Source organism: Pan paniscus, chromosome 8 (assembly GCF_029289425.2).
Source record: "Pan paniscus chromosome 8, NHGRI_mPanPan1-v2.0_pri, whole genome shotgun sequence".
Taxonomy (NCBI): Eukaryota; Metazoa; Chordata; class Mammalia; order Primates; family Hominidae; genus Pan; species Pan paniscus.
This window is the reverse complement of record NC_073257.2, coordinates 20064935-20353292: the sequence shown is the minus strand read 5'-3', so window position 1 is coordinate 20353292 and position 288358 is coordinate 20064935. Positions and strand designations below refer to the sequence as shown.

At 43.0% G+C, this 288358-nt stretch overlaps 4 protein-coding genes and 1 long non-coding RNA gene across 11 annotated transcripts in view; 2 read left to right on the top strand and 3 right to left on the bottom strand.

Moving 5' to 3' along the window:
- Positions 1-13784, bottom strand: part of ATP5F1C (ATP synthase F1 subunit gamma) — a 19653-nt gene extending 5869 nt beyond the window's left edge. For both annotated transcript variants that reach the window (XM_003827803.4, XM_063607249.1), the window contains exons 1-6: positions 13680-13784; positions 5777-5811; positions 4741-4872; positions 2726-2930; positions 2005-2148; positions 1829-1893 (exon numbers count right to left, since the gene is read on the bottom strand). In XM_003827803.4, the coding sequence (XP_003827851.1) occupies positions 1829-1893; positions 2005-2148; positions 2726-2930; positions 4741-4872; positions 5777-5811; positions 13680-13735 (637 nt within the window). In that variant the 5' untranslated portion in view covers positions 13736-13784. The remainder of the gene's footprint in view (positions 1-1828; positions 1894-2004; positions 2149-2725; positions 2931-4740; positions 4873-5776; positions 5812-13679) is intronic.
- KIN (Kin17 DNA and RNA binding protein) lies at positions 13734-53388 on the top strand. 5 transcript variants are annotated; one of them, XR_001338519.4, is made up of 14 exons: positions 13734-14123; positions 18772-18866; positions 21651-21694; positions 21780-21902; positions 22922-23103; positions 26288-26336; positions 27182-27242; positions 32726-32855; positions 35970-36020; positions 38283-38351; positions 39519-39618; positions 42086-42186; positions 48020-48137; positions 48490-53388. XR_001338519.4 is itself a non-coding variant. In XM_014346361.4 (13 exons), exons 1-13 carry the CDS (start codon positions 13734-13736, stop codon positions 48023-48025), a joined length of 1401 nt encoding a protein of 466 aa, XP_014201847.2. In that variant the 3' UTR covers positions 48026-53388. The 5 variants fall into 5 exon arrangements, 3 of the variants coding, with proteins under 3 accessions (XP_014201847.2, XP_003827850.2, XP_054948367.1); XR_608743.6 differs by having other exon boundaries at positions 48487-53388; XM_014346361.4 differs by having other exon boundaries at positions 48020-53388.
- ITIH2 (inter-alpha-trypsin inhibitor heavy chain 2) lies at positions 52555-102077 on the bottom strand. Its single transcript, XM_003827801.5, has 21 exons — positions 101396-102077; positions 99732-99806; positions 97679-97711; positions 95734-95903; positions 91637-91741; positions 87102-87264; positions 84086-84193; positions 83273-83401; positions 81402-81518; positions 77842-78010; positions 77132-77257; positions 74831-75012; positions 72967-73152; positions 72486-72625; positions 69869-70038; positions 63147-63284; positions 58639-58752; positions 57618-57816; positions 56936-57108; positions 55201-55312; positions 52555-52702 (listed from the first exon to the last, which is right to left on the bottom strand). Exons 1-21 carry the CDS (start codon positions 101477-101479, stop codon positions 52555-52557), a joined length of 2841 nt encoding a protein of 946 aa, XP_003827849.3. The 5' UTR covers positions 101480-102077.
- Positions 102078-137624: 35547 nt separating this feature from the next.
- ITIH5 (inter-alpha-trypsin inhibitor heavy chain 5) lies at positions 137625-244821 on the top strand. 2 transcript variants are annotated; one of them, XM_008953128.4, is made up of 14 exons: positions 137625-137845; positions 148982-149026; positions 162468-162631; positions 163692-163793; positions 167075-167325; positions 186930-187099; positions 188116-188232; positions 218646-218814; positions 224641-224950; positions 227694-228253; positions 231515-231568; positions 234907-235023; positions 238140-238517; positions 241120-244821. In XM_008953128.4, exons 1-14 carry the CDS (start codon positions 137756-137758, stop codon positions 241419-241421), a joined length of 2829 nt encoding a protein of 942 aa, XP_008951376.3. In that variant the 5' UTR covers positions 137625-137755; the 3' UTR covers positions 241422-244821. The 2 variants fall into 2 exon arrangements, with proteins under 2 accessions (XP_008951376.3, XP_063463313.1); XM_063607243.1 differs by lacking the exons at positions 234907-235023; positions 238140-238517; positions 241120-244821 and adding an exon at positions 232300-232463.
- Positions 244822-266794: 21973 nt separating this feature from the next.
- LOC134731060 (uncharacterized) lies at positions 266795-272077 on the bottom strand. Its single transcript, XR_010113131.1, has 3 exons — positions 270895-272077; positions 270111-270309; positions 266795-268068 (listed from the first exon to the last, which is right to left on the bottom strand). It is a non-coding gene; the product is annotated as an uncharacterized LOC134731060 (long non-coding RNA).
- Between the last annotated feature and the right edge of the window lie 16281 nt (positions 272078-288358).

Genomic DNA, 288358 nt, shown 5'->3' with positions numbered 1-288358 from the left:
CTTTTTCCAGTAAAAAAGAATAATAATGAATTGAAACGAATATAGTGTAATACAGGTTGAGCATCCCTAATCCCAAAGTCCAAAATCTGAAGTGCTCCAAAATCTGAAACATTTTGAGCACTGACGTGATGCCACAAGTGGAAAATTCCACACCTGACCTTGTGTGATGGGGTGCATTTGAAACTTTGTTTCATGCAGAAAATTCTTTAAAATATTGCATAAAATTGCCTTCAGGCTATGTGTATAGGGTGTACAGACTCACGTCCTGTCCCCAAGATACTGCATTATAAATATGAAAATATTCTGAAATCCCAAACATTTCTGGTCCTAAGCATTCACACAAGGGATACTCAACCTGTGCAGTAATTCCAACTTAGTCATTTGATTACTGAAGAAATCTGAATGTATCAATCTGGAAAATGAGAGAGGGAAAACCTTTCAAAGCACATGAAAGAGTGGGAGAACTAGAAATTGGTATGAATCGTAGTTTTAATGTAGAAATTTAGAAGTACATTTCAAAATTCATTCATTGGGGTCAAGTGGTGACACAGTACTATATATTATCAAAATACTATATTTCATTAAATGGTACTGGTTGTAACACCTAGTTTATTTCTCATTAAGAGAGAAAAAAATGTACTCAATTATAAATGATGTTCCATTGGCTGGTAGAGCCATCTCAATTTCAGAAACATTAACGTGTAAAGTACATACTTGAAAATAAATGAAGTATTAGAAAATAGATGGTATATACAAGGGAAAAAAGCCTTAGAAAACTAAAATCAGTTCCAGAATATTATTCCAGGATGCTTCAATGATCAATGATGACTTTATTCCAACAATAAAACAAGAGAATTGAGTCGGTCAATGTAAATTAGCTGTGAACACTGTTCAACTCTCTATTCTAGAGCTTCTGTTTTATTGTAGTTAGAGGTCCCAAACATAAATTGCAAAGCCAGTTTCTAGCTACGCTCTTCAATCCTTGAGGACAAAAAAATCTAATGATGAACCTCAATAGATACTGACTTTTCAATTAATGACAGAATAGAGCAAGAGTTATCAAACAATGACTGAATTAAGTATCATGGAAGTCAAGAGATGGCACTTCTCAGAAACAGCCCCAGATCGGCCGGGTGCAGTGGCTCATGCCTGTAATCCCAGCACTTTGGAAGGCCAAGGCAGGTGGATCACTTGAGGGCAGGAGTTCAAGACCAGCCTGGCGAACATGGTGAAACCCTGTCTCTACTAAAAATACAAAAATTAGCCAGGCGTGGTGGCGTGCACCTGTAATCCCAGCTACTTGGGAGGCTGAGGCAGGAGAACGGCGTGAACCCGGGAGGCGAAGGTTGCAGTGAGCCGAGATCATGCCATTGCACTTCAGCCTGGGTGACACAGTGAGACTCCGTCTCAAAAAAAAAAATAAAAAAATAAAAGGCTGGGCTCATGCCTGTAATCCCAGCACTTTGGGAAGCCGAGGCGGGTGGATCACGAGGTCAGGAGATTGAGACCATCCTGGCTAACATGGTGAAACCCCGTCTCTACTAAAAATACAAAAAATTAGCCGGGCTTGGTGGCGGGTGCCTGTAGTCCCAGGTACTAGGGAGGCTGTGGCAGGAGAATGGCGTGAACCCAGGAGGCGGAACTTGCAGTGAGCCGAGATGGTGCCACTGCACTCCAGCCTGGGAGGCAGCAAGATTCCATCTAAAAAAGAAACAGCCCCAAATCATTTGCTATAGCTACCACCAGATATCTTGACACTGTCTGCCTTAGTGTACAAATCTCTCCATTCTATATGCCAAAAAATATGTATCATAGAAAAACTACTTACCAGCACTTGCAACGGTATTAAGGGAAAAGATGGGCTTTTCTTCTGTCTTATAGGAGATGACAGACCTAGAATTGACAAAAACAAATGTAAATCTCAAAATAATTTTTAAACTGTTATTTCAAAATATGAACAAAAGCATGAACATAAAAAAGCTTTGATTTCTAAATCTGTCTTGCCTGAATTTATTAAAGATGATGGAGCCTTCATCAAATTCATATCCAGAATTTAGTAATTCAAGGGCAATGACTGACGCATCTCCAAAAGTGGGGGGCTTTCTTCCCACTTCTTTGAATGCCACCAGAAACTGGTCAGAATGAGTCCTATAAGAAAAGCAAGAGCTCACATAGCTAGTTTAACAAGATTTCTGCTGAAAGAGCACAGGGGACAGGGAGGAGAAAACATTGTCACCACGGATCAGGTCTTTTGGGGTATGGGTGGTGGTGATTTCCTGAGTTGTTCCACACACTATCATAATTCCTTTCCTTCAGCACCTGCAAAGAACTAAGAACTAAAAATGAGGTCTGTTTTATATTCTTTTCCCCTTTATTCCTCTCCTTCTAATCCTAATGAACTATTGCTAACATTTCCAGGCTGTAACAGATCCTCAGATGCCTCATTTGGCTTAATGCCGCTAGCTTTTGATATTCACATGGCATTCAACTTATGATCCGGATGAAGAAGCAAAGGTAGAAAACAGGGGAAGGAAAACAGAAATGTTCCAATATATCCTGGAAAAAAGAAAAAGGAAACAAACACCCCCTTGTGAATATACCAAAAAAGGCCCCGAAGAATATACCTTGTTATTGATGAAGGTTTTGAGAGTCTGTCAAAACTTTTGAGAGAAGATTTATTCGTGCTTACATCTTTATGAAAATAAACAATATATATTTAAATTACCTATAAAGTATGCCTCTGATTTTGTCACCAATTCCAACAAGCATAACTTCTTTCCCAGCTGCTGTTAGTGTAGCAACCTCGCTTTTCATCTGTTTAGCAATGGAGGAATGAATAGCACCACACAGTCCTCGATCTGAGGACACACCAATAAGGAGGTGTTTCTTCTTGTCTTCAGGCCCCTTGATATCAGCTTTTTCATACAGAGCTTAAAAACAAACAAAAGCAGTAATTTTTTTATATGCAATACACTAAATACAATAAATCTCTAATTTACAAAGCAGTTGGTTATTTCCAAAATATGCATTTAAATTTAGCTGGCAACTGCCTAGTGTAAGCAAGTGTTCTTAGGACAGCTGTAAGCTGAGGCCGGGCACAGTGGCTCACGCCTATAATCCCAGCACTTTGGGAGGCCGAGGTGGGCAGATCACCTGAGGTCAGGAGTTTGAGACCGGCCTGGCCAATGTAGTGAAATCCCGTCTCTATTAAAAATATAAAAATTGGCTGGGCACGGTGGCTCACGTCTGTAATCCCAGCACTTTGGGAGGACAAGGCAGGTGGATCACGAGGTCAGGATATCAAGACCACGGTGAAACCCCGTCTCTACTAAAAAATACAAAAAAATTAGCCAGGCGTGGTGGCGGGCACCTGTAGTCCCAGCTACTTGGGAGGCTGAGGCAGGAGAATGGCGTGAACCCGGGAGGCAGAGCTTGCAGCGAGCCGAGATTATGCCACTGCACTCCATCCCGGGAGACAGAGCTAGACTCCAACTCAAAAAAAAAAAAATACAAAGATTTGCCAGGTGTGATGGTGGAGGCCTGTTAATCCCAGCTACTGCGGAGGCTGAGGCAGGAGAATCGCTTGAGCCTGGGAGGGGGAGGTTGTAGTGAGCTGAGATTGCACCATTGCACTCTAGCCTGGGCAACAGAATGAGACTCCATCTCAAAAAAAAAAACACAAAAAGAAAACAAACAAAAAACAACAACAAAACACACACACATACATAGAAAAAGGACAGCTGCCAGTTGAGATATTGAGGATTTGGTAGATAAATAGGGGGTTCACTGCATGATCTTCTTTACTATCAAATATGCATAAATCTTCCTTAAGTTAAAAATTCTTTTAGATAGCCTCAACTCAGGATAAGACAGCATGATCATAAAAAAGTTAAGAGAAAGAATGTAATTACAAGTTAAAATATAAACTTCTTTCCCATTTCCAGCTCTTTACAACTTTATTTCCAAGATAAATTCATAATCAAACAAGTATAAAAGCATCTAAAAACACAATATAAATTCTTTTTAAACTGTCATATCTCATCTCTTTTCCATTAAGAAGACTAATTAAGGATGGATTACATAAATTTCTGAAGGAAAAATGTCTTCATGCTTTTGAAAAGATAAGAATGGTGATTAAGTATCTTGAAAATGGAGGTTCTCAGCTGCTTTTCCTGCTTCAACATCATTCGGATTCTCAAAACACCATCATGAGTCATATCGATGACCACAAGGTCAGCTCTCCACTGCAATGCCCCCCACCCGCCCCCGCTGCAGTCCTAAAATGCCACACTACAAGGTCATAGGATGAAATTAAGCCCTTGCATCTAACACACGGTTTCCAAGTTCTTCTGATGGTATACTTAATAACTGGGAAAATTTCAGAATATTTTAAAAGTTAACATGGTCACGTATAATGGTTAACAAACACACAGACTCGACACCAAACCACATAGGTCCAAACAGAGGCTCTTCATCCTTTTATATGTGATCTTAGGCAAGTTACTTAACTTCTGTGTGCTTCAGTTTTTCTCACTGGAAAGCAGGGATTCTAACAGTCCCTACCTGTACTACCTACATGGGTTGTTATCATTACGTGTCAAGTGGATGTAGATGAAAAATAAGTACATGTCAAGTGCTCAAATAGGCTTGACATCACTGTAAGCTCTAAATGTAAGTCATCAGTAGTCTTCCTTGTGTGAAACAATTCTTCGTAATTTGTGAATTACACTCTTCCCTTACCTAAAGATCCCAATCCATATATTCGAGCTGGTTTCAGCTCTCTCTCAGCTCGGGCATATTTTGCTGCTGCTACCATTTTCATAGACTTGGTAATTTTCTGGATGTTTTTGATGGACTTTAGTCTCCTGGTAACTGAAAAATAGAAGTACTGTGTTAAGACAAAGGAATTACAGTATAACTTCCTTGTGAATTTATTGAAATATTTTTCTAAAGTGCAAGGCAGAATAATGAGCGCTTAGATAAACAATAAACAGCATGATGCTAAACCAGTCTTAATATTAGAACTAGTACTAATAGCCAGGCGGCAGTGGCTCACGCCTGTAATCCCAACACTTTGGGAGGCCGAGGTGGGCGGATCACGAGGTCAGGAGATCAAGACCATCTTGGCTAACATGGTGAAACCCCGTCTCTACTAAAAATACAAAAAATTAGCCTAGCGTGGTGGCGGGCACCTGTAGTCCCAGCTACTCAGGAGGCTGAGGCAGGAGAATGGCGTGAACCCAGGAGGCAGAGCTTGCAGTGAGCCGAGATGGCGCCACTGCACTCCAGCCTGGGTGACAGAATGAGGCTCCGTCTCAAAAAAAAAAAAAAAAAAAAAAAAAAAGAAATAGTACTAATAAAAGGAAGGCAAAACTAGCTACTACTTAGGACAAGCAAATGGCAACATAAGACAATAATATACATTTAAAACATTAAATGGTATTGAAAGTTGCCTTAACCACATATTCCATAACATTATTTATATATAACATGATTTACCCCTTCCCACACATACACCCACCTACACCAACACTGGTATAATTTTTTCTAGTTATATCATGATCATTCTACAAACAACAGAACGCAGCTTTCTCAGGTGTCCTTTCTTACTGGTCTTTTCAGAACAAGTCCAATGTCCCAAACATACAATGGAAATCCATTTGGTCAGTTTTGATCAAATACACAATGGGCTAAAGCAGTATATTTTTGAAAGTATTTGTATTTGTCAAAATTTAGTTTTTCTCAATTCACATATTGAGACAAACAACATACTTACTATCTTTCAAAGTTGCCATATTTCGAACTTGAATCCTGAGGATAAAAGTTTTAAAAATGTTTCAGTTTTTTGAAAAATAGTTCCATTATACAAGAAAAACTTTCAGAGTTAATATATTTATTTAAAGAATATCCCACAAAGAAACAATCTATCAAATACAGGACTCAGAATGTATATGAATAGACATATATTTAAATCTCTTAGTAGTGGCACGAATCCCTGTACTGAAGGCCTCCTTTTATTTGGCCTGTCTGTACCACCACCTTCCCAGAAGTCAACATGCTCTATTGACTCACACATGCTCTATTCCCACCTCCATATCTTTGCTTATGTTGTTTCCATGACAGAAAAGCCCCTCCCCTTTTTAAGCTGCCCAACTATACTTCGAATCAAGGCCAGCCACTCTAAAAACTTCCTTAGTTCACAGCAACCTCTTCCAGTAACAGAGTCAACGATATAGTCGAACATGACTACACGTGTAAAAGTAGTTTATATAAACTGATTCTTAACTTTTTCAATTTAGCTCAATAAACATTTACCAAGATGCTCTAAATTCCAGGCACTGGTAAACACGACATGGTCTCTGACATATTCTTACCTTATAAACAAGGTTCATAAAAAATTACATTTACATAAAATTTAGTATTTTTTTCAAGTCTTTAAAATTGAAATGCTAATGTGCAGAAGTCAAAATGATTAGACTTAAATGAAATGTTGGTGAAAGATGAATATGAGAGAATTCCTGCCCTAATGGGGGAAGACATGCTAAAAAATATTAGATGATCTTTCTGCCTTCAAATCCATACAAAGTGCCTGTGTTTGCAGGCAAAGCTACACAGGAGAACTGAGCATGATGAAATGTGTGCACAAAGTAGAGACGTGAGGAGGGGATTCTCGGGAACAGAATGTCATTTTAAGAGGATTCATGTTCAGGAAAGAGTGAGAAATGGAGAAGGGGAAACTGGACACATGAGTTGGGTTTGTTACTTTAAATAATTAATATTTTTAAATATCAAAAAAAGCAAATCGGTTTAAATCTTATTTGTAGGTTAGTAGGGAAATGAATGTTTATAAGCCCAAAAATCAGTTTAGTATTTCAGCAAAGTATCTCACATGGCAGTGACAAGTGTAAAATGAGGTTGGAGTTTTGATGAACACGGAAGACATGGGGATGTAGGCTGCCACAGCCTCAGAAGAGACCTCAAGAACCTGGATGAAGATGCTGGCAAAGCAATAGGAGACTAGATTTGCAAGCATTTAACTTCTTCACATGTACATTCGTAGTAGAAAGGAAAGCAGTAAGAATGATCTAAGGTTTCTCTAATTGAATGACCTTGGTGGACAGTGACTAATATCTCTCATGAGCATAGGTTAGAGGCAAAAATCCTCAACAGTGTATTAGCAAATCAAATCCAACAATGTATTAAAAATAATTATACACCATCACTACGTGGGATTTACTGCAGGTATGCAAAGCTGGTTCAATATTAAAAAATCAAATAATATAATCTATTACGTCAACAGGTTAAAGAAAAAATCATACAATCAATAGGTGCAGAAAAAGCATCCAACAAAATCTAACACCCAGTCATGATAAAGTCTCTCAGCAAACTAGGAATAGAGAACTTCCTCAACCTGCTAAAAAAAAAAAACAACACACAAAATCTCTGATTTAATGGGAGAGGCTAGGAGCTTTCCCCATAAGATTGGGAACAAGACAAGGAAATCCCCACTCATCACTCTTCTTCAGTATCATACTGGAAGTCTTAGCTAATGCAGTAAGACAAGAAAATAAGAGGCACAGAAATTTGAAGGGAAGGAATAAAACTGTTTTTGTTCATAGATGACATGATTATCCATGTAGAAAATCCCAAAGAATAAAAATAGCCCCTCCTAGAACCAATAAGCATTTATGACAAGGTTGCAGGATATAAGGTTAGTGTATATAAAAAGCTAGTTGCATTCCTCTACAGCAGCCCTGAACTACTGGAGTATGAAGTTAAAAATGCCCGCACACAATTGTATGGTTAAAATGATAAACTTCATGTTCCATGTGTTTTACAATTTTAAAAATCCATTAAAATCTCAGCAAGTTTGATTTTAGTTGATATCTATTTTGTGGATATCAATAAACTGATTTTCAAGGTTATATAGGAAGGCCAAAGACCTAGAAAAGTCAAACAATATTGTCAGGACTGACACTACCTGACTTTAAGAACTCCTCTAAAGTTACAGTAATAAAAAAGCAAAAGCAAGTCAGGGAAAAAAGGATATTCTTTTCAACAAACAAATGGCACTGGAACAACTGGACACTAATATGCAAAAATATTAATCTGTACAATGACTTTACAAATTTAATAAAAATTAACCTAAAATGAATCACAGGCCTAAATATAAAATGCCAAACCGTAAAACTTCTACAAGATACCACAGGAGACAATCCAGGTGCCTTGGGTTTGGCAATGAGTTTTTAAACACAACACCAAAAGCATGATCCATGACAGAAAAAAATGAGTTGGGCTTTACTGAAATTTAAAACTTCTGTCCTGTGAAAAATACTGTGAAGAGAACGAAAAGTCAATCCACAGGCTGGGAGAAAATATTTCTAAAACTCATCTCTGATAAAGGACTTGTATCCAAAACAAACAACTCTTAAAATGCAATAAGAGAACAAACAACCCAAATAAAAAAAATGGGCAAAAGATCTGGAAACTTCACCAAAGAAGATCAACAGATGGCAGGGCCAGGTGCAGTGGCTCACGCCTATAATCCCAGCACTTTGGGAGGCCGCGGCAGGCGGATCACGAGGTCAGGAGTTCCGAGACCAGCCTGACCAACATGGTGAAACCCCGTCTCTACTAAAAATACAAAAAATTAGCCAGGCGTGGTGGTGGGCGCCTGTAATCCCAGCTACTCAGGAGGCTGAGGCAGAAGAATCGCTTGAACCCAGGAGGTGGAGGTTGTGGTAAGCAGAGATCGTGCCATTGCATTCCACCTGGGTGACAGAGCAAGACTCTGTCTCAAAAAACAAAAACAAAAACAAAAACCAACCAGATGGCAAAAAGCACTTAAGATGATGCTCAGTATCATGTCATTAGAGAACTGCAAGTTAAAACAGTAAGATATCACTACACACCTGCAAGAATGGATAAAACCCAAGAAACTGACCAGCAAACGATGATGAGGATGTGGAGCAAAAGGAACTCTCATTGATGGCTGGCAGGAATGTAAAATAGTACACAGCCACTTGGGAAGATGTTCTGGTAGCTTTTTACAAACCTAAACCTAGTCTTAACTTACCCAACTGAGATGAAATGTTATGTCCACATAAAACCTACACAAGAGCATGTAAAGCAGCTTCATTCATGATGCCAAAAGTTGGAAGCAACCCAGATGTCCTTCAATACATGAATGGATAATCTAACTGTGATACATCCATACAATGGACTATTATTCACCAAAACCACAAAGGAGCTATTAAGTTATAAAAAGGCATGGAGAAACCTTAAGTGCATACTGCTAAGGGAGAGAAGGCCATCTGAAAAAAACCAAATACTGTATGGTTCTGGCTATATGACATGCCAGAAAAGCCGAGGATCTAGCAATAGTTGAGAGAAGTGGTTGTCAAGGTTTTGAGGAGAGTAGAGGAGGGATTTTTAGGGCAGTGAAGCTCTTTGGCATGATATTGTAATGGTGGATACATGTCATTATGCATTTGTCCAAATCCGTAGAACTGTATAACAAAAAGAGTGGATCTTTGTTTTTTGCGGTTTGAAGACAGGGTCTCACTCCCCTCACCCAGGCTATAGTGCAGTGGTGTGATCATGGCTTCCTGCAGTCTCAACTTCCTGGGCTCAGGTGATTCTCCCACTACAGCACGAAAAATAATAGGTTTGGTTTTAAGAATGAATCTACTAAAGGAAAAGATAAAAGCTGGCAAATCCTGACAAGCTCTGTTATTTCAGAGCACAAACTACCTGCCATGACTGTTCTACTACAACAGCTTTTCATAATCACACTTGAAAAGTAATACCAGTTTTTGGCCAACCTTCCTTTTTTGGTGTAGTAATGACTTTTCTCCCTGAACACAAAATTTATTGGTTATAACAAGTCACTCTTGGATATTATTGTTTTAGGCAGACACTTCAACTGACACAAGTTTCTAGTCAGAGAATACCATATGGTATAAATTTGAATTGCGTACCATATTTGGACAAACACAGAATGTTTTGGTTTCCTTAAGTACTCCAAGTCAGAGGTATGAAGAGGTAGCATCTTTTGTGATAATGCTACGCATTTGCCCTAATTTCATGTGTTTTAAAGCACTCTCATGTTTAGCTTTCATTTAATTCTGAAGATGTCTATGTTACTACTTTAATTGTTAGGTACAATTTGAGTAAGAACAGTGATGAGCTAATTGAACTCTCTTTAGGGATAGCTTCCTTTATTAAATATAAAAGTTTTGCAAATGAGGAGATAAAGCTCTGAATCATTGCACGTCCTGAGATTCTCGGGAGACTTAGAAACACAGTGGACGGAGAATCAAATGGACCGTGGATTACCACTATCTACCATGATTCCACAGCGCTGTTATAACAGCTGACGAAGGCAGTGGAGGAGGGAGTCAGGAATGACACCCTTCCAAGAAACTATAGTTTGAGAGATTTTTAAGGAGTATATTAAGATACATAGAAACTTAAAAAGCAAGCAATATTGGCTAATTCTCAATGAAAAGAAAATTATGAAGTGACTCTAATTCTGATATTAAGCGTGTAAAAGTCCATTACCTGCCACCAGCAAAAACTGACTCCTTCACACTTACCTAACCCACACCCATGACTGCATCATCTTTTTTTTTTTTCTTTTTTGAGATGGAGTCTCACTGTGTCGCCAGGCTGAAATGCAGTGCCATGATCTCAGCTCACTGCAACCTCCGCCTCCCGGGTTCAAGCAATTCTCCTGCCTCAGCCTCCCGAGTAGCTGGGACTACAGGTGCGTACCACCACGTCTGGCTAATTTTTGTATTTTTAGTACAGACAGGGTTTCACAATGTTGGCCAGTATGGTCTTGATCTCCTGACCTTGTGATCCGCCCGCCTCGGCCTCTCAAAATGCTGGGATTACAGACGTGAGCCACTGCGCCTAGCCCGACTGCATCTTCTTTTCCTCTTTTCGCAAGTCCAAGCAATCTTCTTACATTACATTTGATGTAGAAACTGTACTCAAAAACTCTTCATTTCTCTACTGATATACAGCATTTGGATCCCTATCAGCATTTCTCCCATTGTCCTACATGCTTTGCAAATACTCTAATCCTCACACTAACCCACTGAATTGTGCACTTTTATTGCATATATTTGACAGATGAGGAACTGGTGGGACAGACACTAAGTAACCTGCCCAAGGTCACAGAGCTGCTAAGTGGCAATCAGAATTCAATCCCTGCCGTCTGAATGCAGCCCTTCAGGGCTGGCTACAGAGTCTCTCTCTTCATACAGTACTACACTCTGCTGCCTCACATTTTTTACATTTATTAGTAAATATCTGCCCTCATGGTCTCAGATGACAATTTGTCTTTTCTCTCCTGAAATGCCATCTCCTTATCGGTATCTGTAGTTTACGACTACTGACACGTTATTAAAAAACAGTTCCATTTTAGAGACTACTGAACTCTAAGAAATAGAAATGTTTTTCCCAAATTTGAAGACAGTAAAATCCGGGACTCTTTCTCTCAAATTTTTAATTTCCATTTTCTTATATGCTGCTTTAAAAAAAAGGTTTAATTTTCAAAACGTTAGAGTATTTTGCCGATACCCTAACAACTATTAAAATAACCACTGTGAATTTAAGTAAGCCTAATGTTTTTATGTTAGTATGGTAGCCTCTCTGAAAACAAAAACTAAAATAACAAATTGTACTTTAAAAAACTTCCAGTAATCAAGACAGAAGCATGGAAATATGCCTCTTCATGGTTCGTTAAGACAAAGGTCTTTTCTTCCCCTTCCAAATTAATTCTGTGGAGTGGTTTTAATTTCTGAATTCAAAAGGCAATTATAATTCATGGAAAGAGAAATGGCAGAAGAGGAAGGAAAGACATTAAGCACCAGGAGTGAAGGAATACATGAAAAGAAGAAGACAGAATATGCTTTCATAGTGGAACACTGTTGATTGATGATTTATAAAACCAATATTCCAAAGGGATTAAGGTCAGGATTAGGACCTTTATATGCTGATTGTGGTTCCGATTTAAGCTCCTAACAGTAGTTGTCTTGAACTGAGAGCTCTTATTTAAAACAATCCTTCACTAAAAGAGCTTCAAATTATCTTACAGGTGCTTTAAAAAAAGATATTTCTAAAATTTTTTGTAAAATATTGTCTTTGTTTCAGAAACTCTTTCCACTTTTTTAAAGATCCACTTAGAAACTAAGGTTGTAAAAATACTGACAGATAACATTAATGCGTGGCAAGAAGGTAAGGCCAGGAGAGCTGATGTTCGCAGAGCACCACTGCATACCAGGCACTGTCCCAGGAAACTGACTGAGACTTTATCTATTTGCTCACCATCACATTTGGGCACTTTCCAAGTACCACCGGGTGCAATGGAAGCACTCAGCTAATGTCTGCTGAGTGGTTAACAAGTGGGACAATCTATACAACTGAGAATTCAACTACAGTGACCTTTTAATTCCCATGAATGTTCTTTTTCCATATTAGAGAAAAAAAAATCTGACTTCCAAGGCCAAGCCACCAAAAATTTTATGTGGCTAATTCACATCAGATATCATTCTGAAAATCTCGTATATTACTATCAGTTATTTGCTTAATGAAAAACCTATTTATTTCAACTAATGCTTTATGGTCCCTTCATATAAATTAGGATACGAAAATCTAGTTTAGCACTGTAGCGCCTTAGAAATCCTCCACACTGTTAAGAGCAGGGAATTGCTACGACACAGCCTAGAATCCCCTTAGCAGCGTGTCTGAAATTCTTCCAGATTCCGTCAAGCTTCAAAACTGAACAGCACCACCCACAAACCAACTTTTACCTGCCCATTCCCGGGCCTTCTAATATGCACTTCCCCCAGCCCAGGTCCCCCTACCCGGAACTAATGTTTAAAATTCTCGAGGCTCGTGGCACCCTTTAGCTGCATGTCAGTTAACAAATGCCACTTAAAAGCCCACCGAACTCCTCCCCCAGGACCTGGGGGCAATTTCATGACCTTGCAGGGTTACGGTTTCAGCAAGTGGTTTCAAGGTAGTGCTAGGTGTCCTTCCCTTCCCCGCCCTCAGACAGATCTGTACGGTCCCTTCTGCACCAAAACCACCCTCAGAGGCATCTAGGATGTTCGCCTTTGCTGTTGCAGCACCCAGCAAAGCGTCTGCAACACGGGAGGTGCTCGACGGCCGCGCTCTCTGACTCGATCGAATCTTAAAGGGTCACTCTGTCCAGCACTGGAGGGTTTCAAAGGGCGTCAAGGACAAAAAGCACGACTTAACCTTCCCCTGGGCTATTGCTCAGGCTCCCATCACCTCGCAGGCCCTGAGACTGGGGGCCTGGCTTGCAGTGGAAGTGGAAGCTCAGGAAGTGCTGATTAGCTGAGGGAACTCAAGACCGCCCAGACGTCAATTTGGACTCAGGCCGCAGTCCCGAGGTCCCAGGTGGCCCTCCGACCTCAGGGAACCGGGCGGGACCTTGCTCCGCCGGAGCCCGGCCCTGCGCACACCTTGCCCGACCTCAGAGCCGCTTCCTGCAGCCCCCGCTACCCGGCGCCTCCGAGGGGCCAGGGGCCCAGCTAGGCCCTGCGACCCCAGATCTGCCCCCGCGCCCATCTCCTCCTCCCTGCCCCGTGCCCAAGCTCTTCCATCCCTTGCGGTCCTGCCGATCTTCCCGCAAGCTGCCATACCATTGCGGCTGCAAGGTCCAGGCCGACAGCCCAGCGACACCCGCGCGAGAGAACATGGTAGCCACAGCCCTGCTGAAGGTCGGTCAGGCAGGCCTCAGCGCGCATGCGCCGAAGCTCCCCAGCGCGCCCCTCCCACCTTGCTCTCTTCTTCAGTCTCGTTTCTTCGCGCTACGGCGAGGGGAGTCTCGCGACCGTTGCAACCCAGTCTTCCCAGGCCCCACCTCCTTCCGCCTCTCAGCTGGGATTTGTCCCGCCCACCGCCGCCGGCCCGGTTCCGTTTCCGGCTGGCTGAGTACTGGGGTCCAGAAAGTGATCGCTGCCGTGGTCGCCATGGGGAAGTCGGATTTTCTTACTCCCAAGGCTATCGCCAACAGGATCAAGTCCAAGGGGCTGCAGAAGCTACGCTGGTATTGCCAGATGTGCCAGAAGCAGTGCCGGGACGAGGTGAGTGGGCCCGGAGTGGCCCCGTCTTCCCAGGAGGGCCCCTGGCAATCCAGGATCAGGTCCTGGACGCGGGGCTGAGGGCGCGGGGCTGGGGCTCCCGGGGTCCGGGTCGTGAGGCTTCTGAGGTCTGCAGTGGGCGAGTCAACTACTCAGCGCACGAGAGCCGTCCCTCCCCGCAGCCCCCGGGCCCAGCGGGCAGCCTGTGTTCTGCGACCCCTCATTCCTCCCCAGTCCGATCCCCACCACCAAAGAAATGAAATCAGAAAAGGTTTTGCACCCCTCACAGGGGCGGGGATACTGCAATACTAGACGCCCGGGCAATGCCAGTAACAGTCATCAGCTCTGACTTGACTTGACTCTTAAGAGAAACAGGGTGGTTAGGATTCACTCCTCTTTTGGGATCAGGTGAAAAAGGAGAGCTAAGCTCTTCCACACTACTCATCTAGCAAGCATTTATTGAGCACCTACACTGTACCGGGCACAGAATAATATTGTGGTTAAAATTATGGATTTATCTGGTTTATGGATATATCAGACTGTCAAAATTTAAAGTCAAGCTGGGCCACTTACCAACCGTGTGGTCTTGGGCAAGTTATTTACTTATATTCCCCTTTACTTATCTGTAAAGAGGGAATAATAATTTCACCTACTTGTAGGATTGTCGCTGAGTTTTAAATGAGTGAGGTATATATAGAGTGGCTCAGGGAGTCTGAGCAGATCTCGAAAAGCCTTATATGCTACACTATGGAATTTACACTTTTCCCCATTAAAGAGGTGGTTGATTGAATGCTGTGCAGGCTAGTGATGTGATCATATTTTTCTCCGGAGATTGGACTGGATTGGGTAAGGGTGGAAGAACACTGAGGCAATTGGAATAATCTAATCCAGTGTTTCTGCAAGTGAAGGAAGAGGTATTTTAGGTAGGACTCATACTAATATTGATACAGTTACTCTCTTTAGTTCTATTAAGGAATACCTGTATATCCATTATCTAATGTCTTAGTCTGCTTGGACTGCCATATAAAGTGCAGTAGACTGGGTGGTTTAAATGACAGAAATTTATTTCTCACAGTTCTGGAGGCTGGGAAGTTCAAGATCAAGGTGCTGGCATGGTCAGATTCTAGTGAGGGTCCTCTTCTTGGTTTGCGAAACTGCCTCTATCCTCACAAAGCAGATAGAGCAAGCTCGAGTAGAAACTTCTCTTCCTCTTTTTTTTTTTTGAGATACTGTCCCACCCTGTTCATCATGCAGGCTCTACCCTTGTGACCTCATCTAAATCCAGTCATCTCCAAAGGCCCACCTTTTAATTCCATTCCCTTGGGGGTTAGGGTTCAATATATGAACTTTGAGGGGACGCAGACATGCAGTCTGTAACACCCAGAGTTAACACTTTAAGTAATTTTGCCGTATTTACTTTTTAAAAAATATTTTAAGGTAAATACCAATATCAGGATATTTCACCTTTAAATACTTAAATAGGCATCTCTAAAGTTTCAAGATACTTTTCTATATAACCATAGTATATGTCATCAACATAACAAAATTATTAGAAGTTCCTCTTTATCATCTAATACACATTCACACTTCCTCAGTTGTCCTCCAACTGCTCCTTGAAATCAAGATTCTATCAAAAGCAATAGACTGTTATAGGTTTGGTTATTAGGACCCCCGCTCCCCTCTCCAGTCTCCCTCATCATCAACATCCTGCAACGAGGTGTTATATTTGTTACCATAGATCAAACTACATTGACACATCAGTATCATCCAGAATCCATAGTTTACATTAGGGTTCACTCTTGGTGCTGTACATCCTATGGGTTTTGACAAATGCATAATGATATGTACTCACCATTATAAAATCTCACAAAATAGTTTAACTGCCCAAAAAGTCCTCTGTGCTCTGAGTTATTAGGACTTTTAGTTTTCTCTAAATTTAATTTTCTCTATATTCTGAATTTAGAATATAACCCGTTTTCCCTCCACCCCTTTTTCTTTTTTTTTTTTCCAGACAGAGTCTCACCTATCTCACAGGCTGGAGTGCAGTGATGCGATCTCAGCTCACTGCAACCTTTGCCTCCTGGGTTCAAGTGATTCTCATGCCTCAGCCTCCCAAGTAGCTGTCCCAGCTACTTTACAGGCTGGGATTACAGGTGCCTGGCACCACACCCGGCTAATGTTTGTATTTTTGGTAGAGGCGAAGTTTTGCCACGTTGGCCAGGCTGGTCTCAAACTCCCGACCTCAGGTAATTCACTTGCCTCGGCCTCCCAAGGTGCTGGGATTACAGGTGTGAACCACCGCGCCCAGCCTTCTTTTTCTTGACATTGACTTGTTGAAGAGAGGAGGCCAGGCTGTTGTCCTGTAGCATCCCATATATGTTGACTTGTTTCCTCTGGTTGTCTTTTGCCTTCTAACTTGTAGTTTCTGTCAACTGGAAATTATATCTAAAAGCTTTGATTGGGTTAGATTAAACATTTTGGGGAGAAAGAATACTTTGTAGGTGATCTTGATAGATTAATTTCAGGTTAAACATTTGCAGGGAGGAATATGATTTTTTTTTTTTTTTTTTTTTGAGACAAGGTCTCAATTGGTAGCCCAGGCTCGTGTACAGTGGCACGATCATGGCTCACTGCAACCTTGACCTTCCCAGCTCAAGCAATCCTCCTCCTGCCTCAGCCTCCCAAGTAGCTGGGACCACAGGTGATTGCCACCATGCCTAATTAACTTTTTTATTTGTATAGAGATAGGGTCTCACCATGTTGCCCAGGCTGGTCTCAAACTCCTGAACTCAAGCACTCCTCCTGCCTCGGCCTCCCAAAGTGCTAGGATTACAGGCTCAAGCCACCATGCCCAGCCTATAGTATTCTTTATAGGTGATCTTGTATATCTCATATAGCATCATATAAGGAAGCCAATGATGTTTGGTAGTACTTAAATTGAGTAAAGGTGACAGCTTGTAAATAATATTAGAAAGTATTATTTTCCCCCTTGTAAGAGCAAGGGAGTATTGGGGTAATACTTAGAAATCATACCTATATATCTAGTTTCCCTTTAACCTTTTACCTGTGTGTTTTAGCATCCTTGCCTGAGTCAGTTATTTTATTAGGAGTTGCAAAGAGGTTATTTTTCTAATTTTTTTTTTAACATTTATGATTGGCTGCCATGCTTTTGTACAAATGAGCTTTTGCTCATCAACTAAGGCTATTTGGTTATCCTTAAACTTATTTTTTTTTGTTTTTGAGACAGGGTCTTACTCTTGCCCAGACTGGAGTACAGTGGCTCGATCATAGCTCACAGCATCCTCCAACTCCTGGGCTTAAGCAATCCTCCCGCATCAGCCTCTCAAGTAGCTGGGACTATAGGCACATACCACCCATGCCTGGCTAATTTTCAAAAAATATTTTGTGGAGATGGAGGTCTCATTGTGTTGCTCAGGTTGGTCTTGAACTCGGAGGCTCACACAATCCTCCTGCCTTGGCCTCCCAAAGTGCTGGGTTCACAGGCATGAGCCACTGTGTCTGGCCATCCTTAAATGTTATACTGAGATGCAATTTTTTTGGGAAAGGAGTAAAGGATTAATTCTTTTCTGTAATCTCCTGATACTGGAAGGCTGAAGAGAATGAAGGTCAGAGCCAGGGTATCCCCCCAATCTACTCCTGGGTTTCTAGGATTTAGTAACTTTATTGTTTGTTCATTTTATTTTATTTTTTAATATATGGAAAGCGATACTGTTTATTTATGAGGCTGATACCAAGTTTCTTTTAAAAATAAATTTAAATAATAACTATGATTCTTATAGGGCACAGATGAGGCAAAAATTGTGTAAGAGGTCCATGATCTAAAGATTAGGAAACTATTTGAAGCAAAATCGAGTGTGGAAATCTGGACGGTGTCAGTGAGATTGATCAGAGGGACTGGATATGGGTTATTAAGAAGCTGAATAGACTTCCTATTAAATTGGAGGTAGAAAGAGAAGAAGGAATCTAGGATGTTGTCTGGTTTCATGGCTTGGGTGCTTGTGCTTCAGATAGAGATAGGGAATACAAGAAAGGCACATTTTTCGTTTCTATTACTAGTGAAGAATGAGGTTCAAATATTAAGGAGAGGTATACTAAGTCAAAACTTGTATGTTTTTTTTCCTGTCATTTTAAGAAGGTACAGATTTAATATGTTTAACAAGGTTAATATAATATGCAGCAATGTATTTTGGATAATGAGCTGAAGTAGAGGAAAGTGAGCGAAAGTAGTTTCTGTGGTGGAAATTCACTAATGACCCATTTTACTCCTTTGAGCACTTGTCTGACACTTTGTATAAAGTGTGTGCTCAATGAGAATTGATTAACTTAAGTCTAAAAAATGGAATCTCTCTTCTGTTTCTGTGCCTGGTATGCTTCTTATTAGTGTCTGTTTTCTACAACACTCTTTTGCTGTCTCTTTGATCTCAAGGATTATTCTTTGATTAGCAGAGTTGAAAGCTCAACTCTATAAAAAATTTTTTTGAAAACCTGATAGAGTAGTTACAGCTAATGATTTGATTATATTTTAATTTATCATCAAAGAGCAGATTTTTTGGGTTTTAACTAAATACTTCTATTTAGAGCCCATTTTGATGACCTAACTCAGAATTTATTGCTTTTACATTTTTTGTAGAATGGCTTTAAGTGTCATTGTATGTCCGAATCTCATCAGAGACAACTATTGCTGGCTTCAGAAAATCCTCAGCAGTTTATGGATTATTTTTCAGAGTAAGTAACTCAAAGAACTCTTTATCTTATAGGCTTTATTCAGTTGAACATTTAATAGATGGTTAATATTTTAAATATTGGAAGTTCTATTATTTCTTATATGTTAACTGTATTCTCTCTATGCTCAGTTTTTATCTTCTTTTGAAAATTAATCATAGTATAAAACTGTTACAAAATTATTTCTCACAACTTAGTTTTTCCTTTCTTCCACTTCAAATATACAAAACTGTCTTTCATTCTAACACAATTGTGACAAAGAACATAGGTTCTGCATTCAGACTTCCCAAATTCAAATCCTTCTCCATTTAAAAACTGTACGCCTTTGGATGACCTATTTAAGTTTTTCTGTGGTTTATTCTCCTCATCTCTAAAATGGCACTAAGAAGCCAGGCAAGGTGGCTCACACCTGTAATCCCAGCACTTTGGGAGGCTGAGGCGGGTGGATCACAAGGTCAGGAGTTCAAGACCAGCGTGGCCAAGATGACAAAACCCCGTCTCTACTAAAAATACAAAAATTAGCTGGACATGGTGGTGGGCACCTGTAATCCCAGCTACTCAGGAGGCTGAGGCAGGAGAATTGCTTGAACCGGGGAGGCAGAGGTTGCAGTGAGCCGAGATTGCACCATTGCACTCTAGCCTGGGCGACAGAGCAAGACTCTGTCTAAAAAAAAAAAAAAATTGGCACTAAAAATAGCAACCTCTTCTAAGTGTTGCTGATCCTTCATAGAGTTTATATGAAGGTCAATGAATTAACACTTTATGAGTGCTTAGAAGAGTGCCTATATTCAATTCAGATTAGCTGTTCTTATCATTACCATTAATAAACATCTCTTTGCTTCTTACCATCTCTTTCTTTCCAAACTTCTAGACATTTTGGTCCTAGGACCCCTTTATACTTTTAAAAAATATTGAAGACCCCAAGAACTTCTGTTTATGTGGGTTAGATGTATCAACACATGGAAATAAAAACAAGTTTTTTTTAAAAATTGGTTTATAAATTATTATTATTGTTATTATTATTATTGAGATGGAGTTTCACTCTTGTTGCCCAGGCTGGAGTGCAGTGGCACGATCTTGGCTCGCTGCAACCTCTGCCTCCTGGGTTCAAGCAATTCTCCTGCCTCGGCCTCCCAAGTAGCTGGGATTACAGGCATGCGCCACCACGCTCTGCTAATTTTTTATATTTTTAATAGAGAAAGGGTTTAGGCATGTTGGCCATGCTGGTGTTGAACTCCTGACCTCAGGTGATCCACCCACCTCAGCCTCCCAAAGTGCTGGGATTACAGGCGTGAGCCAACACACCTGGACTTTTTTTTTTTTTTTTTTTTTAAGACAGGGTCTTGTTTTTTGGCATAGTCATGGCTTACTACAGCCTTGACCTCCTGGGCTCAGGCGATCCTCCTGCTTCAGCTTCCCATGTAGCTGGGAACATAGATGCACACCACCACACCTGGCTAATTTTTTGAGTGTGTGTGTGTGTGTGTGTGTGTGTGTGTGTGTGTGTAGAGACAGGGTCTCACTTTGTTGCCCAGGCTGGTCTTGAACTCCTGGGCTCAAGTGATCCTCCTGTCTCGATCTCCCAAAGTCCTGGGATTACAGGTATGAGCCATCATACCCAGGCCAAACAAAATTATTTAATGCTTTTCTATTGACGGCACAAAACTCAGCCTCTTTCGCATGACATTCGGGGTACTTCAAAAATTAGCCAAACCTTATTTTGGTTTCCCAGCCACCTCATCTCCCTTATTCTACTCTACCCTCACTCTCACTCTCATTTTTATCAGCCATAAATTTTAGTCAAATTAGGCCATTTCTCAGATATGTGAGGCTTTCATGTTTCTGTGCCAGCTGGAAATAGCTTTCTCTTGCAGTTCACCTCTAGGGTTCTACTTATCCTTCACCGACCACAATGAAATCACCTCTGGGCATCTCCTGTGACTCCTTCAATGGTATTTTGTTACATTTCTTTTTCAGTTTAATTTTTGTTATGATTGTTTATGCTAGATTGTAACCTCCTTGAAGGTTAAGATTTATGTCTTATTCACCTACGTTTATCTAGCACTTAATACGGTGTACCCAGCTCAGAGGGACATATTAAGTGCCAATTTCATGTGGAATCAGGGCAGTTTTGTTGTCATAGATAGACTGGGGTCATTATGCCACCATCAGTGGCACTAACAGACTTCATGAAGGACCCATTCCAAAGGTATGTGGTAACTGTTTCTATGACTGCTTTACCAAGACAAAAAATTTCAACTCCCAGCTGACTTTTAACTTAATCCTTAAAAGCTATAATCTTTTGGAGTTCTTCCCTTGATCAGTTTTTAAAGGTTCATAGCCATATTCATGTAGATGTTTCATATATCATTTGGACATTAAAACTGTACTACTGGCTAGATGCAGTGGCTCACGCCTATAGTCCCAGCACCTTGGGAGGCTGAGGCAGGTGGAGATCACCTGAGGTCACGAGTTTGAGACCAGCCTGCCCAACATGGTGAAACCCCATCCCTACGAAAAATACGAAACAAAATTAGCCAGGCGTGGTGGTGGACCCCTGTAATCCCGGCTACTTGGGAGGCTGAGGCAAGACAATCACTTGAACCTGGGAAGTGGAGGTTGCAATGAGCTGAGATCACGCTATTGCACTCCAGCTTGGGTGACGAGAACGAGACTCTGTCTTAAAAAAAACAAAAACAAAAAACTGTACTACTGCTTAAATTTCAGAAAGATGATGCTATATGTTTGTAGAAATTACCTTAATGCTTTCCTTTCTTTCTTTCTTAGGGAATTCCGAAATGACTTTCTAGAACTTCTCAGGAGACGCTTTGGTAAACATTTTAAATATTGTGCAAATAACAGCTTTATAAATGGCATAATCTTCTGAGGATCATCAGTGTCATATTTTGTTCTCAGGCACTAAAAGGGTCCACAACAACATTGTCTACAACGAATACATCAGCCACCGAGAGCACATCCACATGAATGCGACTCAGTGGGAAACTCTGACTGATTTTACTAAGTGGCTGGGCAGAGAAGGTAAGAATGAGATTTTAAAGTTGCTTTTTCTTTCCCACTTCTAATCTTCATAGTCATCCTATGAGATGTTTGGGATAAGAAAAGAGAAAAAAAATTGGGTCAGTGTTCTGCTTTTTCATCGTGTTAGTTGATTCCATTTTGGGAGCATAATTTCTGCCTTAAGTTAATAGAACATCATATAACCGTTGGATATTGAATTGAATAAATACTATGCAAGATAATAAAGTTGTCTCTCAGTATCCATGGGGGATTGGGTCCAGGAGCCCTTGCTGATAACCAAAATTCACAGATACTCAAGTCCCTTATATAAAGTAAAATGATGTAGCACTTGCATATAACCTATATACATCCTCCCACATACTTTAAATCATCTCGAGATTTCTTATAATATTTAATACAATGTAAATAGTTTTTATACTCTATTGTTAGGGAAAAATGGGAAGGAAAAAATGTCTGTGCATGTTCAGTACAGATGCAACCATCCGTTTTTCTTTTTTTTGAGTATTTCTCACCCACGGTTGGTTGAATCCACATACAGTATCTAAATTTCATTAAATATAAATATGGAAAATCCCATTTGCTGCATGAATTTGTATATTTGAATATATTTTAGTGTATTTGGTGTTTTATTTTTGAGACTGAGTCTCGCTCTGTTGCCAGGCTGAAGTGCAGTGGTAGGATCTGGGCTCACTGCAACCTCTGCCTCCCGAGTTCAAGTGATTCTCCTGCCTCAGCCTCCTGAGTACCTGGGATTACAGGTGTGCACCACCACGCCCAGCTAATTTTTGTATTTTTAGTAGAGATGGGATTCACCATGTTGGCCAGGCTGGTCTTGAGCTCCTGATCTCAAGTGATCCACCTGTGTCGGCCTCCTAAAGTGCTGAGATTACAGGTGTAAGCCACTGCGCTCGGCCTGATTTGAGTGTGTTTGAATGAATAAATATGCAGAGATGAAACACATTCATATTTATGTTTTGCTTTGTTGTATGCTAATTTATGGCGGTGGCTGTTTCTTTAAGGCTTGTGCAAAGTGGACGAGACACCAAAAGGCTGGTATATTCAGTACATAGACAGGGACCCAGAAACTATCCGCCGGCAACTGGAACTGGAGAAAAAGAAAAAGCAGGACCTTGATGATGAAGAAAAAACTGCCAAATTTATTGAAGAACAAGTGAGAAGAGGCCTGGAAGGGAAGGAACAGGTGGGTAAGCAACATCATCCTGAGAAGCAATGTCCAGAGGTCTAAAGAAGCACAATGGCTTGGTTTTTTTGTTTGTTTTTTGTTGTTGTTGTTGTTGTTGTTTTGGAGACGGAGTCTCACTCTGTCGCCCAGGCTGGAGTGCAGTAGTGCAGTCTCAGCTCACTGCAACCTCCGCCACCCAGGTTCAAGCAGTTCTTCTGCCTCAGCCTCCTGAGTAGCTGGAACTACAGGCTCCCGCCACCACGCCCAGCTAATTTTTGTATTGTTAGTAGAGACAGGGTTTCACCATGTTGGTCAGGCTGGTCTCCAACTCCTGACCTCGTGATCCGGCCGCCTCGGCCTCCCAAAGTTACAGGATTACAGGCGTGAGCCACCGCGCCCAGCCAGCTTGTGTTTTTTCAGCATTGAATCAAGTTCTGTGGTCACTGTTCCTGAACTAAGAGGAAAACCAGCCTGGTGTCAAAAGCACATTTTTGGCATTGACAAACCTTGGTTTAATTCCTGACGTACTAACTTCATAATCTTGTATAATTACATAATATTTCCAAACCTCAATTTCCTTATATCTAAATAGAGATGCTACCTAATGGGAAGACATATACACAGATAATTTCAACTGATTATAATTAATTCAGTACTGGAGGTAAACGCAGCATGTGGAAACATAGAGAAGCAATGTTTACTCTGGCCTGGGGAGGACAGAGTATTTGAGGGTGGATACAACCCCAGTGCCCAGGAGTCTTGAAGAATCAGTGGGTGCAAGCCAGATGAATGGGGAGGGAAGGAGCTGAGGTGTTAGAATAACTAGGTTGGGGCATTTATTTCAACATATATTTATAAGCGCCTCCACTGTGCCAGGATTCTTTTAGGCACAGGGAATACTCTGAACAAAAGATACAAAAAACTGTCTCCTGTGGCTTACATTTTTCTTTTCTTTGGGACGGAGTCTCACTCTGTCGCCCAGGCTGGAGTGCAGTGGCGCGATTTCAGCTCACTGCAACCCCCGCCTCCTGGGTTCAAGCGATTCTCGTGTCTCAGCCTCCCAAGTAGCTGGGACTACAGGCACAAGCCACCATGCCCAGCTAATTTTTTGCATTTTTAGTAGAGACGGGGTTTCGCCATGTTGGCCAGGTTGATCTCAAACTCCTGACCTCAGGTGATCCGCCCTTCTGGGCCTCCCAAAATGCTGAGATTACAGGCGTGAGCCACCACGCCCAGCCTCCTGTGGCTTACATTCTAACACTTGTGTGTGAGCGGGCAAATATAGCCTGGTGTGTATGTGAAACTGAGTGTTTTTTGAACTGTTTATTGAGCTCTAACATACATTGATTAAAGTATGAGGTGCATTAATCTTATGTGTACAGTTCACTGAACTTTTACAAATATACGTGTGTAGAAAGAGTGACAGATAACCTGTGGAACCACCACCCAGATAAAGATATAGAACTTTTCTAGTATCCCAGAGGGTTTTCTCATGCTCGTTGCCAATTAATACCCCATCTCCCAGACGTAACCATTGTTCCAGTATACCACTATTGATTATTCATTAGTTTAGTCTGTTCTTGAACAGACTTAAAAAAAAAAGCTTTTGCTTTTCCTAAAGTTTATTGCCTTATATTTTTGTTACTTCCTGTTTAAGTTGTAATAGAAATAAAAATATAGGTAAACTTCTGCAGTTTGGCATAGAAAAGCTGCTTTTTGGCATTTAGAATAATTCTCAATTGGATAATATTTGCAAAGCATGTAAGTTCTATTTTTTTTTTTTTTTTGAGAGACTGTCTCTCTCTGTCATCAGGCTGGAATGCAGTGGCATGATTACAGCTCACTGCACCCTTGACCTCTGGTGCTCAAGTGAACCTCTTGCCTCATATGAGTAGCTGGGACTATAGGCGTGCACCACAATGCCTGGCTAATTTTTTTTTTTTTAATAGAGATGGGGGGTCTTGCAATGTTGTCCAGGCTGGTCTCGAACTCCTGGCCTCAAGCATTCCTCCTGCCTGAGCTCGACCTCCCAAAGTGCTGGGATTATAGGCATGAGCCACCATGCCCAGCCAAAGCATGTAATTTCTTTTTTCTTTTTTCTTTTTTTTGAGACAGAGTCTTGCTCTGTCACCCAGGCTGGGGAGGGCAGTGGCATGATCTCGGCTCACTGCAACCTCCGCCTCCCAGGTTCAAGCAATTCTCCTGTCTCAGCCTCCCGAGTAGCTGGGATTACAGGCGCCCGCCACCATGCCCGGCTAATTTTTGTATTTTTAGTAGAGACGGGGTTTCACCAAGTTGGCCAGGCTCGTCTCGCTCTTTCACCCAGCCTGGAGTGAAGCGGCACGATCTCGGCTCACTGCAACACTCACCCCCTGGGTTCAGGCAATTCTCCTGGCTCAGCCTCCTGAGTAGCTGGCATTACAGGTGCCCACCGTCACACCCAGCTAAATTTTTGTATTTTTAGTAGAGACAGGGTTTCACCATGTTGGCCAGGCTCGTCTCGAATGCCTGACCTCAGGTGATCCACCTGCCTTGGCCTCGCAAAGTGCTAGGATTACAGGCATGAGCCACCATACTGGGCCAAAAGATGTAATTTCTTTTTTTTTTTTTTTTGAGACGGAGTCTCGTTCTGTCACCCAGGCTGGAGTGCAGTGGCACGATCTTGGCTCACTACAACCTCTGCCTCCCGGGTTCACGTGATTCTCCTGCCTCAGCCTCCTGAGTAGCTGGGATTACAGGTGCATACCACCATGCTCAGCTAATTTTTTGTGTATTTTTAGTAGAGACAGGGTTTCACTGTGTTGGCCAGACTGGTCTCGAACTACTGACCTCATGATCCGCCCACCTCGGCCTCCCAAAGTGCTGGGATTATAGGTGTGAGCCACCGCGCCTGGCCAAAAGCATGTAATTTCTTAATTAGGATCTTAATCACTTGCGTATTAGGCACAGTAGTGCCTAATAGTAGTGCCATGGTGACATGGTGTGCAAGTTCCTCCTGTTCTATGGCTTTCAGTCTGGGACGTTTCACAGGAATGTGTGGTCTCCGCATAGGAACATTTTAGCTCTCATTTATTGAAAATGTCCTGGAGTTCCTCTGTGAACACTTTGTAGCCTGGGAACACAGGTAGCAAGTCATAATTTAGGTCTATTGAATGGTGATAGTGCACTGTACACCAAAACCTTAAAACTTTCTTTTTTTTAGGAGGTCCCTACTTTTACGGAATTAAGCAGAGAAAATGATGAAGAGAAAGGTAGTTTTCTTTTTTTAAACATAGATGCTTTTATATTGGCTTTGTTAAAAATGCAACTTGTCAACATATCTGAGAGTAAGACATCTAATGTGTCTGAGTTACATTGTTCTTATTAGTTTAATGAAAAGGTAATACTAATAAATTGATTGGATAGGATAGCTGAAGCTACAAGTAACAAAACTGACTACAATTAACTTAAACAATAAGGAAATATCTTGCCATAATAAGAATCCCAGAGGTAAGGTGGTTCTGCATGCCATATGGACACAGGGTAGCTGCCAACACTCCAGCCATCACATGCAGATTCTTCATTGTTGTGAGGATGGCAGAGAGCATCTCTGGATGCTCTTCTAGAATCTTGTTAGGAGCAAGGATACTTTTCCAAGAAGACACTCCTCCCTTCAATAGATTTCCTTTCAAATGTCATTGGCCAGAACTGTGTCACATGTCCACTCAAAAAGCAGTCACTGGGATTATGCTGATTGGATTAGACAATCAGAATTCACCCCAGAGATGAAAATGGTGTTATGTCCCCTGAGCCGCAGGCAAGAGGCGTGGAGACCTAAACAGAATTGGAGTACTGTTCCTCAGGGGAAATGGGGATAGAGCGGGGAAGCGCCCGTGTGGTCTGCCACGGTGACATGGTGTGCAAGTTCCTCCTGTTCTATGGCTTTCAGTCTGGGACGTTTTACAGGAATGTGTGGTCTCCGCATAGGAACATTTTAGCTCTCATTTATTGAAAATGTCCTGGAGTTCCTCTGTGAACACTTTGTAGTATCTTATCTGAGAAGTTTTATTATGATTTTCTTGAAATGTATGTATGGAATAACATTTTTTTCTTCTAGTCACGTTTAATTTGAGTAAAGGAGCATGTAGCTCATCCGGAGCAACATCTTCCAAGTCAAGGTGAGCTGCATCATTCACGGATATCTTAAAACATTAGGATTTTTGTGAAATGTTGGTTACTGCATTTTAAAGTATTGTGAATCATTTTTTTCTAGTTGTAGTTTTCACCTGTTTTTGGTTTTTATTGGTTGTGTTGTTTTTTTAGCAATTGTTCTTTTTTTTTTTTTAAGAGATGGGGTCTTGCTATGTTGCCCAGGCTGGCCTTGAACTCCTGGGCTCAAGGTGATCTTCCTGCCTCAGCCTCCCAGGTATCAATAGCTGGGATTACAGGCACGCCCTACTGTGCCCAGCTAGCAACTGTTCTTTTCCTATTTGCCTGTTATGAGATGATTGTGTTTTTTGAGGAAAGCCTCATTTTGATTATATGTTTCACATGAATAAACTTTTGCTTCTCCATGAATCCTTCTCCATTTAACGGTTCCTTATTCGCTATATAAAACTGTTTCTTTTCCTGTCTTAGCCCACTTGTCACAGTTTAAATGTTAGCTGGATATGCATTTTTCTTTTACTTGCTGCATTGTGAGTTTTCTGAGAATAGAGATTGTCAGCCTCTCTTCTTAGCCCCCAGTACAGTGTAAATACACCAGGAAACACTCAGTAATCATTGCCCGCCCTTCTAGGTGGTCTAGCACAGGGCAGGGGTCAGCAAACTTTTTCTATAAGAGCCACATAGTAAATATTTTAGGCTTTTTGGCCAGATGTCTTTGTCACAATAACTGAACTCTGCTGTTGTAGTGAGAAGGCAGCCATGGACAGTGCAGGAAGGAACTGAGCATGGCTGGGTTCCAGTACATTTATTTACAAAAGCCGGTGGCAGCTGGCATTTGGCCCTTAGGCTGTCGTTTGTCAAAACCTGGCATAGCATGTGGTCAGGTAGTTCTACCTACTTTCTACATTATCTTCTCTTGCAATTTTTATGTATTCTTTCACCAAATCTTTATTCACTATTTCTGACATGCAGTACATTCAGTTTTGTTACGGAGGTTAAAAAAGATGAGTAAGACAAGAGAGTCAAGTACCAGTATCTACTGGAATTTGCTTTTAAGCCGGATGATATTTTCTATTTTACTTAGTACTTTACATGTTGTTTTTTTAAGATCTAAGTTTTTCGGGTTTGTTTGTAGGTCATTGTTTATTTACACTATTGAATAAGTGGCTAGGAGTATGGAAGGAGATAGGTAGGCTGAATCAGCAATATAGATCAACTTTAAAATGATTTGCCAGATGTCTTAACTTTGATCAAAATAATATTTGAAAATTAATACCTACATTAGATATCATCAAGAAGTTGGTTATTTGGGTTCTACATCTGGGTACATTCCAGAAGAATTGTCTAACATTGGCATGATATGACCTGGAAGATCGGCTCAAATATAACACACATGCCTTATACTTTTAGAACTTTATGCATTTCTGTCTGTTCTTTTGAAGTATGTGTTATTCCTAGATGTAGATGAATGTTAAGATTGGTTCGTGTTCCCCAAATTGACCTCCCTTGTATTAGTTTTCTATGGTCGCTGTAACAGATGACCACAAACTGGGTGGCTTAAAACAACAGAAATATGTTGAGGTCATATTCTGGAGGTCAGATTCTGAATCAGTATCACTGGATTGAAATCAAGGAGCCTGCTGGCTGTGCTCTGGGGAAGAATCTGAGCTCTGGGGAAGAATCTGTCCCTTGCCTTTTCCAGCTCTGTTGGCCGCAGGCGTTACTTGGCTCATGGTTGCATGTCTCCAGTATTTAACACGAGCATCTTCAAATGTCTCTTTGCCCCATCCTCACATCACCTTTTCCTCCAGGTGTCAAATCTCCCTCCACCTTGCTCTTACAAGAAAAGGGATGATTGTAGTTAGGGTCCATCTTGATAATCCAGGCCAAGCTCCTCCTCTCAAGATCTTTAACTTAATCTCATCTGCAAAGACTCTTTTCTTAGATAATGTAACATTGATAGGTTTCAGGGATAAGGACCTGATATTTTTGGGGGTCTATACAGCCTGCTGTACCCCTATGCCAAACCTTGATATTAGCAAAAATATTAGTTTTATTTGACCAATTTTGATAATTTATTTGATAAGTTATCTATGTTAATATGTTGTGACCTGAGTCCATGAATAAGGAACAATATTTGTATAAGAATGTAGTGTCATAGATAATACAATTGAAAGACATCTAAAATTTTTTTTCTCTGAAATTATGGTACATAATATAGTTTGGGATTCATTCTCCTGTGGATTTATATCTCTTATATATCTAAAACCTAGAAAAACTAAATGATGTAGATATCAAAGTGGACATTTTAGGCTATGTTGAGGCACAAAAATGAGTCCCCTTATTGCCTGAAACAGTTTACTTGATTTTCATCTCCGTTTCTCCTTTGGGCTTCTTTATCTCCTTTAAGAAGGGCTAGAATTCACTCTAGTTACTGAAAGCAAAAATGAGGGCTGTTCAAGGAACCTTACTTTCCATTTTCATTCTACTCATATTCATATCTTGCCTTGATTTTATTTTAACTCTGCCTTACCCCTGTCTCAGTCTCTCACCCTTCTAATGGATCTTGATATTGCCAGCAAAAGGACCTTTCTAAACTTCAGCTCTTACCATGTCACTCATTTATTAACATCTCTTGGTTTCAGCATCTCTAAGATGACCTCGAATTTTTTTACATACTATTAAGTGACTTTTGTGATCCTGTATGTCTCCTGCCGTTTGCTCTCAGCTGTGCTCATTGATTTGTGCTTTCCTAAATGAGCCTGGGGTCTCGCCCTTTCTTGCCTTTACATCTGCTGCTCCCCTTCCTGGAATGCCCTTTACATCACCCTGAGATCTTGCTGGGCTCTTCTGGTCATCTTTTTCCCCATTATTGTCACATTCTAAGCATTTAATGATGCTGAGTAATTTTCTTTTTCTTTCTTTCTTTTTTTTTTTTTTGAGACGGAATTTCGCTCTTGTTGCCCAGGCTGGAGCGCTGTGGCATGACCTCGGCTCACCACAACCTCTGCCTTCCAAGTTCAAGCGATTCTCCTGCCTCGGCCTCCCAAGTAGCTGGGAGTACAGGCATGCACCACCATGCTCGGCTAATTTTTTTGTATTTTTAGGAGAAACTGGATTTCACCATGTTGGTCAGGCTGGTCTCAAACTCCTGACCTCAAATGATCCACCTGTCTCAGCCTCCCAAAGTGCTGGGATTTCAGGCATGAGCCACCACGCCCGGCCCAGTTGAGTTTTAAGAAGAGTAAATAATAGCCTTAAATAAACTCAAGTGTCTAAGCTGAGATTAATACCAAAATACTGAAATAATTTATAGATGTATTAATATTTGGGGACTCACTGTTGAGAACCTCTGAGGTATCATGGAGATTGGTAGAGGAGTCAGAAGGCAGAAAAATAAGCAAATATATTTTTTTTAAGTGGAGAAAAGTCTTTAGAAAACAATAGATTAATAAGCATTTCCAACAGATTATGACAGGAAGTAGGTGGTTTGTGAACATGAGACGAGGAAGTGGTGATCACTCAAGCCAAAAATAACCGCTTAATCCTAACTCCTCTTTTGCTAGGGTTATTAGTGCCTATTTTGTAGACATATTGTAGTTGACTATGATCTGAATTATCCCTGGATCCCTAGTTCAAAGTACACTTAAATCTAAAGGACATTTAAGTAGCAAGTTGAGGAACTTATCTTTACATGGATTTGGCCTGTTCAAAACCCATGTCCATTATTTATAGCTGTCACACCCTGGGTAATGCATTCAGTAATAGAATCAGAGTTTAAATATATGTTCAGTGGGTTGAATTACAGGTCAAAACCCAGTGGGTAAAATTTTACAAAGGTAAATGGAAAGCCTGACAGTTAGGTAAAGAAAAACAACCCCCATAAAAACAGAGTGACAGAGTCCTTACCTACAATTCTCCATAGAGAAAAGAAGTAGGGGTTTTAGTTGACTTCAAGCTTAAAGTAACCCAGCAGTTCATCAATCTAATGCTACCTTTAAATGCATTTTTTAAAGTCCAAATAAAGGAAAATAATAAATCTGTTGTATTCTCTACTAATCATGTATTTTTTTCTTGGTTAGCTCCATGGTAGCTCTGTGTAAATATTTATCCTTTGCTTCATCTTTTGTAAATATGACACATTAAATGATTAGATGAGTAAAAGTCATTTGATCAGCCAGTATTAATGGAGCATCTATTTAATGTGAGTTACAAGATAGTTACTGCCACTTTGCAGGAAAAAATAGATGCTTCCTCCCTACTACAAGAGAGGAGTCGTACATACAAATGATTATCATGCAAGGTGCAGTGTGATGCATGCCACAAGGTACTGTGGCAGTTCAAAACACTGCAAGATCCAAGAACCCTCATGAAGAATGGACCTTAAAGAATTTTAACAAACGGAGATAAAAGGAGAGATTATTTTAGGTATAAAACAAGGCATGTGCAAATTTTCAGAGGCTGAAAGCATAGGGCATGGCTCAGTCAATAGCAAATTGTTCTTAGTGACTGGTGTACATAGTAAGTCAGGGATGGTGACTAGAATGGTATTCTGGGGCCAATGGTGACAGTTGTATATTGGCAGTAAAGAATTTAGAATTTACACTGTCAGCCGGGCACAGTGGCTCACGCCTGTAATCCCAGCACTTTGGGAGGCCAAGGCAGGTGGATCACCTGAGGTCAAGAGTTCAAGACCAGCCTGGCCAACATTGCGAAACCCCATCTCTACTAAAAATACAAAAATTAGCCCAGCGTGGTGGCGGGTGCCTGTAATCCCAGCTACTTGGGAGGCTGAGGCACGAGAATCGCTTGAACCTGGGAGGCAGAGGTTGCAGTGAGCCAAGATCGCGCCACTGCACTCCAGCCTGGGCGACAGAGTGAGACTCCATCTCAAAAAAAAGGATTTACACTGTTAACTCTGGGCAGTTGGGAGCAGTTAAAAACTTTTAAGTAACACGTTGAGGACTTTGCTTTACAAAACCAGAACTGAGAGTAATGTGCTAGACTTAAACCGGTCATTTGAAAACGTGTCATTTAATTCTTGCATTTGGGTAAGAGTTGGGTCATGTTATTATCTTCATTTATAGATGAAGATTTGAGGCTTAGGTAAGTGAACTACTCCAGGTCCTAATAGAAGTAGCCTCAAACCCTGATCTGCTCAACACCAAAACCTAAGCTGCCTACCATCATTCTACTATACAAAGTATAGTAGCACTGACCGAAGGAGTGAGGAGAAGGTACAGAGAGTTAAAGACAGCACGGGTTAAATGCTCACACAGTGCTGATAGGTACAGAGAGTTAAAGATAGCACGGGTTAAATGCTCACACAGTGCTGATGGTTCTGTAAGAGATGTGGACAGGGACTCCATGGTTTTCACTAATCTCCTGTAAATTACTATGTCACACATTTATTCTATATTGTGAATTTTGCACATCGTAAAGCATTCGTCTGTGTATGGTTCTTGGTAACAAGCATGGTTCTCCTGTTCATCAGTACTCTGGGACCGAGTGCACTGAAGACGATAGGAAGTTCAGCATCAGTGAAACGAAAAGAATCTTCCCAGAGCTCAACTCAGTCTAAAGAAAAGAAGAAAAAGAAATCTGCACTGGATGAAATCATGGAGGTACAGTTTATGGACTGCGTGTGGACACCTTAGAACCCAAGGAAAATTAAATCATTTCACCATTTATTAGATTAATAGAAAATTAGGAAAATTATCATGTACGGACTAGGGAATAGTGACCTAGCTACATACAGTTCCCCGAACTGGAGTTGGAGCCCCCCTAAATAGGTTTATTTATTTATTTGTTTTTTATTTTTTTGAGATGGAGTCTCACTCTGTTGCCCAGGCTGGAGTGCAGTGGCACAATCTCAGCTCACTGCAACCTCCGCTTCCCAGGTTCAAATGATTCTCCTGGCTCAGCCTCCCAAGTAGCTGGGATTGCAGGCGCTTGCCACCATACCTGGCTAATTTTTGTATTTTTAGTAGAGATGGGGTTTCACCATGTTTGCCAGGCTGATCTCAAACTCCTGACCTCAAGTCATCCACCCACCTTGGATTCCCAAATGCTGGGATTACAGGCATGAGCCACCATGCCCCACCTAAATAGGTTTCTTTTAATGCCTCAGGTGCTGTCTTTGAAACTCCCTGCGCTTGTTACGGTCAGTAGAATTCAGTTAGAAATTGGAGTCCTTCATGGTTGGCCTCCCTCCTTCAACTGCTACTCTCCTGTTGACTTTGACTTCCACTTAGCACCTCCTAGCGAGCACGAGAAACCTGTGACATGTTTTTTTTTTTTGGTTGCTGTTTTTGTTGTTGAGACAGTCTCTCTCTGTTGCCCAGGCCAGAGTGCAGTGGCACAATCTCGGCTCACTGCAGTCTCCGCTCCCCAGGTTCAAGAGATTCTCCTGCCTCTGCCTCCCCGAGTAGCTGGGATTGCAAATGTGTGCCACCATACCCAGCTAGTTTTTGTATTTTTAGTAGAGACAGGGTTTCACCATGTTGGCTAGGCTGGTCTCAAACTCCTGATCTCAAATGATCTGCCTACCTTGACCTCCCAAATTGCTGGAATTACAGGTGTGAGCCACTGCACCTGGCCCAGTGTGACATGGTTTTAATTTGATTTAGCCTGATGGCTAAGTCTATGTGAAAAATCATTGGAAGTACATGATTATCCATATTTAGGGCCATACTTGGGCTCTAAATCTACCCAAGACTCTAGAGTAATACTGCAGGAGGTTCTTAATTTACTCCTAAATATCCCCTTCTCCATTCTAACACATAGCCTGCCTTATCAATGAATTAAGAAAATAGGTGGGAGAGAAGAGGCAGGATAGAAGAGAAAGAGTAAATGAATACAAGAAGCTAACTTTTTTTTCTTTAATATTATTTCCTCTGTCTCCTCATTTATTTTCGTCTTCATTGTGAAGGGATAGAAAATGCCGTCCAGTCTTTTTTTTTTTTTTTTTTTTTTTTTTTTGAGACGGAGTCCTGCTCTGTGTTCTGTCGCTCAGGCTGGAGTGCAGTGGTGCAATCCCAGCTCACTGCACCATCTACCTCCCAGGTTCAAGTGATTCTCCTGCCTCAGCCTCCTGAGTAGCTGGGATTACAGGCACCCGCCACCATGCCTGGCTAATTTTTTATATTTTTAGTAGAGGCAGGATTTCACTATGCTGGCCAGGCTGATCTTGAACTCCTGGCCTCAGGTGATCCACCCGCCTCGGCCTCCCAAAGTCCTGGGATTACAAGGTGTGAGCCACCGCACCCGGCTGGCTGTTAGTCTTCTCTGTTCCTAGTCCTCACACCATGCAGGATGATCTAAAAAGCTTCAAGTATAATGTTTAGATGAAACTTAGTATGAAACTGAGTCACTGTTACATGCTGCACATTGTGCAAGCCCCCGGGTCTGTATAGTAGAAAGAAAAACAGTCCTTGTTAGTCACGGAGCTTTCATTCTAACGTCAGAGCTGTTCAGCAGTGAATCAGTGAATGATCACAAAATGCTGAGTGCCAAGGAGGTATGAGGGTAGCGCCTGGGGAGAGAGTGAACGGTACCTAGACAGGAACGATCAAGCATCTGAAGGAAAGGCCCACGGGACTGGAGTGCAGCAAGCACCTGGTGGCGTTTGAGGTCAGAGAGCCAGGAGGGCCAACACCATAGAGGTCTTACATGCTGTGACAGGGATTTTTAAAATTTAATTTTATTCAAAGAAAAATGGAAAGCCAAATCGACCTTCTTTGAATATAATGCATACTAATTTTAGAACACTGTTTGTTGAAAAGGTGAAGGATTTAAAATGAGGTTTTGTTTTTTTTTTTGAGATGGAGTGTCACTCTGTGGCCCCGGCTGGAGTGCAGCAATGTGACCTCGGCTCACTGCAACCTCCGCCTCACAGGGTTCAAGCAATTCTCACGTCTCGGCCTCCCAAGTAGCTGGGACTACAGGCATGCACCACCACGCATGGCTAATTTTTGTACTTTTAGTAGAGACACCGTTTCACTGTGTTGGCCAGGCTAGTCTCAAACTCCTGACCTCGTGATCCGCCCACCTCAGCCTCCCAAAGTGCTGGGATTACAGGCATAAGCCACCACGCCCAGCCTAAAATTAGGTTTCGAATCAACCAAGGGATTATTACATTGTTTGATCCCATTGAAAATTGGTACTTAGGGTTAACTGTAAGCAGTTGAGAAGAAAAAGATTCGATATTTTCGCCATACAGCCCGACAGCTCTCTTTTCTTTGGTCACTCTCATTTATCTCTTGGTGGTATTTTTCTTCCCTTTCATTCATGAGCTTTACTGTCATTTTCAAACAGGGAGCCCCCTGTTTGCTACCAGGCTGTATACTTAACCACACTGTGCTACATTGATCCATGTGTTACGATTTTACTGCATGAAAACGTGGCCTCTTTTCCAGCTCCTGACAGTCACATGGGAGAAAGTGGGTGAGGGCAGGTAGTGGCTGGTCTTGCAGCTGAATAGGAGTTGTGTCTGTTTGCTTCCTAGGTCAGTTGACTTGCTTTATTATATACTTTTAAAAACTGAAGTTTTTTTTAAATCAAAAACTAATGACAAGTAATGTTTATTTGTATTTATCAGAGCTCGCAAATTATGTCATTGGTCTTCTGTGAAGTAGAGGGCTTCACAGTTCTATGGTGTTATTTTGCTAAATAGAATGGTATTTTGAAATCCAATGAGGATTTTAGGGAGATAATTTAAGACATTATGTGTTCTACAGATTGAAGAGGAAAAGAAAAGAACTGCCCGAACAGACTACTGGCTACAGCCTGTAAGTATTCAGTTGGAGTTTCTTGAGTTCTAAATGTATGTTTAAGTGAATGATTTAACTAGCATTTGGTATAAGTAACTAAACTTTTCAAACACGTATAATATATATAGATAGAGTTAGTTATAACTTATAATGACTTTTCTTCCTATTAGATCATTAATTATTGGTTGCACCTCTATTGGAGAGTTACTTCATGCTTATAGACTAATAATGTTCTTTAAGTTTAGTGCTAAACTTGTTTATGGGCATCTTAAATTTGAGCCAGGAATTTTCAATTTTTGCTATAAGACAAGAGGTTATGTTTTCAGAAATGAGTTCAAAAAGTAGAACTGTAAATGCCCAAGTGTTGGTTTTCAATTTACAACTTATTGGAACTAGAATGTCCATTTATTAATAGGTACATTGTGGAGAAAAGCAGGCTTTAATTTCACAAACTCAAGGGAGTTTTATATTTTATTGCTTATTTATTATTGCTTATTGTTTTAAAATAATTTAAAAATAGTTTTTAAACATTTAACAATATTTTAAAATGATTATTTATTGATGCTCTATTTTAGACTTACTGAGACATGACATTTTCATAAAACTTTCAGAGTGTCTTATTCTTTTTTTTATTTTTAAATAGAGACAGGGTCTTGCTCTATTGACCAGGCTGGTCTGAAACTCCTGGCCTCAAGCGATCCTCCCACCTCAGCTTCCAGAGTAGCTAGGACTACAAGCATGCACCACTAATGCCCTGCCAATTTTTGTATTTTTTGTAGAGACAAGGTTTTACTCTTTTGCCCAGGCTGGTCAACATAGTAGCCTCAAGTGATCCTCCTGCCTCGACTTCCCAGGGTGTTAGGATTACTGGCCCGAGCCACTGTGCCGATTTTTTTTTTTTTTTTTTTTTTTGAGATGGAGTTTTGCTCTCATTGCCCAGGCTGGAGTGCAATGGCACGATCTCAGCTCACCGTAATCTCTGCCTCCTGAGTTCAAGCGATTTTCCTGCCTCAGCCTCCCTAGTAGCTGAGATTACAGGCATGGGCCACCACATCCGGTTAATTTTGTATTTTTAGTAGAGACGGGGTTTCTCCATGTTGGTCAGGCTGGTCTCGAACTCCAGACCTCACGTGATCCACCTGCCTCAGCCTCCCAAAGTGCTGGGATTACAGGCGTGAGCCACCGCGCCAGGCCCACTGTGCCTAGTTTTTAAACTCAGAAAGGAAATATTTTTAACAGATCTACTGTGGATAAGGGCCAATAAGTACAGTGATGTAATGAATTATCTTCCAATTACTAGAGTGTGAACACATGAGAGCGTTTGAGAAATTAGCCCAGAAAATAGTATGACTAAATTGGAGAAGTTGTTTTGGCATTAATTGGGTTCATTTAGAAAGTCTTAAAAGAGAGACTTCAGAATAAGACTGTTCACATTTTTCCGTAAACCTATCTTTCTACTATTAAATACCCTCTCCCCAAAGTCCTTCCTAAAGTTTTGTTAGTACGATTTTAAGCATGGCTTTATGAAATACTTGACCATCTCTTTGATATATTCACTTGAAGTAGCAAATATAGAATCACTGCAGTAATATTGCATTGTTAGGCAATTTAATTTTCATTATTAGCTTTTAGACAACTAATCCAAATCAGGAAAAAATGGTAAAGAAGCAAACTCGGAATTCATTCATAAGAAGTAAGCCCAGATTTCCCTCCCATTTGAGAATTAGATGGTCAGAAGAACAATACCTTTAGCTATAACTAATCTGGAGGAATCCCAACTGTATGAAAATTCAAAGCAACTTAATGAGAAAGGGGCATAGTGAGAACTGTCCTGCATAAGCTTGCAGGCTCAGTGCCTTGCAATTTCCAGTGAGTCTCTTGCAATCTGAGTTTTTATCAGCAGTGAACAACTCAGCACTTTTCACTTCCTGCAATGGAAAGAAACCATCTGCGAAAGACGTGAAGTACTAGAGTTGAATTTTACCGATAACAGTCCTAGATTTCCAGAAATCTGCAATGTAGAAATCAGACATTTTTTATATATATGTATATATTTTTTTCCTCTTGCTAACCACGTTGAACAGAAAGGGGAAGAAGGAATAAAAGATTGCTAAGGAAATGTTTGTCATTGTTGGGAAGGCAGAGAACCCCAGCATTTCTTATTTGGCAGGGCAGTTACATTTTCCTGTGGTTTTGGGTGAACATAGTTTAAAAGGAAGAAGTAAATGACAAACGATAACTTCTGTCTTTCCTTTCATTTTTTTTGTTATTATTTTCTAGGAAATTATTGTGAAAATTATAACCAAGAAACTGGGAGAGAAATATCATAAGAAAAAGGCTATTGTTAAGGTAAGGACGTGCAATTATGAATGGAATTTGTGAAAAAAGCTTGGGTCACAGAGTGAAGCTATTTTGGTATTTCTTGAAAATCAAGTCCTAGTAGCAGAAGTACTATGTTTAAAATTCTTGATTATTCCATGAAATGGAAGCTGAATTCATGATTGTTGGAGAAATATTTCTTTTTCATCCATAGTTTCTACTCAGCGTTGATCTGTTTTCTTACTAGGACAGATAGTATGTATGAAGGCCCATCAGCACCTCTTCAAAACCTCAGCATGCATGCCTTGCTTGTCAGTAAAATGTACTTTATTTTTTAATGATAGGCCATATATTAAAAGTAGTGGCAAAAACTGCAATTACTTTTATGCCAGCCTAACAATTATACTGTCAGAGGTCTCATGAGGACTTCTTGTGTTTTGCTTGAGAAACTGTCTTTTGGCTACTCTGGGATTTTATTTATTTTTATTTTTATTTTTATTTCTGAGACAGAATCTGGCTCTGTTGCCCAGGCTAGAGTGCAGTGGTGCGATCTCAGCTCATTGCAACCATCGCCTCCCAGGTTCAAGTGATTCTCCTGCCTCAGCCTCCCGAGTAGCTGGGATTACAGGTGGCCACCACCGCACCTGGCTAACTTTTATATTTTTAGTAGAAACGGGGTTTCACCAAGTTGGCTGGGCTGGTCTCAAACTCCTGACCTCAGGTGATCTACCTGCCTCAGCCTCCCAAAGTACTGGGATTACAGATGTGAGCCACTGCACCCGGCCTACTCTGAGATTTTAAAGTTTGTATCAATATTCTAGGCCTTTTCTCCCTTTTTGCCTTTCCTAAATTTAGTTTTATTCTAGCACCCAGCCTTGTGCATGCCTATTGCCCTTCTTCCACTGTACATTAAGCTAGGCAAAACTACCCCTCTTGTTAGATTTCTTAAAGTCTTATTCCAGGACCACCAATCTGTTATTGTTTCCAGATGAAAACCTTTACTAAGCTTTGAATTGAGTTCTTTATTGAGAACCATAGACTGGGAAATCATGTATGGAATCTAGAAAATAGTGTCATTTATAGAAGGAGTTACTCTTTCTTTTGATTGATATTTTATTTGTCTTCATTTGCTTTTGATCTTTTAAATGAGTGTGCACATATTTCTTCTATTATAAAAGTGTTCATTTTACATGACAGGAAGTAATTGACAAATATACAGCTGTTGTGAAGATGATTGATTCTGGAGACAAGCTGAAACTTGACCAGACTCATTTAGAGACAGTAATTCCAGCACCAGGTAAATCTGTTTGCAGACCATTTAATACATATGCCATCAAAATGAGCGGTTCCATTTTCAAACCACTGTATTTTGACAGTACTTGTTGGTTGTTATTTTTCTGTCTTGGCTACATTAACTGCCAGCGTAACTCATCTCTGTTTGGATTCAAGGGCATCGTAGTTTACTGGCTCTCTGATGAAGCTGTTTTGTGGCATCAGTGGATTTTCCTTTCCTGGAATACTTTTTTTTTTTTTTTTCCTGAAGCAAAACGTAGACATATATGGATAGCATTTGTTATATTAGGCTTATGGTTATAGGTTGAGAATCTCTCATCTGAAATGCCTGGACCAGAAGAGTTTCCAATTTTGGATTTTGGAATTTGCATATACATAATTGGATATCTTAGGGTTGGAACCCATGTCTTAACACAAAATTGATTTATGTTTTATTTTATTTTTATTTATTTATTTATTTTTGAGACACAGTTTCACTCTGTCACCCAGGCTGGAGTGTAGCGGCACGATCTTGACTTACTGCAACCTCCATCTCCCAGGTCAAGCAATTCTCCTGCCTTAGCCTCCCAAGTAGCTGGGATTACAGGCATGCATCACCACATCTGGCTGATTTTTGTATTTTTAGTAAAGACGGGGCTTCACCGTGTTGGCCAGGCTGGTCTCAGACTCCTGACCTCAAGTGATCCACCCACTTCAGCCTCCCAAAGGGCTGGAATTACAGGCGTGAGCCACTATACTCATCCTCATTTATGTTTTATATACACCTTACACACATAGCCTGAAGGTAATTTTATACAATATTTTAAATAATTTTGATTGCATCTTGACAGTGGCCTGTCACAGGAGGTCAGGTGTGGAATTTCCCACTTGTGGCATGATGTCAGCACTCAAAAGATTTTACATTTTGGAGCTTTTCAAATTTTCAGATTAGGAATGTTCAATCTGTAATGTATTTGTTTAGCTCTCTGCGATAGTCAAGTGAAAGTCTGTGTTATTTTGCTTTTTTTCCCCTTAGGTGTCTTTGCCTTTTGGACACTTACCCGTATCTGAGTACAAACACTGCTTTGACCAGGTTGTTTACCTCTGACTCAAAATCTTCCTGGGGGTGTCATTGCCAATGTAGTGATAACATCAGTCTCTGGAACTTCTAATTATCATATTCTTTATTCTTTTTCCCCCTAAAGTAAAAATTCTTTTTACAGATTAGAAAAATTTGTGTTAGTTTTATTGTGGTAAAATTGATGTACAATAAATCACACATATGTAAAGTATACAATTTGGTAAGTTTGAACATGTGCCTACTTCCATAAAACCATCACTACAATCAAGCTGATGAATAGATCCTCTCATTTCCCTCTCTAATCCCTCCCTCCTACCTTCTGCTCCTGCATCCTCTGTCTTCCTCGGCATCTGCTGACATGCTTTCTGTCATTATAGTTCAGTTCGTATTTTTCTAGAATTTTATATAAATTAAGTTTCTATAAATATAAATGTGTCCTGTTTTCTGGTCTGGCTACTTTCACTCAGTGTAATTATTTTGGATTCACCTATGTGGTGGAACGTATCTGTAGTTCATTCTTTTTTCTTGCTGTATGTCATTGTATGGATATGCAGTATTCCCCCTTACCCTATACCTTCCAAGACCACCAGTGAATGCCTGAAACCATGGATAGTACCAAACACTATATATACTATGTTTTTTTCCTACATACATACCTATAATAAAGTTTAACTTATGAATTAGGCACAGTAAAAGATTGAGAATAATAACTAATAATAAAATAGAGCAATTATAATAATATAGTATGATAAAAGTTATGTGAATGTGGTCTCTTTCTCTCAAAATATTTTATTGTACTTTACACACCTATTTTTGGACCACGCTGACTGAGAGTAACCAAAACCTGGGATAAGAGGGGACTACTGTACCAGTTTGTTTATCCAGTTATCTGTTGATAGACATTTGGCTTATTTACAGCTTTTGGCTGTTAAAAATAAAACTGCTGTGAACATATACGTACAAAGCTTTGTGTGGATATCTGGTTTCTTTTTTCTTGGGTAAATACATAGAATGGCTCAGTCACATGTTAGGTATAAGTTTAAATTTTTGTAAAACTGCCAAACCATCTTATGAATTTTGCAAAGAGACAAAGTAAGCTAAATTGTCTCTGATTACTTCTGGACTCTGAACATTTTCTCCAAGTACCTTATATTCTTTGCAGTCTAAAGGTAAAACATACATATTCCTTTAACAAATAATTGGGGGAAAAATGAGAAGTCTTATAATGTTCGAGTAGTGAAAGTATCCATACACCGCACTAAAATACTACACACTTCTTAAATGATTGAGAACTTCTAAGAAAAAGGGTTTTGTTTTTTATTATGTTTATTCAGTGTAGTACATTTTGCTGTAACAAGTTAGAAGAAAAGTGGAGATATTTCTTCACATTAATTTTTATATTCCATCATAGGAAAAAGAATTCTAGTTTTAAATGGAGGCTACAGAGGAAATGAAGGTACCCTAGAATCCATCAATGAGAAGACTTTTTCAGCTACTATCGTCATTGAAACTGTAAGTTTGTTTACACAAAGACAGAAATTTCAAAATGCTTTAAAAATGTGCCATAGTTTTTTTTTAATTGGATTGTTCTTTATTTTAGAATTTGAGTTTTTTGTTAGCCTTCTATCCTATTTGGAAATCTGTAAGCTTATTTTCTCCAGTGACTCTGCCATTGCTAAAGTATTTTATTTTCTGATTACAAAAGAAATGTGTACTCATGCATAAAACCCCAAAAAACATAATTTAATATAAATAATTATAAAAATTAATCATAGTCCCCCAGCCCAACAATAAACCCCATTAATATTTTGGTCTGTTCCTTTCCAATCTTGGTGTTTTATGAAAGTGTGTGTAATAGGTACAGTTTTATATCCTTTTTCCCCCTCATATCGAATATAAAACTCAATTTGGCATAGTAAAGTTAGTGGGGGAAGTAAAGTCATTGTCAAGAGGGAGGGAACCACAGAGGTCAACCACTTTTTAAAATGTCTTCCCTTTTTTCATAAAGGATTTAAGGTAGCAGAGATCAATACAGTAATTTAAAGAACTCTGACTTATAAATAAAGTTGGTTATTGACTTAGAACTGATATTTCACTCACAGGTCTGTGAGTGAGGTCTGAGATATCTTCAGAAAGAAAGTTTCCTTTTAGAACTCTGAACTACTGCACTGCGTATCTTTGATGCTAAACAAAAGAATTTTTTATCTTCAGTACAGTCAGTTTTAGTATTTCTGGGGGAGCTTGGGAGTAATAGATCACTTAGAGAGTTTAATGAAAGTTTAGACTCTTCAAAACATTGCACATAATTGCCAAATTTTATTTGTTCTCTTGGGGAGTTTATAGGCCCCCTAAGCCCATGGACCTGTTAGAGAATATGTGTCTAGGAAGGTTTTCTGGAAAAACCATTTAGGTCCTTATTTGAGAGAATTCTCATTTCAGTAAATCAAGCTTTTCTCCTTTTTTTTTTTCTTTCTGATCCTGACAGTGCTAACCTAGAAGCTGTTGTTACTTGCTAACTGTTACTAACGTAAACTAAGGGGAAAAAAGGGAAAAAGGACTCTTACTTGGCATTGAGGAACATGTCAGTCTGACTAAATTAGCAGATTGAGTTTTAACAAAAAACTCTATAAGATTTTCTCTGACTCTATCAGCATAAGGCAGTAGAAAATCCAGTATTTCCTTGACAACTTGCTTATCCTTCCCTTATTAATTTCTTTTTTTTTTTTTTTTGCATGGACCATGCATGAAACTTACCTTATTAATTTCTTAGTGCTATCAAATGCAGATCCTGTTTCATGTTTTCATCTCAGGGAAACACAAAACAACTGATTACTGTTGAGGCTGTGTTGAGTTCCATCTCGATACCTTTGGTTCGCAGGTTGTGTCCATTCATCAAAAACTAATTTCTCACCTTCTGCACTGTAGACCCAGTTTCATCTTCTGTACTGAGGTAGAACTTAGCAGCAAATCCACATGAAAAGCCTCTTTCTGTTTGATTGCAAAGCAACATGTACTTCTTTTAGAAGAGGGAATCTACCAGCTTGGCATGGTGGCTCATGCCTGTAATTCCAGCACTTTGGGAGGCTGAGGCGGACGAATCACCTGAGGTCAGGAGTTCGAGACCAGCCCGGCCAACATGGAGAAACCCCATCTCCACTAAAAATACAAAAATTAGCTGGGCGCGGTGGCAAATGCCTGAAGTCCCAGCTCGGGAGACTGAGGCAGGAGAATCGCTTGAACCTGGGAGGCAGAGGTTGCAGTGAGCCAAGATTGCGCCACTTACTCTGGCCTGGGTGACAGCGAGACTCCGTCTCAAAAAAAAAAAAAAAGGGAATCTGTCTCCTAATTTTTTTTTCTTCCTTTCTTCAGCCTGTCCTCATTAAAAAAAAAAAAAAAATCTCTGTATATGCTTGTGTCATCACTTGAGCTTTGCAAGTGGTTATTTTTATCATTTCTGGCACCTTAAGTTTTCATGTTGTTGATAATATTTGAAATTTATGCATATATCAAGCAGATTTTTAACATCCAATAAATTGTTCCTAAATAGCTTCAGCTTTTTAGCTATTTGCCCTATAAGCCCAAATGTCTGGCTCCCTTCTTATTCTCCAGATTTATGGTACTTATCAGAAAAATGTAATTGACCATAGACCATTAAACATGATAATGAAAAATCTAACCTAGGTTATACTTTATCTGGGAACTTAATTCCTTTAAATATGATAATTATTTGTTGTGAAGGGAAGCAGTAAAAAAAATGTTAAAATCTCAGTTCTAGGGTTAAAGTCATCATCATTGTCATCATCATTATTGTCATCATCATCATGTTATATTTTGCAAGGGAGAGGATTAACTGTCAAATTTAATTTTAATTTAATTTAATTTAATTTTATTTTATTTTATTTTATTATTTATTTTCAAGACAGAGTCTCACTCTGTCTCCCAGGCTGGAGTGCAATGGCGCGATCTCAACTCACTGCAACCTCTGCCTCCGGGTTCAAGAAATTCTTCTGCTCCAGCCTCCCAAGTAGCTGGGATTACAGGTGTGTGCCACCATGCCCAGCTAATTTTTATATTTTTAGTAGAGATAGGGTTTCACTATGTTGGTCAGGCTGGTCTCAAACTCCTGACCTCAGGTGATCCACCTGCCTCGGCCTCCCAAAGTGCTGGGATTACAGATGTGAGCACTGCGCCCAACCCAACTCTCAAATTTTAAACAAAAGATTAAATAATAATTAGAGTTGAAAATTATTGAGCTCTCACTCATATTAAATTCCAGGTCTAGTCACTTTATATGAAATAACTCATTTATATTTCCCAACAACCCAGTCATACAGACATTACTATTATTTCCACTGGGAGATAATAAGGCACAGAGAGGAAACTGAAGGACAGAGAGGTTAAATCAATTGTTGAAAGTGAGATTTGAACTTGGGGAGTGTAGGTTCACAGCCCATATTCTTAGCCTCTGTGTTCCCAGGTTATATCCGCTTTTGTGATAGAAAATATCTTTCATTAATTAAGTTTTCCTCTTTCCCTTTTTGTTCCATATGAAATAAGAAAATAAATTTAAAGTTGGACTCTTTTTATAATCTGGACCAGTGTAACTATCACAGCCAACCTAGACAAACATGTTTGAGTATCTGTAATGCTTACAAAATGATATTTCCTATAAAAAAAAAGAAAACCCCAAATGGACAATGGCACAAACATGGTAGAAGTTAACGTTTCACTCTAAAAACCCCAAATGGGTATTTTTGATCAGGGAACTCTTTCTAAGTGGCGATTTGTGAACCCAGGGTCCTTCCAGCTAGTGCCTCTACTGCCCTCAAGTGGCATCTCCAGTTGCCATGTCTGTGGGCACTGGGCAGGCAAAAGGAGCTTGGCAGATTGTGTGTCAGGGATAGCACGTCTGGACCGTCACTTCTGTTTGCTTTCATGGGCTGGAGCTCCATGCATGGCCACAGCTAACCACAAGGGAGCCAGGAAACTGGCTATCCAGGAAGCAGAGGAGATACTGAACAGCTAGCAGGTCTCTGCCACAATATCTATTGATAACGTATGTCAGATGTCACCGAAGAAAATATGGTAGTTCTTAATGAGAATGCCATAGATTTTTCTTAAAATTCATAGATGTATACAAATGTTAACAATCTTAATGGTATTTTAGGGATGCGGAAAAGGCAAATTTGTATCCATAAGTATGGTGTCATTTTTTTGTCTTTTAGGAATATGTGTTTTTAACCTTATTTTAAATTATTTCAATTTGTAGGGCCCTTTAAAAGGACGCAGAGTTGAAGGAATTCAATATGAAGACATTTCTAAACTTGCCTGAGTTTGAAAATTTGTTAACAATACATTAAAATCTTAAAGCATCAAATTGGTGTTCGCCAAGGCATTATGAGACTCTACTGTGTTAGGGTATATTCTTTTGTATAAAACAAACAGGTTTTTGAAAATATTACTGTATAGTTGTTCAGCTAAGCTTTGAGAAGAATTTAATTATGTCTCATGAGGTATCAAAACTATGTAATTTTGTCCTTGTTATTTTTGTTTCCTTTGTAATTTACTTGATGAGTTTATATCTTCATTAAAGAATGTTATTATAAAGTGTTTTATATATGACAATTTAGAATCATGTAATTGGAGAAAATCCTTCATACACTCTATATTTTCAGTAGTAGAGTAGTCAAGTTGAACTCTAAGTGTGACTAAATTTTAAATGTCAAACCATAAATATAGAAGCAGCTTTATTGTGGTAATAATTCATATACCATACAGATCACTCATTTAAAATATACATACAATTCAGTGGTTTTTAGTATTTTTGCAGAATTGTGCAGCCATCACCACTGTCTGATTTTAAACACTTTCATACCCCAAAATGAAACCCTGTAATAGTCAATCGCTATTTTTCCTCTCTGCCCTAGCCCTAGACAGCCACTAATGTACTTTCCGTCTCTATGGATTTGCCCTTTCTGGACATTTCTTATAAATGGAATCATATAATATGTGATCTTTTATGACTGGCTTCTTACACTTAGCATCATGTTTTCAAGGTTTATCCATGCGGTAGCATGTAGGCGTGCTTCATTTGTTTTTATGGCTGCTTAATATTCCACTGTATGGATGTACCGTATTTTGTTTGTCCATTCATCAGCTGATAAACATTTAGATTGTTTCTACTTTTTGGCTATTGTGAATAATGCTGCCATGATCACCCATTTACAGGATTTTATGTGAACAGAAGCTTTTGCTTCTGCCAAACTCTTCCAGAGCAGCTATACCATTTTACAGTCCTACCAGCAATGTTGAACTATACTTTTATTTGTTTTTAATTTTTTTACTTTTAGAGACATGGGCTCACTGTGTTGCCCAGGCTGCTGTCAAACTCCTGGGCTCAAGTGATCCTCCTGCCTCAGCCTCCCAAAGTGCTAGGATTGCAGGTGTGAGCCACGGCACCCTGCCTAACTATACAGTTTGAAATAAGTAGGGCAGTGTATTATTAGGGAATGCAAAAGACAGGAAACCCACATTTGCCTGTGCCAAAGGAAAAACGAAGGGATATTTGTAGTGCACATGACTGAAAGGAGCAGACGCTAGCTTCCAGGGCAGCGGGACCGGGTGTGAACAGCCTTCCCTGGGCTTTTGCTCTGTCTCTGGCTCCTGTGCTGGCTCTCTATGTTTACATTCTTGGGCACTCTAGGTTTACATCTTACCCTTCAGCAGCACCAGGAAGAGAGAGATGATCTATCTTTTCTTTTTCTTTTTTTTTTTTTTTTCTGAGACAGAGTCTCACTCTGTCACCCAAGCTGGAGTGCAGTAGTGCAATCTCGGCTCACTGCAACCTCCACCTCCCGAGTTCAAGCCATTCTCCTGCCTCAGCCTCCTGAGTAGCTGGGACTACAGGCATGCGCCACCACGCCCAGCTAATTTTTGTAATTTTAGTAGAGATGAGGTTTCACCATGTTGGCCAGGATGGTCTCGATCTCTTGACCTTGTGATCTGCCCACCTCAGCCTCCCAAAGTGCTGGGATTACAGGCATGAGCCACTACGCCTCTTTTTGTTTTGTTTTGTTTTTTGAGATAGGGTCTTGCTATGTCATCCAGCCTGGAGTGCAGTGGCACAATCATGGCTCACTGCAGCCTCGTCCTCCTGGGCTTAGGTCATTGATTCTCCCACCTCAGCCTCCCGAGTAGCTGGGACTACAGGCATGCACTACCATGCCTCACTAATTTTTTTGATTTTTAGTAGAGATGAGGTCTTGCTATGTTGCCCAGGCTGATCTCAAACTCTTGAGCTCAAGCAGTCCTCCTGCCTCGGCCTCCTAAAATGTTGTGATTACAGGTGTGAGCTACCACGCCTTGCCTGAGTTGATCTTCTACAAGAGTTCAAACAAAAAACAGACCATACCAGGATGATCACTTCAAACATGAGGATGGGTATAAGCTGACGTCAGACACAGGTACAGTGCCAACCCCTGGGATCTCTCTCTTTAACTGAGAGTCAGGGAGGGCTGATTGCTTCTATTCTCAGAAGGTGGGAAAACATATGCTGTTAGCAGAAATGTAAGAGGCAGTAAAGAAATACTAATAGGATGATGGCAGAAGCTTTACAGAAAATGTTCTTCAGGGATGAATTAAGGTTTTTCCAAAGTAACCTGACAGCACATTATGGAAAGCAACTGGGTTTTGGGTGTGGGCAGTCTTTAGATCAAATTCTGGCAGTTCTGTTCATTGGCTTTGTAATATTAGAATGTTAATGTTCTTGAATTGCAATGTTTTTAATGTATAAATTGTCAAAATGTTTTTCAGCAGGGTTGATGGGAGACCTACAGAAAATACATATAAAGCATCAGACATGAAGTCCAGCACATAGTAGGTATTGAATAAATGGCAGTGAGTGGTCATGTCCAGAAATGAAGCCAAGAAGTTGAGCCTGGACTACTAAGAATCTGGTCTGAAGAATTTCAAAAAGGAGAATGGTTCTCCCTGATAACAAATAGTGATGAGTAAAACCAGACAAATTACATATGCCTCCCCCAAGTATGTAAGTTTGGAATCAACTTGGTGGTTTTCTTCAGAGAAAAAATGTTTCATGTCTGCCTCCCACATTTAATTCTCCAGCGTCTTTCTGAAATTATTTCAGAATGAAATGAGGTAGCATACTTGAGGTTAAATTCAATAAAAAATATCTGAAGCATAAAAATACGATTATAGACTTCACAGTAGTTTTTTCCCTCTGAGTTTGTAGAACGTGATAGAGTTTATGCTAAGCAAAATCACTGCAGATAACTAACAACAGGTCTCATATTAGACTTTGATTTTTGAAGTATCATAAGCTATTTTTCTTTATTTCAAACATAGACTTTACTTTTTAGAGCAGTCTCTGTGGGTTTTGACAAATGTATAATGACATGCATCTGCCACTGTAGTATCACACAGAACAGTTTCACTGCCCTAGAAGTTTCCTGTGTTCTGTCTGTTCCCTGTCTCCCCCAAATCCCTGCTGACCGCTGATCTTTTTACTGTCTCCCTAGTTTTGTCTCCATCGAAGGTCATATAGTTGGAGTCACACAGGGTGTAGCTTTTTCAGATTGGCTTCTTTCACCTGGTAGAACATATGCATGTAAGGTTCCTCCATGTTGTTTTGGTTAGGTTTTTGTGGCTCGATAGCGCACTTCATTTTAGCACTGCATATTCTATTGTCTGAATGCACCAGTTTATGCACTCACCTACTGAAGGATATCTTGGTTGCTTACAAGGTTTGGAAATTATGAGTAAAGCTGCTACAAACATCTGTGCACAGGTTTTTTGTGGATAGACGTTTTCAACTTATTTATGTAACGACCAAAGAGCACAATTGCTGGATCATATGCCAGGAGTCCTCTGAGAAACTACCAACCTGTCTTCCAGAGTGACTGTACCATTTTGTATTCAAACGAGCAGTGAATGAGAGTTCCTGCTGCTCTGCATCTCCGTCAGCATTTGATGTTGTCAGTGTTCTGGATTTTGGCCATCTTAATAGCTGTACAATGGGATCTTGTCATTGCTTTAATTTGCATTTCTTTGATGAAGTATGATGTGGAGCATCTTTTCATGGGCTTATTTGCCACCTGTATATCTTCTCTGGTGAGATGTCTTTCAGGTTTTTTGCCCATTATTTAATTGGGTTACTCATTTTCTTATTGTTGAATTTTAAGAGTTGTTTGTATATTTCAGTTGTGTTCTTTATCAAATGTGTCTTTTGCAAGTATTTTCTCTCAGTCAGTGGCCTGTCTTCTCATTTTGTTTTAAGCTATTCTTTTTTAACACCCCAAGATTTTCATCGTTACTTTTAAGACCACTGTGCACACATAAAATACTAAGAAGCTAAACTTAATATCTACAGGTAGAAGTTTTAAATTCAAGATTTTAACCAAATAACAGAGTTAATGCTAAAATCTCACTTTTGAAGTTTATGTTGAATATTAGCATTCTAATATTTAATATTTTTCTATTTTTGAAATAGGAAATGGAAAAGATGCAGTAGGTTTTTCAAAAGGGTATCATAGGTGAGCACTTCTTATAGAAGAAGAAAACTAAGAGGTAGTGCTATTTACCTCTTCAGCACTAAGGTTATCTTTATTTTTATTTATTTCTATAAAGAGATGGGTTGCTTAGGCTGGTCTTGAACTCCTGGCCTCCAGTGATGCTCCTGCCTTGGCCTCCGAAAGTGCTGGGATTATAGGCATGAGGCACCACACCCAGCCAGTAATCTTTAGCTTCTAGAAACAATCAGATTTCCTCAAGATTTTGCAATTAGGTTTAGAGGTGCTCACTTGCTTTTTCAAATATGGGTTGGATATGTCCAAAAAAAGAGTTTTGCCTCTACAATGAAAAATGATTTTTACCACATTATGGAAAGGAAGATTCATAAAAATGTGCCTTTAAAAAGCTTTTTTAAAGTGCAAGTTCACCAATTTGACTTTTGAAAATACGTTCATTTTAGGAATTGATTTTTTAAGGAAAGTTGTAAACACAGCAAAGCACAGAATTACAGTGGTTCAGACTTGCATCTTAGCACCAAAATCCACTATACGAATGCAGACAGCATAAAGTAACGTAGTTTCACTTTAAATTTGTTGCTTATTTTATTCTCCCTTATAAATGTCATTGGTCTTTTGTTAGAACATAATTTACTACTTTATTTTGAAACAAAGTCTAAGATTTAGCATGTAAGTGGTATTACTCAGAAATGGTTTAAATGCAAATGAAATAACAGTTCTACCAGGAGTACTAAAAAAGATGCTGCGTTCAAGGTATATTAAATTTGTGTGAAACTTGATTCACAGACACAGAGGGCTTCCAGAGAATTTGGAACTATGATTCAGAATTCATTTAGCAACATTAAGAGTGTGTATAATTAGCCATCTGAGGTAACATCCTGAGCGATTTTAAATATGTGCAGAATTTGGGAGCAACAAAAACTCCAAGTGGGGCTGGGCATGGTGGCTCACGCCTGTAATCCCAGCTACTTGGGAGGCTGAGGCAGGAGGATCGCTTGAACCCGGGAGGTGGAGGTTGCAGTGAGCCGAGATTGTGCCACTGTGCTCCAGCCTGGGCAACAAAGGGAGACCCCATCTCAAGAAAAAAAAAAAAAAGTAAAGCAAATCACCCTCCCTTGTGTGGGTGGGCCTCGTCTAATAGTCAAAGGCCTGAATAGAACAAAAATGCTGACTTCCCAAAGTCGGGGGATTCTCTAGTGTACGGCCTTCGAACTTCATCTGCAGCATCAGCTCTTCCTGCCTGATGGCTTTTGAGCTGGAACACTGGCTCCTCCCAAGTTCTCCTGTACCATCAGCCTACTCTGCAGATTTTGGATTTACAAGCCTCCATAATCACATGAGCCAATCCTTATCGTAAATCTCCTATGGGTTCTGTTTTCCTGGAGAACTATGGCTAATCCAGGCCTCATAAACTCAAAAGGGACCCAGGGACCAACACTATGAAGAGAAACTTGGCTAAAAATACTGGGCTGTCACAGGCACCATAGCAAGGCTATCCTTGCTTTAGTATAAATCTCTACAGAAGGTAACAGGGCTTTAGTATAAATCTCTACAGAGGGTAACAGGGCTTTAGTATAAATCTCTACGAAGCACCTAAGATCAAGTAACCCCCATTCTTGTTCTATGCTCACCATATAACCCTCTCATAATCGTACTTCCCATGTAACTAGCAGTGTAAAAATGGACGCGATCTGCAAGGTTGAGGACCTGAGACTCAACAGCAGTGAAATGATCAGCTGGGCATGGTGGCTCACACCTGTAATCCCAGCACTTTGGATGGCTGAGGCGGGAGAATCACTTGAGCCCAGGAGTTTGAGACCAGCCTGGGCACCATAGTGAGACCTCATCTCTGCAAAAAACAAAAATTAGCCAGGCATAGTGACATGTGACTGTAGTCCCAGCTGCTAGGGAGGTTGAAGTGGGTGGATTGCTTGTGCCCAGCTTGAGGCTGCAGTGAGCCATGATCACGCCACTGCACTCCAACCTGGGCAACAGAGCGAGACCCTGTCTCAAAAAAAAGAAAGAAAAGATATTAATAAATGATCACAGTAAACACCAAATTTAAGGCTCTGTCCAGACGCTGGCTTGTCTCGGCAACACCTTGATCCACACACTTCGGCATCTAAAAATGCAACAAAATCCTAAAAGCTCATTTGTAAAATGTTTATTTTCTTAGGTGTGTTTACAGGCTTTATAAACCACCCTGATATCTGGTTCATTTTAATTAACCACCCTGATATCTGGTTCATTTTAATTATTCAAACCGAAGAATATCTGCAAAAGTGACAGGGGAAAGATGTATATTAATATATATAATTTCCCAAACTATAAACCTTTAAGGCCGTTTGAGAAAGCTGTAGAGCTGAGGCACGAAGTAATCCTTGTAATGCCCATCGATGAATCCTTTTCCACTGTTGTGCACAAACCAGCAGGTAACGTCCGTTCCAAACACTAGATCCGTTCTGTAGTCTTTCTGTAAGCCCCTGCAAGGAAGCAAGGCATGTGGTTAGGGGGAGACTGAGGGACGGGTGGCCGGGCACCTCTAGACACAAGACCCCCTCTTTTCCTTGCTGTTCTTCGTGTTCCTTCTGTCACCACATCTGCCGCCCCCCACCTATCGCTGCTCCTCAAGTCATGTGAAAAAGAAACACCAAGTCTGGGGCTTGGTGTTGGAAGCACAGAGAATCAGCGAAGCGTCCTTGGAGAACTCAAAGAACCCTTAGAGTTGACCTATATGGGCTTTTCCAGCAAGGGAAACAGTAGCCAATGGAAAGAAGGCAGGAACAAGACTCCACAGTGTTGAGGCTGACCTCACAGGTCACTTAAAGAATGAGTCAGCAGCCAGGCATGGTGGCTCACGCCTGTAATCTCAGCGCTTTGGGAGGCTGAGGTGGGCGGACCACTTGAGGCCAGGAGTTCAAGACCAGCCTGGCCAACATGGTGAAACCCTGTCTCTACTAAAAATTAAAAGAAAAATTACCTGGGCATGGTGGTGTACGCCTGTAGTCCCAGCTACTTGGGAGGCTGAGGCAAGAGAATTGCTTGAACCCAGGAGGTGGAGGTTGCAGTGAGCCCAAGATACGTCACTGCACTCCAGCCTGGGCGACAGAGCAAGACTCTGTCACTGAAAAAAAAAAAAAAAAAAAAAAAAAAAAAAAAAAAAAAAGAATGCATTGGCGGCACCTCTTAACTGCACTTTCTCTGTGTTTAAGAGTGATACCTGCTGTTTCTGAGCAGATTTATGTCCTCCACTTGAAGGGCAAAGTAGCCAACAATTTGTTAAGGATCTGGCACACTGCGTGAATGAGCCTTAAAAGTATCACTGTGCCCAGCCCATGGGACAGCTCAGTTTCAGTTATGAACCATGAGGTGCTTGCAGTGGACCAAATCGAGGCCCAGCATTTACTTTTTGTCATTATAGTAAATAAATATATATATGTATACATATATTTATTTATATATGTATATATAAATATATATACATATTTTATGAGATGGAGTCAGGCTGGAGTGCAGTGGTGCTATCTCTGCTCACTGCAACCTCTCCCTCCCGGGTTCAAGTGATTCTCCTACCTCAGCCTCCCGAGTAGCTGGGAGTACAGGTGCCCGCCACCACACCCGGCTAATTTTTGTATTTTTAGTAGAGATGGGGGGGGTTTCAACATGTTGGCAAGTTGGTCTTGAACTCCTGACCTCAGGTTATTCACCCACCCAGGCCTTGCAAAGTGCTGGGATTACAGGCGTGAGCCACTGCGCCTGGCCTATTTATATATTATGTATTTATTTATGAGACAGGTCTCACTCTGTTACCCAGGCTGGAGTGCAGAGGCACAATCATAAGTCACTTCAGCCTCGAACTCCTGGGTTCAACGGATCCTCCCACCTCAGCCTCCTGAGTAGCTGGGGCTATAGGCAGAATCTACTACACCTGGCTAATTATTTTTATATTTATTTTTATTTTTGTAGAGATGGAGTCTTACTATGTTGCCCAGGCTGGTCTTGAACTCCTGGTCTCAGGTGATCCTCCCACATTGGCCTCTCAAAGCATTGGGATTACAGGCATGAGCCACCATGCCTGGCAGTAAATGCCCTTCTACCAACTTCAGATAACTTACTATTAACATTAATAATTTGTGCTCACCATTGCTTCTGTGACACATGCTCACTGATTCCCATCGGTACCTCGTTCCTCCCATAAACTGATACTAATTGAATGGTATATCCACTAAGAATCCATTGTTTCAGTTCACAAATCTACTTTCGTGGCAATACTTTCGACTACAATTTTATGTTACAATGTTATGGTTTAATTAAGTATGTCAAAGCCAATGACATTTGTGGGCGTGAAGAATCCTTTCTAATAAAGCAAAGTTGGCTGCTTTGTAAAAACTCTAAAAAGGGGTAAGCTGCTTTAAAACGGTACCAAATTTGGCATGGGTGAGACAACTGTAAAGGACTGGGAAAAAATATCAAGATTTGTAAGACTTTTACACTCAGAATGCGTTATGATCGTCTAAGTTCTCACTTCAGATGAAGCATATGGGGGTGGTTTGTGTAAGAAAAGCTACAAAAAAAGCAGTCAGAGATCCATGTGCAAAAGGAAAACTCTAGCCTGATGTAAAAGTCTACATTCATTCTGCAGCACTATGGTAATAGGGGTTTTATGATTCTCTCCTTTGATCAATGTGTCCGGTTATCCAACTTGTGAAGCTCTTGTGAGGGCTTCTAAAGTATGAAGATGAGAACAACAGGTTAGTTAATCTTGGCATTGCACGACCCTAGATACCCAGTCATTATTTGCATTTAACGTGGGATATCAGAAGTGTCCTTGTGTGAATGCTGTGTGCGTCTATTCCTAATGAACTGCTTAGTGTGATGTAGGTAGTGCCTACGACACTTCTTCTTTGCTCCTCTATTTTGCTGTGTGGGTCTAATTCTAACACAAGGCCTTTTCGTCACTGTCCTTACGCCCGAGGCCTACCTGGTGATGATCAGCTTCTGCCCCTTCACTTCCATGCTGGCCTCTGGCTTCTCAGGGTCCTTTCCTGGTCTCTCATTGAAGATGTGTATCTTTGGCTCCTGCATGAACTGGCCTAGCAAAACAGAATCAGACATTGATTGACATGTAATCATAGTTAAATAAAAAGACAGGCTCGTTATTGACTCCATGCTACCTTTCGGTCCTCCCTCCAGGATTTCTAGGGTGGAAAGACAAGCTGAGAGGAAAAAGGAGTGGTGATGGGAGGGAGGGTCCTTCCTGGGAGCACATTTGTGCTGCTCACCATCTTTTTTTTATTTTTATTTTTTTAATTTGAGGCAGGATCTCCCTCTGTTGCCCAGGCTGGAGTGCAGTGGTGCTATCTCGGCTCACTGCAACCTCCACCTCCTGGGCTCAAGTGTTCTTCCCACCTCAGCCTCCCAAGTAGCTGGGACCACAGGCGCGAGCCACTACGCCTGGCTAATTTTTTGTAGAGACAGGGTTTCACCGTGTTGCACAGGTTGATCTTGAACTCCTGGACTCAAGCAATCCACCCACCTCAGCCTCCCAAAGTGCTGGGATTACAGGTATGAGCCACTACTCACAGCCTTTTTTTTTTTTTTTTTTTTTTTTTAATTTAAGAGATGGGGCCGGGTGTGGTGGCTCACACCTGTAATCCCAGCACTTTGGGAGGCCGAGGTGGGCAGATCACCTGAGGTTGGGAGTTTGAGACCAGCCTGACCAACATGGAGAAACCCGATCTCTACTAAAAATACAAAATTAGCTGGGCGTGGTGGTGCATGCCTGTAATCCCAGCTACTCGGGAGGCTGAGGGAAGAGAATCGCATGAACCGGGGAGGCAGTGGTTGCGGTGAGCTGAGATTGCGCCACTGCGCTCCAGCCTGGGCAACAAGAGAGAAACTCCATCTCATAAATTAATGAATTAATTAATTTAAGAGATGGAGTCTCCCTCTGTCACCCAGGCTGGAGCACAGTGGCACAGTCACAGCTCACTGCAGCCTCCAATTCCTGGGCTCAAGAGATCCCACCTCAGCTTCCTGAGTAGCTGGGACTCCAGGCAGGCTCCACCATACCCTGCTAATTATTTTTATTTTCTAATTTTTTGGTAGAGATGGGGTGCCCAGGCTGCTCTTGAACTCCACAAGCAAATCCACCTGCCCAGGCCTCCTAAAGTGCTGGGATTACAGGCACGAGCCACCATGCCTGGAGCTCATGGTCATTTTATACATGAGGTTGGTCTAGTGGATTGTAAGTAAATCGAGCACGCTGATGGCAGGAGAATGAGGTGAGCACCTGAGAGTATAGCTCAGATCACAGGAAGAAGGTTTGTTTGTGATGTCACAGGCTTTATATTTGAGCCCTTCTTAAAATACTAGGGACATTTGTCCAGAGTGTTCTGCTTGTTATCACAGACCTCCTAAATGGGTTCATCTTGCTTCAGTTAGAAAAAAATCTTTAACATAAAACTTAAAATGTATCTGTCCCTTCTCTTAACTTGCCCAGTTTGTGATGCTGAAATCCTGGCCCTGGACAACCTTGTCTGGAATGGCAAAAGGTCCTGGCTGTCACATTCCCGAGTGACCCCACGCTGCTATGTTAGTCTTCTGTGCTCATGAGTCCACACCTGCCATGTCCTCAACTTGTAACCACTGTCAACCAAAGCTGCTAAAGAATTAGAGTGGCCCCACCCTTGTCAGATGGTCAATAGACACTTTACCTATTAGTCCGTGGGCTTTAGGTGAGAACCTGTTTGTAGGGGGTATGTAGATTCCCAGAAAGTCAACATTGACGGGATGCTTCTTCCAAACACGATGAAGTAAAACAGAAAAGGACATCTCTTTATCCAGGGTGATAGTTACCACTTTTTCTTTCTTCACTGAGATCTGCACCCTGGTGTGAAAGTCCAAGAGGAATTAAACCATTCCAGAAGAGACCTTTTGAGAAAGTCATTCTTCTCACCCCTAATATGAACTCTTCACTCCTCCCAGACAATTCCGCTAGTTATCTAAGCGCTTGCAACAGTTTATAGATAAATGATGGATTAACAGATACTCATTGGGAAGCTTCTACGCAGAGGACACAATCATGGCGTTTGGAGCTCACTCTGCGATAGAGTCGGTATGGATTTCAGCTGGTGGATTTGTTCACTGATTAGCACATACACAGTGAGTGTTTACTGATGCCAGGCACTAGACTAGGTCCTGGGACCCAACGGTGACCAAAAACACACAGTGCCCACTGCCAGGAACAGAGTAGGGAGTGAGAACAATTTTTCTGAACCTCAACTTCCTTATATTTAAAATGATGATTTTTTTAAATGTTGATGTCACTGATGCCTGGATTTATTTATGCAGTCGTGTGTCACGGACAGGCCCAAGTTCAGATGGAATCATACTTGCCTCTGATTCGTGACTTGAGCCGTGTCGGACCAGGACAAGGCGAATGTGCTAGAACCATGGCTCAGGGTGATGGTCTCAGTGCTGATTTCTATTTTTATGTCTTCACTTTGGAAATAAAATCCCAGTTTTCCAAAATAGGTGCTTAGTTTTCCATTGTTGGGCTTCTTGGCACCAACAAGCTGACCGTTGACTACAATTCCTACAGGAAAGAAAAAAATGATGTTTTCTCTTCTGTGCCATTTATTTTGCATGTGTGGGTACTATAATTCAAATTTATAAAAACTTGGCAATATTGGAAAATTATTATAATTTTGCTTCAAGATTTACATTAACATTTTCTTTGTGATTCTCATTTTATAACATGTTAATATAACAGTTATAAATTTTAATAAAATTTAATAATTTTATATCAGTTATAAAATTTGTCAGTTTATAAAATTTAATAATTGACTATCATATAGTATTTAAATTTTTTGTTGTTGTTGTTTTTGAGACGGAGTCTTACTCTGTCACTCAGGCTGGAGTGCAATGGTGTGATCTTGGCTCACTGCAACCTCCACCTCCCGGGTTCAAGCAATTCTCCTGCCTCAGCCTCCTGAGTAGCTGGGATTACAGGTGTGCACCACCACGCCTGGCTAATTGTTTTTGTATTTTTAGTAGTGGGGGGTGGGGTTTCGTCATTTTGACCAGGCTGGTCTCAAACTCTTGACCTCAGATGATCCGCCCACCTTGTCCTCCCAAAGTGCTGGGATTGCAGGTGTAAGCCACCGTTCCTGGCTCATATTTAAATTAATTATATCACACCAAGATCTGCTAGTTCATACTCAGAGACAGAGTATATATTTTGAACTATAATGGTTCAAAATAGTTAAGAATATATTTATAATTTAATTTCTCACTAATATCACTGAAATATATAGAACTTCTATTAAGCTGAGAAAGAAAGAAATCCCAGGCAGTGACAGGAAAGCATGACAATGACCTAATTGTCTAGTGCAAATATAATTTATTTTTATTTTACCTGATTCTGGGTCAGAAACCAGGTTGAGGATTTTTCCAGGTTCTGAGTCAATATTGAAACAAATGTTCTTTTGGCTTTTTGGTAGATAAATGATGAAATGTGGGTCATTTTCAACTGGAAAATATACAAAGAAAACGTAAACAAAATCATTAAAAGGAAGATGATTTTGAGCACTATGTCATTCCTGAACATCTTTAATTTAATCAGAACAAATATTTATTGTGCTTCTCCTACATGCTTGGTACTCCTCCAGGTCTTGGGGACCCAGTGGTTCATACTCCATTGTCCCTTTGTCACGGAGCCTTCTTCAGAACCCTACGTTATTTTACAAATATAGTGGATATTTATTTTGTAGCTAAAAATGTATGCACTAGACTAGATGCTAGAGATAAAAAATGAATAAGAGAGACTTAAGGAATAAGAAATACACACAAATATGCACCCACAAATATAAGAAACATACATACACGTGTGTGTGTGAATATGTGTGTAGACAGAAAAATAGAGTTGGGTGTTTTTTGAGACAGGATCTCCCTCTGTCACCCAGGCTGGAGTGCAATGTTGCAATCATGGCTCACTGCAGCCTTGACCTCCAAGGCTCAAATCATCCTCCCAGCTCAGCCTCCTGAGTAGCTGGGGCAACATCCATGTGCCACCATGTCTAGCTAATGTTTTGTATTTTTTGTAGAGATGGGGGGTCTCACTTTGTTTCCCAGGCTAGTGTCAAACTCCTGAACTCAAGTGATCCACCCATCTCAGCCTCTCAAAGTCCTGGGATTAAAGGTGTGAGCCGCCTCACCCAGCCTGGAGATATATTTTTTAAGGAGCCATATACAATGCAGGAAAACAAAGGAGACACACTATTATTGTTGACATACAGATTAATATGATTCAATTCCAAAAGCAATGAAGAATCAAGCTACTCCCAAGAAAGTACTCCTTTGTTATTGAACCTAATTATTTTAGCTAATCCTTCCTTGCTTCCCCTCCCCTCCCGCTCCCCCATCCCCACTCTCCCTCTCCCGCTCTTTCCCATTTAACCATTCAACAAATACTTGGTGAAGGAAAAAAAAATCTATGTGCAATCACTAAATTTGGCAATGTTTGGTGTTAACTATAAACATAAGTCATGGTCAGTAACTTCAAGAAAGTAATACTTTAGTGCAAGGGGCAGACATAATCACGAATGTAAGATAGAATGAAGTACATGGTGCAATAATGGCTCAAGTAAAATGCTGTGAGAATGAAGATGAAAATGATTAGTGCCCCCCAGGCAAACAGCAAGGCTGAATGGAGGAGGTGGCTTCTGAACTGTCTTTAAGGTCAGAGGACAGCGGGGAAAGACAAAAGGCTAAGGAGGAAGAGATTTTATTCTGAGTGTACAGAATGAGGAAGGAGTGGAGGTAGAAGAGTTTATGATTTCTTTAGAAAATAAATGCGACCAGAGGACAGGTTCTCGAAGAATGCAGAGAAAAAGAGCTAAAAGTAGAGATCACAGAGACCCTGAAACACTCAAGAATGGGCCTTTATTCTGTTGAGCAGCTATTAAAGGTTTCTGAGAATAAATGTGACTTGACCCTCATTTTAGGAAAGTTGTTGGTGGCAGTGTTACTAAAAGTTTGCAGAGGAGTTACAGGAAGCTTGTGCAGTGGCTAAAGCAGTCACTCCGGCCAGAAATGTTCAGTTCACACCTCCAGGTTCATGCTCTGCAGTCCACAAACACATGGTTTGTTGATTGTTCTTGGAGCCAGACACTACAGGACATTGTAAAAACACAGAACAGGCCAGGTGCGGTGGCTCACGCCTGTAATCCCAGCACTTTGGGAGGCTGAGGTGGGTGGATCACGAGGTCAGGCATTTGAGACCAGCCTGGCCAGCATAGTGAAACCCCGCCTCTACTAAAAATACAAAAAATTAGCTGGGTATGGTGGCGGGCACCAGTAATCCCAGCTACTCCGGAGGGTGAGGCAGGAGAATTGCTTGAACCCCGGGAGGCAGAGTTTGCAGTGAGCCGAGATCGAGCCATTGCACTCCAGCCTAGGCAAAAAGAGTGAAACTCTGTCTCAAAACAAAACAAAACAAAAAAAAAACCTTAAACAATCATTATGATATCCTCTTTCTTCCTCTACACAAATATGGTAGTTTGAAATATTCTGTTCGAAGAAAATTGCTTTTATTAAAGACGATTGGTTTTGCCATTTAATTAGCTCAAATCCCGCCAATCAGACCTTCTGATAGGCCACAGTGAATCTGTGCTGCCATATTGAGTTGACATAATTCAAGACAACAGAAACGAAGCATCATGTTTAAATGAGTCAGCACAGCTTGACATTTTGATCAGGCGGAAGGTAGTTCAAGGACCTCCGTGACTAATGTTATAGATTCCTAGCACCTGAGGTTCATGGGCAGAACACTGGTCAGTGATAACAGCTTCTACTAGGAAGGAGAAACTTGTATCCACCCTGCAGGGAGGGTATTATCATCCCCGCTTTAGAGGTGGGCTGCTTGAGCCCTAGGGAGATTTCAGTGTATGGACAAGGTCATGGGGCAGATGTGTCTCCAGGACTGTCTAACTTTGAAGTCCTCATCCTTTTCACTGCATCATACAACAGAGATGAGAAACTTGGAAGAAGCACTACAGTCTTAACTGGGAAGAATATTTAAAAGTAAATTAACTTGATCTCAACAATTTTCTCCAAAAGCTTTATTTTGCAAAGCCACAGTTTAAGCAGCTCACTCCCTGGGCGTCATGGTAGTGTCTGGCTCTCAGAAACTGCTGGTCAGAAAGGCACAGTAAAAGCAACTGCTCCTCCAGCACAATCAACTTCCACACGGATTCCCCGCTCGTGCATGGCTGCAGACGTTTGCCGCTGTTAACTGAGACTTCTGCATGGTTCGTGGGACTCCCTATGGAGCTGGGGTAGGAGACGGGAGTGTTGTACAAAGCGCTACCAGCAGTGGAGGTGAAGGAGCAAGTTACTTGTGGCCCAAAAATAATAATTTTAGAGATAAGCCCTAAGGGTGAGATGAAGTTACTATTTTATCACCCTGTTTTATCTTATCCTATTTTATTTTGAGACAGTCTTGCTCTGTCGCCCAGGCTGGAGTGCAGTGGCATGATCTCAGCTCACTACAACCTCCGCCTCCCAGGTGCAAGCAATTCTCCTGCCTAAGCCTCCCGAGTAGCTGGGATTACAGGCACCTGCCACCACGCCCGGCTAATTTTTGTATTTTCAGTACAGACAGGGTTTCCCCATGTTGGCCAGGCTGGATTCGAACTCCTGACCTCAAGTGATCTGCCCTCCTCGGCCTCCTAAAGTGCTGGGATTACAGGCGTGAGCCACCGTGCCCGGTCTCTACTTTATTTTTTGAAACAGGGTCTCCCTCTGTCACCCAGGCTGGAATGTAGTGGCGCAATGATAGCGCACTGCAACGTCGAACTTCTGGGCTCAGGCAAACCTCCCACCTCAACCTGTTGAGTAGCTGGGACTACAGGTGCACCACTATGCCTGGCTAATTTTTTGAAAAGGGTTTTTTTGTTTTTGTTTTTGTTTTTGTTTTTTTTTTTGCTGGTCTCAAACTCCTGGCCTCAAGCAATCCTCTCCCACCTGAGCCTCCAAAAGTGCTGGGATTACAAGTGTGAGCCATGGGCCTTGCCTGAAATAACATTAAATGTCCATTCAAAGTACTTGCTAAGTTTTCTCTGCTACAACATGGTATTTGGTATGTGCTAGGCATACAACCTGGAGAACCAGCTTTGAGGCTTTCCTGATGGAAGGTCTGTATTCCAGGCAGTCAAGAAAGCCGCACAATTCTAGGACCAACAGGAGCCACCCTTCTAAATTTCAAACACTCAAGTCAGGCTGGGACTTTGCACCTTCCTTCAGGGAGAGGGATGTGCTCTGTCTTTGAATGTTGAAATTTACTTTTTTCTAATCAAAAGGAAAGTAAGGAAAGAAAAGCTGCACACAGGTTTTCTAGATGAACTAGCTAACTGCCAGCAGCTGTGATCTCTGTGGGTGAAGGCTGCAACGCAAGGAGCTGGGAACAGGAGAGGAGACGCTCTCCCTCCCATTTCCCCGGGGCAGCTCCCCGTCTCACATGCTGTGGGAGAAGATGCCAGAGAGGTTGTCAATGGAAAGGCAAAGAAATTGACAACGGAGGGCAAAGAAGTCTGCGACTACACAAGGAAGCCACAGCCACCAAAACTCTCACAAAGAAATACATTTTCCTGGCATGACCACAGCTACTACCCAAACCTCCCACTGAAACTGTTTGCAGAAAGGTTTTTTTAAAGACTGAACAAAACTAGAATTCTGTAAATACATGATTAAAAACAAACAAAATAAGCTGTATTTCTATAGAAAAACAGGTGATCTGCCTGCCTTGGCCTCCCAAAGTGCTGGGATTACAGGCGTGAGCCGCTGCACCCGGCCTCATGCACACAATGCTTCCCAGGATTATGGTCGGCTGAGTTCTGGGACGTGCAAGCAGTGTAGAAGCTTTACCTCTCATCACATGTGGGGGTGGCGTGGACTCTAGCACCTGAGATCCTTGTGCCAGCATGGAGATCACGGGCGTTGGTGAAGGATTGGCCCAAGACGGGGTGGAATCTGGAACCACTTTGCTGCCGTAATACAGGGCCCCTGCGTAGACAAACCTGCATCTGTTAGTTTCTAGATTTACGTTTCCACGGAAATTGCTCACCATGTCAAGAATCTGTTTTATGCACCCCCAGGTATTGTCAGCTTAGGTTTTTCTCCTCTGTTTTTATTCCAGAGTTCTCTCGGGCTCCCTCTGGCATGTTGCTGAGGGAGGAGGCCTGTGATACAGTTCTCTCTGGAGTCTGGAACCTGAGCAAGGGTGGCAGTGGGAGGAACCGCTTTATAGGGCCGGGGAAGGGCCCCGTGACTCCAGTGCAGGCCGGGGAGCGAAGTCTGGGAGAAGGCCCAGGTTACCGTGGCATCTTCCTGGCTCCATCCCTATTCACTCACAAACAAGCTGAGCAGTTGAGTTTCCCAGAGGTTTCCTTATTGGTGAGAGAGATTTCACATGACAACAAAAGGCGCTTTTTGCTTTCTGATAGCCAGGCTACCTCGCTGTGAGAAAGCCATGCCTAGAAACTAATCTAGGGTGTGTTTCTCCCTAGATCTATTTAGCTGTGAGGCTCCAGGCTGTTGTCACGGGGACATTACAAGTCAGAGTTCCTTGAACCCTGACCAGTGCAGTAAACTTGGTGTCACGCTTGAATGAAATTAAAAATGCAGACAATCCTTCCATTGTGTACAAAGCGTTCTTAAGAATATATTTCACAGAAATCCAAATACCACATGTTCTCACTTACCTTGGGTACTACATTGAGAAGTCAATACTGGGTACTACATGGACGTAAAGATGGAAACAATAGACACTGGGGGCTTCTAGAGGGGAGAGGGAGGGAAAGGGGGAGTGTGGGGGAGGGTTGAAAAACTGCTGAGTGCCATGGTTACTACCTGGGTGACGGGATCATTTGTACCCCAAGCCTCAGTAACACGCAATATATCCATGTGACTTGCACATTTAGCCCCTGAAGCTAATGTATATATAAAATAGATATATATTATTCATATATGATATAACATATATTTATATAATATAATATATATTATACTATATATTAGTCATATATAATATTATGTATTACACAATATATATTATTCATACATATATGTATATAATATATATCATACAATATACAATATATGCAATATATAATATATCATATTATAATACATATAATATAAATATATAATATATAAGATATAATATATATTATATCACATATAAAACATATAGCTATATAATATATAACTATACTATATAATATATAACTATGTAATATATAACTATATAATCTATATATAATATATAACTATAGAATTATAAGTATAATATATAAGACATATATAATATATAAATACATAATGTATAATATATAATATATAGTTATATATTACATATTATATATAACTATAATATATATTATATATTATATATTATATATAACTATAATATATATTATATATTATATATAACTATAATATATATTATATATTATATATTATATATAACTATAATATATATTATATATTATATATTAGATGTAACTATAATATATATTATATATTATATATTAGATGTAACTATAATATATATATTTATTATATATAGTTATATCTAATATATAATATATAATTAATAGTATATTAGGATATTAGTATATTAATATAATATATAATATATAGTTATATACAATATATAATATATCATATATTATATATAACATATTATATATTATATATTATAGTTATATATTATATATTATATATTATATAACTATAATAGATATTATATAGTATAGTTATATAAAATATATTATAAATTATAATATATTTTATAGTCATATATATTTGTGAATATATAAAATAATATAAACAAATATATATAATATATAGAATATAATATATAATATATAGAATATAATATATATTATATATTCTATATATATTATAGAATATAATATATATAGAATATAATATATATAGAATATAATATATATTATATAGAATATAATATATATTATATGGAATATAATATATATTATATAGAATATAATATATATTATGTAGAATATAATATATATTATGTAGAATATAATATATATTATGTAGAATATAATATATATTATGTAGAATATAATATATATTATAGAATATAAAATATATATTATAGAATATAAAATATATTATATGTAATATAACATATATTATATGGAATATAACATATATTATATGGAATATAACATATTATATGGAATATAACATATATGGAATATAACATATATTATATGGAATATAACATAATATGGAATATAACATATATTATATGGAATATAACATATATTATATGGAATATAATATATTATATAGAATATAATATATATTATATAGAATATAATATATATTATATAATATATATTCTATGGAATTTAATATATATTATATAATATACATTCTATGGAATATAATATATATTATATAATATACATTCTATGGAATATAATATATATTATATAATATACATTCTATGGAATATAATATATATTATATAATATACATTCTATGGAATATAATATATATTATATAATATACATTCTATGGAATATAATATATATTATATAATATACATTCTATGGAATATAATATATATTATATAATATATATTATATGGAATATAATATATATTATATAGAATATAATATATATTATATGGAATATAATATATATTATATAATATATATTATATGGAATATAATATATATTATATAATATATATTATATGGAATATAATATATATTATATAATATATATTATATAGAATATAATATATTATATAATATATTATATAGAATATAATATATATTATATAATATATTATATTCTATATAATATATATTATATAATATATAGAATATAATATATTATATAATATATTATATAGAATATAATATATAATATATAGAATATAACATATATTCTATATAATATATTATATAATATATTATATAGAATATAACATATATTATATAATATATTATATAGAATGTAATATATTATATAATATATATTATATAGAATAGAATATATATTATATAATATATTATATAGAATAGAATATATATTATATAATATATTATATAGAATAGAATATATATTATATAATATATTATATAGAATAGAATATATATTATAGAATATATTATATAGAATAGAATATATATTATAGAATATATTATATAGAATAGAATATATATTATAGAATATATTATATAGAATAGAATATATATTATAGAATATAATATATATTATATAATTTATATAATATATATTATAGAATATAATATATATTATATAATTTATATAATATATATTATAGAATATAATATATATTATATAATTTATATAATATATATTATAGAATATAATATATATTATATAATATATATTATAGAATATAATATATATTATATAATATATATTATAGAATATAATATATATTATATAATATATATTATAGAATATAATATATAGTATATAATATATTATATAGAATATAATATATTAGATAATATATTATATAGAATATAATATATTAGATAATATATTATATAGAATATAATATATTAGATAATATATTATATAGAATATAATATATTAGATAATATATTATATAGAATATAATATATATTAGATAATATATTATATAGAATATAATATATATTAGATAATATATGGAATATAATATATATTAGATAATATATTATATAGAATATAATATATATTATAATATATATTATATAGAATATAATATATATTATAATATATATTATATTCTATATAATATATATTATATAATATATATTATATAGAATATAATATATATTATATAATATATATTATATAGAATATAATATATATTATATAATATATATTATATAGAATATAATATAGAATATATAGAATATAGTATAGAATATATAGAATATAATATAGAATATATAGAATATAACATATTATATAGAATATAATATAGAATATAATATATTGTATAGAATATAATATAGAATATGGAATATAATATAGAATATAATATATTGTATAGAATATAATATAGAATATGGAATATAATATAGAATATAGAATATAATATATAATATTATATAGAATACATAATATATATTATATAGAATACATAATATATAACATATAGAATACATAGTATATAATATGTAGAATACATAATATATAATTATATATTACAGATAACATAATTATACGTTATCTGTTATATATATATACACGTGTCTATATATATATATGATATATACACGTGTGTGTATATATCATATATGTATATATGTTTCGGCAGGACCAGTCCCCAAGAAAGAGAAAAGAAAGAGACGTATAAACCTGAGGTCTCCTAGCCCTGGGTGTGTGCACCCTCGGGGGTGCCTGGATACTTTCTGCAGGACTCAGAGAGCATGGACTGTTTGACAGGCAATTTCTAGAGTCTCAGTTTAGACACAGACTCGTTCCTAAAGAAAGCCTTTTCTCCTAGTTTACAAGCAGAAGGCCAGTTCTTGTCTACTCCCCTCCCCCAGAGTCCTCCAGGAAGCAAAACATCCATTGGAATACTGGTGTAGGGCAAGAAACCTGATTCCAATGATTGGGAGCAAGTGCTTGTACAAACCACAGGGCTTCCAATTCTTTGCTTTCAACAAAATTGAAGAAGGGCTCACATTGTCAGCTGATAAATTATACAAAATTTTTTGGACGCTAGGTCTGTATGCATGTTTTGGCATATAATATGAAAGAGTTCAGATAAGCGAGTAACTGAATATAACCAGACACTTGCCATTTCTATCCACTTGTGTATACCAACCAATATTTATCAGGACTTCTGCCCGTACAAGTTCTCTTAAAAGTAGAATTGATGCCGAATCCTGTCTCTTTCAATCCATTCGTAAATAATACTTACCCATGAATACATGAAAAACAGTCACATTTTTCCCAGTAAGAGATTATGGATTATTTCCACTCCAGTTTTACTTCTTATTTGTAAACAAATTTATAATCTATTTATATTATTTTGCTCACTTGGCTACTAGTAGTAATATTAATCAGACCAGGTTCAGAAGAGAATTTTGAATACTCAGAATCTTATGGTTATGATTTTTAAATTAAATTCTTAATTAAAATTAAAATGTATAAACTTTTTTTCTTATAGATAAGTGAGGTGATTACTAAAATAAGCATAAAAATATATTACAATAGGATATAGTTCTGCTGGGCAAGTGGAGTGGAAATACAAGTTCAACTAGAAAAAAGAATAATATAAAACTTCCAATAATTTTTTTCGAGACAAGGTCTTATTCTGTCACTCAGGCTGGAGTGCAGTGGTGTGATTGGCTCACTGCAACCTTCGCCTTTCAGGCTCAAGCAATCCTCCCACCTCAGCCTCCTGAGTATTTGGGACTATGGGCATGTGCCACCATGGCTGGCTAATTGTAGTATTTTTTTCTAAAGATGGGGTTTTGCTATGTTGACCAGGCTGGTCTCATATTCATAGGCTCAAGCAATTAACCCACTCCAGCCTCCCAAAGTGCTGGGATTATAGGCATGAGCCACCATGACTGGCCAGGTTCTAGTAATTGTAATATAGGATTTGCTTATGTATTTTTTAAAAATGAATGATAGTGAGTAACCAATTAAGTATTCTGTTTTATTAGATGTATTGAAAACAGTGATATAGTCACGCACGGTGGTTCACGCCTGTAACCCCAGCACTTTGGGAGGCCAAGGCAGGTGGATCGCCTGAGGTCAGGAGTTCGAGACCAGCCTGGCCAACATGGTGAAACCCCGTCTCTACTAAAATACAAAAAATTAGCCGGGCGTGGTGGCACATGCCTGTAATCCCAGCTACTTGGGAGGCTGAAGCAGGAGAATTGCTTGAACCTGGGAGGCTGAGGTTGCAGGGAGCTGAGATTGTGCCATTGTGCTCCAGCCTGGGCAACAGAGCAAGACTCTGTCTCAAAAAAAAAAAAAAAAAAAAAAGAAAAGAAAAGAAAAGAAAAGAAAAAGAAAACAGTGATGTGACAGTTTTATTTTAAAAGGTCAATATTTATAAAATACTATGATTATGTTAGTTGCATATAGAAATTGTATTTGTTGTCCAGGAATTGGAGGTTGCAGTGAGATGTGATGGCACCCAGGCGGGAGTGCAGTGGTCCTCCTGGGCTTGAGAGATCCTCCTGCCTCAGCTTTCCAAACAGGTGAGATTACAGGTACCCACCATCACACCCAGCTAATGAAAAAAATTTTTTCTTTAGAGATGGGGTCTCGCTATGTTGCCCAGGCTAAGATAAAAAATTTCAAATATTGATGTCAAAAATGTTGGAAGGGGTACGCAGGTTTTCAAAAGTTCCTTTGGGAAACTTGTGAGCAAAATGGTCAACGACCACAGCAATAATCCATCCTCCTCCCAGCTGGCAGGAAGAGCTTGGGCACAGGAGGGCCCAGGGCTGGGAGCAAGAGGTGGGCTGGGGTGGGAGAGAGCGGAGGCACTAGGACTTCGCCCACCCCCGGGGCAAGAGAGCTGCCTGGCCACTTGTCCCCACAGGTGCAGCCCTGACCTGAGCAGCAGGAGGGATCCTGCGGTGGGGCATCCGCCAGCATGCGCTCATCCCCAGCCTCGTTCTCGATCACCAGCGAGGTCAGCGGAGTCACAATGTGGTGGTCTAGAGACATCTGCAGGATCGATCTTGTAATTCTTCTCTTGGCGGCAGCTGTAGGAGCCAGGCTTCTGTATTCAAGAAGTAGAGGTGTTATGGAGCATGGCTGCATTGGAGGGGGAGCGCAAGTCAGCTCCCTGACCCTGCACCCCACCACTGCTGGGGTCCAACCTGGGGGTGGGGCGGAGCCGCAAAGTAACCGGGAAACAGAACTCACTGGCTTCGAGAAGCTGAGTATTTTATCTGGCTAAGTCCCAAGGCATTATTTATTTATTTACTTATTTATTATCATTATTATTTTTGAGACAAGGTCTCGCCCTATTGCCCAGGCTGGAGTGCAGTGGCACAATCACGGTTCTCTGCAGCCTCAACCTCCTGGGCTCAAGAGATCCTCCTCCCTCAGCCTCCTGAGTAGCTGAGACTACAGGCACATGCCACCACACCCTACTAATTCTCGTATTTTTTGTAGAGATGGGCTTTTGCCATGTTGCCCAGGCTGGTCTCAAACTTTGGACTCAAGCGATCCACACGCCTTGGCCTCCCAAAGTGCTGGGATTACAGGCATGAGCCATGCATCTGACTCCCAAGGCATTTTTTTAAAACTTTATATTTTAGAGCAGTTTTAGGTTCACAGTAAAATTATGCAGAAGGTATCAAGATTTTCTATGTCTCCACTGCATACACACGGTCCCCCATATACACGGCCTTCCCCACTATCAACATCCATCCCACATCAGAGTGGTGCATTTGTTACAATGGAAGAAGTTGACACATCATTATCACGCAGAGTCCACAGTTAACGTGGCTGACCCTTGGTGTTGTACATTCTATGGGTTTGGTTAAATGCATAATGACAGGTGTCCACCATTGGAGTATCATATAGGGTATTTTCACTGCCATAAAAATGTTCTGTGCTCCACCTACTCACGTATCTCCCACTCCCCAACCTTTAGCAACTGCTGATCTTTTTATAGGAATTGTTTTAAAATCAATATTTAACTTCTGCAACAGTTTGCTACATACCTGTAAATACATCTAGTGTGCTTCTGTCAGAGAGGGAGCTATTTCTCGTTTACTTCACAGTCATAGTTTACAGCCTTGCGTATTTCTTCTAACCTTATTGACATCAGGGATTTTCTCTACGAGTTCAGTCATACAACTGCATTTCATTTTCCCAGCCTCATTTAGACCCTGTTCCACATTCCTGAGAATCCTGTCTTATAGACGGAATGAGGCTTGGGAATGGGAACTTTTATCAAACACCTCTGTGTAATTTTGATGCAGGTGGTCAACCATCCATTGCTCTGAGGATATAGTTTTCATGTTGGAGAGTTGAGATGCAGCTCAGCTGAGAAGTCAGAGGGGCCATGGATGAGCATGGGGGAGCCCTTCCTTAGGGAACATCATAATCACATAATCATTAAATTCTCTTTGGACAAGAAGCCGTTTTCAAGAGTAAATGCAAATAAATGACTGATACATGAAGCAACCAGAGGGGACATAGATGAGCATAGGGGAGCCCTTCCTTAGGGAACACCATAATCGTTAATAATCATCAATTTCTCTTTGGACAAGAAGCCATTTTCAAGAGTAAATGCAGGGCTGGGTGCAGTGGCTCATGCCTGTAATCCCAGCACATTAGGAAGCCGAGGCGGGCGGGTCATGAGGTCAGGAGATCGAGACAGTAAATGCAAATACATGCCTGATACATGAAGCAACATGGATGAATCTCACCAACATCATATTGAGTGAAAGAAGCCAGGAACAGAGGAATACAGATTGCATGATTATGCGAAATTTAGGATCAGGCAAAACTGATGATCACAGACATTGAAAGAGTGGTTCCAATGGAGGAGGGGGGTGGGTGTTGAGGGAGAACAAGGGAACCTACATCTGGATCTGGGTGGTGATTACACGGATGATAGATATAAAAATCCATTGAATGGTGCACTTAAAATTAATGCATTTTGGCTGGGTGCGGTGGCTCACGCCTGTAATCCCAGCACTTTGGGAGGCCCACTCGGGTGGATCACGAGGTCAGGAGACCGAGACCATCCTGGCTAACATGGTGAAACCCCGTCTCTACTAAAATACAAAAAAATTAGCTGGGCGTGGTGGCGGGCACCAGTAATCCCAGCTACTCAGGAGGCTGAGGCAGGAGAATGGTGTGAACCCGGGAGGCGGAGCTTGCAGTGAGCTGAGATGGCGTCACTGCACTCCAGCCTGGGAGACAGAGCGAGACTCTGCCTCAAAAAAAATAAAAATAAATAAATAAAATAAAAATTAAAAAATTAATGCATTTTGCATACTTTACTGTATGTTATACCTCAATAAAGAAGAAAAAGAGTGAACCCAGCTTTCTCTAAAGTGTTCAGAACTAGTGGAAGGTAATAATCCAAGCCTGTGCTAATGTGCTGTCTTTCTGGCTTCCAAACTCTTTTTGTGTATGACTTCATATATTCGTGATGGACATTTCAGTTTTGCAGATCTCGTGGTGTGGGTACTCTTCTCTTCTTACCGTTCAGCTAGCAGTTGGTTGATGGTTAGATAGGCCCACAGTTTCCTGGTGAAATCGGGATCTGCATGCTTGTCTTTCGATAGAAAATCCTGCAAGTCGTCCATCTGGGCCAGGGTCTCCAAGACTAACTGCGTGTTAGCCTAGATGATGGAAGGTTCAGTTGAGAGACACTGGGTAACAGAATTATAGTTCATTGATTCACATTTTTAGTACCTGCTGCGAATGAATGGGAATAAAAAAGAAATGGAAGGCAAAGCCTACGGAGGAAGGAAATGCATTCCTGTGCTTGGGATTGGGCTTGGGTGAAAAGGTCAGGATTTATGGAATAGCTGGGAAGATGGCAGAGATATTCTCATGCCTTCTCCATCACTGATTGCTTCTGTTCTACACCCATGATTCCAGGCAGGCAGAGCTGACATTCAAGATGGACTGTATCTAGGGGGTCAGTTAGTAGATAGAATAAGCAGATAAGTGGAAGTACCGAAGTCGCCGTGATAACGCTCTCTATTTGATCCAATTTAGCAGGGTCAAATTTTCCTGCCACCACAATCTCTGAGCCTCCAAAGTAGTTATGGAAATTGTTTTGAGTGACGTCCGTGACTGATGTATGGGGATAGTTGAACTGAACATTCCGGAGCAATGGAGTGGAGACCTGGTTGTAGAATTTCTACAATTCACAGAGAGAGAGAGAGAGAAATTATGTTCCTACTGCTTTGTAGATCTAAAGCATTTTATTTTATTTATTTATTTATTTTGAGACGATGTCTCACTCTGTTGCCCAGGCTGGAGTGCAGTGGTGGGATCTCGTCTCACTGCAATCTGCGGCTCCTGAGTTCAAGCAATTATCCCACCTCAGCCCCCCAAGTAGCTGGGATTACGGGCACCCGCCACCAAGCCCGGCTAATTTTTGTATTTTTAGTAGAGACGGGTTTTCACCATCTTGGCCAGGCTAGTCTTGAACTTCTGTCTTGTGATCTGCCTGCCTGGGCCTCCCAAAGTGCTGGGATTACAGGGATTAAGCCCAGCTGATCTAAAACATTTTACTCTGAGATTCTTCAAAGGATCAGCAGATACCTCTTAATTTATTCACACAGGACGTTTGGGACAAGGGAAAATGCTCGTAATTATCAGATTAAAAACAGAGAGAAGACAAAGACTTGTTGAGAACATTACCTTTGGTTTAAGAGCCTGGCATTTTTTTCCCTTTCTGTTACGGTCAGCGTGAAAAACTCTTGGACAAACTTATGCTAAAAGTCAGCAGGAGGTCGGGCATGGTGGCTTGACCTGTAATCCCAGCACTTTGGGAGGCCAAGGCAGGCGGATCACCTGAGTTCAGGAGTTTGAGACCAGCCTCGCCAACATGGTAAACCCTGTCTCTTCTAAAAATACAAAAATTAGCCAGGCATGGTGGCACATGCCTGTAATCCTGGCTACTCAGGAGACTGAGGTGCGAGAATCGCCTGAACCCAGGAGGCGGAGGTTGCAGTGAGCCGAGATCGCAGCACTGCACTCCTGAACCACTGCACGACACCATTGCACTGCCATTGAACGTACTTGTCACCCAGCCTGGGTGACAAAGCAAGACTCTGTCTCAAAAAATAATAGTAATAATTAAATTTTTACAAAAGTCAGCTGGGTTAATAGTCCCCAAATCAGAATCTTATCTCTTACTTGTTCCCAAATTTAAATACGATGCCTGGTACTGACAAAGAGCAGGGAAAAACATGTTCTTTCCCTACATCATTTTCTCATCTATTTAATCAAAACAAACAAGTAGTTTGTATCTTTTCAATATATGTATTTTAATTAAAAAAACTATCTGTTGAACAGATGGATCTCACTATGTTGCCCAAGCTGGCCTTAAACCTCTGGGCTCAAGTGATCCTCCCACCTTGGCCTCCAAAGAGCTGGGATTACAGGCATGAGCCACCACACTCAGCCTGTATCTTAATACTTAAGAAAATTTACATTGTGAAAAATTGATACCAAGATGCCAATGCACGTTAAAGAGAAAACAGTTGGCCATGATGATAAGAAGACCAATTGCTGGTGGGGCAGGAGAGCTACAAGGAGCTTTGATGACGCTCAGAAGACCTTTTTGTTCAGGGGGTAGGAAAGCTGTTCCCAACACCCATCTGCTTCATACCTCACTGTTACTGCAGAAATATGAGGGTGGGGGGAAACATGTGAGAAAGGAACTGGGCACTTCCCTGATCCTTGCAACCAAATATGGCTGAGATCATGACCATTTTGAGTTAAGTTCAGTTATGCATCATACCTGCATCAGATATGGGTAGTTAAATGATTTCCAGTGAAGAATAAAAAAGAACAGAAGAAAATGTTACCTTAAGCTGGGAAGACGTGTCCTGGTTTCCATAAATCCTTTGTGCAATTCCATGGTTTTCATTGGACAGTCTCTTCAAAAAATCAAAGTCCACATCAAATCCCATGCCCAAACTGAACAAGGAGATATTGTCTTGGATGTTCTCCTTAACGTTTTTCTGAATTTTTGACAGTTTTAGTTCACCTAAAGTTGGTGATGTCCGAAAGGAAAGGAATGAAGAAGCAATATCATAAATTTTCTGGAAAATCCAGGGAGGGCAGTTTAGTAAAGTGTGTCCAGATTAAAACTGCATTTCCCTTTTGACCCAGTAACTCAATTTCTAGTTTTTCTTAGAGATGCACTCATACATGTTGAAATGAAGTGTGGGTTGTGTTGCATAGCAACATTATTTGGGAATTAGCAACATATTGGAAACAACATAAATATGCACCAATGAGGGCGCTTGGTTAGATGATGATACATTCAAACCGTGAGATACTATGCAGTTATTAAAAAGGACATGGAAACTCCTTATGTATGTATACCAGACAATCTCAAGGGCATGTTTAGAGGAGAAAAAAAAAAAACAAGGTAAATATCAGGGTACATAGGATGCATTTGCATGCATGCATGTATAAATGTATGTATGTGTATGTATGCATATACACATACATGTGTGCAAACATGTATATATAGTATACAGGCATGCATAAACTATTTGTGGAAAGATACACAAGAAACTGGTAACCAGTGACTGATTCCAGGGACAGGAACTGAATGGTTGAGAAACAGGAGTGAGAAACCACAATTAAACCAAATTATGGTTTAATTTTTTTTTTTTTTTTGAGACAGAGTCTCACTTTGTTGCCCAGGCTGGAGTGCAGTGGCACGATCTCAGCTCACTGCAACCTCTGCCTCCTGGGTTCAAGTGATTCTCCTGTCTCAGCCTCCCGAATAGCTGGGATTACAGGCACACGCCGCCCTGTCAGGCTAATTTTGTATTTTTAGTAGAGATGGGGTTTCGCCATGTTGGCCACGCTGGTCTTGAATTCCTGACCTCAGGTGGTCCACCCACCTCAGCCTCCCAAAGTGCTGGGATTACAGGTGTGAGCCACCATGCCTGGCAAGTTTAATATTTTAAACTGTATTTCCTTTTCCACCTTATGATTTCATTCAAAACTTGAATTTTGAAAATAATCTGATCTGAGGGAGAAAACATTGGTTCTACAACAAATACATAACACTGGCTCATTCTAGTCTCGATATTAATAAGATGGTTGCTCTCTGGCTTTCTAAAGCTCTGACTGCCATTGTTTTTGCCTCATGCATTTTCATTCTGCTTGGCTGTGTCAGGACGTGTTAGACTCAGTCCTAGTCTGTACGACAGCACACTCAGGCAACACAATCTGGCATTTGCTATTACTTACAGTGGCCAGAATAAAGGCACAAGTAAAACAAAGATAGCTTGGCACAGTGGCTCACACCTGTAATCTCAACATTTTGGGAGTCCAAGGTGGGAGGACTGCTTGAGCCCAGGATTTTGAGATCAGCCTGAGCAACATAGTGAGACTTCGTCTCTCCAAAAAAAAAAGAAAGAAAAAAAAGAAATTAGCTGAGTGTGGTGGTGCACACCTGTAGTCCCAGCTACTCAGGAGGCTGAGGTAGGAGGATCACTTGAGCATGGGAGGTTGAGGCTGCAGTGAGCTGTGTGTGCTCCACTGCACTCCCTCCTGGGTGACAGAGCAAGACCCTGTCTTCAAAAATAAATAAAATAATGTAACAAAAATAAAAATAAATAATGGAAGTAGGGAGATGTTGCTGCCCATTTTGTAGAAAGAAAAATGTTTAACTTCAAGGTTGTGTCAGAGAGCAGTCATTTCTCCAGGTGCAACTGGGAGAAGTGTGGAGAATAATAGGGAATATGCTACTGTGGCCTCCAAAGGTACTGCTGGGAGATCTGGGATCAATACTCATCATTCACCACCCCCATACACCATCTTCACATACCTCAAGTTGAGGAAATAGATGCATTTCCCTAGAATGCATCAGCAATCCTCACAACATACTATTAAAATTCAGACTCAGATTTCTGCATATTGTGGAGGTGGAACTGAGGCATTCAAGAGCGCCCTTGCTGAAAGTGTCTGAGCAGTAGCTTAAGGGGTGAGGGCTGCAGGATCAGAAGACCTCCTTTAGGAAGCATGGGTTTAAAATGTTCTAGAAACTCAGGCAAATGCCATTAGAGTTCCCCTTTTAGGCAAACCACCATTCCAAGAAACAACAGTGAAAGTGTTTGTCGTGAGAAGGTTGAAGTGACACTTGCCCACTGTTGGATCTCCATCAGAAACCAAAATGATCAGCGAGACGGAGTTGGGGTCTAACAGTCCCAAGTTATTGGCTTCATTCAAAATGAAGATTGCCCGTAGGAGTGCTTCGTTGATGTTTGTGCCTGTTGAAGTAGCATAATGAAACATTGGGTATGCGTTCTCGCCACACGCAGAAAATCCCATCCTGGATTCAGACTCGTATGTCGGCTGATCACTTATCCATCACTTATTCCATGCCAAAATCATTTCATTGCTTTCTGAGTGACACAAACTGTGCTCAAGCTGGTGGTCCCCCAGTGCAGTGAAATATTCACTTTGAAATAAACTATCCCCTTAGAGATGAACTAGCCCTTTCAAAGCACAGACTGTTAGCTTGTTAAACACCAGATTAAAGTATCCAAATCAGCCTTGCCAAGATACTCTGAAGATAGTAACATTTCATGCTTTATGCAGGCAATAAAGAAGGCCAGTGTCACTGAACCTTTTTCTGAGAGACATTAAAACGGTTCAAAGCTTATGTGGGCTGTATCACAAATTCTACTTTCACTACAAACTTAGCATTCATCCATTACCAATAAATGTATTATTTAAGATAGGCCCTCGAATGCTGGGGAAAGACCACTGTGATGGGAATAATGCTTCTTAAGTGAATCATGATTTGAACCCAGAGGAAGTGTCTCCTTGGGCTTTAGCCCAACACACTCACCTCCACTGGGCTGGATTTTCTCAATATACCTCTTGGCATCTGCAACCTGTGTTTTTGTAGCTGAAATTAAATCATTTCTCCAAGTTCGAATGTTCTGGTTGAAATCAATCACAGAGAAATGGTCTTCTGCTCTGAGGTCATCCAATATGGTCTTCATTGCTTCCACAGTCTATTTCAATAGAGAATAAAGACAGGTCCCATTACAGAAAATCTGAGCCTCAGAGGAACTAGGAAGACCAATCATTGATCCTGGTCATCTTTCAAGTTCTTCTCAAGCTAAACTTCTTCCAGAAAACCTCTCGAGCCCACCTCAGTCAATGCAGACCTGCCCCTTATTTATTCTGGGCATGTACTGTTGGCTTTTTGATAATTTTACTATCTATTTTGCTATGCACAACCAGTTTGACTAGTCTTTATGTTAAGGATCACAAACTTCGAGTGCCACCTTTATGATACCTGGAAATAAAATACATTTCTCAAGTCCATCTACTCACCCAGTCTCTTAAACTATTTCCTCATCTTTCTCTTTAAACCACCACCATCACCCTCTTTCTCTAGCTTACGTGTGATGATTTTGATTCCAACTCCACTGAGAAACTGCAGCAGACAGAAGAACATCCCCACAGACTCCCACTACCATAAAATCCCAACCAGCAATATTTGTACCCATACATTTTTCTTTCCTACCTGATAATAAAGAACAACTAGCAGTATTTCTATCTAATGCAAACCCATCTATTCATGAACTATTTCATTCCCTCTCTTTGACTAAAGATCATGGCTCCAGCAATTGTCCTTTGCCTCTTCAATTTCCCTATTCTATTGGTACATTTCCATCAACAAAAACATGTTATTTCTCACCCTTCTACAAACCTCATGTGCATCCACTTTCTTCATTTCTCAGCTTTCTTCTGCAATAAGATTCCTTGAGGAATTGTCTAAACACACTGTCTCCAAATCTTCTCTTCCTATTCTCTCATAAGCCCAATCCTTTTGGGTTTTCATCCCTGTCACTCTACTGAAACTGCCCTTGTCAAGGTCACCAATGATGCTAATGTCACTAAATCCAAAGGTCCATCTTCATTTCTCATGCACCGGCAAGTGCTCGCATCTCCCTCCTGAACACAAATTCCTCAATTGTCTTCCAGGGCCTCATTCTCTCTTGATTTTTCTCCCCCACTTACTAATTGTTTTCATTAGTCTCTATCACCAATTATCCTCTTCTTCCCAAATTCCCAATATTGGAATGCTCTGTTGTCTGATCTTGGCTCCCTTGTCCATCTACTCCTTGGCATTCTCACCTAGTCCCAATGCTGCCAGTACCTTCTATATGCTGGGGAGTCCTAACTGTGTGTCTCCACATCTCACTTTTGAACACCACGCTTCCATGGCCAACGTGGGTACTTAATAGACATCTCAGACTTTGCATCCAAAACCAAACTGGGACATTCCCTGCAATGTCTGATTACATCTCTGTCTTTGTCAACTCATGGATGGCCACTTCATCCTTCTAGTCACTCAGGCTAAGAACTGGGGCATCTTTCACTTCTCTTTTCTTCCCTTGCCTCACAGCTAGCCCTTCAGGATATACTGTTTACTCTACCTTGAAAACAGATTCCAGAATCCAGCTCTGATCATGACTGCACAGGCGTTCCATGAGCCACCTTGCCTCTCACTTCTCAGATCTCATCTCCCACTGCCCCTCTCTACTGGCATCTCTCTCTGTTCTTTGCACACTTTCGACTTAGAACTGTTGCATGAGCTGTTCATTGCATTTAATTCCCTTAGATATCTGCACAACTCTCCCTTCACCTTCTCAGGGTCTCCTCAGAGGTCTTCTCCAGGAAACCACCTATTTAGATGACAAGCCTATTTAAAATTGCATCCCCCTGCAATTGCCATTCTTGGTTTTTAACATATGCTTCTTTTATTTTTTAAAAAAACTTTTATCAAAATGCTGCCATTGAACGTACTTGTACATTTGTACTTGCATGTGTATTGTTTATTCTCTGTCCCCTATCCCTCAGATGTAAGTTTCATAAGCACCCAGAGGGTAGGCATCCGTTTTTTTTCTGTTTTTTGTTTGGTTTCTGTTTTTAAGCTTTGGGTCTGTTTTGCTCATAGATGAACTAAGTGTATGACACATAGTAGGTGCTTCGTAAATATTTGTTAAATGAATGAGTGATGGAAGGAAGGAAGCAGTGAATAAACTGTTGTATTAGAGCAATGTTTCTCAACCAGAGGCAATTATACCCCTCAGCGGACATTTGGCAATGTCTGACATTATATTTGATTGTTATGATGCAGGGGAGGTTGTGCTACCAAAATTTAGCAAATAGACCATAGACCATGCTGCTAAGTATCCTGCAATGCACCAGACAGCCCTCCTACAACAAGGAATGACCCCATCCAAAATATCAATAGTCCCACTGCTGAGAAACCCTGCCTGGGAGTACAGACCCAGGCAGGCAGGGTCTGTGAAAGGCAGGGTCTTCTTTTTCCTCTTCTTCGTCTTCGTCTTCTTCCTCTTCTTTTTTTTTTTTTTTTTTCTTTTTTTGAGATGGAGTTTCACTCTTGTTGCCCAGGCTGGAGTGCTATGGCGCGATCTCTGCTCGCTGCAACCCCCGCTTCCTGGGTTCAAGCAATTCTCCTGCCTCAGCCTCCCGAGTAGCTGGGATTACAGGCATGCACCACCACACCTGGCTAATTTTGTATTTTTAGTAGAGACAGGGTTTCTCCATGTTGGTCAGGCTGGTCTCAAACTCCCAACCTCAGGTGATCCACCTGCCTCGGCCTCCCAAAGTACTGGGATTACAGGCATGAGCCACTGTGCCTGGCCGACAGGGACTTCTTTTAGGTTCCTTACAGATCTTAGGGTAGTAGTGAACTCTTGGGTGGTCAAAAATAGTTGCCCTATGAATGGTTAGTTGGTTGTTCAACTTGGTTGAATGGATGGATGGATTGATGGGTAAGTTAAATCATTTCCTTGTTTGGTCTTTAGTATTGCATCTGTACATCTCACTTATCACTAAGTAAGCCTATATTGAGCTCTGAGCTGGAAAACATAAGATGGATAGCTGCTGTCAAGCAATTACCATATAATTAGAAATAATATGTATATATTGAATCAATAGTCATATGTGGACAATGACAAGATATTATAATAAAACATGTAGAAGAGCAAAAAGAATGTGACTGATCCTTGAAAGAAGAGGTTATATAGAGATTCTGTTTTTCAAAGAGGTGAGTTTTGAGACAGTTTTTCAAGGAAATATTGGATAGAGAGTGGAAAAGAGGAAGAGAAGGAAGAGGAAACAGGAAAGAGGAAGAAGAGAAGGAAGGGAATTTTACACTAGAGGAATGATTAGAAGGCGGAGGTGTATGTCCTGTGAAATGCAATAATCGCAAAATTTTAGGAAGAGTTGACACCGGCAGTCTGTAACCACAGTCCCTGAGCTTCAGCCCTAAGCAGGGAGGAGGGATAGAATGATTGCATTTTTAGGAGGGGATCAAAGAAGATAGGGAATCCCCCCAACCACTGCAAACAAGGGGGTACTTACTTGTTTCATTTTAACTCCCCACATGGAGCCACTCACATCGATGACAAAGAGGATGTTTTTGGGAATTGGGTCCAGGTTGTCAGGAGCAAAGAAGTGGACAAAATATCCATTAAACGCCTGAAAAATAGAACGTATTTGTGAGTCAAATCATGATTCGTGTTTAGAAGGCAGGAAGATGGGGACCTGGGGACTCAGAGAAGAGAGGGGTCTACAGGGAGGAGGAGGCGGAGCTTGATGTGCATTTGCCTCCACATTTTCCTGCCTGCTCCCCCACCTCCTCTCCTGTGAGGGTCAAGACCTTCCTAGCAGAACATTCCGCTCCACTCCACTCCACGCTGCTTCACTCCACACCGCTCCACTCCACTTGACTCCTCTCCACACCATGCCACTCCACTCCACGTCACACCACTCCATGCCACTTCACTCCACTCCACGCCACGCCACTCCACGCCATGCCAGGGCACTCCGCTCCACACCACACCACGCCACTCCACTCTACTCCACTCCACGCCACGCTGCTCCACTCCACTCCATACCACTTCACTTCACCCCACTCCACTGCACGCCACTCCACTCCACCCCACTTCACGCCACTCCACTCCACGCCACTTCACTCCACACCACTCCATGCCACTCCGCTCCACTCCATGCCACTCCACTCCACGCCACTTCACTCCACTCCACTCCACTCCACATCACTCAGTCTTTACAGAGAGCCCCTGTTCCAGGCGCCCTGCTAACCAGCGGTGAATCAGGCAGAGCACCCCCTGTCAGGAGGCTCCCAGCCAGCAGAGGATAAGGGTAAGTGGAGGCAATGTGCAGCGCGGTGTGTTCAACACCATGATTAGGAAGTAAAGGGCTCGGCAAGAGCCCCGTGTGCATCTAATGCGCACGCAGGGGACAGTTCTCTAGGAAGCAGCATCTCCACTGGGACCTAAGGATGAGCTCAGACTCAGAAGCTCTCTTGAGAGCTGGGCCAGGTTGAGATAGTGGGGAATGGGGAAGAGAGTTCCAGACAGCGCAGCCCCAAAGATGAGAAAACATGGCATATTTGGGGCTCCATATGTGGTTCAGCAAGATGGGGCCGTAGAATCCAAGAATTCAGGGAACTAGTTGGAGAATCAGCAAGACAGATCACGAAGGACGTGCATGGGCCACTTTAGAAAATTTGGATTTTTCTTGAAGTTAATGAGAGGCTGCCCCAGCTGGACTCCTGACCATCCTCTTTGTCTTCTGCTGCAGGCTTGATGACTGGCTCACCTAATTCTCTTTCCTCTGCCCTTTGGCTGCCTCTTTCCAGGAAACTACAGCATCCAGGTACAGGGTGTGTGCTCCGCTTGCTGTCCCTAGAGAGACTCTTGGAGTTTTGCGTACGTTCTAAGAGTCCTCACCTTAGTACAAAGAAAGGAAGACACACGTCTGGGACATGACTGAAGGGGAAAGGAAACTTTTCAAGAAACTTCATGATAAACCTTGGCCTTGAAATTCACCGCTGGCTCTTGATCTTTCTAGGCTGTGGATGCGCCTTCCTCCTCACCCCGTAATCTCTGTGCTTTCTTTGATTGTCTAATTGCAAAGGGCCTTGGGAGCCTATTTAAAATTCCTGTTCTGTAATTATTCCATTGTTCTTCACATGAGGCCCAGGAATGCCCTCCTGGGACAAGAGCATGAGACCCTATTCATTTAGTTTTTAATACATAAAAGATAATGCTTAGCGGTATATTCAAAGAATATGATTTTAGTCCCTTCTCTGCAGCTAGAAACACTTGCCCTGGCAGCTAGAAACCACCCATAGGCCTGGGAGTTTGTTCAAAAAGGAGCAGCTCTTTGGCAAGAGCTTGGCAGTAGAACCAGAGCTGGTGTGCACTCACCTCCAGTTCACCAGCCTTCTCTTCTCTTTTCACGTCATACAGCACCACCAGTTCCCCATCTACCGCAGTCTCCCGGCAGCTAGGGCATATTCTCTGCTGTGCTACTGTGGGCTTGAAGGAGACGTGCGCCTAGAAAGAACGGTGACATCAGAGCCTCTGCCTCTACCCCCTTCCCAGTGCTTGGCGCTGCCCCTTCTCCAGCACACAGGGAAGAGGAGCTGCCCAATGGACGTTCTGAATCCCCGCGATATCGGTGGACCCACCCTAATGGGAAGGACATGCCAGGGCTTTTGCAGGGAGCATCTCTAGGCTGCCATGCTGTTTGCAAGGTTTCAGACCTTTTTAGAAGAAAGCCGAAGAATTTCCTTCATCCCCTGTAGAAGGGCTGACTATGTGCTTTGGAAAGAGTTTGTGAAACGTTTTAATGCTCTTAGAGGAGTTTCCCCTTACAGGAGTCATAGTTGGTTATCGCTGGTCATTGAGGCAGAGAGCTGAACATGTCTTGCTATGGTTAGTGAATGAAAATCTGCCATATAGGATGTGAAAGCTGTCCTTTAGCTACTGGTTAAGCAGGTGACTGAGGGGGAAATGAGACTCAAAAAGGGACAATCTCTGGTCAAAATGGAAGGAAAGCACTGGGAGTGTTGTTCTGTGTATCCTGGGGAGGCCCTAGGCTCTACTTGGGGAACCCCATTTCTTCAACAGTGTCCTCAACACCAGCCTGCTTTTCTCTTCTCCAGAGCACAGAAGGAGAACAGAACCCACAATCCAGAGGCCCTGTGAATGCCTGGCAACACGCAGGGCTCAGGGTACCTTCTGTTGTCCTTTAGAAATGACCGGAACACCATCGAAATGGCCTTCAAATGTGTTGGGAACATGAAGAAATCTCAGTCCCTGTGGTTCGATAACCCGCACATCTACCTAGAGATGCAAGAGAAAATTACCCAAAGCATTAAAAGTCTTTAAAGTCTTTTTAAGCAAGAAGTAAAATTACAACTAAGTCCTCTGATGCTTTTCTCCTCTGCAGGTTTCCCGGGCACGACTCCACGATCTCTCCTGCAGGATCTGCAAGTTCCTGCGATGGGATTCATCTCACCACGGAGGCTTAACCCCCTTCTGTCGACTCAGAGCTCTCCTTCTGCTGCCTCACTCCCCCAGGAGTCGACTCCCTTCCTCATTCTATTCGAGTCTTTTTATTTATAAGAGCATTTGCATTGTTAGGGAAAAAAAGAATTCCTTCTTTTTTTTCCCTCATTGTTAAATAGCACTGCATCTACTCTGTAGACCTGTCACAAGTAGACCATTTTCCCCAAATCTTGGGTTGTTTTATTTCTTCTCTGTCTTCTTGCTTTGAACAGACCTCATCTAGGGAAATCCCCTTTGGTGATTCTTGACCAAACCACAGTCATAGCTGCCATTTTTTTCTTTTTTTAATTTAATTCTATGATTTGTTTGTTTATATTTTTGTGTATTTATTTTGAAAAATTTGTATAAATTTAAGGAGTACAAATGCAGTTTGGTTACATGAATATATTGCACAGGGATGAAGCCCAGGCTTTTAGTGCAACTACCACCCAAGTAATGTACCTTGTACCCGTTGAGTAATTTCTCATCCCTCACCCCACTCCCACCCTCCCACACTTCTCCCAAGTCTCCCCACTCCCACCCTCCCACACTTCTCCCAAGTCTCCCCACTCCCACCCTCCCACACTTTCGAGCCTCCAATGTCTATCATTCCACACCCTATGTCCCCATGTACACATTATTCAGCTCTCTCTTATAAGTGAGAACCTGTGGTATTTGATTTTCTGTTTCTGAGTTACTTAGCTGCTATTTTTTCTTTTCTTTTTTTTTTTTGAGACAGGGTCTCATTTTGCCATCCAGCCTGGAGTGCAGTGGCATGATCATAGCTAACTGCAGCCTCGATTTTTTAGGCTCAAATTATCCTCCTGCCTCAGCCTCCCAAGTGGGTGGGACTACAGGGGAGCACCACCATGCCTGGCTAATTTATTTATTTATTTTCAGTAGAGGTGAGGTATCACTGTGCTGCCCAGGCTGTCACTCAGTTTTTATTAATATTGTTATTATCAACAGTCTCAGTGATTGTCTCCTCCTAGGCTTAGATGCTAATCACATCTAACCATTGCTTCAAATTATTTACCACGGGATTCATGGCATTGAGGAAGAGAATGTGGGTTACTGACACTCATCCATCATCAGTACTGGAAAAATGTCCAACAACACACTTAATTGTACAGAGCATCTTGGCCAAGTCACGTGCCCTGGATGGCGCTGCATTTGCCTGAAGGACGGGCATCTTTTTTCAATTCACGCAAAAGCACGGTATGTGCTAGGAGTGGCCCAGAAAAGAACTCAACAGCATAGACTCTGATAGTGAACTGATGCCAAACAGTGGGCATTATTGATCCCACGAGCAGCTTTTCAAATGGGAATTAAAGTTTCATCGTGATTAATTCATTCCCTTTCATCTCCCGTGTCTCCGGGCAATTCACAACCTGTCTGCTTCACTCTCCCATCTGCCGGGGGAGGGGCATGTTGGCCTCTGTACTCTCTTAGGTTTCCTCTTGCCTAGCTCTGCCTCTTACACTAAACAGTCATAGGATGTCACAAAGATTTGAGCAAAGAAAAGAGCAGTTTAGTCTTTATAGCAAGAGATGAAGATGACAGCAGAGGTGAGTTCAGATGGATAGTAATGCAGTGGATGACCGAGGCACTGCTCCCCTGCGGTGATGATGGCTGGGGTGGCAGGGAAGACAATTCACTTAACCTTCATCAAGCTCCTGTCATTGGCCACATATTACAGGAACAGGAAACCAAGTACTGCACATTCTTACTTCTAAGCAGGAGCTAAACATTGAGTACACATGGACACAAAGAAAGGAACAGTTGACACCAGGGCCTACTCAAGGGTGAGGGAGGGAGGAGAGAAAGGATCAGAAAACTACCTATCAGGTACTATGCTCATTACCTGGGTGGTGAAATCATCTGTACACCCAACCCCTGTGACATGGAATTTACCTGTGTAACAAACCTGCACATATGCCCCTGAACTTAAAAGTTAAAAAAAAAATAACTGAGAAACAAAAGTCTGTTACAGTACTCTTTTCATAGATGAGACAGCGAAGACTCAGGATAGCTGGTCCTTGAAGATTAGTGTCTTGGGTTGAATGGTGGCCTCCCCCCCTAAAGATGCGCCCAACCTCTGGAACCTGTGAATGTAGATTTATCTGGAAAAAGAGTCCTTGCAGATGCAATTAAGGATCTTGAGTTGAGATCATCCTGTACTACCTGGTGGACACCAAATCTAATAGGTGTTCTTGTGAGAGAAAGGCAGAGGGGCATTTAAGATGCTTGGAGGAGGAGAGGATGCGACCGTGGAAGAAGAGATTGGAGTGATCTGACTACAAGGCCACAAGTCAAGGAAGGCTGGCAGCTGCCAGACAGCAGGAGAAGCAAGGAACGGGCTCTCCCCTGGAGCCTCCAGAGAGAGAGGGTGCAGCTCTGCAGACACCTTGACTTCAGACTTCCATGAGAGAATCAATTTCTGTTGTGTTAAGCTGTGGCGTTTGCTGTAACTTGTTATAGCAGACCTCAGAAACCACCATAATACGGCTGCTAAGGAGACCGCGAGCCGTAAGGAAGTGGTGTGGCTGACTCCAAACCCACCATCTTTTCAATACATCCCACTGTCTTGCAGAGTTGAGTGGCATCCAACACCACAAGTGCTAGTGACAAGCAGAAAGTATAAATCAGGGTCAGAGACTATAAAAGGACAGTGTCACTGCCCACCCTACAGATCCAGGCTTACCTCTAAGTGTTTGGCCAGCCGTCCAGGTTGCAGATAGATCCTGTGCTCATAGGAGCCCAGCTTCCTCCACTTCACCTCCTGGTAGTGAAGTTCAAACTGCACCTTTGCTCCTGGGAGGACATTTACTTCCGTTCTGAAGTTTTCCATATCAAGAGCGCTGCTCCTAAAGGTGAAAGCCCCCAACAAAAGTCAACAGATACATGATTGAGCAGCAAGACCCAGAATCTAGGCAGAGGGCATGTAGAATTTCCTGGACCGTCCGTTCTGCTCAGTAGTTCATGAAAGTGAACAGTAGGTACACTAGAGATAAGTGCAGCTTCTAGATCAGTTGAATCCCAACAAGAGCTTCAGTCTCCTCTCCTACCTGATCTCCAGCAACCAGAGCTTCTTACTGACTTGAGTGTTGTCTGCAAAAAACTACCAGGGATTGGCCCCTATCCTGGGCCAGGAATTTGACATCTATCATTGCTGATATAGCAGCTCTGCAATATGGAGATCATTACCCTGACTTTTCAGATGATAAAAAAATTAGACTTGGGCTGGGTGTGGTGGTTCATGCCTGTAATCCCAGCACTTTGGGAGGCCGAGGCAGGCGGATCACGAGGTCAGGAGTTCGAGACCAGCCTGGCCAACATGGTGAAACCCCGTCTCTACTAAAAATACAAAAATTAGCTGGGCATGGTGGTGTGTTCCTGTAATCCCAGCTACTCAGGAGGCTGAGGCAGGAGAACTGCTTGAACCAGGACCCAGGAGGCGGAGGTTGCGTTGAGCCGAGATCACGCCATTGCACTCCAGTCTGGGTAACGAGAATGAAACTCTGTCTCAAAAAAAAAAAAAAAAATAGGCTTGTAGAGGACCTGCTCAAGACCCCATGGCCAGTCCACTGTGGGACCAGGACTCACACCCAAGGTTGGGTGGTTCAAAGATAACACTCTTCCCATACTGCATTTGAGGCTCACTATAGGTGTTCTTGATATTTCTGAAGGTCTTCAGAAAGAAAAACTTTATTATTGCTCAAATTGAGTATGTTTCTCTTTTTTTTTTTTTTGAGCTGGGGTCTCGCTCTGCTGCCCAGGCTGTAGTGCAGTGGTGTGATCTCAGCTCACTGCAACCTCCGCCTCCAGGGCTCAAGCTATTCTCCTACCTCAGCATCCCGAGTAGCTGGGACTACAGGCATGCGCCACCATGCCCAGCTAATTTTTGTATTTTTAGTAGAGTCAGGGTTTCGCCATGTTGACCAGGCTCATCTCAAACTCCTGACCTCAGATGATCCACCTGCCTCCACTTCTGAAAGTGCTGGGATTATAGTCTGAGCCACTGCACCTGGCCTGAGTATGTTTTTCTATCATAAGGCCTTATTTTAGTCACATACATACTGAGTTCAATGTGATCATTGATCTTGAGGTGTTTATGGTTTAAAGAGAAAACAGCAGAATTATCAGTGCTGGTGATTCCAGCGTTAGGATAAACAGGGAATGATTTTTTAAATGAAATAAGTAAATACACTGGGCACAGAGGCTCATGCCTGTAATCCTAGCACTTTGGGAGGCTGAGGTGGGTGGGTCACTTGAGGTCAGGAGTTAACAGCCTGGCCAACACGGTGAAATCCTGTCTCTACTAAAAACGCAAAAATTAGCTGGGTGTGGTGGTGAGTGCCTGTAATCCTAGCTACTCAGGAGGCTGAGGGGGGAGAATTGCTTAGACCTGGGAGGTGGAGGTTGCAGTGAGCCCTGTCTCTCCTAAAAATACAAAAATTAGCCGGGCGTGGTGGTGGGTGCCTATAATCCCAGCTGCTCGGGAGGCTGAGGCAGGAAAATTGCTTAGACCTGGGAGGTGGAGGTTGTAGTGAGCCCTGTCTCTCCTAAAAATACAAAAATTAGCCAGGTGTGGTGGTGGGTGCCTATAATCCCAGCTGCTTGGGAGGCTGAGGCAGGAAAATTGCTTAGACCTGGGAGGTGGAGGTTGCAGTGAGCGAGATCACGCCACTGCACTTCACTCTATCCAGGGTGATAGAGTGAAATTTCATTTCAAAAAAAAAGAGGAAAAAAAGAAAAGAAATAAATAAGTAAGCAAGGTGAGATGTTGCACAATCAGCCTAAGGGATTGGGGAGTTGTTGTGGACAGTCAGCTTGCGATATCAAATAATTGAAGAAAAAGATGAGCATGGCCTCGTGCAAAGCTTTGAGACAGAGCCTGCAGTGAGACACCGTGTTTACCTGAGGGTGCACTAGGATGGGAGCTCTGCGTTCCCTGCCGTATCTCCAGTGCCTAGAAGAGTTTCTGGTAGAAGTAAGTATTTGTGTGATGGATAAACAAATAAATGAATGGGTGATGTGGTCAAAATGATGGACAAAGATGGCAAAATGATTCTTTTTTTTTTTTTTTTGAGAAGGAATCTTGCTCTGTCACCAGGCTGGAATGCAGTGGCACAATGTCGACTCACTGCAACCTCCAACTCCCTGGTTCAAGCAATTCCCCTGCCTCAGCCTCCTGAGTAGCTGGGATTACAGGCACACGCCACTACGCCCAGCTAATTTAGGTAATTTTAGTAGAGGCGGGGTTTCACCATGTTGGCCAGGATGGTCTCGGTCTCCTGACCTCATGATCTGCCTGCCTCGACCTCCTAAAGTGCTGGGATTACAGGCGTGAGCCACCGCGCCTGGCTGGCAAAATGATTCTTAAAGATAAAAGGACTGATTCACCTGCAGCAAGGCTAGAGGCATTTCCTCTGCTTGGAGCTTCTTCTCTCCATTCTCTACCTGGCTGAATTTTACTACAGTTGGTGCTCTGTATCCTCTGGGGTCTGGTTCCAGGATTCCCCAAGTATACCAAAATCCGGCGATGCCCAAGTCACTGTTATAAAACAGTATGGTGCAGTGGACCCTCCGTATCCACAGGTCTCATCCACAGTTGGTTGAATCTGAGAATGTGAAACCCATGAATACGAAGGCCAGCTGTAATCTACTTGGGCTCAGCTGACACATCAGTCCTCTGTGGGGATTTCCTGGACCCCCAGACAGGATGACACACTCGGCACTTGGAACTCCCATAGTGTTTTTTGTGTACCCTCTCTTCCGTATTAGCCCTTGCCCACTGCAGATATTGTTGTCACAGGTTCCTTGTCTGTCTCCTGCATGAGGCTGACGGTGTCCGCTTTTGTGTTGCTGCTGCCTCTGACAGAACTGGTACAGAGCTTGCATTTGATGCATTTTTGTTGAATGAACAAATGCATGAATGAAAGGAAAAGAACTTCAACTACAGGTGAGTTTGGGGATGTAAGAGAAGAGGAGAGGAGGAAAGAACCACGGCAGCATTTGGCCTAATAGTGAGCGTGGGCCAGGCACAGTGGCTCACGCCTGTAATCCCAGCAGTTTGGGAGGCCGAGGCGGGCGGATCACGAGGTCAGGAGATCGAGACCATCCTGGCCAACACGGTGAAACCCCGTCTCTACTAAAAAATACAAAAAATTAGCCCAGCATGGTGATGGGCGGCTGTACTCCCAGCTACTTGGGAGGCTGAGGCAGGAGAATGGCATGAACCCGGGGGGCGGAGCTTGCAGTGAGCTGAGATCGCACCACTGCACTCCAGCCTGGGCGACAGAGCGAGATTCCGTCTCAAAAAAAAAAAAAAAAAAAAAAAAAAATAGTGAGTGTGCAGTGCAAGGAGTGAGAAGGTGAAAATCCCTTTGAAGATTTTTTCCCTTTGAAGAGAAGCTACTTTTTGAGGGTGGCTTGGCATTCCCAGGTCTTACTTAGATTATAAGGGGAAAAAATAAACAAAGCCTAAGTGAAGTAACTGATGCTTAAAAAGACCCTATCACAGCCCAGCATGGTGGTTTCAGCCCGTAATCCCAGTACTTTGGGAGGCCGACATGGGAGGATTGCTTGAGGCCAGCCTAGACAACAAAGCAAGGCCTTATCTCTACAAAAACTAAAAAAATTCGTCAGGCATGGCGGTGCACCCCAAGTCCCAGCTACTTGGGAGGCTGAGGCATTCCCCCTTGGGGCCAGGAGTTCGAGGTTGTAGTGAGCCGTGATCACACCACTGCATTCCAGCCTGGGCAAAAAATTAAGACCACATCTCAAACAACAACAACAACAACAACAACAACAACAACAACAACAACAAAACCCTTATCCCTACAAGTAGTCAGAATAAATCATTAAGGCAAATTTCAAACTTTTCCTTCTGCATATATGTTAAGTTTCGTAACAAGATCACAAGATCACCAATATTTCTGTAGTTTCTCTCTTCACTCTTTAGAAAAAGCAGTGTTTATTTACAGAACATCCATCTACCTGCAAGACAGTGATGTAAGCACAACCAGCGTGGGATCACCCAAAACCCATTGGTTGAAGAGGGACCTTTAGGCGAATAGAAACTGCAGTGCCTAATTCTAACATCTGGCTCCGAGGAGGTTGCCATTGGCTCAGGTGCTGTGCCTTTCCAGAGGCTGCTTTGCTGCTATGGGAAGGAAGTAGGAGAGGAAACCGCCATTGAGAGGCAAGGGCAAGCCTTGCTCACTCAGGCCTTACCTCACCATGCCAGCCGTCTTGCCTTTTGCTCTGGCCTGTGTGTAAAGAGCTCGGCCCACAGTTTTCTCCTTAATAGAGCTCCTAAATGTCTTGCCGTCCACAGTCCTAGAAAATGACAGAAGGTAACCAGTTGGTCAGAATAGTAATCTTTTTTTTTTTTTTTTTTCCTCGAGATGGAGTCTTGCTCTGTCACCCAGGCTGGAGTGCAATGGTGCGATCTCAGTTCAGTGCAACCTCCACCTCCTGGGTTCAAGCAATTCTCCTGCTTCAGCCCCCTGAGTAGCTGGGATTATAGGCATCCACCACCAGGCCAGGCTAATTTTTTGTATTTTTAGTAGAGATTGGGTTTCGCCATGTTGGCCAGGATGGTCTCGATCTCCTGACCTCATGATCCACCTGGCTCGGCCTCCCAAAGTGCTGGGATTACAGGTGTGAGCCACTGCGCCTGGCCCAGAATAGTAATCTTAGCAAAACAAACAAGAGCAAGCAAACAACCCAACAAGGCTAATTTAATGAATGAGGGCAATGATCATTTTGTGTCTATAAGAAATAAGAAGGGAGGCATTCAAATAGTTTATGGACAGGACTTCCTTTATTGATTGGATAGTGTGGCTTGAGAGGGGTTTGGTAGGCTCCCATCCTAAAACCTTTCCCTCATGTACTGTTGTTTGTTTATAGATTTTTCCTCATCTTTGAATTTCATCCTTTAGATTAAGGATGGTTCTCTTTGGGTATCCCCTTTGAATGAAAAATGTGATTAGGGGAGGTGACTGATAAATTCCGAATTATCTCATTACTGGTTCATCAGGTCATTCTGTGAGCTAAGAATTTGGCATCGCTGTGGGGTATGCAATGGACCGAATGTTTATGTTCCCCGCAAATATGCACGTTGAACCTTACTTCCTAGGACGATGACATTACGAGGTGGGGCCTTGGAGAGGGCTCTCTCCTCATGAATAGCATTTAGTGCTGTCATAAAAAACAGACTTCGAAGAGCTCTCTCATCTCTTTCCATCTTGACTGAACCAGGAAATGGGCCCTCACCAGACACGAAATCCTTGGGCATCTTGATCTCAGACTTCCCAGCCTTCAGAACTATGAATTTTAAATTTCTGTTGTTTATAATCTACCCATTTTATGGTACTTAGTCATAGCAGCCGGAGCTGATGAAGACAGAATATTATGCTCCTCTGCAAGGGTGGAAAAGAATAAAGAAAAAGGGGGAAGGTGCTGGTGGTTCCCCTGCCAAGGTGGTGTTTATCTGGAAACCATCTCCCTTGGGGACCTCTGTCTTCTATTTGCATCTCATCTCTATCCACCTTACCTTTAGCTGGCTAGCACCTAATCCTTACCAAGTAATGGTTGGTCAGAGTGGTAGAATCCAGAATTTTGGAAGTACATGGGAACTTCCAGTACTCAAATGGGCAGTGTCTTTCCCAAGGAGCAATTTGGAAATGTGTGAAGTTTGGGTTGTTGAGATGACTTGGAAGTGCTGCTGGCATTTGTGGGAGGACACCACGAATGTTAGTCATCCTGCAATATGAGGGACAGCTCCACTGAAGAATTTTCCTGCCCCAAATGCCAACAGCACGTGTGTTGAGGCACACTTCGGGGTTTGCCCCTTTAGATGAGAGACATCAGACCCCAGGAGACAGGTGACTCTTGCCAAGGTCACACCGCTGGTCAAGGCCATCATGCTTCTATCGAATCAGAACTAAGTCTCAAAGGCCAAGGAGTCTTTAGGACAAAGGAAATCATCTCCCATAGAATATTCAGGATCTTGATAAAAAGGTAAAAGGGATATTTTGGCTAGTACATAGGTCTACACAGCTCATTTTAAGTTGTGATAATTAAGCAGGTATCTTCTCTGGTGTTATAGATTCAGCCCAGAGCAGAGGGAGATAAAAGTAAATGCATGTTTCACGATTCTGTCCTTTGTACTTCAAATCTTCTATGTAATGAGATAGTAAAGAAAGAACAGAATGAAGGACGGAATAGTATGCAGCCATAAAAAGGAATAAGATCATGTCCTTTGCAGGGACATGGTTGAAGCTGGAAGCCATCTTCCTCAGCAAACTAACAAAGGAACAGAAAATCAAACACTGTATGTTCTCACTCATAAGTGGGAGTTGAACAATGAGAACACATGGACACAGAGAGGGGAATATTACACACCGTGGCCTGTCGGGTGGTAGGGGGCAAGGGGAGGGAGAGCATTAGGACAAACAGCTAACACATGTGGGGCTTAAAACCTAGATGATGGGATGATAGGTGCAGCAAACCACCATGGCACATGTGTACCTATGTAACAAACCTATACATTCCGCACACGTATCCCAGAACTTAAAGTAAAAAAGAAAAAAAAAAAGAAGGAAAACAGAAATAAGAGATCTTTAGAGTACATTCTGATTGTGTGGTTTAAAAATAGGAATTTATTAAAATAGTTTTCAATGTCATTTCTAGACATGGGGTCATATAATACCACTACAGAAAAGCCTTTCCTTCTCCCTTTGCTTTTTAGAAAAGGCAGACAAAAAAAGTGATACATTTTAAAGCCAATTCAAAGGATACCAATTAAAGTGACACAATGCCTTTTTCTGCCTATTTGGTTAGAGTTCACATGACTGCCACTTTCGGCAGCCAAAGTACATGGTGGTTGAACCCTTTACTATTTATCCACAATGATCACTGATTACCTTGGTGTATGAAAGACAAAAGTGGATGAGAAGTAATTCAACCTAATGTCTTCATTAAAAAAAAATAGCCAGACTTTATGCACAGTACTTTGCTGTGTTCTTGGCAACTTAAGAGGGACATTGACCACCTGGAACATACTCTGAGTTGGCCACCTTGATATTTGGACATAGAAATCACTCCAATCACTTAGAGGAACAGAGAATATTTAACTTTGATACACGAAGGCTCCAAGTGGATAACTGGTATTAACTGTTTGGAAAGTATTGGAGTAGTTTAACCTTCTTTTATTATGAAAAATTTCAAACACACAGAAAATAGAGGGAATAATATGAGATGTCCATGAAACCATCACTGAGCTACACCATTATGAATACTCAGCCAATCTTAATTTGTCTGTACTCTCATGCTTTCCACCTTAGTTGTTAAGAAGCCAAGTTCAAGGCCAGGCACGGTGGCTCACGCCTGTAATCCCAACACTTTGGGAGGCCGAGGCAGGCAGATCACGAGGTCAAGAGATCGAGACCATCCTGGCTAACACGGTGAAACTCCGTCTCTACTAAAAATACGAAAATTAGCCAGGCATGGTGGCGGGTGCCTGTAGTCCCACCTACTCGGGAGGCTGAGGCAGGAGAATGGCGTGAACCCGGGAGGCGGAGCTTGCAGTGAGCCGAGATCACGCCACTGCACTCCGGCCTGGGCGACAGAGCGAGACTCCATCTCAAAAAAAAAAGAAGCCAAGCTCAGATGGCACATCATTTCATCTATGAACACTTCAATATGTATTTTGTAGAGAGCTTTTTAAAAATTCTATGTGATTATCACTAGAGTCATTGGGTAGAAAGTGGAAAATATTTGAAGTATAAGAAAGGACTCTTAACAGAGCTGTCAACCACTGAGTTGACTGCCTTGGGAAAAGTGAGTTTATCATTAAGGAAATCATCACACACTTGTCAGCGGTGTTATAGAGGAGGTCAAGCACTGGATAAGTAATTACATTTAATCTGTGGTTCTCAACTTGTTTTTTTTTTCCCATAGAGAAACATATGGCAGATGGCATTGACCTGCTGTGCACACGCTCTTATGTGGTTTCCTATAAGCCAGGGCAACCCAGTATATTTTTCTCCTCCCTAGAAAGTATATTGAAATGCAAGTAAGTATGAGGTTGTTACCATAGAGATAGCCTTAAGTTTGCTTTAGCTTATTAGAAACAAAAAGCAAATAATTCACAAGTTCTAATGCTTTGAAGAGGAGCAAATTATTGGGACCAACCTCACAATGACCCTTGACATCCAGCCGGTCCTCTGGGACAGTTGACCACTAAAGTCCATTCTAACTATGAGGGGTTTTGATTCTGTGAGTAGAGCACCTACAATTTCTGGCTCTACACAGAAGTTACTCACATGGAGAAGTTGGAAATGAATGCTCCTTTGGGGATCTGAACATCAAACACGACATTCTGAGGCTGCGGGGAATTGTTCACCACTTTGCTCTGGATCATGGTGGTGGCCATCCGAGAAGTAATAGTAGACTGGACTTTATAGCTATAAAGAGTTACTTGATCAACCTCTTCCTGAAATTGGCAAGAAAGCATAACTGTACTAATAGAAAAATCACACAGAACTTCATCAAATGTAGTGCATTTGATGTTAACAATACTACATTTTACTTGTTTTACTAGCAGAACAATTCCAGGGCCTTGGTAAGGACAGAATTCATGTATGGTTAAGCATTCTCCTAACTTCTTGGAACCCGCAATGAGCAGAAGTCTGCCTTGGTTTCAAGATACTTTGAGCTAAAAGGCATTTTTCAGCCCTATGAGTCTATAAATAATGATTTTTCAAAAATTAGAATACAAGTAGAAAACGGTGTGGGAAGCCAGATTGGATTGAGGAAGTCCAGGTAATAACTCCAAATGCAAGACCATCAGCTGGGGAGAGGATACTGGATTGCGAGGTTGAAAGAGGAACCTGGTTGTATCTTTAGTAGGGGTCACACGGGTGCTGTGGGGTGGAAACACACATATGGCCTCCACCAACCCCCCCTTACAGCTCTCTACCTTCTTTAATCTCCTCTATTACAATTTCATCTGCAGTCCTTTTCTCCTCCCCCAAGTCAAAACAAGCTAGGAGAACAGTGACGGGTGTAAGCAAGAGACATTGATCTTGGACAGGGCATTCTGATGCAAGTATTGGTCCAACACTCTGGACCTCCTTACCCGATCACTACTGATTTAAAGCAGCTCCTGTGTGAAGAATCGCATATGTAAGTGTGCTCAAAGGCAAGGTCCTAGAAACCCACACCTTTCAGGAGGTGACTGAGAGCTGCAAGCTCCTTCAGGTCTATGGACAACTATGAGACCCATTAGATTTTGCTTTTTTCTCCAAAAGAATTTACTTATCTCAATACCAGGTCTCATTCCCCAAACTTTGTAGTCCAACATTAAACCTTTCGACTAATTAACCATGCAACTCACCTCAAGCTAAAATAAAATCCAGGCTAATCTATGTGTCCTTCCTCCCCCTGAAGTGTGCACTTCTGGCAGTTTCTGCCAATTCAGGGCAGGAAGCACAACATAAGCCACTTGTCCTCAGGCTGTTTTCTTGCCACAGGATGGTCTACTCTGAACATCTCAGGGAACTGGGCCGTTTTGTGTTTAAAAGTTCCTTCCCACGGGCACTCTTTTATTTTCCAAAGCTGTCAGGTGTCATACTTTAAATCAAAATGGTGCTGGAAGCAATGGCTCATGCCTGTAATCCCAGCACTTTGGGAGGCTGAGGGAGGTGGATCACCCGAGGTCAGGAGTTCGAGACCAGCCTGGCCAACATGGTGAAACCCCATCTCTACTAAAAACACAAAAATTAGCTGGGCGAGGAGACATATGCCTGTAATCCCAGCTACTTGAGAGGCTGAGGCAGAGAATCTCTTGAACCTAGGGGGCAGAGCTGAGATCACGCCATTGCACTCCAGCCTGGGCAACAAAAGTGAAACTCTGTCTCAAAAAAATAAAAATAAAAATGAAAACGTAAAAATAAATACATAAATCAAAAAGGTTGAGTAGGAATAAATACATAAATTTATACAGTGGGAAGGAACCTATGATATATGGCAAAACTCAAGAAAATGAAGAGAAGGGCCCCTTCAGCTCTTGGTGGCCTCTCTCTTGTCTATAAAGACTGCACTCTTCAATGCTGAATTTTAGAAACACTTGCAAACAGTTGGGCAAGGCAGTATTTCGAAAGTCAGGTAAATACTCAGTGATGAAGAAAAAAGAGACACCCAGATTGATTTCCTGGTAATTATTAACAGGAAAATCATTCAATCTGTAACAACATCAAGTCAACTTACCATCATTTCTTCCGATTCTCCTGGAAGGCTTCTCTGTGAAAGGAAGTTAGACAATCATTCTTCAACTGTATGTCACTTATTACCTTGAGAGCCAAAACCGTTTTCTCAGTCAAAAAAGAAATTTTATTTTTCTTCAATACTGAGCTGTTATTCATTCACTGGAGTTGAGACATAAATATTGAATATTCTTGAAAACTATTTTCCCACTGGTGAGTTTCTCAATAAGTTTCTCAACCAGTTCTGGTGGCGTGCGTGTCATTCTTGGATATAATGCTAGAACAAGTAATTTTTAAATAAAAATATTCAACCAAATGCATCCTGGGTAGCGTATATCCCCTTGATGCTATTTGCTCTATTTTTCACTCAGTTGAATGGAGACTTTGATCCTCCATTCGGCCATGAGGCTGTGGGCATGCTGTTCCCACTGTTTGCAGTGCCCCTGCTAGGTTCCTCAACCCCCATATGGAGAACTCCTACTCACCCTTCAGATCTCAGCTCCAGCAGAATTCCTCCAGTGAAAATCTCTAACGCCCCAAGACTAGGTCGGTTTCCTTTACTAAGTGTTTTCGCAGCAACATATTCCTTCCTGCAGAGTGCTCACCTTGTTTCATAATGATTCATTCTATTTGAGGGATTATTTGACTAAAGTCTGTCTCTTCCTTTAAACTAAGCTACATAAAAGCAGGGATTTTCATGTATTTCCTCCACAGTGTAACCCCTGAGGCAAACACAGTGACTAGCACCTAGAAAATTCTATACTTTTAACCACCATGCTAGGAGATTATCCATACACTTGACTGTCCTGAGGAAATGAACAAAGGCGATTCCCTTGCCTTTGAAAGTGAATGGCTTAAGGGTGGTGGGTGAACATGTAATGTTTGGTGAGCTGTTAATAATAGATCCAAGAAGTCGGGTGTTGGATATAAGCTCAGCTTGCCCGATTCGGGGTGAACTGAGGTTCTGTGCTGTGTGACATGGTAAGGTCAACGGTTGACCTCTTCTTGTAGACTTCTTGAATGCAATGCTCAATGACAAATTTTTCTCTCTTGTGGCTAAATAAATTGTGACATGAAGTCTTGCTTATTGGATTTTAATATTATTAGTCTATAAAAAAAAAACCCTGGATTTTCAGAAAGTAAAAAATTCACACCCATACAAAATAAGACATTGATCAGCTTAGGGTTGCTGCTTCCGTAAATACCTCCTCTCTCAGCATGTGGGCTCCGTGGGGGAAGAAGCCAAGCCCTTCCTGGTGTTCTGGAAAACTCACCCCGTTAATTAGAGGGTTTTGTCTATACTGCTGTTGGTGGCCACCAGGATTGCAACTTCCAATGTGGCCAATTCTCCTTCTCAGATGCCCTCAGAGTGACCAGAGGAAGGAGATTGTGAGGCTGCAAGGGGGAGTGTCTGTCATCGCTAAAATAAGAAAAGTCTTCTTAACAGGAAATCCTTCCGGTAAGGCAGGAAATAATTTCAGAATCTTAAGTTTTGAAGAAAACACATAGCCATGTATTCTTTTTTTTTTTTTTTTTTTTAAATGGAGTGGGGACAGGGTCTCCCTGTGTTGCCCAGGCTGGTGCAATCATAGCTCACTGCAGCCTTGAACTCTTGGGCTCAAGTGATCCTCCATCTCAGCTTCTCAAATAGCTGGGATTACAGGTGCACGCCAGCTAATATATATATTAGCTGGGTGGCAGAGGTAGAACCTCACTATGTTACCCAGGCTGATCTGGAACTCCTGGCCTCAAGTGATCCTCCCTCCTTGGCCTCTGAAAATGCTGTGATTATAAGTGGGGGCCACTGTGCCGAGTCGTGTATCCTTTAAGGGACTAAATTGAGCATTATGGTGTGAAGGCTGCTGAGCAGTTGTGTGAGTTTCTCTTTTTATTTCACCTGGGTGATCTCTTCCACCAAGGTGTAAGAAGTCTGGACTCTTCTATGCTAAAAAACAAACTCTTCAGAAAATCTAGCAGAAGGCATCTTAACACTTGTCTTCTTCTGCCATAATCTCTTTCACTTTTTTTCCCCCTTTTGGGAGTAAAGCTTACTATACCTGATATCTCCGGTTCTCTGCCACCAGTTGAAATTTTCCTGGGGCCAGTTCCACAAGATCTTCATAGTCTACAAACTTAAAAAAAAATTAGGATTTTAACTTTTTTTAAAAAAATTATACTGTAAGTTCTGGGGTACATGTGCACAACGTGCAGATTTGTTACATAGGTATATATGTGCCATGTTGGTTTGCTACACCCATTAACTCATCATTTACGTCAGGTATTTCTCCTAATGCTATCCCTCCCATAGCCCCCCACCCCCTGACAGGCCCCAGTGTGTGATGTTCCCCTTCCTGTGTCCATGTGTTCCGTTGTTCGACTCCCACTTATGAGTGAGAACATGCGGTGTTGGGTTTTCTCTTCTTGTGTTACTTTGCTGAGAATGATGATTTCCAAAAGATCTAGAGCCAAAGAGATAGCTGTTGGTATTCATTATTTTATATTCTTTCCTCTACCTCTGGGCAATCACAATTTTGTATAAAATGATTTCTTTAGTATAGTTCTATTTGCTGGTTACATCTCAGAGGTGTTGAAATGGAAAGTAACAACACGTTCGCATTTGTTGGACATGGGAATTCATTTTTGAGTTTGCCAGCAGGTGGTAAGACAGAGATCAAAACAACCCAGTGATTAGGTGGGTGTCTGGGGAAGTATCTGGGTAGACCCTGGAGGCATTTGCAGTGTCTGACTGGACAGACATGAACCATACATCTCCCCAAGTTAAAAATGTAGGTATTTTCTAAAAGGAAATGCCAGTTAGAAATGACTGAAAAAGCACAAACACATTTGGATGTCTTGGCTTCAATTTGAGATTTCCAACACACTCTGGTGGCTTTTAAGTGTTGGAAAATATGATAGTTTCAAAGCAGACAGAGTGATATTTTCCCTCTGTAAATATGCCGTCATATTCTCTGGCATTTTTGTAGGTAATCCACTCTGCAAGTATTATAAGCCTTTGCATTTGCTGGGATGTTCCCATAACATGCTTCGCTTTTCTGGCATAAAAATAGCTCTTGTATGACTTTCAGAAACAGACTTTCAGTCCAAGACTTTCCTTACATTGGAGATGGCTAAGGGACAAAAGTGGAGACCTGTACTCCATGGGAATTATTCTTGTACTTTTCCGCCCTGCTTGCTATCTTCCGCTTTAATAGGAATACTTAAAGTGCTCTTATTACACATATCACTGTTCACTTAGGTATGAAAAACAGTGTGCTTTGATAATGACTTTTCTTATACTCTTAGTAAAAGAGTGATAATATTTCTTCATCATCATAACAGCTAGTAATTATTAAGCACTTACTAGTCCAGACACTCTGCTAGGAGAGTTTACACTGTGTCATTTAATTCTCAAAGCAAACCATTGGGTTAGGTCTATTCTTACCCCCATTTTTTTAGGTGAGGAGTGAGCAGCTCTGCTCCATAAATGCTACACTCTGATGCCTGCCCATTGATCTTGACTTAATTTTCATGCAAAACCCGTTAATGCTTTAAAAGGTAAATATACATTCCAGTAATTATAACAGTAAACACTTGCACTCAGATGAATTTTATCTTAAGTTTCCATTACACACAGAATAAGGCCATTGAATAGCGATTCCAATAGACGATTTACTGAGCTCATGAACAAGCCAACAGCAAGGAGTGATCTGGAAGTACTTACTTCAGAAAGTCCATTTATGGGGATTTCGAAGCCTGATACTTCGGAAAGAAAGAAGCAGATGAAAAAGCACGTGAGTCTTTTCATTTTGCTGGACAGTTTTGCCAAGCTCCCCAAAGCAGATGGTCTGGGGAGGATATCACTTCTTCCTACTGAACCAAGTTGAAAGGAACAGCAGAGGAGTACAGTTCGCTTTAAGAAAGAAGAAAAAAGAAGAAAAAACCTCTCTAACTTTGTTCAAAATTGGGACAAATATTTGTTCTGGAGCTCAAACTTGAGCTGTGTGGGTGGATCGAACACCCAGAGGTTATTCAAACAGCAAAGTCAGAAGCAGTTGCTTACTGTGAGGACAAGTCAGGGGCAGATGGATGTGCTTGAATGTGCTTGTGTGCTTTTATTTTATTTTTATTTTTTATTTTTTGGCTTTTGCTGATTTCTATTGATCTTAAAATCAGAGAGACCTACAGATAATTGTCATCCTTTCTAAAGGACCAAGTGCGGAACTATTCCAAGAAACAAAATCCTTTGATCTAAATGAAAGCATGAAAAATTTAGAAAAAGTGGGAGAAGACACAGAAGGGTTTTTCTGAGCAAAGAATTCATTGTGCATGTTTTCCCCTATCTCTTTGATGACTGTCTACCTGTTACCTATAAAGACCCAGGCAAGTGGCTGTGCAGGATACTAGGGCAGATCTTCAGTGAGAATGCTTCGTGAATGTCTTTGATTAAGGTAACAGTGTCTGTCCTGCTGCCCCTATCAGCCGGGCTCAGGTCAGTGGCAAATCAATACTCCCCAGTCTCAGAATTGGAGTGCAGTGGTGAGATCAAAGCTCATTGCAGCCTCAACTTCCCCCGGCTCAAGCAATCTGCCCACCTCAGCCTCCAGAGTAGCTGGACTACAGGTGTGCACTACACTGCCTGGCTATTTTTTGTAGAGATGGGATTTCATCATGTTGCTCACCCTGGTCTTGAACACCTGGGCTCAAGCTATCTGCTTGCCTCAGCCTCCGAAACTGCTGGGATTCCAGATGTGAGCCCCCATGCCTGGCCTCCATCCTGGTCAGATTCTATTTTTCTTGCAACAAACAGGAAATGTAACTTCTTGGATGCAACACTGAAATAGGAAGCTCCAGCTGTGGGCAGAATTACAATACAAGGGAGGTTGTCTTATCCTCAGGACCAAGCACCCCAGGCCAACTTCTGGGATCCTGGAGCTCCTTGCTACATTTAAAGCCCAATTCACAGGGCATGCAACAGAGAGTTTTCTGCATTTTCCTCCCTAGTTTCCCCTCAGTCTTCGAAATTGCACAGCCGTGTGTCTGCTGGGGAAACATAACTTCTGAAATAATGGAAGGGAGAAAACAGATTCTCCCCTCCCTTGCCTAGGTTGGACTAGTTGAGCGCCCACCTTGGCCAGTGAGTGCCTCAGTGGACCCCTCATGGAAAAATCCTGCCACAGCTTTGCATTCTCGACTGAGATACTGTTTCTGGAGAATTAAGACCCAATGGCAGCTGGGCGCGGTGGCTCACACTTGTAATCCCAGCACTTTGGGAGACTGAGGCGGGTGGATGACCTGAGGTCAGGAGTTTGAGACAAGCCTGGCCAACATAGTGCAACCCCGTCTCTACTAAAAATACAAAAATTAGCCAGGTGTGGTGGCATGCACCTGTAATCCCAGCTACTTGGGAGGCTGAGGCATGAGAATTGCTTGAACTGGGGAGGCGGAGGTTAGAGTGAGCTGAGATCACGCCACTGCATTCCACCTGGGCAACAGGGCAAGACTTGGTCTCAAAAGAAAAAAATAAATAAATAATAAAAGACCCAATGGCATGTTCTCCCAAAAACAGCAGTGACTTTCAAAATCATACCTCCTTCCATTGATCATTTCCTTTCTGATTATTTTAATCAGATATTCAGAATTATCTCAGAATAAACCAAACCAAAAGCAGGCTGGACTTTTTTCCATGCTGATACTCTGTCTTCAGATCCCAAAGTCCTTTTTTTTTTTTTTTGAGAGGGAGCGTCACTCTGTGGCTCAGACTCAAGCGCAATGGCATGATCTTGGCTTACTGCAACCTCCACCTCCCAGGTTCAAGCGATTCCCCTGCCTGAACCTCCCAAGTAGCTGGAATTACGGGCGTGCACCACCACAACTGACTAACTTTGTATTACTTTTTTTTAAGTAAAGATGGGGTTTCACCATATTGGTCAGGCTGGTCTCAAACTCCTGACCTCAAGTAATCCATCTGCCTCAGCCTCCCAAAGTGTTGGGATTATAGGCGTGAGCCACTGTGCTCAGCCTGATCCCAAATTCTTGAAAACAAAACAAAACAAAACAGCATTTGCTCTCTCTCTCAATGTTCAGAAGCACGACAGCATAGGCTGTGTATTCAGGCTACTGGGTCTTGAACCTGAGACCCTTTCCCCTTGCACTCCCCACCCCACTGCCAACCCCTCCCATCATGCCTGGGCAGCTGTGATGTGGTGAATTGAACATATCCACTGATTTCTAGGATGGAAATCACTACCATAAATGCCACAAGAATATTCACTTTCACGTATGTGAAAATCAGTAGGAAATCTACAAGAAAAAAAATCACAATATTTCATAATGTTTGAACAAAGAGATAACATTTAGTACTCATTGGGAACTCTGGGAAATATCAACAAACTTGAGATTCATCACTGAGTGTAAGTCATTGTGGCTTAGCTGACAGTATAACAATAGCTGCCTCACATTTATAGCATTCAGCTCCAGCCCTGTCATTGTGAAAGAGCATGTTTGTAAAAGTCCAAAGTCAAAGCTGGATGAGTTCACCAGAAAAATAGCTATATTTGACCCTGACCTGCTTGTTTGGTGGGTCAGGTTGCAATAACATGGAGCAGGTCTGTTTTCTACACATAGTTGAGCTGTGATGCCTTCCTCTGATTGTGAAGACATTTTGTTACAGCTTCTTCAAGGATTGTCTGTTTGAATTTCCAAAGATGACATTTGATTACTCTGCTACATTTTTTTGTCCTCTGTAATGCAGAGGTGTGTTTTTTTTTGGTTCTGTTTTTGTTTTTGTTTTTGTTTTTTAGATGGAGTCTCCCTCTGTTGCCCAGGCTGGAGTGCAGTGGTACAATCTTGGCTCACTGCAAGCTCCGCCTCCCGGGTTCACGCCATTCTCCTGCCTCAGCTTCCCGAGCAGCTGGGACTACAGGTGCCCACCACCATGCCTGGCTAATTTTTTGTATTTTTAGTAGAGACGGGGTTTCACCATGTTAGCCAGGATGGTTTCGATCTCCTGACCTCGTGGTCCACCCGCCTCAGCCTCCCAAAGTGCTGGGATTACAGGCTTGAGCCACCGTGCCCAGCCTGTTTTTGTTTTTTAATGGATACAGGGTCTCACTCTATCACCCAGGCTGGAGTGCAGTGATGCAATCATGGCTTACTGCAGCCTCAACCTCCTGGGCTCAAGCAATCCTCCCATCTCAGCCTCCTGAGTAGCTGAAACTACAGGTGCACACCACCACACCCAGCTGATTTTTGTGTGAGTGTATATTTTGTAGATGTGAGGTTTCACCATGTTGCCCAGGCTGGTCTTGAACTCTTGGACTCAAGTAATCCACCCATGTTGGCCTCCCAAAGTGTTGGGATTACATGTGAGCCACTGTGCCTGGCCAGGTGTGGGTTTATATCATTTGAGGCCAGAACATAAAGATGTTTCAAAAGAAAAATATTTGAAACTGAATAGCAGTATCACAAGCCAAAAATGGGAAGTTAGAGAGCATGAAACGGATTCTCTCATTGGTTCTTAAGCCATGGAAACGTGGCTTTGCTGTTGAACCATTTCAGTTCTTTCCTATTCTGTGTTCCTTACCTCTGAAGTTCAAATTCAAATCCAATGCCAGAGTAGAGAAATCGAGAGTAGAGTAGACATGTGACCAGCCACGATAGGTCAATTCCAGTGTAGCAGCTTTTGCTGTTCCTCCCAGGGTGTCTGGGTGTTTTCTGGCAAGGAAGGGGTCTCATCTGGAAGTGGTCTCACGATCACACTAAGATCTGGTGCTGGTATTTCAGGTACAGGCTGGGAAGCACCTTCATATGAGTAATTGTGGCTCCCTCCAAGGTGTAAACAGGGTGAAGAGTGTGTTTGGATATCTGAGCCACCAGGGATGTTAGAGGTTATCTAGCTGGATCCTGTAATTTAAAAGATGATGAAAGTGAGGCTCAGAGTGGTTAAGTCATGTGGCCAAGAGAGGGGAAAAGATGTAGCAGAGTAATTGAATGTCATCTTTGGAAATTCAAATAGACAATCCTTGAAGAAGCTATAAGAAAATATGTTTACTATCAGAAGGAAGGTATCACAGCTCAAATACGTATAGAAAACAGACTTTCTCCACATTAAGTACCATGCCAGGCTGTGGCTAGAGAAGTGGAGTAGGGTTAAGATACAGGGCCGAGGTTGGCGGTGACGATGGGAAATGGACTGAACAGTGTGAGTCGGCAGCGTCGTCATCAACCCTTTCCCTGGCCTGCCTCTCTGACTAACGAGCTGGGTTCATGACTTTTGGCAAATCTCTGTATGCCTCAACGTCCTCATCTGAAAAATGGGAATAACAAATAATACTCACCTGTGAGTATGTGTGAAGGACTTAGAGCAGTTCCTGGAACACATTAGGTGCTAACTAAGTGCTAGTTACTAGTAGTAGTGTTAAAACAGGCCAGCACAGTGGCTCACACCTGTAATCCCAACACTTTGGGAGGTCAAGTCAGGAGGATCACTTGAGGCCAGGAATTTGAGACCTGGGCAATATAGCAAGACCTTGTCTCTACATATTTATTTTTATTTTTTTAGATGGAGTCTTGCTCTGTTGCCTAGGCTAGAGTGCAGTGGTGCCATGTCAGCTCACTGCAGCCTCTGCCTCATGGGTTCAAGCAATTCTCCTCGCCTCAGCCTCCCGAGTACCTGAGATTACAGGTGCACTCTGCCATGCCCAGCTAATTTTTGTATTTTTAGTAGAGATGGGGTTTCACCATGTTGGCCAGGCTGGTCTCGAACTCCTGACCTCAGGTGATCCACACGCCCCGGCCTCCCAAAGTGCTAGGATTACAGGCGTGAGCCACCACGCCCGGCCTGAAGTCATTTAAATGAATTGTTTCCCAGACTAATTACACGGCAGGGCACAGAAAGAAGTTCTGAATTGAAAATGCTTGTAAATGATGACTATTAGATTACTTCAGTTTTCAAAAAGGAAAAAATTTAGATTTCTGTAAATATAGATTGGCGAGCTTATAGTAGACTTGATTTAAAAAATGACATGCAGTGATTAAAAAGATGGTTTGAGAAAACTTTAGAAAAGGAAGAAATTTGACACGTGTGTATGGGAGGGGTTTGACGACTGAGGCTCACTAGCTATGGGATGGGGACAAAGTGGAAGCTCACTGGGCACTGAGGATAGGTGTGCAGTGGGAGGGTCCTCACACCAATGAGGACGGAGGAAAGACAGTCCAGGAGGTGGGGGCAAAGGGGGCAGAGTCTGGAAATAAAGCTAGGCAGAGGAGATGGTGTTAAGACCCTCTTATTTTTTTTGGAGATACTGGGTCTCATTATGTTGCCCAGGCTTGTCTTAAGCTTCTGGACTTAACAGATCCTCCTGCGCAGGCTTCCCAAAGTGCTGGGATTACAGGCATGAGTCACTGCACACTGCCAAGACCTTCATAAGGGTCTCAGGAGGCAACAGGAACGACATCTTCAGGCATAGCAGATATCGGGCTGGAGTCCAAGCCAGAGACATGGGCCCAGTCCTCGTCGGATATTGAGAGGCAGACTAATTTGTCAGCAGACCCAGGAGCTGGTAACACACACATAACCCATAAACACTTCCCATATGTCATAGCCAGATTCTTCCCTCGGATTTTAGAGCTTGCAAATGGCAAGGGGCCATTTACTGCCTAAAGAATTGGTGGTGACACAGTGCTTGGTTGAACATTAAGTTGAGCTAATTTTACTTCTCTTTGCTGTGCTGTTTCTAAACTGGCAGATCCAGATTCGATAAGCATAGATCGACTGTAATGTGTTTATCATGGATGAGGTGGGAAATGAAAATGGAATGAATTTTTATCTGGTTAATTATAGAACCAGTTGTTTGAACAAATCCAACCAGAAAAGCATTGATGACTACAACGATGTTAACTTGAAGAAATTAATTTAGTGGTAAGAAACAGGGCCCTAGAATTCACTAAAGTGGTTCAAATGAAATATGCTTGAAATAAACATGAATGATGAAAAAGAAGGTATGCTGAATATAAATTCTAGAAGCACTACAGGAAAGTGTCAGTGCATTCTCCAGTGTAGACCATACCTAAAACATCACATTCAATTCTGAGTGGAATATTATATAAAAGATTTTACTAAATTAAACCATTGAAGGTGGGTCAGGATAGAGATTCAAAACTGTTGCACAAGAATATGCTATTAATACACAGTTCAAGAAAAATGAGAAGGTGAGGTAAGTATGACAATGATCCACGTGCGAGGCCTGAGGAGGTTCATTACGGGGTTATTTTTCTATGGAGACTTCATGCTGGAATTAAGGAATAAAGTCAGAATCTGGGAAAAGAAATCAGAAGTTTGGAGATGTGCCAGTCTATGTGGCAGAAGAATGCGTGAGGTCCACACTGTGCAAACAAGGCTGGGGCAGAAGGCGTTCAAGTGAGTGAACCCAGGCCATTCTGGCTGTTCTGGAACTCACCCCATGAGTGCTGGGCACCTGCCAGCACATTCCTTTGAGGTGCAGTGAGGCAGGATTCATTGGGCCAGGACAAGCTTCTCCTGGTAGTCAGTTGGGCCAAACTGCCCTGTGAAGCTGGGCTTAATCACTGTATTTCTAGAGGGTTATTTCCTCTAGAATGCTTCAATTATTGACTGCTGCACAACTTAGTGTTTCCAAGCAACAGTTTAATCTCTCTCCTGAGTCTGTGGGTTGACTAGTTTCAGATGGATGGTTCTTCTGCTGCATGGTCTGTTGGCTGGGCCCATGGTCAGCAGAGGTTCGGCTAGGGAATAACATCCAACTCAGTTCATCCATGGCTGGCCATTGGTGCTGTTGACAGGGAGCACAGCTGGGGCTGCTGACCAGAGCACCTCGGTTCTCCTCTGCGTGGCCTCCCCACATGACCTAGCCTTCTCCCCACATGGCTGAGGTTCAAGAAGGGGCATTCTCAGTGTGCAGAAATGAAGTTGTCTATCTTGCAAGGCCCATCATTTGGAAATTACACTGTTGCACTTCTGTTGGGCAAATCGAGTCTCAAGGACAGCCATGATTCAAGGGGAGGGGCAGGCAATAAACCCCACCTCTGATTAGAAGAATGGCAAGGAATTTGGGACCATCTTTAATCCACTACAAGGAAAGTGGGGCATGGAAATGGCATAAGGAAATGGGGTTTTAGAGATTCTGAGTCAAAAATGAAAATCATCATCTAACAAATATTATGTTATTAAAGATGATGAGAAATGACACATGTAAAGATCTTTATAATAACTGGAACAGAGCAAATTCCCATTAAATAGCTATTAATAATATTATTATTATTAGTGTTTCTGCTATTGAAGTGTCTAAACAGAGGCTGTAAGACCAGATTTTAGGAAGGGAATGAAGGGATTCTTGCATTGGAGATGGAGGCTATTGAAAGATGAATTCTAGGGACTGTGAAGTTTCCATAATTCAACAGAAAGCTAGAAAAAGCCTTCCTCCCATTACCATCTTGCCTCAGAGCACCTCTCTCCTCTTGTTTAGGTTTCTTCTTGCTTTACTTGGAAAGTCCATTTGAGATAAACTTTGAAAAGAAGGCAGCATAAAATGCAGACCAACAAGAGAAGAATTTTGAGTCAGTGTGGTTCTAGGGTATTTTTTAAGTTATAGCAATAAGAAAAACAAAAAAAATTGGCCCTTTAAAACATGTATGGCATTATTTTTTATATAGGACCTGATCTATATAAACAAACTTACCATAATTTGTTTCTTCTAGATAGAAACTAGGTTGTTGGCCGGGTGCGGTGGCTCAAGCCTGTAATCCCAGCACTTTGGGAGGCCAAGGTGGGTGGATCATGAGGTCAGGAGATTGAGACCATCCTGGCTAACACGGTGAAACCCTGTCTCTACTAAAAATACACAAAATTAGCCAGGCATGATGGCGGGCACCTGTAGTCCCAGCTACTCAGGAGGCTGAGGCAGGAGAATGGCGTGAACCTGGGAGGCGGAGCTTGCAGTGAGCCAAGGTGGTGCCACTGCACTCCAAACTGGACGACAGAGCAAGATTCCGTCTCAAAAAACAAAAAACAAACTAGGTTGTCAATTTATCTGCACAGTGGGTTCCTATTTCTTGAGTATTACTCTGTGTCTATATAGACAAGAAAAAAATATCATGCTTGAAATCACAACTGATTGAAGCTGCTTTTGTCTTTAAGGAAGGGGTATATCATCTCTCCAGAAAATCCAATTCTGTATATAGAATATTATATCGCAGCAGTCCTTGTTTGCCATGCGTGGATTTACGTTACTATGATTTAGTTAAATGACACTAGTCCACCAACAACATGGTTTAAGTTTCAATTACTGTAGCATGTCCATGTGAGGAATTGCACAGAGCACACACTTGGCTGCCAGCCCTCTCATCCAAAAATCACTGTGTGAATAGCAGATGCCGATGATGCATCTGCTATTTGCATAGAAGCATGATTGGTGACCAATGGCCTCACAGCTTCTCATTCTTTTCCCAGTCTTGGTCACTGCACATCTGTTCTTGGGTTCATGCACAGTCAGCAAAGTATGTACTTGTGCTTATTCCTTATCTCCCAGTGATAAACTCATGTGACACTTTACAAAAATGGATAACTGAAAGAGAGAATGGCTAATAAAAGTGAAAGTCGCTAAGAAAACTGACAATGCTGGGAGTAAAATTTGAGTTTGATCATAAATGTAGTTATAGAAGAAATAGCTGAGCAGGGGAAGGTTGACATTGCCCCCACCCTGCCCCCACTTCAAGACTCTAGGTGTGCAGCCAGAGAGACTTTGGGAAGGTGAATTTACTGACAGAAATAACGAAAGTGGTTGTGACGAAAAGGATGATGTCTTGGAGAAAGCAAGCCAAAGAACACCAGCAAAAAACACATTGTAAAAAAGTTCTGAAGATATTTGACCACTGAAAACACACACACACACACACACACACACACACACACACACACACACTGGAAGTGGATTCAAACTTAGAAAGGGGTAGGACAATTTCTTGAGGCATAAACAAGTTGCTCACTTAGGATCCAAAATTGTACAATGAGAAGAAAATGAGCCCTGCTCAAACTACTATGAATAAGTTTTTAAACAAATATATAAAGTACGTTAATTCTTAATATTTTAATATATGGTTTTTTAAATAGTTTTATCATTTTAAAAATTTTCTATGCATTTATAACTGACAGGAACAAAGCTTTTAATATTTTGAAAACGATTTAAAGATCAGTTTATAATTGTAATTTATCCTGTTGATTAAAATTAGTTTGCACAACATCTGCCTCAATGATGATGTTTACAGCACCATAACACAAAGTGAGAACTTAACCTGTGCATGTGAGTGTGTGTGTGCATGTATAAATACAAAAGTAAAAATAAACACACATACACTCTTGATTTGTGATAAAAGATGAGTTCCACTTTGGAATATTTTAGAACCATGAGGTGAACTTCCACCAGGGTTCATTTGGGAAATTTATGGGGTTATTTTTTTGGTTGCTATGATGATTGAAAGACTGATAGCATTTGGTGAGTGAAGTCAAGAATGCTAAATGTCCTGCTATGCACAGGACAAGACTTAAAAATAAAGAATTGTCTTTAGTAACACAACACATATGAGTGCTGATATGGCTTGGCTGTGTCCCCACCCAAATCTCATCTTGAATTCCCACCTGTTGTGGGAGGAACCCAGTGGGAGGTAATTGAATGATGGGGGCAGATCTTTCCTGTGCTGTCCTCGTGATAGTGAGTAAGTCTCACACTATCTGATGGTTTTAAAAAGGGAAGTTTCCCTTCACAGGCTCATTTCTTGCCTGCCGCCATCCATGTAAGATGTGACTTGCTCCTCCTTGTCTTCCATCATGATTGTGAGGCTTCCAGCTACATGAAACTGTAAGTCCAATTAAACCTCTTTCTTTTGTAAATTGCTCAGTCTCAGTCTGGTATGTCTTTATCAGCAGCGTGAAAATGGACTAATACAGCAAATTGGTACCAGAAGTGGTATGCTGCTGAAAAGATACCCGAAAAAGTAGAAGTGACTTTGAAACTGGGTAACAGGCAGAGGTTGGAAGAGTTTGAGGGGCTCAGAAGAAGACAGGAAAATGTGGGAAAGTTTGGAACTTTCTAGAGACTTGTTGAATGGCTTTCAACCAAAATGCTGATAGCTATATGGACAATAAAGCCCAGGTTGAGGTGGTCTCAGATGGAAATGAGGAAGTTGTTGGGAACTTGAGCAAAAGTGACTCTTGCTATATTTTAGCAAAAAGACTGGTGGCATTTTGCCCCTGCCCTAGAGATTTGTGGAACTTTGAACTTGAGAGAGATGATTCAGGCTATCTGGCAGAAGAAATTTCTAAGCAGCAAAGCATTCAAGAGGTGACTTGGATGCTGTTAAAAGCATTAAGTTTTATAAGGGAAGTAGAGCATAAAAGTCTGGAAAATTTGCAGTCTGACAATGCAATAGAAAAGGAAATTCCACTTTCTGGGGAAAAATTCAAGCTGGCTGCAGAAATTTGCATAAGTAACAAGAAGCCTAATGTTAATCCCCAAGACAATGTGGAAAATGTTTCCAGGGCAGGTCAGAGGTCTTCACAGCAGCCTCTTCCATCACAGGCCTAGAGGCCTAAGAGGAAAAAATGGTTTTGTGGGCCAGGCCCAGGGTCCCCATGCTGTGTGCAGCCTAGGGACTTGGTGCTCTGTGTCCCAGCCACTCCAGCTGTGGCTGAAAGGGGCTAATCTAGAGCTTAGGCCATGGCTTCAGAGGGTGCAAGCCCCAAGCCTTGGCAGCTTCCACATAGTGTTGAGCCTGCAAGTGCACAGAAGTCAAGAATGATGTTTGGGAACCTCCATCTAGAGTTCAGAAGATGTGTGGAAATGCCCGGATGCCCAGGCAGAAGTTTGCTGTAGGTGTGTTGTCCTTGTGGAGAACCTCTGCAAGGGCAATAAGACAGGGAAATGTGGGATGGGAGGTGCCTACTGGGTATCCACCTAGTGGAGCTGTTGAGAAGAGGGCCACAGTCCTCCAGACCCTAGAATGGTAGACCCACCTACAGCTTGCACTGTGTGCCTGGAAAAGCTGCAGACACTCAACACCAGCCCATGAAAGCAGCTGGGAGGGAGGCTGTACCCTGCAAAGCCATGGGGATGGAGCTGCCCAAGACCATGGGAACCCACCTCTTGCATAAACGTTACTCAGATGCATGACATGGAGTCAAAGGAGATCATTTTGGAACTTTAAGATTTGACTGCATTGCTGGATTTTGGATTTGCATGGGGCCTGTAGCGCCTTTGTTTGGCCAATTTCTCCCATTTGGAATGGCTATATTTACTCAATGCATATACCTGCATTGTATCTAGGAAATAACTAACTTGCTTTTGATTTTACAGGCTCATAGGCAGGCGGTACTTGCCTTGTCCCAGATGGGACTTTGGACTGTGGACTTTTGAGTTGATGCAGAAGTGAGTTGAGACTTTGGGGGACTGCTGGGAAGGCATGATTGGTATTGAAATGTGAAGATATGAGATTTGGGAGAGCCCAGGGGTGGAATGATATGGTTTGGCTCTGTGTCCCCACCCAAATCTCATCTTGAATTCCTATGTGTTGTGGGAGGAACCTAGTGGGAGGTAATTGAATCATGGGGGCAGGTCCTTCCCATGCTGTTCTTGTGATAGTGAGTAAGTCTCATGAGATCTGATGGTTTTAAAAAGGGGAATTTCCCTGCACAATTGCTCTCGTCTTTTGCCTGCCACCATCCACGTAAGATGTGACTTGCTCCTCCTTCCTTTTCACCATGATTGTGGGGCTTCCCCAGCCACATGAAACTGTAAACCCAATTAAACCTCTTTCTTTAGCAAATTGCCCAGTCTCATGTATGTCTTTATCAGCAGTGTGAAAACAGACTAATACAAGTGCCTTGCCAGATATTGTGTAAGTGTAAGTGAAAGGCAGGTTAAAAATTCTTTGGTCCTATAACCTAATTCTGTTTCACATAATATTTTTGAAATGTTTTAATATACTATCTTAGGGTGGGCTGCTATAACAAAAATACCACAAACTGAGTGGTTTAAACAACGAACATTTATTGCTCACAGCTCTGGAGGCTGGGAAGTCCAAGATCAAAGTGCTGGCAGATCTGGGATCTGGTGGGGGCTCCCTTCCCAGCTTGCAGATGGCTGCCTGCTGGTTGCATCCTCACATGGTGGAGAAAGCAAGAGCTAGTGTCTTTCTCTTCTTCTTCTTCTTCTTCTTTTTTTTTTTTTTTGAGATGGAGTCTTGCTCTGTCACCCAGGCTGGAGTGCAATGGTGCGATCTCTGCTCACAGGAAGCTCCGCCTCCCGGGTTCATGCCATTCTCCTGCCTCAGCCTCCCGAGTAGCTGGGACTACAGGTGCCTGTCACCACGCTTGGCTAATTTTTTTGTATTTTTAGTGGAGATGGGGTTTCACTGTGTTAGCCGGGATGGTCTCGATCTCCTGACCTCGTGATCTGCCTGCCTCAGCCTCCCAAGGTGCTGGGATTACAGTAATCCCATCGTGAGGATTTAATCCTCCTGAACTCACCTAAACATAATCACCTTTCCAAAACCCCATCTAGTATCATTCCACTGGGAGTAAGGTTTCAACATGGGAATTTTGGGAAGACACAAACATGCAATCTATAGCATATACATTGAATTTTGAGGGAATGCAAAGACTGAGTAAATCAAGGTGTAATTGTACTTTGAATCAAGAAGTGTTCACCACTTGAAAAAAGTAACATCACAGTTGCCACTGTTGCTCTTAGGGTACATGAGTAACCCATACCCCATATCTCTGTTAGTCTGAATTTGTAGTGTTGCAGGCGTGGTGATCCGTATTTGTTGGTAACCATCCGACTCCTTCATAATGTCTTCTCCTGTGGTTATGCCCAAGTATGTGACTATTAAAAATCATATTTTATTATGGACATGTCCTCCTTTATATTACAATTAAAAATTTATATTCAATTTTTAAAATCATGTGTCTAGATAAGGTATATTATCTATTAATTTTATTTTTGGGGTAGCAGAGGTAGTGTCAAAATATTTATTATAAAAAACAGGACATTAGATCTGACACAGTTGAGAACAATTGGTTCAAGAGGAGACAAAAAGACAAAGGAATTGCTAAAATGTTTTGTGTGCTGTAGGAGTTGAGGGTAGAAGAGACAAAAGGAGTGTGGAAGGGTTGTTTTGGCAATGAGAATGGTGGGCAAAAAAATCTTTAAAAGCAAGAATCAATAATGCCTAATTAAAAAGTGCTTCCTATATTCCAAGATGCCTTTAGTGAGTAGTATTTTGGAGAATTAAAAAACAAGAGTCATATTCCGTGGCTCTATCTGTGCAGGCAAGACACACATAGAGAGAATTACTTTGGGAAGTGTATTAGTCAGCATAGGCTAGGCTATGTCCTGGTAACAAACAATCCCCAAATCTCAGTGGCTTAAACAACAAAAGCTTGCTTTTTCTTGGACATACTCCTTATCCATTTTTGTTGGGCCAAGGGCTCTGCTCTGTGTGGCCCTCACTCCAGTGGCCCAGGCTGAAAGAGGCAAGGCATGTGGCAGGGAGCAGGGAAACATGGAGGAGAACATGGGTTGAATGCTTCTACATGGAAGTGTTGCATGGCGTTTTCATTTGTAGTTCATTGGCCACCACAAGGTGCATGGCCATGCTTAATTTCAAGAGGGTGGGGGATTGCAATCTTCCCTGTGCCTGGAAGTAGAAGGAAACCGGATCTTGGTATAGGATAACAGCAGCCACTGAAGGAGAGTGCTGAGGTTGGGAGTTGAACATGAAAGAAAGTCAAAGTGACCATTAGAATAAGCCCCAGAAATTGCAAGAATCTTGGGGAGGCCCTTGAACTTGCTGCCAAGCTCAGATTAGCACATTCAAATAGCATTTGCATAGATAACAAAGGTGAGTGGCTTTAGCTGAGGAAGGGTCACTATGCATCACATATTTATACTTTCTTTTTTTTTCAACTTTTATTTTAAGTTCAGGGGTACATGTGCAGGATGTGCAGGTTTGTTACGTAAGTAAACATGTGCCATAGTGGTTTACTATACAGATCATCCCATCACCTAGGTATTAAGCCCAACATCCATTAGCTATTCTTCCTGATGTGCTCCCTCCTCCCATCCCCCACCCTCCAACAGACCCGTGTGTGTGTTGTTCTCCCGGCCATGTGTCCATGTGTTCTCATCATTCAGCTCCTACTTATGAGTGAGAACATGCAGCATTTGGTTTTCCATTCCTGCATTAGTTTGCCGAGGACAATGGCCTCCAGTTCCATCCACATCCCTGCAAAGGACATGATTTTGTTCCTTTTTATGGCTGCATAGTATTCCATGGTGTATATGTACCATACTTTCTTTATCCAGCCTGTCATTGATGGGTATTTAGGTTGATTCCATGTCTTTGCTATTGTGAATAGTGCTGCAATGAACATACACGTGCATGTTTCTTTATAATAGAATTATTTATATTCCTTTGGGTATATACCAAGTAATGGGACTGCTGGGTCAAATGGTATTTCTGCCTCCAGGTCTTTGAGGAATCGTCACACTGTCTTCTACAGTGGTTGAACTAATTTACACTCCCACCCGCAATGTAAAAGCTTTCCTTTTTCTCCACAACCTCAACAGCATCTGTCATTTTTTTGAGTTTTTTTCTTTTTTTCTTTTTGAGACAGAGTCTAACTCTGTCACCCAGGTGGGAATGCCTCAGCCTCAGACTCCCAAGTAGCTGGGATTACAGGCATGTGCCACCAGGCCCGACTAATTTTTGTATTTTTAGTAGAGAGTGGGTTTCACTATGTTGCTCAGGCTGGTCTCGAACTCCTGACCTCAAATGATCCTCCTGCCTAAGCCTCCCAAAGTGCTAGGATTAAAGGTGTGAGCCACTGTGCCCTGCCGTTTTTTTGACTTTTTAATAATTGCCATTCTGACTGATGTGAGATGATATCTCATTGTGGTTTTTATTTGCATTTATCTAATCGTCAGTGATGTTGAACTTTTTTCATGTTTGTTGACCGCATGTATGTCTTTTTTTAAGAAGTGTCTGTTCATGTCCTTTGCCCACTTTTTAATGGAGTTTTTTTTTCTTGTAAATTTAAGTACCTTGTAGTTGCTGAATGTTAGATATTTGTCAGATGGATAGATTGCAAAATTTTTCTCCCATTCTGCAGGCTGTCTGTTCACTCTGATGATAGTTTCTTTTGCTGTGCAGAAGCTCTTCAGTTTTGTTAGATCCCACAGACATTTGTGCTTTCCATGACAACTTGCAGCCTCTCCGGAGGCACCAGGCAGTGGCCCTGACTCTGCCGGGAGCCCCTTCCTCACATCGTGTAGAAAGTAAGTCTTTGTGGTCAATGCATGAGGAGAGTGCGCTCTTCTAGAATCACAGAGGGTGTTTTCCGTAGGAAGCTGCTGTGTGGACTCAGGAACAAGGGGCAGCAACCTGGGAGAGTTTGGGAAAATAATTTTAGAGCAGCCACTTATTGGGGGAAACATTCCGGTTTTACTCAGTGTCTGTTGTTACTTTCATGTGGCTGTTGGATGGTGCCCCTATGAGACTCCCATAATTAAGCAATTCCCTTGAAGCGGTTTTCAAAGTGTGTCTCCGCCAGATGGCGTGAGGTGCTCGCCTGTTTCCAGCTGATGGAAGTGACTTGAGCTAAGCAAGGGACCAGGAACTTGAAGGTAAAACAGCGCCTCACGCTGCGGGCTGATGAAATATGCAGTCGGCGGATGTAAAGGACTACGTCGTACTAGAATAATAATACAATAAGGGGGCTTTATTGCAGTGGTATTAAATAAATACACACCCAATATCACTAGAGACAATGAAGTAGTTTTTCCTCTCCAAAAACATAGTCATATAACTGTTATTATAGATTGATTCTGTTACAAAATGTGCACACAGAATGAATATATAAGGGTAATTCATTTATAAGGTGTTATTCAGAAACGGCACTTACAAAACAGAAGATGTAGATACTATTACAGGAAACTAAGCAGCCAATCAACCAATCGGTATGTACCGAATATTTCTGCGTGCAGTGCACGTTGTTACACTGTACGGCACGTGAGACAGTGTACACTGTGTTTAAGAGTACAGTGTTTGAGGCCAGACAGCCTGAGTTTGTATTATTTATTAGCTATGACCTTGGGCACATTGCTGCATCTCTCTGGGCATCAGTTTCCTTGTCCGTAAAACGGGAATAATCATATCTATCTCATAGGGTTATTGTAAAGAGTCAGTCTTTGTAAAGCATTTCAAATATAGCCTTGAACACAGTTAAGAGCTATACAAGTGTCAGTCATCATTATAATTGTTTGTTATGACGTGGCTCTTCACTTTACAAAGGAACTCATTCACTGTAGGGTTCAATGGAACAAAAATGTGTCAAGTACCTATTATGTGCTAGACAGGACATTGATCATTGTGGACAGATCAAAGGACTATGAGAGCAGCTAAGGCGTGGCTCCTGTCTTACAGGATCTAGGAATTTCATAGGGGAGAAGGATCACACAGTTAACTAACCATGAAGAAATGCAAAGGGTGGTGGTACTGATACAAATGACTGTGACAATCTGGAAAGGAGGAAATAGTGTGTGAGTAGAGCTTGCAAAAATGGGCAGGGTTCAGTGAGTGGAGGTGCCAGGAAGCGTTTTCAATGGGAGCAGTATGAGCAAAGGCTCCCAGGCCGGGCCATGTGGGCACTTTCGTAAGGTCTGCAGAAGGCTGGAATGACTGAAGTGTGGAGACGCATGGGAAGATATGACTGAAAGTATGTCTCCATAATGACCACTTCAATCATCTTAAACATTTGAAAACTTTCTTTTTTCATTTATTCCTCCTACTTTTTATTTCCTGGATTATTTTTAATTTTTTAAATTTTTAATCATTAATTGTTTTAGAGATGGGATCTTGCTGTGTCACCTAGACTGGAGTGCAGTGGCATGATCATAGCTCACTGCAGCCTCAAATTCCGACTACAGGTGCACATCACCACACCTGGCTAAATTTTTGTTGCTGTTGAGACAGGGTCTTGCTATGTTGTCCAGGCTGGTCTCCAACTCCTGGCCTCAAGCAGTCCTCCTGCCTCCACCTCTCTAGGACCTGGGTCTATATGTGTGAGCCTGGGTGCCCAGCTTTTCCTGAAGTATGTTAAAGTAAATTCCAGATATTGAATCATTGCACTTATAAACACTCAAGATGTACCCTCAACTGAGAATATCTTTTTATGTAACCACAACACCATTATTACAGCTTACATAATGAATCATATTTCCTTAATATTACCTATTTCAAGTGGCTTTTGATTTGTTTTTAAGAGCAAGAAGACAATCCTAGTGATATCGTAAAAAGATTAGAGAGGAGAAAAATCAGAAGAGAAACTAGTTAGGAGGTCATTGTGATAGCTTTTTGTTAAAAGCTTTAGTTTTAGACTTTGGCAGTGCACAAAGCAAAAGAGATGGCTGAAAAGCAGCAAGAAGCCAAGATTGGACGGGAGGGAAGTTTTTTTTTGTTTTATTTTGTTTTAGATGGAGTCTCGCTCTGTCACCCAGGCTGGAGTGTGGTGGAGGGATCTTGGCTCACTGCAACCTCCGCCTGAGCCTCCTGAGTAGCTGGGATTACAGGTGTATGCCACCATGCCCAGCTAATTTTTATATTTTTAGTAGAGTTGGGGTTTCACCATGTTGGCCAGGGTGGTCTCGAACTCCTGACTTCAGGTGATCCACCCGCCTTAGCCTCCCAAAGTGCTGGGATTACAGGTGTGAGCCTCCATGCCTGGCCAGGGGGTAGTTTTAAGAGTGAGGGAGCATAAACTGAGGAACAGAGGGGAGCTAGAGAGGGGCAGGAAGATTTAATGGACTTTATTAGGAATTTAAATTGTATGGCTCCATTTAGTCAGAATTGGCATATGCATTATTAGGGACAGAGATGCATTATTTTATTTTTTAATTTCAACTTTTATTTTAGCTTCAGTGGGTACATGTGCAGGTTTGTTACCTGGATATATTGTGTGATGCTGAGGTTTGGTGTTTGAATGATCCCATCACCAAGGTACTGAGCATAGGTAGTTTTGGGTCCTAGTTCCCCTCCTTCCCTCCTGTCTCTAGTAGTCCCCCATGTCTATTGTGTCCTCAATGTTTAGCTCCCACTTATAAGTGAGAACATGTGATATTTGGTTTTCTGTTCCTGTGTTAGTTTGCTTAGGATAATGGCCTCCAGCTCCATCCACGTTGCTGCAAAGAACATGATTTCTTTCTTTTTTATGGCTGTGTAGTATTCCATGGGGTGTATGTACCACATTTTCTTTATCCAATCCACCACTGATGGGTACCTAGGTTGATTCTGTCTTTGCTTCTCTGAATAACACTTTGATAAACATACAAGTGCATATGTCTTTTTGGTAGAACGATTTATTTTGGATATATACCTAGTAATGGGATTGCTGGGCTGAATGGAGGTTCTATTTAAAGCTCTTTGAGAAATCTCCAAAATGCTTTCCACAGTGGCTGAACTAATTTACATTTCTGCCAATAGTGTATACGTGTTCCCTTTTCTCCACAACCTCACCAACATCTGTAATTTTTGGACTTTTTATCAAAAGTCATTCTGACTGGTGTGAGACGATATCTCATTGTGGTTTTAATTTGCGTCTCTCTAAAGATCAGTGATGTTGAGCCTGTTTTTCATGTTTGTTTGCTGCTTGTATATCTTCTTCTGAGAAGTATTTGTTCATGTCCTTTTCCCACTTTTAAATGGGGTTATTTGATTTTTGCTTGTTTAATTGTTTAAGTTCCTTATAGATTCCTGATATTAGCCCTTTGTCAGATGCACAGTTTGTGAATATTCCCTCTCGTTCTGTAGCTTGTCTGTTTACTCTGTTGATAGCCTGTTTACTCTGTTGATAGTTTATTTTGCTGTGTGGAAGCTCTTTAGTTTAACTAGGTCCCAATGTCAATTTTTGTTTTCACTGAATTGCTTCTGAGGACTTAGTCATAAATTGTTTGACAACGCTGATGTCCAGAATAATATTCCCTAGGTTTTCTTCTGGGATTTTAATAGTTTTTGGTCTTACATTTAAGTCTTTAATTCATCTAGAGTTAATTTTTGTGTATGGTGAAAGGTAAGGGTCCAGTTTCAATCTTCTGCATGTGACTAGCCAGTTATCTCAGCACCATTTGTTAAATAGGGAGTTTTTTTCTCATTGCTTGTTTTTGTCAACTCTGTCGAAGATCAGGCAGTTGTAGGTGCATAGCTTTATCTCTGTGTTCCCTATTCTGTTCCACTGGTCTATTTGTCTATTTTTATACCAGCACTGTGCTGTTTTGGTTACTGTAGCCCTGTAGTATAGTTTGAAGTTGGGTAATGTGATGCCTCCAGCTTTGTTTTGCTTAGGGTGGCCTTGGCTATTTAGACTCTTTTTTGGTTCCATATGAATTTTAGAATACTTTTTTCTATTTCAGTGAGAAATGATCTTGGTAGTTTCATAGGAATAGTGTTGACTCTATCTTGCTTTGGGCAGTATGGCATTTTAATGATATTGATTCTTCCAATTCATGAGCATGGAATGGTTTTCCATTTTTAAATATCATCTACGATTTCTTTCAGCAGTGTTTTGTAGTTCTCCTTGTAGACATCTTTCACCTCCTTGATTAAATGTATTCCTAGGTATTTTGTGTGTGTGTTTGTGTGTGTGTGTGTGTGTGGCTACTGTAAATGGGACGTGTTCTTGCTTTGGCTCTCAGCTGGAGTATTGGTGTATATAAGTGCTACTGATTTTTGTACACTGATTTTGTATCCTGCAACTTTACTGAAGTTGCTTATCAGTTCTAGGAGCCTTTTGGTGGAGTTGTGAGGATTTTCTAGGTATAGAATTGTATCATCGGCAAAGAAAAATCATTTGACTTCTTTTCCTATTTGATGCCTTTAATTTCTTTCTCTTGCCTTATTGTTCTGGCTAGGACGTCCAGTACTATGTTGAATAGGAGTGGTGAGAGTGGGTATCCTTGTGTTGTTCAAGTTCTCAAGGGGAATGTTTCCAGGGTTTACCCATGCAGCATGATGTTGGTTGTGGGTTTGTCATAGATGGCTCTTATTATTGAGGTATGTTCCTTCAATGCCTAGGTTGTTGAGGGCTTTTAATCATGAGGAGATGCTGGGTTTTATTGGAAGCTTTTTCTGCATCTATACGGATAATCATATGGTTTTTGTTTTTAATTTTTTTTGTATGGTGAATGACATTTATTAATTTCCACATGTTGAAACAACCCTGCATTCTAGGAATAAACCATACTTGATCATGGTGAATTAACTTTTTGATGTGCTGTTGGATTTGGTTCACTAGCATTTTGTGGAGGATTTTTGAATCTATGTTCATCAGGGATATCTGCCTATAGTTTTCTTTTTCGTGTGTGTCTTTGCCAGATTTTGGTATGAGAATGATGCTGGCTATGTAGAATGTGTTTTAAAATAGTTTCAGTAGAATAAGAATAGGTACCAGCTCTTTGTAGAATTCTTCTACATCTGGCAGAATTCAGCTGTGAATCCATCAGGTTCAGGGCTCCTTTTCGTTGGTAGGTTTCTTATTACAGATTCAATTTGGGAGCGTGATCTTGGTCTGTTCAGGGTTTCAATTCCTGATCCAGTTTTGGAAGGTTGTGTGTTTCCAGGAATTTATCAATTTCTTCAAAAATTTCCAGTTTGTGTGCATGGAGATATTCATAATAGTCCCTGGGGACTCCTTCCTTCCTTCCTTCCTTCCTTCCTTCCTTCCTTCCTTCCTTCCTTCTTCCCTCCCTCCCTCCCTTCTGTCTTTCTTTCTTTCTCTCTTTCTTTCCTTCCTTCCTTTCTTAATTTCTTTCTTTCCTTCCTTCCTTCTTTTCTTTTCTTTCCCTTCCTTCCTTCTTTCCTTCCTTCTTCCCTTTCTTTCCTTCCTTCCTTCCTTCCTTCCTTCCTTCCTTCCTTCCTTCCTTCCTTCCTTCCTTCCTTCCTTCCTTTCTTTCTTTCTTTCTTTCTTTCTTTCTTTCTTTCTTTCTTTCTTTCTTTCTTTCTTTCTTTCTTTCTTTCTTTCTTTCTCTGTTGCCCAGGCTGGAGTTCAGTGGCAAGACCTTGGCTCACTGAAACCTCAGTCTCCTGTGCTCAGGAAATCCTCTCACCTCAGCCTCCCAAATAACTAGGACTACAGACATGCACCACCGTGTTAAGCTAATTTTTTTTTTTTTTTGTATAGATAGGGCCTCATTTGGTTGCCCAGGCTGGTCTTGAACTCCTGGGCTCAAGTGATCCTCCCAAAGCACTGGAATTACAGGCATGAGCCAACACGCCCACTGGGATCTTTTGTATTTTTGGAACATGGCCACATTGAAAAAGATTGTGTCATGTCACAAATTCTGAAACCTGACATTAAACAAATGCATGGATGTACACACACACGCACACATAGGCTTAAATTCGTAGGGCTTAAATAGTATTTTGGGAAGAAGAAGAAAAACAAAGTAAGCCTACCTTGGGCTGCCACTTATTAGCCATGTGAGGTTGGGCAAGTTCTTAACCTCTCATTGTCTCTGCTGATCTGTAAAGTCAGGATAATCACAGCCTCTACCTTGTACGGTTGTTGAGAGGATTAAATGAGTTAATGTTAGTAAAGCACTTAGAATGATGCCTTGCAGACGTAAGCAAAATAGAAGTGTTTGCTATCATTAGCATGCAAACTCTCGCTGCCTTTATTCTGCATTGTGGACTTAATTGATGTACGCATTTAATTTCAAAGTCCCTGGATGCAGCCATATAGACCTCTGTTAGGGTTTCTCTACATCTTAGGAATTAACATCATCAACAAGACATTTAAGATATTTTAGTAGAATAACACATTTGCATCTGGGAATTGCAGGGACAAATATCTTCAATAAATTAAAAAATCTTGAACTGCTTTGAAGATTTCATTCCACAAAAGAACTGTCCTCATTTAAAGAATGTTCATGCCATTGAAGCTCATTATTGGCTGCTGCAAGCCCCTAATAGACGGGCTGCCACTGTGGAGCTCAACCATCAGATTGTCTCAGGAAACACACTATTCTATTATTTTCCATTTTTCTCTATATCTCCATCCCAGCCTACTTACAATTGTTGCAAATTTTAAATTCTGAATTACTGTGTCAGTTCACTGTATTAGCACTATTGAAGTATGAGAGATGGGTTTTTCTTTTGTTTTTAAAAATACTTTTTAAACATTGAGGCAAAATTTATATAACATCAAGTTGGCCATTTTATTTATTTTCATTTTTTATTTTAAAAGTGTGATTTTTTTTTTGAGACAGGTCTTGCTGTCACCCAGGCTGGGATGCAGTGGCACTATCTCAGCTCACTGCAACCTCTGCTTCCCAGGTTCAAATGATTCTCCTGCCTCGCCTCCAGAATAGCTGGGATTACAGGTGCCTGCCACCACGCCCAGCTTTTTTTTTTTTTTTTTTCTGAAGTAGAGACGGGGTTTCACTATATGTTGTCCAGGTTGGCCTCGAACTCCTGACCTCAGGTGATCTGCCTGCCTTGGCCTCTCAAAGTGCTGGGATTACAGGCATGAGTCACAGCGCCCAGGCAACAAGTTACTCATTTTAAAGTGAACGATTCAGTGGCATTTAGTACCTTCACAATGCAGTGCAGCCACCACCTCTACTGAGAATGGAGAAATTTAACACAGAATTCAGAAGAAGCATTGTGGTTCCCACAGTCCTTGGCTTATACACTGACCAGCATTAGGCTGGGAGCCCTCAGTGGGGGTGAGTGGGTCTCTTCTTTTTGGTCTCCTCACTCCGAGTCCTCCTCCCTTTTACCAGGTGATATGTTTTCGATTTGTGTCCCCACCCAAATCTCATGTTGAAATGTAATCCTCAGTGTTGGAGGTAGGGCCTGGTGGGAGGTGATTGGATCATGGGGGTGGATTTCTCATGAATGGTTTAGTGCCATCCCCTTGGTACTGTCCTAGCTCCTGCTCTGGCCATGTGACGCACCTGCTCCCCCTTTGCCTGCCACCATGGTTTTAAGTTTCCTGGAGGCTCCTTAGAAGCCAAGCAGGTGTTAGCACCATGCTTCCTGTACAGGCTGCAGACTGTGAGCCAATTAAATCTCTTCTCTTTATAAATTGCCCAGTCTCAGGTGTTTCTTTATAGCAGTGTGAGAATGGACTAATACACCAGACATGTTCTGTTGAGAAAGAGAGGAAGGTGAGGACTGGGAAAGAACAGACACAACCCAGCACTGGGGGTGAGATAGTTAATTTTATGGGTCAACTTGACTGGGCCACAGTACCCAGATATTTGGTCAAACAGTATTCTGTTTCTGTGAGGCTGGTTTTTGGGTGTGATTTACGTTGAAATGAGATTTGAGGAAAGCAGATTTTCCTTCATAATGTGGGTGGGCCTCAACCCATCAGTTGAAGTCCTGAATCAGACAAAGACTGAACTCCCCAGAGCAAGAGGAAATTCTCCAGCAGACGGATGGCCTTTGGACAACACACACGGCTGCCAAAAATATCAGGCACAGCAGGTAAAGACCTTTCTGTCCCCTCCCTGCCCCACCTCCACATAGACTTCCATCTTCCACAAAGATGTAGATATGAAAAACTTTACTTTTTAAAAATTTTATTTTGAGATGACTCTAGATACATAGGAAGTGGCAAGAGTAGTCCATAGAGGTTCCCTGTACCATTTACTCAGTTTCCCCTGGTAACATCTTGCACAACTATAGCACAATATGAAAATCAGAGAGATTGGCATTGTACAATCCGCAAAGTTACTCAGGCTTCAGCAGCCTCTGGTGCTCTCCTGCGTGTGTGTGTGTGTGTGTGTGTGTGTGTGTGGAGGGAGGTGTAGTTCTGTGCCATCTTATCACATGTGTAATTTTGTGTATCCAACACCACAGTCAAGCAACATTTCATCATCTCAGCGATCTCCTTCATGCAAATTCCCTTTGATAGCTTCACCGACCCTCCCTCCCTTCCCCCTCTCTGGCTAACACTACTCTTATTTCTATAATTTTGTCATTTCGAGAATGGTACACAAATGGAACCCTGCAGTAGATAACCTTCTGGGACTGGCTTTTTTTTTTTTTTTCCTTTTTCTTTTTTTTTTGCATTGGAGTCTTGCTCTGCTGCCCAGGCTGGAGTGCAATGGTTCAATCTTTGGCTCACTGCAACCTCTGCCTCCTGGGTTCAAGCAATTCTCCTGCCTCAGCCTCCTGAGTAGCTGGGATTACAGGCACCTGCCACCATGCCTGGCTAATTTTTTATGTTTTTAGTAGAGATGGGGGTTTCACCATATTAGCCAGGCTGATCTCTTGGCCAATCTGGTCTCAAACTCCTGACTTCATGATCCACCCACCTCAGCCTCCCAAAGTGCTAGGATTACAGGCGTGAGCCACCATGCCAGGCGGATTGGCTTTTTCACTCAGCATAATGCCCTTGAGATGCATTCAAGTTGCTGCACGCATTGATGTTTTTTTCTTTTTTAATGCTGTGTAGTAGTCCATGGGTTCAATGTACTACAGTTTGTTTAACCATTTACCTACTGAAGAACATTTCAGTTGTTTCAAATTTGAGGCTATTACAAATAAAGCTCCTATAAATATTTATGAACAGGAGAGGTGCGTTGTCTCACACCTGTAATCCAGTACTTTGGGAGGCCAAGGGAGGAGGATTGTTTGAGTCCAGGGGTTTGAGACCAGCCTGGGCAACAGAGGGAGACCTCATCTCTACAAGTAACAAAAAAGTGAGCTGGGCGTGGTGACTTGTGATTGTGGTCCCAGCTACTTGGGAGGCTGAGGCAGGATTACTTGAACCTTGGAGGTCAAGGCTGCCGTGAGCTGTGATTGCACCACTGCACTCCAGCCTGGGCAACAGAGCAAGACTCTGTTTCAGAAAAAAAAATTACATACAAGTTTTTATGTAGACATGTTTTTATTTCTCTGGGATAAATGCCTAGTACTGGGATAAATGCCTACGACTGGGATACCTGGGTCATATAGTAAGCATATGTTTAATTTTTAGGATTTTTTTTCTCTTAAAGAAACTGCCAAACTATTTTCCAAAATAGCTGTGCCATTTTACATTTCCACCATCAATTCTGAGAGATTCAGCTTTTTGTAGCCTTGCCAGCTTTTGCTATTGTCACTGCTTTTTATTTTAGTGGTTCTAACAGGTGTGTAGTGATATTTTTCATTGTGGTTTGAATTTGCATTTCCCTAACAGCTAATAAGATTCACCATATTTTCAAGTCTTTATTTGCCATCTGCCTATCCCCTCTGGTGAAATATCTGTTCATGTCTGTTGCCTATTTACTAATCAGATTGTTTATTTACAGTTGAATTTAGAGATTTTTTTTTTTTTTTTTGAGATGGAGTTTCACTCTTTTTGCCCAGGCTGGAGTGCAATGGCATGAACTCAGCTCACTGCAACCTCCACCTCCCGATTTCAAGTGATTCTCCTGCCTCAGCCTCCCAAGTAGCTGGGGTTACAGGTGCACGCCACCATGCCTGGCTAATTTTTTTTTTTTAAGTAGAGACAGGGTTTCACCATGTTGGCCAGGCTGGTCTCGAACTCCTGACCTGAGGTGATCTGCCCACCTCAGCCTCCCAAGATGCTGGGATTACAGGTGTGAGCCACTACGCCCGGCCTAGAGAGTTCTTTATAGTTTCTAGATAGAAGTATTTTGTTAGGTACACGGTTGGCAAATATTTTCTTCTGGTTTGTAGCTTATGTTTTCATCCTCTTAGCAGGGACTTTTATAAGCAAAAGTTTTAGATTTTGGTGAAGTCCAATTGATTGATTGTTTTCTTCTATAGATTGTGCTTTTGGTGTCATGTCTATGGACTCATTCCTGTTGGAGAAGGAAGGAGCCCAGGTTCCCCTAGGTGACCGAGGAGGTGGGATGTGATGTGGAAAATCAGCAGTCCTGGAGAGGTCTTGCAGGTGGGAGAAGGGGACTTGGGTGGAGAGGGATAATCCTTATAACTGGTGGCCAGTTGTGCCACTGTGTGGAGTCCAGCACAGAGGCAGACATGGTTCTAAACCAGATGTGATGGTGCACAGACCAGCCTGGACAGATTTTATTGGTCAGCTCAGCCTTCTATAACAAAACACCACAGGTGAGTGGCTTAAATAATAGACATTTATGTCTCACAGTTTTGGAGGCTGAAAGTCCAAGATCAAGGCCCCAGCTAATTTTGTTCCTGGTGAGGGCTCTCTTCCAGGCTGGCAGATGGCAATCTTCTCTCAGTGGTGGGGGAATGGGGGAGGGAACAAAGAGAGACAGAGACAGAGAGAGTGAGAATGACAGAGAAAGTGTGCAGACAAGAGAGGAGAGAGAGAGAGAGAGAGAGAGAGAATGAGCTCTTTGGTTCTCTCTTCCTCTTCTTAATAGGATGCTCATCCTATCATGAGGTCTCCATCCTCCTGACCTCATCTAAGCCTAATCACCTCCACAGGGTGTCACCTCCTAACACCATTGCAGTGGGGGTTAGAGCTTCAACATAGGAATTTGGGGGGGACACAAACATTCAGTCCATAACACAGGTGATTACAAGACCAGTGGCTCCTCCCTCACCCCCACCCTATTCCCTGATGACTTCATGGAACTTAGAACCAACTCCATGGATAGGTGGGAAGGCAAGGAACTCTGAATTGATTAAGTAAGCAACACTTTGATTTTTGAGAAAACCCATATTGATGGTTTATCATACATTGGCAAGAGTAAATTTTGTTCTGCTCAAGGGAATGGGAACTCAGTATGGAGATAACTCTGACATGTAGGGGAAAGTGGATTACGTATTTTGTTCAGTATGTTTGTTCCTGGGTGATGCAAACCTGCCACATGTATTGCAGCGAGAAGAAGCTTTCCTCCCCACCAGCCGGGCAACCTGCCCTTCGGCACCACCTAAAGAACCCGATAATGCCTCATTGTTAGGATTTGGTATCTCTCAGCATCAACCACAAGACCAGCACTGCCTGACGTTAGCCAAAACCCTTCCAAAGACATGCCTGCAGCTTTTGGCGAAAACTCTCTGGACATTCCCCAACATCTGTCTGAAACACATCTGGCAACTCTTCAGGGAGAAAACACACCCTGGGGATTCGCTTTATGTTTTTATGGCTTCTCTGTCTTCATGCCTTAGAGTAAAAGAAAGCACAGGTCGGGCACAGTGGCTCACGCCTGTAATCCCAGCACTTTGGAAGGCCGAGGAGGGCGGATCACAAGGTCAGGAGATCGAGACCATACTGGCTAACACGGTGAAACCCCATCTCTACTAAAAATACAAAAAATTAGCCGGGCATGGTAGCGGGCACCTGTAGTCCCAGCTACTCAGGAGGCTGAGGCAGGAGAATGGCGTGAACCCGGGAGGCGGAGCTTGCAGTGAGCCGAGATCGGGCCACTGCACTCCAGCCTGGGCGATAGAGTGAGACTCCGTCTCAAAAAAAAAGAAAGAAAGGACGAGGGTGGGGGACTAGCATGGGATGTGGAGACAGGTGGAACTGAAGCTGCATCTTATTCCATAGTGTTAGCACATCCTCTGTTCTATCCCTGGTCTTCTGTGATCCCAGGTTAAAGCCTAGAAAACTAGGATGCAACTTGTGGCTCTGGCATCTTCCCCAAAGAAAATAAAAAGGATCCTTGAGTTTGGACTAAGATTTTTTTTTTCCAGTATTTAAGTATTTCTGTAGAAATAAATCTTCACTCATCTGATAAATATTTCTTCAGAACTGTTTGCCTGGCACTAAATTATACACTAATTCAGAACAGCAAAGATGAAGGCAAGTGTTGGCTTTGTGTGTGTGGGGGGGGGAGGGGGGATGCACTTTTAGGAAATAAGGCAAAATTAATGCTAATTGTGCCTTCTGATGACTTCAGGAATATAATAAATGTATTGCTACATATTATGAACCTTAAAATTTTTCAAGGGAAAATTATTTTTGGTGTGTCTGGAGGATGGTTGTACCAGTTTTTGAGAGCAGTTTTCAAAATGGGGAGATCATTGAAGAGGCGAGGGTTTGAGATAGAGAAATAGAGATGAGGAAGGGGAAATGCATGGATTCGAACTGCTTCTTTTGCCACAGAGAATTCAAGAACGTGGGAATTCAGTACTCTAAGAAAAGATTAAGCATCAATACAGCATTACATCAAGTGTGTAAAATTCAGTTGCTTTTTTCCAGTTTTTGTAATTATAATTCCCACAAAATGAATAAATAAAAAAGAGAGATGATTGTGTCCCAGCATGTTTTTGGCAATGGAGGAGTCGATATTCTGCTGCTCTTTAAAAATACTCCCCTTTAGCGAGGTACACACTCGGTCTAATGTCTTGCATCCAGTCAATGCCTTTGCAGACTGATGCTACAGGTATTTCAAAGGAAATGACAACATGAAAGTGTACTAAGTAAACTAAGTCTAGGTCTACCATACTAACCAAGTTTCCTTTATTCATTCAACAAACATTTCCCAAGCTCAGGTACATGCTAAATGTGGACAAAGCACACAAAGATGAAAAGAAGATTGCCGGGCACGGTGGCTCACGCCTGTAATCCCAGCACTTTGGGAGGCTGAGATGGGCAGATCACGAGGTCAGTAGATCGAGACAATCCTGGCTAACATAGTGAAACTCCCTCTCTACTAAAAATACAAAAATTAGCTGGGGGTGGTGGCACGCGCCTATAGTCCCACCTACTCGGGAGGCTGAGGCAGGAGAATCACTTGAACCCGGGAAGCAGAGGTTGCAGTGAGCTGAGATCATGCCCTCCAGCCTGGGAGACAGAGCGAGACTCCATCAAAAAGAAAAGGAAGAGGAAGAGGAAGAAAGAAGAAGACAACGACAGAGCCCTCCACTGGGTCTTGGTTTAGTGAGAAACAGACACATAGACAAAGAGCTGGGTGCTCTATTGGAGGCAGGAGTGACATTTATCAACCTGATGAGATTTGGGAGACACCCTGGAGGAGGTGACATTTGCAGGGTGGGGTGGGGAGGTAGAGGCAGACATTCCAGAAAAGAGAAGAATCCATGCAAAGCAAGGGGCAAGAAGGAATGGGGGTGCTGAAGAAACCAGAAGGAGTTGAGCATGGCTGGCGTGTGTGTGTGTGTGTGTGTGTGTGTGCATGCGCATGAGCCCAGGAGGGGAAGCTAGAAGAGGGGAGTGCAGTTTCTTCCCACTGTGAGCCACTGAGTTTTGTATCTACCCAGCAAACCCAGGAGAGATAAAGTCTTCAATAAGAGAGACCTGAGGGGTCAGCTGTTCTTCTTCTTCTTCTCCTCCTCCTCTTCTTTTGGCTGTAGTTTTAAATTAATTTATTAACCCTGAATACGTAGTACATTCACTGTGGTCAACAATAAAGAATCAAATACTAAAATAATACAGTAAATATGTAATACAGTAACAAAACAAAACAAAACCCATCCCTTCCTGAGATCAAATCTGTCCTGTTCCCATCCTCTTACCACCCCGTCCCCGCAAATACTTTTCTTCATGGTTTATGTTTCCTAGAATTTCTTTATGGCAAAACATGCAAGCAAATATGAATATACTTTCTTATTTTCTTTCTTTCTTACACTAAAGTCAGCCTGCACTTTGCTCTTTCTTCCCTAATTACATGATACTGGCTATTTTTCTATAGCAAGACATAGAAACCTTCCTCATTCTTTTGTACAGCTTCATAGTACCACATTGTATCTAATCAGCCTTCATATACCACATTGTATCCAAGCAGGCTTCATAGTACCACGTTGCATCTAATCAGGCTTCGTAGTACCACGTTGTATCTAATCAGGCTTCGTAGTACCACATCGTATCTAATCAGCCTTCATAGTACCACATCGTGTCTAATCAGGCTTCGTAGTACCACATTGTATCTAATCAGGCTTCATAGTACCACATTGTATCTAATCAGGCTTCGTAGTACCACGTTGTATCTAATCAGGCTTCGTAGTACCGCGTTGTGTCTAATGAGGCTTCGTAGTACCGCGTTGTGTCTAATCAGGCTTCGTAGTACCGCGTTGTGTCTAATCAGGCTTCGTAGTACCGCGTTGTGTCTAATCAGGCTTCGTAGTACCGCGTTGTGTCTAATGAGGCTTCGTAGTACCGCGTTGTGTCTAATCAGCCTTCGTAGTACCGCGTTGTGTCTAATCAGACTTCGTAGTACTGCACTGTATCTAATCAGGCTTCGTTGTACCGCGTCGTATCTAATCAGACTTCGTAGTACCACGTTATATCTAATCAGGTTTCATTGTACCACGTTGTATCTAATCAGACTTCATAGTACCACATTATACCTGACCAGACTCCTGTTAATAAACTTTTGGGTTGTTTCCAATCTGCACATTACAAACAAATTCATGCTGTAATGCATAATCTTGTACCTGCACCTTTCTGTACATGAGCATGTTCGTTCATATGATAAATTCCCCAAAGCGGGTTTGGTGGATCACACAGTAGATGCATGAGCAGATTTGATGAGATCACTGCCAGAGGCTTGCGTTCCTTTGGCTTTTCATATTAGGCATATCACACAATTGTATAGAGCTCTTGACATATATGACTCTGGACAGGTGTCACAGCCTGGATGAATACTGGATAGGGAGCCAACAGCACTGATGTCATTGGAAAAGTACTCGTGTTCAACTACTCACTTTGTAGTATTGGTAGTGGCAACCAGCATGGGAAACAGAAATAGTAATAGTTATTATAAGTTGCATGTGCTACACATTTGTGGGATGTGTGAGCAGGATTTCTGTATCATTAAGAAGGTTATTCTTTTCTTTCTTTCCTGCTTTCTTTTTACTTCCTTCTTTACCATCCTCCCCCTTTTTCTCTGTCTTTCTTTCCCTCCCTTCCCCCCTCCCCTCCCTCCCTCCCTCCCTTCCTTCCTTCCCTGCTTCCTGCTTTCCTTCCCTCTTTCTTTCTTTCCCTCCCTCCCTCCCTTCCTTCCATTTTTCTTTTCTTCCCTGCCTCCTTCTCTCTTTCTTTCTCTTTCCATCCCTCTCTTCCTCTCCCCTTCCTTCCCCCTCCCTCCCTCTCCCCTTCCTTCCCCCTCCCTCCCTCCCTTCCTCCCTCCCTTCCTCCTTCCCTTCCTTCCTTCCTTTTTTTCTTTCTTGATGGGGTTCTTGTTATGTTACTCAGGCTGGTTTTGAACTCCTGGCCTCAAGTGATCATCCTGCCTCAGCCTCCTGAATAGCTAGGATTACAGGAACGAGCCACCATGCCTACCTAAGCAGGTTTTCCACTGTTTTCCTGAGATCCTGGTTTACCATCCCCTCCCCAACATACATACCATCCCCTCCCCAACATACATACCTCCCCTGGGGACATACTCTTTTCACTCTCCACCCCACGGGCTCACAGTGAGGCAGTGTTATCAATACTGTTATTGATCAAGGAGTAACAAAAGCCTTAAGGCAGAGCAAAGGACAGTTCTTTAAAGTAAGAAGTTGGCGGGGCACAGTGGCTCACACATGTAATCCCAGTACTTTGGGAGGCTGAGGCGCACGGATCACTCCAGCTCAGGAGTTTGAGACCAGCCTGGGAAACATGGCGAAACCCCATCTCTACTAAAAATACAAAAATTAGCCAGGCATGGTTGAGGCTGAGGAGGGAGAATTGCTTGACCCTGTGAAGCAGAGGTTGAAGGGAGCTGAGATCACGCAACTCCGTTCCAGCCTGGGAGACAGAGATCTTGTCTCAAAGTTAAAAAAAAAAAAAAAAAGAAATACACCATGATGACTCAGTTTTCTCCTTTCACAAGCAGGTGGAGAAAATGGGGTCAGGAATCTGCACTGGTTGGCAGATTTGTGTCTGGGATCACTGTGTTATACTTTCCCATTTTTCAGCCCCCCCACCCCCCCCACCAAATTCCACAGGCAACTGCCCAGACTTGAACCTCAGAATTTTATATTGTTCTTTCCCCACTGTCAAAACCTTTTCCACCCTTGTTCCCCCTCCTTCCTCTGTCTCCTTAATGTTTTCTCTTCTCCACTTGACTTTCAAAATCAAATTCATGCAAATATTAATTTCCACGTCCTTCATGAAGCCTTCCAGACCACAAATACAATCACAATCTTGTCCCTTCTCCTCTTAGGAAATCACTACTGAGTTCAAATTTTGTCCATTTTGTTAGCTCCATCTTCATATCTAAATGGTAACTTCTTCAAGGTCACGGAGTCTGTCTAAAACTTGTCATATTATACAAAACTAGCACAGGGTAACATAATGGCAGATATACATTTTTTCATTCATTCATCAAGCATACAGCACATCTACTCTATTCCAGGCCATGTGTCAGAGCCTGAGGATGTCAAAGCAAGAATGATAGAATCCTTGACCATGAAGAAATCAGAGTCTAATTTAGGTCTCAAATCTGCAAGCCAATAATTAAAACATGGTAAGTGTTACACTTTGTGAACAGTTGAGTTCAGCAATCACCAATCATATATTAGAAAACTGCATTCCCTATTTCTTCCTTCACAAATCTCTGTGGACAAAACTCAGTGCTTGGTGAAGCAGATGAAAAGTAGGTATAACTAGACTCCTGACAGGCTATAACTGGGCTCCGGAGAAATCATCCAAGTCAAAGTCAAAAGGAACCCATTTCCTCCCTAGTAGTCCCCTCTAATCAAGAAGAAAAAAAAAAGCCAAGGTTGTAAAAAACTGTAGCGATTCTACACAGTTGTTAGGGGGCCAAGAGAAACACACAAGGCCATATAAGTAGATAAAAAAGGAGTAGACCAAGGATGGGGAGAAAGAGCTGTCCCAAATAGAACAATGGCCTTACAGAGGCTCAGAAGGGAGGATGAGAGAGGAAGAGGAGGTGGAGACCAAAGAACTGGGTGGTGGCTTAACTCTAACCAAAGCTAGATTTAGGAGCTATGGGGTGTCAGGATGTAAAATCAAGGGAGAGGTTTAAAAGAAAACAAATAGGCAGCCTGCTTTCAACTCTTTAATCTCTTTAAGTCATGGTTGTTTTGACCATGATTTTGGGCCCATCTATTGGTAGTCTCCAGTAGGAGACCAGGATAAAGGGATAACTCTCAGAAGTGTGATTCGACAATTCTGGAATACTTTGGCCCATCATTCAGTTACTTGAGGGAATGATTTCCTAGAAGTGGCGTGGACAGAGCAGCATCTCTGGCCCAGGAGAAACAGCTCCTGTTCATTCTTGGACTCTGAGTCCCTTGTCGCTGAGCTCTGCCTCTAGATCCTGTCCATGAACTCCGGGGGCCTTCCCCGTGATTTGTCACTCGTGGCACATGGTCCTGGTGAATGAATTGAGCTAGACATCGTGCAGGGTCTTTTCCAGCTTTGAGATTTTATGTGTTCAGTCACTGGAAATTCAGCTCCTCCTGGAGGTAACATGAGAAACATGGAATCAAAGGACAAATGTATGTGGGGACACCTTGGCCCTTATTTATAAGGCTGATATAAATCACTGCCTTTGCTTGTTGACAGTCTTGGAAAACTTTCACTAGGTCTTATTTTTATCACACCTACCTAGATTTTAAAGATCATCATAGAGATACACAGGTGTCACATAGTATACTGAACTATTACAGCTTGAAAATAATAGGAAGTTCAGAAACTCTGTCAAGTCATACAGCTAGGTAGCGGTCAAGTTTGCACTATAGCACAGCCCCACCTCCCTGGCACAGCCTGGCTCTACCCTCCACACTCATTCCTCCCATCTACTAATCTCATTCATCAAAAGGTCCTTAAGTGCTAGCAATATATTTAACACAGTGCTAGAAGTTGGGGGAGAGGCTTGTCCTCAAAGAACTGATCCAATTGGAGAAACTGGCTTTATATTAAACAAACAACACATTAGAACCACAGTCTAGGGTAGAATCAGAGGGTCCTCCCAGATGAAAATAAAACTCACTTTTCTTAACATTAGACTCCTGTAAAACCCAGTTAGTATGAATTTGGGGGAAAAAAAGAGATCAGATATAAAGGCAAAAATAGTTTAATATGGGCCCTTTCAGCATTTCAAGTTAGGGATGGCAGGGAAGGAAAGACGATGGAGTCTCTGTTCTGTTGCAATCATGGGTTGAAATAATGGCCGCTGTATGGTTCCCTATTGCAAATAACCTGGCTTTGTCAAATTCAACTTCTGGTTCACAAATAGTTACTTTCCTCTGGAGGGAAAAATAACCAGCTACAGTTGTTTCTTATTGGTTGCATGCTGACTAGTGGTTAGGCTATTAAAGGATTAACTGCTGATGACAATAATTTTCCTTTCATTTATTTCACAGTAGCAAGGTGTTTGTTTGTTTTTAACCTCTCCTAATTCATTAAACAAAGAGCATTTCAACAAGAATAGATATTTTCGAGGATCTCACCACAAACTAACCTACCTACTGCTTTTATTTTTCATGTTTTTTTTTCTAGTTATGTCCCTCCATATGTATTTCTACCTAATTGCAATCACACTGTTGATACGATTTGGTGATGTGATTTTCTCTTTAGATTACACTGTCAACATTCTCCATGTTTCTGGAGACGTCACATGATTATTTATGGCCCCATAGTATCCTGCATGGAATAGTATTCTCTATTCCATGGTCCGAAGTTAGCCCCTTCCCTGTTCTTGGTCCTTAAGGTCTGTCACTCACTTCACCTATTTAGATGAAATTATCACAGAGACATAAAAAACATCCTTTGTAACATGAAATAAACAAGTAGCCCCAACTGCAATGTGTATCACCAGATAAAAAAGACTCACTCAGCCTGTAGAAGGCCAGGTGTGGACGGCTGGTGGATAAGAATTCTTCCAACGGCAGGATGGAAGTATCACCAATAGTTTGTAACTAAGATACATACTGGCACTCCCTTTCATGATTAATAACCAGAAACTCAGAAATACACGCTGCCAAGATACTTCCCTCGTCTCCTCTGTTTCCTTAGAACATAAAGGCTGGCAGCCTTGCTAGTCCCTCCTGCGCTAGACTGCAGGTAGTATCCTTTGTCCTGCCTACTAAGCGTCCCTGGCCAATGCAGAGGGGACGATCTGCCGGCTTCAGGCTGGCAGGTGCGGGGTGGGCTGTGTGCTGAGGACCAGGCTGGCCTTCTCCCGTCCTCTGGCGACAGAAATTAAGCAAGTCCGCAAAGAAGCATATTGCACCTTGAGGGAGAGGAAGAAAGAGTTGCGGGGGCGCGCGGGGGAGGGCCCGGGAGGCAGTGGGTGTTGGCAAGAAACGGAGTAGGAGGCTCGACAGAGGAGACTGGTCCTTGGTTAAGTGTCACAGCCGCAGGATGGGAGGGTGTGGGAGGGGTCCGCGGGGCCAACACAGGTGGCCCCTGCTGTGCGCGGCGAGGCAGGCTTGGAATGCCTTCTCCCCGAACAGAGCTAGCCCAGCACTGGGGGCTGGGGAGGCGCGGCCTCTGGTGGGACTGAGGCCGGGAAGGCGGCGCCCGGGGCGGGGTGGGGACTGAGGAGGAGGCGGGGCCTGGTGTGGGGGCGCAGAGGGAGGCGGGGCCCGGGTTTAAGGGGGTGTCTGTAGGTGGGGTCCGGGAAGTTGGCCTCGGTGGGGACAGGGACAGGAGAGGTGGGGCCGGGACTGGGGAGGTGGGGGGAAATGGGGGCGTGGAGAAACGGAGCTTGGGGTTGGGGACCTGGGGAAGCTGGGTCCTGACTGGGGACCAGGGAGGCGAGGCCCGGGCTTGGGGGGTGTCCAGGGAGGCAGGGTCTGGGAAGGTCTGGGGCGGGGAAGTGGGGTCTGGGCTGGGGTGGGAGAGTTGGAGTCCAGAAGGGGACCGCGGGGTGGAAGGGGTCCGGGCTGGGACTGGGGTAGGCGGAGTCCAGGAGGGGACCGCAGGGTGGGCGGGGTCCGGGCTGGGACCGTGGGGTGGGCGGGGTCCGGGCTGGGACCGTGGGGTGGGCGGGGTCCGGGCTGGGACCGCGGGGTGGGCGGGGTCCGGGCTGGGGCCGTGGGGTGGGCGGCCCCGAGAGCGTCCGGCAGTGGCTGGAGCCCGGGGCGCTGCAAAGCGTGTTCCGCCGGGTCCCCGAGCGTCCCGCGCCCTCGCCCCGCCATGCTCCTGCTGCTGGGGCTGTGCCTGGGGCTGTCCCTGTGTGTGGGGTCGCAGGAAGAGGCGCAGAGCTGGGGCCACTCTTCGGAGCAGGTAAGTGGAGCCGCGGGGAGCCGGGTCCCGGGCGCGGCCGCCCCCTTCCCTCCGCCGGTCCGGCCGCGGAGCTTCTGCCCGGGCCCCCTTCGACCGTCTCCCAGGCCCCCACCAGAGGCCCAGGGGTCCCTCTCTGTGGGTCACTCGTGCGTCACCTCTGTGTGAGCCGCGGTGCCTAATCTGGCCTGAGGCTTCCTGCAGAACTGTGCCCGGGACTTGTCCTGCGGAGCCGAGTTTTTCTTCTTGGCTCCTGTTGATTGCGCAGATTTCTGTTCGTCGTTGTTAATTTCTGAGGTAGCTCCAAAAGTTATTATAATTACAAGGTTTTTTCCTTATCACGCGTGGGGGGCAGTCTGCTGTTATCATCATTCCCAGTTGATCCAGGGAGAAAGGCAATATGAGAGGAGTTCTAGACTCCTGGGAGCCTCAGCTTTTCCCACCTGAAAACCGGGAGAACACGACTTTCCCATTTAGTGACTGCCTACCGGTGGTTTAGCATTTAAAGGTGGCCAGCAGCGAGAGCCAAAGCGTCTGAGTTCCTCGAGTTGCTGGTCTGTGCGTTTGTCAGGATTTGTGTTTCAAATGTCTTAACCTCGCAGGCGAATAAAACCTGCAAATATGAAATGTCAATAAAATGATGAATAGAGCATTTTTTGTCTTTAAAAAGTATGAAGCGGGTTCACACAAATAGCATTGAGAGCTAATGTGCAACATGGCCCTGTCACAAAGTAGAAGTGCTTTCACACACATGCCATTTAAATATTTAAGCCGTTTAGCTTCCAGCGTGTTTGTGCACGATGGGAGGAAGATACAAGTAGGCGGACCTTTTCTCCCTTTTCCAGCCCCTGTTTTGAAGAGCAGTTTTGAAGACCAACTGCCTAAATATGAAGACAGTTATCTTCATGTTCTCTGTCCTGTGAATGTGCTTAACAGTAAAGTGGTAGTAATGATACTTCCTTCTAGGGGGGGAGTAGCTAATAAAATCCCAGGAGGCATCATAGTGATGTTGGAAAAGTGCAGGCTTTGGATGCAGAGACAGGCTGGGCTTTAGTTGTGTGTTCTGGGCAAGCCCTTTAATCTCTCAGAGCCTTCATGTCCTCGTTGGTCAGGGCAGGGAATGCGGCTCTTTTTGAGCAAACTTGCAAGGACTCAGCTAGTTTGTGTTAAGCACCTGGTATACAGTGGACGCTCAATAACTGGGAGATGTTTTAGTAGATGGCTGAAGGCATGGGCTTGGTGCCAGGATGTCTGGGACCACTTGATTCTTGGTTCTGTCACTTATCAGCTCTGGGACCCTGGTCAAGTGCCTTTCGGCCTTATATTCCTCTTCTGTGAAATGTGGAGAAATGACAGGGTTGTGAGGACTGAATGCATTATGACACCCAAGTGCTTAAAACACTGTCAGCACTTAATGCTGGCCATGGTCTTAGACTCATGCTGCTGACATGCTGAGTGAAGGAATTTAGGGTAAAGATCTTGAAACTTTTTTGGGGGCGTGGAGACAGGACAGTGTGGGATGGACTGAAACAAAGATTCTGTGTCTGAACTAGGAAGGCTGTTGAAACTCTGGCATCTACCAAGTTCAAGTAGGCTTCACAGTCTATGGACTCGCTGTCATAAAAAAAACATGGCTTGACCTATTTTAGTGATTTCATGCTGTCTTCAACCCAGCACAATATTTATTTATCTTGAAAATGACTAAATCAGGAAAAAAAATCCAAGGTATAAAGTTCTATGAACTTTCAATTTTACCTTTTATCCCTAATCCGTTCTTTTTTATATTTAGTTTTTGTGATATAGGGTTTGAGAGCATAGGCTTTAGCACCAGAATTCTGGGTTCAAATCTTGGCTCTGCACTTACTGAGGAGTTACTTAACGTTTGTGAGCCTCTATCTCTGTATGGGGATGATGCAATTACTTAGTTAGGATTTTGAAAAGTGAAACAATTAATATACTTAAATCTTAGAACAGAACCTGGGAATGTAATGAGCACTCTATTCTCAATCATTATGGTCTTTAAAATTGTATGTAAACTTAATTTTAAAAATGTAAGTCTATGCAAATCTTATGCAAATTTTAATATAGCTGAATATGACTGTTAACTTGCATTGCAGTTATTTGTCATTCTCCTGTAATTGGAAATATACCAGTAACACCTTAGATTCAAGTTCCTTCACCTCTCACCCTTCACCCCATCTGTAGACAGTGGGTACTCAGTAACCCATAGTGGAATGACTCCTAAAAGCAGTGGTTTTCACCCTTGGGGTGGAAGAAGTCACTTGGGGTGTTCATTAAACATTCAGCTTCCTGTGTTCCACTTCCATTGGTTTAGATCCATTAGATTTGGGATGGGGTGCAGATGATTCTGATGCAGGTGGTCCATGGAACACATTTTAGTTTTTTTTTTTTTTTTTTTTTTTTTTGAGATGGAATCTCGCTGTGTCGCCCAGGCTGGAGTGCAGTGGCGGGCTCTCTGCTCTCTGCAACCTCTGGCTCCTGGGTTCAAGTGATTCTCATGCCTCAGCCTCCCAAGCAGATGGGATTACAGGTGGTGCACTCCACCATGCCTGGCTAATTTTTGTATTTTTAATAGAGACAAAAATACATCACGTTGGCCAGGCTGGTCTCAAACTCCTGAGCTCAAGTGATGCACCTGCCCTGGCCTCCCAAAGTGCTGGGATTACAGGCATAAGCCACTGTGCCTAGCCGCACACTTTGAATAGTAGTATTTTTAAAGGATATTTTGGGAAATTAGTATTTAAAAGAAAATCCCTGGTATAAAAACTGTCTGCTACAGACTTATCTGTTTTGTTAGCTTAAATTTATATGGTGTCTTTAAAGATAGAGTTATATTCCCATTATTATCAAAGCAGTTTTAGATTGACAAAATAGTAAAAGCCACCAGTTATTGAGTATCTGTAATGTCCCAATGTCTCAGGGAGTTTGCTAGGAGCTTTATGTGAAAATAATAAAAGGCAGTAATGTATTCTGGTTGAGTACTCCATGTGGTGCTGGACTGCCTGGGCTCATATCTGGACCCCATCACTTACTGGCTGTGTGTACCTGGGCAAGTCACTTAACCTCTCTGGGTCTCAGTTTCATCATCTGCAATATAGAGTTGTTAATAATTCCTACTACATAGGCAGGGGTGGATCTAGGCTTTGGGAGGAGAGTAAAGTTTATACAATTTGCAGGACCCTCTTGAAGGAAAAAAGTATCAAATTATAACTACAAAATTAGGTGCTAAAATGACTATTTGTTTAGAATGATAAAGAAAGCACAACAAATTACACATTTTGACAATCTGACAGGCACCACAAATATCACGCATTTTTAGGGGCTTGCACAAGTGAGGTGTCCTGGAGCTTATGTTTTATTAGCATGTAAATAATAATTTAATTTTTATAAAAAAACACACTTCTGCTTTTATGGTTGTTTGAGGATTAAATGAGTTAATTCAGGCAAAGCATTTGCGTATAGTAAACACTTAGGTAATATTAGCTGCTTTTACTATTTATGCACAGCCTAGTTAAGTCTCTGACTACCGCTGTAATGTCTCAATGTACTTATTTGACAAAGGACAACCAGGAAGTCCTTTCTGAGAAGTGACAGCTGCAACAACCTACTATGTGCAAAGCCTGGATTGGAGTGTAGATGTGCCGAACACCAAAGCTGGGGCTCTCAGCAAATCCTTCAAACAGCAAGCCATGTTCTCTTTTATAATTTAGTTGAATTTATTTAAATGTGATTTGTATTTGTAGCTCATGGCACATAGGTGATGTGCAATATATGCTAATCATAATTCAAACATCTATTGTGGTGATACATTTCTAATTCCCTGAATTGGACATTTCCAGATTTTTAATTTCTTATAAATTCTCACTGAGAAGCAAATTTTTGCATTTTGGGGGGGAAAAAACAACAAAAATCAAGATAGCTATTTTTTTTTAACTCTGTAAAAAACAAAGCCAGTGAAAGATTTTGTAAGCTTCTGGCCATTCAATAACGTCTCCCTTATGTGCAGGGCTGGATTGTTGAAATGAGTTTGTAGGGCAGAGTGCGGAAGGAGTATGCTGTGGGAGAAATTCCAGGGATTTGGTCACTCCCAAAGCAGCCATATGCCATTTCTTGAGGGTGGAAAGGAAGGGTGGGGAAGTCCTGAGAACTGGGTGATGAGCTGTGTGTGACTTGGTGTTCCTAACTAGCACTTTCCCCAAGTCCTTGGATGCTCACATATAAGGAGATCTTGCTTATCATGTCATCAGCGTTGCTGCTGGGAATGCCAGCCTGGTGTTTCTGGATCTGAGGAACAGTGGAGTACGTCGATTTAGGAAGATGGGGGCCAGAGGATGAAGACCTGAGCTTTTTTTAGGAGGAAGGTTCTGAACCACTCATTATTTTCCCACAAGAAACATCCAGTTCCCTGATTTTTCTTTTCTTTTCTCTGTCTGTCTCTCTCTCTTTTTTTTTTTTTTTTTTGAGACAGTCTCACTCTGTTGCCCAGGCTGGAGTGCAGTGGCATGATCTTGGCTCACTGCAACCTCCGCCTCCCAGATTCAAGCAATTCTCCTGCCTCAGCCTCCCAAGTAGCTGGGACTACAGGCACACACCACCACACTTGGATAATTTTTGTATTTTTGTAGAGACGGGGCTTTACCGTGTTGGCCAGGCTGGTCTCGAACTCCTGATCTCAGATGATCGGCCTGCCTTGACCTCCCAAAGTGCTGAGATTACAGGCATGAGCCACTGCGCCCCACCCCTGATATTTTATAGGTAAATAAAATAAACAGGGTGACTTGCCTAATGGCAGTTGCTTTTTAAAAATTTTAATCGGCCAGGCACAGTGGTTCACACCTGTAATCCCAGCAGTTTGGGAGGCTGAGGTGGGCAGATAGCTTGAGCCCAGGAGTTCAAGACCAGCCTGGACAACATGGTTGAAACCCCATGTCTACTAAAAGTACAAAAATTAGCTGGGCATGGTGGCATGCACCTGTAGTCCCAGGTACTTGGGAGGCTGAGGTGGGAGGATCACCTGAGCCCAGGTAGTCAAGGCTGCAGTGAGCCGTAATCATGCCACTGCACTCCAGCCTGGGTGGTATGACTTGAGACTCTGCCTCAAAAAAACTTAAAAAACAAATCTTTCTGGAAATTGTTTGGAATTTTAGCTGTAATATCAGGTTTCTTCTTCCATTACCAAGGTGATAGGCATCCCAAATTGCAAATGATTAATAGCTAAACAAACTTGCAGCAACATTACTTTCAAGGAAGAAAAATTTGGGGTGAGTGATATAGAATTACCCAAATGGGAATATTCTCAGACTAACCGTTCTCAGCCCACATGATAAATGGCATCTCAGGTGACTTTCCAACATCTAGCCCTTGGTTCTGTTCCAGGTCCTATAGCAGATCTCTAAGGTAATTGGCCCTTTAGTTTCTCGGTTTTGGTTTCAGCATTTCAGAATGCCCTTAGAAGAATGGGGCCAGGTGGTAGATAAATTCCTTGTACAGATCCCTCTAGGAACTCATGACTTCAGTCAGTTGAAGGTGTTTGGCTGAAGCTGGCCTTGGTGTAATGGCTCTTGGATCTGTTATGGCAGCAGTCCTCAACCTTTCTAGCACCAGGGACTGGTTTTGTGGAAGACAAGTTTTCCACGGAATGGGGGTGGGAGGGATGGTTTTAGGATGAAATTGTTCCACCTAAAATCACCAGACATTAGTAAGAATCTCATAAGGAGAACACAACCTAGATCCTTTGCATGCACAGTTCACAATAGTGTTTGCCTCCTATGAGAATCTAGTGCCTGGAGCATTAGGAGGCAAAGCTCAGCTGGTAATGCGGGCTCGCCCACTGCTCACCTGCTGTGTGGCCCGATTCCTAATGGGCCACCAACCTGTACCTGTCCACTCCCCGGCGATGGGGATGCCTGTGTTATGGGACCTGGAGTCACAGATACAATGTTATAGCTCAAAAGAAGAATGGAGGATGCAAACCTCGCCTTTACATCTGTCTTTAAGTCAACCGGGTCATTACAGCATCCATACCAAAGGTGGAGTGTCTGTGCTCCAGAATTAGGCTTCGTTTCTCTCCTCATGCCTCCCATTCTTTCCCATGGATGGACTCTCGAGATGACTCAAGTACCTATCTCTCTTCCTCCCTCAGTCATGATCTGATGCTCTGATGGATCCTGGGAAGAAAAACACAACCCCTATCCGTCAAATTATAAACATTTAAGCGGCACTGGCAGGTTTTTATTTCCACATATAGTTGCACTAATTGATAACGGGGTAGGTTTGGAGATTCCACACTCCACAGCTCTGATGATGTTACTGACACATGCTTGTGCTAGGGAAGCCTTTACCTCACCTTCCGTTTCCTGGTGGTGATGTTGCTGGGTCCATTTGTGTTAGAGGCAGGTGCAGGTCTATGAAGTTGATTTTCTGAGGATTGTTCCTGTGTTGAACCTGATTCTCTTTCACTTTCTTCTTCCCTTTCATCCCACTCCAAGACACATCTCCACAGCTAAGCTGCAGCCCTGTCTTCTTCATAAAGCCTTTCACGGTCACTCAAGAGCATAGTGATCTCTTCTTTCATCTATTTCTTTAATAACTTATAAAACTCACTTTGTCTATTGTGCTTTCGTGAGCATATATATTTTTGAAAATTAGAGAGTATGGTCCTTGGTGGCAGAGATGGTGGCTTATGTTTTTCTCAATAAATGTTGTGGTCTGGATATCTTCTGTTCTGATGCTGGAGAAATAACTTCACCTGGGTAGCACCATCTCTTAAGTCCATGATTTGGGGCCTCAAGGAAGTCAGTGGAAGCTCTAAGATGGCTATTTATGGTAGTTTTGCCTGAAGCTGGGAGTCAGTTATTTTCTGTAGCCAGACTCCACCCCTTGTTTCTTAAAAGGCACCGGGAAAACACTCAAACAATAAAAAGGATCAGGAATTCTTAACTAAAAACGATGATGGTATTAATGTCATTTGCACTTCCAATCCTAGCTGGCACCAGCAATGTATGTGTACTGGGAAGTTTTGATTCTGGGTCAAGCTGAGTTGAAACTTGGACTGAAGTGTGGCCATAGTGATCCCCTGAGACATCAGACAGGCATCTTAAAAATGAAAAACCAGCTTCTCTTGTTCTCCTTGAAGCATGCTTATTTTCTCAGAAAACCTATTTTACAAAAGAGAAAACTTCAAAGAAAATACTTTAGATCAATCAGGGAACTTAATACCTGAGAGGGGCTGGGCTTTCCTTCTGACCATAGTTATTTTAAGTGGTCCCCAGGCTGCTCCACGATTTAGGGAGGGAAGGGCAAGAGATGATCATGCAGGACTGATAAAGAACTTGCCCAGGGTCCCTATGATGGCCTTCCTTTCACAGTCTCTTGTGCATCTCACCTCATTTTATTTAATTTAATTAATTAATTTACTTTTACTTTTTTTTTTTTTTGAGATGGACTCTCGCATTGTTGCCCAGGCTGGAGTACAGTGGCATGATCTCGGCTCACTGCAACCTCCACCTCCTGGGTTCAAGAGATTCTCCTGCCTCAGCCTCCCAAGGAGCTGGGACTGTAGGCATGTGCCACCACGCCCAGCTAATTTTTGTCTTTTTAAAACAGAGATGAGGTTTCACCATGTTGGCCAGGTTGGTTTCGAACTCTTGACCTCAGGTGATCCACTCACCACAGCCTCCCGGAGTGCTGGGATTACAGGCATGAGCCACTGTGCCCAGCCTCACCTCATTTTAGAATTCCAAAACTGATATACTCCTAGGAAGTGTTTGGTTTGTAAACCAAGAATAAAATTTGAAGGCCCGCCAACCAACTGAGTGGACTTCCTCCTCTAGTCCAGGGCCCTCTAAGTTTAACCTGAAAGACTGGTTCAGACCATCACGGGAAGTGAGGGTCTGGGAAGTGGGGGTTTGACATGCCTCCTTGTACCCCTCCAGCATGAACATCAACACAGATCTTAAGTGTGATGGGAAACATTTACAGTTGATGCTCTCTGAAGCCTGCTACCTGGGGGCTTCATCTGCATGATAAAATTTTGGTCTCCACAACCTCTTATTATAACCCAGAGATTCCTTTCTATTGATAATAACTCTTTCAACCAGTTGCCATTCAGAAAACTTTTACATCTACGTATAACCTGGAAGCCCCCACCACCTTCGAGATGTCCTGCCTTTCTGGACTGAACCAATGTATATCTTACACGTGTTTGATTGACGTCTCATGTCTCCCTAAAATGTATAAAACCAAGCAGCTGCGCCCCGACACCCTGGGCACGTATTCTCTGGATCTTCTGAGGGCTGTGTCATGGGCCATGGTCACTGATATTTGGATCAGAATAAATCTCTTCAAATATTTTACAGAGTTTGACTCTTTCATCGATAGGTTCTTACTTGGAGTCAGGGTGGATGTCAGCCTAAATCCTGTACTATTTTTCTCCATCCCATGTTCTATTGAATAGTAGACTCTATAATGGCTTAGAATGGCAACTTACAATGTATATATATTTTTGGGTGGGGAGATAAAGCAGGGAATGGGGCTAAAAGAGTTTCTCTTATACTTTTAGTCTTCAAAATGGAAATATCTGCATTTTGTTAAGACTTGAGGTCATACAGAAAAGTTTAAAGAACAAGTTGTCAAAGGTAACAGCCATTGATTAGCACTTTGATGCACATTCTATACATAAAAACACTTACACTTACAAAAATGGGATCATGTTACATATAGTATTTTGTTACCTGATTTCATCACTTAAAATTGTGTCATGAACATATCTCTCAGGATAGACTAGGTTACGCTGTGGTATCCGGCAATCCCCAATTCTCAATGTCTTAAACAACAAACTCTTACGTCTTGCTTATACACCTTGTCCATCTTGGGTCAGCAGTGGAGCAGCTCTGCACCTGTTGGTCACTGTGAACTTGGGCTTCATGGAGCAGTCATTACCCCAAACATTACTAATTACTGTGCTGAAGAAAAGGCAGTTCTGGGACACTGAACATTAACTTAATGCTTGGCTCAGAAGGGACTAATGTTACTTACATTCATAACTTATTGGCCAGAACTAGTCACATGACCCTGTCTACTCACAAGGACTAATCCCTCTGGCAGAGAGCTAGGAATATATTTGGAGAACAACCTTGAAGTCCAGTAAAATGAATGTTGATTCATGCTAGTAAATGTAGGTGCAGGTCCTTATTTTCAGTAGCTGTGTGGTAATTAATCAATGTATCATAGTCTACTTAACCGAACCACATTTTCAGGGCATTTTAGGCTTTTTCTAATTATGAGCAATTGTTTTAAACGTTGCCAAGAATTTTCTTTTGTGTTCATTTTTTTTCTATCAGTATTTTCTTCCCTTTTCTGTAAGTAGAATTTATAAATTAAAAGATTGCATACTGGTGGGAATGCAGAATGTTACAGCCACTTTGGAAAACAGTTTGGCAGTATCGTAAAAAGTTAAACTTGGCCAGGCATGGTGGCTCATGCCTGTAATTCCAGCACTTTGGGAGGCAGAGGCAGGCGGATCACGAGGTCAGGAGATCCAGACCATGCTGGCCAACATGGTGAAACTCCGTCTCTACTAAAATACAAAAATAAAATTAGCCAGGCGTGGTGGTGCATGCCTGTAGTCCCAGCTACTCAGGAGGCTAAGGCAGGGGAATCGCTTGAACCCGGGAGTTGGAGATTGCAGTGAGCCAAGGTGGCGTTACTGCACTCCAGCCTGGGCAACAGAACAAGACTACATCTAAAAAAAAAAAAAAAAAGGCCAAACGCGGTGGCTCACGCCTGTAATCCCAGCACTTTGGGAGGCCGAGGCAGGTGAATCACGAGGTCAGGAGTTCGAGACCAGCCTGGCCAACATGGTGAAACTCCATCTCTACTAAAAATACAAAACTTAGTGGGGCATAGTGGCAGGCACCTGTAATCCCAGCTACTCCAGAGGCTGAGGCAGGAGAGTCGCTTGAACCTGGGAGGCGGAGGTTGCAGTGAGCCAAGACCATGCCACAGCACTCCAGCCTGGGCAACAGAGTGAGACTGTCTCAAAAAAAAGAAAAATAGACACGAAGTCTAGGCATATTTCTTATGTTTTTGATCTACATTGTAAAACTGCCCTCCGGAAAGGAAGGAAAACTTATTACTCCCAGCAACAATAGTTTACACTTCTATTAGTTAATGAGATTTGCCATGAGTAACATCCATATAATCAGCTAAGACCTTTAAATTAGTCCAGAGCGTCTAGTTAATTAATTATTAATGAGTTTTTTTAAAAAAATATCTTTTGGCCGGGCACAGTGGCTCACGCCTATAAATCTCAGCACTTTGAGAGGCTGAGGTGAGAAGTTTGCTTGAACCCAGGAGTATGAGATCAACCTGGACAACATAGCAAGACCCTGTCTCTACAAAAAATACAAAAATGACCCCGATCTGGCGGCTCATGCCTGTAGTCCCAGCTGCTTGGGAGGTTGAAGTCGGGGGATGGCTTGAGCCAGGGAGTTTGAGGCTGCAGTGAGCTGTGATCGCACCACCGCACTCCAACCTGAGCAACACAGCGAGGCAATGTCTAAAAAAAGACGATTTCATCACTTTCCCGCATCCCTCCCCTGCATGTGGAAGCATATAAGAAATCATCCAGAAAAGACACCATGAAGAAAATTCAAGATAAGTTCAGTTTTGCTTCCAGAGTTTCCTGGAGTTTTAAGTTGAATAGTGAGCCCACTGGAATTAAGACTGAATACATTTACTTACTGTAATAGACACAGTAGCAAAGAGTTTAACTTGAGGCCCCAAATAAAATGAAACAGAATACAAATACTCTATCTTTTTGTTCTTGTCATTTCATCCATCTCCTCTTACAGATAGAAGAATGCTCAGGCGACGAGGTAGTGTGACATTATGGGTTAAGAGTCAACCAGATCTGACAGGGATGAATTCTAATTCTGGTCTGGAAACAAACTCCGTGATAAAAAGTCCAAACTGCTTTTCAGGATAGATACAGCTTTTGGTGAATTTGAATAGATTTTAACCCCCTTGTATAACTCATGTGAGAATGACCTCACAATCATATTTCATGTCTCTTCTCTTTTAAAAATCACCTTTTTAACAGTCTCTTCTCTTTTCTAGGATGGACTCAGGGTCCCGAGGCAAGTCAGACTGTTGCAGAGGCTGGTAGGTATATTCATGGTGCATCTTGAAAGTCCATTCCCTCATTCTTCTATTTATTTTGAACCAGGTATCCACTTTGCTTGCAGATCCTCCAAAACATATAAAGTTGCTTGTAGAAAAATTCTGAGATGAAACAGCATAGCTGAGTCTTTTATAAGGCTTTCTTTAAGTGGATTTTTTTTTTCTTTTTTCTGGAAGGAGACCTGATTATTTCAGTAGGACTAAAAACACAAAGGTCTTTGCAGGTTTATTTTTTTAAAGCCTAAATATAACTTTTATTTATTTTTATGACATCCTTACTCAGGAAATGAGAGCTTTGTTGTGAAGTAAACAACTAAAGCAACCAAAGAATTGACATTTGTAGACTAAAGCATCACGTGATGAAAGTTGGATAGGCTCTCAATGCTGCTGGAGGCTAAGAGATTGGGACCCGGGCAAATGTTCAGAAGCTCTAAGAGCTTATTTGAAACTACCTCAGTTCTTCCTTACTACTGTGCATGGAGTGAAATATCAAAATGTAGAGACATGCCTTTAGACTCTGGTGAGGCATTTATCCTAGCCCTCCCTGCACCTGGCTGGTGTTTGAGTGGATTCAGATTTCTTGTCATTTCCAATATTACAATCATGACCATCTTTGTTTGGATTGAGATTTTGAATTAAAAAAATTTTTTTTGCTTGGTTTTCTCATCTCCTTTCCTTCTTCTGATCCTCCCAATCTTGCCTCCCCATACCCCAAATTCATTTGCCTAGTATTCCTTCTTTCATGTTTTCTCCATGTTCACATAATCCTAGACAATGACATATGTACATAAACATGTCAAGAACTGTGAGGGGGCTGAGATTAAAGCTACTTACAAGCTAATAAGCCAGTTTGTTACCATTTCATGGATGCTAGCAGAAAACAGGAGACTCCTGGGCCAGAGACAAAGGATGATTTATTACTCACAGTAATAGCAGTAGTCAAAGCATGTGTGCCATTCCCCTGGTTCCCAGAAGGTGACAGACATGGCCAGATGACACCTGCCATGCAGTTGGTTTGCATTGTGTGAAAGGAGCCCTTAACTTAGGGAACGCGACTCTTTAATAATGAGCACTAAGCCTGCCTGGTCTTTGCTCCTGGAGGGAGACATTTTCTTTATTATTCTGCACATTAAGCCAAACTGTCTTCTTCCCTGAAGGGGGAACCTGTCTTCTGAGGCTGTTCACTATACGTTTGTAGAGGTAATTCCCAGCAAAGGCAGCTAGAGTCTCTGCTTGCAAATTGTGCAGAAACACCAGAGATTCATGGAGAATAGCCTCCCAGCAATATGTACATACATGTAAATTGTAAGCATACTGATAATTGAGATGATGACAAGTGCCACTGAAAAATAGAATGCAGCAGGGGAACCCGAGGTACATTTGCATATGGGAGACCTCTGATCATTGCTCTAAAACCATGGGTGCATGTGACGGCTCATGTCAACCGAATGCTTACAGAGTCTCACTCTTGTTGTTCAGGCTGGAGTGCAGTGGCGTGATCTCAGCTCACTGCAACCTCTGCCTCTTGGGTTGAAGAGATCCTCCTGCCTCAGCCTCCTGAGTAGCTGGGATTACAGGCATGTACCACCACACTTGGCTAATTTTTGTATTTTTTAGTAGAGATGGGGTTTCACCATGTTGGCTAGGTTGGTCTCAAACTCCTGACCTCAGGTGGTCTGCCCACCTCGGCCTCCCAAAGTGTTGGGATTACAGGCGTGAGCCACTGCATCTGGCCCTCAATTACTCTTATAACAATTATTTGAGGCATTTTACAGATGAGAAAACAAATTCAGAGAGAGTAACTTTCCCAAGACGCCATACCTGGGAAGAGGTGGTAGAGCCAGGATTTGAGTCCAGTTCAGTGTCTGAGTCCATGCTCTTAACTAATACACCAAATGGGCCTCTCAGTTATATGTATTTAAATCTGTATTTATATTTATATGTATTATAATTTACTAAACTTTCTGTTATTGATGAACTCTCAATTTATTTCCAGATTTTTTCACCCTGTATACAATCCTTCAAAAAACACTTTCATTTCTTCTTTTATGTGGGTGTTTTTAATTCTACGACTTACAATTCAAACTGCATATACATTTTAAATTTTGCCAGGCTCGATGGCTCACACCTGTAATCTCAGCAGTTTGGGAGGCTGAGGGGGGTGAATCACCTGAGGTCTGGAGTTCAAGACCAGCCTGGCTAACATGGTGAAACCCCATCTCTACTAAAAAATACAAAAATTTGCCAAGCGTGGTGGTGCATGCCTGTAATCCCAGCTACTCGGGAGGCTGAGGCAGGAGGATTGCTTGAACCCAGGAGGCATAGGTTGCAGTGAGCTGAGATTGCACCACTGCACTCTAGCTTGGGCAACAGAGCAAGACTCTGTCTTGAAAACAACCTTTTTTTTTTTTGATAGATGTCAGATTAATTTTTGAATACTATTACTCTTAACACTATCTGTATTCATACCATGTCTATCAGCAATGATGAATACACACATTTCTGCCAGCAACTGATATAATTACTCTTTTAAATTTGCCAATCTCTTACTTAGGAAGTGATATCTCATTGCTCCTTTAACTTGCATTTCCCTGCCTATGTACAAATTTGGAATTTTTTTTCTTTTATTGCTCAAACCATTCTCCATAACAAGGATTTGGACATTTTAAATTATATTTGTTAGCCATTCAGAGTCGTTCTCCTGTGAATTGCTTTTTTTTTTTCCAGGTCCTTTGCCCATCTTTCTATTGTGTTTTTTATCCACCTCATTGTCAATTTATCAGAGACCTTTGTATGTGATAGATACCTTCTGTCTTCTAAACTGGAAGAATGCCTCTCTGAATCTATCATTTATTAACTTTCTTTCTGGTATGTTTGCCACATAAAAGTGCTCAGTTCCTAAGTAATAAGTAGTTTATGTTTTCCTTTCAAAGGAAAGGAAAAAGAGGCTTTGTACACGTAGCCTCTAAGGGTACAAAGATTTTCTTGACTCCTTAGCTTAGACCATTTATATAACCTCTTAGATTTTCTTAGAAATTTCTTAGAATTTTGAAAGTCTTACTTTTACAACTATCATAAATTTTTAACATGAACTTTACTGACCATCCAGTTGGTACTAGAATGATCTTTCCAGTGGTAGACCTGGCGCATCACTCTCTTGCGTGCATGTCTTCAGTGACTCCACATCACCCGTGGGATAAGCTCCAAGGACGTGTGCAACCCTGCGTGATGCGCCTCCTGCTTGCCTCTGGAGCTCAGTTCATCCTATGAGTCTCCTTCTAGCCTGCATTCTTGCCATCTCCCTCCAGTTGTCATCCTCTGAATGTTCCGTGCTTGAATTAATGAATAGAATGTGGATGGCAACAGCTGGTACTCCCGTAACACTGCCAGGACCACAGGAATTTGTTTGATTTTATTCTGAATTAATTAGATACCCTTTTTATGAAGCTCCCTGGCATACATACACACAAAATATTTACTCTTTGGAAAGCAGGGGGATCTTTGTGTGTGAGTTTCCATGGTGCTGAATGGATCCTGGCCTGGGTTTCCCAAGAGGATTCGCTGCCATCATTTAACCTCCTGACTGCAGGGTCTGTCTTGGTGTCTGCTTTGCAGCAGGTGTTCTACAGTTTGTGCTCAGGGTTTGTTTCTATCGAGTGTGGTAAGATGCACAGACAGAGAAATGACTGACATGAAGGAGGAATTTCATACTCACAGATCCCTGGAGGCAGGGGTGGCAGCATACCATGCCAGGACACATGGGGAAGCACCAGGGTGGGTCAGGGGCAGAAGGTGCAGAGGACAGCGTGTGTCTCAGAGCCTGCATTGGGGTTTTCATGGGAAGGAATGGGCAAGGCAGGGTAGTAGGTAGGCTGAGGAGGTTTAGGATTGGCTGTAGGGTTGGTCTCTAGTTGTCAGGTACCTGGTCCTGGGGAGATTTAGGGTAGGGGGAGTATTGGCTTGGCGCATGAGTTTTATTTATTATTATTGTTATTATTATTATTATTATTATTATTATTATTATTATTTTGAGACAGAGTCTCACTCTGTGGCCCAGGCTGGAGCCCAGTGGTGCGATCTTGGCTCACTGCAACCTCCACCTCCTGGGTTCAAGTGAGTCTCGCGCCTCAGTCTCCCGAGCACCTGGGATTAGAGGCTTCCCGAGTACCTGGGATTACAGGCATGCATCATCGCGCCCGGCTAATTTTCGTATTTTTAGTAAAGATGGGTTTCGCCATGTTGGCCAGGCTGGTCTTAAACTCCTGACCTCAGGTGATCTGCCTGCCCTGCCCTCCCAAAGTGCTGGGATTACAGGCGTGAGCCACCGCGCCCAGCCGAGGTGCATGAGTTTGATATGGGAGATGGTTGGATGTGTGGCTATGGATTGGTCGGTTTATATATCAAAGGTGTGCTTGCAGCAGGGTTGTCTGCTGTTCCTAGGAACAAGCCAGCCCTGGGAGGGACGGTCTTTCCAGGATCAAAGCCCCAAATGCCAGAGCATCAAGAATATAGAAAACAAGAAAATACAGTCAATACAGCAGGTAGCATGACTCTGGGCATCATACCTCATTGAGGACCAGTCATATGTGTGTCTGTGCCTGTGCCCAACTCTGACCATTGTGTGCATCCTGTTCAGGAAATGTATAGAATGGGGCGGGGGAGGGGGAGTGTTTTCTTGTATAAAAATAAAAATGGCATTTTGTTTTCCTTCTCCCCTAAATATAATGAAACATCACTACGTAGACTGTATTAGCACAAGTAGGTGATTCAGAACCGATGCCATTTCCTGTCTACAGAGGGGTAAAATGATTTCCCCGAGGTGGTAAATCTAGCAGTTGGGGAAGTGCCTTTTTCTCCTGTTTCATTCAATAACAACATGGGCTGTATTTTTTTTTTTTTTGAGATGGAGTTTTGCTCTTGTCACCCAGGCTGGAGTGCAATGGCATTATCTCGGCTCACTGCAACCTCCTCTTCCCGGGTTCAAGTGATTCTCCTGCCTTAGCCTCCTGAGTAGCTGGGATTATGGGCACCCATCATCACACCTGGCTAATTTTTTGCATTTTTAATAGAGACGGGGTTTCACCATGTTGGCCAGGCTGGTCTCAAACTCCTGATCTCAGGTGATCTACCAGCTTTAACCCCCAAAGTGCTGGGATTACAGGCGTGAGCCACCACGCCCGGCCCTGTATTGTTTTTCTCAGAAAGGAGAAGCATTAAGGGTTAGTAGAGATTTGGTACGTGGAGTCAGCCAACTGCCACGCTCCAGCCTTCTCTCTAAAACAAAGGGGAGCAGAGTTAGATGATTTCTAAAGTTCTCTCCCACCTCCATAATGACTTCTCATGGTTGCTAAAGACTGGTTAGACTGAAAGAAAACAATGAAAGGTTAATCTTCTAGGAAGAGGCACCGTGGCCTGAGTGCTGGCAAAGGCCGTCCCAACCATTTCTCCACCACATTTCCAGATGGCATCTTGGGTGACTCAGGACGTCCTCGGGTGGCTTGATTTTAAGTGCCTCACATGAGTCATACCCAAAGCTTGGGTCCCTTGAGCAATTAAGACACTCCCTGCCTCAAATGACTTTTCCATCTGTGTTGCCTTTGTAGGAAAAAATAATGAAGAAATTATCTTATGTCACAGGAAGATTTTTTTTTTACCACTATTTTCCAGCGGACATCCCAAAACAAAGTTATGACTTAAATAGAAATATGGAAAGCATGTTGGATTTTTAAGAACCGTGCACTGGGAAAAAGTGAGGCCACTGTTTTGTATCCTTCCTTTCATGACACATTTTCATGAGCCTCTGCCTTTTAAAGGCCTCGCTTGTTCTTTAGGGTTGTCCGTTTCCTGTGTTACCTGCCTGTCCAATATTCTTCTCACAGCATGCTCTCTTTTCTAGTCATTGATCTGGGAATGTGCTGTGATTCATTTCCATTTCCATGTCTTCCGTGTTCTTAGAGTGTTCTTTCTGTTCTCTTTCACCAAATGTAAATACTACATCTGTTTTAAAACCTTTTCTTACTTTTGCAGACCTCACTGATTTATCTTTCTTCTCAACACTGGAAGGTCTTATAGTCAAGGTATCTATCTATCTATCTATCTATCTATCTATCTATCTATCTATCCATCCATCTATCTATCCATCCATCCATCTATCTATCCATCTATCCACTTACCCATTCCTATATCCCCAATCTCTTTAGACATAAAAGATTAGATTTCATATATATATATAGTTTTCCTCTATCTTGAGAGCTGTAGGTAAAAAAAGAACCCCATGTTAAGCACTATTATGTCTCATGATCTAAATAGAAACTCTTTCTAATGCAAAGAAGAAGGAGGAGGAGGAGGGGAAGGGAAAGAAGAAGAAGGAAGAAGAAAGAATAAGAAGAAGAAGAAGGGGGAAGAAGAAAGGAGGAAGAAGAAAGAAGGAAGAAGAAAGGAGGAAGAAGAAAGAAGGAAGAAGAAAGAAGGAAGAAGAAAGAAGAAAGGGAAGGAGAAGAAGGAAAAGGAGGGAGAAGGGAAGGGGAAGGGGAAGGAGAAGGACAACAGGAGTAAGTAGTAGTCATGGCTTCTGTTCTTCGTGTTTACAATCCCATAATCTACCAGGGCAGGGGTAAGGGTTGGTAACTGGGAGGGGGATAGACTTGTGCCTAATTGAATCTAGTAGATTCGGCACCAAGGAAACTGTAAGAGAAGGGCCAGGCTGTGGTATGTCAGTAACAGCAGGGGCTCCTGGGAGAATTGTAGCTGGGCAGAAGCACAAAAACTAAAATAGTTTCTTGAACCTTTTTTCAGCCTGTCTCTTGGGCCCATAAACTAAGCTTCATATTCTTGATGTAATATTGTGGAAAATTCTACTAAATCTATACACTTAATTTAAGGTATAAGAAGATAATGTGATAAACTTAATATTGTCAGGTATCTTCTAGTTTTCACATTTTAAATTTAATGAAATTATTTCTTATCTCATAAATAAGAACAAATCACCATGACATTGAAAATATTCTCAAGAATACTAAGTGAAGAAGATTTTGATCTATTTTAAAAATACTACTGAGCAAGAACTATTAGCAGAAGGAGCTAAATTTTACTTGGAACAGTGTGCAGCTACAGCTGTAAACTTCTGCTTATCTAGGATGTCAACTTAATACTCTCCCCCCACTAGTATCCTACTTTTATGTAAAAGAATTATATGATAAATTGACAAGAAGAATTTTTGAAGTGTCAGAATATGACTACAGTTCAGAGAATACATTCAGTTTAATGTCCTCTATCTTCAATGTGTACAATTTAATGGATGATAACTGAGGTTCACAAGTAACTTTTGAATTAGCACCAAAGACTGAATTATATTTACTATACCTTTGGAGTTCTATATTTTATTGGTTATCAAACAATAATCACTGCGAAAAGGCTTGAATTAGCCAAGGTGTCTCTGTGTTCTTTTTTTTTGAGACAGAGTCTCGCTCTGTCACCCAGGCTGGAGTGCAGTGGTGTGATCTCCGCTCACTGGAAGCTCTGCCTCCCAGGTTCACGCTATTCTCCTGCCTCAGCCTCCTGAGTAGCTGGTGCCCGCCACCACGCCCAGCTAATTTTTTGTATTTTTTTTTTTTAGTAGAGACAGGGTTTCACTGTGTTAGCCAGGATGGTCTTGATCTCCTGACCTCGTGATCCACCTGCTTCAGCCTTCTAAAGTGCTGGGATTACAGGCGTGAGCCACTGTGCCCGGCCACTGTGTTCTTTTTTGAAAGAGACAGGATTGGAAATCTAGGCTTTGGATGGCCATTGGGGTTGACTACCTTTTACCTGTGTGATCTGGCAAAGTCACACAGTGAATGACTTTGGCCTAGACTGGAAAAGTGAAGAGTTTATATTTAAGAAGCTCTTTTTCTTTACAGTTTATCTTCATAGTTTAACTTCTTCCAAAAAAATTTCAAGCATATTTTTAATATGCTGAAAGTTTAGTTTACAAAACATAACAAAGTGTGTAAAGATCAGAAATGACATAAAGTTGGAAATAACTAATAAAATAACTAAATTTCACTCACCAGCAGTCACACTGAAGTGGGGTTGCAAACTCGAATGTCTACAGAGACTAGACAGGTGTTCAAGTTTTCTATTGCTGCACAAAAATTTTCCACAAAATTCAGTGGCTTAGAGCAACAACCATTTTATCCCATCATTTGGTGGGGAAGGATTTGGGCAGAGCTCAGCTGGGTGATTCTTCTGGCCTGTGGTGTTGCTGGAGGTTGCTCTGGGGTGTTCAGTTGGCAGATGGCTGCTCTGGAGGGGGCAGTGCAGCTTCCCGCATGAGCCGGGCTCCTTGGCAGGAGCAGCTGGGCTCAGCTGAGTTATTCTCCATGTTTTTCCTGCCATTGTAGCAGAAAAGCAGCCATAGACAGTATGTAAATGAATGGATGTGGCTGTGTTTCAATAAAACTTTATTTACAAACAGTGTGGCCTGCCTGGCATAGCTTGCCTACTCCTGCTATGGATGAATGAGAGAGCAGGGACATCTGAAAGGACTTTCCAAAAATGATGAAAAATAATTACAAATGGATGATGGATGATGGGAGAACTGGTTAACTAAAATTTAATGCGTCCATAAAATGTAATACTATGCAGCTATTTTTAAAAAGGAAGGAGGTAGATATTTTTTGTTCAGTGGCAGATTGCATTTTCCAAAGATGGCAGCACTTGAATGTGCCATTCCTCCCATGGAGATGGGGGTCTGTGCCCTCTGCCTTTGAAACTGAGTGTGCCTTTGTGCCTGCTTTGACCAGTAGAGTATGATAGAAGTAATGCATTGTGATTTTTGAGGTCAGGGCATGACAGGGCATCTAGCTTCCACCTTGCTGTTGGGAAAGCTACCAGGTGACCAGTAAAGCCTATGGCTACCAGGTGACCAGCTGACTCATGTGTAGTGGCCCATGCTGTGAGTTCATCTACACTTGCCCATTTGGAAGGACTATAGAGAGGGGATTGAGGGACAACATGAGATAGAGAGATGCCAGCCTTGGCTGCCTCAGCAACTCACAATTCCAGCTTCAGCCACCTTTTGTAGAGAAGCCAGACCTCCCAGCCAAGCCCTTCTGGAATTCATGACCCACAGAAACCCTGAGAGAAAACATAAAGATTGCTGCTGTTTTAAACCACTGAGTTTTAGAGTGATTTGTTAAGCAGCATGAGATAGCTAAAACACAGATAAAGAAAGATGAACTAACTATATCACTAGGTGAGATTAAGCAAATTAGTACAGTATATATTTATGGAAGGATATACAAAAGTTGTCAAACATTGTCTCTGGGAAATGGAACTGTGAATCCAGGGTGGGAGGGAGACTGCTATTTTCATTTTATATTCAGCATAATTAGAAGTTTTTGCCATGTGCATATGTTACTTGATAATTTTTAAAACACCAGTTTAAATTTTAAATAAAGCAGAGAATGATAAAGCTAGAATATACTGAGTTTGTAGGATTTTTTTTAAAGCATTGATTCCTATTTACTTTCCAATGCATCTGTAGAAATCAGAGCTGGGTGCAGTGGTATTCTAGATGCTTCGCAAATTCACAAGATCACAGCCGTGGGGCATTTCTTATACACCAGTTTAGATTTGGAGATAAAAGAATATATTTAATCATGGATAATTTAGAAAGAAAACCTGTTCCAGAAATAACACAGATCAAAGTAAACACTTCCTCTCAATTCATGGTCTTATTCACCTTGGGGTTCTTTTTTTGAAAGATAATGAGATACAAATTTTAACTTTAAAAAAATACCCCACAGGTTGTCATGCTGTTAAGATCATTATCATTATCATCCCCAGCCTAATCCTCATTGCCTTTACTGAAATGTATGAAATGTTTTTAATGAGATCATTTAACAGAAACATTTGGTGAAGCTACATGTTGGAGTCTCTTTTTTAATCCTAATCGCTTTGGAGGAGAGAGACAGATTTTGTCCTGAAGTGACTAGGTTTCCATTAAATGATACTGTATAATACAGCTTCTCAATTCAGACATAATTTCCTAAACCCAAAGGTTTTATTCCTCAGTTTTAGCTGTGCCTTAAATCTGTGGATCACAGATGTGGATGTAATTTTGGTGATTTATTCAAGCCCTTTTCACTTGCAGATGAAGAAATATATATTTTAAAGTTCAATTAGTTAAAAAGAGTCATTCTCAAGCTTGATCAGGCATTAGAATGACCTGAAGGGCTTGTTAAACTGCAGCTTGCTGGGCCCACCCTCTGAGTTTCTGATTCTGTGGATTTGGATGGAGTCTGAGAAGCTCTAGCAAGTTTCCAGGTGATGGTGATGCTGCTGGTCCGAGGACCACACTTTGAGAAGCGCTACTTTGAAATAATTCCTTCTCAAACTAAACTGGAAGGTTTCTTTTCCTCTTTTAGGCAAAAGTCTTTCAGTCATACTCAGATTTTTTTTTTAAACTTGATCATTACTTAAATGAACTGTAAATGTTTATCCCTTCTGTCTCTCTAAGAAAGATGCACATCCCCTAACATTTTCGTTAAGCTGTTCCATTTGTCTCTGGTTTTTTTGAATTACCAAGACTGGAAGTTCTTGCACAGTCTGCTACAAAGATGAATGGCCCTGACACCTTTGCATGGAGTGCTTGCCCATTCTCTCCCCTTCCTCATGTGCTTGGCTCCAACCCTTGAAGCTCCCTGTCTTGTGGGTGTTCAAGTCCATCCTCAGGTGTGCTCGATATATATATGATATATACATCATATATATGTGATATATACATCATATATGTGATATATACATCACATATATGTGATATATATGATATATATGTGATATATGTGATACATATGTGATATATGTGATATATATGATATATATGTGATATATATGATATATATGTGATAGAAATGATATATATGTGATATATATGATATATAGTGATATATGATATATATGTGAGATATATGATATATATGTGAGATATATGATATATATGTGAGATATATGATATATGTGATATATATGAGATATATATGTGATATATATGATATATATGTGATATATGTGATATGTATGATATATATGTGATATGTATGATATATATGTGATATGTATGATATATATGTGATATATATGATCTATATGTGATATATATGATATATGTGATATATATGATATATATGTGATATGTATGATATATATGTGATATGTATGATATATATGTGATATGTATGATATATATGATATATATACACATGCACATATATGTACATATATATTTTTTTTTCTGTGACAGGGTCTTGCTCTGTCACCCAGGCTGAAGTGCAGTGGCACAATCTTGACTCACTGCAATATTTGCCTCCCTGCTTCAAGCAATTCTCCTGCCTCAGCCACCTGAGTAGCCAGGACTGCAGTCATGCACCACCACACGCAGCTAATTGTATTTCTAGTAAAGACGGGTTTCACCATGTTGGCCAGACTGGTCTTGAACTCCTGAACTCAGGTGATCTGTCCACCTTGGCCTCCCAAAGTGCCGGGACTACAGGTGTGAGCCACTGCGCCCAGCCGGTGCACTTGATATTTATAGCCACCTCTCTAATACATCAAAGAAAATGTCTCTCAAGCTTTTGGTGGTTTGTATGCAGATCGTGATTTGACGCAAACATTTTGAGTGCATATTTGTTTAAATAGAATAACCCTCTGTAGTAACTTTTTTGAAGCAAGGTTTGTGATGATCTTTGTATATCACAGCAGGAATATGTCTTTGATAGCAATAGGTCGCAACCTTATATCTGTTTTGAAAACAGGCCTAGGGCTGTAAATAAATTAATAAAGCAGATGAGGGTTGAAATAAACATTGCCCAGCTAGGTGACAGTTCCTGAAGGAGAGAGTAGAATCTTATCAGAGTAAACCAGTTGCATTCAACATGTTTTGAGAGCCTTTGTGTGCCCAGGGCCAGCACAGGGGTTGAGCACACAATTATGAGCAGGACGTGTCTGCAGAGGGCAGCCAGACAGTCTCACATAATAGTGGCCAGTTCAGACTTTGAAGTAAGTGGGATCGGGTTCAAGTTCCACATCCATTACTTGCTGGCATGGACCGATATGTGCCCTCACTAAGCTTGACTTCCCTCCATCTATGAAATGGGAATAAAACACCTACTGCGTATGTCTTCAAAGACTGTCATGGGGTAATGTCTTGTTTTAGCTTGCTCGGGCTTCCATAACAAAATTCTATAGACCATGTGGCTTAAACAGCATACATTTATTTTCTCACAGTTCTAGAGGCTGGAAGTCCAAGACCCAGGTTCTGCAGGGTTTGGTTTTTGATGAGGGCTCTTGTCCTGGCTTGCAGACAGCTGCCTTCTCAATGTGTGCCCACATGGTCTTTCTTGGTGCACACACATGGAGAGAGAGAGATAGAGAGAGCTCTCTTATGTCTCCTCTCTTAAGGGCATTAATCCCATCATAGAGACCCCACCTTCATTACCTCATCTAAATCAATTTCTCCCAAAGGCACTCATCTCCAAATACTGCCTTCCCCCCAACCCCACCACCTCCCATAGTAGGTTAGGGCTTCAACATGTGTATTCTAGGAGGACACAGCCCATAACATGCTTGTTAATTGCTTGGCCAGTTCCTGGAGTTAGATAACCACTCAGTAGTGGCTTGTGGCTTTCCTTACAAATGTTTTCTTCCTTCTTCAGGCCTCTGCTACCAGCTGTCACCAGATGTAGCTCTGTTTTAAGGACTAGAAAAAGCCCTGAAGAGTTTTAACAGGCTTTTACATTTGCATCTTCTAGTTACTGCTCTCATCAGGGGCTTTTGGGAGAAATTTAATTAGCACAGACTTAGGTGTTCCTTTTTCTGGATTCTAAATTCTCTAGATACTCTGCTGAGTTCAGTATTGATTCCTATTTCACAGTAATGCGCCTGTAATTCAGATAGGGAAGCTCTGGTGTATCGTTTCTCTAAGTGGACATTGAAAGTAATTTTAAAATACGAGATTTTTGTTAGTCATGTTCCGGTTTTTGGAACATTTCGGCAGTCCTGTAAATGTGACATAAAAGTGATAACAGAAGAGTATTATATACAGCACATACTTTACTTCTAAAATTCCGATGATTGAACTGTTTAAGGAACGTGTATTTTCTGCCAAATTGGACGTCTTCACTGTGTTCACTTGTTAAAGTCAGGTTAAAAGATTTGCTTGTGTGTTATTAATTGTTTATGCAAAACAACCAAGGTTGTTTTACAAAGGAAGGGAGTTAAAAATGGGGAAATCAGGAAAAGAAGAAGAAAGGAGATAGGAATCACATGCCAAAGGCTCCCAAACTGAAGATTATTTCCCTTGTGGAAAAAAAAAAAGATGTTCCACTACCACCAAAATGCTTTCATGCATCACCGATGATACTGTGTGTTTTCATTCCTACAGAAAACCAAACCTTTGATGACAGAATTCTCAGTGAAGTCTACCATCATTTCCCGTTATGCCTTCACTACGGTTTCCTGCAGAATGCTGAACAGAGCTTCTGAAGACCAGGACATTGAGTTCCAGATGCAGATTCCAGCTGCAGCTTTCATCACCAACTTCACTATGTAGGTGACACGCTGGTCAGGGATGAAGATTTCTGCCTAGGGTGGTCAGGTTGAGCCTGAGATGTGAGGTCCACAGCCTTGTGACTGTGAGGATTTATATTCCAGTAGATGGTATATAGATCAGAAGGTCAATTCTTTTGTTCAAATTCATTGGTTGGTTCATTCATTCATTCATTCCTTTTCTTCTTCTCTTTTTCCCTCTCTCCTTCCCTCCCTCTCTCCCTCCCTCCCTCCTTCCCTCCCTTCCTTCCTTCCTTCTTTCCTTCCTACCTACCTACCTTCCTTCCTTCCTTTTCTTTCCTTCCCTCCTCGTCTCTCTCCCTTCCTTCTATTTTCTCTTTTTTATTCAATTTTTTTCTTCCTGTCTTTCTTTCCTTCCTCCCCTTCAACAAATGAATGACCTTTATGGGCCAGGTTACTCTTCATGAAAACTGGTGCACTTCTCTGAGAAAGACAGCATCACAGTGCTGCACAGATTCCAGTAGGGAGAAACAGTCAATAGATAAATGAACAAAGAATAAGTGAGATGAATTTCAGACAGTTGCAAATATGATAAAGATGGAAAGTCAGACCAAGAGGGTCTTCTTCAGTTAGGGAGATCTGGGAAGAGCTTTCAGGAGGCTCTTCCTCCTCCATGGTGAAGTTGAGGGCTGAAAGACAAGGCAGTGTAGAACCTTTGATATACTAGATTGGATATCTTTCCTCCTTCTCTGAGCCAAGAAGTAAAGATATGTAAAACGGGCTAGGTGATGGGTTTAATTTTTGGCCCAGGTCAGATGTAAGTTGGTGAATCTTCACGGTAGTGTGAGCAGATCTTGTGACTTTTCTCCTGGAGAATCACAGAGGCACCATGGGTTGGGTCTTGCTATTTGGACCTGTTGAAAATTTCCCTAGAATAAAATGAATGATTCAGAGGTAGTGCCCTAGTCTGGAATGCATTCTTTCTACACATCCAAAAGGCAAATAAAAATATTTCCTGGGGTTGTCATGGTTAAAAGATCCATGTCTGAATTTGTCTTCGAACTGCAAGCTGGTAGCACAACTGTCTCTTGTATTTCAGGCTTATTGGAGACAAGGTGTATCAGGGCGAAATTACAGAGAGAGAAAAGAAGAGTGGTGATAGGGTAAAAGAGAAAAGGAATAAAACCACAGAAGAAAATGGGTAAGTATTGGTTGATTAAGGAATTAAAAACCCATTTTAGCAAAGTGCCACATTTTCTATGCCTTTGCCTACTCCTCTTGTTGTCTTCCTTTCCTCCAAATACTTTTCTCTTTCTTTTTTATCAAAATATAAATACATCTAGTGAATAATATAGTAGATAAGTGTTTGTAATAAAAAGGAGAATTTTACCATATTTATCTCTCATGCTCACTTCCCACACATATCCTCTTCTAATATTTCTATATGTAGTTTGCAGTTTTCCTTTTTTTTTTTTTTGGAATGAGGTCTCACTCTTTGCCCAGGCTGGAGTGCAGTGGTGCAATCATAGCTCACTGCAGCCTCAACCTCCTGGGCTCAAGTGATCCTTCCACCTCAGCCTCCCAAGTAGCTGGGATTACAGGTGTGCACCACCACACCCAGCTAATTTTTATTTTTATTTTTTTTGTAGAGATCGGGTCTTGCTACATTGCCCAGGTTAATCTCAAACTTCGGGGCTCAAGCAGTCCTTGCACTTCAGCCTCTCAAAGTACTGGGATTACAGGATTACAGGTGTGAGCCACTATGCCTGGCCTGTACGTAGTTTTTTCTTTTTTTTTTTTTTTTTTTTTGTAGTTACCCCCTAACTCTAAATATTGTGATAGTCATACTTCAAAAAATTTTTTTTTGATAAAAATAAGACATTATCTGTTGGCTCTTTGCTATAAAGAAAAGGTATATAGCAAATTAACAATACTCCTACTTTTACTCTGCATTCACATTTTTATATTATTCTTTTATTTCTTCTTCCATCAATCCAACAGTGTTTAGACTATCTTGGACTATCCCTACTATCTTAAATGATTATATTCCCTCTCCTAACCTCCACTGTCTCTCTCTCCTTTCTCATTTCATGATGTTACCTAATCATTGTTTGAGTTATTAGCATCTTAATTCTGACTTGTAATACTTTTATTCTTTCTTTTGTTTATAAATGGAATCTAAACATTGAAACCAATACATAGCAATTGCTTTTTAATGCCTATAGAAATAACATGAACTGCATGCAGAGCCACCTAGTACACTAAGATTATTTTTTCCTCTTCACCAGCCCAATGTGTAGGCCTTCATCCCCTTGGCAGAAAAATGATCTTTGTATCTAGATAAAATGGTGTGAACCTGGTAACCCGGTTTTCCTCATGAATAAAAAGACATCATTTTGAGAAATTTAGTTCTCTAAAATTATAGACTGCCAGAAACTTTGCTGTTGGAAATTTTATTAGTGACAAGGGAATGCCTCACTCTTGTCTGGAGGACAGGAGCCATAGGTTCACTTTGATACAGAAAAGCAACCAAGGTCCAGAGCTTCAGATAAGGGATTTTCAAAGGCACAAAATTCCACGTTTATCTTAATGTCGTAGTTTCTAAAGACATAGAGAATCTTTAGTCTGCTTGTCAGTCCAGGCGGAAATGATGGTTTTACACACAGCCTTTGCTTTGAGCCTATCCGAACACTGCTCTATTTAAATTTAACCTATACTCCATCCTTCCCCTAATTCTATAAAAACCCTGTCTCTTTCTTTGTTTGATGAGTTGCCTCATCGTGCCTCTGGTATGTGGTCTCCCTTGCTGTGGCAAGTTATTAAAACCTAACTCTGTTAGACTATAGATTTATCCCAAGTGGTCTTTATCACAATTGTTCAGAGTCACACTACAGATTAGTTTAGTTGAATCATGACATATGTTTCTGTTTTTCCTGGAGTTTCTAACTGCTTTTCTTTTTTCTTATGATATAAAATGATATAACATCTAGCGAGACACATAACCATTATTTAAAATATGTTATGATTTAACATAACAAAATGAACAGCTATGAACAAGTTTCTGCAAGCAGTGACATCCTTATCACTCCTGATATCTGGCCAACAGCAGCTGAAAGACATCACTGATTGGGAGACATTCTGATTTCAGAGCTATTAAAACATGGATGCCTTTATATCCATGAAATACTTTCATTGCTTTTCAGCCTTGATGCAAAACTTTTACCCTGGTATCTCTTTTCATATTCTTCTGGGTTGGCTTTTTTATTTCGTGTATTCCACATTTTCCTCTTTCTTGGCTTTCACCTTTATTTTGCAGAAGTTATATTCTGAAGTAACTTTCTCAGAATGGGTGCATGAGAAGTAAACTTTCTGAGACCTTGATTAATATTTTGGCTGTGTATGACTTTAAGGTCAAAATACTTTTCCTTTTGAACTTTGAGGCATTGCTCCAATGTCTTATAACATCCAGTAGTATTGATGATACATCTAATGGGACCAGATAACATCACTTTTACGTTTTCTCTATGTGATGTTCTGAAGTTTTACAATGGCGGGTTTCAGTGTCAGTCTCTTTTCATTCATTCTGCTCAGTGCTTGAATTTTTCCATTTCAATACTTGTGTCTCTTTCCAGTTCTGGGAAGGAGGAGTATAGAAAGCCTATCAGCTTAGTCATTCATTCACATTGGACTTGGAATTATCCTGTCTATACTGGGTCTCCCTTTTCCCTTCCATCTTGTGGTGTCCTGAATTCAGAGCCTGCACTCTCTCTGATTCTGCCACACAGTTGGGTTCTCTCCTTTGCTGCAGCCCTTTGCTGCATGTTCTGAGCTATAAAATTCTTGCTCTACTGAACACCCCAAGCTTTCTGGAAACTTCTTGAAATGTCTTACCTACTAATAGTTGCCACTCCCACTTATTCCTCTAGTGATCAGTCTGCCATTTTGAATAAGAGAACCCTCACTCCAAGTACTGAAAGCATCTGGAGTGTATTTTTGTCAGCCTTGGAGTCCTTTATTCCCTACCTTTCCTGCTAAACATATCCACCAAACTTTACTAAGATGTGAAAACCTAGTATGTTAGCTATTTTAAAGTTATGTAAAATGCCAAGATTCATTGGCCATCCTTGTAAAGGGAGAGCACAATTCACAGCTTCACTCCAAAGCTCTCTCTTCTAGCAGTTCACCTACTCAACGTCCTTTCCCATTGCTCCCTTGGGTCTGTCTCAGGGAGAGGTAGGACAGTATTCTTAGAATCCTCTCCTGGTCGGTATTCTTTGACCCTTCGTGACCTACCTCTAGCACGGGGTTTCACTTCTTCTAATATGAATTTTTATTTTTCCTTTCTCAGGACTCACACTCACACCCATGGGTCTCCCTGGCAGGCTGGTTGAGAGGGTATGGCTGGTGCCCTGTGGGGACTGAGGGAACCTGGCTCTATCCTCTTCTGAACCTCCCTGGGGTCCTTTTCCTTTTTCCTGACAGAGAGAAGGGGACTGAAATATTCAGAGCTTCTGCAGTGATTCCCAGCAAGGACAAAGCCGCCTTTTTCCTGAGTTATGAGGAGCTTCTGCAGAGGCGCCTGGGCAAGTACGAGCACAGCATCAGCGTGCGGCCCCAGCAGCTGTCCGGGAGGCTGAGCGTGGACGTGAATATCCTGGAGAGCGCGGGCATCGCATCCCTGGAGGTGCTGCCGCTTCACAACAGCAGGCAGAGGGGCAGTGGGCGCGGGGAAGGTGAGTCCTGCGTGCTGGGTTCGTGCAGATCTGTAGTGAAAACACCCAGCTGGTCCTTGGCTTCAGAGAAATATACAAGAGATTGCACCCTTCCCTTCAGCAAAGCCTTTGCATTTTTGTAGGAACTGGAATGATAGCAATGAAGCTAAGACAGCAACTGGTACTTTTTTTCTTTTTTTTTTGAGACGAAGTCCTCTGTCGCCCAGGCTAGAGTGCAGTGGCGAGATCTCCGCTCACTGCAACCTCAGCCTCCCGTGTTCAAGCGATTCTGCTGCCTCAGCCTCCTGAGTAGCTGGGATTACAGGCATGTGCCACCACACCCGGCTAATTTTGTATTTTTAGTTGAGACGGGGTTTCACCATGTTGGTCAGGCTGGTCTCAAACTCCTGACCTCGTGATCCACCCGCCTCGGCCTCCCAAAGTGCTGCGATTACAGGTGTGAGCCACCGCACCCGGCACATTTTTTTTAATTAAAAATAAAATACAGCCCATGCTGTAACAGGAGATTAAAAATGTATGAGTTATTGATGCAATAATACCACTTCTGGAAATCTATCCTAGGTAAAACATCTAACATATTGGGAATGTCATATGCACAAGCTCGTTTGATAATATTTGTGGTAGCAAAAACATTCCATCAGCCTAAAGATTCAATTATATGGAAGAGATTAGTAAATTACGATTATAAAACAATTCAGCATGTGGCAGAGAAGAGAAGGCAAATTGTATATGTACTATAATGTTAAATATGAAGCTGATAAAATACTAGAAAGTTATAGAAAATAATCATTTTGTATCAGGGGTATGAGATTGTGGGGCCATTTTCTAAAAATCTGTTTTTTAACATTCAGCAATATGTTATATTCTTTCTAAATTTAAATAATGAAAAATGCTTAGTATAGATGTAAGATACAGGCATCTTGATTCATTAGCAGAATCATTCTGATTTTTAAATTTTCTCAAATTCTGATTTTTAAAATAGCTCTTCATTTATTGAAATGAAAAATTACAGTATAATCTAGTTTTAATCACCGTATTTTTTTTCTTTTTTTGGGAGGGGGCTTTCTGGTTTTCACAAAGTCTAAAAGAGTGACTTTAGTTACTATATGAATTTCAGCTAATAGTATATATTAAATATTAACTTGTGTTGGGCTGTATACTTAATATACCAGTGAGCCTGGTCAGTGTTGAATTGGATGAGACAGGAATGTTCAAAAATTGCACCAGGACTGGAATTTTAAGATTTCAGAGAATTGTGACATTGAGAGTGGAGAAATGGTAAATGATGAGCAGAGTATGTGCAGAATCTGTATTCAGTGCCTGCGGCTGCACAATCATAGAGTGACCCAGGAAGTCTTCTTGGACCAGGATATTTAGGGATAAGATCGGCAGGAGAAGAGAGAGAGAGTTGCCTGGACAAGCGGAATCAGAGAATGTTGGTATTTAACATAATGCAAAAATAACCAAGGCCTAGAGCTGGTCTATGGAAGGGCAAACAGTGTGGAAAATACACTTTCTCCCCCAGCATGCAGTTGAGTTAATGACTATGTGAGAGGCCATTCACTCTCACAGACTGAGCGTTTCCTGGCTCTGCGAGAGACCCAGGTCCTTTGTTATGTGTTGGACTCAAGTCCTTTGTTACGTGTTGACTCCAAACAATGAGCTTGACATTCTTAATCCAGATCTAGCTGGTATCTAGAAAAAGCAAAAATATTGTCAAGGTACCTGGCATTTAGAAATGGCATGAGATCCAATACGCCATTCTTAGGTCATGCAGGTGGTAGCTGTATGGTTAATGGATTTTAGTTCAGTTGTTAATTGTAACCTTGTAAAAAATGCAAGGCTGTAAGACTTGGCTTGCACATCTGGGAAACAGGGGTAATAACTAGCTCATGGGTCATTGTGAAGTGCTCATGTATGTAAAGGGTTGGCCGCAGAATGAGAGCTTAACAATTATTACTAGTTTTCACATTATATTGACTTTTTTCTGTTGCAAAACTTACCTCTGTAATAAGATCATTGGTGCCTTCGAAAGCAGGTCTGTTTCTGATTAACCTGTGTCTCCTTAGCACTTAACATAATGCCTGTTAAACAGTAGGTAGCTAATTGAGTGTCTTCCAACTATAGAAGAAAAGCAGGCCAGGGATGGTGGCTCACACCTGTAATCCCAGCACTTTGGGAGGCCAAGGTGGGAAGATCAGGAGTTCGAGACCAGCCTGGACAACATAGTAAGAACTTGTCTCTATGAAAAAAATAGATAAATAAATAAAAAGAAAAGCAAACACAAATAACTAAGAATGTTTTAAAATTTCATTTCTCTCTAACAGTACCTCGGAAGAAAATTTTCTCATGTGCAACTGTGGGAAAGAAGTATTTTCTCAGGGGGCAGAGTTGTCAGGATCTCGTAAGGAGGGTAGAGTATCTGTGAAGTGTGTCTGGGATGAGAACACATTCAGTAGCTGTGTCAGCAGAAAGTTCAGAGGGGAGTCCTGTTGCAGTAATGAAATGTGTTTTGCCTAATTTTCAGAATCATAATGACTCTTCAGAGATGTGTACGTGTTGTGGGGTGTGTATGTGTTTTGTTTGGAGGGAGTATGAATTATGACTGTTAGCTAAAAAAAGTTGCTTACTGTTTATATTCGGGGCCTGTTAGTGTCTCAGAGGAATTTTTCCAAACGGTTGATCTCTTGGGATCTGTTTGTTTTTAAGGAAATTGTTTTCTTAGCTCCTTGTACCAAAGCAGATACTTTGCCGTCCAGAACATGAAGCTTTTACAAGCATGTCCCAGAGCCAGGTGCAGTGGACGGATTCCCTTTTTGCTGCTCCCCACTCCCGTCTTTCAGAGCTCAGCGGTTATTGTTCCTGCAAAATGGCAGCCTTAGCAGCTTGAAGCACAGGATGTTGTGATTTTGTCTGGACACGGCTGTGTTTTTCCAGAAGAAATCCAGGCTAAAGATCAAACGGGAATTGGGCTTGCACCAAAACTATGATTGTGTGAATGAGGTCCAAGCCAATACATTCCGCTGATAGATCTGGCTGTGTTAAGAAATCTAACTTCTGGAATTTGTCTAAGTAAATCTCTCACCATGGCCCCATTTTCTTTCTCTTTTCTTTCCTTTTTTTTTTTTTTTTTTTTTTTTTGAGACGGAGTCTTGCTCTGTCGCCCAGGCTGGAGTGCAGTGGCGCGATCTCGGCTCACTGCAAGCTCCGCCTCCCGGGTTCACGCCATTCTCCTGCCTCAGCCTCCCCAGCAGCTGGGATTACAGGCGCCCACCACCATGCCTGGCTAATTTTTTGTGTTTTTAGTAGAGACGGGGTTTCACTGTGTTAGCCAGGATGGTCTCGATCTCCTGACCTCATGATCCGCCCGCCTCGGCCTCCCAAAGTGTTGGGATTACAGGCGTGAGCCACCGCGTCTGGCCACCACGGACCCATTTTCATCTTTAGAGATGCAATTCTAGATGAGGATTACTACTGTGTGCTAGATACTGGACTAAGCACTTGCAGAGTGTATTATCTCATGCAATTTTTATAACAACCCTCTTAGCTTTTTTTTTTCAATCCCCATTTTAATTATGAAGAAGCTGAGAAACCTTACTTACTAAAACAGAGGTTCAGTAATATGGACAAGGTCTCATATTTAATTATGGATAGAAATAGAATTTAAACATAGGTCTATTTTATTCCAAGTTATACCCTTAACCACTGCACTATCTACCTCCTCATTAAATAGACTGTACATTACTGTGGGTGGAGTTCAAATTCCAACTCTTTTCCTAAATATAAAAATAAAAAGAAAGACTAAGAGCAATACAATCCACCTTTGCCTCAGTTTACTTTATGGTGTATCAGGATTGAACCCACATCTGTTGAATTGTAAATTAATGGGATCTTTCCCAGTGTAAAAGGCAATCCTGTGAGACGTATTTTGGAAGATGAAACATTATAATTTCTGTTTATTAAAATAGTTAACACAGGTACGTGGTTGAAAATCTCAAGCATTACAAATTGGTATACGGTGAAATACAAGACTCCCTGTCTCTTCTGTCTCTCCGTTCTCCACTTCCGCAGTTCTTATCCTCTACAATATTCTCATGCTTTAAGAGCTCAGTGGAACAGAGCTCTTAAATGAAATGAATGCTTTCCTGAAACATGCCTGGGATGTGTGATTTCTGAAGGTATATTCTCACTGGTATTCCGAGACAGATATTCCCACTGTGTGATTGTTTTAAGGCTGGTTACTCTACTGTCTTTGCTAAACTCATAAACTTCCTACTGTCTCACTTATGGCACCTAAATTACTACCCCTGCCATGATTCCAATACTTTTTTTGGCAGAAAATTTTCATTTATGACAAGATCCCCAATGACTAGGGGTAAAATAAAATGAGAAAAATCAAGTGAGAAAAAGAATACCTTACTTACTTTATTATCCTTGTGATTTTACATCAATGACTCTCAATCCTGACTATACTCTCTAGTAACCTAGAAGGGTTTAGAAAGAATTCCAGACAACGTACTCTAGACAAGTCCTACCCTAGCCTAGACAAGTGAATTTGAATTTATTAGGGTGGGGCTACGGAGCTGTACTTTTGGGTGTGATATTCTATACATGTATATTAAAAACTTAAAAATCTATGAGTGATTAAAATATTTTTAGTTATTTGTAAAGTTAAGAATAATGCTGATTATTTTTTTCTGCCACTTGACAGGTGTGGTGGTATGATTTTCATAGTTTATCCTTTCTATTCCTTGCTTTTTAAAAAAGTTTTAGGGAAGTTTAATTTACACACTGTAACATTTACTCATTTGAAGTGTATAATTTAATGATTTTTAGTACATCGGCAGAGTTGTACAACCATCATCAGGGTCCAACTTTAGAACACTGCTACCACCTCAAAAGGATCCCTGTACCCATTTGCAGTCACATCCTGTTGCTACCCCAGCCCCAGGCAAGCGCCGATCCACTCGTCATCCCTGTAGACTTCAAACAGCTATATTTTTAAAAGCACTGCAGCTAATTCAGATGCTCAGTGAAGGTTGAGATCTATTCCCTTGGATTTTCCAGCAGACCTTAGGAATATTAACTATATCAAAACCTTGACCTACAGAAGCAGATTTTAAATTAAACAAGATTGGGCCAGGTGCAGTGGTTCATGCCTGTAATCCCAGTATTTTGGAAGGGCAAGGTGGGTGGATCACTTGAGGTCAGGAGTTCAAGACCAGCCTGGCCAACATGGTGAAACCCCATTTCTACTAAAAACAAACAAACAAACAAACAAACAAAAACAAAAATTAGCTAGGCGTGGTGGCCCATGCCTGTAATCCCAGGTACTTGGGAGGCTGAGGCAGGAGAATTGCTTGAACCCGGGAGGCGGAGGCTGCAGCAAGCCGAGATTTTGCCATTGCACTCCAGCCTGGGTGACGGAGTCAGATTTGGTTTAAAAAAAAAAAAAAAATTAAACAAAGTTGTTTCTCAATTTCATGGGGCCCCTCAGTTTACTCTGACTTTAGATCCTTGTTAAAGTGTATTTTGTTCCTCTTTTCCACCGACAAGTTTTCACTCTCAGATACAGGCCAGTGTAGAATTATGTGGTTGGTGGAAACAACCTCTTCCCATCTCCTGCTTCTGCTCTTCCACATGGAGACCAGAGATGGAGAAATCCCAATAGCCAAGCTCAGTGGGCCGGTGCAGTCTTCGTAATACAGTCTTAAGCTCGTTAAATTAGGTATCTCATCTTCTTTTGGAGAAAAGCATGATTGTTCAGGACATTTGGTGTCAAAAAAGAGCTTCTTAAAGGTACTTGAGTCCCTCTCTGGCTTCTTGGACTTGTGGGACTTGCCCTTCCCACAGTCCTCCTGCTCCAACCCCAACTCCACATTGAGAGAAGAGGCTCCAAGTCTGGCTTAGCGTCAGCCTTCATCCCTGTGGTTTGACGGCTCCATTGCCAATCTCAGTGGTTCCCAAACTTTGCCGCCCGTTAGAATCCACAGGGAGCTTTTATGAATCTATTGCTTAAGCCTCACCCATGCCAATGAAATCAAATAGCTGCCGATGGAAACTAGGTGTCAGTATTTTTATTAAGAAGATCCCCTTGTGATTGCAACAGACAATAAAGTTTGGGGTCTAGACTGTGATATCCTGTTTTCTAGCAATATTTCACTTTAGTTCCCACCCCTTTGTTTTCTAAACTCTTTTTTTTTTTCCCCTGGGCTGCTTGACCCCGTTTCCAAGCTGCCACCTGGGGTTCCTGGGTAACCTCAATTCCTCATCTCTATCAAAACTGAGGGACTTACAAGACCTTGCGCTAACCTAAACATTAAAAGGAAATCTTAACTCTAGGAATGGGGAGACCTTTGTAACTGTTTTCATGTTCTCCTGCCATCTGGTTCATCACCGAGAAGTGTTTGGCCCTTAAGAACATGAAAGAAAGAGTTAGAGTATCAGGTTATACTCTTAAAAAAATACATTCTAAAAAGACAACCTACAGAATAGGAGAAAATATTTGCAAATCATATATTTGATAGGAGTCTAGTGTCCAGAATATACAAAGAATCCTTACAACTCAACCACAAAAGGATAAACAACCCAATTAAAATACGAGCAAAGGACTTGAACAGACGTCCTTCCAAAGAAGACATATGAATGGCCAAAAAGCATCAGAAAAGGTGCTCAACACAATTAGTCATTAGGAAAATGCAAACCAAAACCACTTCTCACACCCTAGGATGGCTATAATGGAACAAACAAAGGAAAGTTACAAGCCTTGGGGAAGATGTGGAAAAATTAGGACCCTCGTACATTGCTGGTAGGAATGTAAAATGAAGCAGGAAAATATTTGAAGGTTCCTCAAAAAGTTAAAACGAGCAAGTTAAGAGATCTAGCAAGACCCAAGATCTGGCAAAATTTACCAATGTAAGTCAAGAAAATGCTGAAAACCTAATATCACTGTCATAACCAACAGTTATTTCTCCCTCAGTTCCTTCAACAAACACTTACGGAGCACCTATGCTAGGTATATAGTAAATTGTACACTTAAAATTAGTAAATCTTATGGTGTGTAAATTAAACTTCCACAAAACTTTTTTTAAAAAGCAGGGACTAGAAAGAGTAACCCATGAAAGTCATACGACTACACCTGTTGAGTGGCAGAAAAAATAGTCAGCATTATTCTTAACTTTACAAATAACTAAAATTTTTAAATTACTTATAGATGTTTAAGTTTTTAATATACATGTATAGAATATCACTCCCAAAAGTACAGCTCCATAGCCCCACCCTAATAAATTCAAATTCACTTGTCTAGGCTAGCGTAGGACTTGTCTAGAGTGGGTTGTCTGGAATTCTTTCTAAACCCTTCTAGGTTACTAGAGAGTATAGTCAGGATTGAGAGTCATTGATGTAAAGATGGAGCACATCCTCTGGGTATATGTTCAAAATAACTGAAAGCAGGTACTTAAATACTTGTGCAGAAATATCTACAGTAGCAGTATTCACAGTAGCCCCAAAGTGGAAACAACAAAAATGCTCCTGAACAGGTGAGTGGAAAAACAAAATGTGGTATATGCATACAATGGAATATTATCCAGGCATGAAAAGGAATGAAACACAGATACATGCTGCAACACAGACACATGCTACAACATGGATACATGCTACAACATGGACACATGCTACAACATGGACACATGCTGCAACACGGACACATGCTACAACATGGATACATGCTACAACATGGACACATGCTGCAACACGGACACATGCTACAACATGGATACATGCTACAACATGGACACATACTACAATATGGACACATGCTACAACATGGACACATGCGAAAACACAGATACAGATGATAACATGGATGCATGCCACAACACGGACACATGCTACAACATGGATGCATGTTACAATATGGACACATGCTACAACATGGACACACACTACAACATGGATACATGCTACAACATGGACACATGCAAAAACACAGATACATATGATAACATGGATGCATGCCACAACACGGAGACATGCTGCAACATGGATGCATGTTACAATATGGACACATGCTACAACAGGGACACATGCTGCAACATGGATACACGCTACAACACAGATACATGCTACAGCATGGACACATGTCACAACATGGATACATGCTACAACATGAACACATGCTACAACATGGACGCATGTGACAACCCGGACAACATGGACACATGGTACAACATGGACACATCCCATAACATGGATGCATGTGATAACACAGATACATGGTACAACATGGACACATGCCACAACACAGATACATGCTACAGCATGGACACATGTCACAGCACGAATACATGGTACAACATGGACACATCCCACGACATGGATACATGCCATAATGTGGATACATGGTATAACATGGACACATGCTACAATGCAGATACATGCTACAACATGAATACATGCTATAATACAGACACATGCTACAGCACGGATACAGGCCACAACACGGATACATGCTACAATGTGAAGGAGTCTCGAAAACATTAGGCTAAGTGAAAGAAGCCAGACTGAAAAGGTCACATGTGTATGATTCCATTTAGCTGAAATGTCCAGAACACACAAATCCGTAGAGACAGAAAGCAGATTGGTGGTTGCCTGGGGCTGGGAGGAGGGAGAAATGGAAAGTGGCTGCTGGATGGTTACAGAGTTTCCTTGGGGTGATGAAGATGTTTTGGAGCTTAATAGAGGTGGTGTTTGCACAACATTGTGGATGTACTAAATGCTATTTGTTTGTATACCTTAAAATGGTTAATTTTGGCTGGGCATGGTGGCTCAGGTCTGTAATCCCAGCACTTTAGAAGGCCAAGGTGGGTGGATAACTTGAGGCCAGGAGTTTGACACTGGCCTGGCCAACATGGCGAAACCCCATCTCTAGTAAAATACAAAAATGAGCTGCGCTTGGTGGCGGGCGCCTGTAATCCCAGCTACTTGGGAGGCTGAGGCAGGAGAATCGCTTGAATGTGGGAGGCGGAGGTTGCATTGAGCTGAGATTGTACCACTGCACTCCAGCCTGGGAGACAGAGCAGCGAGACTCTGTCTCAAAAAAAAAAAAAAAAAAAAAAGATTAATTTCATGTTCTGTGAGATTCACCTTGACTTTTGTTAAAAATGAAAAAATTACATTCTAGGTGGTTAGAATCTCCCTTCCTCCACATGCCCTGGAAGCCAGTTTGCTGTGTTCTCTGGCTGTTCTCTGTGGGTGCTTCACATGTGTGGGAAGGCAAATAAAAGGACTGGGTACTAACCAATTTATGGCTTGCTTTTTAATCATATCACTCTTGTGTAAGTGTCCAATAAAATGTCAATCTTCAAATAATCCTAAGAACTGAGGAAGCGTCATTGGAAAGAAGAGAACCACTGGAAATACAGCTTTATGACCTTTTATTTGGAAGACCTGGTGGCTGACACTGCAGCTGTCTTTGAGGACAGGCTACTGACCAGCCACACATCCCGCAAGGTCAAGTCCCCTCAACCAGAGACTAGCACAGTGTCCTGCATTTCAGTTGATGCCCAAGAAGGGCTTGAATTGAACCTGTTTAATTTTTTTTTTTTTTTTTTTTTTTACTTTATCTTCTTATTTTCTTTTTTTTTCTTTTACTTTAAGTTCTGGGATCCATGTGCAGAACGTGCAGGTTTGTTACATAGGTATACATGTGCCATGGTGGTTTGCTGCACCCATCAACCCATCATCTAGGTTTTAAGCCCCGCATGCATTAGCTTTTGTCCTAATGCTTTCCCTCCCCTTGCCCACCATCCCGTTTTTGAAATTATTCTGATGTTTTTCTTTGCTCTGTGAGCATCATGATCTGCCTTTGCTGTGAAGGCTTCGGTTGTCTTCGTAGACACTTGGTGTGGCACCTGGCATAGAATGGGTGCTCAGCAGGTGTTTGTTGAAGGAACTGAGGGGAAATAATTGTTGGTTATGACAGTGCTATCAGATTTTCAGCACTTTCTTGGCTTATGTTGGTAAATTTTGCCAGATCTTGGGTCTAGCACTTATGTTGTTATGAAGCAGGGATTAAGAGACAAAAGTAATAACTAACTTTGGTTCCAGAAAATTCTGGTTACAGAAAATCTGGATAAATCCCCCTTAGCTAGGGTTGCCAGATGAGATATAAGATGCCCAGTTTCATTTGAATTCAGAGAAACAGTATGTCCTGTGCAATATTTAGGGCATGCTTGCACTAGGAAATTATTCATTGTTTATCCGAAATTCAAACGTAACCAGGCATTCTGTATTGTAATTTGCTAAATCGGGCAACTCTGCCTATTAAAGGGCTGCGCTGTGACTGGCTGTGAAACCCCCAGCTCCAGGGTCCCGGCCTGGGTCCAGTCTCTGCTCTGCAGCTGGAAGGGCAGGACCCTGTTTGGCCTCTGCGAAATCTCTGTACCTTTGCCAGGAAACAATCTGGTTGTTATGTGAAGGTTTCCAGCATTGTTCACACAGAAATTATTCAGGTATGAATCATTTGGCCCCATAGTTGGTTGTGTTTTGATTTTTAATCCAATATGAAAATCCATGTTATCTTGTTTGTTTTGACGTTGGCTGTGGCTCGGTCAACCCAAGAGTGTGGCACAGAGGCTTTGGCTTTTCTCTGTAGCCCAATACCGGTGAGACTCCTCCTCTTTACTGTGAGGCTTCACTCTTTTTCTTCCTTTTTCCTGCTGCCTTGGCTTGCTGTGGGAGGTGGATGTTGTCAGCGTGTATGACCTGGGCCATCGCAGCTGTGGCTGAACCAGAGGTGGGCCGGGGGATGTGATGCAGATCACCAAGAGCATCTGCCACACCCCCTGAACACTTTCGGGAAGAGAAACATCAGTTCCCTTGAAGGGCTGCTCTGTCCATCTGCCCAGCTATGCACTAATGCATTTCATCATTTTCATCCTCAATGTTCCGCAAGCTGGACGTGAACTCTCACATGTTTCTGGCACTGTGCAAGGTTCCTGGAATCTACAGACGTCTAAGATGTTGTCACTGCCTTTGCAGAACTTAGAGTTGGCAATTAAAAACCTTGTAAAAATTGTGATAAAAAGCACACAACGTAAAATTTACCATCTTAGCCATTTCTTTTTGTTTTTCTTTCTTTCTTTCTTTCTTTTTTTTTTTGAGACAGAGTATCACTCTGTCACCCAGGCAAGAGTGCAGTGGTGCAGTCTTGGCTCATGGCAATCTCTGCCTCCTGGGTTCAAGCAATTCTCCTGCCTCAGCCTCCCCAGTAGCTGGGGTTACAAGCTCACGCCACCAGGCCCGGCTAATTTTTGTATTTTTAGTAGAGACAGGGTTTCACCATGTTGGCCAGGCCGATCTCGAACTCCTGACATCAAGTGATCTACCTGCCTTGGCCTCCCAAAGTGCTGGGATTACAGGTGTGATCCACATGCCCGGCCCATCTGAGTCACTTCTAAGTGTTTGGCAGTGTTAAGTCTATTCACATTGGTGTATTACCAATCTCCTGAACTTTTTCATCTCCCAAACTGAAACTTTGTACCCATTAAACACTGACTCCTCATCTCTCCTTCCCCCTGGTCCCAGATAACCACTGTTCTCCTTTCTGTCTCATCTATGAACTGGACAACTTTGCATACCTCATGTAAGTGGACTTATACAGTATCTGTTCTTTTGTGTCTGGCTTATTTCACCTGACATAATGTCCTCAAAGTTTATCCATGTTGTACCACATGTCAACATTTCTCTTCTTTTGAAGGCTGAATTATATTGCACTGTGTTTTTGCACCAAGTGCCACTCTGCTTTTCTCGGTTATTAGCCCCTGCTCTGCCTGCGTGCCAGAGAACACTGCAAAGGCATTTGACAGAAGTCTCTCAATCTCATATTCCTTGGCTGCTCTACCATTGTTTCTGGTGGGCTTCCATTTGGTTGAATTTCAAATGCTTGGAGCAGCTAGTATTTGAGGTCTCCAATGGACACATGATGGCAGAAAGGGATAATGAATATATATATATATATATGTGTGTATATATATATATGTGTGTATATATATATATATATATATATATATTTTTTTTTTTTTTTTTTTGAGGCAGAGTCTCACTCTGTCGCCCAGGTTGGAGTGCAGTGACACAATCTTGGCTCACTGCAACCTCTGCCTCCCAGGTTCAAGCAATTCTTCTGCCTCAGCCTCCCTAGTAGCTAATTTTTGTATTTTTAGTAGAGACAGGGTTTCACCATGTTGGGTAGGCTGGTCTGGAACTCCTGGCCCCAGGTGATCTGCCCCCCTTGGCCTCCCAAAGTGCTGGGATTACAGGCATGAGCCACCATGCCTGGCCTGATAATGCATGTTTGTTTGTTTGTTTGTTTTGAGATGGAGTTTCGCTCTTGTTGCCCAGGCTGGAGTGCAATGGTGCGATCTTGGCTCACTGCAACCTCTGCCTCCCGGGTCCAAGTGACTCTCCTGCCTCAGCCTCCCGAGTATCTAGGATTACAGGCATGCGCCACCATGTCCCGCTAATTTTGAATTTTTAGTAGAGACGGGGTTTCTCCATGTTGGTCAGGCTGGTCTCGACCTCCCAACCTCAGGTGATCTGCCTACCTCGGCCTCCCAAAGTGCTGGGATTACAGGCATGAGCCACTGTGCCTGGCCTGCGAATGCATATTTTTAAGGGTTAACTTTTAGAAAGTGTGCTTGCTGGGTGAGGTAGTTGTACTTGTTTTCACACATAGTCTCTCTTGGGAAATTTTTTCAAATATGGAAAACTGAGAGTTGGGAATCTATTATTTTAGGAAGGAAGAGCATTGAATAAGCAGTGAAGAAAGCTGATTTGCTAAGAAACCTGGGCAAACATCTACTTAACTATAAAATACTACAGTTGAGTTTGAATCCCTTCAGCTGTAAATTTGAATTAGTATTCTGTGCTATGTGTTGCTATCATATCTATATGATGCTGTTTTCCAAAAGGATTTAAAATACCAAACATTCATATAGGGGGAAGAAAAATCCTTTCCCAAAAGAAAACTGTGGATAGTAAGAGACTTATGAAGGTATTTTTTTTTTTTTGAGATGGAGTCTTACTCTCTCTCCCAGGCTGGAGTGCAGTGGTGCAATCTCGGCTCACTGAGAGCTCCACCTCCTGGGTTCACGCCATTCTCCTGCCTCACCCTGCCGAGTAGCTGGGACTACAGGTGCCTGCCACCATGCCTGGCTATTTTTTTGTATTTTTAGTAGAGACGGGGTTTCACCGTGTTATCCAGGGTGGTCTCGATCTCCTGACCTTGTGATCCGCCTGCCTCGGCCTCCCAAAGTGCTGGGATTACAGGCGTGAGCCACCACGCCCGGCCTTATGAAGGTATTTAACCAAATTCCTTCTCATCGTCATTGCCTCTGTGTTACCAGTTTTTCTTTCAATCCTCTGCTGATTTGCTTGAGTTTTGTCTTTATTGCCACCCTCAGAGGGTAGTGCTCCAATTATTCACAGTATATTTGACCTCCATATATTTAAGAAATTGCCTCGTTGGATCCCAGGTAAGCAGGGTTCATAAACAAACATAGACAATTTAAGCTTCTTTCTAAAGAGGAAATGAGCAGGCAGCGTGTGTTGGGAAATCCTTTTGTCAATGCACCAGGTGTTGGCTGCTTTTCTCCGACAGCAGCCAAAACCCAGACCCTCAGGAAACAGAGGCCAGGAAATCCCTCTCCCTATCAACCCAGAGGGTGGCGCTTCCAGCCCGTGGCTGTGAGCATGGGGCTCTTCTCAATCTTTTCACCTTTGGCATTTTACATAGCAGTTGGCTGCCATCTTTCCCCATGTGATAATTGTCTAGGAAAAGATTGTATGTTTGCGACCAACATCCATGTATCAGGACATCACTAAGGACATATGTTTTGTTCTCTTCAACTCTGATGCACAAGCTATAAAGTACTTTGTCATTACCTAATAGGATCAGACAGAGGAATATTTAATGGCACTTATAGGCATGGTTCTTAACTTTCTTTAGAGTCCTTGGAGAATGTGGCAAAATCAATGCATCCTTTCTTCAGAAAAAAATGTACATTTACGCTTACGTGCAAAATTCTGTGTATAATTTTAAGGGACTTTCAGACAGCTACTGACTTCATTATATTTTGTAAAGATTATTCTTTTTTTAAAGATTATTCTTTATATAAGTATATTGACATATGTATAATGTGTATATATATTGAATTTCCTGTTATGAATGTTTATTATGTGTTTGTCCTTTTAAAATATTGTTTTTTTTTCAAGCTTTCAGTGGTATAGAGAAAACTGTTATGACAAAATGTGAACTGTATGTTATCAAAGAGCATTTTTTTCTTTATAAGTTGCCTTTCATAATGGACAAAGTACAAAAAACTACTTCTGAAGGGGAAGAGGATGGAGCTAGTATGTATTGAGCACCTACTGTCTGCCAGGCACCACACGGGGTACATTACATATGAGATCTCACTTCATCTCAACAATGATTCTGTGACTGTGGAATTGTTTCCATGTAACAGATGTGGGACTGAAGCTCAGGAATATTAAGTCAGTCGTTTTGATTCAGTCACACTCTAGAACCCACTCTCTTTGGTATTCTGTAGTTTGCAAAGATAACACAAAACTTCTTGCTCTAAAATACTGGGCTTTAGAAAAGAAGAGAGCCCCCTGGGAGCCCTGGTGGCCTGAGAGGCAGGGAAGAGTCAGTGAGTGGAGGAAGAGCATGAATGAATTTTCCCGAGGGCAGGAGAAGCAGTTGTGTGTCCCTGGGGTTGTCTTGCATGGGACCACCAATGCCCGCATGAAGACAGGAAGATGGGATTAGAAGACTTGGCCTCCCTCAAATCGGAGCATCTGCTCCAGCTCGCCATAGAAGCGGGCAAGAAGGAGAGAACACGAAGGAGGAAAGAGACATGGGTTCTCATTAGACAAGTGGGTCAGATTCTTCCTCTTTTTTGTTCTGCACCAATGTCTTTCCTTGCGGTCTTCATTAACCTGTGACTCTGATGACTCTGCGGGTGACACTCATTTTTGTGCTTAGGAAATATCTGTGGCGGTAAGCAGGGTGAGCCCCCATTCACAGCAAGGAAAAACGGAGTCATGTTCTGCTCTGGGATTTTGGTCAGTAACGGTGGAACAGCCCATATGAACCTACTTAACAGATTTTTTTCCCCCTTAATAAAAAGATGATTCTATTTTCTAGAGATGCTCCTCTGGAATTGCTCCCAGTAAACTTAAAAAAAAAGTAGTGAAAAATTTATTGGGTCACATTTACTGTCTGCTTCTTCCTGGGTGGTGGTTGGCCTCAGGAACCAGGCTCCTTGGTGAGTAACCAAACTGAGAATCAACCCATTCTTTGGGTGTGTAAAATAAGCCCATTTAGTTGAATCTCATGAATTTTCATCATGAGCTAGTAAAACCAGAGGTCACTAGGAAGCCAAAATAATCATACAGTATCCTTCCTCATGGTCCATATCAAAGAGCCTAGTCAAGTGAATGATGAACAGAGAAACTATACTTTCTAATCCCCAGTGCTTTTACTCAGCCATGAATGGCATTAATTCAGGGAGCTTGTAAAAAGCATTTTCGCGAGAGAGATTGGAAGCAAGACTAAGTAGGTACATGCTGGCAGCATAAAGAGAGTCTCATCTAATTATTGTAGAATCTTAGAGATAATCCAAGTGCTGCCTAATTGCATACAACACATTTTATTGACACTTTTCTATGTGTAAGGCACACAGACAATGTGTAAGGTACATGCCTATTTTCTATGGGCAAAAGCCGGAATCACCCAGAGGGCTCGTTAAAACACAAATGGCGGAGTCCCATCCCCAGAGTTTCTGACTCCGAGTTTCTGGGGTGGGCCTGAGAATTGGCATTTCTAGCAAGTTCCCAGGAGCTGCTGATGCTGCTGGTTGAAGATCACACTGTGAGAACTGCTCTACACCCTCGTGGGGGGGATTATTCCAGGGTTCACTTGGGCCCTTCTAATGGGATGGGTTGTGAAGGCGGCCGATCCCAACAGGACAGCTTTCTTAGGGTTCACCGACACTGCGCTGAAAAGTGCCTCCCAGAAACTCTCTCCCTGGTCCTAATTCTGCCGGCTGGAATTGCTCTGGACACACCTAATCCTCATTTCGTAAATGCCCATGCACATTCATCCTAAGGAGAAGGACACAGAGGGGTCTGTTTGGCAAATAACATTGTTATGTTCCATGCCGGGGAATGCTTGCTTAATCTACTTTGCTAACAATAAATTTAAATGTTAATAACTGGGGTGTACATACACCATAAACGGTACAAATGTCATGTGTACAGCTTGATAAAATTTTACATAGGTATACCCTCATACAACTGCCTTCCACCTCAAGACATGGAATATTTTCCCCCTTCCTCAAAATTACCATGTGCTCTTTCCTGGTCCTTAGCAGGCCCTTAAAAGTCAGCAGTGTTCTACTCCAGTTGCCATGGATATTTCATGCTCCTCTTGAACTTTATGCAGATGGAAGCAGAGAGAACATGCCCTTTTGTGTCTGATATTTTCACTCAAGAAGACTGTGAGGTTCAACCATGTTCTAAATAGCAATATTAGTTCTTTTGTTTTTATTGCCTTGTGGTATCCCAAGTTTGACTTGTGTTTATAGTTGTATATGTAATTGCTCCTTCTATTTTTTTTTTGCGGGGGTAGGGGGTGGTGGGATGGAATTTTGCTCTTGTTGCCCAGGCTGGAGTCCAATGGCACTATCTCAGCTCACTGCAACCTCCGCCTCCCTGGTTCAAGCGATATTCTCCTGCCTCAGCCTCCTGAGTAGCTGGGATTACAGCCACCACACCCACCTAATTTTTTATATTTTTAGTAGAGACGAGGTTTCTCCATGTTGGCCAGGCTGATCTCAAACTCCTGACCTCAGGTGATCCACCCGCCTCAGCCTCCCAAAGTGCTGGGATTACAGGCATGAGCCACCGGGCCTGGCCCCTCCTTCTATTTTATATAGTTAAGGTTGGAAATTGATATGGTTTGGCTCTGTGTCCCCACGGAAATAGCATTTCGAATTGTAATCCCCATGTGTCGGAGGAGTGGCCTGGTGGGAGGTGATTGGACCATGGAGGTGAATTTCCCCCTTGCTGTTCTCGTGATAGTGAGTGAGTTCTCACGAGATCTCATGGTTTAAAAGTCCGGCGCTTCCCAGTTCTGTCTCTCGCTCCTGCCGCCTTGTAGACGTGTTCGCTTTGCGTTTGCCTTCTGCGTGATTGTAAGTTTCCCGAGGCTTCCCCAGCCATGCGGAACTGTGAGTCAATTAAACCTCTTTTCTGTATAAACTACCCAGTCTCAGGTACTTCTTGATAACAGTGTGAAAATGGACTGATACAGTAATGATATAAGCTAGCATGACTGCTGACTGTGAACTGGAAAATGGTGCTAAGTACGTGACATCACTTGATCTTTTCAATACTGTGAGATTGGTACTATCATTAATCCATTTTACAGATGAGATAACCAAGGCCGAGTAACTTGCTCAAAGTCTCACAGCTGATAAGAAGTAAAACCAATATTTGAATGCAGGTTTCTGACCATGATCCTGCGTTCTTAGCTGATATATTATGATGCCTGTCACTCTGGGTGCTTTAACAATGACCACCAATGAGAGATTGACCCTGGACAGCATGCAGTTTCCTTTAATTTCAAGGACTTTTCCTTTTTCAGCACCCGTTTCTTTCTCCTGTCTAATGGGTCTAAGGCATCTTCAACCATGCTGGTAGTGACCTGGGCTGTGCCACCTGTCCATGCACTGTCTGGATTTTCCCAACTCCTTCAGATGAGCAGATCTGTGGGCTCATGTTCTCTCTTATGTAACTGTCTCCCTACAAAAATAACCTTTTCTCTTTGCTGGCTCTCTGATCACTTCCAAAATCCCTGTCCTTGATAAGTGCAAATAATAGAAGAATCTGTTCTACCTTGTGGTTCCTGTTAAGGTTACACCTAAATTGTCTCTGAAAAATAATTGCCTGTTTTGTTAAATGAAATGTTTAAACTTCCTTTGACTTGTGTGTCTAATAAACCCTCAGCAGAAGGAAATTTATTTTTAAATACAAATTACTGTGGCCACTTAACGCCTCATTTCCTTTTTCATTCTGCTAATTGGAGATGGGAAATGGCTGGTCAGCCTATTTCATGCTATCAACTTGAGTACATTTAAAAAGATAATCAGAGGCTTTGCAGCAGTTTTAAGTCTGGCTTTGATTCAATATCTGGATAAAAAGCCTCCACATGCCCTTATGATTAACAATTCTTGTTTATGTTTTCATGTTCTCCAGGGTGCATGCAGACCTCATCCTTTGGGTTTTTATTGCTAAGTACATAGATATGGTGTTGTTTGGGTTTATAAACGTGAGTAGTTTGCTAAATAATTCTCTGTGTTCTAACAGGAAATGAAGGTCAGGACTAAAAGATGGGATGCTCTTTGCTTAATCTGTCATCACACTAGGTTTTCATAAATTACATAATATCCATTTATCTGTTTATCTTTCTGTAATTCTAATTTATATCCTAAATTTCATGTGAAAAAGCTTTGAGACTTTTTTTTTTTTTTTTAATGAGCCATAAGCCGGGCATGGTGGCTCACGCCTGTACTCCTAGAACTTTGGGAGTCCGAGGCAGGAGGATGGCTTGAGCCTAGGAGTTCAAGACCAGTCTGAGCAACATAGCAAGACCCTGTCTCTACAAAAAACAACAACAAAAAATGATCCAGGTATGCTGGTGTGTGCCTGTAGTGCCAGCTACTTGGCAGGCTGAGGTGAGAGAATCACTTGAGTCCAAAAGTGAGCTGTGATTGCACCATTGCACTCTGGGTGACAGATTGAGATGCTGTCTCAAAAAAAAAAAAAAAAAAAAAAAGGAATACAGAAAAAGAGAAATCCCATAGGACGAGTGACCAGCGATTTATCACATATATGTAGCATCACAAAAGAGGTGGAGGCAGACACTGGAGATTAAAAGAAGCAAGAAATAAAAATGGAATGTGATTGGGGACTCTTCTAATCTTCATTCAAGCAAATCAACCAGACCAAGACCCTTTCTTTAGGGAATCAGATAAATTTAAATACAAACTGAGAATTAGATAATAATAGGGCATTGAGCATTAATTTTGTTACTTGTGATAATGGTTTTGTGGTTATGTTAGTAAAAGAGTTCTTACAGGTAAAGACATACTGGAGTATTTATGGATGAAATATGGTGTCTGGAATTTGTTTTAAAATGCTCTAGGAAAAAATGGGGAATAGATAAAAACATACAAAAGGTTGGTAACATGCTGATGATTGTTAAAGTTGGGTGATGGGTACAGGGGTTCATTTTACTATTCTCTCTACTTTTGTGTGTTTTAAAAATGTTCATAAGAAAAGGTTCAAAAAGAGGCATAAGAGGGAACTATATGATGACATAACTCTCGCATTGTGATATATGAGTACAGTCTTAGAAGTTCCTGTGAAATACAAGCCTGTAATAAAATGAAATCTAAAACTCTGTGTCTGCCAAACAGTTTTTATTTCTTTTTGGAAAAATATATATTAAGTTATTAATTATGTTTCTATCTTGTTTGCAGATGATTCTGGGCCTCCCCCATCTACTGTCATTAACCAAAATGAAACATTTGCCAACATCATTTTTAAACCTACTGTAGTACAACAAGCCAGGATTGCCCAGAATGGAATTTTGGGAGACTTTATCATTAGATATGACGTCAATAGAGAACAGAGCATTGGGGACATCCAGGTAATGGGATCGTCGTTGCTATTTCATGTTGGTTGGTTGGTACTTTGGACAGACTCATACTGTGGATCCCAATGTTTACCTAAGGGAGAGAGAACTTTCTGCTTCTTAGTAAATTTGTTTTAATCCAAAATATTTCTTCAAAGAGACTAGTGGTATTTTTTTGCTGAGGGAACCTATTTCCAGCTTCAGTAATCTGCAGAGCAAGTGAAATCTGTAATATAAAGCTCCCTGTGGTGTTTTAGATGAAATTAGAATTTTAGTTCATGCTCCATTTTATTTTATTTTTGAGACCAAGTCTCACTCTGTCACCCAGGCTGGAGTGCAGTGGCCAATCTCGGCTCACTGCAACCTTGGTCTCCCAGGTTCAAGCGATTCTCCTGCTTCAGCCTCCCGAGTAGCTGAGATTACAGGCACCCACCACCACGCCCCACTAATTTTTGTATTTTTAGTAGAGATGGGGTTTTGCCATGGTGGTCAGCCTGGTCTCGAACTCCTGACCTCAAGTGATCTGACCATCTCAGCCTCCCAAAGCACTGGGATTACCAGCATGAGCCACCGCGCTTGGTCCATGTTCCATTTTAATTAAAAGAGACTGCTCATTTCCCTTTAGGTCTTATTGTTCCAGAGACAGGGTGGGAATATTAAAACCTATTAATTGCATCCAGAATGTAGAGAATCTTGATGTCTCAACTTGTAAGATGCTTGGTAAAAAAAACAGATAATGAAGGAAGCAGAATTCTCAAGTAGCAAAGGTCCAAGGGTTGGATAATTAAACTTGAACTGGTAGTCATCATTGATCAATTTTAAAGGGAAGAGTCTACCCTTATACAGATTAAATGAGCAATTAGTTCTCTTGGAGGGATCAGGGCCTTAGATAATTTTACTCCAGGTGTGGAATCTCACCCTAAACTCTTTGTCATGCTTTAACTTTTAGAAATTCCATAGACTACCCACTTCAGGTATTTTTGCTCCCCACTCTAGGTACTACCGTTTTTACTTTCTTTTCCCTCCACCAGGTTCTAAATGGCTATTTTGTGCACTACTTTGCTCCTAAAGACCTTCCTCCTTTACCCAAGAATGTGGTATTCGTGCTTGACAGCAGTGCTTCTATGGTGGGAACCAAACTCCGGCAGGTGAGTGAGTGCCAACCGCCCATTTATTCCTCTCTCGCTTTTGCCTGGGACAATGACTTGCTTTGCGAATAAAGTTCAGTAGATGCCAAACGTCAGCTTTACCATCCAGCGATTCCTGCCTATGGAAAGCCTTCTTGAGCAGATTCAGTTAAGTCATTTGACATAAACTGTATTTCACTGTGGTGGTTTTAAGAGAGCAGAGGGACGTACTGTAGAAACCCCTTGAAATAAACAGCACTGGCAGAGTGGATAATGTAAGTGAGACAGGAATACATCGACAGAGCCAGTCCTCAGCACTATCATTGATGGAGTAATTCTGTTCAGCGATGATTCCTTTGAGAACAGTGGAATAGAATCATTGGAAGCCTCCTTAGAATAAAGAACTCAGGACACAGTCAGGACTGATGTCACAAAATTTAGGATGAATCTTAAAATTCCAGGGTGGTGGGGAGACATTCAGGGGTCACGTAGTTTATGTTGAAAAATTGGATTCCTGAAAATATGACTATTTATACTTTTCTTACAAACCACTGGAGAAGACTTTCTTATCTTATTCTGCTATCATAAATGTCAGAATCTTTCATATACGATACATTTCAAACTCACATAATAGAAAACAGAGCTACTGGCTGCCAGACCAGCTAATATCTTTACATTCTTCAAAAACATGAATCTCTTAGTTTGTCTTTTAAAATTCATTATCTATTTTATTTTATTTAGTTTTTTGAGATGGAGTCTTGCTCTTGTTGCCCAGGCTGGAGTGCAATGGCGTGATCTCAGCTCACTGCATGCAACCTCTGCCTTCTGGGTTCAAGAGATTCTCCTGCCTCAGCCTCCTGAGTAGCTGGGATTACAGGCATACTCCACCACACCTGGCTAATTTTTGTATTTTTAGTAGAGACAGGGTTTCATCATGTTGGCCAGGCTGGTCTTGAACTCCTGACCTTAGGTATCCACCTGTCTCGGCCTCCCAAAGTGCTGGGATTACAGGCATCAGCCACCATGCCCGGCCTTTTTCATTTTTTTATACAATTCACAATGCATTTGTGATTTAATGAGTGAGATACTATCTCAAATCTCATAGAAACTCTCTGTCCAACCTGCATCCACCTCCAGGTCCTGCCTCACACGCAGTTGAACCTACTCCTAGCTGATAAACTATTGCAACTATGTTTTCTCAATCTCAATCTACTACTTTATAAATGGCTTCTTTGGCCATTTATATTTTAAAAATCTGGCAGTGAAATCTGTATCTTCTGGTTTTCCATGGCTTTCTGGTTTTTCATGGCATCTGGTTTTCCTACACTCCAATAGAGCAAAAACATATTCCAAAATATGATGTGAGACTAGAGTTTAACTATTTTCTTTCAGAGTAGGGGTATCCAGTCTTTTGGCTTCCCTGGGCCACACTGGAAGAAGAAGAATTGTCTTGAGCCATGCATAGAATACACTCACACTAACAGTACTAATGAGCTAAAAAAATCACGCAAAAAATCTCACGATGTTTTAAGAAAGTTTATGAAATTGTGTTGGGCTGCATTCAAAGCTGACCTGAGCTGCATGTGGCCTGTGGGCCAGGGGTTGGACAAGCTTGTTTTAGAGGATAGTCAAATATAATGTCGAACTAATGTAGGGGGAAAATAACCTTGCTCTGTGAATCAGCTTTTAGTGGTTCTTTAACATCACGTGCTCGTCCAGAGCGCAACCTGCCAACTGCTCCATTTTTGACTTTTTCTTCCTTCTGCTTTCTTGACTTTCCATCTGGGTTCCTTTTCTTTTGCATGAGGAACATCATCCATGAGCGTATTTTTAAAAATAATTCTCTATCTTTGTCTGAAAATGATTTATTTTACTTTTATCCTTTAAGGATAGTTTTTACTAGGTATGGTATTCTACACTGGCAGTGATCAAATGATGAACATAATATTTGAAAATCTGTTTGTAGAAATAGTTTGAGGCCTAGGATGATGGTCTTTTCCTCTAGAGAAGGTTTGGGCTTGTTTCTGTCAGATCCCTGGGGGAATAAAAGTCTGGGATTACTTTAGTCCATTTTCAGGGGTGGAGGTGTTTGGGCAGCCCAGATGGCTCGAAGCTGGACTGCAGAACTCTTAGGAGCTGGCATATTTCTGCTTTGCACACAGTGTAGGTTTGCCAGAGAACCCCTAAGCTACAAAGGGGATGTGCGGCCTCTCAGGTGTCTCTTCGGCCTTGGCAAACATCCTTGGGACACAAGTGGTCCCAAATGCTGAGCTCACCTCTTAAAATTTGCATCTTCTCTCAGATTTTTTTTTCTCACTGTTTTGTTTGCTTTCTGCTACTTTAAAGATTTTTTTTAAAACCCCATTTTTTAAGCTTTTTTAGTTCTTACTGGGAAGCTAAAGAAAATGTTTAAGTTCTTTTTCAAATCTCCTCTCTGATGTTTTAGGATTTTCCGTTTTTTACAGTTTTTAATCTTTTATATTTTCTCAAGCACAGTAAACATGTGCTTGTCTGTGTCTGCGAAATCCAAACTTTGGAGTCCCTTAGGGCTCAAGTTACTTGTAGGTTTCCCAAAGTTTTTCCCAAAGTTTTTGTTACACCAAAGTGAAGCTTTCTCTTATAGTGGCTGATATTTATTGATGTTTTAGAGGCCACATAGCCTTTCCTTACTTACCAAATACCTTGTGAAGTTCTTCGTATTATGGGCTACAAGTTCTTTTTTTTTTTTTTTTTTTGGAGACGAAGTCTCACTCTGTCACCTGGGCTGGAGTGCAATGGCATGATCTCGGCTCACTGCAGCCTCCTCCTCCTGGGTTCAAGCAACTGTCCTGCCTCAGTTCCCCCAGGTAGCTGAGATTACAGGTGCTCGCCACCATGCCCAGCTAATTTTTGTATTTTTAGTAGAGGTGGGATTTCACCATGTTGGCCAGGCTGGTCTCGAACTCCTAACCTCAGGTAATCTGCCCGCCTCAGCTTTCCAAAGTGCTGGGATTACAGGCATGAGCCACCGCGCCCGGCCCTGTATACTACAAGTTCTTAAGTGCCATTCGTTGACCAAGTTGTTTTGTGACATTGATGGCTGCATGATCGATGCTGACAGAAGAATAATCATGGCTTCTTTTAAGACCACCGTGGATCACAGAATACAGTGTTAGTTAGGCTGACATACGATCAGTATGATAATTGCCAGTTGGATTTTGAATCACTTAACAGTTACTGAGTGGGTGCCATGGGCTGGGTTTCCCCAGGCATCTCATTTAATTCCTAGGTACCTATGAATCTTCAGATGTTCTTTCTTTTTCTTTCTAAAAACAAAAAACAAAAAACAAAAACAGCTTTTTTGTGGGGGCAGGGTTTGTATTTCCTCTGAACAAACATAACTTGCTGAAGATATTTATGATTAAATTAACTGCAACTAGTCTGAATTCCTTTGACTACCGAATAGTTTGTATTCTGATGTTTTTATTCACCCCCATATTATGAATATATCTTATGGCGTTAAATATTCTTTAAAAACCTGATTCTAATGGCCATAGAGCAACACTGTTCACTAGAAGCTTCTATGAGAATGGGAATGTTCTACACCTGTGCTGTCCAATACAATAGCCAGTAGTCACATATGGGTGTTGAGCAAGTGAAGTATGGCTAATGCAAGTGAGGAACTGAATTTTTAATTTTAATAAATTTAAATTTGCATAGTTAATATGTGGCTAATAGTAACCATATGGGAGTGTGTAGCTGCAGAACATTTATTCACCCTACCACCCATTAGAGACTTTTCAGCCATTTCCATTTTTTGTGATAATAAACCCCATCGGGATGACTGTCTTCATGTAGAAATGCCTGACGCATGCCCTGTCATTTTCTTAAATTAGATTCTTAGAACTGGAATTACTGGGGCAAAGAATACCAATTCATTTGTGGGTTTGGTACACATTCCAAAAACATTTTCTAAAAAGTCTGTGCCAATTTATAACATTTAAAACTGTTACTAGGCTAAGATTTCCAAATGGGTGAAGAGGCTTAAGGTAATCAATGAACCACACCCCAAAATATGTAAAAAAAAAAAAAAAAAAATGCAGGTGCATATTTAACTGATTTTCAAGTGGGAAGAAACTTTCTAAGCCTAAAAGCAGTATAATCACTTTTAAGCCTAAAAGTAATTACAAAGGGGAAAATCAGTAACTTTAGCTACATAAAAATTTTAAATTTTTGTTGTAAACAAAAAAAAGTAAACAAAAGACTAGAAAATTACATGCAGGAAAAAGACATAAGTGTATCATTAATATGTAAAGAACTGTTCCAGATTAATGAAAATTAATCCTATATAAGAAAATGAGCAAAGGATATAAAACAAGCTACTAGAAAGAAATAAGATGATTTGATAAAATTATGAAAAAAACATCAAGCATATTAGTAATTAAAGAAATGCATCTCAGGTGCCAGAGTCACTTCAGGGTTTAACCCCAAACCTAGTCCAATCCAGTGCCCCAGGGTTGTCTTCCACTTCCTGTGGGAGAATGATCAAGAATCTTCTTGCCAAATAACCCTCAGAAAAATAAACCCTGCCCCAAATTATCCAGAGAAAAACTAATGAACTAAATTAGGGTCTCCTAAATGTACGTTTAATCGTAAAATAATTCGGGCACTTCTTAAAAATATGGCATGGGCCATTTCCAAAATAGCTAAGAGTATTATGTGAATGATTTAATGCAAGAATCTTTAATCTTTAAAATAATTTAGTTGTCATCCCTATTTTACTGGTGGAGAAACTGAGGCTTTGCAAAGGTAGATAAGTTGGCTAATAAATGGTGGTGGCAGCCTTTAGTCCCAGGTCTGAAGTCTGAGAACTAAGCCATGTACCGTGCAAGTAACAGTGTGGTTGCGGTAAGAAGGCACACATGTATGCAGCTGGCAGAAGTGCAAATGGATACAAGGTCAAGGCAGTCTTACATTTCAAGACCCAATTGAGAAGGCTGCATTGCAGAAGGCAGGGATTTCCTCGCATGATGCAAGAGCAATGTAATAACAGATGTCAGATCATTTGTTATTCTCCCCTCTTCCTTCATTCCTGGATATTAAAATTCCATTCCTTGCTAGCCGCTGAAAGTCTGGCATGCACTCTGCTGGCTTCGAAGCTTCAGCATGGCCTCTTTCCAGGAGAGCCACCGTAGACCAGCCAAACACATGTCTGAGCAATTTTGAAAGCCCCTCGCTGCCTTGAGTGGTTTTGAAAACTGCGGACTATTTTTGCAGTTCTCAGCATCTCCAAGGCCACAGTACTAAGTGAAAAGCTTAGCTGGCTCTTTGAAGAGTCTTGTATATGATGTTATGTCTATTGGTGAAGAGGACAATTATCCCAAGCAAAGGGCTTTTCATATTGTGTCAACAGGCTTGGTAATGTGGGACATTTGTCATGCATCCACATGGATTCTATTAAGAATCATTCACTGTTACTCCCAATGTTCTTGGCTCCCCTCGTCTTTGACGGGCCTGAAAGACCTTGCTGCATTTATTGCAATGTGGGACACATAGTTGGCATTTAATAATTACTTGAACTATTGATTTAGAAAAAGCTGTAAAACCATTCAACCTTAAAAAAATATTCTCGGTAAGGGGTATATTGGCACCTGGGGAGCCCCCAAAGCTGTGTGCCTCTGGCATTTTCTGGTTCTTGTCCTAATCCCAGTGGGAACATGATCCTGGAAGCCAGGACCTGCCTGGCCTGGGAACAGCAACAGAGCTGCCTGAGGTTTGCTGGCACGTGGCTTTGCTGTTTTCCCTCCCGTGTGCTTTTGCAGATGAGTTTGTTGAGAGATGGCCGTGGTGTTGGGTCAGGCAGGGTTTCTACCTCCCAGTTTGAGCTAAAACTTCTTGGTGAGAATGGGAGCTGAGAAGAGCCAAAAAAAAAAAAAAAAAAAAAAAAAAGAAAAAAAAGAAAGGGAGCGGGGAGAAAAATGTAATCAGGGAAGGCTTCTTTTTTTGTTGTTAGTTGCATGCTTAAAGCATTGACATTTGCAGACAGACATGTAGTCCTTGGGAGCATTAAGAATATGTTTTTCCTTGACCATGGTGTCCACTTTCTTGTCTTTCCTTTCCCTGATCTATAGAATTAGATCTACTACTTTCACATTCATATTGAAGAACTTGGCTAAGGGACCCTCTTTAGCAACCAAGCAGTGACGAATGGATCACTTACCAGATGTTTTCCATGCTTTAATGGTCTTCAAACCTGTTCCCACACTCTGTGTCCCTCTGTGCCAATTCTGGGTTCCCATGAAGCCTTTGAAGCTTGTCTTCCTTTCTCCATTTTATTTAGTTGACACATTCAGAGGGTAAAGAACAAGCATGTTTCTTATCTGTAATTGTCAAGTTAAAATGAGGGCAAACGTGAATTAGTCAAGTTAAAATGAGGGCAAACGTGAATTAACGAGTAGGAGAACTGGGATCTGCATGTCGATTTTGCTTCACTCACAGGCTTACTTTATGCTCTAGGACATTGGTTTCTCCCTCGCTGTCCAAAATTGGGTTCCCAAGGGCTATTTGGATATTTCATGTGTAACCTTACAGGTGAATAATTTGTAAGCTCCATGGACTTGGGGAACATCTTGTGTTTGATCATTACAATATGCATTCCCAACTCTTCACAGACAGTGGGTAATGACATTTGCTGCCAAACTACCAGCCCACAAACAGTAAATGTATCCTGCATTTTTCTGAGGCACAGTAGTTACCATTGAGTGATCAGTGCGTATCAAGTGCTGTGAGGGTTTTACGTACATTTCTTCATTTAATCTTTCAGCCATCCAGTGAAGTAAACATTGCTCTCCCTATTTTATGCATGGGAAGGTGGAGACCAGGAAAATGATGTAATTATGCTGAAATACACAAAGTTATAAGTAGGAAAGTTAGGATTCAAGCCCAGGTCAGCCTTACCTAAACCACTTCTCCGTAACATCACATATGGACCGTAACACAGTGGTGGTCTGTAGACCACTTCTCAAGCTTTGAGGCTCTGTTTTTGTCACCAAGTAATGTGAAGGACAGTGCACTCAGGTGAGTGCACACAGATGTCACCTACTCAAAGAGGTGCCAGCCAGCAGGCTAGTATTGTGAAAAACTCACGAAGCTGTTCTGCTTTGATTCGTAGAATTATTGAGCAACGTTTTATTATTTAACACTAAGCACTCCTTGGGCGTGTATGGGGAGGCAAACTTCTTTCCCTTTCATGATGTGGATCGGGCAAGTGACATCCGAGTGTGCGTGCAGATGGCAGAAATGTAGACTGAGGCAAAGTGGCTCAGGCAAGCTGGGTGACTGTCAAGTCCAGTGATGTCCAACAGTGTGATATTGTAGCTGCCGTCTTCAAACTCTGTGGGTCTGCCACATTTCAAAAGAGAGGATCCAGGCCAGGTGTGGTGGCTCATGCCTGTAATCCCAGCACTTTGAGAGGCCGAGGTGGGAGGATGGCTTGAGCCCAGGAGTTCGAGACCAGGCTGGGCAGCACAGTGAGACCTCATCTGTACCAAAAAGATAAACAAAATTAGCCAGGCATGATGGCCCACATCTGTAGTCCCAGCTACTTAGGAGGCTGAGGTAGGAGGATGGCTTGAGCCCAGGAGGTCGAGACTGCAGTGAGCTATGATGGCGCCATTGCACTCCAGCCTGGGCAACAGAGCCAGACCTTGTCACAAACAAACAAACAAAAATTAAACGACGGAGATCAAAGAAGGCAGTCAGATTCACCGAGCAGCCTGGAGGAAAGCTCAGCATGAGCTGCGGGACCCAGAGGGCCTCTGAGGGCTTGCCATCTGGTTAGGGGAGAGAAATCCCTGAACAAATGAAGGCGCTCAGAAAGCAGGAGGATGCAAGCTTGCCCAGTGAGTGCATGCCTGAAAGACTGGGGGAAAGGGTCTCAGAAGGCAAACGCTATGTGGCTATCATGCAAATAAAAATCAACAACAGAGAGCGTTGGGTCCACCTGCTTTGCCTGTTCAGGTCTAGGCCTTGTTTAAGCACCTGAAAGCAAGGCCTCAGGAAATATCAGAAGGAAATATCGGAAGAGTCTAGCTTCCCTTTTTGGCTTTCTGGAGCCAGTGTCATCAAACTCGTTTGTAAAGGGGCAGATGATAAACATCTTAAGTTTTGCAGACAAGATTTTTTTTTTCTTCTTTCGAGACTGAGTTTCGCTCTTGTTGCACAGGCCGGAGTGTAATGGCGCTATCTCAGCTCACTGCAACCTCCGCCTCCTGGGTTCAAGCAATTCTCCTGCCTCAGCCTTCCGAGTAGGCTGGGATTACAGGCATGCGCCACCACACCTGGCTAATTTTGTATTTTTAGTAGAGATGGGGTTTCACTATGTTGGCCAGGCTGATCTCGAACTCCTGACCTCAGGTGATCCACCTGCCTCAGCCTCCCAGAGTGCTGGGATTACAGGCATGAACCACAGTGCCAGGCTGAAGATTCATTTTTCCAAGTTTCTCCCCTCTCCCCTCCTCTTTCTTTCTGTAGAGACAGGGTCTCACTATGTTACCTATGCTAGTTTTGAACTCCTGGACTCAAGCGATCCTCCCACCTTGGCTTCCAAAGTGTTGGGATTACAGGAATGAGCCACCACGCCCAGCCCCCAGATGGTTTCTGTTGTAACCACTCAACTCTGCTGTTGGATGCAAGATCTGTCCTCCTTGTGACAAGAGCACAGCCACAGGCAATATGCAAAGAAATGGGTGTGATTGTGTTCCAGTAAAAGCTTATTTACTAAAAGCAGGCAGCAGCAGGGCCCCTGAGCCACAGTTTGCTGACACCTGTCTAGAGCAAGGACTCATCAAAATGACCTTGAGTTACATGCCAGTTGATTGTGTTTATTCTCGTCTACTGGGCTGCCCTTGTCAAGACGTTGCTACCAGCAGATGCGTGTTTCAGGAAAACATTGCAAAACAGAGATTTGAGACTTGAGGCAGGAAGCAGAAGACAGTGGGGAAAACTGGTTTTTGTCTCTGACTCAGAATATGAGGTAATAAATGATGGACAGAGGGCAAAATATTTTTTCCCTAGGCCATGAGTGAAAGCTTGAATTTTTAGTTTCAAGAAAAAAAATTGCTCTCCAACAATGATAATACAGATAATTTAAAATAAATTAGAGGCACCCATTGAAAAATTTATTGCTGTTGTTGAGGTAGTTAAGATTTACCCGGACGAAGTATATCTTAAAGGTAAAATGAGGTCCTATTTTATTTATTTTTCCTTTAAACTTTTATTTTAGGTTTAAGAGGCACATATACAGGTTTGTTATATGGATAAATTGTGTGTTGAGGGGGTTTGGTGTACAGATTATTTCATCACCCAGCTAATAAGCACAGTACCTGAGAAGTAGTTTTTTGACCCTCACCCTCAAGAGGCCCCAGTGTCTGTTCCCTTCTTCGTGTCCATGTGTACTCAATGTTTAGCTCCCACTTGTAAGTGAGGGTATACAGTATTTGTTTTTCAGTTCCTGGGTTAATTTGCTTAGGATAATGGCTCCCAGATCCATCCATGTTGCTCCAAAGGACATGATCTTATACTTTTTTATAGCTGCATAGTATTCCATGGTATATTTGTACCACGTTTTCTTTATCGAGTCCACCACTGATGGTCATTTAGGTTGATTCCATGTCCTTGGTCTTGAGAACAGTGCTGCCATGAACATATGCAAATGTGTGTCTTTATGGTAGAATGATTTCTATTCCTTTGGGTATATACCCAATAATGGGCTGGCTGGATTGAATAGGAGCTCTGTTTCCAGTTCTTTGAGAAATCGCCAAACTGCTGTCCACAGTGACTGAAGTAGTTTACATTCCTACTGGCAGTGTATAAGCATTCCCTTTTCTCTGCAACCTTGCCCGCATCTGTTATAAAATGAGGTCATGTTATTGAAATGTGTAGTATCTCTGAATGTGGGCACTTTGTGGCTGTCATACAAAGAGACACTTGTCAGTATAGAGCTTGGGGTGCTCCGGCATCACCTGCTCAGATTGCAGCCTTGCTGTGAGCATCGGAAAGTGTGGCGCCAGGAAATCACAGAAAAGCCTAGTTTCCTCCTTTCTGGTTTCCCAGTTTTTCACTTAAGTCCCAAATTGGAATTGGCAGACTTTTTCTGTAAAGGGCTAGATAGGGGCTGAAACGAAACTTTGCTACAAGTAACAGCAAGATAAACACTACAAGTCAAAGAGAATTAAATGAGATAACAAACGTGGAAGTGCTTATCAGTGTCAGAATGCTTTGTTACTCAGGGATTGTGTAGTCTTGGCTGGCTGATTGAAATTGCAACTGGGTAAAATTCCTAAGCGCTGGCGTTGCCTGATAGCACAGCCCCCCACTTCTTGGGTTCGGGACACCTGACTGTCACTCAGCTTCCCACTTTGACTTTAACTCTAGACTTCAGATTCTCCAAACATGAAACAATTATGGGTTATAGGCTGTTGGGGGGGGGTGCTAGGTATGGGGGACACAGAGATAAATGAGACACAGCCTTTCCTCACAAGAAGCTCAGAGAAGAAGAGAAAGTCAGGCAAAAATTATATAGGGAGTGCTCTGTGTAATAGGGCATATGTAAGGGCCAGTAGTTGCGTGATGGGGTGGTAATCAGTTCTTTTTAGTAGTAGGAGAGTAGGGGATGATGAATGATTCTCAGAGGAGGGCATAGTTGGGTGAGTCTCAAAGGCCTCTTAGAAGTTAATCGAGTGGGTGGCATGAGAAGAGGGGGATTGGATCCAAGCAGAATGAGAGAGATGCGTGACATGTGCAAAGCGTGGAGGCAGGAGAAAGCGTGTCTCTAAAGGCATCAGCCCTAAGTCACTTTCACCGAGAACTTTAGAATTTTGCTGGGGAAAAGAAACAGAATAGACAAAGCCCAGTGGCTCACGCTTGTAATCCCAGCACTTTGGGAGGCCAAGAGGGGCAGATCATCTGAGGTCAGGAATTCGAGACCAGCCTGGGCAACATGGTGAAATCTTGTTTCTACTAAAAATACAAAAATTGGCTGGGTGTGGTGGTGGGCACCTATCATCCCAGCTACTCAGGAGGCTGAGGCAGGAGAATCACTTGAACCCGGGAGGCGGAGGTTGCAGTGAGCCATGATCACACCACTGCACTCCAGCCTGGCAACACAGACTCCATTCAAAAAAGAAAAAAAAAAAAGAAACAATCTTACATTATTCAAAACTAACATAGATAGTGGAAAGGATTGTAGGGGAGAGAAATAACTTGAGATAGGGAAAGATTAATGATGGAGATGGAAAAGGAACTGGTTCTTGAAGATGGGATACAATTTTCTTGGCAGGAAAAGAATGAGTGAATTCTTGGTTGGGGAAAACCACGAGGCGTGAAAGAAGGCTGAATATGCTATAGTGCGAAGGTTTGGGTCATGTTTTGGACTAGATAACTTGAAAACCTTCCTGATACAAACATTTAGAAAAGGAGATGAATCGAAACACATCTTGCTGGTAAGGAAGACACAGTCTAAGAGTCTCAGAATGAAAAGAGGACGGAGAAGGAAAACGCGGAGCGCGTGAGTTAAGTGATATCCCCCAGGAGAGTTGCTGGGTCCTCGGGCCTGAGGCTTTCATGACCCTGTGGGAACAGCAGATGAGAGCTTGGGCGCTCTGAGGTGGGGGGTTGAACCTGAGACCCCTGATGAAGCTGGTTCCATCAAAGGACTGCACCCTTAGGGGAGAGTAGGCAGAGGAAACCTCCACCCACTGATGCAGGAAGACAACATAGAAGGTTGCCCAACTCTGTTTGGCTTTGGAGGTTGGGGGGCAAGGGAAGACTTCCCTTATAACCATGGGACCCAAATCAAATAGCCTGGAAGCATGTGAGCAGGTGATTGAATGTACACTACCATGGAATCAAGGAACTCTGATAATCTACCCATCAAGGGCTTCTGGGCCAGGGAGAACCTGGAGGTGCCTGGGAAGCTCCTGCAGGGCCGTGGCACCAACTTATGCTGCAGGGGATTCCCCCGGATAAAGCCCCTCTGAGAAGACGCTCACGACACAACAGCACAAAACACACAAGGAGGCAGTCCACGCAGACCAAGGGACAGTCATGCCACACACTTCAAAAATACCCATATCAGGCCGGGCGTGGTGGCTCATGCCTGTAGTCCCAGCACTTTGGGAGGCCAAGGAGGGCGGATCACAAGGTCAGGAGATCGGGACCATCCTGGCTAACACAGTGAAACCCCGTCTCTACTAAAAATTCAAAAAAAATTAGCTGGGCGTGGTGGTGGGGCCTGTAGTCCCAGCTGCTTGGGAGGCTGAGGCAGGAGAATGGTGTGAACCTGGCAGGCGAAGCTTGCAGTGAGCTGAGATCGCGCCACTGCACTCCAGCCTGGATGACAGAGCGAGACTCCATCTGAAAAACAAACAAACAAAAAACAAAACCGTATCAGCGTTGTTGAGATAGAATTTACAGACCACAAAATCCACCCTTTTAAAGCATACCATTCAGTGGCTTTTAGTATTTTCAGAGAGTTGTGAAACCATCACCACTATCTAATTTTAGAACATCTCATCATCCCCCAAAGAACCCCCACACTGATTAGCAGTCATTGCTTGTTCACCCCTTTTTCTAGCCCCTGACTACTACTAGTCGGCTTCCTGTCTCTGGATTTGCCTATTCTAGACATTTTGTATAAATGGAGTTATACAGTGTGCAGCCTTTTGTGCCTGGCTGCTTTCACGTAGCATGATACCTCCCAGGTTCAGCCATGTCGTAGTGTGCATCTGCACTTCATTCTTTTTTATTGCTGAATAGTATTTCATTAGATGGATATACCACGCGTTTTTTAGCAGAGATTCTGAGAGCGTGAGGTGAGTTTGAGCTTGCACAGATCTGTGTGCCTCAGCTGCAGCTAAACTCAGAGGTGGGATTTAGTTGTTTACGTGATGCTCAGGTGTAGGATTTCTTCAGTGGCTGATGGAAGGGGCCATGCAGCTGGAAGTGCTGTAGGAATGTAATTTGTGGGCCACAGCTGTTGGTAAGACAAATAGGACACAGAAGCTATGAGACACGGAGAGCCTGCATGGAATGAGAGCATGTGCCCCACAAGAAGGAACTTGAGCCAGAGTGGTGACTATGAATGTGGAAGAAGGAAGAACTATGGAGCTGTTATTAAAGAAGAAGCAGTGTGGCTTAGTAATTAGCTGGATAGAGTAAAAAAAAAGATTCTTGAGACTTTGGAACCATGAGTGGAAGTAGGAAATCCTAGAGGAGAAGCTGATTTGAGAGAGAAATATTATATGAGTTTGTTCTCACACTGCTATGAAGAAATACCTGAGACTGAGTAATTTATGAAGGAAAGAGATTTAATGGACTCTCAGTTCCGCATGTCTGGGGAGGCCTCAGGAAACTTACAATCATGGCAGAAGGCAAAGGAGAAGCAGGAACCTTCTTCACAGGGCAACAGGACAGAGTGAGTGCAAGCAGGGGAAATGCCAGATGCTTAAACCGTCAGATCTTGTGAGACTCACTCATTATCATGAGAACAGCCTGGGGGAAACCGCCTCCATGATTCAGTTACCTCCACCTGGTCCTGCCCTTGACATGTAGGGATTATGGGAATTAAAATTCAAGGTGAGATTCGGGTGGGGACACAGGCAAACCATACCAAATATTATGTATTGAGTTTTCAGCAGATTCATACTGAAATGGCAGTGGGGTGGTGAAGGTATTCAGATGGAGAGCCTGGAGGTATGGACTTGAGAGACCCCAAAACAGATGTGGTAGTTGAAGAATGGATAAAACTCCTTCAGGGAAGAGGAGAGAGAGAGGGAGGATGAAAGGCCAAAAACTGAGCCTTAGGCCAGGCATGGTGGCTCACGCCTGTAATCCCAGCACTTTGGGAGGCCGAGGCAGGCGGATCACCTGAGGTCAGGAGTTCAAGACCAGCCTGGCCAACATGGTGAAACCCTGTCTCTACTAAAAACGCAAAAAATTAGCCCTGCGTGGTGGCACGTACCTGTAGTCCCAGCTGCTCAGGAGGATGAGGCATGGGAATCGCTTGAACGTGGGAGGTAGAGGTTGCAGTGAGCTGAGATTAAGCCACTGCACTCCAGCCTGGGTGACAGAGGGAGACTGCATCTAAAAAACAAAACAAAAACTGAGCCTTAGAGTGTATCAGATTTGGTAGGAGGAAAAGTGGGTGATATGCATGTGATCAACAATTCTACAATCAATGAAGAGAAATTCTGGTGAGGGGATTTAGTAGTCTAAGGGTAGCCCTTGTTCTGAGAAAAGCTGCTGCTCAGGGATGGCCGTCGGCCCTGTGTGGTGGCGTTCCCCATCACAGGGTGTTCACAGGCATTCCTGGGGCCACCTGGAAGGACCCCCAGAAGCAGGTCATGCAGAGGTTGGCGATATGAGCTGCTTGATGCTGGCTACTGGATACCAGGAGGGAGATCGATGCTGCTAAGAGTGTTCAGAGTTCCTACGGAGCAGACTTGTGTCATTGAGAGAGAGACAGCCTGGCAAAGCAAAGCCTCAGCTAATCCTCAGTGCAGTAGTGTTTATGATTTAGCAATGGCCTGGCAAACTCTCCTTGAATTTGGCTCTGGAAGATTTGCTTCTGTGAGGACAAAGCAGTCACCCTCCCCAGGTATGAACACTTGGCATTTGGCATTCTTGACCTCCAAGAACCCCACTGGGCCGGCCCTCTCTCTGAATTGGGGTAAAGAAGAGGAAGTTCTCACAGTCACTGTTTTAGACACTGTTCCTTTGATTCTCTGAAATCTCTTACTTTTGCTTAGATGTGGTCATGATGCACATTTCTACAGTTTGCCAAATGACATCAGTTGCTGATGTTTCAAGAAAGATGGATAAGTAAAATTTGTGGGGAGAGGGGAGCCAAATTAAAATTAATAACAATTAAGAGCTCTTTCCCCACTGGTAGCAAAAAATGTTATATTTAGTGGTGCCATAGTCTGTGTCTTAGTCCATTCAGGCCACTATGGACTCATATATGTGCCATAGACTGAGTAGCTTATAAACAACGAAATCTATTTCTCACAGTTCTAGAGGTTGGAAAGTCCAACATCAAGATGCCAACAGACTCTGTGTCTGGGGAGGGCCCACCTTCTGGTTCATAGATGCAACTTCTCCGCATGTCCTCCCATGGTGGAAGGGAGTAGCTAGCTAGCTCACTGGGATCTTTCATAAGGGCACTGATCCCAACCATGAGGGCTCTAATTTCATGACCTAATTACCTCCTAAAGTCCCCATCTCCTGGTACCATCACCTTGGGTGTTAGGATTTCAACCTTTGAATTTAGGGGGACCCAAACTGTCCCATGTGTACCCCTAGGCTTTGCCAAATTCTTAGCTTGAAGAAGGATGTTCTGATTAACCAAATGTAAAGTCAGATAATTAGTGATTTCCCAATCATCTCTTCTAGGTGCACGTGTAACTGGAAAGGGAAGGCAAAGGCCAAGGTAACAAGACAAATATCCAGGAGGAGAGACCGGGCTCATTTCTGGTGGGCTGGGCAGGGCTGGGCTGATGGCAGCAGTGGGCTGAAGGGACCTAGTGCTCAGAGATGTTCAGGAGACAGTTGTGGTCACTTTGAGAATGTGCTAGACTGAAGGAAAATACCTAGAAGACAGAAGAATGTTTCAGGGGACCAGGTGGGAAAATGGGGTTTCAGAGGTCAGATTAAGTCATAGCGTTGGAATTATTCTCCCACTAGCATCCTGTCCACTGGCTCAGATTTCTGAGATATGGAGGACATCTGAAACTTCAGCCAACCTACCCCCTTTATGACTGGCTAGAACTTAGTTCTGAGGCCATTTTGCTTTTCTTCCCCAGGTAATTGAGGCAGACAGAGTAGGAAGAGATGTGAGGTTTCTACTTAACCCTCCTTCCCCATAGATCTAAGAAGCCTCTACTGCCTTCTCTGCTCTGGACTCTGTAGCTATCCACATCCAATCTAGCACAAATAAGGAAGATAAGAAAAAGTAACCAGAGCACCTCTCAATCCCCAACAGTTAAGTTCACCCATTTTTATAATTTCTTCCCTCTTGCAACAGAAATCTCCCTCTCCAGTCTCATTGGCGACCTTAACTAAGAGTCTGGGAAGATGGAAAGAGACCCAGGAACAGTGTCACTCTCCCTGCCTGGTGGAGGGGGCTCCACTTCCTCTACATATTTTCTTGTATATACAATCTACATTTGTGGATATGCTGTGTTTACTTCTTAAATAATTGTTCCATGATTTTACATGGAGCATGGCTTTTTCCCAGCCTGTCCATATCTTTGTGTTTCATGTTCTCGATGTTTGTGAAGACACATCTCTGGGAATTTATAATGAGAGGCGTAGGATGGACCAAAGCCAGGCAGAGAGGAATCGTGAGAACTTAAGGGAAAGGGAAAGGTGATCAGGTCAAAGGCAGATGGGGAGTCCGACACCAAAACACCTGTACAATGAAACATGCGGGGATCTAGCATCCAGACCTGCAGTAGGACAATATAAACTTCAGATTTAGACCAGGAGTGAGAAACCAAGAACTCAATCATTTTATCAGTTAGCGTGTCAGAACAGCGGATGGGAGATACCAGTTACACACAGAGCTGAACCTCTCTTGGTCAGCATCATCCTCTTACTTTCTATTAGAGCAAGCAGCCATGCCTGGGGTTCACCTGGAGCCAAGAGTTAGAGGTAGGCTGGGTTCTTGTTAAGGCTGTCAAGCCTATGTACTAAGGCTGTGTTCTTGGCTAGAATGAGAAGTATGGAATTGACAATGAATGTAAATGCTCTGAAGTACTGACCTTCCACATGAAGAGAAGTGGGAAAAAAAATCTATTTCTAGCCCTGAGTTATTTACACATCAGCTATAAAAAATGGATTTGCCTACTATGTCGTAAAGAATAGCAGAAATATTAATGGCAAAGAGCTTTTCAGAAAAACGTACAATGACATGATTAGGTAAATGTTTGATACACTTGTCAAAGCAAAGTCAAAACATTAGATAACTAATCTTAACATAAGCAGAGGGTTAAGATGAGACAGTTCGCTTCTCAAGTTAATGTTATGCAAACACAAAGATTAATGGAATTAGTTTTGTTTATATTGCAAAAAATGTTTTAATATCTAAACCTATTCAGCCTTTTAAAAAAAAGTTAAGGCTGACTTTAGACAGAATTTAATCTTTAGCAATCTTTCTATTTTAGGACCAGTCTGGAAGTGGTATTGGTATTTAGAAACTTTACAATAAAGGTGTTTTTTGTCTTGCTATGAAGAAATAATTTGTTTATATTTTTACATAGATGGGGTAAACATATATGCAAATAAGTATTTCGAATCAGAGTTGCGATATTATATAGCACAATACTGCATTCAAAGAGCATTTGAAAGGAGACTTTAAGCAGTAAATGAAAGTGTAGTAGCTTAAAATAATATATTTTAAAATATAGGAGCCCTGTGATTTTGCTTCATTGAAGAAATACGCTTTTCTTGGCAATGTGAATATTAAAATGTTGAGAACAAAGAAAAATGTTTTCTACATTTACTTCTAAGTGAAATTTCATTAAACTGTTTTAAAATATTTGAAGACATATGACTTCTATCCCAAATTTTCCATTTTATGAAGAAAGCTAATTAGTTTCTGCCATTTCTCCAAAAAATATTTTGGCCAGTAGAAAAATCATTCTAGTTTCTTGCAACAAGATTTCCCTTGTTGACAGAGACACCTTTTTTGGTTATCTTCTGTATGTTACACTTAAACATTTTTATTTTTAATATGAATTATATAACGTGGTTCATTTCAGGAGGTATTTGCAGCAGAGGGGCAACAAAAGGAACTTGGCATTGCACGATCGTTGATTTGCTTTAGGCATTTTCATAACCCCCTGAAGTGTTACTTATTCTCTTACACTATAGTCAATGGAGTAGCATTCTTTTGTAATGTTTTGATTTCTTCTTGGGAGCCAATCTGTTGCTAGATTTTTTAGAAGTACAACAATGATATGGACCCAAATACATTATGGAGAACTGGTTCTTCTTACTCAATTTATTGCCTTACTCCTAAGACTGGGGATTAAAAAAAAAAAATCTGATTATTTGGTGGGTTAGTCACAGTAAGATTTCAGAAAAGCTTCCTTCAAATTACTGAATGACCTGCAGAATGTAACATAAGTTTATGTTACCTTTTATAGAATAAGTTTTTGTAATCTTGTAATACTATGGACTTGGAATACCCCCACTGAGGCTTAGTGGACACCCACGACCTGGGGACATCCCTTGGCAAGTCATGGCTACTCTAGTCTCAGCCATGACCATGACTCCAAGGTGACTTGGGACCATGCTGTGTATGGGTGTCCGTGGGATACAGAATGGGTGACTCCAAGGTGACTTGGGACCATGCTGTGTACGGGTGTCTGTGGGGTACAGAGTGGGTGACTCCAAGGTGACTTGGGACCATGCTGTGTACGGGTGTCCGTGGGATACAGAATGGGTGACTCCAAGGTGACTTGGGACCATGCTGTGTACGGGTGTCTGTGGGGTACAGAGTGGGTGACTCCAAGGTGACTTGGGACCGTGCTGTGTATGGGTGTCTGTGGGGTACAGAGTGGGTGACTCCAAGGTGACTTGGGACCATGCTGTGTACGGGTGTCTGTGGGGTACAGAGGGGGTGACTCCAAGGTGACTTGGGACCGTGCTGTGTACGGGTGTCCGTGGGGTACAGAACGGGTGACTCCAAGGTGACTTGGGACCATGCTGTGTATGGGTGTCTGTGGGGTACAGAGGGGGTGACTCCAAGGTGACTTGGGACCATGCTGTGTATGAGTGTCTATGGGGTAAGGAGGGGGCGACAGATCTGAGGCTGGGAAGGCAGACATTTCCATTCTCCTCACTGTGGGCTTAGGCAAGAAGTTTCAGGTTGCAGTAAGAATCTGTTGTTGTGAACTTTGATGAAGTCACAGATAGTTTTTAATTTTGGTTGGTTCCTTCAGATGGCATGATGACGGGGCCATACTACCACCCACCAAGGGGCACTGAGGACCTTCTGCCTGCTGGGTCAGGAAGGCCCAAGGACAGTACAGACACCTGCCCCCTCCCCACTGGTGTCCATGGCCTCTGCCCACCTTAGAAAGGACAAAGGCTGACTTGTCACTACAGCTTGTCTTGGGCATATTTCATTTTCCAAAATTACCTTTCAGAAACTTAGGGCTGTTTTCATTTGCTGATCATGATTCTCTTCCATGGCTCAAATCAGGCTTTCAGAAGGTCTTTAATTTCTTTGGTGGAATTTTTTTTTTTTTTTTTTTTTGAGTTGCAGACTCACTCTGCACCCAGGCTGGAGTGCAGTGGCGTGGTCTCTGCTCACTGCAACCTCCACCTCCTGGGTTCATGCAATTCTCCTGCCTCACCTCCCGAGTAGCTGGGATTACAGGCATGCACCGTCATGCTTGGCTAATTTTGTATTTTTAGTAGAGACGGGGTTTTGCCACGTTGGCCAGGCTGATCTCAAACTCCTGACCTCAGGTGATCGTCCTTCCTTGACCTCCCAAAGTGTAATCCCAAAGATTACAGGCGTGAGCCACTGCACCCAGCCTTTACTGGATTATTTTAAATTGTTCATCTTAGGTCTTTCCCTTAGGCTCATTCAAAAGAACTGTGTGGATCAATGGGAAGGAAAATGTCAACTCCCTGGTGAACATTTTAGACTGAGGCAAGTGATGGTGCCACTCAGGAGAACAGCGTGATCATTGTGCAGGAGGCATGGAATGGCTAATGCTGAGTTCCCTTGAACTTGGATTCATCTGTGATGTCATGGGTTCTCCTTGTCTTATGCTCAAAAACCTAGGGTTTGTGGCACAAGGGCCTTTTGTGTCAGGGTTAGTTCCCATCAAATATGGTTTGAGAAAAGCTGCATCGTGGGTACCCGATGGAAGTGGGAGGAAGCCGTGGGCCGCAGCTGGCTCTTCCGTGGGCTCCCTTGACTTCCCCTCTGAGGGTCTTATTAGACGCGATTCTACTTGGAAAATGTTTACTGGTCATTCATGGCATGGTAGTTAACGCAATGGAATGCTTCCTCTTTGAGGGCTGTGCCAAAAGCCTGAAGCTCCTTGGGCTCAGCTTTATAGGAAAGAGGGAGCGGAAGAGAAAGGAAGACCCTATCTCTTGTTTCCAGTGCAGCTTCATGCAGGGCCTGTGGTGTGCAGGACAGACACCATTAAAGAGACTCTGTAATATTCCTCCCCAAAGATCCGCTAGAACAAGCAAGACCATTGCCAACTGTACTGAAGGGATGGAGAATCTGAAGTAGAGTTTACATTTATTTGTTTGTTTATTTATTTATTAATTTAGACGGAGTCTCGCTCTGTTGCCCAGGCTGGAATGCAGTGGCGTGATCTCGGCTCACTGCAACCTGTGCCTCATGGGTTCAAGCGATTCTCCTGCTTCAGCCTCCCGAGTAGCTGGGACTACAGGCACGTGCCACAATGCCTGGCTAATTTTTTGTATTATTAGTAGAGATGGGGTTTCACCACGTTAGCCCGGATAGCCTCAATCTCCTGACCTCATGATCCGCCCGCCTCGGCTTCCCAAAGTGCTGTGATTACAGGCGTGAGCCACCACACCCGGCCAGAGTTTACTTATATTTATGTCCTGCCTTGTGCCTGGAAGAATTTAAATAGAAAGAAATTAAAGGACTTACTTAATAGTAAACCTAAGATGGAGCTGGAATGGACTTCTAAGATAGTGTTTTTAAAGCAAATAGGCTTTTGTTCTTTTAACCCAAGTGAAGTACGTATAAGAAGAGGAATTCATCACCATAAAATAGTTTTAAACAGAGTAATCTCTATCCTTTGTGACTCTAGATAACTAGGGTTAGAAGGAATCTTGTGTAATGCCTGCATCCAGGCCAAGGTATGTCTTCACTACCCGAATAGTAAGAAGTATATTCTTTCTATTTACTAAGTGTATCTATCTGGGTGTGATTTTCAAAATCTCCCTTCAGTCCAAACATAATCTGGTATTTTTTATTTTTTCAATTTTAATTTTATTATTTATTTATTTACATTTTAGAGCTAGAGTCTCGCTCCGTTGCCCAGGCTGAAGTGTAGTGGCATGATCCTAGCTCACTGCAGCCTCAAACTCCTGGGCTCCAGTGATCCTCCTGCCTCAGCCTCCTGAATAGCTGGGACCACAGCCATTGCTCCTAGCCTGGAATTTTTAAAAGATCTCTTCTGATGACATGTGGACCCATGTCTGCAGCTTGTCCTCTTGTGTTAGCAGAGATGACGCCCATTCACTATGGATTGTGCTTTTAGGAACTGGCACGGACCCCCCAGGGGAAACCTGAAGGGCCTCTTGTGGGTTGACCTCTGTAAGAACCCTGTTTTCCTCCTCAGTGAGGCCCACAGGTGCCCCTTATGTTTATCCCCTAGGCACAGGGGCTTGGTGTTCCTGCCTCTTCCTGATTCCCCACTCTCCCCAAGACTTGCTAATTCCTCCCCACTGGCTTCCCAGCCAGGAGTTGTCAGGCAGTGACCCGAACCCCATCCCCTTGGTTTCCACCCCAAATAAGCCCTTGTCCTTGTCCAAGAGTATAAAGACAATGAGTTGAAAACTCTTCTTATGGCCCCAAAGAGCAAGAGTGGCCTTCTAAAGTCAGACACTTAATCCCCTTGCGAATCAGGCCTGTACCCTGATTGTATTCATCTCCATGAAAACTGCGATACATATGATCATACATTTTATATACCTGTTTTAAAAGATCTCCAGGGAAGACATTTCCACAGCCCCCTGTGGTCATCTTTTAAGGAATTAACTTCATGACTCCAACATGTATGTTTTGGGGGTACCTGTCTCAAGCAGGCTGGCCTCTTTCTAGCATGGAAGGCCCCTAGAGGGAGCTTGGAGGACAGGAGCGTGGCTTCCTGGGGTGCCCAGTGTCTCTTCCTTCAGGCCTAGTTAGTTGGAAAGAGCATTGAGGGTAAGTGGTGACCGGCTGTGTCCATCACCTGCACTGGAAGAGTCTACAGCTCTTCCTAGCCATGATCATGCGGCCTCAGGATTGGGAGGGACTCTGAACGGGGATCTTGTCCAGTCCCTGAAGTGATGTTCCCTTTTCCTCTGGACAGGCTCAGAGGACACATCTTCTGCCTCTCTGGGCATCCTCTGATCTGTCTGGAATGTGCTTACCCTGTTCTCTGGACTGTGCTCCTGGCAGAGTCTGACTGCATTTCAGTTCGTCTTCAGCATCTGAACACGATGTGCAGAAAGATCAGCTCCAGCCCCTCACATGAACCCTTCTGTGTGGACGGTCCTCTCCTCTTTCCTCTTAAGCCTCCCACAGAAGGCAGAGCTCTTGGCTGCTCAGCCCATTGGAGGTGGGAAGGCAAGTCAAGGGTTAACAGAGCCAGTGGCTGCAGTCTGCAGGGATTGGTGGGGCCGGGTGGCTGCAGTCTGCAGGGGTGAATGAGGTTGGGTGGCTGCAGTCTGCAGGGGTTAGTGGAGTGGGTGGCCGCAGTCTGCAGGGATGAGTGGGGCTGGGTGGCCGCAGTCTGCAGGGGTGAGTGGGGCTGGGTGGCTGCAGGCTGCAGGGGTGAGTGGGGCTGGGTGGCTGCAGTCTGCAGGGGTGAGTGGGGCTGGGTGGCTGCAGGCTGCAGGGGTGAGTGGGACTGGGTGGCTGCAGGCTGCAGGGGTGAGTGGGGCTGGGTGGCTGCAGGCTGCAGGGGTGAGTGGGGCTGGGTGGCTGCAGGCTGCAGGGGTGAGTGGGGCTGGGTGGCTGCAGGCTGCAGGGGTGAGTGGGGCTGGGTGGCTGCAGTCTACAGGGGTGAGTGGGGCTGGGTGGCTACAGTCTGCAGGGGTGAGTGGGGCTGGGTGGCTGCAGGCTGCAGGGGTGAGTGGGGCTGGGTGGCTGCAGGCTGCAGGGGTGAGTGGGGCTGGGTGGCTGCAGGCTGCAGGGGTGAGTGGGGCTGGGTGGCTGCAGGCTGCAGGGGTGAGTGGGGCTGGGTGGCTGCAGTCTGCAGGGGTGAGTGGGGCTGGGTGGCTACAGGCTGCAGGGGTGAGTGGGGCTGGGTGGCTGCAGGCTGCAGGGGTGAGTGGGGCTGGGTGGCTGCAGTCTACAGGGGTGAGTGGGGCTGGGTGGCTGCAGGCTGCAGGGGTGAGTGGGGCTGGGTGGCTGCAGTCTGTAGGAGTTAGTGCCTGCCCCTCTGGAATGAGGGCAGGAGTCCATCCACATGGCTCTCCTCTGAGTGGGAATGGAGCCACCGGGAGGTGCCTGGGCTGCCTTCCCTGGTGCACGCAAGGACAAGTTGCAGCTGAGGCCTTACAAGGTCATAAGGAGCCTGTAGCTGCTGAGCTGAGGGAAGGAGGGTAGAGAGATTGAATAGCTCTTCCTAAAGCAGAATATCCATCCTGTGGGGAAAAAAAATGCCAGTTTAAGAGCTAGGCGGGTCCCTCTGGAGGTCCTTGGCACACTGTGAAGGATCCCCAAGGATGCCAGCAGCTAAAGCAGCAGCTCTGCCATGGGTGGCCTTCCTGGCAGGCCCCCATGCAGCCTGCCCACTCTGGGCCCAGCAGTGTGCAGCATGGAGACTCTCAGGAGGGCCTGAGAACTGGGCCCAGCACCCCAGCACTGCCCCACCACCGCCACTGCATGCTGCTGTCCCTCCCATCCCAGCCGGCACCTTCAGTCCTTCCTGGGTGGGGACACCTGGACTGTGAGTGCGCAGGGTCCATCTGATGCTCACACAGGCTGTACTGAGCCCAGGATGAACCAGGGTGAGAAGGGCCCAGCACCCTGGCTGAGGCCGCCCCTGCCTGTGGAGTGCAGTTCTCCGAGTTATTGATCATCACTGCAGCTTGTCTATCAGGCAGCTCGGAGCTTCCTGTACATCCTCTTTCTCAGTAGTGTCTGTCTTAGGTTCTCAAGGGCTGGGCTGTGTCTCATGTCCCTTGAATTTACCAACAGAACCTCTCTGTCTCTTTCTCCTTCCCTCTATTTTCCTCTTTCCCCTACTCTTTCTGTTTCTCTCTTTCTCTCTGTCCCTCTCTGAGTATTCTGTCTGTCTCTGTCTCCTCTATCTCTGTTCTTCTCTGTCTCTCTCTGTCTTATTTGTTTAATAATACAGCAGATATTTACTAAAAGCCTACAATGTACAAAATGCCACCACGTTGGGAGGGTGGGGCAGGGCAAGGGGATGGCTGTTTTGAGGAACTGCCTGTCCAGTGTGACAGATGGATCATTTATTCACTGCTCGCTTATTCAGAACACATTTGTCAAGCATCTCCTATGTGCCAGGCACTGCTGGATATTAAATATAGAATAATAAATATACAATAATAAACCAGAAAAAGCGTCTGGGTGTGGTGGCTCACGCCTGTAATCCCAACACTTTGGGAGGCTAAGGTGGGCAGATCAGCAGGTCGAGAGATCGAGACCATCCTGGCCAACATAGTGAGACCCTGTCTCTACTAAAAATACAAAAATTAGCTGGGCATGGTGGCGTGCGCCTGTAGCCCCAGCTACTCAGGAGGCTGAGGCGGGAGAATTGCTTGAACCCAGGAGGCGGAGGTTGCAGTGAGCCAAGATTGCACCACTGCACTCCAGCCTGGCGATAAAGCAAGACTCCATCTCAAAAAATAAATAAAATAAGTAAATAAATAAAACAGAAAAAGCTTCTGCACACAGAAGCATAGACTGGAGATGGACAGACCAGTCAATGCACAGAGAGAGAAGGATGTTCTGTCTATCAACGTGAAAGGAGAGAGCAGGGCCCATGCTTTGGGGAATGGTGGGCAGGGCTGGGAGGCAGGGAAGGGCTCTCTTGGAAGATCATGTGTAAACCCAGGATTGCAGGACAAGAAGGGACCTGCAGCAGCAAAGACTGAGAGGAAGAGGAAGGGAGCTCCAAGGAAAGGAAACAGCAGGTGCAAGGGTCTTGGGGAGGGAAAGAGCTTGCAGGAGTCATGGCGGCACAGCGTGGACATCGTGTAATTGGGGTACGTGTCAGCCAGTGCAGCATCGGGGATGGAGCTGTCATCTGTCTTCACTGTTGAGTTAGGAATGGCCTCACCAAGGAGGGAACATATCAAGTGAGTTTTGAAGGGTGGCTATAGCTCAACGTGTAGGGAAGGCGGGGAAGGAGGGCAGCCCCTGGTGCCACCACAGGAAGTCACAAGAAAGCAGGGTGGGTTTAGGGAAGCTGGGTGTGGGCAAATCAGACCTTGTTGTTGATAGCTGGGGTAGACTAGCAGGAAATAAAAGACAGGGATTTGAACCAGGACCATTTATTTTAATGAGGATTTTGTATCCAAAAAGAGACATTAGGCCAGGCACGGTGGCTCACGCCTGTAATCCCAGCACTTTGGGAGGCTGAGGCAGGCAGATTATGTGGTCAGGAGATTGAGACCATCCTGGCCAACATGGTGAAACCCGGTCTCTACTAAAATACAAAAAATTAGCTGAGCGTGGTGGCGTGTGCCTGTAATCCCAGCTACTCGGGAGGCTGAGGCAGAGGAATCGCTTGAATCCGGGAGGCGGAGGTTGCAGTGAGTGGATACCACGCCACTGCACTCCAGCCTGGTGACAGAGCAAGACTCCGTCTCGAATAAAATAAAATAAGAGACATTAGACTTTATGCTGAGGGCAGCGAGGGGCCATGGAAGGCTTTGAAGAGAGGAGGGTTGAAAATCCACGTGGCAGTAATGCAGAGCCACGCTAGCTCCTTCCTAAAGTGCAAGCCCTTTTTTGCTCCACTTCCACGTATGGGAATTTATCCTAAGGGAAGAGTCTTGGGCACAAAGACATGGGGATAATGAGCTTCCCAGCAGCACTGCTCAGATATTCCAAAATATTAAGACATGGTGGATGCGTGCAGGAGGATGCTGGGTTGCTATTAAAGTGACGTGGCAAACATTTCTCCATTGACATGAAAACCGTATATGATATGTTACAGTAAAGAGAAACTTTACAGCACGATATATGTATTATATGATCCCACTTCCTTTAAAATCACACGTGCACACGCACACAGCCGGGGATGTTTCTGAAGTGGTGTGTGGCACACCAGCATTTTAGTAGTGGTTGTCTCTAGGTAGGCGTGATGATGTGAGTTGTATATGTTTTTCTTTTGATCTTTCAAAAAATGAGTAATATTTTTGTATTAAGAAAAAATACAAAGGAAGAAAAGGAATATCAGTTTATGGTCACAGGGATATTTAGGGAGAGGAGTTGGAATTCCAGGGTGGTGTTGAAGGATGTGAGGGCCTGACGTCCAGGCTTCTGCCTTGGACCACGGGTGAAGGTTGCAGTGTCCTCTGTCCCGGGACAGAGAGCAGCGAGGAGAGGGAGATTTAAAAAGATGAAGGTTCCATTCTCCACCGAGTCGAGTCTGAGCTACCTGTGGGACACGCAGGGAGAAACGGTTGGCAGGTCAGTCTGGATGGAACGAGAGAGGCCAGCTCCAGAGATGAGTCTGGAAGTTCACAGATGACGATGGTAGTTGGCACCATGGGGATGGATGATGTCACCTGGAGGTGAGAACCTCAGCTGAGAAAAGGACCCTGTGACTCACCCTGAAGGGCCAGCGGGCGGGGGGCGGGGGACAACAGCAAAGCCCAGGGGAGCACCAATCCCCTCCAGGGAGGAGCCAGGGAAGCTAGAGCAGGAGGAGTTTCAAGGAGGGAACAGCATAGACTTGACAATGTCTTCTGCAGAGTGCTGGCACACCTTGGGTGTGGATTCTGTTTATTTGCATGGGATACTTTGACGTATTTCCTGGGGGTGGGAGCCAGGCATGGGAGAGGATGGGAAACCGCTGCAGTCAGCCCCTCTGAACAAGCAGAGTGTTGGGGGATAGGAGGAGGGAATAGCAGAGGAGAGAATGGAGAATAGTGGAGGTCTCCGAGCCCTGGGAATGGAAAGGAGCACTCCATTGCTGTTTTTTTCTCCCCGAAGAACTTGTTGCATTCTTCAGTAGGATGAGAAGGTGGGTTTAATGAAATATGTTCATTATTCTTGTCCCTGGGCAGGTGCAAAAATCCTGCAGTGCCTTCATTTTTTTTTGAGATAGAGTCTCGCTCTGTCGCCCAGGCTGGAGTGCAGTGGCATGATCCCAGCTCACTGCAACTTCCACTGCCCGGGTTCAAGTGACTGTCCTGCCTCAGCCTCCCAAGTAGCTGGATTACAGGCGTGTGCCACCATGCCCAGCTAATTTTTGTATTTTTTTAGTAGAGACATGGTTTTACCACATGGGCCAGGCTGGTCTTGAACTCCTGACCTCAAAGGATTTGCCCGCCTCAGCCTCCCAAAGTGCTGGGATTACAGGTGTGAGCCACTGCGCCCGGCACCTGAGTGCCTTCTGCAAGGGTGTTACAGGAGATGGATACATTAGTTGATGCCAGAAATGAAGCAAAAGAAACAAAGAAGTAAACAGAGCCCATCAACATACAGGGACTTGGAAGAGATCCCCAAATTTGCTGCACGTTAAAAGGGTGACAGCTCTGAGTCATCTCGGCTCCAGCCGTCCTGGGGCTGCAGATTCTGCTGCCGTTGGTGCACGTGCTATCCCTGAAGTCAGACTCCCTGCATTTTAATCCAGTCTCCCATGGAGCATGATGCTTAGCCACTCCATGCCTCAGTTGCCCCATCTGTAAAATGGGAATACTAATAGTTACTTTCCCTCAGGTGGCTCGTAAGATTTAGAATTGATCACCTCAACAGAGGAAGAGCCTGTACACTCGGCATATGCCTGGGGAGTAGGAAGCTCCCGGGAAATGCAAGCTGTTAATATCGTCAGTGTCGTCATCATCATCCTTCTAATGATACCATCAACTCCATTGCTTTCTCAGCCTGGGAATGAAGAAGTGCTGGGAAGTGGAGGAACATTACTTTAGCAAAAACTCACGGGGAGAAAGTTAGGCGAACATTTGCTCAGCCTAGAAACTCTTAGTTTACTAGCCCTACAGAAAAGAATATAATGTGCAGATGTGTTTTATTTATTTTTTGAGACACATTTTCACTCTGTCACCCAGGCAGAGTGCAGTGGCACGATCTGGGCTCACTGCAATCTCCGCCTCCCAGGTTCAAGTGATTCTCCTGCCTCAGCCTCCTGAGTAGCTGGGATTACAGGTGGGCCACCACGCCCAGCTAATTTTTTGTATTATTAGTAGAGACAAAGTTTCACCATGTTGGCCAGGCTGGTTTCAAACTCCTCACCTCAAGTGATCTACCCACCTCGGCCTCCCAAAGTGCTGAGATTACACGTGTGCACCACCATGCCTGGCTAATTTTTGTATTATTAGTAGAGATGAGGTTTTGCCATGTTGGCCAGGCTGGTCTCTAACTTCTGACCTTAAGTGATCCGCCTACCTCAGCCTCCCAAACTGTTAGGATTAGAGGCATGAGCCACCGCACCTGGCCTAATGTGCAGATTTAAAAATAGATGCATTGAGAATAGTTTTCTGAAGTAGAATTTGAGGTTCCTACAAATTCAAGTTGGACAGTGGAATGTGGGATGAGCAGTTGGATTCAGGATTGAAAGGAGGCTGAGGAGTGAGGAAGAGAGAAAATTCCAGAGGGAAAGGATACGAAAGCAGTGGTTATTTCACCTAGCCAGAGGGGCCGACGGGGCCATCTGTCTGAACCTGGGGAAGGAGGAAAGGCAAAGAGTCATGAACCGGGGAAGAGACCTACAGCGTGTTTCGAGGGTGTCCCAGAGCCACTTAGCACATGTCCTTCTGGAAACCACCACTCCCGACTTCACCGTTTCTCTTAAGCTCTGCCGGGGCTTTCCACCAGCCAGCAAGTGACAGCAAACCCATCTAGAACTCTGTGTGGCTGGCCCTGCTCTGAGCCCTTTTCATCTCGATTCTGATTTAATCCTCATGACAACCTGATGAGGCAGGTACTATTACTGTCCTGATTTTATGGATGGGGTAACTTGGGCGCAGTGATATCAGAGAGCGAGTAAGTGAGGGAGCTTACTGCTCAGGGCCCCAGGGCCCCACGGAGAGTCGGGGATGAACCCAGCCTCAAGGGTGACAGCTGGCCCTGAAGCCTGTGCTCTTCACCTTCGTAAAGGTGCCGGATGTCCTTTCATGGTCATTATATAATGAAAGTCCCTGACCTCCTATGCTGAGCCTGTAAGTGTCTAACAACAGTGCTGCTTGGGAAGACAGAGTTTGCTCACAGTGTCTGTGGATTACTATACAAACCTTTTCTAGGCCTCTAGAGTATTTCTGGTTTCAGGTCATATGGCTTCTTTCTTCTTTCCATTCGTCACAGCTGATTTTAGTGTATACCTGTTATCACTTAGCATCCCTGATCTCACCTGTATTACTTCCTGGCTTTGCTCAAACCGCCTTCCTTCTCTTCAGAATGCCCTTCCAAGCCGGGTGCAGTGGCTCACGCCTGTAATCCTAGCACTTTGGGAGGCTGAGGCAGATGGATTGCCTGAGCTCAGGAGTTCGAGACCACCCTGGGCAACATGGTGAAACCCTGTCTCTACTAAAGTACAAAAATTAGCCAGACGTGGTGGCGTGCACCTGTAATCCCAGCTACTCAGGAAGCTGAGGAAGGAGAATCGCTTGAACCTGGGAGGCAGAGGTTGCAGTGAGCTGAGATCGCGCCACTGCATTCCAGCCTGGGTGACAGAGCGAGAGTTTGTATGAAAAAAAAAAAATAAGAAGAATGCCCTTCCAGTTCTTTCAATGTATTCTTTAAATCTCATCCTCAAATTCCTCTTTCTCTGTAAGGCCTCATGTCACTCCAGCCCATAGTAATAATCTTTTCAATTCCTATGGTATTTATTATTTGGGCATTTAATTTTATAATTCATTAAACGTTCATTCATTCATTGATTCACCTGCCTCACCTTTGTCTAGCACCTCCTTCTTGTCACTAGGTGTTAGGAAGATGAAGGAGACCCTCCTGCAAAGAACTCACAACCGAGTAAGGGAAGGAGATAAAGCAATCATCATCGTGTGATGTGTGCTTTATAATAGGAATGCATTGAGGGCTTTGCCAGCCTAAGGGAGGGAATGATCAGCTCTCTTCAGAGAAGTTAGAAAAATTTCCAACAGAGAATTTGCACACTTGCCTGGCTCTTAAGAATGATGAGGGGCTTGTCAAGTGAAAGATGGAGGTAGGGCGGTGGGGAAGAACATCTGGGGTCAAGAGAACAGCAATTGTGGAGATGCGGAGGCCCGAAGTACCGGGGCGGGATGCGGCATTCAGCACTGATTCACTCGTGTCTACAACCGTAACATCTTTATACCATTTTTTCCAGCTGGGTAACCAATTCCTTGACATTCAGCCAAGTGCCCTTTACATAGCTGACACTGAATTTGAACCCTGACATTTTTCCTGGGGGGGGGGGCGGTTTCTAGAACAGGGGACAAGTGGACTTATGTGAGCAGCTGTGACTGGTTTTGCTTTTGTGTTTGCCTAGACCAAGGATGCCCTCTTCACAATTCTCCATGACCTCCGACCCCAGGACCATTTCAGTATCATTGGATTTTCCAACCGGATCAAAGTATGGAAGGACCACTTGATATCAGTCACTCCAGACAGCATCAGGGATGGGAAAGTGTACATTCACCATATGTCACCCACTGGAGGTAAAGATGACACCTTCTTTTCACATTGGCTTGGCTTTGAAATAAGGTTTTTTTTTTTTTTTTTTTTTTTTTTTTGCCAAGAGATAAGGATTTGAAAGCTGGGGTTGATGACAGGAAAAGAGACTGCAGGCGAGAGCTTTCTCAGCAGCTTAGGTTGCTCTGAATACCAAATCCGTATTCTCCTTTTCCAGTCTACAAGTGAAGCTGGTGAAGTTCTGGGGAAAAATAACCTGATAGGTGTTTGGAGGCTTGCCTGGTTCATCTCATGGATCCTGTTAGAAAAAGTCTTGCTGATACAAAAACAATACTGTTTTTGTAAATGGTTTTGGGGTGGAGAATTACAGCCACATGGGCCAGCCAGTGTTTCGTGCGCACCTTGGGCAGGGGCAGGTGGAACTGCTTTGCAAAACAAGGAGCCCTCTTGGTAGAGCTGCAGCAGAGTGAGTGAAACATGTATCCTGGTGGCCTGGGAGGGCTGTGGAGGTAAAATGTGGTAGGGAGGATGTGGGCTCTCAGCCACTGCACGCTTGTCTTGGGTGGTGCCCAGGTAAGGGTGCAGAATGTTAAGAGAGGAGAGAAAAGATCATAAAGAATTCTGAGAAGAGTGGAGAATCAGAGCAGTGTGTTACCAGCTGTCCTAGATGTTAAGTTCTCCCAACTCAGGACCTGCGCCTTACTCTTGCCATTCCCTGTATCAACAGTGCAGTGGACACAGAAGAGGTGCTCAGTATTGGAGCATTTAGCAGAACTTGACCTACTCCCTCCGCCTTCCTTTCAGGCTCTGTACAGAGACACCACCTCCTGGTTAATTCCACTTCAGCTATCTGGAAACATACAAAACACTCTGTTCAGTCTTCTCCCATCTGGGATTTTCCATCTTTCTTATATTCATGGTTTCCCAGTCCAAGACAAAGCCCTCATTTCCCAAATGAACTTAATGTGGAGCTTGATCTTGCTGGGCTGGTACTTCCATTTACACTGGGATTTCCTACTAGCCTCCCAAACAGTATAATCTAGGAACTGTTTTGGTGTTTGATGGGAGAAATAGAAGATTAGATTTAATATGATAGTGATGCTCTACGGCAGGAAGTCCACAACACCATAAAATTCTTGAAGGAACATATTTCTCTTCATGTTTACATAGCTCCTACCTCCACGCACAGTTCCTAACACAGAGGGCATGCTCAATGGATATTTGTAGATTGGATTTATTTTAATGGCCCTGCTTACTAGCAGAATGATGTGTGTGTGCTGGTGGAGTGGGGGCCACGGAGTAATAAACAGCTTTAGAAAATGGCTGGGCCAGGTGGGGTGGCTCACGCTTGTAATCCCAGCACTTTGGGAGGCCGAGGCAGGTGGATCACCTGAGGTCAGGAGTTCAAGACCAGCCTGGCCAACATGGCAAAACCCCGTCTCTACTCAAAATACAAAAAGTTAGCCGGGTGTGGTGGCAAGTGCCTATAATCCCAGCTACTTGGGAGGCTGAGGCAGGAGAATTGCTTGAACCCGGGAGGCAGAGGTTGCAGTGAGCCAAGATCATGCCAGCGCACTCCAGCCTGGGTGACAGTGAGACTCTGTCTCAAAAAAAAAAAAAGAAAGAAAGAAAATGCCTGGTGTATGTTATGCTCTTTTGGACTCCAAGCCTTAGAAACCCTGTGGGTTTCCTTTATTTTTCTTGAACCGCATTGCCCTAGCCTCTGCAGGTGAACAGCAGATCAGCCTGCTTCTCTCTAAGACGTGTAGCATCAGGATTGTGAGCATGGATTTGGAAGCCAGACTGCCTGGGTTTGAATCCAGCTCCACCTTCTCTGTGCCTCAGTTTCCTCATCTGTAGAATGAAGATAACAATGGAATCGTTACCAGGATGGAGTGAGTTAAAGCATTTCAAGTGGTTAGAATGGTCCTGGCACATAGGAAGTCCTCTTTAAGCATCAGATGTGGCCATTATTTTCACCCACTCGGGTAACCCCTCTCACTGGTGCTTGTGAGTCCTTTGATGACAGCTCCTGTCTGTTTTCAGTGGGCAGGAGATGCCCCACTTGCCGTGGGCTTGATGCCAATCCCTGCAGGGCCTCTGGTGGCTGTGTGCCATCGGGAAAGCTAATCCGTCCCTCTGCCTGGGCTCTCCTTGGCTTTAAAGTGGAGTGAGAGATTTGGCACCATTGCTGAATACAGACAAGAGAAAAAAATGCCAGTTCATCCTTGTTCACACACCCAGGGGCACTAAGAAATTAGACTGGACCTTAAGAAAGGCAAATTAGGCCAGGTGCAGTGGCTCACACCTATAACCCTGGCACTTTGGGAGGCCAAGGCGGGCAGATTGCCTGAGCTCGGGAGCTCGAGACCAGCCTGGGCAACACGGTGAAACCCCATCTCTACTAAAATACAAAAAAATCAGCTGGGCGTGGTAGCTTGCGCCTGTAGTCCCAGCTACTGGGGAGGCTGAGGCAGGAGAATTGCATGAACCTGGGAGGCGGAGGTTGTAGTGAGCCGAGATCGCGCCACTGCAGTCCAGCCCCGGTGACAGAGTGAAATTCCGTTTCAAAAACAAACAAACAAAACAAAGGCAAATTAGTGATTCCAATAAAATGTAAAATAACTTTCTTTCCATTTGGGCTCTGCATCTTAGCAAGAATTATGAACATTTGGTCATGGACATAGCCTTATCTGCTTTTTTAGCTAGAAAATCTGGAGGATGTTAAGCCATGGGGGAGATGATCTGGTTCTCTCAGATGCGGTACATTTTAATTTTAATTTTTAATTTTTGTGGGTCCAGAGTAGATATATGTGTTTATGGGGTATATGAGGTATTTTGATACAGGCATACATTGTGTGATAATTACATCAGATAAATGAGATATCCATCACCTCAAGCATTTGTCCTTTGTTACAAACAATCCAATTATACTCTTAGTTATTTTTAAGTGTATCATGAAATTATTATTGAATATAATCACCCTGTTGCACTATCAAGTACTAGATCGTCTTCATTCTTTCTAACTTCTTTTTGTACCCATTAACTATCCCTACTTCTGCCCCACCCCCCACTACCCTGCCCAGCCTCTGGAAACCATCCTTCTACTCTTCATCTCCATGAGTTCAATCGTTTTAATTTTTAGCTGCCACAAATAAGCGAGAACATGGGAAGATGGTCTTTCTGTGCCTGGCTTAATTCACTGAATATAATGAGCTCCAGTTCCATCCATCTTGTTGCAGATGACAAGATCTCATTCTTTTTTGTGGCTGAATAGTGCCCCATGGTATATATGTACCACAAATGTGGTAAAATTTGCAGGTAGAGAAAAGTCACTCCAGTCAGGATGATGGATGGTGGTGATGGTCATCAAACTCTAAATTTACTACAAATCATGAATTGGACACTTAGAATGGGTGATCTTTTGGTATGTAGATTTTATCTTAAGCCATTAAAAAAAAAAAAACAAAGGAAATAGGTGTTCACACTACAGTAAGGTCTCTGCTTTACTTGGTAATGGTGGGATGTTGGTAGCTTAGTCCAGTGGAATTCTTAGCTAACTCAGAAACCTCACTGTAGCTGGGGTTTCAACCTCAACCACCCAACCACCTGTCTCCCCATCCACCAAACAAATACTTGTTCAGCTCCTATCAAAGACACAGGCCCCAATTTTATTTATTTATTTTGCTCCCAAACTTAAATTGCCTGATTTATTTTAATCATAAAGTAGTAAATTTAAGAATACATGGGGCCAGGTGCTGTGGCCCATGCCAGTAATCCCAGCACTTTGGAGGCCGAGGTGGGCAAATCACAAGGTCAGGAAATCAAGACCAGCCTGGCCAACATGGTGAAACCCGTCTCTACTAAAAAAGTACAAAAATTAGCCAGGCATGGTGGCATGTGCCTGTAATCCCAGCTACTCGGGAGGCTGAGGCAGGAGAATCGCTTGAACCCAGGAGGCAGAGGTTGCAGTGAGCCAAGATCACGCCACTGCATTCCACCTCAGGCGAAAGAGCATGACTATGTCTCAAAAAAAAAAAAAAAAAAATACATGGGTGGCCGGGCATGGTGGCTCATGCCTGTAGTCCCAGCACTTTGGGAGGTTGAGGTGGGAGAACTGCTTGAGTCCAGGAGTTCGAGACCAGCCTGGGCAACATAGTGAGACCCTGTCTCTAAAAAAAAAAAAAAAAAAAAAGAAGAAAAAGAAAAGAAAACATGGGAACATTCTTTTTAAAGGAAGCAGTAACCTGTAGTGTAACATACATGCAGAAAAATGTACATGTAGTAAGTGTACAACTTGATATGTTTTCATAAACTGAACAGAACCTGGACCCAGATCAAGAAACAGAACATTTAGAACTCCAGAAGCCTGCTCATGTTCTCACAACATTTTTTCCATGGAAGTATCTATTCTAAAACATTTGAGGAATAAAGAAAATCATCAAAAGAAAAGAAGGAGAGAAAAACCTCCTGCTGTCCACAGATGCCTGCTAATGTCATTGGTGTTTATTGTTCCATCATTTCTCAGAGTTGAGATTTGTTTTCTGTTTCGTATGGTTTTTCTAAGCCACATATTCCTGATAAAATTTTTCTTCCCTTTCGCCCCCAACTTTATTTTATTTATTCATTTATTTATTTTATTTTTATTTTTTCTGTTGAGACCGCGTCTCACTCTGTTTCCCAGGCTGGAGTGCAATGGCATGATCTTGGCTCACTGCAACTTCTGTCTTCTGGGTTCAAGTGATTTTCTGACCTTAGCCATCCGAGTAGCTGGGATTACAGGCATGTACCACCATGCCCGGCTAATTTTTGTATTTTTGGTAGAGACAGGGTTTTGCCATGTTAGCGAGGCTGGTCTCGAACTCCTGACCTCAGGTGATCCACCCACCTTGGCCTCCCAGAGTGCTGGGATTACAGGCATGAGCCACCGTGCCTGGCTGGCCTCCAACTTTAATCAGAGCTGTTGCTGACAAGGGCCTCTCAAGGAAAAAGGGTGGCCAGGAGGAGAAATATTTCATGCCTCCTTTCTCTGTGGGGTTCTGGCAAGCAGAGGTGATCTGAAGGGACAGGAAGCAAAGAAAGGAGAGACGATGAAGGCAACAAATTCATTCTTTCATCAGCTCCACCTAGCCCTAGACAACACTGGAAGGCATCTGAGATGTCAGCAGCTTCCCTCCTCCTCTTCATTCCATGCCCCTCCTCCCCTCTGCGGCTCTTTCTCCCTCCACATTCCTGCTGTCTTCTATGCTCAACACCTTCCTGCTCTTTTCAAAGCCATTCTCAGAAGAGGGCACAGAAGCCATTGAAGCTCAGGTAAGCTAAGGCGTCGCCACATGCCTTCTGGAGAAGGTTTGTTACAGTGGGATAATCCCCAGTCACTTATATGCATTTAGTAAATGCACTTGCTTTTAGCAAGTTTCTGGATGGCCCCTTAACATCTCACTCCTGTGAGCATTTGGGTGGTTGAGCGTGAACTGCAGCTATGAAAGTGCATTCAGGCTGGGCGCAGTGGCTCATGCCTGTGATTCCAGCACTTTGGGAGGCCAAGGTGGGCGGATTACTTGAGGTCAGGAGTTTGAGACCAGCCTGGCCAACATGGTCAATCCCATCTCTACTAAAAATACAAAAATTAGCCAGATGTGGTGGCGTGCACCTGTAATCCCAGCTACTCGGGAGGCTGAGGTGGGAGAATCGCTTGAACCTGGGAGGCGGAGGTTGCAGTGAGTGCAGATTGCGCCATTGCACTCCAGCCTGGGTGACAGAGCAAGACTCCGTCTCAAAAAAAAGAAAGTGCAATCAGAGTGGGGAGGTGAGTGCAGAGGCTTGAGCTGTCCCATGTTGGTGTCCTGCAGGCACAGACATCAACGGGGCCCTGCAGAGGGCCATCAGGCTCCTCAACAAGTACGTGGCCCACAGTGGCATTGGAGACCGGAGCGTGTCCCTCATCGTCTTCCTGACGGATGGGAAGCCCACGGTCGGGGAGACGCACACCCTCAAGATCCTCAACAACACCCGAGAGGCCGCCCGAGGCCAAGTCTGCATCTTCACCATTGGCATCGGCAACGACGTGGACTTCAGGCTGCTGGAGAAACTGTCGCTGGAGAACTGCGGCCTCACACGGCGCGTGCACGAGGAGGAGGACGCAGGCTCACAGCTCATCGGGTCTGTGGTCTGTCTTCGTAGGCATGAGAGGCTGTCTGAGGGGCTGAGGGGTGGCTGCGGTGGGAATTCAGAGAGGAGTGTATTGCTGCACCCCAGCCTTGCATCTGCTGACAACGATCATAGCTCATTGCAATGGGAGGCGTCACCATGTGTTTTGAAACCAGGCAGATCAGAGTTCGAATTCTGATCCTCCTTTATGACTTTAGGCAAGATTTTTTTTTTTTTTTTCTTGTGATGGAGTTTTGCTCTTGTTGCCCAGGCTGCAATGCAATGGCGTGATCTCAGCTCACTGCAACCTCTGCCTCCTGGGTTCAAGCAATTCTCTTGCCTCAGCCTCCTGAGTAGCTGGGACTACAGTCACACGCCACCACACCGGGCTAATTTTGTATTTTTAGTAGAGACAAGGTTTCTCCATGTTGGTCAGGCTGGTCTCGAACTCCTGACCTCAGGTGATCTGCCCGCCTTGGCCTCCCAAAGTACTGGGATTATGGGCGTGAGCCACCACACCCGGCCCTAAGCAAGATTTTAAGACAGTCTGTACCTCCGTTTTCTCATCTGTAAAATGAGGATTATGGTTGGTTGCAGAATTTAATGAGAAAATCACTATATAAAAACACTATGTATAGCATTGGCACAGTGGCCATCCCATATTAAGTATTTAATGAGCTCTCATAGTTCATTGACATCCTGATATTTCAAAGCACTTTCTAGTAAGTTTACTTTTATTCTACCCCGTGAGCAAGTAGCAGAGTACTGTTATGTTCATTTTGAGTACTAGTTAAAAGATAGTTTTATTTGGAAGCAAAACCATCAGATAAAACTGTTAAATAATCAGATTATTTTGAGGTGGAGAATAAATGAGGTCTTTTAAATGAGAGATGGAGAAAACTCAGATCTTTTAAAACAGAAATAGCTTCCCTCCGATATTATGTTGCCACACACAGTCTGCCCCTTTGCTGTTCATTGAGTGAAGTGCCAGCTCCCAGTTCAGCGTGAGGTGCTTTAATCTGCATCGTGGCATATGTGGTATCTACTTAAAAGCAAAGGGGAGGTTTGGGTAGATTTGTAGGTGTTTAATAGCCATAGTCAAAGCACATTTATTAATGATAAATGGAAATGGAGACCCCTAAGATATGCAGTAAAGACAGGTCCTCGGTTTGGGATTCGCCACCGTTTCCTCCCACGCATTTTAATGAAAGATTTAAATGAAAACACAGATTTGCTTTCCACATTTTAAAAATTATTCAAAACTAGAGTCAAAGGGGAGAATCTGATACACTGGATAACAGAATTGAAATTCAGTAAGGCATTCAGAAGCAAAAGCAGTTATGCTGTAACAAGTCAGCTGCACTGCCATCCCACTGAAACTATGATCAATACCTGGCATTTATGAGAACTTATGATACACCAGGAACTTCTATGTGCATCATCCCAGATGATCCTCACAGAAATCCTAGGAGGTAGGTGTATTAGGGTAAAGGCTAAGCTGCAATACAGAGATGATGAAAGGCAAAGGCTGAAGTAAGATAGCCATTTACTTCCCTCTCCTGTAATGGTAACAGGCTAGATCCTGCTCCCAGAAGTCATTCAGGGACCCAAGCTCCTTCTGTTTTATTGCTCTGCTTCCCTCAGGTGTTGTCCTTCATGCTACAGGATTGAAATTCAGTCACTATCACTCTTGTTTTCTAGCCGCAAAAAGGGAGAGAGAAAAGAAAGCCAGCATGGATTTTAAGCAAATGTTGAGAAGTTGCACATCTCACTGCTACCCATATTCCATTGGGAGGACATAGTCACATAGCCATTTGTGGCCTCGATGGAGGCTGGGAAATGTAGTTTGTAGCTGGATGGCCGGAGCTCAATTCTCATGAAAGAAGGGGAAAATGGACTTTCAGGGACAGCTAGCAGGTGACCAAAGAAGTACTGTTTACATCCTGATTTTCTAGATAAGGAAACTCAAGTTCAGAGAGGTTAAGTCACGTGTCCCAAGACACACAGCAAGGAAGCAACAGAGATGGAAGTCTAACTCCACAGCCTATGGTTTCTAGGTCTTTTGAAAGGGAATTTTAATTGTCTCCTTACTTAGCAAGAAGCGACCATGTAACTTAACTACAAGGAAAGCAAATGCAAGCAAATGTTACATGCACAAACTCACGCAAGTCAGGTTTCTGAAGTAGAATGCGCTGCTTAAAGCACATCTGGAATTTGTATTTGGTTCTAAGAAAAAGGTTTTTAAGATGCCCTTTAAGAAACGTAAGTGTACACAAAGGAAATTTACCAAGACTGGTGAGGGAATCTTGAAATTGTATCACAGGAAGAATAGTTCATGAAACTGGGGATTGACTGGGCTTAAAGGAATGCACAGCATTGTTTTTTAAGCATCCAAATGTCTGTTGAAATGGATTACACTAATTCGATATTGTTCCAGAGGCAAAACTGAAACCAGTGGGTGGAAATTTCAGGGAGGAAGATTTTAATCTACTATAAGCAGGTTTTTTCTCATCATGAGAGTGGTTGAAAAACAGCTCAGAAGCCGCGTGAGAGAATGCATTCCCTCTCACCAATGGTGTTCAACCTGCTGCCTAGTGATCTCCTGGCAGAAATATTGTGTGGGGTGCCATGTTGGACTCAATTGCTTCTAAAATCAGATGCATCCCCCTGAGAGTCTGCAGTTTCCTTTAGGACTGTCCTGCCTGCTGTCAGAGCAGGGCCCTGATCTCCCTCTCTCTCTGTGCTTCCACTGCAGGTTCTACGATGAAATCAGGACCCCGCTCCTCTCTGACATCCGCATCGTTTATCCCCCCAGCTCAGTGGTGCAGGCCACCAAGACCCTGTTCCCCAACTACTTCAACGGCTCCGAGATCATCATTGCGGGGAAGCTGGTGGACAGGAAGCTGGATCACCTGCACGTGGAGGTCACCGCCAGCAACAGTAAGAAATTCATCATCCTGAAGACAGATGTGCCTGTGGGGCCTCAGAAGGCAGGGAAAGATGTCACAGGAAGCCCCAGGCCTGGAGGCGATGGAGAGGGGGACCCCAACCACATCGAGCGTCTCTGGAGCTACCTCACCACAAAGGAGCTGCTGAGCTCCTGGCTGCAAAGTGACGATGAACCGGAGAAGGAGCGGCTGCGGCAGCGGGCCCAGGCCCTGGCTGTGAGCTACCACTTCCTCACTCCCTTCACCTCCATGAAGCTGAGGGGGCCGGTCCCACGCATGGACGGCCTGGAGGAGGCCCACGGCATGTCGGCTGCCATGGGACCCGAACCGGTGGTGCAGAGCGTGCGAGGAGCTGGCACGCAGCCAGGTACGAGGCACCTGTGCCAGCCAGGTGTGGGGGACGCGGGCCTGAGATACCACTCACCTCCTCCACAGGAAGCCCCAGCAGGAAGCTGTGCTATTCCATCTTGCTATAATACTTATAAACAATAACCCAGACCGGGTATAGTAGCTCACACCTGTAATCCCAGCACTTTGGGAGGCTGAGGTGGGATCCCTTGAGGCCATGAGTTCAATACCAGCTTGGGCAACACAGAGAGACCCTGTCTCTACAAAAGAAAAAAAAATTAATTATCTATGTATGGTGGAATGCCTGTAGTCTCAGCTACTCAGGAGGCTGAGGAAGGAGGATCACTGGAGCCCAGGAGTTTGAGGCTGCAGTGAGCCATGATCGTACCATTGCTCTCCAACCTGGGTGACAGAGCAAGACCCCGTCTCTAAAAAAACAACCAACCAAAAAGCAATAACACTATATACAGCTCATAATCTTCAGGGAGTATTGTAGACTGTTGTATGTGCATTGCTATACACTGTGGCTGTCTAGAGAAATGAGAAAAAGGTGGCATTTGGTTCAGAAATGTCACCTAGTGAAGTCAGTCCATCAATAAAGCATCAATAAACTGAGTGCTTGCCAGGTTTCAGGCATGGGCGGAAGCACTGAAATGAACATACCAGTGCCCATTTTTCAGTGCCTTTCTATATTTTCAAGCACTTCAGAGTTATGTAGTATAATTTAATTGTGTGCTTGATTTTATTTCCCCGAGAGCATGTGGGAAGGACCAAGGTATGGATTCTTGCAAGAATCCGGTCTTTCCATGTCAGTCTCTGAGAATCTGAACAGAAGCAGGCACAGTCAATCCCGGTGCCATTCTGCTGCGGGGATGAGTAGAGACGAGAACAAGAGAAAGGAAACACAGTGAAACCAAAGCAGGGCATTGTATTCCTGGCAGATCTGCGTGTGGAAAATCGCGTTTCATATGCATCACATTTTTACTGGGCTCCTGTCAAGTTCTCTCTCCTAGGAGAGGAAACTGAGGTTGGTCAGACCCTACTCTGCACCCCACCAATGCTGTCCCATTTATTCCTCACACTCTAAAGTCTTAGAAGGACCTGGGTGTGGAGAAAGCATGCAGTTAGGATTCACCAACCCTCCTGACCAGCTGTGAGTCCTGAGGCAGGTTTCTCAACCTCTCTGAGCTTCCATTCCCACTCCCCAGCCCTGAACACGGAGATAATCATAATTTCCCTGCAGGGCTGTTGTAAGGACTAAATATGGAATGCCGTGGGCATACAGTGAGTTTTGCACAAATGTCAGACACGCCTTCCATGGAGGCACGGAATACCAGAAATGTATTGAAAAGTTCGGACCCTGATAGCGAGGTTGCAATTGACATGGCTATTTCAGAAAGCGTGGAGCTTGTCTTGGCAAAACTTACGCAATTTTTGTTGTGATTAAAAGCATGTGGCAAGATGCTATCACTTTCTACTTATGAGATCCATGCCACCACATCCAGGAAAAGTGGCTTTCTGAATAAGATCTTGATGCTAGGTCATCAGCGCAAATCTCCACAGCTTCAGGAGAGATCGGATCTGGACCATACAAGACTCGGGGGGCCAGAAAGACAGAGGAGGAGATAACCAACTGACTACTCGAAAGGGTTTTTTTTGCTTTTTTTTTTTTTTTTTTTTTTCCGAGATGGAGTCTCACTCTTTCGCCCAAGCTGGAGTGCAGTGGTGCTATCTCGGCTCACTGCAAGCTCTGCCTCCCAGGTTCACGCTATTCTCCTGCCTCAGCCTCCCAAGTAGCTGGGACTACGGGTGCCCACCACCGCGCCCGGCTAATTTTTTGTATTTTTAGTAGAGACGGGGTTTCACCGTGTTAGCCAGGATGGTCTCGATCTCCTGACCTCGTGATCCGCCCACCTGGGCCTCCCAAAATGCTGGGATTACAGGCATGAGCCACTGCGCCCGGCCGGTTTTTTGTTTTTTGTTTTTTAAATGAAGATTCTTCCTTTCCTTAAAGCTCTGATGGTTTTTAAATTTAAATTTTAATTTTTTTGAGAGTTGGTGGCAGCTGCCACTCCTCAAATCAGTCATCCAGTCATCCATCCTATTTCCTGGCTAATCTACATTCTGCCCAGATCACGCTGGTCAAGACCAGTATTGAGAAGGGAGTACTTCAAGAACATTTAGATATCTCACTCTTTAATTTCTGTGAGCAGTAAAAACCAGAGAAGAGGAGCACAATTTTACCTAGTACTAACAATTTGACGTAAGATATTGATTTTATTTATAGATATTAATTACTTTTAGGTTATTCTTTCATTGAATATTTATTCAAAGCACCAGTACTTTGAAATACAAAGTGTTTCAAAATCTTCTGCTTTGTAAATTCCGCCGCACACATAGCTACAGACACTGGATTATAACTGTACCTCTTTTATTACATTATTGTTTGTTTTTGTTTTTGTTGTGAACATAAAATTTACCACCTTACCCATTTTTAAGCGTACAGTTCAGTGCTGGTAAGTGATGTTAGGTATATTCACACTGTTGTGAAACAGATCTCTAGAACTTTTCCATCTTGCACGTCTGAAATGCTACAGGCCCACTGAACAACAGCTCATTTCTCCCTTCCCCTATAAATATATCTCAAGTGTGATAAAATATTTTCCCCTATAATATACACAAAAATCACAGAATAGTATCTAAATCATACAAGAATTAAATAATCAATCCTACACACTTTACATTCCACTTGTGTAGTTTCTATTCTATTCTTTTTTTTCCTTTTTTTTTTTTTTTTTTTTGAGACAGAGTCTCACTCTGTTAACCAGGCTGGAGTGCAGTGGTGCAGTCATAGCTCACTGCAGCCTTGATCTCCTGGGCTCAAGTGATCCTCCCACCTCAGCCTCCCAAGTAGCTGGGACTACAGATGTGTGCCACCTTGTTGGGTTAATTTTATTTATTTATTTATTTTTGTAGAGACAGGGTCTCACTATATTGCCCAGGCTGGTCTCGAACTCCTGGGCTCCAGTGATCCTCCCACCTTGGCCTCCGGAAGCACTGGGATTATGGACATGAGCCACCATGCCTGGCTCTGCTTGTGTGTTTTGAGGCCAAGCTCCCTTTTTAAGACTGATGATGTTTTAAAGGTTTTTTGACTATTTAAGCTGTTACAAACGTACCTAAAAGCTGTGTTTTAGTCATGTCTCCTCTCTCCCTTTGCACCTCTCTCTTCATCTTCTTTAATGAATGACCATGATGTTCTCTTCCTTCTCCCTTTTAGGACCTTTGCTCAAGAAGCCATACCAGCCAAGAATTAAAATCTCTAAAACATCAGGTAAAGCAAAGGATGCGGTTGTGTGTGGATTGAGAGTAAGAGATGTTTAAAAAGTGTAAAACCAGGCCAGGTGTGCTGGCTCACGCCTGTAATCCCAGCACTTTGGGAGGCCGAGGTGGGTGTATTGCTTGAGGTCAGGAGTTCAAGACCAGCCTGGCCAACATGGTGAAACCTCGTCTCTACTAAAAATACAAAAATTAGCCAGGCATGGTGGCAGGGGCCTGTAGTTCCAGCTACTGGGGAGGCTGAGACAGGAGAATTGCTTGAACCTGGGAAGTTGAGGTTACAGTGAGCCAAGATTGTGCCACCGCACTCTAGCCTGGACTACAAGAGTGAAACTCTGTCTCAAAAAAAAAAAAGTGTAAAACCAAGAATTCCTTGAAGCCAGTGAAAAATACCAGCTCATTCAGCAATGTATCAAGCCCACAGTGTGAGGCAGAGCCTGAGAAGCGCAGCTGTTATGAAACCATCCCATAAACACCGTGGAGATAGCACAGTCCCCAGGAAGCCTGGAGGAAACCCGATGAGGCTGCAGTGAGCTATATTGCACCACCCAATAGATGGGTGGCAGAGGCACATTCTGACCCTTATTGAGTTTAGAAGACATTTGTTTTAGAGATCCGGAGCATGCATCCTTCCAGCCTCTGCTATCATAAACATAAAATGGTGCTACCAAAATAAAAATGTCTGGTGTGACAGGCAGGCTTTGTTTTTGTTTGCATTTTTTTCAGTTCGTGGCTTCAGAAGGGAAGAACAGATTTTTTCAAATGTCATGAAATTTCCTTTTGCCAGCATCCTGGAACTATAATAAAAATTCAGAGGAAAGAACAACCTATGACGGTTTTGTTCTGCTGTGTCCAGATCATCCTCTGGAAGTCTTGATTGTTGCCTTTCTGCTGCTGTGCTGTACGTGCAAGTTCCTAAAGCCAGGGACATCCCGGAGATGAGCTGTGGATATAAAGTCCGCACAGCCTGCGGGAGACAGAATGTAATTCCTTCCAACACACATACAGGCTTTATGGAATGCCAGAAAAGCTTCCTCTTGGATGCTGCCTGGAGTAATGACTTTTTGACCCTCCCCTCTTTTTTGGAGCAAGCACTATATTTCCTTGTAAAGAAATTTGGACAATTTGAGTAGAAATGGTGTGGTATGTGCACATAGAAACTCTCAGAAAACTGTCAGATGAGCTAGACAGTTGTCCTCTATCTCCATGGGTCCCACGTCCCAAGGATCGAACCAACAACAGATCAAAAATACGTGAAAAAGGAATTGCATCTGTATTGAATGTGTACGGACTTTCTTTCTTGTCTTTGTTCCTTAAACAATGTAGTGTAACAACTATTTACGTCGCATCTCCTTTGCATTCATTATTATAAGTAAACTAGAGATGATTTAAAGTGTATAGAAAGGCTGTGTGCAGTGGCTAACGTCTGTAATCCCAGCACTTTGAGAGGCCAAGGCAGGTGGATCACCTGAGGTCAGGAGTTCGAGACCAGCCTGGCCAACATGGTGAAACCCCATCTCTACTAAAAATACAATAATTAGCTGGGCATAGTGGTGCACGCCTGTAATCCCAGCTATTCAGGAGGCTGAGGCAGGAGAATCGCTTGAACCCAGGAGGCAGAGATTGCAGTGAACCGAGATTGCACCATTGCACTCCAGCCTGGGCGACAGAGTGAACCTCCGTCTCAAAAACAAAATAAATAAATAAAAACAAATTAAAAATAAAGTGTATGGAAGGCTGTGCGAAGGTTGTATACAGATACTACACTATTGTATGGCACGGACCTGAGCATGCATGGATTTTAGTATCTGCGGGGGTCCTGGAACTAATCCCCCATGGACACCAAGAGACAACTGCGTGCATGCCTGAAAAATGCCAGCAATGTGGATGAGAACTTTGATCTCCTCTGGGGGTCAGTTTTTCCCCATCAGCAAAAGACCAACACCTTGAATTTCTTCATATGTTGCAATTTTCAGGGAAGTTGAGGCACTTCCCAGGGAGAGCAGCCAGATCCTCTCAAGGGCCCATGTCAGGGATGCTGGGGCAGAAAGGGTTTCTCAGCAGTGAATGCAGGGATGTTAGTTTGCTGCAGCTTAAAAAGAGTGGACTCTGCCTGGCCCCTGCCTACACCGTGCACAGCGTGCATGCGGACATGTCCATGTGCACAGAAAGCAGAGGGGCATTTGAGAAAGAAATTGTAGGCCGGTGTGGTGGCTCACGCCTGAAATCCCAGCACTTTGGGAGGCTGAGGTAGGTGGAATGCTTGAGCCCAGGAGTTTGAGACCAGCCTGGGCAACATAGTGAGACCCTGTCCCTACAAAAAATAAAAAATTAGCCCGGCGTGGTGGCACGTGCCTGTAGTCCCAGCTACTCAGGAGGCTGAGGTGGGAGGACCGTTTGAGCCCAGGAGTTTGAGGCTGCTGTGAGCTATGATTGCACCACTGTGCTCCAGCCTGGTCAACAGAGTGGGACCCTGTCTCAAAAATAAATAAAATAAACAAATTGCACTTGGAATATAAATTAGAGAGAAGGTAAATCTCCAATCTGGTAAGAGAATTGATAGAGATTCTCAAGAAATCTTCTGTCTGTATAATAAAAGGCAAGGCTGTTCACCTTTAACAGAGGTGAAAATGAGGACAACAGATAAGAACTGTCAGCTGAACTTTGCGGTCTCATCTGTGGACAGAAATTTCAGAGCAGTGAAGTCGGTGTGACCCAAAGGAGGGGTTTCCGCCAGCACCCTGACTGTGCGCCTGGCCGCCTACTCGCTTTTTGCTTCCCTTGCCTCTGCGTCTAAGCTGGGCATGGCTCTCAGTGCCTGCGTGCAGGGGTGGCGTACAGCTGACGCTGCGAATGAGCCTGGGGTAGCCCATGGCTTCCTGGGAGGAGAAGCACCATAGATCTCCCGTCCTAGGGAGGAAAGTCCTCTGCATCTGTGCCATTAAAGGAGAAAGCAAATAGCAAGGGATGTCCCCCTGGGAAATGGAAGCATGGGGGCTGAGTACCAGTTGAAGGTGTGTGGGGATCTCTCTTTCCTTCTCCTCTCACCTCTCAAAGCTTAGTTGTCTAGACTGAGCTGAGGTGTGATGAAAGCATTATATTGGAATTTAGAAGACCTGAAGTCAAATGTTTACTGCAAACTCACTGGGTAATTCTGGGGAGTTGTTTCCCTCCCACTCATCTTCCTCATCTGGAAATTGAGGACACCTCCTTCCAGAATCGTTTTCAGGATTCAATAAAATAATTCATGAGAAAATAGAGAGTAGCACCTACACAAGGAAGGTACTCAACAAGTGTCTTTCTTTTTCTCTCCGTTTTCTTCTGCTCTGGCAGTGGATGGCGATCCCCACTTTGTTGTGGATTTCCCCCTGAGCAGACTCACCGTGTGCTTCAACATTGATGGGCAGCCCGGGGACATCCTCAGGCTGGTCTCTGATCACAGCGACTCTGGTAAGTTCTACCTTCCGTTGCAGCATCTGGGTAAGGACCAGGTAGGTACTGCATCCCCCTCTGTTCTTCAGATGGATGTCCAGTGATCCAAGGGCCACCTTATAGACGCTCAGTGAGTATCGTCAGTGGTTAAGGGAAGCGCACTGCGCTCCTGGACTTATGCATCCGACTCCCTGCTTTGTGACAAGTGCCGTGTGGCCTTGGGCACATGCCTTGGGAGTTGTTTCCCTTGTAAAATGGAGATAGGAACACTCTCTTGGCCTCACAGAGCTAATATAAAGTGGATCAAATGAAACTGGTTATGAAGTTGTTTTTTAAATGCTCAAGTGCTTTAGAAATCCGCTATGTAGGCTGGGCGCGGTGGCTCATGCCTGTAATCCCAGCACTTGGGGAGGCCGAGGCAGGTGGATCACCAGAGGTCAGGAGTTCAAGACCAGCTTGGCCAACATGGTGAAACCTCGTCTCTACTAAAGTTACAAAAAAATTAGCCCGGCATAGTGGTGGGCACCTGAAATCCCAGCTACTCCGGAGGCTGAGGCAGGAGAATCGCTTGAACCTGGGAGGTGGAGGTTGCAGTGAGCTGAGATCATGCCACTGCACTCCAGCCTGGGTGAAAAGAGCGAGACTCTATCTCAAAAAAAAAAAAAAGAAAAAAAGAAAAAAAGAAAACCACGATATATTATTGTGTATTATTGTCATAGTGTCTATCCATTCAAAAGCTGTGATGCCGGGGAGGCCAAGGTTCTAAACTCATGTCAGTTTCTTGATGACTTAGATGGGATGTCAGATGTTAATCCACAGTTCTGTCTGTGTGCCGTGAACATGTATGGACAAAGGGGCTCTGTGGCCCCTGTTGGTCTGTAGAGGGCTTGGGTGAAAGAGATTAGCACAGAGAAAGCTTTTCAAGTTCGATGCAGGTAACAAACCATGTCCAGCTCTGTGAGGACAAGCTTTCGAGTGGGCACCCTGGCACTTCCTCACTGCTGAGAACGTGTCTTGGAATGTTGGGTTGCACAGGGTCCCCCAGCAGGTGATATGTGTGATGCAATTATGTAGAGTTTGATCCTGGGGTTCCTTCAACACATGTTTTCTTGTGGGACTTTATAGCCTCAGAGCCAAATCTCTACTGTTTCTTATTTCAAAGGGCTCAGGAGCAAGATAGGGGCCTAACTGTACATGTCCTTGGAAATACCTCCTATTCTGGGAGCAGTTCCCATGGTTTCTGTCTTCAGCGAGATGTCCGTGATGGGAACTCAGCCCGAAAATGCTTAGAACTTTGAGGCTGGAAGAGCATAGGCTCTTCTCATGCTGGGATTTCTCCTCTCCCCTGACCCCTTGCCCCAGAGAAGGCCCTTTTTTCCTTGAATGTCTAAGAAGTTTTATTGGGAAGATTACTGGGAAGATTATTCTCAAAGCAGAGAAAACAAGAGTTAATTATATAGCAATCTTTTCTTATTGCAAATTGCTGCTTTGCCTGAGAGCAAAACACATTTAACATGCATCACCTAATTCAGCCCCAAACATCTCAAGTGCAATTGCCATCTGTTCGCTATTCAGCCAGACAGCACGGAACCCTGGGGCCTGGTTCACAGGCCTTGCTCAAGTCCAGAAAAGCCCCAGTGATGTTCATAATGATGAAGAAAAAAAAGGAGTTCTATTTCATAGCAGTTTACAACTTACACAAATGCTACCTTCTGGGATCCTCGCAAAAATTCTGTTAGGTTTTCCATCTGTCCATCCATTTTACAGATAAGGAAATTGAGGCAGGGTTTTTGTTTTTTTGAGATGTAGTTTCACTCTGTTGCCTAGGCTGCAGTGAAGTGGCACCATCTCAGCTCACTGCAATCTCCATCTCCTGGGTTCAAGTGATTCTCCTGCCTCAGCTTCCCCAGAAACTGGGATTACAGGTTTTTTTCTTTTTTGTTTTTTTTTTTTTTTTTTTTTTTTTTTGACTTGTCTAAGGACGAACACCTAAGTGGAAGAACTTGAGTTTTTGGACAAAAACAAAACAAAACAAAAAACAACAATTAAGTTTGCATTCTCCCACACTGCTCAGTGGCATCATAAGATGTCTGAGCAAACTATTGCAAGGACAGAAAACCAAACACCGCATGTTCTCACTCATAGGTGGGAATTGAACAATGAGAACACTTGGACACAGGGTGGGGAACATCACATACCAGGGCCTGTCATGGGGTCGGGGGACGGGGGCGGGATAGCATGAGGAGATATACCTAATGTAAATGACGAGTTAATGGGTGCAGCACACCAACAGGGCACATGTATACATATGTAACAAACCTGCATGTTGGGCACATGTACCCTAAAACTTAAAGTATAATGATAATAATAATAATAATAATAATAATAATAATAATAAAAGATGTCCGAATTAGGATTAGCAGCCTCTGGTAGATACAAAATACATATCAGGGTCATACAAGAGTTCTTATCACTACAGCCACACTGGAAGGAAACCAGACGAACATGATAAGCTGTGTGTAGATGCACAAATACTTAGCTTCATGCCTCCTTCTACGGTATCTTGACCCAAAACGACATCCTCTCTCCCCTATCCCAACATACTGGTCAGACAACAGTAAAAAATCCGCACATAACTTTACACATTCCCTCATTCGTTCATTCACTCGGTAACCACTGAGTGGCCTCTGTGTGTAAGTCAGACATGTTTTTGGTACTAGAGATACAAAGATAAGCCCAAAGGAGGAGGGAAATTCTAACTTGATGCGTTGGGCAGGGATAGATTTTCTTTTCTTCTTCTTATTTATTTATTTTTTTAATGAGATAGGATCTCACTCTGTAGCCCAGGATGGACTGCAGTGGTGCAATCACAGATCACTGCAGCCTTGAACTCCTGGCCTCAAGGGAACTCCTTGGCTCAAGTGAACTAGCTGGGACTACAGGCTTGCACCACTATGCTCAGCTAATTTTTTATTTTTAGTAGAGATGGGGTCTCTGTGTTGCCCAGGCTGGTCTTGAACTCCTGGACTCAGGCAATCCGCCTGCCCTGGCCTTCCAAGTGCTGGGATTACAGGCGTGAGCCACCACTCCTGGCTAGATTTTCTAACCTTGTTCTTTTCCCCTTGGCCTTTGAGGTGTGACAGTGAACGGAGAGTTAATTGGGGCACCCGCCCCTCCAAATGGCCACAAGAAACAGCGCACTTACTTCCGCACTATCACCATCCTCATCAACAAGCCAGAGAGATCTTATCTTGAGATCACACCGAGCAGAGTCATCTTGGATGGTGGGGACAGGCTGGTGCTCCCCTGCAACCAGAGTGTGGTGGTGGGGAGCCGGGGGCTGGAGGTGTCCGTGTCTGCCAACGCCAATGTCACCGTCACCATCGAGGGCTCCATAGCCTTTGTCATCCTCATCCACCTCTACAAAAAGCCGGCGCCCTTCCAGCGACACCACCTGGGTTTCTACATTGCCAACAGTGAAGGCCTTTCCAGCAACTGCCACGGACTGCTAGGTAGGAAGCTGCACTCTCCTCACGCTGGGTATAGAGGACAGAGTTACATTTCCCAAGCAAAGCTGATATTGCCAACACCTTTAGTTTGATTGAGAAATTCAATAGGAATGTGGTTTTTATTATATATACAGTCCGCATATGTATGTATGTATGTATGTATGTGTGTGTGTGCATATATATACAGTCTATACATATATACATAAACATAATGTATTATATATTATACATATATATGTATATATGTATTATATATAGTCTGTATGTATGCATATATGTACATGCAGACTGCATATGTGTATATATATAGTCTCTATATAAATACATAATATATATTATATATGCAGTCTGTATATGTATGTGTATATGATCTGTATATGTATGTATATATATACAGTCTATACATATATACATATACATAATGTATTATATATTATAAATATACATGTATATATGTATTATATATACAGTCTGTATGTATGTATATATGTATACACAGACTGATATGTATATATACAGTCTATATATACACACATATATATAATATATATATCAGTCTGTATATGTACATATGTATGTGTGTGTGTATATATACACAGTCTGTTGTATGTATATATGTATGCACACTGTCTATGTGTGCATAATATGTGTGTATATATACACACAGTCTGTGTATGTATATATATGTATACCATCTTTGTATGTATGATGTGTGTGTGTGTATATATATACAGTCTGTATGTATGGTGTGTGTATATATGTACAGTCTGTATATATGTGTATATGTATGTATACACTCTGTGTATATATGTATGTATGATGTGTGTGTGTATATATATATGTATATATAGCCTGTGTATGTATGTGTGTGTATATATACAGTCTGTATGTACGTATGGTGTGTGTATATATACAGTCTGTATATGTATGTGTGTGTGTATATATGTATATATATATACAGTCTATGTATGTATATATGTATATATGTAGGTATACAGTCTGTATGAATGTGTGTGTATATGTATATGTATACAGTCTGTGTATGTATGTATGGTGTGTGTGTATATATATATATACACAGTCTGTATATGTATGTGTGTGTGTATACATATACAGTCTGTGTATGTATATATGTATGTATGTATACAGTCTATGTATGGTGTGTGTGTGTGTATATATATATATACACAGTCTGTATATATGTGTGTGTGTACACATACACAGTCTGTGTATGTATGTACATATTATATATATTCACACCCACAGACACACACAGTCATGCCTTGCTTAATGACAGGGATACATTCTAATGGTCGTTAGGTGATTTGGTCATTACGTGACCATCTAGAATATCCTTACACAAACCTCTCTAGATAGTGTCGCATACTACCCACTCAGCTAGGCTATGTGGTGTCTCCTATTGCTCCCGGGCTGCAAACCTGTACAGCATGTGACTGCATGGACTACTGCAGGCAATTGCAACACGATGATGAGTATTTGTTCATCTAAACATATCTAGACATAGAAAAGGTACACTAAAAATATGCTATTATAATCTTATGGGACCACCATCATATTTTCAGTCCATCATTGATTAAAATGTCATGATGTGGTGTATGACTATATATGTAACATGAAAATTACATATGTAACATGAAAATTAGATTACTATATATGTAATATGAACATTAGATTACTACATATGTAATATGAAAATTAGATTTCTTCCTGGGCTTTGTGAGCTAGGAATGGGCTTTATAAACCAGTAGTTCTCTTTAGCCTTCTGGGAAAATGAACGAGGAATTGAAATGTAGTCACCTGAGGGTCCAGTTCCTTTGCTCTCAGCAAGAATACACAGACACGAGGCAGCCCTGCCCAGCGCCCAGCCTGAGCGACACCCCCACCGGGGAGGCACCCACGTGGCCGTGCCCAGCAGGCGGGCCATTCTACCCAGCTTTCTTCAACGTGTAATTTCATGTGGGCCCCTTGCCCAAAAAGAAAGAGCAAGCCATTGTCAGGGCTCAGTTTAGTAGGCAGGATTTCCTGGCTCTTGAGCTGGCCGCGTTTCGTGGGGCCTGGCAGCCCAGCATGAGCTCCCCTTGCAGACACAGCTCTTTATTCCTGTGGCCTGAGCAGTGCTGCCGTCTGACCAGGAGAGTCCTGAGGACGAGGGTCAGAGAGGAGCTGAGCTGACTGCTTTCCACCCCCACCCGGCACAGACCTGAGACGGATAGAAAGGAGGCGGGCCTGTGACTGGGAAGAGGACAGAGAGAAGATGGAACACTACTTCCCTCTTCATATGCCCCGTCCTGTCCTCTGGACTCAGTAGGAGACCGTGGTTATCGCTATGTGTAGGTTACACAACTTTCTAGTGTTAGCAGCTGGGAAGCTTCCAGCAGTCATGGGTAAATCCCACAGTGTGGATAAATCCTCAGCTGTCTCCACCCTGCCCCCCAGAGCACATGTTCTTCCATGTCACCGGGAGAGTCCAGTCTTGGGCTGTGGCCAGTTGTAAGCCTTTCTGCCACTGATAGCTCTGAAGTTGGATTTCAGCACGAGGTTTCTGCATTTGACTGAGACCCGATGCTTTTCCTTGTCCTCCCAGGTCAGTTCCTGAATCAGGATGCCAGACTCACAGAAGACCCTGCAGGGCCCAGGCAGAACCTCACTCACCCTCTGCTCCTTCAGGCAGGAGAGGGGCCTGAGGCCGTCCTAACAGTGAAAGGCCACCAAGTCCCAGTGGTCTGGAAGCAAAGAAAGATTTACAACGGGGAAGAGCAGATAGACTGCTGGTTTGCCAGGAACAATGCCGCCAAACTGATTGACGGGGAGTACAAGGATTACCTGGCATCCCATCCATTTGACACAGGGATGACACTTGGCCGGGGAATGTCCAGGGAGCTCTGAAGCTGGCAGCCTTAAAGATGCAAGTGCATGAAGGACAGTGATGTGGGGAGGCCGTGGGGCAGCTCTTTTCATGGCTTGTACACGCCTCAGCTCCTGGCAATTAGCTGGACTCCATGACCCACCCTGGTGCAGCGTAGATCCGACGTCTGTCTGGGTGAAGGGTAGGGGTGGGTAGGGGCGGGAAGGCTGAGTGCAAATGTCATTTCCCTCTACTGCCTCTTCCTGCCTCTCCCCACCCTGCCCACACCCACGGAGGGGAGAGAAGGGTCATAGCTAAATGCAACAAAGTCTGTATCTTGTCCCAACCTGCTTTTCTGTTCTGTTAGCATATCATAAAGTAAGCCTTTCTGGTGAAGGAAGGTTGCTATGAAACTTTTTTCTTGGTGGAAATGGCCAAGTTTAGGCACTCTGCTTTTTGCCTTACACTAATGCTTAGAAAGCTGTCTTTTCAGTGGTGTTGCAGCCCCCAGATGTGTGGCCAACCTCTGCTGCAAAGGAATCTCTTGCTGAGTCCAGGCCACCAATCAGGCAAATAGCCCATACATTTGATCGTTGTAAACCATGAAGTCTTTTCTTGCAAGAGGTTTTTCTTCTGCTGTGGTATCTTGCCCTTAAAAATTAGTTTTCATTAAAAAGAAATTTGATTGAAAATAGAAACATCTACAGCTCAGATACTGATCTCTTTCTAATGGGCTTTGTAAACCACTTGACTTTGCTAATGGCTATTCTCCAATTTGTTCCAATAAGCTAAGGGCTTTTCATACACAGGACAACTCCATGTGGTTGATTTTACTGGCATGTCTTGGTGACGAAGAGTTGGCCAAGTGAATGATGCATCTTCTACTTGGAGCTCTCCAGCCTTTGTCATAGTTCCCAGACCTTTTTTCCTTGTGGTCCTCCAGGAGGTGATCAATTACATGTGCACAGTGCTAGGACGGGAGGCAGAGCCGGCTCAGAGCAGGTCCACCAGCCCACCTATAGCAGGAAGCGTGTCGGTGCTTAGGAAATCTAGGACTTCCAGCTTCCCTCATGTCAGATAGAAAAAAAGGTCAGGAAACCAGCTCGTGGACAGGGGCTTTGGTTCCAAAACTTGGACAAACCTGATGCCTTAAGGAAAAGGTTAAGATGAGAGGGGGCTTCCGGAGTCAATGAACGTCACTCTTCAGCGGACGGATACCGGGAGCGCTTGGGCGAAACAGTAGAGAAAGAAAGACTGTGGTCGCGGAAGTGGAATGCTTCGATGCAGGCCAGAGTTCAAGGCTCTGGGGCTGGCCTCACAAGAGGCTTCTTCCACGGGGCTTGACACCAGAGCAGCCCCCGCGTGAAATGAGAAGGCATGCTTAGCACTGGGAGGAAAAGCTGAGTTAAGAAAATTGTTTATCATGTTTGCCTTCCCTGGGGAAACATTCAGGCAGTAAAATGACATCCACGTGTTCCTGTCGGACGCAGCGGCTTCGGGAACAAGTTAGCGCTGGGGGACTATCTGGGCTCGTCTCTCTCTGCTTTGTGAACCCACCACACCAGGGCCTGTCTGCTGTGCTATTTATTTGCCTTCCGTCTTCCCAACCTCAGCTGCCTGTATTCATGCCAGAGGTGCAAAGGCTGCCAGCCAGTGCTGCTGACAGATGCTTTCAGACTGTAGAGCTCAGAGAAAGGGAGCGGCAGCTAGAGGTAGCCAGGGAGCTGGCCAGGCTCCCCGGGGCCTTCCTATTATGTAAATCCCAGCTGGACAGACAGCCCTGGAGCCAGGTGGCCCTGTCCCCTGTGGAGCACTTGGAGCGGTGATCTGTTGTTCCAGGTGTAAGTCTCGACACTGCAGAAATGAGGACGTTATTAGGAAAGACCAGTTCCTACTGCCTGTGCTGCTACTTTAAGAGCTGAGAAAAACATTCCAATGAGATATCCATAGCTAACTTGCTTGCTCAGAAAAACATAAGTAACAAAGTTGAGCTTTCATTTTTAAAAATTATATTTTACTTTAGAAAAATATCACCTTTTTTCTTCCTCTTCTTTACGTGTAGATCTTTTTTTTTTTTTTCAAATGGGGTCAGTACCTGAAAGCCCGAAACTCCATACCAAGCTTATAGTTAGGACCTTTGCATTTGATAAAAAAAAAAATAGTATTTTCTGTTGTCCAGAAAATCTTCCCAGATAGGGAAACTGAGGCAGAGAGTGCCGTGGAGTGGTTTTTGCCAAGTCATACAACATACTTAATGCAGGGCTACACTGAACCTCCAGAATCATTTTGTTGGCTTTGACCCTGTTTCACCATCTAGGCAATCATTTATTTTCCTTGAGCATTTATAAACCAGGGCGAGAGTTGTTCCAAAATGAGTAATTGAATGAGATGAAGAAATATGTCATAATTAGAGGAGATAAATCTTGTTATCACAATAGTTAATGTGTCATAATCACTGACTAACTGGGACCTTGAACAAGTCAGCATCTCTGCCTTTCAAAATGAAGGAACATTGTTCTCTATCCTCCCCTGACCCCCCACGGCCCCATGCTAGGTGCACCATCTTCCTCCATTTGACTTTTTAATGCTTTACAACTTCAGGCTAAAGGGAGGGGATGTTGGGAGGAGAAACCATCACAAGATTCCCTCGGTGCCACAGCTGTGCTGAGGAGGCCGGGGACTGGGAATCGGAGTGGGCACCTCTGTGTTTCTCTAGGGAGTAACATTCAACATTTAATTGAATCGTGTATCCTGATAGGTGGATTAGGAACAGGATTCATTCCTTTAACTTTAACTTTTGGCTAAACGACATGCCTTGGATTGAGTGTATATGTCTTCCCCAAATTCGTATGTTGAAGCTTAAATCCTGAATGTGATGGTTCTTGGAATTGGGACCTTTGGAAGGTTATTAGGTCTTGAGGGCAGAGCCCTCACGAATGGGATTAAGGCCCTTATAAGAAGAGACATGGGGCCAGGTGCAGTGGCTCACACCTGTAATCCCAACATTTTGGGAGGCCAAGGAGGGTGGATCATGAGGTCAGGAGACGGAGACCATCCTGGCCAACATGGTGAAACCTCGTCTCTACTAAAAATACAAAAATTAGCTGGGCGTGGTGGTGCGTGCCTGTAGTTCCAGCTACTTGGGAGGCTGAGGCAGGAGAATCGCTTGAACCAGGCAGTCGGAACTTGTAGTGAGCCAAGATCACGCCACTGCACTCCAGCTGGAGTGACAGAGCCAAACTCCGTCAAAAAAAAACAAAACAAAAAAAGACATGGGAGAGATGGTGTTTTTCCTCTCCACCACGTGGGGATACGATGAGAAGATGGCCACCTGCAAGCCAGGAAGACGGCCCTCACCAGACACCACGTCTGCTGGCACCTTGATCTTGGACCTCGCAGCCTCCAGAACTGTGAGAAATAAATATGTTTTGTTTAAGCTACTCAAGTCTGTGGTATTCTTGTTAAGGCAGCCCAAGCTGACTAAGACACCAAATCATTCAAAACGTTAATTCTTTTTCTGTTCTTTAAGCTTCCCAGAATGTACACAAACAATGCTGTTATTAAAATTTAAAGGACTCTTGGAACTGTAGGACATGATCCAGCTAAAATAAATAACAACACAGCTAAGCAAATACTTATAAATGTAGCTTTAAATATTTATTTTAGTCAGTTTTAAATAATTAGTGGGGTACGAGACAGTTCACATTCAAGAGACATTTTACTTAGACAAAAATTTATAAGAGAACGATGCGTAAAAACAAACAACATATTGGTCTGTTTATTTTTCTAAGGGAAAATGGAATTGGAGCTGTTGAGAATAAAACTTGAAGAATCTAACTGCACTGCTTGTTTGTAGGCATTTCTGAATTACACACAATGATATGTAAATGGGGTAGCAACATTAGAAGAATAATGTTAAAGTAATACAATTTATTGTAGAGAACAGCAAATTCGCAGCAGTGATTCCTGTGCTCTTCTGAAACTGTCAGATACACCAGAGGGTCTTAAACCTCTCAGTCCATTCCCGTCTGGGGATTCTAGCATCCCAAACTTTGATCATTATTGGGACCAGTACATTATTGGGTACTCTTTTGCACACACTTTGCCCACCGTCTTGACTGGTGCTGCTTCCACTGGGCTCAGGGTCATTTCCCTCCTAGGTGCCATTTCTAACTCGTGGTTCTGGCACTCCTACCTCCGGTTCTGAGTGGTTTTACTGGATCGCGTTTAGATTTCAGTTGAGCTATATTACAAGCTGAACGGGACAACAGATGCTTAGAACCAAAACAGACATAGGACACAAAGGAGGCATCGCTGGTGGGCTGTGTTAAAGAGAAAACAAGTGAACAACTAATGTCAAGGACTCAAGTTGACTTATCTCTGCTTTTGGCATCTTCTGTGGCTTTAAAATGAAGGGACTGGCGTGGCAGCTCACACCTGTAATTCCAGCAGTTTGGGAGGCCAAGGCGGGTAGATCACTTGAGCTCAGGAGTTCGAGACCAGCCTGGGCAACATGGAAAAACCCTGTCTCTACAAAAAATACAAAAAAAAATTAGCCAGGTGTGGCAGCATGCACCTGTAGTCCCAGTTACCCAGGAGGCTGCGGTGGGAGGATCACCTGAGACCAGGAGGTTGAGGTTGCAGGCACCTGTGATCATGCCACTGCATTCCAGCCTGGGTGATCAAGCAAAACCCTGTCTCAAAAAAATAAAATAAAGGAACTGGAGTAGGTAATATCTACAGTCCTGTGATGTTTATCTTCTGCCTTCAGACAAAGATGCTTCCTGAGCTGCCATGTGAAAAATGCTAAACTACTCATTCAGTGACTCCAGTATGTATTTAGTTCCAGTGTGTCAGGCCCAGGGATTCCAAGGAAAACAAAGTTCATGCCTCTCTGGAATCCTTAGTTTAGAACAGGATGTTGAAAGAACGCCCAGCCTGGGCAACATAGGGAGACTGCATCTCTAGAGAAATTTTAAAAATAAGCTGGGCGTGGTGATGCGTGCCTGTAGTCCCAGCTACTTGGGAGGCTGGGGTGGGAGGACTGCTTGAGCCCGGAGGTTGAGGCTGCAGTGAGCTGAGATTGCACCACTACACTCCAACCTGGGCAACAGAGTGACACTCTGTCTTAAAAATAAATAAATAAATAAGAAAGAATGCAAAGATAGAAAGAGTGTGATCAATACTGTAAGGAAACTTGCCGAGGGCTATCTGAGCTCAGAGGAGGGACAACTATGGAGGCAGGAAGGGGGTTAGGAAACCACTCCAAAGATGGAGAGAGAGTTCAGTCAGCTGCAAGGAAGAGGAGCGTGGACAGAGGCAGCCACATGTTTCCTAGGATGTCAGGCAGCCAGGAACTTCTCCCACATTGTGGCAATCTTCTTATTCCGTACAGTTTCAGGCATGGCGCTGGTGAGTTGGTGGCCTCTGAGAACCCACCATGGAAAATGCTTGGTGAAACCCTTGCCCCATGCCAGATGGGTCCCCAGTGTGGCATCCACATCCCCTCTCCCTCTCCTGAGATACGAAGAATGCCTGGGGACAGTCAGAGAACCCTGCCATGGTCATCCCACCCGCAGGGCTCCTGCCAGCATTGGACAGAACTGATCGTTTTTTTTTTCCCATGCATTGCCTCGATGGCCACTCCATTCCCCTTCAGCTGCCTATGCCACTGAGCCCCGTAGCTTCCCTCCATGGCCCTGCCTCCTATTTTGCTGAGAAATCTGAGGCAGGAACTCCTCCTTCCTTTACTGTTTCTCGTATCAAAAGGTCTGTGTCTTTGCGTGGCTCTATCAGCTGGTACCCCCTTCCTTCCAAGCATAGCTGTCACCCTCCACTCTGGATCCCCTCTCTTCCCACATCCTCAAGTGGTTGCCTCATTTATTCCCTCTAGATTCTTGTTTTCCATCAGGTGCTTTTCTCTTGATTTCAGATATGGTTCCAAAAATGTCCTCTAGTCTGAAACTATTGTCCCTTGCTTGCACTCCCTTGGGGCTTCTACCTTCTCTTTTATTTCCTTGTTGAATTTGCTCTAGTGGTTGGTATGTGAACCCTTATTTTTTTTTCTGCCCTAGTCAGTTGCTTAAGTCATCAGATTCAGCTTCTGCCTTCACCCTATTAACAGAACCACATCTTAGACGTCACGTTGCCATCTCAATGTCCCCTCCAGCGATCAGTGCCTTCAGCGTCCACTACGTGACTCTGTTGAGTAGTTTGACTTTGTTTCTTTTGTTTCTTCTGTTTCTTTTGTAGAGTGACTTTGTTTCTCTTTGATGAGATGCTGGATCCCTTTGCTTCTTTGGTGTGAATCTTTTTTTTTTTTTTTTTTTTTTGAGACAGAGTCTTGCTCTGTCGCCCAGGCTGGAGTGCAGTGGTGTGATCTCGGCTCACTGCAAACTCTGCCTCCTGGGTTCAAGTGATTCTCATGCCTCAGCCTCCCGAGTAGCTGGGATTACAGGCATCTGCTACCACCACAGCTGGCTAATTTTGTATTTTTAGTAGAGACGCGGTTTCACCATGTTTGCCAGGCTGGTCTCGAACTCCTGACCTCAGGTGATTTGCCCGCCTTGGTTTTTTAAAATCTTTCCTAGTCTCTTTTGATGAATTTCTTTCTTCCTACCAACCTGTAGGCATACCCTAAGGTTTCTCTTTGGTACCCTGAACTTTCCCCCTTAGTGATCTCATCCATGTCTTGGTTTCCACATCTGCCTCTGCACACACTGGTGGCTCTGAACATACGTTTGCAGTGCTGATTTCTTTCAAAGTCACTTCCCTTTAGCTATTCTGGAATCATCCCAAACTTAGGAGTTAAAGCAAACTTTCTATCTTCAAAGTGACTATATTTATATTATAGATATTTGAGGTTGGGGATCTGGGAGCCAAAAGGAAGGAGACATTCCAGCACCATCCTTTTCTATTTTGGACATTGCAAATAAAGGTGAAAAAATGCCTCTCTCTAATATATACATATATGGTATATTTCATAGGAAGCCAACCCAAATTAATTTTTATTGACACAGTGTTCTTCCTGAAAATTCTCTGTTAATCATACTATGTCCTCAAAACAACAGCTGTGTTTGTGCAAGAGAAGACCCAGTGTTCTGATGGCTTCCTGGGAATTTCTGGTTATATAAGTTGAAAATCACATGTACTAAGTTCATTGACATGCCCATGAAATAACTTCATTGAACTATGAGTACAAAATTCATTGTACATGCTTTTTTGTGTGCTTTTTAAAAAAATAACAAATTTTATTAGAAGTGAGTAAGGGCAATGTAGAAAATACAGTGCTGCAGATATTTGAGTGTGAATGAAGGCCTGAATGCTTCATTCTTTATTTGGTTCAATTTCCCACTGGAAGTCTGCCTCCTATTTCTTGACTCTTTCAGCCACGAAGTTAACATAAGCCCTATAAATGTTAAAAAGTAAAATGTCACACAAGGCCGAAGTCCAGCTTCTATTCTGAAGGTCCACAGGGAAAGTTACAGAAGAAAACAAACCTTTCTATGGGAAGGCAAAAGCAATTTAAGGCTCAGCTCAAAACTGAAGAGGACTGGAGCCTGGGAATATTCTAGAAGCTGAAAGTTCTAGAACTTGTAGGCAACTGCTTATCCTTTCAATTTCTTCATCTGTCTGCCCGGGAAACTAAAATGGAGCACTTTGGAAATTAAATGATGAAGATAACATAGAATAAAACTGTGTGTATTACTGAATGACAATAGCATTCTAAATTGTTCATGCAATTTTCCCAGCAGAGAAAATGCTTCAAAACAAACACATTCACTTATTCATTCATTCAACTAATCTTCAGTGGGCACTGACTATGTACAGGGGACAGAGCATGCCTCCTTTCCTTCCCTGGAGATAATGTTTTGTGTAATTAGTTATGATAAGAGGTGGACAGCTGCCTGTCATAGAGAGGTTCTGGTAAAAGGACGGGGGCTTCAAAAGGAAGAAATCGTGCTATCTGGGGTGCAAGAGGAGTTGGCCTTGGATCTGGGTCTTACAGCACCGGCCAGCATTGGAGGGGAAACATGTCTAGGAGCATTTAATCTAATAACTTTTTTCTTTATCATAAAAATTCTCAGCCGGGCACGGTGGCTCACGCCTGTAATCCCAGCACTTTGGGAGGCTGAGGCGGGTGGATCACGAGGTCAAGAGATCGAGACCATCCTGGCCAACACGGTGAACCCCCGTCTCTACTAAAAATACAAAGAAATTAACTGGGCATGGTGGCGCATGCCTGTAATCCCAGCTACTTGGGAGGCTGAAGGAGAATTGCTTGAACCTGGGAGGCGGAGGTTGCAGTGAGCCAAGATGGCGCCACTGCACTCCAGCCTGGAGACAGAGCGAGACTCCGTCTCAAGCAACGACAACAACAACAACAAAAACTCTCCAAGGAAAAGGAAAATAAATTGTATAGAAGAGTCATCCCCTGCCCTCATCACAGAGCTAATGTGCGGGATCAGGCTGGCCTGGCTGCGAGGCCCTTCCTCTTTTCATGACTCTGGGAGGCTCTGGACTAAACAAGAGCAGCGTCTACAGTGACTGCCGTGGGCTGCTGCACCTGAGTCCAGGATCCCACTTGTTTCTACCCCCTGCGCATCCCAGGCCTTTCTTCACCTCCAGAAGCAGTGGTTTCGGAGCTGCCTATTTCTGTCTAAAAGTGGCGTCTGTGGTAGCCCATGTTGTGCTGCTTCTGCCAATGGCCAGGATGGGCGTGGGCAGGGACTCCTGATGGGTGGACGTGACGGGGCCACCTTAGGAAGTCCACCAGCCCCTTCCAAGTGTTCATTGTTGGACAAGGCTTTTTTTTTTTTTTTTTTTTTGGAAAGAAACCTGGCTAGAGAGGGGAAGAGTGTGGGGCCCACAGTGGAAAAGCCTTGGCCAGGCAGCCAGGCCTCTCTGCTGGGCCCACGTTTGCTCTCTTGATGCCTCAGACCCCAGGAAGCCCAGAGACCACAGGTCGGCTCCAAGTTCACGTTTCTCCCTTTTCCTTAGACATGACATCCTCGGAAACATCTCGTAATCAGCAGCTTTCTGAAGTAAATCATTGTGAGCTGGAAGGACGGGAAACATATCTGGGGAGCTGGGGTTGGGGGTGGAGAGCCTCTTGTGGGGCAGAGGTGGGGTGGGCACCACTCCACAACTGGGGATGAAATAAAGAGAGACAGAACTCACATGCATATGAGTGGCTTTTCCATGTCACCTGTCTTCTTGGGAGAGGCCTAGACAATGCAGCTGTGGATGTGATTAATGAGCCACCGGCCACACCTGGCACAGCGGTGCAGGTGGAAGCTGGGGAACTTCCTTTTCTCCCTGTCAGTTATCCTGCGCTGTGCTGGGAACGCGCCCTGGTTTCTGCAAAGGAGATAAGCAAGTCCTGGGGAGAACATGGACGTTTGGCAGCCAGCGAGAAAGAAAGGAGGGGAAGGTAGACTCGAGATGGGGCCTGGGCACGGCGGATGAGCTCCTGTGGGTTGGAGAGAAGGGGAGTGGCGGGGGGCGGGGGTTGCCGCAGAGAACCCAGGACCCAGAGGGGATGTCGTTTTGGAAAAGTTTCCAAGTCATTCTTCCTCTGCACATCCTCGGTCAGCAGCGCTACCCAGGTGAACGAAGCCACTTCGAATCCAGCACTGCCCATCCTTGGGAAGGGTCATTAGTTTCTGAGGTTCACTGAGGATCGCTGGAAGCCTCCTGAGCTGAGTTTCCCCTGCGAGGCGGGTGCCCCCCACCCTGTGCCCTACTCGTTCGTTCTTTTGTGCCCGTTGTCTGGGAGATGGTGTAGATCCCATACCTCTGGCCTGCTGGCTCATGTCGACCAGGGCACCTGGTACTGGAGGGCAGAGTGCAGGGCAAAGGGCGATGGGAGGAAGGAGTGGCAAGTTACAGATCACCAGGGAGCAGGAGCCAAAGGGACCCTGGCAGATGAGAGGCTTAGCCCCTTTGAGTCCTGGACACTTTGAGCATCTGATGAAATATGAAATCGAGGGACTCATCTCTCTCTCTCTCTCTCTCTCTCACAATCTCTGTCTCTTTGAGATGTGCCCTTCCTCTGTTGCCCACACTGAAGTGCAATGGTGTGAGCATGGCTCACTGCAGCCTTGACCTCTGGGACTCAGTGGATCCTCGTGTCTCAGTCTCCAAGGTAGCTGTGACCCCAGGTGTGTGCTATCATGCCCAGCTAATTTTTGTTTTGTTTGTTTGTTTTTTGTAGAGATGGGGTCTTACTGTGTTGCTCAGGCTGGTCTTGAACTCCTGGCCTTAAGTGATCTGCCTGCCTCGGCCTCCCAAAGTGCTGGGATTACAGGCATGAGCCACTGTGCCCAGCCAACTCTCTTTCTTAAAAAAAGAAAAAGGCTAACTCCCAGGTGGAGGTCCTGAGCCACGCGATCTCCTTCTAAAGCCTCCACCATGGAGGGTGCTTTGCTGCTGTGTCCTGGGGCAGCCAGGCTGTCCTGCCAAGCCTCCGGCCCTCGGGCTATGACTTAGGCCTAATTCATCCAGCTGGGGGCCTGGAATGACCCGCACTCCCGGGTTACTGCCAACGGCCCACCCCTTGCAGTGAGCAGAGTTTTGGGCACAATATCCAGGATTGTTTTTTGGTTTTTGACCTCCTGTGGCCACAACTCTTCAATTACTTCCCTCTGCAGGACTTTAACGTTTAGGCCAAAGCAGTTCTCAAGACCTCCCTGTGAGGTCAGGGAGAGGCGAGCCTATTCTTTCTTGCTTAGGGGGTCACAGGGAAGCTCACACCCAGTGACCCGCCGCTGACCACACGGTCAGCACAGAGCCAGGCCTGAGTGATTGGCTCCCAGCTGGGACCAATTGCTTCAGGTCCTCCCTGAAGCAAACACCTTGGCGCCCCTCTTTGGCGGGGCCTGCTACGGTTACAGCTGAACAGACGGGTAAGAAAGGGAGAGAGAAACCCAGCAGGTTAAGTACAGCCAATTCCTGTCCCCGTGCGGTAGGGCTTGGCTGCTGTCGCCACTGAGAGCTGGGAAAGAATGGAGCTCATTATGTAGGGGGTGGAGGGATGGCCCAGGGAGGTGTTAAGCAGAGAAAACGGTTGAAATTCAAGTCGAGGCGATGCTGCCAGCCTGGCGCCTGCTGTGAGACAGTCCGATGAACTCTGATAAACCCGGAGGCACCTTTTCCACACCACTGTCCAGCCTGGAAACTTTAGCACCCTGTGGAGAGGGAAGGGCATGCGGGGAGGGGTGCTGGGAGATGGGGTGGCGGGCTGTGTTGCTGGAGAGGCAGAAGAGGGAGGCCCAATTTGCTCAGGACCCCCGAGGTTGGGCGGCTCAGCTTCTGGCTCCGGGGACTTGGGGGGTCTGCAGGGGGAGGCCGCAGCATGCAGGGCCCTGATGCAGGGGTGAGAAGAGGAGGGAAGGAGTGGGCCTGGCAGCAGGGAGGGCCCAGGTCCAGGATGCCACTCATTGAACCGCTGTGGCCATGAGCAGAGCCCTGGGATTGGCCCCTGTGCTGGGACATTGCTGGCTGCCGACCAACCCCCAGACAAGCTGGTGAGAAACATCTTCTTGGGAGATCGCAGCCAGCCTCACAAACGCCCCACATTTCCCTTTCTAGGCCTGGAGATTGGGGTGACAGCCCTTCTTGGTGTCACTGAAACGTGTGTGGTTAATCTCAGTCCTTGGGATCCACATAAAACCACGTGAATGTGCTTCTCATCTAATAAATTATATACGAAGGATGCTGAAAGCAGGGCCTTGGAGAGAGATGTGTATACCCGTGTTCACAGTTCACAGCAGCATTCCTCCAGTTACCAAGAGGTGGAAGCAACCCAAAGTCCATCGATGGAAAAATGGTAAGCAGATATAGTATGAATAGATACAGACAGTGGGATATTATTCTGCTTTAGAAAGGAAGGAAATTCTGATACATACCACCGCATGGATGCACCTTGAGGACATTATGCTGAGTGAAATGAGCCAGTCACAAAAGACAAATATTGCATGATTCTATGTATGTGAGGTCCCTAGAGTAGTAATAGAGACAGAAAGTGCAATGGTGGTGGCCAGTGATTTCAAGGAGAGCAAAAAGGAGAGTTACCGTTTAATGGGTGCAGAGTTTCCATTTTAAATGACAAAAAAGTTCTAGAGATATGTGGCACAAAAGTGTGAATGTGCTCAATGCTACTGAACTGTACACTTAAAAATGGTTCAGATGGGGCAGGTGTGTACAGGCTCACACCTGTAATCCCAGAACTTTGGGAGGCCCAGGTGGGCAGATCACCTGAGATCAGGAGCTCAAGACCAGCCTGGACAACATGGCGAAACCCCCGTCTCTACAAAAATAGAAAAATTAGCTGGGCATGATGGTGGATACTTGTAATCCCAGCTACCTGGGAGGCTGAGGTGGGAGAATTGCTTGAACCCAGTAGGCGGAGGTTGCAGTGAGTCGAGATCGCGCCACTGCACTCCACAGAGTGAGACTCTGTCTCAAAAAAAAAAGGTTAAGATGGTAAATTCTATGTTATATGGTTTTATTACAATAAAAAAGTGAGCATCATAGTGATAGTAAAATCTGACAAATTGCATGAGTGAAAATTACAGACAAAACCTATTTGTGAGTATTGATGCACTAACTACACTCAAAGAATAACATACAACAATGGTTAAAATGATAAACTTTATGTTGTGCATATTTTAGCACAATTTTAAAAAGCCTTCTGAGTTCTTTACTCTCTGACAAAAATCCTCAGAGGCTGAGCAGGACACAGGGAAGACGGCCAGGGAAATCCCAGACTGGCACTCCCAGAAGCTTCCAGCCCATTCCATCAGGGCACAGCCTGGGATGGGCTGGGTCCCCAGAGCTGTGCGTGCTGCCAGGATGCTGAAGACACATGGTTCAGCTTGGCCCCTAGATGGTGACCATCTGTCTAGGCCCTCAGTGAGAGAAAGGGGACCCTCCATTCCTCAATGTGGGGGCCTTGATCCTTAAACAGGGGCTGTCTTCGTTTCCTGAGAGGCCAGAGGCAAAATGAAAAAGCACAAATGGATAACAGAACCCAAAATATAAATTCTGAAGGGCAATATCTAGTTTCTCTGTAGGATGGGACAGGGTAGGTCTTCTCTTCTCCTTCCTCTCCTGCTAATGAGATTCCCCTTATGAAATCCTTGCAAACTGCACCTGCTCCCATCCTTCTTAATAAGTCACCCAAATGATTGCACAGAAGCCATGTAGCATAATTTTTCAAATCTCTGCTTTTCTGATCCAGCCTAAAGGGCATGACTGGGTTGACACTCCAGTGAAGGCAAAGTTTCCACCACATGTGTCCCTGGGACCTCCCATTCTTATCTATAAACCCAGAACACTACGACCCCCCCTCCCACAGCAAGAAGCTAAAACTTGATGAAAAAATGTCTTAATAACTGGTCTTTGTCATCATTCAAAATAATCAAAATGGACCAAATGATGACCTGAACGTCAGATCATTGTATCAATAATTTTACATTTTTTCTTTTTTTAAAAAAATTTTTTCTTTAAAAATTTTTTTTAAATTTTAAGTTCTGGGATACATGGGCTGAATGTGCAGGTTTGTTACATAGGTATACATGTGCCATGGTGGTTTGCTGCACCTATCAATCCATTATCTAGGTTTTAACCCCTGCATGCATTAGGTATTTGTCCTAATGCTCTCCCTCCCCTTTCCCCCCATGTGGAACAAAAAAAGAGCCCTTATAGCCAAGATAATCCTAAGCAAAAAGAACAAAGCTGGAGGCATCATGCTACCTGACTATACTACATCAAACTATACTACAAGGCTACAGTAACCAAAAGAGCATGGTACTGGTACCAAAACAGACATATAGACCAATGGAACAGAACAGAGGCCTCAGAAATAACACCACACATCTACAACCATCTGATCTTTGACAAACCTGACATCTTTTTTAAAAGAAAGATAGGAAGTTCCTGGATGGACATAGGTCTATGAGATGAGACCCACAAAATGTTTCTACTTCCAAAATTGCTTCTAAAATTACAGTGCAAATATATCCTGCTTTCTATTATAATATTTCAACAATGAAACGGACTTTGAAAAATGTGAAAATGCTTTGTTCCTTGTGGGAGACCTTGAATGAGCACCCCTCATTAGGGGAGCTTCTGGGTGGGAATTACATGAAGCAGACGCCCCAAAGATGGTGGGGAGAGAAAACAAACTCTGAAATACCACTCTGCTTCCAGTGGTAGCTGGGCTGATAGCCCTCTGTTGTCAATTACAAACAAAGCCCAGCTTGTATCCAATTGCAAAATAATACATATTCATTGTTAAAAACATGAAACCTTGGAAAATATAGACGGCCACAAAGAGTCTATTTCTTTTTAATTGAGTGTTTTATCTTCTTTGGGTTTTTTTTTTTTTCCTGTGGAAAAACAAAAAAAGGTTTTCAAAAGAGCCCTATTTCCAGATTGTCAATAAGGAATAAAAGACCTCTTCCGACAGTTTCAGGAAGCTATGCCAGGACACAGCAAGAAAGGTATTCTCAGAGGTGAGATTCAGGACATTTCACCAAAGTAGAAAAAGATTGGGCCCCCATAGTGCAATATGACTGGATTTTCTGCTTACTACGAAGGGAGCAGGATCCTACCCTCACAAGCGAACGTCTGTCCGACCCTCAGGAAAGACAACACGACGTCCTATTGCCGGGCACACCAGAAAATGGGAAAGGTGTGTGCCTCCCAGAGAATACTCTGAAAAACAGGTAGAGCCAGACTCCTGCCTGGAGCCTCTGAGATGCAGACCTCATGCGGCGCCCCCCTCTGCCTTGCAGACACGGTCAGTGTTCTCAGTCTGAAGGACATATTATTTTATTGCTTTGAGGGCTCCTCGAGGAAATCCAAATATCTGAGAGAACCTTCTTTGTGAAGGATGACGCACAAGTCTATTTGCCTCCACCCCATCCTGAGCGGAGGTGGCCCCAAGGCCAGTTTCCTGCCCTGGCCTGCATGCCTGGCTGGGCAACTTTGATCTGTTTTCAGGAACCCTTTTGGAGACACTTCAGTTCACTAGGACAGGCACGCTCTGCATCCCAGGACCAGCTCCAGCTCAGGATCTGGGATGAAGTCCAAAAAAACCTCCTGAGGTTGCGGGGGGAAGAGTCACAGTCACCACTTGATGACAGAGTAGCATCAATCCTGGGGTCTTAGGCACGGGGAAACCCTGTCTCTTGGGAGCTGAAATCCCCTTGCACTTCTACCCATTACCAGGAAACACAAAGGAACCTGGATATTAAGGATATAGCTCAAAATCGTGTATGGGAGAGGGAGGAGCAGGGCTTTGAGGACAGCGACGGGAGAGGGAGGAGCGGGGCTTTGAGGACAGCAAATGCAAATGCTGTGGAGACAACACTTAAGGGCTCGTGGCCGTGGAGCACAGGGCAGAGCCTCCAAGTCCACGAAATTCCTCCAGCCTTCCAGTGCAAAGGGAGCTCTAGTGAGGTTTCATTTTCTGCCCTAATACATGTTTTGCCAAAACTCCTTCAAGATGAGTAAAATGGACAGGTTTATGTTCCTCTGGAGGACCAGAAAAATGGCGCCACTGTCAATGGCAGGTTAAATCCATGTAGTCAGTGCTTCGACAGCCAAGAGCTGGCTACACAGTCTTCCAACATGGGCCCCACATAATTAATTACACATGGATGATATCATTGTTTCCGCAAGAGAGGGACACACGCCTCCATTCTTTTAGGTTGTATACAGACACAAAAATCAATAACACGGGCTCTCACTGTAAAGAAGCTATTCCCCGCTGAATCATTTTTCAATCCTGATTCTGTCAAGGAAAAAGAGAAGTCCCAGATTTTCTGACTGTGCATTTCACACTTCTTGAATGTCTACTTCAATCAAGAAATGTCTGGACCTGGGCTCCAAAACCATCAGCAGGCCACGATATCCATCTGCAACTGAGAAACGTTTCGTTTTGCAAACCAGTGAGACCAACAGGCTTACAGTAGTGATTTAAGTCTTTTTTGCATAACAAACTTATAAAGTTTACTAAATCCACTTCGAGGAAAATATTGTCAATCATTGTCAGGGTAGTATAAGTTTATGGCAATAAAACCTCAAGGGTGGTAGAGGGATGACTTCAGACTGGGAAAAACTTGGGCAAGATCTTTTCCTTCCCGACACCACCCGCTGCTCTCCCACGCTGGCCTCCCTCTCCAGGACTTGCCTGACTATTTCAGAAAGGTCAGGACACCAGCGGAAGACCAAGCCAGAGGTGGGCATGGCTCAAATGGATGCTCTCCCCATCAACACATCGTTTCTACACTGCATCCTTGCACTGATGAGGCCAGTCTGTGGGCCACACTGAAAACCTCAACCCCTCATTAGCTTTCCCTGGGATTCCCTCACTTTGCAATAAAACTCTGAGCCAGGCTCAGCTCTGTGGAATCTCATTCATCAGCAATCACTCTAAGGCTAAGCAGGCCTCTGCCTGGGCTGCATGTGGGCAGATCAGATGTCCGGTGGCTGCTGATGTGGTGAGCACTGGCACAGAGCGACATGGTGGTGACTTGAGGTCTCAGGAAAGAACTGGGGGTTTCCATTATCCTGGGCTTCCTGGGTAATGCAATCTGAAAATCAGTTCTCATTAAACACGAGTGATACTAATACCTCTGACAGGTTACATCTTAAATGATAATTAAAAGCATATTTCCTGACACTTGGCTGCTATGAAATGCAGCCCTATTTATGCCACTGAGGAGGCCTCACAGTGAGGCCCTGTGGACAGCTCCCCCAGGAAGCGTCCGAGGTCCTGGATTGTCACTCATTATTTTAATCTGATTTTCTTTACTCAAGTAAAATAGAACCTGGCATTGGTGCTTTCTTTCACCACTTCCACCAGTGGTCCTTAAAAAACAGTTAACGTTGTCGTAAGCCAAGGAATGAAGACTTCATCTTCCACTCACACAGTCTTTGGTTCTAGCCATGGATAGCGCTTATTAATAAGTGCAGCTGCATCCCACTAAGTTTTATAAACCTCTACAATTCATGAGAGCTGTGGCAGCTGAGACGTTACATCCTTATCTGAGTGTCACGGTGGAAAGCATCTCAGTGTCTGAGGCCGTGGAGTGAGAAGTGGAGCTGCCAGAGACACAGACTCTCAGGAAAATACGAGTTTTTACAGTGGCCAGTCACAGTTCCTGATTTGGCACTTTTGGTATCAAAGTGTCTAATTTTATCTCAAAAACTTTCTATTGGGAATAATGGGAAGGTTCAATGTCTCCTACATTTGAACTGGACTTATTGATCATTAAAACATATCATTAAAACAGAGGAATAGGCAACCAGACCCAAACAAGAAAAAACATATCCATTCTATGTTACATTAGCTTCCCAGGGCTGCCAAAACAAAGTACCACAAACGCAGAGGCTGAAAAGAGCAGAAATTGATCATCTCACAGTCTGGAGGCCGGAAGTCTGCAATTGAGGTGTTGGCAAGGTTGTGCTTTCTCCGAGGCCTCTAGAGAGGATCCTTCCTGCCTCCTCCAGCTCCTGGTTGCCCCACGCATTCCCTGGCTTGTGGCCACATCACTCCAGTCTCTGCCTTTCTTTTAACCTGGCTATTTTCCCTGTGTTTTTTTCTTCTTCTTAAAAGACATCAGTCATCTTGGATTAGGGGCCCAACCTACTCCATTATGACCTCATGTTAACTAATTATTATTAATTATTATTATTATTTTTTAGATGAAGTCTCACTCTGTCACCCAGGCTGGAGCGCAGTGGTGCAATCTCGGTTCACTGCAACCTCTGCCACCTGGGTTCAAGCGATTCTCCTGCCTCAGCCTCTTGAGTAGCTGGGATTACAGGCGTGAGCCACCGCACCCGGCCAACTAGTTACATTTTTAACCACCCTATTTCTAAATAAGGTCACATTCCCAGCTGGGTGCCGTGGCTTACGCCTATAATCCCAGCATGTTGGGAGGCTGAGATGGGTGGATCACTTGAGGCCAGGAGTTCAAGACCAGCCTGGCTAACATGGTGAAACCCCATCTCTACTAAAAATATTAAAAAATTAGCTGGGCATGGTGGTGCATGCCTGTAGTCCCAGCTACTGGGGAGGCTGAGGCATGAGAATCTCTTGAACCCAGGAGGGGGAGGTTGCAGTGACCCAAGAACATGCCACTGTACTCCAGCCTGGATGACAGAGTGAGACTGTGTCTCAAAAAAAATAAATAAATAAAAATAAAATAAAAATAAGGTCACATTGTGAGTTACTGGAGGGAAGGACATTAACACATATTTTTAGGTGACACAATTCAACCCATAAGACAGGTGGAAAGAGAGATTAGTTGATAAATGATGTTGGGATTACTGGATAACCATTTAACCACTGGAGGAGGGGGACACATCCGTAATTCTTTACCCCGCTCCTTATACTGAAATGCCAAATGGATCCAAGTTTTAAACGTGGAAAATCATGAAAGTGTTAGAATGAGAACAGCCAACTCATACGACTGACGGGCTGCCATGGTGTGAAAGTGCTTTACACACGTCAAAGCTGAACCCTCACAACAACCCTGCTGTTATCTCCAGCTGAGGAAATGGAGGCAGGGAGAAGTTACATAATTTGCCTGAGATCACACAGCTGGGGAGTGCTACAGCTGGGTTCAAACAATGGCAGTCTGTGCTCTTAATCAATTCCATATGATGAGTACAATCTCGGAGGAAGGCAACTCATGTCCGGTGCTTACTTTATGCTCTTACGTAGTGCCTGGAAATCTTATAATGCATATAGGTTACTTGAACATTTATAGGAAGATAATTTGCACCCTCTCTTTCCTCTTCCTCCTGCCTGTCACGGCCTTCCTTCCCAGGCACCCTCTTGGCAGGGCCTAATTAGATGGTTGATCTGCCCCAGATCTGCAGCTGAAGAAGCGTAGTAGCTTCTATGGTGAAACTTGCATTGGAACTACACCCTATTTCCATATCCTTCTGGAATTTTCCATTGATATGGTCTGGCTTTGTGTCCCCACCCTAATCTCATCTTGAGTTGTACTCCCATAATTCCCACATGTTGTGGGAGGGACCTGGTGGGAGATGACTTGACTCGCGGGGGTGGTTTCACCCATACTGTTCTTGTGGTGGCAGATAAGTCTCACGAGATCTGATGTGTTTATCAGGGGTTTCCGCTTTTGCATTTTCCTCATTTTCTCTTGCCGCCACCATGTATGAAATATCTTTCGCCTCCCACCATGTATGAAATATCTTTCGCCTCCCACCATGATTCTGAGTCCTCCCCAGCTATGTGGAACTGTAAGTCCAATGAAACCTCTTTTTCTTCCCTGTCTTGGGCATGTCTTTATCAGCAATGTGAAAATGGACTAATACATCTGTTTTCTGTGATGCTGAGCCAAACGACTGCCTCTGATTGGGTGAAGTGCACATCCCCTTTCCAGGGTCTGCAGACGGCTTCCCGGGCGTTTGTCTCCATCATTCTTCTCAAGGTGCAAGTGCTCGTGAGTCACCTGGAGAATGTGGTGCTAGGTCAATTCTGGTGTTGGGGGAGGGGCATGCGTCTGAGATCCTCTATTTCCAACACTCCCCCAAGGGAGGCCCACACAGATGCCTGTGGACTGTGCTTGGAGTAGCAAATGTCTAAATCTTCTCTATGAGCTCTAGCTGGTACAACTATGTCCGTCTGAAAATCAGGGCCGTGGAGCTTTAACTAAAAAGACCAAAGAACCGAGACTAAAATGCTGTCCTAAAAATCTCTTTCCTAACATGCTCATAGGAGCGTGCCCCAGGGAAGACGAAAAAGAAGCTTAGGGCTGCCAAGCTTTCCTATTCAACTTGTTGAGACTTGGCCCCAAGAAATAAACCCTGCCAAAGCTCCCACGTGGAGGCAGGACTGGTAAAGTGGGGGGAGTCTCCACAGTTAGGCATTTGCCCAAAAAGACCAAGTGGCCAAAAAATGACACACCACTACACTGATAGTTTGGGAGTTATCTGCTAAGTGTAAGTCCTTGTGCCAGACACACATTTATTTTGTTAATAACAGTAGAGAAATGGGGTATTGCTCCAGGGTCTTAGAGTACACTTTTCTTCTGGGATCACAAAGTGCTTTAAAGATAACATCTTATCCCTATGCAAAAACAGCCATCTCTTCCTCTTGCCAGAGGAAAGATACTACCAAATGATGTCTTAATGATCACCTGAGCGTGATGGCAGAGTCACAGCCAATAACCAAGGCTCTAGACTCTCACTTCTGTGAGTGCTTATTGCTAAGTTCGCATTAGCAGGGAAAGAAAAGGTACTGGCATGTACCGAATCCCATTCACCAGGCACTTTGTCAGGTCCTTCTTACAGGGGATTGCATCAGAGTAAACAAGGGACCAGAATCAAACTACTAACTCAACCTACTGACATTCAAAGTAAATATTGATTACGGATATAGAAAGTCATTATTCCATATAGTATATTAGGATAGTGGGGCATCACAGGCAAAACACCATCTTTGTGGTCACCAAAAAGTTGCTGGAAGATTAAGGGATTCTGAAATGGCACCCTTGACACTTTACTGGTATATGTCCACTACTGCAAACACTGAGATATTTGTTTTATGCTATTTAAACAGATACGTGCCACATACTTGTTAGGTAAGCACAAAGCCTGTTAATTAGGGGACATGAACATAAGCAGGAATGATAATGACATCTGTCTTCAAGGAACCTACTGTTTGGTAGAAAGATAAGAAAGGCAAGTATATAATAATTTCATCATTTACCAGCTGGGGAAGTTGAAAAATGATATTTAGATATCCTCTCTGTTTTGGGAAGTAGGATGGATCATGGAGGCAGCCAGGAGGAATCAGCAAGGGAAGATGAGATGGGGTCGGTTTGGGGCAGAGGATGCCCCCTGCACACTGAGGAGTAGCACACCCACTCCAGCAGCCGGGCAAACCCAGCAGCACTCACTCACACTGACCCTGTCTCCCTAGAAGCCCCGTCTCTGCTGCAGGTGGAGTTTGCAGCCAGCAGGAGGATTCCCATCAGCCCTGTCAACGTTATCACCAGTTCTGAGTAAGGAGCAGTGGTGAACTTTGTTCCCTGGATCACTGGAACTCCAGTAGAATTGCTGATTAAAACAGGCTGTCAGGCCACCCAGGGATTCCAGGCCACGCCTACCGCACTCCACTCATGCCAGAGGGGACCCTCTTTTCAATGACACATACAGGTCCCAGATGGTGGGTAGCCTACCACTGCCAAGAAGTAAAAAATCCCCAAAAACTCCACTTCAAATTAAGTTTCTGAATTCCTTTGTGTTCTTTTGTAGACAAAGTAGAGTAGAGACGTTTGCAAATCTCTTCCTGAACCCTTGAACCGTAAGAGTTAGCCCATGCGGGTCCACCGGTCATTACTCACCTCTCCTCCTACTCGCATTCCACCCCCTACAGCTCCTGGAATCTCCCGGACGGGAGAATCCCTGAGGCCCAAACACTCAGAACACCCTGCAAACTCCCAAAGCCCCGCCGAAAAGACAGGGGGAAGGGGGCGTTCAGGACTTTCCCTTTTGGATCTTGGGCCTGCACTCATGTACTTGGCCTCGTCTTAGCCGAGTTAAACTCTCACACGCAAAACCCAGAATTCCAATCCCAAAGGGTCCTTGATCCCTCTCCAGCCTGTCTCGCATCATGCAGGGCAAACTGTCCAAGCTGGCCTGCTTGGGATGTGGGCCGGCTGTGTTATGGAAACACTGCACGGGGCCATGGCAACAGCAACGGCAGCCCCATCCTCCCCTCCTGGGAGACGTGAGCCCAGATGCCTGCACACAGGACCAGCCGTCTGCACAGGCAACCTTATTCTAACAAGGAATGAGCCTACGTGGCCTCTGGACAGTGAATGACTCCACAGGTCCTAAGAGCCACACCTGTGGTTACAGTCGTGGGATACAAAGAAGGAAAGAGACATACTTGTTTCAGCTCCATTTTCCTCTGCATAGGATAGCTTTGCTTTTTGGATAAGGAAGATAATTTATGTCAGGCTTTCACTCCTTTCTTTGTATGTGACACTATTGAGGCCTCCCCACCCATGCACCTACTGTTTGCACGCTGTTTGGTGATAAGCCATGGGGTTTTCTCCCAGGAAACCAACTGTCTCTGTCCTCAGGGAGTTTACCATCAGACGTGAAAAACACCAAATGCGGCTTCTTTTTGAACTTTAATCTTTGCTTTAAAAATATAAAGGGAGTGAAATGGTGCAACTAACACGCTACAATAAATTTATTTTTCACCCAGTCAATCACATAGCTGTTATTTGTCAACTGATAATGGAAACAAAAATCTGTTATCTGTGAATGGAGACCTGGTGGCCAGTGGCCGGTGGTATCAACTTGCATCTCTCCTAAACCTAACATCCTTCCAGGGTGCATTTTACTGTCGCAAATTGGTGAGGGCTTTAGACAATCAATACAAAGTAATCATAAGATTAAATTAATAGAACACAATTTGGAAAGGATGGCTTGGCATGAAGACAACATGTCATGTTCTAAACCAAAAAGTGGATTGTCCCCTTTTTGGATATGTAATATAATGGTTCCATTCCTCTACATTCTCTATCTCTCTCTCTTTTTTTTTTTTTTTTTTTTTGAGACAGAGTCTCACTCTGTCACCCAGGCTGGAGAGCAGTGGCGCAATCTCAGCTCACTGCAATCTCTTCCTCCCGGGTACAAGCGATTCTCATGCCTCAGCCTCCCAAGTAGCTGGGATTATAGGTGCTCACTACCACGCCTGGCTAATTTTTTGTATTTTTAGCAGAGACAGGGTTTCGCCATGTTGGCCAGGCTGGTCTCGAACTCCTGACCTCAAGTGATCTTCCTGCCTCGGCCTCCCAAAGTGCTGGCATTACAGGCACCGGCCCCCTCTCCTTTTTATCTCCAGGGTGTCCACAGCTGCTGAGCACATCTTGAGATCTGCTTTGTGCTTCTAATCAAGGCACATTCTTTAAGTTTTTGGGGGTGGAGGGAGGGTCCACTACCCCCTCTGCCAAGGGTGTTCCTGAAGCCAGCTGGGAGCAGGAGTTGTAAGCAAGGAGATGGGAGGGGAACAAACACAGATTCTCTCCCCACTGGGCTGTGCAGATTAAGAGAGATACATAAACTCCAGTCCACTGGGAAAACAGCATAAGTTCATAGAAATTGCCTATGACAAATCAGAGGCATTGCATTAGATGGAGCTGGAGTGCTTTGTGGGAAGGACTTTTAGACTCCTTCCAAAAAATAAACCCCAAGGCTCACTCTCAGTCACTTTGCTAATTCTAACTTGACCTGATAGAGACTTAATTCCCACCCACTCCCAGTTTTTGGAGCAACTTGAAATAGCCCTTCCTTTCACCCTCCCACCATCTATCTGCTCTTCTCCCACACAAAGGCACTAAATGAGGAGCACCCAACCAGATTCCATGAATTCTCACCCTTCCCAGCTTCTCTCTTTTTCACCACACCCAGAGTTCAATGCCTTAGTGCATTTTATGCTTACCTCTAAACAATTATGAAACAGTCCAATTCTTTCCACCCCCAGAGGTACGAAGCCATGATTGCATGAAGATCGGATAAACAAAACCAAATCTGACATTTATTTTCCTGTCTTTGAAGGGCAACTGAGCACTCCCGTGAGATGTCACATTCTTCTAATAGGTCAGGGGGCTGCAGTTTTCTTCCATGTTGATATGTAGCCCAGGGAGACTAACTCTACGGTGACGTCATGAATGTATAATCAAATCAAGAACCATTCACTGAATGCCCACTCTGTGCATGACATAGGGAGAGGGGCCAAGGGCCTATTATCTGGTTTTGAGGCCAACAGGCACACAAGGAAATTAACTCATGAGAGGAGGAAGTATATCAAGGCTCTGTCGGTGCTATAGGAAGTAAAAGTTCAGAGAAGAGAGAGAATATTGTGAACTAGAGCAGCTAGAGGAGGCATGGGGTGAGGGTATGTTTGGGCAGAAGCCAAAAGGGGAGGCAGAAATACCCAACACCTACTGTGAGAAGACAGCCCTTCCTGGGACAGATGGAAGGTTGGCATTAGAGAGGGGTGGGACATCATATCATGGTGGCAAAGGTCATCTGCTCTTCAGAGTGTCCAACTTCCATAAAGAATAATTCATATGGCTTTCTGGGGCAATCCTGCACTGTGGATTCTGAGGCCAATTGTATTTTCCAAAAAGGGACACTGCACTATTTCTAGTCCCACATGCTCTTCTGTACCTTGCCACTACGCCCAGCAAGAGGTAGGATCTATTTCGCCATTCCATTGAATTCAGGTGGGCCTTTGTGGTCATCTCGATGAATAGATGGCAATGGAAGTGAGGCTGCATGGCTCTTGAGACAGGTCACAAACAGTGATACAGCTGCTGTCCTCTCTCTCTTAGGACACTCATCATTGAAATCCAGCCGCCATGTTGTGAGGAAGCACATGGTGCTTCCATGTGGTGAGGCCACATGGTGAGGCCACGCGTAGCTGTCCGGCAGATAAGCCTAGCTCAGGTCCTAGCCAAAAGTCAGTGTGAATCACTGGGCATGTGAATGACTGAGTTTCAGATAATTTTAGCCCCCTGCCTTTGAACTGTCCCGGCTGACAGTGAGCAGAGCAGAGACAAGCTTTCCTTGTCAAGCCCTGCCTGAATTGCAGATTCAAGAGCAAAATAAGTGTTTTTGTTGTTTTTCACCGCTATGTTTGGGGATAGTTTGTTACACAGTACTTGATAAATGGAACAGATTCCGTATCAATGCCTTACTTAGTTCTACTAAAACTCCAACAGGAATCAGAGTATCTGAAAATTCAGCCATGTTAAAGTGACACTATGATTGAATCTATATTGCTTTTTGTTTCAATGATGCTGATAAACTTGTTTTTCGGGTTCAATTTTCTACTTAGGCTGCATTAGGAGAATGCTTTACTTCTCTTTATCTAAACTTTTCTTCTTGTTCCTGTAGCTCAGTGATGAGTAGTGGCTTAGAGCTTTGTCTATGTTACTGTAGTGGCCTCTCCAGCAAGGCAGTTTCTAAGACTTTGGAGGCAGAGTCACCTAGCTTCATTTAAAAGCAAACAAACAAAAAATTCTTCTAGTTTCAAGTCTCTGTGATCTTCCACGTTCTGACGTGCTGATGCCTGACCAGTTGCAAACATTCATTATCCCTTGTCATTTAAGTAAGGTGAGCATAAAATGGCAGCAAGGTCAAATGTCAGCATGGTGTTGGCAAGTGTCATGGAGCCATCCTGATTGATAAGGTCTGTGTGGGCAGCTGGAAATTAACTCATACTCAGTCCCCACCTAAAATAACAGGAGGTGCCAGAATCCCCTTCCATCCAAGGTTTCCCAGCATGGAATTCACTGCTGGGCCTGCAGAGTTTCCCGTTATCCACTCCCTAGAGCTCTATAAATTTTCTTCTTGTTTTGCTATTTGACCCTCTTGATTTAACAACTACAAAAAAGGCAACAAACTCCAAAGGAAAGTTCAAGGAAGCTTCAATTAACACTTTTCAAATGGAGCTACAAATAGGAAATAGGGTGGCACCATGGTTAAGGACTTTGGAGTTAGAGCCCCAGGTGGCCCTGAGCCCTGGAGCCTTAGCCCTGGGCAAATTATGTAGCCTGGGAGAGCCTGGCTTCCTTCATCTTTAAGATGGAGATAAGACAACCTCACCCCATTGGATTGCTGTGAAGCTTGAATGAGAAAATACCACGTGAAAACACCAGGCCTGGCTTCCAGGAGGACCTCAGTGGATGTGAGTGACTGTTGCATTGAATCAGAGAGGAATCACTAGGATTCTTCAGGTCTTTTGTAACTTTCTAGAAGTCCACTTTAATATCCAGTAAAACCAGTGTGATGCAGGGTAAGTAGGCATCACTGTATTTCAGGGACACAATCACGATTTAGCCGAGCCCCAACCAGATGATAGAGTTGGAAATGCTCTCTGAAAGATCTCGTCAGGGTCATTATGGTGGAGGTGCTCCCTTCGTAGGGATGATATTAAAAACAGACTCATCTTTCTGTCTTAGTGCAAAGTTTCTCACAAAGAAAAACAAAAATAAAACTACTTTCAAGCACCCAAAAATTGCAACAGAGTGAACTCTTTGGTCCTCTACCTTAGGACCGCGGCTCTCGTTGTTTGGTGGGCATCAGGTTCATCATGAAACCCACAGACCCACTACCCTGCTCCAGACCTGCTGAATCAGATTCTCCAGGTGTCAACAGTTTCTAAAGTTCCAGAGGCGATTCACACCGTAGGCTACTGACTATCTGCTGTGCCAGGATCTCCAAGGAATTTGAGTGAGGTATTGAGATAGGAAACAAGATGTGTGACCATTCTCAAAGGGAAAGGCAAGGCTTTGAGGGATGGGCATTGCTTTCAGGGATGAGAAATCCTTTAGCAGAAATGGGCCTAGGCTCAAGAGCCCATGATCCTCCTGTTCCATCTCACCTGTTAGAGCATCATTGGTTCATTTACTGATTGATTCATTCATTCTTGTGCACATTCAACAAGGGCTTGAGTGATTACTTCATTTCAAGGACAGCTGCCCTATCAAGCAGGCATTAGAATGGCCCCATTTGACAGCCTTTGTGTAAAATGCAAATAAATGCATGGCATGGTCCCTTCCTCGGAGGAGCTTCCAACATTAAATCAACGGGATTATGATCTTAGGGTTGTTCCACCTGGAAAACCATGAGGCCTATGTGTGAGGCATGTTAGGAAGTAGGGAGAAGCTGATAGACATTTAAAGGACCAAATTATTTTAAAATAGCAGAAAATACCAGCACAAACTCAAACAGGACAGAGACAAGAAAAAGAGGGTGAGAGAATAAACCTTCTATTTAGCATAGACCTCTAATAAGGAAACTGTTCAAACTAGTAAGTTAACACAATTTTTTTGTTTTTTTGTTTTTTTTTTTTTGACTGAGTCTCTCTCTGTTGCCCAGGCTAGAGTGCAGTGGTGCAATCTCGGCTCACTGCAACCTCTGCCTCCCAGGTTCAAGCAATTCTCCTGCCTCAGCCTCCCATATAGCTGGGATAACAGGTGCCCGCCACCACGCCCGGCTAATTTTTTGTATTTTTAGTAGAGACAGTTTAGTAGGGGTTTCACCACATTGGCCAGGCTGGTCTCGATCTCCTGACCTCAGGTGATCCGCCCGCCTCAGCCTCCCAAAGTGCTGGGATTACAGGCATGAGCCACCATGCCCAGCCATTTAACACAGAATTTTTACCAAGTGAGCTATAGCAAATTTTCTTGAACTTGTGCTAAGTTTTGTGGTCTGGTTATAAATAAAGAATGTCTAACAGTGATCCCAAGAAAAGCTGTGCTAGAGTTTTCGGCCGCTCTGAGAACTCTTGTTGCCCCCTTGCGGGATGGTTAGAAAAATATTAAAACAGAAGCACTAATAGACCCCAAGTATATTTTCAACGACAGCAAGTTAAAATGAACTTTTGACAAATTGCACAACCCATCTGAGCTACCTCAAAGTGGGTGCCATGAACCGAGGCTGAGAATCACCTACGGGCTGGTGTCTTATTGATAATCTCACAGCCCAGAGTTAAGCAACCGATGCTAGGACAAAACTTTGGGCATGGGAGTTGCAGGACGAGGAAATCAGACTGGAGTTGAGTGAGGGAAGTGGGCTTCTGCCTCTGGTACTAACCACTGGGCTACATAGAGAAAGTCACTTAATGTACCTGAGTCCAGGCACAGTGATGTACACCTGTAATCCCAGCACTTTGGGAGGCAGAGGCAGGCAAATAGCTTGAGCCCAGGATTTCGAGACCAGCCTGGGCAACATAGTGGGACTCTGTCTCTACAAAAAATTTAAAAATTAGCTGGGTGTGGTGTTTTGCATCTAGTCCCAGCTGCTCAGGAGGCTGAGGCAGGAGGATCAATTGAGCCTGGGAGGTTGAGGCTACAGTGAGTTGTTATCATGCCACCGCACTCCAGCCTGGGTCATAGAGTCAGGAGTTTGAGATCAGCCTGAGCAACAGGGCAAAATCCCATCTCTACTAAAAATACAAAAATAAGCTGGGTGCGGTGGTGTGCTCCTGCAGACCCAGATACTCGGGAGGCTGAGATGGAAGGATCTCTTGAGCCTGGAAGTTTGAGGCTGTAGTGAGCTGTGATCATACCACTGTACTCCAGCCAGGGTGACACAGCAAGACCCTGTCTCAAAACAAAAAAAATACTCGAGTTTCTGTTTTCTCTATCTGGGGAAAAAAATAACTCCAAGACGTGTTGTGAAGACCAAAGAACGCAACAGATATGAAAATAATTCCAAATATAGAGCACCCTCCAAATGTTAATGATTATTATGTATTTTCATTACTGCCTAAGGAACCTGAAACTATTCAGTGGTCAAGATAGCAGCTTCGAGAGTTGATCTGCTGAATTCTAGTGGGAGGACTTCAGGCCCTCCCTCCAAGGCGTTTGGCTGAAATTTTGAGAGAAACTGAAAACCTTGGCAGTTGGTCACTTTATATTAACTCAGGGAAATGGACGTACATCAGGAGTCTTAAGAGGAAAAGTAGGAACATAAAATCACCAGCTTCAGGAAGCTTCTGGGAACAGCTGTGGGCATGGCCAGGAGAATCTTTTCTCTAGTTTTTCTTTGTTAGCTTGCGACCCTACTTTTGTTTTTGTAAACCTCAATGGTCATGCTTAGCATAGACATTTTTCCCCCCACATCTAGGCTAGAACCTAAATAGAATTGTTCACCTTTCATTCAGACTCCGTCATAATAGGGGAAACCAAAACCAACAGCGGTGCTTTATCTTTGATCTTCAAGAAGATTCCATAAATAAACTGAGAAGAGCTATTCTAATTTCACAAGGATGTCTCCATAGGCATCTGGCAGAGTCTGCAGACTGGCTCACACAGTGTGTATTCCAGCCTCTCTCTGGGGCGCCTTCCTGTGCTGTAGAGGGTGGGAGGAATTTGTTAGAGTCCCATGCAACAGGGCACACACGCGATGGTGAATTTTATGCATCAACTTGGCTGGGCCACAGTGCCCACATGTTTAGTCAAACACTATTCTGGATTTTTCCATAAGGGTGTTTTGGGATGAAATGAACATTTCAATCAGTGGGCTTTGAGTAAAGCAGACTGTCCTCTGTGAAGTGGGAGGGCCTCATCTCATCAGTTGAGGGCCTGAATAGAACAAAAGACTGACCTCCTCCAAGCAAGAAAGAATTCTGTCAGCAGACGACATTTGAACTGGAGCTCCACCATTAGCTCTCCTGGGTCTCCAGCCCACAGACCCACCCTGCGGATTTTAGACTTGTCAAGCCTCCATTGCTGTGTGAGCAGCTTCCTTGTAATAAATCTCTCTCTCTCTCTCTACACACACACACACACACACACACACACACACACGCGCGTGTGTGTTGTTTCTCTGGGGAACTGGCATACAAGGCACCTAATACCTAATTCAGGTCACCTAAAATGGAATTGCCATTTCCCCATCAGGAACAATTGCTTGGGACTCGAATTCTAAACTGACCTGGGGAGGGGAAGTGGGATGAAGGGCAGCACTGAGCGGGTGTGCACGCAGCAGCAACAGTCACATGCAGGGCTGGCCTGCAGGCAGGCGGTTCTCCGGTGACGACAGAATCTCAGCTTCTCGGTGGCCCCTTTCTGCTGTGTGGCTTTGGGAGGCAGCCTGGAGTGTCTTCAATTTCTTCAGCACCCCCCGCTCCCCGCAGTGATGCTGGGAGTCACTGAAAGCCGGTAATCAATCCTCCTCTGTGTAACTAGCCGGGGCAGACTCTGCTGTCTGCAAGTGAACCCTGACCAGCACAGCACATCGGTCATTTTAGCTCCTGAAGCTCCTATTGTCATCTGAGCGCAGGAGCCGAGGTGACCCAACAAAGAACCTTCTATGAAGGCCCACACTGTGAGAAATTAAGTGGAAGCTCTGAACGCACAGAAACTGCACAGCAGCGTCTCCTTCTGTGACATGGAGGCTGAATCCCCCAGGCTGGATTTCCTCGGTCACTTCCCATACTCTCCACCCTCCCCAGTAAGGAATCATCCCCACATGCCACCATCCAGGAGGCTAATTTCACTCCCGACTGTACAGTGGCATCACACAGTGGCATCCAAGACAAACATCATCAGGGACCTGGGCAAAGGGCAAGGGGACAAGCAGCTGCTACTCAAACGTGGGCTTTGCCCATCGCGAAGGACTCATAAGCGTGTTTCCATGGTGGGAAAGGTGGCTTCTCTTTCTCTGGCTTCATCTCCTCCAAAGCTTAAAAAATTCAAGGCTTCTGGGTGGCTAGAGTTAATAATGACTTAATTTTACATTTTAAAATAATTAAAAAGATATAACTGGATTGTTTGTAACAAAATGGATAAATGCTTGAGGGGATGGAGACCCCATTCTCCACGATGTGATTATTACACGTTGCATGCCTGGATCGAAACATCTCATGTACCCCATAAATATATACACCTACTATGTATCCACAAAATCAAAATAAAAAATTACAAAAATAAAAAAAAATTAGTAAGAAATACTAACATGAAAAGTTTTTCAGTAGTGTAGTGAAAAAATGTTACAGATGGTATATTTTAGATAACCTTTAAAAATGTGTAAATATGAATAGAAAAACTTATTGGAAGAACATATACCAAAATATTACTAGTAACTATCTCTGGAGGAAAAATTAATTTACTCATTTTATTCTTCTTTTCAGTATGTTCCTCAGTTAATAATTTGACTCTGAAGATAGAGAGAAGATGTTTATTTTAAAATGAATATGTATAATAATTCTATCACTGATTCTACTTGAAAGAAATGGGCTTTATAAATTTATTATATTGATCATCATTTGTGAAAACTATGAAAAGCTTCCATGAACCATTCTAAAACAAAGTGGGCATTTTAAAACAATTCGAAGCTTTATATTGGTGGCCAGTCTGTGATGAGGACCCCATGTTATTAAATGAATGACTCTTTCCCCCATCAGTCTTTGGATAAAGAACAAGGGCGCCATCATTTCCAGGCAATGAAGACATCGTTTGTACCCTTGAGGAGAGAACACTCGACAAAGTGATAAGAATTTTAGGAGCCTACAAGACTGTCTTCTTCTACCATTTCACTCACTCTGCTGTTTTCATAGCTTCTTACCATAGAAAGATAAGGAACAAAACCCATATTATTTACTTGTGTGCCACTGGAAGTGAGTTCCTTCCTGGGGCTATTGGTCTATTCCATAAACCGTGTTCTGAAGACCAGCCAGGCAATTCTAGACCTCTGGGATTGGTGCTGTCCCCTCAGAAAGGACGGGGGATTCCACAACACGGGGCTCTTCGCTTAGGTGTCCAGGCAGGCATGTGCTTCCGCTCTTACTCAGATACCACAAATCCCTGGGCGCTACAACCTCCGGAAAGAAGTCCTTCCACGCGTCCTGCACTGCAGCTGGGGGATCGTTTCTAAATCCGAGCAGCACGTCACTGCTCCTTCCAGAATCATTCCTACCAGGCCTTCCATCGTTTGATTTCTGCCCCCTTTCTTTTCTAACCTTGCCCCAAACCATGCCTCTCCTCTTCCTTCTCATCCTCTTTGCTCCCATCCACCGTCTGGTTCTCAGTGGGGGTCGGGAAGGCTTCTCTCCGATCTGTGCAGACTCAGCCCCTCCTCCACCCTCAGATCCCAGGCTCATCGTCATCCCTGCCCTCCCCACTCTCCCAGGACTCACAGTCTCCTTCACAGCGCTTGTCATGGGTGTCAGCTCTGCATTTGGGCTCCTTTGATTAATGCCTTTCTCCCTCACTGAAGTACAGACTCCAGGAGCAGGAACCAGATCTGGTTCTGTTCCTTCTTTTGGCCCTAGAACGCAGCACGGTGCCCGGCACAGAGTAGATACTAAGAGAGACTTGTTGAATGAATGAATGAGTGAATGAATGAATGAATGAATGAATTTAAAAAGGGATGAATGCTGAGAAATCCAGTAAGCTTAGAAATAAACAGAAAAGGACGGAGCCTAGCCTACGACAGAGCAGGAGAATCAGGTGTCTATATTTTTCACAAAGCCAAAAGCAGACGGAGGGACTAATTAATTTTTATGTGTTCCACGCCCAGCATGGTATCTGGTATGTAGTGGTAGGTACCCATCAATATTTGTCAAATCAAACGCGATTGCACCAGCTGGTCTCATTTCTGATAACCACCCTCTCTGCAGTAGGTTTAAAGGAAACTGACCAATGCATTTTTACAGATCAAAGACAAAGTGCAATGCAGCATATCCAGTGAAAATGAATCGAGCTCTTTTCTCAAATCCATCTTCATTTAATATTAAAGACTATTAGTCAAATAAAGATTGAAGAAAAAATATCTTATCACCATGACATCAGGTTGTCCTGCTTAAAAATTTCCACGGTGGCAAAGGCTGGAATATCAGTTACGGATTTATTCAGCACTAATTGCTACCTAGAGCCAATTTTCAGCTGTCTAGCAATAAATGCAAGCTAAATATATTATACATATTTATTTATATGGAAAATTCCATTAATTTTGTTTACAAGGGCAATGGCATGTTTCAGAGATGGAGTCCGTGTGCTGGACTGAAAGATTCAACAGCAAGATGTCAGAGAAATCTATGGAAAGACCTCATATTGCTTGTTTGGGGGTTTCACAGAGCCTTAGAAATAGGTTCCTTTCGATGCCATAATTTTACGTCTCTGGTCTACACTTACTATTCTATATCATACAACTGCAAATGCATTTGATTCTAGGTATTCACATGGGCAGTCATTGAGAAATAAGAAAGATAAGCCTGGCACAGCGGCTCACGCCTGTCATCCCAACACTTTGAGAGGCTGAAGCAGAGGATTGCTTGAGGTCAGGAGTTTGAGACAAGCCTGGGAACACAGTGAGACCCCATCTCTATAAAAATATTAAGAAATATTAGCCAGCCATGGTGGCATGTGCCTATCATCTTAGCTACTCAGGAGGCTGAGGCAGGAGGATTGCTTGAGCCCAGGAGGTCAGGGTTGCAGTGAGCCGTGATGACACCACTGCAGTTCAGCCTGGGTGACAGAGTGAGACCCTCCCTGTCTCAAAAAAAATTGTAAAATATATATTATAGTTACCTATGTCAGGGTTCCCAATTTCTGGGGCCTGTTAGGAACTGGGCTGCCCAGCAAGGATGAGCAGCTGGCAAGCCAGCAATTAATTATGCCTGAGCTCCCCTCATGTCAGATCGGCATTGGCACTGCATCCTCATAGGAGTGCCGAACCTATTGTAGAGGATCTAAGTTGCGTGCTCCTTATGAGAACCTAATGCCTGATGATTTGAGGTGGAACAGTTTCATCCCGAAGCCATCCCCCCCCACCTCCTACCACCCTCCTCCCTTTCCCACTCCTCCCCCTCCCCCATGCCCCCAGGTCCTGGAAAAATTGTCTCCCAAGAAACTGGTCCCTGGTGCCAAAAAGGTTGGGGACTGCTGACCTACATGTTATGATTTTTGTCTGCCCCAGTGACTTCAATGGAGATATTAAATTGTAATATTTATATTTTTATGATTTTTATGGTAACTTTGATCATAAGTAATGCCAATTTATGTCCACAAAATGAGAAAATTAAGACAGAGAGAATTTTAGAAACATCTTCAGACTAAGCAGAACAGTGGATAAACTAGAAATCTGGACAAAATTTATGTACCTCAACCAATGGTATTTTAAAAATAAGCCAAAGTTAAAGAAAATTAATTAAGCATTTCTGAAATAGTTTTATGCTTTTTGTACATATTAGGTTTATCTCATTTGACTTTCATGTGTGGTGTATAACAGGAAAAAGAACAATTTATTTTGTGCTAAAGGCTATTTTATAAACTAAGAAGAATTATCCTCCACCGTGTGTCATATTTGGAATATTCAGGAGTAAAAAGTCAGTATGAGTACAAGTTATCATTGGACAAAAAATCTAGAAACTGGTAAAATCTTTCTTCTTCCATTCCACATATTGAAGGAAAGTGATAAAAATCTAACCAGATTCTCCAAGGACATTGTCTTTCTTCCTTTGGTTCCTTAAGATGTTTTGCTGGAAGAGAAGGAAAAGAAAAAATCAGAATCCCAGAGCAGCGTTTTCAGATTTATTGAGGAGGGAAAAGTCACGGACAGGGATGCAAAAAAGAAAGCTCGGAACCTAGAGCCTGTGCTTTTGTAGAGTCTTTTTCTTCCTGTTATTAATCACAAGACCAAAACCTTTGAAGGGAGCTCCATTTCACCCCCCTGGGGGCATTTCCAGAGCCTTCCTTGTTACCCAGACTCTCCCGGAGGCCTGATCGGTTTCAGTAAAAATATCTGAAGCGTGGCATTGTAATCAAGTGAGCCCGTTGTCTCTAAACCAATCCATAACACAACAAATTTGTTATTTGGAGGATCCTTTTCAAAAAGCAGAAGGGCTAAGTGGACCTAGTCTTAATTAATCGGTATTGTTTTTAAAGTGGCGTATTCAGGACAAGTCTGCAGACCTTAGGGATGCACTCATCACTGGATGGGTCTAAGATCGCTGGAAAAATTTAATGAGCCCATTTTCTAACTTGAGCGCACGTTGAGTATTTTAATTTCCGAACAAATGAGTCCTCCCATCAAAGTAGTCTGTGTCCCTCCACAGCCTATTGCCAGGCAGACGGCTCTTGGGGATGCTCAACTTGCCCCTCAATGGGTCCCTGGAAATGGGGACACACACAGCATCCCCAGGAGTTGTCTGAAGACCAATTCTGCCACTTACAGGCAGAATAAATACTGTCTTCGGTTCTGTCTCTAAATTCCTTGTTCCCTGACTTGTTGCCACAGTTTAGGGAGAAAGACCACTGCTCCCACAGCAGCCACCGTCTCCCCGGGTCCCAGGTTTCCACATTCCCGCAGCACCAGGGTGAGCTACCTCAGACTACAGGAGGAAGCAATAAGCTCATTTTACCAAAAATAGGCAAAAGGCTCGCCTGGGATTTCTCTACGAGGTAAACTAATAAATGATGTTTGCCTTTCTTTGGATTACCTTTATGAACGATAAACTGGAATATAAAGTCTAGCTATTCCTCTATCCATATCTATCTATCTATGTATGTATCTATATCCTCTTCTATAGATATACACATGGGATGCTGTGTGCGTCCCCATTTCCAGGGACCCCTTGAGGGGCAAGTTGAGTATCCCCAAGAATGCTCTGCCCGGCAATGGGTTGTCAAGGAACATAGGCTACTTTGATGGGAGGACTCTTTTGTTCAGAAATTAAAAAATTCAACATGAGGTTACATTAGAAAATGAGCTCAGTTAATTTTTCTACCTGTCATCTACCTATCAATCATCTATCCACGTATCTCTCTTCTATCATCTATCAATCATCTATCTTTTATTATCTGTCAGCTACCTATCAATCATCTATCATCTATCAATCATCTATCTTCTATTTTCATCTATCTATCTAGTCCATCTATCTAGTCTCATCTGTCTTGCTATCATCTGTTTTGTTAAATAAAACTCCAGCCCGTATCTCAGAGGCCACACACACCCTTTCCTACCTCCCCAAACCCTTCCCTCCTCTTCAACTTAAAAAAGCAAAGCCAGTTCTGGAAGCAACCTGAATGAGCATTTTTAGAAAATGTGGGCCATGTCTGCCCAATGAATGTAACAAGTATTGTAAAGGCCCCTAAATAGCCGAAAGTGGGGAGTGCTGCGAGAGAGTTTCTGGAGGCCACCCAGGAAGGGGCGGGATGTGCTCGTGTGACTTTTCATCTTCAGAGCCTTGGTGTCTCCTTTCCAGGAGCCAAGTGCCAACACTATCATAACATTGATTTTAATGGAAGTGGACACGCATCAGGGTGGTCTGGGGAAAGTTGTCACCTGCATCTCATCAGCCTGGTGACAGCACGAGGGAGCACCCTTCCTTGGCCTCTGTGACCTCCTCTGACCCTCACTTCCAGGGTCAGAGGTGGTCACAGGCACTGGGGACTCTGGCAAGTCACAGCACATGGGGACAGGCTCCATTCTCTGCGAATCTGAGGTAACTGTTCTCTATACATCCCCCACAATATAAACAACCCCCACAATATATACATCCCCTTCCACACAATATATACATCCTCCCACAATATATACACTCCTCCACACAATATATACACTCTTCCATAACATATACACCCTCCACATTATATACATCCCACACAATATATACACCCCCACAATATATATAACTCACACAATATATACATCCCCCCTCCACACAATATATACATCCTTCCACAATAAATACACTCCCCACAATATATATATCCCCCACAATATATACACCTTCCACAATTATACAACCGCCACAATATATATATCCTCCACAATATGTACACACCCACAATATATACACACTCCACAATATATACATCCCACACAATGTATACATCCCCCTCCACACAATATATACATCCTCCCACAATATATACACTCCCCCACACAATATACACGCCCTCCACAATATATACATCCCTCACAATATATACACCCTAAACAATATATACATCACATACAATATATAATCTCCCTCTACACAATATATACATCCTCCCACAATATATACACTCCCCCACACAATATATACAACCCCCACAATATATACACCCTCCACAATATATACAACACCCACAATATATACACCCTCCACAATATATACAACACCCACAATATATACACCCTCCACAATATATACATCTCACACAATATATACACCCCCTCCATGCAATATATATGTTCTCCCACAATATATACACCCCCCACAATATATACAACCTCCACAATATATACAACACCCACAATATATACACCCTCCACAATATATACAACACCCACAATATATACACCCTCCACAATATATACATCTCACACAATATATACACCCCCTCCATGCAATATATATGTTCTCCCACAATATATACACCCCCCACAATATATACAACCTCCACAATATATACAACACCCACAATATATACACCCTCCACAATATATACAACACCCACAATATATACACCCTCCACAATATATACATCTCACACAATATATACACCCCCTCCATGCAATATATATGTTCTCCCAAAATATATACACCCCCCACAATATATACAACCTCCACAATATATACAACACCCACAATATATACACCCTCCACAATATATACATCTCCCACAATATATACACCCCCCACAATATATATACCCTCCACAATATATACACCCTCCACATAATATATACATCCTCCCACAATATACACACTCCCCACACAATATATACACTCCTCCACAATATATACACCCTCCACAATATATACAACCCACACAATATATACACCCCTCCACACAATATATACATTCTCCCACAATATATACACCCCTCAAAATATATACACCCTCCACAATATATACAACACCCACAATATATACACCCTCCACGCAATATATACATTCTCCCACAATATATACACCCCCTCCATGCAATATATACATTCTCCCACAATATATACACCCTCCACAATATATATACCCTCCACAATATATACACCCTCCACATAATATATACATCCTCCCACAATATACACACTCCCCACACAATATATACACTCCTCCACAATATATACACCCTCCACAATATATACAACCCACACAATATATACACCCCTCCACACAATATATACATTCTCCCATAATATATACACCCCCTCCACATAATATATACACCCCCCAGAATATATACACCCTCCACAATATGTACATCCCACACAATATATACATCCCCTTCCACACAATATATACATCCCACACACAATATATACACGTCTCCACAATGCATACACCCTCCACAATATATATACCCTCCACAATATACACTTCACCCCACACAATATATACATCCTCCCACACTATATACATCCCCCACACAATATATACATCCTTCCACAATATATACATCCTCCCACAATATATACATCCGCCACACAATATATACATCCTCACACAATGTATAAATCCCCCACACAATATATACATCCCCCACAAAATAAATACATCCCCCACAATATATACATCCCCCACAATATATACACCCCCCACAATGTATACACCCCACACAATATATACTCTCCCCACAATATATACACCCCACACAATATATACTCCCCCACATAATATATACATCCTTCCACAATATATACATCCTCCCACAATATATACATCCGCCACACAATATATACATCCTCACACAATGTATAAATCCCCCACACAATATATACATCCCCCACACAATATATACATCCTCACACAATATATAAATCCCCCACAAAATAAATACATCCCCCACAATATATACATCCCCCACAATATATACACCCCCCACAATGTATACACCCCACACAATATATACTCTCCCCACAATATATACACCCCACACAATATATACTCCCCCACATAATATATACACCCACACACAATGTATACACCCCACACACAAATCGTTAGTTTAAATTTTAGAGGAAAATGTGAAAGCACAAAAGGAAGACTCTTAAGAAACGAACTGACGGGCTGTTCTGTTTGGAGTCACAAAGCGGGTAAGAGCAGGAGGTTGAGGCGACGCAGGGAGCTGGGAGAAAGGCCTGGAAGGGCCCAGCAGCGGGGCTGAGGGTGGCGGGGACAGGAGGGCCGACCGCCCCTTGGCGGCCACCGCTGCCAGGACACCTCCATGTGCCAATCACCATTCTCTGGCCCTCCCAGTTCAAACCCAAGGAAGGGCCTTGAAACATGACGACCGTTCCCCAAAAGTGACATCTGTGTTTCCGAAAGTGGCTTTTATGACTTCCAGATGACAGACGGGATCTTCCCAGACACACAGGAGCGGCGTCTCTTCTGTGCTTCCACCTGAAATGCCCGACAACCGGAATCCTCATTTCATGGAGAGCAATAGACCACAAATAAAGCCCACAGACCTGAGACGCATTTTCCGGGGAACAGCAGAGCTCGATGAGAATTGCGGAGGGTTTTCCACGAGTCACTCTCCCCGTGGTTCCTAGTGCTCACCTTCAGAAAGTCACGGCCACGTTTGGTGGCAAAGCTCCCTCACATCTCTGATTTCCTTGCTACAAGCTGAGATTTGCAACTTGAAGTTTGGGACCTTCATAGACATAGTCTTCTCAAAGAGATTTTTAAAAGCGTTTTTTTAAAAAAATTTTTTATTTTTTCCCTTAAATCGGTATCATTTCTAAGGAAATCTTGCCCTCTAGCTCTCAAATCTTAAAATTGAGCTCAACCTAGTGACAGAGCCACACAATGGCAGATAATCGGACAATGAGCGCCATCTACTGGGTTATTGTCATACTCCCCCTCAACACAAGGAAAAAGAAAAAGCCAACAGAAAGAAGGGCTGATGGATTATCTCATGCTGTGAGATAACACTGATGAATGTATATTTTCACCGTCAGTAGATTTCCCATTTCGCTTATTTGTAGAGCTACTTTCTATTGCGTCATCTATATTTCCCTCCCCTCTCTATAAAAGACAGCTGTCACTCATGAAGATCACATGATACATCTCCAGCAGATGTTTAAACTTCATTCATTTGTCAGAAAATTACAAAGCAGCCACTCCTCATTTTCTCAGCAATTCCTGCTGGGAATAAGGGAGAACGGAGATCGCAGAAGGTGCGTGTACTTCAGACGTAAGCCCAAATTAGTGAATCCACCTGATCAGCTCCCGGAACAGCAGGAACGCAGGTGCATTCGGGATCAGCAACTGTAGGGTTGCACTGAAGGTGCTGTGAAAGCACGCAGGTCAGCCTGGGACAGACACCCACCTGCCCACTGCGAATTCACTTGATTTGACTCCACTATTCCGTAAATGGCGTGAATTATTACATATGAGTAAAGGAAGAGACCAGATTCGTTCCCAATCATGAAAATGCATTGTACGAGTTGGGAAAAATGGAACAATTTTGTAACCTGGATGGGATAGACAGGGTGAGTTGAGCCTGCTGTTTTGTTCAAAATCTAATAACGATGGCTACCAGTGGGGAAGACATTTCATTTCATACCTTCTTATCTAATTTTGAAAGTTGGGTCATGTTAATGTACTATTATTATCATCGTTATTTTGAGACAGAGTCTCACTCTGTCACCCAGGCTGGAGTGCAGTAGCACAATCTTGGCTCACTGCAAACTCCACCTCCTGGGTTCAAGAGATTCTCATGTCTCAGCTTCCCAAGTAGCTGGGACTACAGGTGTGCACCACTGCACCTGGCTAATTTTTATACTTTTAGTAGAAACGGGGTTTCGCTGTGTTGGTCAGGCTGGTCTTGAACTCCTGGCCTCAAGTGATCCACCTGCCTCAGCCTCCCAAAGTGCTGGGATTACAGGTGTCAGCCACCACTCCCAACTGTGTTATGTATTTTCAAAAGAAGAATACTGCTGGCACATGGCACATATTCAGTTAGTTTTGTTGAAATAATGGATTTGTGAATGAACATAAGAATTTTTGTTGTTTGTTGTTTTGAGACAGAGTCTCTGTTGCTCAGGCTGAGGTGCAGTGGCGTGATCTCAGCTCACTGCAACCTCCACCTCCTGGGTTCAAGCGATTCTTTTGCCTCAGCCTCCTAAGTAGCTGGGATTACAGGCATGCAGCACCATGTCTGGCTAACTTTTGTAATTTTTGTAGAGACGGGGTTTTGCCTTTGAACATAATAATTTGATAGTGATATATGATGGACATGATGAGACTGCTGGGGTGGCCCTACAGGAAGAACAGACGCCTCACTCAGCCTAAGGGGTGAGGGTCCCTCATGAGTCAGCCTTCTAAAGAGTGTTCTGACTGGAGTTTCCCCAGCTCTGGATGGGAGGGTACTCAGGTGAGGGGCCGCTAGGCATTCATTCATTCACCCCTTAAATACTTGCTAGGTGTTGCTTTGTGCAGGGTGCTGCACTCAGTACCATGGATATAAAAGAGAACAAGGCAGATGTGGTTCCTGCCCTCAGGGAGCTTACTGTCTTAGGCAGACTGAATTCTTGAGTGTCTCGGCAGAGGGCACCCAAGGTGCACCTCTTGGGTGAGGGCAGCTCCCCTCAGTTTGGCTTCTAGCCCAGCTCTCTTGTGGGACTGTCTTGGGACCAGAGCATGATCATCAGGAAATCACACACGAGTCATAACTCTACAGTTTCCAATGTAAACTTGTGAATGTGGAGTCCAGCAGGACCTGCAGCTCATGGGGCTGGTTCTCTCAGCTCTCACTTTTTTCACTTATGGGAGAAAGAAACTTCCAGGTCATAGACAGCAGACAAGAAGCACCCCATTGACAAAGTTTGGGTGCTCTAAGCAGCAGTGAGGAAAACAGATGTGGTTTTTCTGGCGGTAAAGGGGTAGCAATGTGGAGACTGCCTATCGTTTTTGACGTTTTACAAAGCACCCCGTCCCATCCATATCCCTCTCCCCATGGCCGTCTGCTTTGGGCTCCAGAGGGGAGTTTGACAGTGATAGTCCAGTGGTCTTCCCAGCTTGTAAGGCACAGAAATATAGTTTGTTACTGTTTATTGTAAACTAATTGAACTCATGAGATGATAACCTGGAAAACATGTGGCAACTCACTCAATCTGTATCTTGCAAAAATAAGAGATTTATGTGCTCAGATTAAAACTGACCTTCTATTAAAGATACGTGTTTGAGATTAATTCCAAAACCGTAGCAGCAGTCCTGATAAAATGACAGCTTCCCGGAGCCTCTGAAGCTCATTTACAGAAACAGACTTAGCTACCAGCTTGGCCGCAAAGCAAGAATGTGGGTAGGAAAAGATGGTAGAGAGAGAGAGAGAGAGAGATGGTTCCCCGTGTGAAACTGCAACGATCTTAATCCTCCAGACAGAGCAAATCTAATTTTAAAACACTCCATTCTATCCTAAGTCATTCCCTTGGTGGCCCACAGCCCAAGAAGTGACCAAAATCAGTAATAATATTTCCAACAATAATTAGAGTTTACTATGCTCAGATATTCCATTTATGTTTGCATGGGCCCTGTGAGAAGGCATCACTGCCCCGTGTTAATGATAAGTCACAGCTCTGTGCCTTGGCTTAGGTGGCCGTGCTCACAGGTGAGGGAGTTAGAGCTCCCACTAAATCTTTTGGCACCACATTTTCTGCACGTCCCGCCATGCACATGGTGATCTCAGAAGGGCACCCCGTTTGAGGACTCTCCTCCTACTGTCATCACACTCACTCATGATGAAGCCCACCATGTGTACGTATTTAGCACTTTGAACTTGACCTGATGTGGATGTGCCAGGTGGTGCCCTGGGCGGTGGGAATACAGACGTGAAAAGCAATTCAAAGCAAATTGTTCTAGATAAAGAAACAGGTTCAGGGGAGTGAAGTGATTTTCCTAAAGCCACACAGGTGGTGAACAGCTTTGCGTAAAGTCGTGGTATTGTCAACCTTCCGTGAGTGCTCCGTTGTGGCTCTCTCCCGCATCAGAGTATAAGCTCCCAACGGGCAGGGATCATCCCTAACTCACAGGCCATTGAGCAACCTGCCTAGAACATGGGTAGATGCTAAAAAGTAAACCCTGAGACTCACAAAATGACTTGCGAGTGACAGTGTAAGCAGTTACAGGGTTACATGGGGTTAAATAAAATATGAGCGAGAGAGGAGACCTAAAGAAACAGATTCTCCATAGTGCCTTCACTCTATGCTTATTTATACCTTAACTCATCCCCAAAGTGGACTAAAAGAAATTATTCTATGTTTTCTTCCAGAGTAATGTGGCTTGGTATCATAGATAGCAATTATCTCGTTTAACCTTCATGGCATGTGACTGTGTGGAATCCTGCAGGCAACTGGGGCACTGTGGCGACTGTTTGCATATCTAAACATATCTAAGCATAGAAAAAGGACAGTAAAAACCCAGTGTTATGATATTATGGGACCACCATCATATATGCGGTCCATCACTGAGATGTTGTTATGTGGTGTGTGACTGTACAACTCCAGAAAGGTGTTATGATTCCCTTAAGCAGCCTCTTGAGGGAGGAATATGTTGTTGTCATTGTTTTGGATAAAGAAATAAGCTCAGGGCTGGGTGCGGTGGCTCACACCTGTAATCCCAGCACTTTGGGAGGCCAAAGTGGGTGCATTGCTTGAGGCCAGGAGTTTGAGACCAGCTTGGCCAACATGGTGAAACCCTGTCTCTACTAAAAATACAAAAATTAGCCAGGCATGGTGGTGTGCACCTGTAGTCCTAGCTACTCGGGAGGCTGAGGCAGGAGAATTGCTTGAGCCTGGGAGGTGGAGGCTGCAGTGAGCTGAGATCATGCCATTGCACTTCAGCCTGGGCGACAGAACAAGACCCTGTCAAAAAAAGAAACAAAGAAAGAAGGAAGGGAGGGAGGGAGGGAGGAAGGAAGGAAGGAAGGGAAAAGAAGGAAGGAGGGAAAAGAAGGAAGGAAAGGAAGGAAGGAAGAGAGAGAAAGAGAAAAGAAGGAAGAAAGAAGAAGGAAGGCAGGAAAGAAGGAAGGAAGCGAGAGAGAGAGAGAAAGGAAGGAAGGAAGGAAGGAAGGAAGGAAGGAAGGAAGGAAGAAGGTTCAGAGGGGTGAAGTGGTTTTCCCAAAGCCACACAGGTGGTGAACAGCTTAGCTAGACTGACTCAAAGTCTGTTGAGTAACTCAGTGCTCCTGGCACCCCTTCTCACTGCTTCTCCATCAGGGACTTTGGAGACAAAATATCACAGCCTCCTGGGTGTAGGGTGGAGAAAACAGAGGTCCGAGCCCACAGGTCTTGTTGGTAGGTGAGTGGGGAGCTGAGTGACATTGGAGGGGCCTCCACCCGGCCCATGGGCAGGAGATTTCACAGGGCTGTGAGTGGCCCCTGGAAGACCCAGGGCTAACTGACCTGACAGCAGGTCACCTCCCACAGTGTTGCCAGTGGCAAGCTATGGGTTTCGCATCTGGCTGTTGATACAGTCGTTGAGTATGGTACGATGACAAATAAAGAGGCAGAAGTTAATGATGTGTCGCCTGGTTAAGCAGGGCTTGCCACGCCTCATTAGATTTAAAAGAATTATCTGAGACAGGGTAATTATCAGAGACAGTAAAACTGTTGTATTAAAAGATAAAAAAGCCAGTATCAAAGAGAAATAATTAACTGCTTAATAGGACATGTGTTGAGCTGCTTGGCTTGGTCCCGGGAATCAGACTCTGAGAGGCTGCAGGGGGCCTTTCGGCAGGGTGGGGCCTCCCACAACCCAAGCCATTTGGGATCACACCCTTCTAACTGGACTTTCAGCGTGGACTGGGATCAAAAGAGGGAAGTCACATGAGAAAAATCAAGGTCATCCCACACAAACTATATTGATGGGCACTTCAATTTCTTTCTTTTTCTTTTTTTTTTTTTTTTTTTCTTTTTGGGAGATGAGTCTCGCTCTGTCACCAGGCTGGAGTGCAGTGGTATGATACCGGCTCACTGCAACCTCCGTCTCCCGGGTTCAAGTGATTCTCCTGCCTCAGCCTCCTGAGTAGCTGGGACTACTCGGGCGTGCCACCACACCCAGCTAATTTTTGCATTTTTAGTAGAGACGGTGTTTCACCATTTTGGCCAGGATGGTCTCGATCTCTTGACCTCATGATCTGCCTGCCTCGGGCTCCCAAAGTGCTGGGATTACAGGCCTGAGCCACTGAGCCCGGCCAAACATCAATTTCTTTCTTTCTTTTTTTTTTGACACGGAGTGTCCCTCTGTCACCCAGGCTGGAGTGCAGTGGCGCGATCTCCGCTTGCTGCAAGCTCCGCCTCCCGGGTTCATGCCATTCTCCTGCCTCAGCCTCCCGAGTAGCTGGGACTACAGGCGCCCACCACCACGCCCAGCTAATTTTTTTGTATTTTTAGTAGAGACAGGGTTTCACCGTGTTAGCCAGGATGGTCTCGATCTCCTGACCTTGTGATCCGCCCGCCTTGGCCTCCCAAAGTCCTGGGATTATAGGCGTGAGCCACCGCACCCGGCCTTCAATTTCTTTTAACTCATGTGTTTATTGGTAATCTTCTGAATAATTATAGGTAAGTGAAGATGTTCATCTATGTCAGGGAGCCCTCGGTCCCAGCAGGAGGCCGGTTAAGAGAATGGAAGGATCTCTGTGAGGCTGTATAGGCAGGCACTGCATAGTGATGTCTTAGCTAGTGATGGGCAGCATAAACGATGGCGGTCCCATAGGATTATAACACCATATTTTTACTGTACCTGTTCTATGCTTAGCTACACAAATACTTACCATTGTGTTACAATGCCTGCAGTATTCAGTAGGGCCACATGCTGTATAGATTTGTAGTCTGGGAGCAATAGGCTATGCCCTCTAGCCTAGCTGTGTAGGAGGCTGTACTATCTAGGTTTGTGTGAGTTCATTCTACAGCGTTCTTGCAGCAACAAAATTGCCTGACAATGCATTTCTCAGAATGTTTCCCCATCATTAAGCAATGTATGACTGTATTTATTACCTGGGAAACTACTTACTGAATCATTTTTTATGAAAAGAAAAATGTTAAAAAGTTAAAGTCTCCAGCCAGGCGAGGTGACTCACACCTGTAATCCCAGCACTTTGGGAGGCCAAGGCGGGTGGATCACTTGAGGTCAGGAGTTCATGACCAGCCTGGGCAACATGCTGAAACCCCGTCTCTACTAAAAATATAAAAATTAGTCAGGTATGGTGGCGCGCGCCTGTAATCCCAGCTACTCAGGAGGCTGAGGCATGAGAATCACTTGAACCTGGGAGTCAGAAGTTGCAGTGAGCCAAGATTGCACCACTGCATGCCAGCCTGGGCAACAGAGTGAGATTCTGTCTCAAAAAAAAAAAAAAGAAAAAGAAAAAAGAAAAAAGGAAAAGAAATGCCACCAAGTTGGGTTGTTTCTGTGAAGCCCTTGTCACAAGTAAGTAGTTAGGCAAAGGAGGTTATTCACTTTTGTTTCATATAATTTTTATGATTTAATTAATTCTTTTTTTTAGAGATGGGGTCTTGCTCTGTTGCCCAGGCTGGAGTGCAGTAATGCAATTATGGCTCACTGCAGCCTCAAACTCCTTGGGCTCAAGTGATCCTCCCTCCTCAGGCTTCCACAGTATTGGGATTACAGGCATGAGCTACCACGCAGGCCACTGCTTTTCCCTCCCTTCCTCCCTCCCTCTCTCTTTCTCTTCTTTGTCCCTTTCTCATCTCCTGATCCTTTCCTCTTTTCTACTTCCCTCTTCCACGGTACCTGTCCACGTCTTCTGCCAGTCATTCGTGCCATGGGCACTGCTTGACTCTGGAGGCAACTGCAGTTCAGGGGGCTCCTCACTCGTTCTGGAGGTCCACCTGTGTCACCCTCTTTCTCTCACAGCTGTAGTGCCATCAAGGCCGAGGCTCAGCCCAGGTCTATCCACTCACACCCCCCTGTGCTTTCTCTCTCTCTCCCAGGTGCTTTCATGCCTTCCCTTCCCGTGCAGCATTGTGCGATCCCAGGAGAGCCTTTGCTATGCTGTTGTCCTGGTTTCCAGGGCTTTCTCTGCCCCCTTGGACCTCATCCAGATGTATTTTTAGAATTCTGGCTTCAACGATGTCAGTGTCTCCAATTCTGTCATCTTCTGACTTCCTCTTGAATTACATGGGGTGTGTTTTAAAACTGAAGTGTATCTTCCACGTAGTATTTCCTTGGTGTTTCACAGGTACACATCTCATCTACCCGATGAGACTGACAGTCCACGGGGTCCAATTTCCCACATTGGCTCCTCGGTACTTTCTGCAGTGTTGATCATTCAGGAGCTTCCCCATGAATACATAAATTAAATGGAATTGAAGTTTCCATCAATATAACTTACACAAGAAGACCTGATTTATTTCATCTAGATCCTTATGGTAGATCCCAGTACACACACGGTGTCCGTTTAGAGGGTATTGCCTGAAATGACTAATGCAGTTACATGAAGTACG

What these genes read in the sequence shown, in the direction of transcription:
- KIN (XM_055092392.2), top strand. Translation starts at nt 13,734, where the DNA reads ATGGTAGCCACAGCCCTGCTGAAGGTCGGTCAGGCAGGCCTCAGCGCG. An exon ending in TAAGTGGCTGGGCAGAGAAG is followed by an intron (nt 21,903 to 22,921) that starts GTAAGAATGAGA and finishes TGTTTCTTTAAG; the next exon opens with GCTTGTGCAAAGTGGACGAG. An exon ending in GCCTGGAAGGGAAGGAACAG is followed by an intron (nt 23,104 to 26,287) that starts GTGGGTAAGCAA and finishes TCTTTTTTTTAG; the next exon opens with GAGGTCCCTACTTTTACGGA.
- ITIH2 (XM_003827801.5), bottom strand. Translation starts at nt 101,479, where the DNA reads ATGAAAAGACTCACGTGCTTTTTCATCTGCTTCTTTCTTTCCGAAGTA. An exon ending in AAGACGGCTGGCATGGTGAG is followed by an intron (nt 87,265 to 91,636) that starts GTAAGGCCTGAG and finishes TTTCACCTTTAG; the next exon opens with GAGCAGCGCTCTTGATATGG. An exon ending in TAAAGCCCACGGACTAATAG is followed by an intron (nt 55,313 to 56,935) that starts GTAAAGTGTCTA and finishes CTGTTTTGCTAG; the next exon opens with GCCAGTTCATGCAGGAGCCA.
- ITIH5 (XM_008953128.4), top strand. Translation starts at nt 137,756, where the DNA reads ATGCTCCTGCTGCTGGGGCTGTGCCTGGGGCTGTCCCTGTGTGTGGGG. An exon ending in TCAGACTGTTGCAGAGGCTG is followed by an intron (nt 149,027 to 162,467) that starts GTAGGTATATTC and finishes TCATTCCTACAG; the next exon opens with AAAACCAAACCTTTGATGAC. An exon ending in CAACTGCCACGGACTGCTAG is followed by an intron (nt 238,518 to 241,119) that starts GTAGGAAGCTGC and finishes TTGTCCTCCCAG; the next exon opens with GTCAGTTCCTGAATCAGGAT.